This window comes from Pelmatolapia mariae, linkage group LG23 (assembly GCF_036321145.2).
Source record: "Pelmatolapia mariae isolate MD_Pm_ZW linkage group LG23, Pm_UMD_F_2, whole genome shotgun sequence".
Lineage (NCBI taxonomy): Eukaryota > Metazoa > Chordata > Actinopteri > Cichliformes > Cichlidae > Pelmatolapia > Pelmatolapia mariae.
This window is the reverse complement of record NC_086246.1, coordinates 25,766,471-26,039,028: the sequence shown is the minus strand read 5'-3', so window position 1 is coordinate 26,039,028 and position 272,558 is coordinate 25,766,471. Positions and strand designations below refer to the sequence as shown.

The following is a 272,558-nucleotide window of genomic DNA, read 5'->3' as shown; positions in this document are numbered from 1 at the left end:
GAAGTTTTGTGTAATAATCATCCTCCTTTACTAACACACATAATATGGGTGACAACTTCCTTGGAACAGAGAACCCCTTTCCCCCCAAATAAACCTGTATATTATGTTGAATATTGACCTGAAGTCACATTGTAAGTCAAGTTAAACACAGCCCATCAATTTCGCTATGAAATGATCCCCTCTAAGCTCTCCACAGGACTCTCACTCAGTCTGGCTGCACATTTAAACCTGATAACTGCAGCCATACTTATAGTAATATTCCCATAGAGGCTTACAGTGTAGCACTTTGTGGTATTTTTACCTGCGATGATGTCATGCCACTATTCCTACAGTATCACTTCAGGGACTAAGAGGCCTTCTGCAATATCTAGTGTTTCAGCATCCCTCGGAAATACATTACGGGATTATAGCTCAGCGTGTCATCGGAGAACGAATCGGACCAACGCTTCATGTGAAATCCCCTCAGACGAGACAATCGAGGAGATCGGTAGCCAGCTGGCCCTTCACCACTGCCAAATGTCTGAATGCAAACAGATAGGTGTCAGAGAGTAAGCCCTGAAGACACAACCCACACTCACTCACGCAATCTGTGGCCCCCCATCCCATCTACAGAGTAATGAGTACAGCTAGAGGGGGAAATGGAAAAAAAAATGAAGATGGAGGAGCCGACGATGAGAGGCAAACCAGCCTGAAGGTGTCTCTCTGCCCTAATGTGTGTGTGTGTGTGTGTTCCTGTCTAGCTATCTTTGTGAGGACCGAAATCTGCATTCTACTATACTTGTGAGAACCAGCAGTCACTTGTGAGGACACACAACCAGGTCCTCACATTTTTGAAGGCATTTAAAGGCATTTTTGAGGCTCAAAATGAGGTTTTAGTGTCAGGGTTACAATTAGGTTATGGTTAGGTTTAGGGTAAGGGTTAGGGTTAGGCATTCATTTTTAATGGTTAGGGTTAGGGTAAGGGGCTAGGGAAACCATTATGTCAATGAGGGTCCTCACTAAGATAGCTGAACGGGGTTGTGTGTGTGTGTGTGTGTGTGTGTGTGTGTGTGTGTGTGTGTGTGTGTGTACGTCTAAGGACAGGAAGAAGACACAGATCAGTTTCCGACTTCCATATGTGGGGGTTAAAAAGCCTTAGATCAGGAGGCCTGGCCAGTCAGTCTTCCATGCATTTAATAAGTGCTTTCAAGGCTCCTCTAACCATGTTTTTATTAAACAGTTTCTATAAAGACAAAATATTATGGAGCTAACATGGAACCATGAATACCATCATACACTAACCAAAGCAGTTTTGCAGGCACCTTTAACTCTGTGACAGTGTTACAGCTCAAAAACCCGCTGACCACAAAAATGCAGCTTCAGTCATCTGTGTTTTCAAACAGTCAAAGAGTCTAGGGTTCTGGGTGTCATCACACATCCAAATCAGACTGGATTTAAGAAAACACGCTCTTCCTCAGATAGCATTCGAAAGCTACTCCATTTGATGTGGTTGAACCAGTCTAAAGATATTCCAATAGCAGTTTTCTCCTTAGATGCGGAGAAGGCTTTTAACAAAGTTGAATGGAGCTTTCTTTTTTCAACCTTGTTGCATTTCGGGTTTGGTCCACACTTTCTAAACTGGGTTAAAGTGCTATACAAAGAACCAAAGGCGGTGGTAATATCAAATGGTATTGTTTCACCCTTCTTTAGTTTGTCACGTGGAGCTCGTCAGCACTGTTCTTTAAGACCCCTTTTGTTCTTAATTTTTATAGAAACATTGGCAGTGAGTATCAGATCAAACAAGGAGATTAAAGGCGTCATAGGTGGGCAGCAGGAACACAAACTCCTCCTCTATGCTGATGATATTCTTGCCATTATAACAGACAAACTCTTATCAGTGCCGCATTTAATGGACACCATAAAGGCGTTCTCTGAGGTGTCAGGTTATACTATTACCTGGGGAAAGTCTGAAGATTATATTCAGTCTCATTCGAGGTCGCAAAATTGGTTAATTACTGGGGAAAAAATCAAGCCAGACAGGAATGGCTAAGTATAGAGTCTGAGATTTATACTCCTTTCGATCCAAAAGGTATGCTGTCTCAAAGCTGCACTTCAACGAACCCAATTTTGCTTCACTCTAGCCAGGTATGGCTCAATATACGTAGAATTCTTAAAATATCACCTCATGTGCAGTTTTACTCATCTCTTTGGAACAATCCAGCTATTCGTATAGGGAAAAAAATTGTGTTTTGGAAATTGTGGCAGTCTCATGGCATAAATGTTATTAGCGACTTATTTAAAGATGGGGAATTTATGTCCTATATAGACCTTGTTCAAACATACAAATTGGAAGGGAAGGAAAATTTCTGGAGATATTTGCAAATTAGACACTGTGTGACATCGAAGTTCAGAAGGGGACATGAAAATCTTGTTCTAAATTTTATAAATATGCCTCAGGAGCGCCACACAGCATCATGTTTTTATAGGTTGGTAAATGATAATAGAAGTGGGGAATGTTCGAATATTAAAACTTTGTGGCAGAAAGATTTAAATGCACCAATTCCAAATGAAAAATGGATGGGCATTTTGGGAGAAAATGGGATTTATGTTAAGGAGGCGAGGAGCAAATGCATACGATATAAAATTCTGCATAGATATTATCATACTCCAACAAGATTACACCGTATGAAGCTTATGCCTAACAATCTCTGTTGGAAATGTAAAATTGAGGCGGGGACTTTCCTACATTGTTTTTGGGAATATTCCCTATAGCTCCTTTTTGGAAGGAAGTCGTCACACTTTTAAAAGGTTGGTCAGGATTAGAAGTGCCCTTAACTCCTGAATTGTGCTTGTTAGGAGACCGTTCTCATATTCCAAGAATTCATAATAATATTTTTACGGTTGTTATGGTTGGACTGGTAACTGCATTGAGGATTATCCTTAGGCACTGGAAGACTACAGCACGTCCTGAACTGAAAGACTGGATCAGAGCAATGGTAGAGACTGCTTCCTATGAGTCCATGCTGAATAAACTTAAAAATGATACAGAAGACAAAGATGAACATTGGGACTACTTTTGGAGCTATCTGAAGCAAACAGGAAATCATTGGAACCCACTGTTAGTTAGTTTCCCTTTTCTTTCTTTTAGAATTGTAAGGGCAGGGGTGCACACCAGCAGTTTTCTTGTGTTTTTTGTTTGTTTTTTTTCCTCCCTCTTATACAGGTTTAACTATATGTTGCAAAATCAATAAAAACTTAAATGTCAAAGAGTCTAGAAATGTTGCTTTTGATGTGCAGTCCAGTGGTTTGAAAAATTAGATTATATCAAGGATTCAGGGAGCCTTGATTGTCATTCACAGAAAACATGGGAGAAGAAAACATGGGAGAACAAGATCCACTTACTTAGTTCTCAGTGCTAATAATGATTAAAATAAGTAATGACCTAATTAAAATAACAATAAATGTAATATAAAATAAATAAATAACATAACCGCTATTTTTTGGTCTGGTGGAACTGACTGTGGCAGCCCACAAGTGCCAAAATGAAGTAAATAAACACATCATTAAATAATTAATTACATGTGTCATTATTGATTAAAATGGGAATTAATTAAATATCAATTCATGTACTCTAATACATTTACTACATTATTCATTTCTAAAATTAATTAATTAATGACACGATTAATTCATTTTGGCACTTGTGGCCCTCCATACTTGCTCTCCAGCTTGAGAAGAGTGTAGGAAACAATCCCACGTGCAGGGTGTGTTTCACCCCCCTCCCCTGAAACCAGTAAACTCTGACCATTTCTATCTTTTTCTTCTAACACTAAGCTGTTGCTCTCAAATTGGTTGCCTTCAGTCTACCAACTTTATAGGAATTTCCAGTTTGAAAAATTCTGAAATGAGGAAAAAAAAAATCAGTGCAATGGTGCAGTGCAGATTGGCCTGCAAACAAATGGAGAACAGGGTGCAACAACTGCAACCAGCACTACTCAAAAGGTGCAACTTTTACTTTGAAGGTGAGCGTGCTCCATTTCAGGTTTGTCGCACTTTTCAGTTTCACTGCAGCTCGGTTAATAGTTGGCCAGTGTTCGCAGACCAGTGTTGCACAGACAAGTCAGTGTTTCCCATGCAAACTACACTGTCCACATCTATGTCTGCAGTGGAGTAAGGCGGACTTTCTAATCTAAAGCTGCTCAGCTGGCTGTGCAAAGTAGTTGGCTGTAGTGCTTTTCCCAACTACATTTGAAACTTTCACATAATGTTGTAACTGTGTAACAGAAACCTCTGTGACCCACAAGCTCAGGTTTCAGATGCTTTTCTATGAGCTCATGTCAGTTTGCTATAGATAAATAGATCATTACTGTAGTCCAATCATCTTCTTTCCTGTCTTCTTTGAGCCAATCAGCCTCCACGCTGCGCAGTTTGGCTCTCAGCGCTCTTCCATCATTTCCCCTTTCAGACTCTCATTTGTGCAGCCCACGTCCTCACCATCTCCACCTCACAGACACCTCAGTCAGAGCTCCATCCAAGCCTCAGTCTTCATCTTCAACACCACTAGTATCTAGTCTCTCTCTCTCTCTCTCTCTCTCTCTCATATATATATATATAGAGAGAGAGAGAGAAAGAGAGAGAGAGAGAGGAGCTAAGAAGATCTGTTTCAGAGAGAAAGATAAACACTGAACTGGGAAATTAAGCAAAGCTGCTTTAGTTGATTCCTAGGGTAAAATAAGAGCTGGGGGGAAAATGAGCAGGAAAAAGCTTTAGCCACCGTTAACTGAAATAAGAGCAGAGCTTAAAATAGGTCTGCACGTGTAGTATAAAGGCCCAGAAGCTTTAATATGAAGCCAAACGGCCGGATGACAAAGCAGTTTTACCCTCCCGGTATGCAGCGTGATGATTGATTTGCTCGTCATGAAATATTTCGGCTGGATCTCCGCTCTGATTCACCAGCTTGCTCCTCTTTATTTGGAAGTGTGCGACAACATCAAATGTGTCAGCTGATGGACGCAGATTCAGACACATCGGGGTCAGTTTGTAGTCAGCTTTTGATAACCTCTATAGCAACACAGGTTCTCACAAAAAAATGAAAGATTTTTGGAAAATGCAATTCTTTTAAAGCTTGATCTCTCATTTAAGTCACAAAAAATAATGTATCAGCACTACAAAGTTGAATCTTTTTGTCCTGTTAAAACTTTAACTCTTATTTTGAAAGTATTTCAGGTTTAATTAGTGGACAGCTTTTGTACCAGATGTCTTTATAACAGGATTCGCCCCTAAAGCCAAGCAGATGTGAGAGATTCACTTGTAGCAGGAGCCAAACCTTCATTTGTTGATTTGCATTTTGATAAAAGCTGCCATGGATATGGTAAGCATGCTCGTTGTTTTCAGTACATAACTCTTTTCTCCGTCCTCATCCTTTCAGCTGCCTTCCACAGCCTAATGCATCTTTGAATAGAGATGTTCTTCAGAGTTCAGCTTCAAGGGCTACGGTAAAGTGAGTAACAATGATCAGACGTGCAGCAACACGTGTGTGTGTGTGTGTGTGTGTGTGTGCGTGTGTGTGTGTGTGTGTGTGTGTGTGTGTGTGTGTGTGTGTGTGTGTGTGTGAATGAGCTTGATGTAATGAGCAGCGCTCGGATGAAAATGCAAAGAAAATAGGCATGAGGTCACGAGCAGGGAGGAGGAGGAGGGCAGTGGGCTGAAAAGGAGGAAGAAAAAAGAGAGAGCGAGGATGAAGAAGATGGAAGCTGTGGAGGACAGAAGACATGGTGGGTGGTGGGAGATGAAAGAAAAACGGCAGGGATGATCCTCAAAGCCTCGACTGGACTCTCTTGCCTCCTCTATTAAATATTTAAGAGGTGGGATCAGAGACCACATGGAAATGATCTCGCTCTATCCCTCCCTCTCTGACCTCTGCTGGCGTTTGGGAAGTTCACTGATGTCCCTGAGGCAGAAATCCTCTCTACAGTGCACAGGAAGCTGGTTGGTGCTTCGGTGCCTCTATATGATGCATGCGTGCATCATGTGGATGCGTGTGCTTCTGCACAGTGCTCCTGTGTGCTGTGCACTGTAAACAGTTTTAACTGTCTTCAACGGTATGAATTTATTATCATGTCTATCCTTGATTTTTGAGTGAGCCTTGCGGCCTCCTCTCTCTCACCTTTCTTCACCTTCTAACACCAATTTTACTTCGAATGGGTGTTAACTCATAATCCAAACCTTTAAAGTGCTGGGATTAACACCAAAAAGCCTGTTAACTTCGCGTTAATGGGTCATGAACCAAAGCAGTTCGGATTCCCTTCACGGTTTCACTCCAGCCATCTAATCAGGGACTGGTTTACACCTGGGACACCAGGTGTAATTAACCTGCTGCCAGGATGGAAACCTGCAGGGCTCCGAGTTTAATGTTTGGTGTTTTGATAAGGAAGTGGGATGTTTAAAGCCAGGTTCCTGATAAGAGCAGGTTTAAAGGTTTGAAAGACTAAGGAGAAGTGCTTCTCTGGCTCTCTGTGGCATACACAAGATGGTGGTTACTAAAAGACAGAAAATAACACTCTCGCCTCAAGTTATTATTCATTCAGAAAACTCAGCTATTTAATTATAATGTATTCTTGTCCTTCCCAAGCAGCAGCCTCCAGGGCTGAAAGATAAAACTAATGCAGAAGTACCAAAAACTGTAGTCTGAAGAGACTGTTGTCTCCTGTTAGCCACTGTCAACCGGTGTTAGCTGTTGTTAGCTGCTGTTGGCCTCTGTTAGCTGCTGTTAGTTAGCATTAGTAAGCTATTATTTAAGTTGATCTGTTATTAATGTGCTCTGACACTTAGTGAATGACCTCTACTGTGAGAGTGATTTCTGAGCAATCTCTGAGCAGAAATACAACTAAACCCCTGAAACACTGCAAACCCAGCAGCTGACTCTAAAAATTAAGTTTGCTGGATCTAACAACCACCCTCGCATGTCAGGATATCCCTTCTCCCTGTGACGCTCCATGTTAATATTGTTTCAGTTCTTCCATTTGTCATTTAAATACTCGACCATGTAGGACTATATGGGTCTTGTGTTCTAAACATAAGAGTCAAGACAAATTTTGCACTGCGCTCACAGCTGTGAGCCATCCACCTTTATCAGTTATGCACTGATAACTGCAGTGCCAAAGTACTGCTAACAATCCAAGATGGCAAAACTGTTTTGACCAATACAAAGCCAACTGGGCTTCTCAGTCACTGGGTTTTAAGGAGACAGGAGCTAAAACTGAGCAGAACATATTGTATCTTTTTGCCACACGAAAGCAACCAAACCTATTCTAGTATGTCCCACAAATCAAATGACAAGCCTGCAAATAAGCATAACATGGACATTTTTGTATCAAATCAAAGTTCAAGCCTTATAATTTTAATTACAATTCTGTATGCTCACACTCATTTATGTCAGGAAAAAAAACTGTTGTAGTCCTCCCCAGGGAACCTGTAAATGATTTTAATTTACTGGTAGGGATTCTTGGTTTTGACAGAGATCTTAAAAACTGAGGTTTAATGCTTTGAAACTTGAACATGCCCAGGCACAAAGGCAATACACTGTGAGTGGGAGTGGAGTGCTGCTGGCAGATGAAAGCCATGTACCTGAAAAACATATTAGTCATGCCCATGATGATGCACATGGATATTTTAATCTACACACAGGGATTTCATAAGAACGCCACACCTCTTTGCTGCATAAATGAGAGAGTAACGTTTATAGAATAAATAACTTCAAATTTGTCGGTTTACTAAGCAGCTATGAAAAGCTTACATGACTAAGAGTTACGTAAACGGGCCCTCAGAAATGTATTTCCATAATTTTACATTTATCTTAGTGACAGTTTGCCCTTAAGCGCACTGCAGCATTTAATCTAACACGGAACTGTTTGAAATGAAGTGTATTTAAATGATGAGTGTGTAACATTACCACTGTGATTGCTCAAAATATTTCAAACAGATGAAACAAGTGCAAAACATAACAGAAATAGGTCAAGGTTTCCTGAGCGACCCATTAACCAGCCCAAGGGTCCGCTGGGCTTCAGCCAAGCAGCTGAGGATTTATGGCATAAATCCTCTAAAGAGACTCTTGAATCTTGACTGTAGATGTCTTTGTTACCAGCCATCAACAAAAGTGTTTGACTTGATTTTAGTAATTAAACAATACAATCTGCATAGAATGACCAAGGAATGACTCCTGTAACAACTCAGTTAATTATGCAGTTATGGTCAGGACAACCTGCTGAAGTTCAAACCGAGCATTGCATTGGCAGAAAAAGGTGATTACTTGACTTTGAATGCAGCCTGGTTGTGGAGGACAGGCTACAGCAGCAGGAGACCACAAGTGGTGCCACTCCTGTCAGCTAAGAACAGCAAAATGAAGCTAAAACACAAGCTTACAGTAGAAGATTGGAAAAAGGTTGGTCTGAGGATTTTGTATTTCTGCTGCAACATTCAGATAGTAGGGTAATAATTTGGTGTCGAGGCCTGTAAAAAACACTTTTCTTGGCTCTCATTGCTGACCGTAGCATTTGACTTAGTTCGTTAGATCATGTAAAAGGGTAAAGGTGAGGCTTTCAAACCTGAGAACACTGTGTCAGCTGTCAAGCATGGTGGTGGTAGCATCATGCTCTGGGGTTGTTTTGCTGTTAGTAGTACTGGTACATTGTAGAAAATGGATGGAATAATAAAGGAGGAGGACTATCTCCAAATTCTTCAACTCAAATCAACAGATAGATGGTTTAAACTTGGACACAACTTGGACACCAAAGCATCAAGGTTCAACTTGCTAAGAGACATTTAATCAAATATAAGTGGGAGTATATATTTGATCCTGTAAAGATTTGAGAAAAAATGTAGTTTTGTAGTTTTATTTTCATTCTGAGGTCTTATATACAAGAATGTTCTTTCTTTTCCTTTTCGTGTGATATTTGGAGACTCAGTTGTCCTAATTTTTGCTATGTTTCTTACCTTTATGTTAATCTGACCATTATTAGACGCCATGAGACAAAACTGTAGTCTGAAATAACAGACCTGTAGCAGCTATTTTATAAGCTCATTGTATTCAGGCTTTCTCAATTTTCTCAATTTTTGCCTTGCCTTGTTAGGTTTTTGGCCTGATCTGAAGATATCAGATTATATTTGACTTTGGGAAATATGTTTTCTCTTTTACCTGTCGCCCTACATTTGCATTCGTCCACCTCAAAATCCATCTCAACAAAGTGTCTTTCAGCTGTGAGCAAAAGCAAATTGAGGCAAGAGTTTCTTGTTTTTCCATTACTGAAGTCTGCACCATATAACCGCAACATCACATGTCACAGAATCATGCTCTGCAGCCCAGTCATCACTCACAACAACAGTCTGACACACTTTGAGTCCCGAAGGACGTGTTTCTGTTTCTCAGAGTCTCTGCTCTCCCTGGAGGCAGCAGACTCTCGTGGGGCTTCATGATAAAGGACACGTCACTAGCTTCAGAGGAGGTCTGTCACTGCGCCGCGTTATGCAACTTATTGCACACGACAGAGTTGATCTTATGTATGCATACACAGGCATCAATTGAAGAGATCTAGCTGTGAACTGCTGTCAGCTACATCTATATATTAAGAGCATACTGAGACCTCACCTCCACGAACCTGAGCTCTGGGTCCATCGTGTTGACGTTCTTCAGTTAAAAAGCTCAGATTTGAAGCAGGAAGCTAAGCAAAAGTGGGCAAGGTTGTCCAAAATAATAAAAATAATCTCTGAAAAACAAAAGCAAAAAAAAAGAAAAAAGAAAAAGTATCTGCTTTGCAATACAACTGAGTAAAAAAATGAAGATCTCCTGCTCGTGCCAGCAGCGTGTCTGCCTGGGGTTTCTCTTCAGAGTAAACAGACGTCTGGTACAGGCACACACACATGCACACAAAAACCCCTCTGTTCTGATTTTATCACTTAAAAAATGGTGTCATTCACAAGTGAAATCAGTCAACCCAGTTTCACTTGGCATCGTTAGTCTGATAATCTAATTCTGTGTCGGGGGGAATTTGCCCGGTGGAGGCCGGTGAGCTGAATTCACATAGCATAAATCAGTCTGTAGTTCAGGTTTATAAAAAGCTGCAAGGAGAAAAATAGAAAACACATTTTAACGTTAGGGTGCACTAATGGTTGTGCCTTTACGTTTAGATCTGCGGTTGTGAGGTTAGAGGTGGGGGGAATATTGATAGTACTGATATCAACGCTGGTATCGGTATTCGATCAATAGTAGCATGACAGGGTCGATACTTTGTTTCTGTCCTCTAAGTTGAGTATCTAAACAACTGAATTGTGTTGTATAATATATATTTTTTTTAGGAAATAAAAAAGTAAACCTTAAATTTGAAAATTATTAAAGAATCATCGCATAAATCATGACACACTGCTCTCCCTAAAAGTATTGGTATCGGTATCTGCAATACTGGCCCTGCATTTACTTGGTATTAGATCGATACAAGCATTTGGAGCATCACACAGAACCAGCTGATGTTCATTCAAGGAAATGTGTGCGGGCTCTCAGACAGTGCAACTGTTAGGTTTATATTGTTGGATTGTCATTTATGCTTAGAAACATATACTCATTTATGCTTAGAGGTATATAATAAATTGTATATTTATAGGATGTCTGATCCTTAGCAGTCTGCAAAGACTCTGTGTGCCTTCCAGAGTGTTCTGGCATATACACACACATCCTAAGGTCATGAGAGAGGTCGTACCTTCTCTTACTGATTTATGGTATAGGAGGACACCTACTCTGTATCTGTTTAAGTATAAGAGCCCTTTGTTTAGGTGGGCCGCTGGGCTCCTAGCACCAGCTTTGGGGAGTCGTTCACAGGGTCACATCTAGACATACAAACACACACACATGTACACACACACACACACACACACACACGTACACACACACATACCTACACGTACACACAGGCGGTACTCTTTGTTCACATGTATGCCTATGTAAGATGTCATATGTTAATGAACCTATGCATATTCATGTAACCTCAATAAAGAGCAGTGCTACGGGGGAGTTAACTGAGAGTGACTGGGGTTCGAGCGTCAGGAGCAGCTCTCCTCACAGTTCTCTCCCTCGTGCACGAGATCGCGCAAAGAGTTCTGCCTGGTGTCCAATGCTTTTTGCCATTGTAGTAGAATTGTCTCTAAATGTTCCAGCAATAGCCCTGTGCTAGAGAGACCTATCAGCAACCGCTGCCAAAGCCAACATCATCTAACATTTTAATGCTGAAAATTCAAATTTTTTGAAACACGACTGTTAATGGGACTGTTTTTTAATAAGCAAATTAAATACTGGTTTGCATAAATGTGTTTTAAATTCATATCATATTTGGGGGGAAAATCACACTGGTGATGTAGAAATCTAACAAACCCATTGCTATGGGCCCCAACCCTCCAGCACCAGGCTGCCACAAAACTTCAATCTTCTTCTTCTTCTATCCAGCTTGCTGTGCCTTCTTTCCACCTCACCACCATGGGAAGCAGAGCTTTCAGTTGCTCTGCTCCCAGGCTGTGGAACTCTCTACCCCCAGATATAAGAAACATTGGTTCTCTTCCCCAGTTTAAACCCCTACTCAAAACCCATCTGTTCAAATCTGCATATTCACTGTGAACTTATTGTTTGTATATTTTATCTTGTGCTTTTGTTTTTTTTTTTTATTGTTTTTTATTGTCTTTGTTCTATTATGTGTTTTATTCTATTGTTAAGTGTCCTTGGGTGTCTTGAAAGTCGCTCTTAAATAAAATGTATTATTATTATTAAACCACCATCCTACTTTCTTTCACCCCTTTTCCAACAACACAGAGGCATCTCTCCTGTGTCTGTGTCAGTTACTTTGTGCTTGCAATTTTTTAGAAAAAATCCTTAAGACCACTTTGTTGTTATGGTAGTAAATATTTCCAACTGTTTAAAGAAGAAAGAACTTTTTCTTGAGGTGCTCATTGGAAGGGATATATATAAAATACAACTTCCCCCAGAACCTCCTTTCATATAAAATTAAAATGCCTTTATTCCCATGACATGGCTATATTTAACCTAAAACGTGGCATACAGGTCAAGACAAGAGGCCATAACATTCACCCAAGTTCAAATCAGACAAGACAAAGAGCACACAGCACCATCACAGAGAACATAAATGCATCTTCTAAGGCAAATAAAGTTCATAACACAAAGAAGTAAATCCTCATTTAAGCCCTTTCATTTATAAATCAAAAATCTTACCCTTAGTTAAGACTAATCTATCTATTTCCTCTTTGTACCAAAAGAGGAAAGTGGTCAATTCTATCAGTGTAAAAACCCATGCAGCTGGGAAACTCTAACACAGGGGTGACAAACTTAAGGCTCAGGGACCAGAATCACCCCAGCAAAGTCTCCAGTCTGCCACACTGGATGCCATGAATGGGTGTAAGTGGGGAACAAAGTGTGGATCCAGTGTGCAGGACTCAGCAGACAGCTTTATTTCAAGTAAGTAAAAACAACAGTAAGGCAGGGTTAAACCTGACATTCAGAGGAACTGCGCACCATGAGGGAGGAGATGACAAAGAACAGAGAGACACAAACAATATATACACACGAGACGATTAGAGCAGAGTGCCATTAAGATGGACATAATCAAAAGTAAAAAACTCAAAAAAGCATAAATATTCTCAAAATTCAAAAAAAAAAAATTATATAAACCATTGCCAGGGATCATGATAATGGTTTTAGAACATGTGACAAAGTCCACAGATTTTAAACTTTTAACTGTTTTTTCACAGGTTTTACAGCTTTTCCAATTAATAAAGACCTCCCCACCCACTGACATTAATACTACACCAAATAGTTACGTAATAGACAAACAAGTTCCTGTTTTTCTGGTATCTACTAATTTTCTATTTTCTACTATAGAAAAAAAAAAGACAGCATTATTATAAATAAAGGGCAGTCTGGGGAATGAGCTATCAGTGCTTTTTCTGTTGTTTTAGACATTTATCTAATAGAAAACTGACACTTATTATTGAAACTGCACTTGTTTTTCTTGTAATAAGACGTCTCAGGGATTACATGTTAAGTTAAATTTCTTTACACTGACAGAAAAGAGAATTTCCCTTGTCTGAAGTGGGCGGTATGTGGACCACGATGGAAAATTAGAATGACATCGATCATAAATGAGCTTTTACAGTTAATAAAACTATATATAGTAAATTCCTAAGACTCTTAAGAAACAAAACATATTTTCATTTCATATGAAAAGAGAGTGCCTTGGAGTTTATTGATATTTTACATTAAATATTTCCAGTTTATATTTTATACAACTGATATTTCTGTCGGTTTAAAAAAACTGGGAACAGCTAAACCTGAAGTGAGCTCATATCGTTTGTCATATCAAACCTGGAAGGTGACTTCTCTTTCCTACTCAGAAAAACCTTCAAACGAACCTACGATACAGTCTAATCCTCCTGTTAAATCTGCCAGTAAGAAGATTAAAAGCTGCAAATTCATGACATCTGTAAATCAAAGCCATGGCAAGGAGAAGAAAAGTTGACAGAAAGTGAAGAAAGGCCTGGAGGGCTTTTTTCTATCCGTGGTGAGGGATTCAATCCCCGACGCTGACTCTGCTGCACAGCAGGAGCTCACAGTCAGCCCGGCCTGCTAATACAGATTATAGGAATTAAAATCTGAGGTGCTGCTGCCGCTCTGGAGGAGACACGCTGAACTTGCCTTTGACTAATGCTGCCGACTTCCAGGTGATGAGTGAGACTCCATCTGAATTTAAACTTGTTAAAGACTCAAAAACAGACACGTGCATTTACTCTGTGAGCAGAGACCACAATTTTTGTTTACACCCTTTGTGGGGTGGCTGTAGCTCAGGCGGTAGAGCAGGTCATCTACTGGTTGGAAGGTTGGTGGTTTGATTCCTGGCTTCCCCTAGTCTGCATGCCAAATATCCTTGGGCACGATACTAACCCCAAATTGCTCTCCGATGCATCCATCAGAGTATGAATGTGTGTGAGTGTTAGTTAGAAAATGTGCTTGTGCGAATGGGTGTGAATGGGTGAATGCACAAGTTGTGTAAAGCGCTTTGAGTGCTCAGAAGAGTAGAAAAGCGCTATGTAAGAACCAGCCCATTTTGGCTTTGGAACATTTCTGCTTTCTGTTCTTCACTGCTCATAAAGACTCAATGACCAGCACCTGACTTTCTGTGATTGTTACATGTGTATTCCTGAGTCAGTTGTCTGGAAGTTGATGGCTGTCACCGGGAGAAATCAGTCACAAAGAAGCTGATGTAACCAAAAACCTCCATGTGATTTGGTCTCTAGCAGACTGCTGCAGTCGCTTGAAAGGCTGCAAACACTCGCCAACTGCCCACTGAGCAAACTACGAGTAACTGCAGCAATCTGCTGGAGACCAAAGCAATCACAGGGATGTCTTTCTTGCAGTACCATATACCTATTTGCAATCAATTTCACCTTGCGACTGCCGGTAGCCTTCAATGATTTCCCAAGCACTCAGGGGAATAAACATTTTTCACTAGCTGGTTGCTAGGAGGTTATTGACTGGTCTCTAGGGTTGTGAACCAGGAGTCTAAAGCCTCAGTTACATGGTCAAAAGTATTCACTCTGCCATCCAAATCTTTAAATTCAGATGTTCCAATCACTTCTGAAGTGGCCACCAACCACAATAACAAGCGTTGGATGCAGTGGTGCAAAGCACACCACCACTGGACTCTAGAGCAGTGGAGACGTGTTCTCTGGAGCAGTGTTCCCTCTAATTTTTCATGCATCTGAGCGAACACACAAACTCCCTGAGCGGTCCCTTGGACCACTGTGAGCAACAGCAGATGTGTGCACTGTGGTCACATCCAAGTTACATGGTTTATTAAAATAATCAAATTCCAGCATTTACATTTATGTTAGACTACTTTTAATTAACTGCTTTGGCCCACTTATAATGAAAATGTAAAAAAATCTTGTTCATGACCTGTGTAGTATTTTAACACTATTGGAAGTAAAAATAACTTGAACTCCAATTTTGAAAACACAACTTTCTTTCTTTTTCTTCTTTTTTTTAAATAAAGCTCTGACTTGTATTATGAGTATGAGTCTGTGGTCTGGGAGAGAGTCCTGTAACTCTCTGTCTGCAAAATACAGTATATAATGACCAATGTTGGGCAATTAATTATATAGTTACTTCTTCAAAAAAGTAACTGAGTTTTGCAAACAACAAAGTGTTTTGCAGCTGTTTACCTAAAAATGAGCCAAGGCGTTTTTTTTAAATAAACATTTCAAGCTATTTACAGAACAATCAGCTGTTCTGCATCAAATTTGATGCCAAACAAATTATTTGTGCCACTCCAAAATAATAATTTCTGTCCACTATGAGATAAAGGAGAACAACAGCCTGATACCTGCAGGCCTGACAACAGGAGATGTATCACTCCTGTAACACCTGTAACATTCAGTAGTCGCCTCATTGTTCTGACACACACAACAAAACTATTGACTACACTACACACTAACTACACAAGATTTGCGCTAAACGTCGCAAATCTCTCACATCTCAAAACACCGCCGTCACTCCTAAAACTTCCCCCCTTCCTAAACAACTAAATGCCATGTTGCCATATCATTTTTTGATTGGTCGACATGGTACATTTTTCCTCCAATAGGAAAGGAGGGGGTGGGGGTTGTTTTTGCCCACAGGCTTTTGAGCGTTTTCCTTATAAAACGCTGCTTTTACCGTTTCTTCCCGCAGTAAATATAAACAACGATAGTATTCAGGAAGAAAACCAAACATTGCAGATATTTTTATCATAACTCTGGTTTTACGCGGCCTATCAACACAATTTAAAAACTGGTATAAAGTCCACACTTTTTCCATCAATTGTTCCGTCTGTCCTGCTCACATCTCCAATGGTTGTACACGTTGTCATTAACGTGGCTTCACTCCACATCAGCCACGCCGCTTTGCTAGCTAAAACACCGGTGTCGGCACATAAGGACGCCGTCATAGCCTGTCAATGACGTTGATTAGCTGCGTATATATGAATGTGAATCGCATCCTTGGCTGGACTATGGGATAAGGTGGCATTGTTCTAATCCCAGCAGCCAGCCACTTACTGACTAACACTGCAAAACAGTTAGATTTTTTTTTGTGCGCAACGCAGATTTTCTGTGTGCAGAGACCGTGGCAGCAGTGCGCAATTGCGCACGCACGCAGCTTGGAGGGAACATTAATCTGGAGTGACGAATCATAATTTTCCATCTATACGAGTCTGAGTTTGGTGGTTGCAAGGACAACAATACTTGTCTGACTGCATTGTGCCAAGTGCAAAGTTTGGTGGAGGGGGGATTATGGTGTGGGGTTGTTTTCAGGAGCTGGGCTCGTCCCCTTACTTCCAGTGAAAAGAACTCTTAATGGTTTGAACCAAGACATTTTCAACAATTCCATCCTTCCAACCTTTTTGAACAGTTTGGGGATGGACCCTTCCTGTTCCAACATAAATGCACACCAGTGAACAAAGATCAAAGCAAGACATGGAGGAGAGAGTTTGGTGTGGAAGGACTTGACTGGCCGGTGCAGAGTCCTGACCTCAACCTGACAAAACACCTTCGGGATGAATTAAAGTTCAAAGTGAGCCAGGTCTTCAAAATCAGTGTCTGACCTCATAAATATGTTTCTGGAAGAATGGTCAGAAATTCCCAGAAACACTCCTAAAACTGTGGAAAGCTTTCCCAGAGGAGCTGAAGCTGTTATAGCTGCAAAGGGTGATCTGATAACATATTAAACCCTATTGATTAAGAATAGGACGTCACACGAGGTCATATTTGTGTGTGTGAAGGCAGATGAGTGAATATTTTAGTGTATTTTCTGCATCCACAAATTCACTTGGGTCAGCCTGAACAAATTTTATCATCAGACAGAAAGTGCAAGGGTCCATGCCGACATCCTTGGGCCTGTCTGCTTTTTGTGACCATGTGGATTTGTCTGCAGAGAATTTACATGACAATGCACCAACTACACATGTTCCTGAAGCCTATTTCAAGTGGACTTTAAAGAAGTCTAACAGGAATGAGGACTCAGCCATCTGTGTCTGCAACAGAGTACAACCAAGGTGTACCGAGGAAGTATTCCAAGTCAGAAGTCATCCTTGTCTTAATTAAATTTCCCATTTAATGGTTAAGAAAATCCAGTGTATTTGTTCATTTAAATGTTACCTTTAAACAGAAAAAAATTAGCTAAAGGCTATGGTTGTAAATTTTCTGGCTATATGTGCCAGTAATCTTCAAATCGAGAGAGCCAACGAGTTATACATTTCTTAAATATTCTAAATATAATCCTTTAAGACACTGTGCCCAGGTTGGTTTGTTCTGTCAGGCCTAATTTAACCTAAAGATAAAAAAAAGACTTCAGTTAAAGTTCTCCCCACACACGTTTCCTCTTTGACTCCTTAAAATCCCATTTTACCACCTGGAGAGCAGCCATGGATCACAGAGTTCATCACCGATTAAGAGAAAAGCTTATATTAGTCAGAGGCATTACAGAGCCTCCTTATCTTGGTCTCTCTGCGCCTTTTGCTCGGCTCTATTCTGGACAATAGTGACAACTGGGCATCAGAGGCTGAAAAGCACAGCTAAAAGCATTGAAGGCATTTAAGAAAAACTCAGAAAGAGTTGAATATAACAAATAATATCACATTTTGATTAAATGAGCTCACAATGAGGGGGATCATATAATAAAACTTTTCCAAAATGATGTTTTGACACCCATAGGCAGAGGACCTCATTACTGAACAGTATGAGGTGTTTTTAGTAGCACCACTGGAAACTGAAGCCACCTCATAATGTTTATTTTGTGGTGATTAAAGCAGGTGGTGTGTGGCACAAACCGAGGGTACCTGCTGTTTTCTGTGATGAATGCTAACAGTGCTCCTAATGGTTATGGGTACTATCTTAATAGCTGCAAATTGCTCTGTTAGTAGGGATTTAATAACCTTAAGTCTACAGCAATATCTTCCTGTAATTTTACATGGCATATGTTTTTATTGAAGATAAAACGTCTTCCTCCTGCTCTGTTATTTCACTCTAAAGGCAGACCAGACCTAAGACCTTAAACACAAAGCTGCCAGGACTTTGAGGACAGACGTGCTTGACTGTGGATTTCCGTACATTATATTTTCTGCTGTGGCTGTTTTGATGGTAATGTATGCCTTCTCTCCTCTCACAGTTTGGAATTTTTGCCTGCAGCTATTGGCTTTTTCTCTAACTGCCAAGCTCCAAAGGCCTGGTCCTTTTGGAAGATGCCTTAGCTGGTTGGCTAAGAGAAAATCTCCTAGATACTGTTGCTAAAGATACTCAGGTACAATACCTCTCAAAGTTTCTTTTTTCTAGATCTACAGCAGTTATTTTTCAGCTTCCTGTTTAAAAAAAATTTACCAAAAAAGAAGATTTTGGAAAAACTTCATGGCAATAGATACACTTTCTCATCATTTCTTTAAGTAGTCTTCAGGAATAGTTCTCCAGGCTTCTTGAAGGACATTCAAAGCTCTTCTTGGGATTTTTCTGGCTTTTGATCTTTTCTCTGTCACACACTGTGACAGAGAAAAGATCCCACACTGCTTCAGTAGTGTTGAGGTCCGGGCTCTGGGGAGGCCAATCCATGACTGATAGTGTTCCACTGTGTGTTTTTCTATCCAGGTATGATTTTACTGCATTGGGCAGTGTCTTTGGGACCATTGTTGTGTTCATAATTCATCAATTTTGACAAAGATCTGTAAAACCACTGACTGAAATGCAGCCCAAACCACGACAGAGCCTCCACCGTGTTTTACAGATGGCTGTAGACACTCACTGTGCCTTTCTCCTGAACTCCCCTGTGCATACTGACAATGATTTAAACCAAAACCTTCAAGTTTTGATTCATCACTCCATCAGACCTTTTTCCACTGACTTTCAGTCCAGTTCTTGCATAATTTGGCCTACCTCAGCCTTTTCTCCCTGTTTCTTTGCCACTGTTAAGTGGCTTACTAAAACAACAACAAAAAAAAACAACTGCTGGCAACCAATGCAATCCCATGTTTTTTGGTGCGCAAATTCCAGCAACTGCAGGTTGCTAAGGGGTCGCTGACCAGACCCTCGTCGTGTTTTAGTCAAACGTCCCCCTAAAATTACCTATAATCTTAACCAGTTGGATCCCTCTTTTAGGTGACAGTAAAAAAGAAAGCACTTTGTGATTTTAAGCACCTGCCTGGTGCTACAGCATGTCTACAGGCCTTGGTCCCTGTTAAGTTGCTTTCTTGATGAAAAAGCTATATAACTTTTTCAGCACAACCTACAATTTAAATGTGTGTGCTCCTGTAATTCTAGTTAAAAAGCAAACACGATTTACATTTATAATATTCACTATAAATTGTGTTTGGCATCTTTGAACGTGTACCCTAAGGCACATCAACATCATCAGCATATCAACTATAATGATTTTTTCTGTTTTGCTCTTCCAGCTGTCTCTGTCTGTTTCTTCAGAGGTCAGTACCATCATTAAGGTTTTGCTATGTAGCTGTAAATGAGAGTCCCATTTGTCTTTTCCTGTAAACAATATTACATGACTCATAGCTGGAGCACTTCTACCAGTGACTGTATAGAAAAGATGGATGCAGCCACCATTACATCACCCATCAGTTAATGAGGTTTTCTTCTGAAGCCTTGAGCTGAGTGATTTTAGAGTGGCCTGCTTACTAAGAAACTGAGGGACACTACATGATTACACGGACATTACATGATTCTACAGAAATGGCTTGTCAATCACAGGCCTGCCCAAAAACAAACCCTTCTTTGTGAGTCAAATGGAACAATAATTTACAAAATGAGCATTATACTGTATTTAGTAATGAATGAAACTAAAGACCATGAACTCATAAATAAAGCATTAGGTCAAAGGAGTAATCACCCCGTTTCTTTCGTTAGAGCCAAACTTTTTAGCCAAACTTTGTGTCACCCCATCCTTGCCATTAGAAAGAATGCAGGTTTAAGGTATTTTTAAATTGGAGTCACTTTTCAGACTGTCTTTTAAATGAAGTCTGTGACTTTTACAGCTTGCATTAACACGAAATTCAAGGCTGAAAGACATCAGTACAAAAATAAGAACTTCCAACATATCAGGTCCTTATAAAAGTTTTTGTACATAAAAAAGTAATAATCCATCCATTTTCTTCCAGGTCACAGTTCACATACTAAATTGCAACAATCCTTAGATTTTTTTTCCCAAGATTTAAAAGGTAAATTAAGTTGTAAATGATCTGCAGAGCAATGGGAAGAGATGTTATGCTGACAAATAATTTGACCTAGAGGGAGCGTGCACAAAAAAAGAAAAAGAAAAAGAAAAACAGAAGAAGCCCCAAGATAGAGCCCTGTGGAGCTCCAGATATCATAGCTGCTGATGCAGAGAAGAATATTCCAGTCAATGATTGGCAGCTTTGGTATGGATTGATAATTACTTAAGATGTCCACTTCCAAAGTTAGCTGTTTAAAAAGCCAGGCTCCCATTTATAATTCAGAAAATATCAGATATCAGATTATATCCAAAGGTTCCTTAATAAACCAACACCTGTCATAGAAGTGGAACACAAGTCTGACCTGGGAGACTGGGAGATGAAAACAAGTTCAAAATCGCCCAAGATGACAACAACGAGCTGATAAACAAAGGGATTAGCTCCAGAATTTTAAATATTTATTATATTTTCAGCCTTCCTACAAAAGAAGCCCTGAACTCTCTCACAGTTTTTTTTTCTAAGATGAATTGGGACTTTTTCTGTAAATACATGAGCTCAGGTTTATAGATATTCTCTGTTGAAGTTATCAGTGGATATCTCAGATCTCACTCCACAATACATATGCACTTGAGTATGCAGACAATGGCAGCAGACCTGGCTGCTCAATTCTGGCCTTGAGTTATCAGTGTATACACTGCACAGTCTCCAGATGTAGTGTTTGGCCATATGCAAGCTGAGAAAAGAGAAATCCAATCTGGTGATGTGAGCACTGTGAGGCCTCTGTACTGCTGCCTGTGCAGCAGTGACCTTGGTTTGGGCAATTATAGTTTGAAATGCTCTAACTTGAGAAGAATCCTGAGGTGGTATTTGGCCCTGTGTGACCCAAAAATAAAACACAAACTAAACACTGGTGCATGCAACAAGGACATTTTCCTCAGAGCTAAGTTTAATTTGGATGCTAAGCACCACTTTTTTTTTTTATATATGAAATGCTATGCATGAAGCTGTATTTCAAGGGAAGATTCCCTATTTTTATCTCTTTGTATGTTGTTTTTCCTGATGATTTTCTCATTTTTGTTAGTATATTTATGTTTTTGACATGACTAGAGGTCAGCAGCAACTCTGATATCCTGTTACGTTCACAGGATGTCAGTATAAATCCAGCCAGAGTGGTGACAGTAGTGCAGAGGAGACTTGTGTAAGATTGCCCTCTATTGACAGAAGACAGACATGCAATCACTGATTTAATCCTGCATGAAGTCAACCCAGACAAACCCTCTCAGGTCTCTGCTATCCTGTCGTTTACAAAAGAGAGAGCTTTATGGGTTTTTTTTTAAACTAATTCAGTCCAGCCATAGCTACAGTGTTGCTCCCCAGTACAATATTTACATAATGTTCCCAACATATAGATATATGAATCACATTAAGCAACTGTATGACACCTATTAGCTGCCTATGTTCAGCTTGAACCACCAAAGTAGTTTGAACCTCTTGGTGTAGGGGACCTGTTGGGTGGTGCTTTATATGATATTTATTCCAATCTCTGCACACCAGCTGCTTTTAAAAGTTGCTGATTGAGCGACTTTTAAAAGCAGCTGTTTGTATCTCATGTCTGACCTTCATCGGGTATTTGGGAAACACTCTTTACATAAGCCCAACCTTTCACGTACACCCATCAAGAATCAGCTAGTCATCAATATTGCAGCATTAATCTTAAATTACAATCATTTGAGGACTCTTCAGATTCAGGGCTTAAATCAATGGCTGTGAAGATAAAATTGTTTAATATACATAAAATTCATGCTAGAATAGAAAGGAATAGAAATGGCAGGTTCATCAATAGATCATGTAGGACAGAGCTAAGTATTTCATAGGATGTTTGTCTAATTTCTGCATCCTCCTTTCCTCTCATCCTCAATAGATCGCCTGTTAATTGTGCCTGTTAATAGAGAGAGCGAGGTTATAGCTTCCTTGTTATCACTCTTGTGGTCCTTTATGTTTCTAGTTTCTCCATCTCCTCCTCCTTTCTGTGTTCCCCTTCTTTGTCTTTCAGTTGCTCACCATTTTATTTTGAAGGTTAGTTTTGTCAATGTGGTTTTTACTTCCTGCTTTTGTTCCTGAGCAGCACAGTGGTGCCAACAGTGTTTCTCTGTAGGGTTTGCATGTTTCCCTGTATCTGCATGGGCTCTGTCTAGGTATTTGGGCTTCCTCCCACAGTCCAAAGAGTGTGTCTTAGCTTGGTGACCTGTCCAGGTTGGTTTCCATAAATAGTCAAATTGAGTTTGACAAAAATACAGAAAGAAATCTGTTAAAATCTATATTCTAGCTGTATTTTTATAAGTTTTGTTTTTTGTTTGGTTTTGTTTTAATGGCAACACTGAACAGGACAACAGGATGAATGGTAGTAATCTCATTTGATCTTTTCTCTGTAAGTTGGTCTTTTTTCCCTCCTGTATTTTCCTCATTTTCCTCGTCTTTCCTGCAGCCAGGTTGAAGACAAGAGTCTATAATGATTGATGACATTTTAACGGTATATCAGTACAGAAGACCCACAGACTACACAGAAGGAGATGTTGCAAAGATGAGACTTTCTGGAAAAAACTTTCTTTGCTTGCAGATTTAACTTCCCAGTTTCAGCGCTGATAGAGAGCTGTTGCCTGAGTGGTGGCACCTATCTGTCAAGGGAATACTGCAGCAAGTCCTTGTGCCCTTAGTGCTGCAACAAATGCTACAGAGCTGTAGCTACGTCATTACTGGAATTTGGTTTATTGGCTTATAAAAAAAGAGTTTTATTGGGTTTACCTTTTGGACTAAAAAATATCAGGATTTCCAATTTGTCACATAGAAGATTGGTGAATTAGTGTAATAAATAAATGTAAGAGTGCCGATGAATGCGTGGTCCTCTTCTATAAGTGTAATAGCTGCAGCAGTTGTGTAGTAATGTAAACAGCTCTGAGAGTGTGCATCAAAAACTGAACTGTTTGAAGGCAACAGTGAATATTAACTCTGTGCTCTGAGCTGTTCACAGATTTCCATTCTGCCACTCCGCCTTAATGCACTGTTAATATTCTCGAGCATCACACAGTCAGGAACTTAGTGAGACTCACACATGTCCCAGCTTCCACGTGATAACAGTGTAGGCCGTACAAATGCCAACAGCTCAGCTCGGCATTTGGGAATTATAAACTACAAATCCTCATATCCTTGTATGAAACTAGTCAAGCAGCCGCTCCTCCTCCTCCTCCTCCTCCTCCACCTTTAATGAACATGAAATGGACTCGTTAAAATCACGATCAGCCTTCCAGTGAGGGAGTGGGTGGGGTTAAAATTAGCTGCTGAAGTATGTCAAAGACAAACATTATCAGTGTCTTCATAGCAGTAAAGCCAGTGATGGTGATGATGATGGCGGCTGAGACTGGGTTAGTCATCTTCACTGCTTAAATGTAAATGAGCTTCTTTATTTCACATCCATGTCCAAAGTAACAGATGGCAGTGACGGCACGGGACTAATGTTAATATTCAGTGATTGTGACTGTTATTCGGCACCGCGCAGGCCGCCAAACTCTGTTATGATGCCAATCTGTTCATGTTCACAGCTTTCTAGGCTGGGAGTTCTGAGCTGGTTGCTTCAAACAGAATAAGGCTTGCTGAATTTCTTTGTTTAGAGTCTTTTACAAACTGAGCTTATAAGAAAATATATTCATTTTTTACCACTTTTGTATCAGCAGAAGGCCAGTTTGAACCTTAGCACACAGAGTGGAAACAGTCACCTAGGTTCTGCTCATTGGCAGTCAGCATCTTTGGTGTTTCATTTGGTAAAAGTCGTTGGGTCTAAATTGATTTACTAAACTGCATTGGCAGCAGTTAATTCACCCATAGATGTAGTTCTGGTTGCCACATCACTGGTTAAGGTCATGTCAAAGCATCTCAGTTGGATTTAAGTCCACACTTCCAACTATTCCACTCCAAAACCTTATTATATATAACCTATTATTTTAAGAGTGATTACTTTTTTGGTTGGTGCAGTTTGGTGGTGTGTTTCTGCTCATTGTCCTGCTGTGTGACCCAAGTGCTCTTGAGCTTCAGGGCATGAATTGATGGTCGGAAATCCTCCTTCAGGATTTTCTGGTAGAGAGCAGAATTCATGGTTCCATCATGTCGTCCTGAAGCAGCAAAGCAACTCCAGACCATCACACTACCACCACCATGTTTGACTGTTGCTGTGATGATCTTTTTATGAAATGCTGTTATTTTGTCAGATGTAACAGGACTCAAACCTTCCATAAGGTTCAGCTTTTGTCTTGTCAGTCCACAGAATATTTTCTTGGGATCATCAAGATGTTTTTGGTAAATGTGAGATGAGCCTTTGTGATCTTTTTGGTCAGCAGTGGTTTTCTCCTTGAACTCTCCTATGGATGCCATTTTTGCCCAGTCTCTGTCTTATTGTTAAATCAGTGAAATGAAACCTGCAGTTCTTTAGATATTGTTTTGTTTTTTTTGTGACCTCCTGGATGAGCCATCAATGCCCTCTTGGAGTAATTTTGGTAGGCCGGTTACTCCTGGGAAGTCTTCTCCATGTGTGGATAATGTCTCTCACTGTGATTCACTGGAGTCCCAAAGACTCAGAAATGGCTTTGTAACCTTTTCCGGAGTGATAGATGTTTCTCAGCCGTTTCTTTAGATTGTTGTGTGATGTGTTGCTATGTGAGATCTTTTAACCTGCTTCATTTTGTCAGGCAGGGTCTGTTTATGTGGTTTATTGATTCAGCAGGTCTGACAGTAATCAGTCCTGAGTGTGACAAGTGAAAGTGAAATCAGCTTCCAAAAACTGTGCTTAATTACAGTTCATTTATGATTCACAAGAGGGGGCAATTACTTCTCACACAGGGCCAGGTACGTTTGGATAGCTTTTTTATTCCCCTAATAAATGAAATCATCATTAAAAAATTGCATTTTCTTGCATTTACTCGATTTATGAAACAGTAACTGAAACGTAGAGGATTAACTATGTGTCAGCCATTTTCAGGCTGCTCTGCACCATTAAAATCTAGATCCCAAAACTATGGTGTCAGGTCTCAAAATTAAAATACATGTAAGTTGACAACAACTAGACTCTGATTTCACCTATTTTTATATATAAAATGATCACATTTAGAGGCGTCGCAATGTCTTTTGTGTCTATGTCTGCTGCCACACTATCAGCTGAACGTGTGCTGCGTTTATTTCCGCACTTAGAAACAGCAGTTCATGGACGGTTTGTTTGGTGTCCTGAGGAAGAAATCTGAAACAACACAGTCTGGTGACGTGTAGGTCACATTTACTTTGCTACAAGTTGGTATTATACGACCACTTTAGTATAATAGAAACTCATACACTGTGGCCTACCAGTGATTTCGCTTTCATTTTCACAAACTCTGAATTTGTTATGTGCATTTGCTGTAGTAAACGCCACTCTTTGAAGTGAAATAAAGGCTGAATAAGCAGGTAATAATGTAGCGTTTTGCTGAAGGGCATTTTAGCAGGCGGGCATACAAAGCTGAGTGTTTTAGATTTTCCTGTGGCAGATCTGAAAATTTCTACACACCAAAGCCTTTCTGTCTGTTTGCTCGGTTATGATTCAGTCTTTGACTTCAAGGTTATGCTTTTTAAAAAGACCATTTCTGGTGTATTGAATTCTGTATGAGCATAAAAAAAGAGAAAAAGAAGCTTTCTTTCCGATGTCAGCAAATTGCCAAGGTGCCAGCTCGATCTTTTTTAGATGAAAGAAAACTTTCGGTGTCCTGTCATTTTTACAGTGATGCTCGTTGCTCTTACAGCTGACTCACTGCAAACACCAGTGTACAACTGTGCTCCCACTCTTCTGACCCCGTGCAAATGGGATTTGACTGATACATACATATATGATAAAAATGTCCTGAAATAACAAGTTACTTAGCAACAACCAGCATGATCATGGCAGCAACTGAAAATGAGAGAACAGAGAGGGAGAGATAATGAACAGGAGTAAAGCAAGTCGGCATTTACAGTAAATGCATGCTGATTTCAACTTGTTATGGGATATTTATCCCACAGCTGGAAATCCAATCAGATTCAACCAAAATACACCATATATGAACTCAAAGCAGGTCAAAGCTGACATCCAGTGAATGGCAACAATGCAAGCCCTTTTAATCAGCTGCTTCAAATATCTGCTAGCTACACCCCCTCAGAAATACTGATCATGTGGCAAAGTACCAATAAAGCCATTAGAAAGATGGTAGGCAAGACTGGAAAACAGGAAAAGGATCTTAACACTGATTAACGGTGTTGATGATGCATCTTTAATGTTTACAGCTTAATCTACTAGAGCTCATATTCCTGATTTTAGTGATTTACATTTTACTCCTCCAGAATGAATGACGTGCTGTAAAACTGTTTAGCCACAGCTCATGAATCAAAGGTCGCCATAGCTGCTTTGTTGGACTTGGTTGACTTCTACATCTCAATAGAGCCCGTGTGACACACAACCTAACCAGTGACTGTACTTCTGTTCTTATTGAAAACACGGACCTAGCTTCCAGTGCAGAACACCCTGGGTGCAAAAGGAAATCCTATCCACAACCTCAGTAAACACTTTCTGACGAGAAGCTCATGAGCTCAATCACAACTGTTGAAGTCTGATTGATTGCAGTGTGACATTTAAGTTGTAAGTTAGAGTCAAAATAAATAAAGCAAGGTGTGATTTTAATTTTTAAGTTGCTGATGCTACCTGCTGGACTCATTGCCAACATTTTGGCGCCGATGCGCACAGCTCCACTCAACTGGTTTCCAACTGGTTGCACTCAGGTTATGACCAAAGTTGCTGAACACATTCTGGAGTCATTCTGGAGTTGAAGGAACATTCTAAGCCAGGGGTGGGCAATCTCAGTCCATGAGGGCCGGTGTCCCTGCAGGTTTTAGATCTCACCTTGGGTCAACACACCTGAATCACATGATTAGTTCGTTACCAGGCCTCTGGAGAACTTCAGGACATGTTGAGGAGCTAATTTAGCCATTTAAATCAGCTGTGTTGGTTCGAGGACACATCTAAAACCTGCAGGGACACCGGCACTCGTGGACTGAGATTGCCCACCCCTGTTCTAAGCCAACAATATTACAAGTTCATTGAAGACACAGAAATTCAGTTCATGCTAACACTGTTTTGTCTTGTGTGACGGTAACATTAGCATACCTCGGGTTGTTCTGAATCTGCAATCCACTTTGCAACCCACCTTCACCGCAGGTTTTCATTTCATGCCATTTCTGACTTAAAACATGTCTGCTGTCATGCACACAGGACAACAGGCCACCAACTATAACATTTACTCTGATCTAAAATGAGATTTATGCCCAATTCTGGTGTTTTTTCTACAAAATACAAAAAAGACACAAGTCCACACTCACACTACAACCTGTATGTTATTTCAGACTTTTATGAGATATAAAGATGTGAAGTGGCAGTTTTAATCAAGCAGAAATTTTTATTCCCAAGTTTTGGCCTTTTATTCGTTGCAGGGTAAAGTTTCTACATTTAACCTTGTCGTTCTGCCTTCCACAGTTGCAGCTACCATGACCCATCAAGCCTTTATTTTTCTGGGAGGTTTGGCACCACATAGCAGAGTGTTGTAGGGGTAGAAAAAGAGATATTGATGCAAGAGGAACTTTTTTACACCATTTTTTCTCATGTATCTGAGGAAACACTCCACATATTTCTTTGCATAAGTTCCTTCTCTTATCGAAGCTACCTCCTGCTAGATTACCCCCATCCTGCTGATGTGGGGCTGCAGCAATACGGGATTATACTTCGGCTGGCTGTTCCTCTGCCTGTCTGAGGAATCTGCCGGCAGCCTAGAAGTGCTTTGCATAAACTGCGAGCAACAATGAAGCTCTTTAGTGTTGTGTCTCTGTCTCTGCATCTAACTGAGAAAATTAAAGAAAAAAATATAAAGAGGTCACAAAAAAATGATCACCGCTGTGATCACTTCATATCACTGTCAAATACAGAAACTGGTTTTGTCTAATGAGGGCTTGAGTTTCCTTCTATATGATGTTTAACCTCATAATCTAAGTTATTTTGTCAGAAAATGTATTCTATAGTGTGAAGAAATTAATTCCCATGTTTATATAGTAACAGTAGGTGTCTTATTGTGTGTTGTAGCACTGGAAAAAGAGGTGTAAGCAGAGGTGTAAAAGACTAGCACCACATGAATGTATATGTAGAAATAATACAGACCAAAGCACAATAATCTTTACTTTAAACTTGCATATATTATTTAAGCACTTGCTGCAATTAAAATCCTGAAATTTTATTCCTCACAGTTAAAGTGTCATGGTGGCTATATCTATCTCTTATATACAGTCTATTGTCTGTTACTACATTTTAATTGTTTGTTGACTCCATCTAGAGACTACAGAAAAGCTCATCATCACTGCCAGAGTTCCAGAGAGTTCATTCAATTTAATTCATCTGGACGTAACGTTTTCAATGGGAGAAACGTTTCGTCACTCATCCAAGTGACTTCTTCAGTCTCAGCTGACTGCACGTTTCCCCAAATCTTATAAACAGTACATTTGCATAATGACTGAAACCAGCCCACTGAAGGAACAATGGGCTGGGAGGCCAGTTCCTTAATCATAATTATGCAGATTCTCATGACCATTGATCAACAACCACTGACCAAAACCCCCTGATCAAAACCCACTGATCAATGGCCATGAGTACCATTCACAGAGAGTTGGGGAATGGCTGCAATCACAGCATTGTAAGATGGTGAAAGATGTACCCTTAGGCCCCCTCCTCGATTCAGAGATGGTCTTTCCCTTTTCACATAAATGGCCTCCTTTACTCCGCGCTCAAACCAGCGTTCCTCCCCGTCCAAGATGTGTACATCCTCATCCTTGAAAGAGTGTCCACTGGCCTGTAGGTGTAAATAGACTGCAGAGTCCTGGCCTGACGAGTTAGCTCTTCTGTGTTGTGCCATCCGCTTTGCCAGAGGTTGTTTGGTTTCCGCGACGTATAAATCCTGGCAATCCTCCTGGCACTTAACAGCGTACACTATGTTACTCTGTTTGTGTCTCTGCTCTGCTCAGATACTCCTGACACATACGGGATCACTACAGGTTTCGCTTAGGCAGCGGTTGTCCTTCTCTCCTGGATCGGCTGGAGTTTTTTTTTTTGGCGTCTTCCCAGCTTTGACAAAAGTCCCGCTGGGATAACCACATTTACTCAGGGCCTTCTTGGTGTGATGTTCTTCTGCTTCCCTGGCCGCTGTGTCAGTGGGGGTGGTGTTCGCTCTGTGTTGTAGCGTCCTGATGACACCCAGTTTATGCTCCAGTGGATGATGAGAGTCAAACCTTAAATACTGAGCCGTATGTGTAGGTTTACGGTACACATCAGCTTTTAGATGTCCCCCATTACTGATGGAAATCTCACAGTCTAAGAAGGCTAACCTGCCACTTTTCATATCCTCCCTGGTGAATTTGATGTGTCGGTCCACCGAGTTAATGTGATCCGTGAATTGTGGTATGTCCTGAGATTTGATTTTCACTCAGGTGTCATCCACATACCTGAACCAATGACTTGGTGGTGTTCCAGGGTAGGATAGCAAAGCCCTCTTTTCCACTTCTTCCATTTACAAGTTGGCCACGATGGGTGAAACTGGGGAACCCATGGCACACCCATGTTTCTGCCTGTGGAACTGACCCTTGTATGTGAAATAGGTGGAATGAAGACACAGTTCCAAAAGCAAACACACTTGGTTGATGCTGAGAGTGGTCCTGTTGCTGAGGTTGGGGTCATCCTGTAATCTCTTACGAACTACCTCCAACGTTTCCGTGACTGGGATGCAAGTGAAGAGAGATGTAACGTCATACGAGACCATGGTTTCATCTGCCTCCATCATGACATCTCTCACCTTCTCAACAAAATCCAGGGTGTTCTGGATGTGGTGTTCAGAGCTGCCCACCAGCGGGTTGAGGATCGAAGTCAGAGACTTGGAGATGTTATAGGTGACCGAGTTGATCATACAGACAATCAGTCTTAAAGGTGCACCCTGTTTATGTATCTTCGGTAAACCATACAGACTTGGTGTAGATTCCCCTGGGTATAGCCTGTGGTATGAGGTCCGGTCAATAGCCTTGTCTTGTTCTAACTGCTTCAGACAGTCTATCACCCTCTTCCTGTAACCACTTCCTGGGTCTCGTTTCAGGGGCTCATAAGTATTTTCATCACTGAGCAGTGACAAAATTTTCTCATGATAGTCTTTCTGGTTTAGCAATACTGTGCACCTACCCTTGTCTGCCAGAAGGATGATAATGTTGTCATTACTAAGTGATGTGAGTGCCTTCCTCTCCTCCATGGTGATGTTGGATGCTGGGGGCTTTGATTAAGGAACTGACCTCCCAGCCCATTATTCCTTCAGTGGTGCTGGTTTTAGTCATTATGCAAATGTACTGTTTATAAGACTGGGGGAACCTGAAGTCAGCTGAGACTGAAGAAGTCACTTGGATGAGTGACGAAACGTTTCTCCCACTGAAAACGCTACGTCCAGATGAACAGAATCAACCTTTGGAGATTTACTTACCTGGATGATTGAGCATGCATCAAGGCCTGAGGTATCAATTTTAAAATTCTACATCACTGCATTCTCAAGTTATCACATCTACAACTTTCAGAAAATTTGAACTCTTACATTGAGGTCGAGGTCATTGAGATTTGAACTCGTCCAAGATTTATAGTAGATCCGCCTATAGTAACAATTTGAAGCTTTTTACCTTAAATATTTCCTTTTTTAGGAGTAAAAAGGGATTTGATACAACTCATTCACGGAAAAGCGTGCAGCGCGTTGTTTTGTGCGGCATCTTAACTTTAAGGTCAGGTAGACCGTGCTGCACGTATGGTTTCTTTTCTGGTAATCTTTATCTTTAGGCACTATGTTATTAGCAGCCTGTCACAAAAACATGTTGTTTGTTCTCATTTAGTTGAATCTATGAAAAATACCAAAGATAACATAGTTTTAAGGACATAAAATGGTCTTATTGCACCAAAAAGATAATTCCAAAAGAGCTATTTGCTGAAAACTGTGCAGTGTGTGTCGTCTCCCCCCCCCCCCCCCCCCCCCAAATTTGAGGAAACAGGACAAGTAAAGGACAAAAGAAGATAAAATACTATCTTGAGCTGATGAACAGACTTTTGCATACTATATATTACGTAAATTTCTACTTGTAATTGAGATCGAAGGAGACAGTGCTGTGTGCCATTGGTAAGATATTCAGTGAATCTGTGTTATCCGTCCCCATTCTACATGCATACACTGTTAGAACAAAGAAATAGAACAAAATAATCTCTGAGGTCTTGAGTGATCGGTGAGGTTGCCAAACAGTCTTACAATATGAAGGAAATAAAACCGGTTTGTTAGCTGGTTAAAATACAAAAAGAAAAAAGATCAAACTCTGAAAGGGGGGGGGGATTTCTGTCCTTCAAGATGACAACAACACTTTACCTTGGATTTAAAAAAAAAAAAAAAAACAGTATCAGACTTTGCTGACAACCAGAGCCAATATTAGTGCATGTTTTTACTGGCTGACAGCACTTTGGGGTCTTTAAGGTGTCAGTCAGCCCCAAACAAAAAAAATCACAAATAAAGTCAGCCACACAGACTTTGAGTCAGATTGTTTACTTTCATTTCTAATAATAAAGGAAAGAGTGTGACTCTTTTCAGACTTTATGTATCTGGGGTCACTTCATGTCCTTGGAGCTGTCATAGTAATGCTCCAATTCTGCCTTTAAATTACATGGGTGATCACTTAAAGGGAGAGCTCACCCCAGAATCAAAGCGTTTTCCTTCTGGACTGTAGTGTAAACAATACTTGAATTGCTTTGCTGTGAGTTGTACAGAAGAAGAAGAAGAAGAAGGGTGGCTTGAAGTGCTCAAAGTGTCACAAAAATTCAAACTCTGCAGACATGTCTCTTTCCATCTGTGAGCATTTTCATGTAGGAGAAATTTTCTTTCTGCAAAACTACACTTAGCTATCATATATATCTGTGAAGACCAGTGATGGGAATAACGGCGTTACAAGTAACGGCGTTACTAACGGCGTTACTTTTTTCAGTAACGAGTAATCTAACTAATTACTATTCCTATTGTTACAACGCTGTTACAGTTACTAACAAGGAAACGCGGTCCGTTACTATTTTTCAACAAACAGACGGTTGAAGCTGTGTTCAGCTTACCGCATCTTATATCAGTAGCACGGAAGTAGCTGACTACGTAAGTAATCTGGACGCTACAGCTTTAAGCAGCTGCGCGCGCTCCCGCGGACGCGAAAATCACGATCACTGTCTAGCACAACACCTGGAGCTAAGGGGGCAAAACAATCGCATGAGTGCTGCTGTTTGACTGAGGAAGAATAAAGTAGTCGTGGTAAGCCAATCACACGACCACTTAAAGACAAAGCAACAAGGTGACATATACCAGTTTATAAATTATGTTGATAGGCCACGTAAAACCAGAGTCATGATAAACAATATATACGCGGCGTTTTTTCCTCAATAGTTTCGTCACGTTTACTGTCTAAGGACAGCGCTAGCAAGCACTCTCTGCTTATGACCAAAACAAAAAAAAACCAGCGGAAGTTTTAGGAGTGACGGCGAGAGAGAGAGAGCAGAAAAAGAGAGAGAGCGAGTTTTGAGATGTGAGAGATTTGTGACGTTTAGCGTGTTTGGAGTGTGTAGTTCATGTGTTGTCTTGTGTAGTTAGTGTGTAGTGTTGTGGATAGTTTTGTGTTGTGTGTCAGAACAATAAGGTGACTGCTGTCTCCAGGTAGAAAAAGGAGTGATACACCTGCTGCTGTCAGACCTGCAGGTATCAGGCTGTGATGTTCTCCTTTATAGTGGACAGAAATATTTGGAGTGGCACAAATAATTTGTGTGGCATCTTATTGAATGCAGAACAGCTGATTGTTCTGTAAATAGTTTCAAATGGTTATTTAAAAAAAGGGTAAAAGTAAACTTGTGCATAGGATTTTAAAATTGACAATTTATAGTTGCATTTAAAGTTATGAAATATGATTCATTAAAGATGTTTGTGGTTGTTACAGTAAAAAATATAACTTTTTCTACTCTGATTTTATGGTTTTTGTCTGATTTTAGATCAATTGTGTTAATACAGTATGTCAAAATGAAAACATGACTATAAATTCAGACACGTGAGGTTGTGCTGAAAAGAATGATATCAAACAAGGCAAAGCAAATAGTTTTTAAAGGTAAAATGTGGAGGGAAAATCAAAAGTAGTTAAAATGGCCAGTTATACCCTGGACCCCAGAGGGTTAAACTTTTTTTTAAAGTAACGCAATAGTTACTTTTCAAGTAATTAATTACTTTTAGAATATTGTAACTCAGTTACTAACTCAGTTACTTTTTTGAAGAAGTAACTAGTAACTATAATTGAATTACTTTTTCAAAGTAACTTGCCCAACACTGGTGAAGACTAAGGTGTGAGCACTGATAAGAGACCAGACATTCCTGCTTAGTGTGACACCATCAGCTCATCTCCAATATTTGGCCAATATTTTCTTGTATAATTTTATTTTGCAGTTTTGCCACTACAGAGGATTTTAAATCAAGCAACCAAGATGTGATTGAAGTGGAGGCTTTCAGCTTTAAATCAAGGGTGTCCAGGGGTTTCACAAATATTCTGCAGTAGCTTTTTAGGAATTACAGTCATTTTTATGCACACCGCCCCATTTTCAGCAACTGAAGACTAATTGAAAATTGGACAAGTTAACATACTTTTAAATAAAAGGATTGTTTCCATACTTGGATGAAAATACTTTGCATTCAAGAACCCACAGACATCACCATATAGTGTTTCCTCCCCTGATGCTAATGCCCTGCTGGGTCTTTACTGCAGACACCTTTAGTTGCTGCTTGTTTGTGGGTCTCTCTGCCTTTTACTTTCCTATTTAATAACTGAAATACTCCTCTTTTGGGTTAACATCAGGTGACTGACTTGGTCATTGAAGAATAGACCTTTCACCATCAACAAAAAAATTGTCACTCAGCAAGTAGTTAGCAAGTGTTTGCAGACTAGTTGGCATCTCCCACGCAAACCTCTAGCAACCCCCGGCATCCAGCAACCGCTTCACAACTGTTTGGGAAACACACATTGTTCCCTATCAATGAGTGTCTACCATATGACAATGACCAACCGGTCTCTAGGACTGCGTGACTGGGGCTTTAGCAGTCAACTTCACAGCAACCCCCCCAGCAACCAGTTGCCAATTGATCAGTGAAGAGATTTTATCCCTAGCAACTGGTGGTTGCCAAGTGGTTGCTAGCTGGACTCTAGGCCTTTGCGGCATCAGCCCTGTAAAATCTGAACCATGAAATAATTGCGAGAAAATTAATTTTTTGTTTTGAAAATTCAGTGTTTATTTAACCATCTGACAATTTTTTTAAAAAATAATTATTTATAAATATGGATACATAAGTTTTAATTTGTATAGTTTGTGGTACATTTGGCAATTTTGTGCAATTCAAAAATGCTTAAAATGCATTTTGCGGAGAAAAAGTGACACCGATGATGTAGTGATCTCAAAAACTCACAAAAACTCATGTATCAAATATTATACACTTGGCATTACAGGGTCAAATCTTCTCGATTGTTCCAACAACAGTTAAATTTACAGCCCTAATACTTTTAAATGTAACAAAGCAAAGCAAATCTAATAAACCATTCAAGAACCACTCTGTGTAGAGCAGCGGTCCCCAACCCCCGGGCCTCGGACCGGTACCGGTCCGTGAGTCGTTTGGTACCGGGCCGCGAGAGTTGAGGCTCAGGTGTGAAATGCATGGTTTTCAGGGTTTTTATCGGTTTTCAGCGTTATTTTGTTATCGTTTTTATCGTTAACTCGGTTTTCCTGGGTCTTTTCACGTGTGTTATGAATAAATCTTTTTTTCGGTACCGGTACTAGTTTTATTTTGTTGTATTTATCCGCGACACCTTAAAGGCCGGTCCGGGAAAATATTGTCGGGCATAAACCGGTCCGTGGCGCAAAAAAGGTTGGGGACCGCTGGTGTAGAGCACTTAATTTATTTAGTTTCCTGACAACAGTTTAGTATCGAGTCAGTAAAGAACTAAAAAAAGCACAGTTGAGATCAACAAGGCGAGTGTGTTTCATAATGAAATGGCTATCTTCTGCTGTTTTTTATGATACTTTATTCATGTTAGTGTATACGTGTATAAAGGTTAGGGTCACAGTGAAGTTTAAGACTGAGGGAGTGGGTGCGTCATTTTCTCTGTCTTAGCGGTTTTAGCAAGCAAAAACCAAGATTTGTCATTTTGAAGAATTATGGAGCATTACTATGAAGCTTTGTAAAAATAAATAAATATGCAGCAGTTGTTAGGATGAGCCTGAAAGCTAAAAGTAACTCTGGCAGCTTCATTTATAAGCTGGTTCAGATGCGTTTTAGAGGTGTTAGTGTGGTGCAGTGGTAATTAAAAGTGTGAAAGCTCTTTGAGGATGAGAAGTAAGAGCTGATAAAGATTAGAAACAACCTTAACACAATGAAAAGAAAGGAAAATCAGCCCTACCTTGATATCCTTGACAGGCTGACACTCAATCTGATGGGAGACTGATGCAGTTTGGTTCATTGTTGTTCCACAAATTCCACCAAATGCTCCTTTATCTAAAAACAGGATCACAAAAAAAAATTAAATAAAATTCCTGGCGAAGTTTCCTTCGTCTCCCCCTTCAGCTGCTTCTCAGCTCCGAGCTGACCACGCCGCCAATCTGGTGCTGATATCAAATACTAAGAGGCTGCAGAGCTTCTTCATTGGAAACGCTCTTCCTCGTCTTTACTGAAGCTCCACTAGAGACAACACATTTAAGCACACAATCTGTTTTCCCTCCTTTGTTGCTCTCTCTCTGGCAGTAAATGCTCTCAGTGCATTTGAAAGCAGTTCCTCCCTCCCTCTCGTTTCTTCTTTTTCTTCTTCTCTTTCCCTCTATGGCAACTACGAGCTGCTTCGGCTGACAGACAGTTCATAAACCAGGATGTTTGCCAGTGCCTCCCACATGCGAAGATGTTCCTTCATCAGAATGCAAATTTGCTTCAGGCAAAGATTTTGCAGGCGTTTGGTTAAAGTGCTTCTCACACATCAAAGCTTCTTTCAGCGTTTCTTTTCTTTTCTTTTTCTTTTCTTGGAGGACTCGCATTGATAAATTCATGTTCAGATTTGACCCAGTGGGAACCCGCCGCTGTTTGAGCGTTTATTTCAGCTGAAAGTTGGGTGACGGTTTGTTTTCAGTGAACACACAAAAAAAATACACTTCACTTTAAAAGCAACGCAAAGAAAGACTCTTGATGGATCTACAAAAAGCACAATGGAAAATAATTCAACAAATCCTCCCACCCAAATGCCATTTATAGGAGGTCTGTGAGGAGGTAGTTAGAGAAGAAAAAACAGAGGCCACATTTTATTACATGCATATGCATATTTTGGTGAATGTGTTTAGCCATTTTTTTATTGAGAGGCATTAGAACTTTATTAGAGCCACAGACTGTATATAAAAGATGGGCATTGCCAACGTGAAGTCACCAATTGGTTTGTGAAGCCCCATCTTGAGGCCTTGAGATGTCCCACTGGGTGGATTTAACTGAGAAGTCAAAGGGACAATCTTACAACTTAAATGTAATGATTGGGATGACAAACTCACCAGTTCAAGACAGAAGCAGGCTCATTTTCCCATAGAATTAGAAACAGCCAGAAATGATTCGCCCCCCTGCTGGTCATTAGAAAAAATGCTGGTTTAAAACACTTCAACATTGACTTCCCTTCTTAGACCCAGCAGCACTTCACTTTAACATTTGAAAAGCAATTAAAAAAACTTTTAAAAGTTAACTTTTCTTTAGCTTAGCTAATATAAAAAAGTTAAAAGGAAAACGGGAATTCCATCCATTTTCTCCCGCTTATTCTCTCCCACTCTTTGCTTAGCCTTTCCAGACGCAGGCCAGCAGCCTACGCAAAGAAGCCCAGACCTCCTTTAATCATCCGGGGGAACACTGAGTCTCTCTGAATCTCTCCAGCATGTCCTGGGTCTAACTCTCGGTCTCCTTACAGTAGGACAAGCCTGAACCACCTCACCTTGCTCCTTTCGATATGGAGAAATACCGTCTCTACTTTGAGTCCCTACCAAATAAGCAATCTCATTCTTTTGGTTATTACCGAAAAAATTGGGTCCAATTTGTTCTCTGCTCCCCTCACTTGTGAACAAGACCCTCAGATACTACAGCTTCTTTTTGCTCTCAGTGAAGGCGGTCGCACTTTTCTCCTCTCTTCCTCTCCCTTAGCTTCCCTGCTTAGCCTCTTATGTCCTTGTCTTGTCTCGTGTTTTTTATTACTTTCCCTGGAACACTCTCTCACAGTCTGTTCTCTAAAACCTAAAAGAGAATTATGGATTTGATCAACTGGTCTCTGAATGCTATTGACACCCTTTTCTCAACGAGAAGTCTGGGCTCTGGAGAGCCCGAGTGCCCTGGAGGTACTTTCCCTGCCGGATACACGATGGACGGGTGGCAGAAATGGAGGATTGTGTGCCTGGCGGGACTGTCGATCGAGGACACTGAAGATATCTACCTATTCGGAACCATGATAACAGGGTTCTTGCTGATTGGAGCTGGCTTGGCCCTGGCTTATCGATGAATTAAGAAAGCAGAACCGGCTGTTCAAACCCCCAGGGCTGCCCGCTGGGATTGAAATGATGGGACGAGGCGCGACTTCTCAGACTGGGCTCACTGAGTGCAGCATGGATAGGATCTTGGAGAAGTTTACGGCTGCCGTGAATACTCAGAATAAGACCTCTGAGCGTAAATTGGATTACATCATGGAGAAGTTCACTCAGAATAACACCTCTGAGCGGAAGTTGGATCACATCTTGGAGCAGCTCACTGCGGTCGTGAGTTCTCCGAATCAGCTCTTTGAGCGCAAGAATGACAAGACCACAGAGCGCAAGTTTGATAACATCTTGGAGAAGCTCGCGGCTCTCCAACGGGAGATTGAGAGACCAGTGTCGGAGTGTTAAGAACAGCTTGGAAATTCTCATGAGTTGTTCGCACAAAAGAAAAACCACCATCATAATGAGGCTATCCCTTCGGCGCCAGCTGTGGGCTCAAGGCTGGAGCCGAACAAAAAACTCCCTGATAACGACTGTGTTTAGACTGTTCTTCCCATTCCATGCAAGGCCACCTGGGTTGGCTGAATGACTGTTTACTTAGCCTGGCAGGGCGAAGGACACTGTCTCAGCTGAACTCTGGACACGCACACACATACACATACACTGATACGCACTCACTCATCCCCCCTCCCTTTCCAAACGCCTTCAATGCTTGTTCCCTCCTGGAGAACACGGCGGGTCTGGGCCCGCGCTGGAGAGACGGCGCAGTGCTAGGATGGCTGCTGTGTTTGCCTAGGATTACTCCTCACCCCCTACCCACCCCTGTTGCTGGTCACGTGCTCCATAATGTTGTGCTGTGGACATTTATGTGCTTTCTGTGCAGAGGAGTTTTTTTTGTTTCCTGTTCTCATGTTGTCCTCCCATAGGAGCCCAGCATGAGTAGAGGTCTCTTTTTTTCCTCTTGTACTTTCCCATTGTAGTGTACATTTCAGTGGTTTTTCTGTAATATAACCGTTCTCCAACTTGTATCCCCCATGTGATGTCTGTGTTGTGTGTGTGTAAGGTCGGGGGGCGGGTTCATTCCACTGCAGGGCAACCTGCATGTGGCGAATAAAATTTAAACTTGAACATACCTGGGCACTCTGAACTTTTCCAGCTGAGGACCACATACTGGCCCTGTCACACTTGGCTCAGAATTGTTCCAGCATGAGCTGAAGGCCACCACCCGATGAAGCCAACAGAACCATGCTGTCTGCAAAAAACATAGACGAAATTCTGAGGCCAACAAAGTGAAAACCTTTCTCTACTTGGCTTTGCCTAGAAATTCTGTCCTTGAAATTATGAGCAGAATTGGTGAACTCAAACACTATGTGGACCAAGCTCTCATTGCAGTCATACCGGAATCGAATGGCTCGTAGCAGTAGCAGCATAGCTGGACTGGCCATCGGGCATGCCGGGCATTTGCCCGGTGGGCATTTGCCCGGTGGGCCGATGGTGATTTTTCGTTTTTATGGGCCGATGATTTATTTATTTTTATTTTTTTTGTACCGGCATGAACAATGAGAGGCGGTGGATTGGCCAGATGCTGGCCGATGTGTAAAAATAACTCGCCAGCAGGTGGATGAGGGAAGGGGAGTCAGGAGGAGGAGAGACCGGAGGCGGCCGCCGGTGTTCTGAACGTCAGGTAAGAAGTTATGACCTGCAGTCCATCTGGGTCAGATATAAACCAAGTTTAGGTGTAGTTTATTTTCGTTGTGCTGACTTTTTACAGTCAGTTACAGTAACTCGTACTGCGTACTAGCTAGCATGACAGAGTTTCTATACAGCTGGGCGGGTGGTATGATGGTACTGATAGTGAACTTTATTTTATTTATAAGGTTAGTTAGTAGATTTGCCAACTGCTCCTTAAAAAATGGAATGGTCCCTCATTCAGAGAAAATATTACGCGTTTCGTATTGAGCTGAGAAAGAACACAGTTTGTCCTGTACTTGAGCTACAATGAAAAAGACACAAAGCTGGAGTTATTCTGTGTGTTTACACTGCAGCTGCCTCTTCTTCTCTCATTCTCTCCCCCTCCTGTTGCTACTTCAATCATGAAACTGATCAATGATCAGCTGATCGGCTTTTCTCTCTTGTTTGTTTATCGGCCACTTTGCGCCAGAAAGAAGAAACCAGCGGATGTCGCGTTAAACAACAGCAGCACGTTTAAGCTTGATCAGCTGTTGTTAGAATTTATTTAATATTAATTTCTAGTATCAGCTGATGTTTGCTGGAGCCACAGCCATAAGCGCTGCTGATCATGATATCGGTTTGGTTATCTGGTCAGAGGGAAACATGCAGATGAAACCAGGAGATGTCCTTACTGAATCATCAGAGCTGAACAGGTGATGGAGAAACAGGTTCACCTTTTAGGTGACATGAATGAGTTGAAGAGAAGTTATGAACTGTTTCTGAGAGACAAATAACACCAGGATCCTTTTCTAAGTAGCTTACAGCTGGTAACTGTGCAGGGGTGGATCTAGCAAAGTTTTGCCAGGGGGCCAGGTAGGGCATTAACAGGGAAAGGGGGGCACAAAGAGATACTTTTCTTTCTTATTCTCATATAAAATGCTTTTATTAAATAATTATCTGAATCTTACAACCAAAGTTTTTATCTGATGTAAAATGTATAGAAATCATACATATACCAACAAGACAGTGTACATCACTGTCACAACAGCGTTTCTTTTCATTCAAAGGCTTTATGGCTTTTCCTATAATACCTGGTGGGCCGGTCTCTAGTCAAAATGCCCGGGCCGATTTTTCGTCCCAGTCCAGGCCTGAGTAGCAGTGAGCCAGACACCCATCGATGTGGGCCAGACACCGCATCCTCCCAAAGCACCTCCCACAGGCTGTCCTGAGGGATGCAGTTGAATGCTGTCTCCAGATCATCAAAACACTTGTATACTTTACACACAAACTTCCACCCACAGTCGAGTATCCTCAAGAGGATAAAGAGCTGGTCCAGTATTCCACAACCAGGATGAAAACCACATATTTCCTCCAGAATCCAAGGTTAACAAAGGCAAATCACGACCCCAGTATGCCAGTCCAGAAGGACCACCCCAGGTCTCCACGCAACATTGGAGAGGCATGTCAACCAGAACAGCCCTACAGGAGCTCATGGCGAATCTTATCCACGCCAAGTAACCCTACCACAAGGAGAGTCATCTTGAGTTAGGACATTTATGACCTCAGCTGGTTTGGGGTTGTATTTAACCATATAAATGTCACCTACCATGAATTTGTCCATTATTCTTTCTTTGTTGTGACAAAGATAATGGGAAGTGTAAAAATATATTGATGTATCTGAACACTTTAATTTTATTGTACTTTCTGATTTTTTGAAGTCACTAATGCCTAACAGAGCTCAAGTAGCAAGATTTACTGCTGTAGAAGCTTTCAGGCAGAGCTGGAGTGATACTTACATGGCACTCTTATTTTGTAACTGAGCACTCAAACCACTGCTAACTAGAAACCATATTCATACATTCAAACAGTGCTTTATTCTCTGCCTTTAAGCACTTTATAACTATCACATATGTATATCACACCACGATTAGGAGCAATTTGGCATTCTGTTATTATGCCTAAGGACACTTTCAGTTACTAGAGGATCCACTGAGCAACAAATACGTTTTGCACAAAAATGATTGAAAACCATAATTAATAGCATTAAAACACGTAACCAACATTTGTCACAAATAAAGAAAACAATGAACGATATTACAAACATAAACAGAGCCATTAAAAACATGCTTATGTTAAAAAAAAGTCGTCCTAAATTTCCACTAAAGAAAAAAAAAGTAACACAGTACAATACAATATTTTACTGCATTTCCGCCAAGTTGAATAATTAGCAGGATATAAATACTACCTCAGTCCTGCTTGCTTGTTTCCTGACGTCCATCAGTCATCCATCTCTTGGGAACTTTCCAGAAACTTCATTTTCTTTCATTTCATTTAATTTTCAACAGACATCCCCACTTTTCTCTGTCACCAGCTGCCACCAGCATCAGCAGTCCTGTGTAAAAGAAGCTTTGGTTAGGACTCTGCAGTCCTGTTAAAACCTAAGTGCCTTCATTGTTCACTAGCTTGTAGAACTACTTTCAGCAGGAACAACTTGAAGTAATTATTTTCTTTATGACTTTATCAGTCACTCAGTCATTGCAGAGGAATTTAGACCCATTCTTCTTTGCAGTATTGTTTCAGTTTATTGAGGTTCATGAACAGCTCCCTTAAGGTCCCACCACAGCATTTCAATCAGGTTGAGGTCTGGACTTTGACTAGACCATTGCAACACTTTGATTTGCTGCTGCATTTGGAATAGTTGTCCTGTTAAGGCAAAGCTTTATCTATCTGTCCTCATATTTGACTCTAGGATACTTTGGTATATAGAGGAGTTCATGATTGATGGTATCCAGGTCCTGTGGCTGTAAAACAAACCGAAATCTTCATGCCTCCACCACCCTGGACATGTCTGGTCAAACACAGCACGTCAGCACAAACGGCACAGTTTGTGCTGACGTGCTGTGTTTGACCAGACATGTCCACTTTGGTCTCATCTGTCCAAAGGATATTGTTCCAGAGGTCTTGTGGTTTGTTCAGATTCAGCTTTGCAAATCTAAGCTGTGCTGCTGTGCTCTTCTTAGCGAAAAGGCTTTCTACTCGTAATGCTCCCAAAAAAGCCATACTCGTTCAGTCTTTTTCTGTTCATACTGTCATCAACTGTTCACTTGTGCCAATAACGAAGGACTGTAAAAAAGCATAAGAGCTACATCTCAGACTGTACAGGCTTCAGTTAGCATCCTAAATATCAAACATTTATCTTCTTAAGCACTAATTTCCTGCAGTTCTTTTGTTAATTAGTCCTCCAATGGTACAGGTATGAAGATGCAGGTTCATGAAGTTTAATCTGGATAAATTTACTGGAGCTCTCAGCCACCATGGCTACACGGAAATATCCAATAAGTGCTATGGCTGCAGCGAATTGAGGCCCTTGCTTTAGTGTTGTTGACATCAATCATTTATTTTACACATTGGGTTGTGTAAGAGGTCTCATGTGCAGATCATAAATCACTTCCTGACAGGATGTGAAAGATTAATGAATGTTGCCATGACTCTGCCTCCCACTAACCATACAAAGAGCATGTTAAACCCTCAGCCTCTCTTCCCAGATTTGTTATTATTTGTTACAGTAAACTGTTGCCTCCATTAAAAATGTATTATGCTGATTCATAGTTGATGAGCTGGCTAGTTTCCATGAGACTAATCATATTTATTGTCGGTACAATCGCCCTCATTGAGCACATGAAGCTTTTATCTCTATAAACACTCACTGGCCTGCTTGTATTGGATTTCAATTCACTTTGCAGATAATGTCAAAGGTTAAAAAGAAATTACTGCACAAACTTTAGCTTTTCAGTTTTGCTTTTTTATCAAGCAATTAATCACAAATATATTTTTGTACTTATAAAGATAAAAAAAAATGAATTAGTAATGGAGAAAAAGGTCAGTGTCATTTATATTCATATACACACACTTAGAGGCCACTAACACAAAGCTCTAATCAGTGATAGCAACTCCATGGGTTTAGGCATGTGGGCTTGATCAAGACGGTCTGCTGAGGTTCAAGCTGAGCATCAGAATGAGGAAGATTTAAGTGCCTTTGAATGTGGCATGGTTGTTGGCCTGAGTGTTTCAGAAACTGCTGATCTGCTGAGATTTTCCCATACAACCACACAGAATGGTCAGACTGAAAATAGACACATGTTACAGTTTCTGCTGCAACATTCAGACGAAATGTGAATTTTCGTCTGAAGATAGATAGATAGATAGAAAGAAAGAAAGAAAGAAAGAAAGATAGATTCTTTCTTTCTTTCTTGTTTTTGATTGATTAAAAAAAAACAGTCTGCAGAGGGTTTCATCTTTTCAAGCAGTCCCATCTTCCTCTATGCCATCTGGAGATCTCCGAGCTCCTGTATGTATGAAATACATGTAGAGTGACCTGCTCCCACGCTCGTGCAACACCAAGCGACACCAAACTGGTTGCCAGCATTCATGACGTCCACAAGGACAACAGCAATGAGCTTAAACTCTTTAACCTCGTATTAGGCTCAGCTGAGTCAGTGCTGTCAGTCAGTGTTGAATGTGCCCCCTAAGTAAACTGCATTCAGGCCAAGCAATCATTACTGTCTTGGGCTGGCACTATTTCTGTTAGCAACAGAATTTGATGCCACAGAATAAAAAAACATTGCTATTTTAAACATCTGAGATGTCTTTATACTTTACCTGCAGTCCTTGTCTCAGACAATTATAGCTAAGTACGTGGATATTTAACTAACAAGCTCTTGGAAGAAGTTTAAGAAGCCTGCAAACAAGCAGCAGACTTTGGAGAACACATACATAAACCAAATTAATCTGTATTTAATCCTAACACTGTTCCCCTGCAGTTCTAATTGGTACATTTATCTTCATTATTTATTCCTACTTTCAGTTCTCACCAACCACACAATTCCCAATTTGTGCATCTATCATTAGTTTGTTTTATTTTCCTCCAATTAAGAATATAGTTAAATTCATACTGTGCTGATTTTCAGTAAATAATGAAATGTTACTAATCACAGTGGAACATCTTTAATTAGAGCAGCGGCGCAGGAAGCGAGGATACCGAGGTTAATCAAGACAAACGCCTGATTTAGAGTTAGCCATTGCATGAAAAATTACTGCAGCACTTTGTTGCCTAAAGTGCACGATTTCCGAAGAAATGCCAAGACATTTGTAACATTTGTAGGTTTACCTCCCACCTCTCCTGGCTGAAAGCAGCATTATGCATCAAAATCTCTGTAGTGAGTGCAGGCTTGTTCTCCAATTAAAATACTGTGCAGTATTTTAATTGGAGAAAATACTGCACGGTCTTCTTAGCTCCTTATAAATTAATTCCATTTTTATTTTATTTTATTTTATTTTATTTTACTGCATTACATTTTGGGGCATGATTTTATCTTTTTTAAACAAGTTTTTGTATCACTTTCGACAGTTTGTAGTTATTTGTTGTCACTTGACACAAAAAAGTTACAAAAAAAGTGACCAAAAAAAAAGAACCCAATGAAAAAAAATTCATTGGGTTCTTTTGGAATTCTGAGATTAAAGTCAGAATTCTGAAATTTTTTTTCCCCATATTTCATTTCTAATTCTGATTTCTGCGATTAAAGTCAGAAACCTGAGAAAAAACATTAGGACTTTGATTTTTTTCATAATACTTACTGTAATCTCGTAATTTTGAGATTAATCTCAGAATTAATGTCAAAAATTAACCTGAGATTAGTCAGAATTATGATTTTTCTTTCATATTTCTGTCTTTAATCTCAGAAGTCTGTTTTTTTCCTTAGAATTTTGAGATTAATCTAAAAATTCTCACTTTAATCTCATTATTCTGATCTTCCTCCTTAGAATTCTGAGATTATGATAATTATGAAGACAATCTCCTAATTCCGAGGTTAGAGTGGGAATTCGGAAAAAAGTCAGAATCCCAACTCCTTCTTCTTCCTGTGACTGTTTGCGTCTCTGTGTGATTATTTTTGTGGGAGGTTTTTTTGTTGTTACCTTTTGTCTTATTGCACTTTTTTGCATCACTTTATGTACTTTTGCAATAGTCTGCACTGAGTAGTTATTTTTTTCTGTCTCATATTTTTTCCAAATCACACTTTCTCTTCTCTGCAGCGGTATTAAAGAAAACACAGCTGCACGCGATCATCATTGATACCAAATCAAGGAAAGCCTCAGACGCTTGGATCTTTGTTCTTAAAGCAGAGTTTCTTCACTGCAAACAGTTTCAAATCTTCAGTTCCTTCACAAACGAGTCTTCCGTCACACAGAACCCATTTTTGTGCATTTTCTGTGTGTCAGCAGATCAGTTAGACAGCAAGTTATTTCCAAAATGCCGTTTTAATGGGACTGTGGATTCCCCACTGTGCTTGTTCCCACCAGGTTTGTTTCCACTCAAGTTGAATCAGATTTAATTTTCACACCTGTAAAGTACAAGGCACGGTAGAGACAAAAACATAAAGTGCTTGCATCCTGTGCTTGGTAAATATGAAGATGTAAACTCTGAAAGGTTATATGGGTGCAGTGTAGAAAGCCATCAGAGGGATAAGTGGACTAATAAAAGAGGACATTAATGCGAACAAGGGAGAGCGTTTAGTGCTCTATCTCCTCTTCCTGAGTTTAATAGTACCTATGGGTCCTGTGTCTGGTTTCAAATGCACTGTTTAAATTATACAGTACAACAGTCTGTATCAATATTACTCTTGCAGTGGTTAAGTCATATAAAGTAGACGTATTATGCTTTTCCTTATTTTCAGTTAGATATATACGTTTACCAGCAGTTTATCTCCATTTAAAAATGTCTAAAGATTCAAATAACAAGGCCAGCAGGAGTTAAAGAAGTGAGCCTAAAGCTCTTCTTCAGACAGTTTTTTCTATTCGCGGCTCTTGATGATGTCAGTATGAGCGGACATCCCTAATAGGCTACCTCAGGCCTTTTTTTGCACTTTGAAAAGAAAATGATCCTCCAGACTGTCTCTAAACTGATCGTGTCTCTTACCACATGACTCCTGCATGTGGGGAAATCCGAAGCTTGGCAGATGTGTTGCTTCTGTTATTTGAAGGCAGATCAAGCAAACGGTCCAAGATTTTTATTCACTCACAGTTTTTCTATATATTATTCTGCAAATTAAGCCAACTTCAGTGAGCTCTTGGCTTAAACTCCATGCACAACTTGCTGCTATTTAAGCCAACACAGTCTTTTTTTTAAAAAACAAATACAGACCATGGTGACATCTGTTTATTTGAACAAAGGTTTATAACCATAATTTGTACTAATATTTTTTCTGTGCTACTCCTCTGTTTATTTAGATAGATAACAACGATTCAATTAGTTAAATTAGTATTTATTACACACATGTTCATGATCATCATTATAGTCAGATTCATCTTTTGTTTAATGCTTCTTAGAGCCAGAAGTGACCATATGTGCCTCAGAATGTGCAGGGTAGCAGCAGCAAGCTTGGTTAGCATGCTGCATCTTTAAACTGCATCTTTAAGCTGCATGGGTTTATCGCTCGCCATTGATGCAAACTAATGAAAAAATGGATGAAGAATTTCACTTACCAAAACTTTAGCACCAATTTTCATGACAGGCTCTGCTCAGTGTGTGGCAGAGTCTGTCAAGACGCTGTGTCTTGCTACTGTATATGCATGTTTATGCAAATACACAGAGCAGCCACTAGAGGACCCCAAGGTGCAAGCCCACTTTCAGTATATTTGGGTCTTCTGTTCACCACTTTAGCTCACAGGGCCCACCAGCAATGGTGGCATGGCCCGCTACACACTCGTAAAAAGAAGACGACTGTGCTAGTTCCCTGTATGGAGGGCCACAAGTGCCAAAATGACCTGACTAAATAATGAATTAAATGTTAATTAATTAGAACTGAAATTAATTGAAAATGTGTAATTAATTATTTGAAAATAGAAATAAATATTTTATTCAATGTTTTAAACTAAATCAATATATATTTTAATTACTTATTTACTTATTTAGTGAATTATTTCCTGGCGTATTCGTTCATTTTGCTACTCATGGCCCGCCATACCCTTAGTGTAAAAACATCTACAAACAGTAGTGCTGCGCATACTACAAATTTAGGTATCAATCTGATACCAAGTAAAGTGAACGCAGTGAACGCCAGGACCGCCACCTACAACGCGGGTCTCGCAGCGGCCTCATACGGCGTGCGGCGCGCAGTGAGATATGCCAAACACTGGTACCGGGAGCGCGTGGAGTCTCGCTTCCACCAGGGCGACACACGGAATATGTGGCATGGACTACGCACCGTTACGGACTACAAAGCCAGGGACACTGCGCCGATCAACGCCGACTCTGCATTCACCAACGAGCTGAACCGGTTCTACGCCCGTTTCGAGGTTAGCCAGGCGGCTAATGCTATCTATCGCCTGACTACAGAGGACAGTGACATCATCAGCGAGAGACCGGATCAGCATCGTGGAGCATGACGTCCGAGCAGCATTGAGGAGAGTGAACACAAGGAAAGCGGCGGGGCCAGACGGCATCACCGGCCGTCTGCTGCGCTGCTGTGCTGACCAGCTAGCAGGTGTGTTCACTTCCATCTTTAACGAGTCCCTGGCGAAGTCTGTGGTCCCCACATGCTTCAAAAGATCCACCATCATCCCTGTGCCCAAGAACAGCAAACCCTCGTTCCTGAACGATTACCGGCCAGTTGCACTGACCTCGGTATTAATGAAGGTGTTCGAGAGGCTGCTGAAGAACATCATCTCCTCCTCCATCCCAGACACCACAGATCCGACCCAACAGATCCACAGAGGACGCCATCGCCCACGTCCTGCACACCAACCTCAGCCACGTGGACAAGAAACAGGGTAACTATGCGAGAATGCTGTTTGTTGATTACAGTTCAGCGTTTAACACAATAGTGCCCAGCAGACTGTTCACAAAGCTGAGGGATCTGGGACTCAACAGCTGCCTGTGTGCTTGGGTGTTGGACTTCCTCACTGGCAGAACTCAGGTGGTGAGGGTGGGTAGATGCGTCTCTAACAGCATCACCATCAACACAGGAGCACCACAGGGATGTGTCCTCTTGCCACTGCTCTACTCCTTCTACACGTCAGACTGTTGCTGTGTCCTGTAATGACTGTACCATAATGCACCACTAGAGGGTGGTGTCGCGAAATAAGAGAAAAGTGGAGTCTGTAAAATCTTAGAGTTAGAATATAGTTAAGATGGCTAACTGATAACTTGATGTGTCTCCCTGTTACCTCTATGATGTAAAGTCTGTGCTGAATTCATTAAAGAGCACTGTTCCTTGATGAGAACTGGTTTATTACCAGCCGCTGCTACATTATGGCGACGAGTAACCCTGCGTGTTTTTTCTGCTTAGTTTTTTGCTGAGTCATCATGGCTGCAACCGTCGATCCACCGCCGATGTTTTTGCCTTGCCCTGGAGATCCTGCTTTGCCCTTCAACATGTGGATGCGTATGTTCAACAATTATTTGCTTGTGATCAATGCAACAGGGAATGAAGCACGAAAAAGAGCTACTTTACTTCACTGCTTAGGAACAGAGGGACAAAGGATTTTCTACTCACTGCCAAATACAGGTGATACTTTCGCCTCTGCTGTTACTGCCCTAGAACAACACTTTTCACCCAAGGTAAATATTGTTGTGGAAAGACATGCTTTCAGAAAGCGAACACAAGCTTTACATGAGACTGTTATCCAGTATGTGGCCAGCTTGCGTGACCTTGCTTCTAAATGTGAGTTTGATGACAGGACAGAAGATGATCAGCTAGTTGAACATGTGTCTAGCCCCAGCATAAGAGAAAGACTCTTGCTTGAACCTGATTTGACACTAGATAAAGCTGTTACACTGGCAACACAAATGGAATCTGCAGTTCAACAAGCTAAATCCATAGCTGCAGACAGCAGTACTCCAGTCCAAGCTGTGCAGTCTCACTCACACTCCATGCAGAGGAAACACAAATACAATGCTCACCCTGCAAAGCCATCTCATGCAACAAAACCATCTAAGAACTGTTTTAGATGTGGTTCAAACAGTCATTTAACCAACTTTCGTCAGTGTCCTGCTGCCAAAGCTACTTGTAAACTGTGTCATAAAACTCGACATTTTGCTCGTGTCTGCTGCTCATCCAAGACAAGAGATGTACGGGAAGTCCATTTACCAAAACTCACAGTCCTTTAACTTAACAGATCCTTCTCATGCATCAAAAGGATTGCAATGCAGCATGAATGTGAGCACACCTACCTCATCAGCTAAGGACATTGAACTGATTGTGGACACGGGTTCTGCAGTTTCTATCTTGCCTAACCACATCTACAAAGAGCACTTCAGTGATACGCCACTAAAACCACCTGACTGGTTACATACACAAAGAAAACAATCCCTGTATTAGGCTGCCTGCAAGTCACAGTGAGCAGAGGAAATGCATCCACCTCAGCTGTGTTCTTTGTTTTAAAAAAAGGAACCCCTCTTCTTGGAAGAGATCTGATGGAAGCGCTGAATGTCAGCATTGCAGGCAACACTGTTCTACCTCCATGTACTGATCCTACTGCTTCTGTGATGTCGACAAACCCATCACCTGCTTCATGCATCCCTGCTGCCCCAGATATTAGCTGTGTGCGTGCCTTTGTGCATAAAGTGAAAGTTGACCCAACAGTCAAACCTGTCCGTCAGAAGCTGCAACGTCTCCCGTTTGCTGTGAGGGCTTCAGTTTCAGCAGAACTGAATCGTTTACTCAAAGCTGGTGTCATTGAACGGATTGATGCATCACCATGGGTATCCCCAATTGTGGTGACAGGACGGAAAACTGGTGGAATAAGGCTGCGTGCAGACCTCCGTGAACCAAACAAAGCTGTGATCACTGATTGCTACCCCTTACCACATGTAGATGAATTGTTTGCCAGCTTGCAGGGTGCAAAGATGTTTTCTACAATTGATCTTGCAAATGCATACTAGCAGCTGCCCCTGCATGAAGATAGCAGAGATTTGACAGCATTCATTACACATGATGGACTCTTCAGATTCTGCAGAGTACCTTATGGACTGGCCTCTGCCCCCTCAGCTTTTCAGAAAATTATGGCTGAAATCCTTAAAGACCTCCCAGGTGTCCAAAACTACCTGGATGACCTTATTGTCTACAGTAAAAGTGCAGCTGAGCATGACCAAAACCTTAGCACTATCCTGCAGAAGCTCAAACATGCTGGACTTGTGCTTAACGAAAACAAATGCCATTTTAGGAAGATATCGCTACGCTTCCTAGGTCATGTTGTCACTGCTGATGGCATTCTTCCTGATGAGGAGCATATTGATGCTATTTTGAGAGCCCCTCCCCCATCTGATGCTGTTGCTTTGAGATCCTTCCTGGGCTTGGTGCCATGGTACTCCAAGTTCTTGCCAAACTTTGCAACTGTTGTAGCCCCTATGCGTGCCTGTGCTAACGACAAGAACACCTTCAAGAACGCTGACACTGCTAGGTTGCACCACACTCAGACTGGCTCACCTACTGCCAGAAGACTGCCACGTGTCAAGTACAAGCCTCGCTGGCACAAAGACTATATTGTACCATAATAGGTTGCTTGAAAAAAGGACATTAGAGAAATGTTATTACTTGTTCTATTTTGGGTTTAAGAAGAACTGATTTTCTGCCACCAATGCACTAAGAAAAAAAAATTGTGATGGAAAAACTGGAATAATAATTTCTTTTCATTTTACATAGGAGTACAAAATAACTTCAGGCTTATTTAGCTTTTCTAGTTGTAGTATTCTGATGTTATAACTATTGCGACATTTAAGTTCACAAGTGTATGTTTGATTTGCTAAACAGTGAATTACTTCATTTCAGTACTACGCTATTTGGTGAACTCTTTTCATAAAGAGAGAGAAGATGTTGTGTCCCGTAATGATTGTACCATATTGCACCACTAGAGGGTGGTGTCGCGAAATAAGAGAAAGGTGGAGTCGGCAAAATTTTAGAGTTAGAATATAGTTAAGATGGCTAACTGATAACTTGATGTGTCTCCCTGTTACCTCTACGATGTAAAGTCTGTGCTGAATTCATTAAAGAGCACTGTTCCTTGATGAGGACTGGTTTATTACCGGCCGCTGCTACAATAGAACCCTCCTCTATGCTTTTCCCCCAGTGGCCCTCATTTCTCCAACTCTGGCCAGAGTGAGAGAGAGAGGTCACTATATGATCCTGATAGCCCCGCACTGACCAGGGAAGCACTGGCTGGGGAGATTTTGCAGCTGCTGTGCAGCCCACCTTGGCCATTACCACTACGCAGAGACCTCCTGTCTCAAGCACGGGGGGAAATATTCCACCCCCACCCAGAGAGGCTAGCTCGATGGGCTTGGCCCGTGAGTGATTTAACCTGAACACAGTGGGGCTGTCACGGCGAGTGAGATGAGCCGTGTGGAAAATAAAGGAGGATCCAAACGCAGGCACTTGTACAGGTGTGAGGGTGGTTTATTAAACACAACAATGAAATGGACAAACGGCGAACGGAGCAAAGACTAAACTACACTGGGAACAAACTAACTACAGAACACGAACCTGGACATGAATGAGAGCGGGCGGAAACAGATGACGACGGATGACAGCAGGGCGAACACACGGATGAGACATGGTGGATACACAGACGGACCAGCAACAACAATGACTAAAGACGTGACTTAAATACACACAGAGAAACACAAGGAGATTACACACAGGTGGTGGACACAGCTGGGAGTAATTAACAAGACGAGACAGAGGTAAAACTGAACACACTCACATGAGACGCAGACCTTCACAATAAAACAGGAAACAAGAACACTACACCGAGACGCAGACCTGACACTGAGAAACAGACAGAAAATGACACATAGAACTAAACCCACACCAAAACATGAGAACACAAATCCTAAATATCAATAAACAGAAACATGGAACTCAAATAACAATAATCACCATCACCACAAAATGAGAAAACAATCCAAAACACCAAGATAACTGAAACACAAAGTGCCAGAGAAACATAAAGAACAATCCATAATGCAAAAGTAAACCAAAACATAATAAACTCAAAATACTGGGTCCAACGGACCCAGAACCGTGACAGGGGCTCCCTCATAGTGTTATCAACACTATTCAGTGTTCTAGAGTATCATCTACTAGGACGCTATATGAGCACAGGCCATCCCTTTTCAGTGCTCTGTGGCAGTGATTCTGTCATTTCTTCAGGCCCTGATTGATATTTGGCAGCAATTTCAGCCTGCCATATTGGTTTTGAGGGGATGACTGTTGGCCAGCATCCCTTAATATGCCGTTTCATGAAGGGTGCATGGCATAAATTGCCTACATCTAGGCCACTGGCTCCATCGTGGGACCTTCCCACAATATTAGCTGCACTCTCCTGTGGCCCGTTTGAACCCCTGGAACAGGTTGAGTTAAAATTTCTGTCCTTGAAGACAGCTCTATTAATTGCTTTAGCTACAACTAAGCGTGTAGGAGAGATCCACACTCTCTCAGTGCATCAGTCATGCATTCAGTTCTCCTCGGATAACATGAGGGTCAGTATGCGGCTCAACCCCACCTTTATCCCAAAGGTTGTCGGCACATGTTCCCCTATAGAACTGCTGGCCTTTTACCCATCGCCTTTCTCCTAAGAGGAGCAACAGCGGCTGCATACCTTGTGTCCAGTCCGTGCTCCGCGCATTTATATGGACAGAACCCAGAGTGTCAGACAAAGTGACCAGCTGTTTGTGTCTTGGGCTAAACCACATATGGGTAAGCCTGTGTCTAAACAGCGCCTCTCCCATTGGATAGTAGGAGCAATTGCCCTGGCCTATACTAGCAGGGGCCTTCAGCCTCCTGCTGGCTTGTGTGCGCATCCCACTAGAGGTCTGGCAACCTCATGGGCTCTCTTTAGGGGAGTTTGTATCCAGGAGGTGTGTGCAGCTGCATGCTGAGCCTCACCTCACACATTTGCTAGGTTTTATAGGTTAGATGTAAAAGCACCTAACCTACCGCATTCAGTCCTCAGTGCAGGTTCTTCCCAGGTGGGAGCTTCTCCCCTGTGAAATGCTGTTGGGGACAGTTGTCTTCTTAACAGGCATGTCTGGCAATCCGGGAGTCAGTATTTCTCCTATAGTGAGACACAAAACAAATGCTATGAAAGAGAACTTAAGGTTATGTATATAACCTCAGTTCTCTGAGTAGCATGAGTGAGTGTCTCACCAGACCGCCCTCCTTGGTATGGAAGCGAGGAAGAGGTGGGCTTGTTTTGAATGACATCTGACGCTATATCAGCCTATTATATAGGGAGGCACTAGCCCCTCCTGACATGGGCGTCACTTAGCCAGCCTGTAAGGGCTGGCGTAATGGCATTTGAGCTTCTGATGAGGTCACACAGGAGGCGTTCCCATAGTGAGACACTCACTCATGCTACTCAGAGAACCGGGACTATATACATAACCTTAAGTTACTGTTGTTCTATAGTGTGCTGTAGGCTATAAAGAATTGACGTGAGATGTATCACTCCTGTAACACCTGTAGCACTCAGTAGTCGCCTCATTGTTCTTACACACACAACAAAACTATTGACTACACTACACACTAACTACACAAGATTTGCGCTAAACGTCGCAAATCTCTCACACTCAAAACACCGCCGTCACTCCTAAAACTTCCCGCCTTCCTAAACAACTAAATGCCATGTTGCCATATCATTTTTCGATTGGTCCACATAGTACATTTTTCCACCAATAGGAAAGGCTGGGGGGGGGGGGGGGGGGGGGGGGGGTTGCTCACAGGCTGAGAGTGCTTTCGAGCATTTTCCTTAGAAAACGCCATTTTCCCTCAAGCTATCGTCCAATATCCCTTATTAATGTACAGTAAAAACCTTGAAACTACAATATTTTCTTTAGATGCAGAAAAAGCGTTTGACAGAGTTAACTGGAAATTTCTATTTGCAACTTTACACAACTTTGGTTTTGGATCTTCTTTCATCAACTGGTTAAAAATATTATATAATTCCCCAACAGCTTGTGTCAGAACAAATGACCAGACATCCTCCAGTTTCTGTCTCCTGAGGGGCACCAGGCAGGGATGCCCACTCTCCCCTTCACTGTTTGCAATTTTTATTGAACCACTAGCAGCAGCAATTAGACAGAATTCAGTAATTAAGGGCATAAAATGCAAGAACGTGGAACATAAAATCAGCCTTTATGCGGATGATGTGTTACTCTTTCTCCAAAATTCACAAACCAATATCTCTGGGGTGATTGAATTGATAAACTCTTTTGCAAGAATATCAGATTACTCAATTAACTGGTCAAAATCTACAGTCCTTCCGATTAATTGCTCCTTCCATAATTGTGTGGATGCTTTAAGGCATCCACACTATTGAGTTCCTGTTTCTCTTTATTCTTTATCCTACTTTATTCTAGTTGCCACTTTTTGTACTTTATTTGGCACTTAACTACTTCCACAATTTTCAGCCGATTTTCACCGTTCAAATTTTAAACTATTCTGCTATTTCTGCTAATGTGCGCTATGACTTTTGGTATTTTTTGCTATTATACTTTTTAAAATATTACGCTTTTTTCCTTTAATTTGTCCCATTGAAATGAATGGGAAACTTCCGCAATTCTGCTAAAACTTGCTTGTTTTTGAAACTTAACTACTTCCTCATACTTTCACCTAGAACAACCATTCAAACTTTAAAATGTTCACAAATTATTGGGCTATTCATGTATGATTCAGCTTTTTCATATCTGTTACCATTTTCATCTTATCCCTCTTTAAGTTTTGAGTTTCATCTTTGTGATTTTTCAGAAAATACATGTGTTGTTATGGTTGCTATGCAGTTGGCTTTCAGTGGGCCACTGTAACTTTCGCAGTCTTCTCTTCATGTCCGAACAACTTCTTGCTACTTGCTCAATTTTCACTCAACCCCCACAAATTATACATCAAAACGTAGGTATTTTTGCTGGCTTTCAGAAAATGTCACTGTCATTGTTGTGGGATTTATAGAGTTTTGGCAAATCTCCTCAGACCAACACAAAGTCTGAAAACTCTCTATAGAAAGTCAATGGAGAGTTTGTTAAAAATCACCGCTGGATTTCTCTAATGAGAGGCATTTTCGAATCGCCATATCTCCTTAACGAAGTGAAGTTAAGACATGAGGCTTGTGCCAATATATCTTCAGACACTCCTGACACTCACAATTCAAAAATTTGCTTCTCACCTATTACCGTTTGGCCATGAATTGCGTTTGTTTGAGGGTAGGAAATTTGCCCCTTGCTCAGATTTCTTCAGATTTAAAACTCTGGAAATGAGGCACTTTTTTCTCTCGTCATATCTTTTTGATGGATTTCCACAGAGACCTGAAAATTTCCATGACTGTTCACCAAAGCCTGCTGTCTCTTACGGTGAAAGAATGATATCGATACTCCATATAGATTTAGAGTTAGAAAGCGTTGTTCGAAGGCAAGTCAAGGCAGTTTTTGCTTCGCCTCTACTCAGTTATGGTGCATTACAAGTCAAATATCTTCAATAATTCATATTTTAATGATAAATTGTCAACACTTGAAGATTCCCCCATCTCTTCTGAACAAAACGGTGTAAGAATGACCGTTCTAGCCCCTACGGTTAGGAAATTATAGTCATTTGTTTGAGGGGAATCCTCACTATGAGAAATAAACTGCAAAAATCCTGTCTCTCTCTGTTCCTGCGTGTGTGTAAAAACAGGTGCACCTGTTTTGGCGGGAAAAAGTACACAGCCTCTCTGATTGGTGGATTCAAATTGAGCAGCTCTCAGGCTGCTTGACTGACCTAGAAACTTGCTTCTCTCTCCCTCTGTGTGTGTGTGTGTGTGTGTGTGTGTGTGACAGAGAGAGAGAGAGAGAGGGAGAGAGAGCCTTTTTATGGGAGCATCTTATTGTATGATTTAAATTCAATATATTTAGACTGGTTGACTGAATTTGATCCTGTGTGTGTCGCTCTGTGCATGTGTGTTTCCATATGTGTCCATATTTGTGATTGTGTGACTGTTATACTTTTTTTTTGCTGATTTTTTGTTCATTGAACAATTACATTTGAGGGACCCTTAGCATGTTCAGGATATTTTCAGCTGTCCATTTTGCTTTTCCAATTTTTCTATTTAAGTTATTACTATTGTGCTAAGTCATAGCATTTCTGCTGCTTTTCAATATTTGTGCTAAATACAGCATTTCTGCTAAATCATACTATTTCTGCTATTTTATAAGATTTGTTCTAAATACAGCATTTCTGCTAAACCATACTATTTCTGCTATATTATAAAATTTGTGCTAAATATAGTGTTTCTGCTAAAACATAGTATTTCTGCCAAATACAGTATTTTTGATTAATTATAGTTTTTCTACCAAATCATAGTACAGTATTTCTGCTTTTTATAGGATTTGTACTTAATATAGTATTTCTGCTTAATTATAGTATTTCTGCCATTTTATAGTATTTGTGCTAAAACATAGTATTTCTACTAAATGCAGTATTTCTGGGTAATCATAGTATTTCTATATATTTCTGTCAGCACCCCAGGGAGTCAATCCTCTGTGAGAACTGTAATATTCAAATTTACATATCAGGGTCTGCACGACTTCCCAACCAGCCAATCATATCTGAGGGCTGACACATTCAAATTTGCATATTTGGGCATTCATGGCTTCTAAGACAACCAATCATATCTGAGGCCTGACACATTCAAATTTGCATATTGGGGCCCTCATGGCTTCCCAGCCAGCCAATCATATCTGAGGGCTGACACATTCAAATTAGCATATTTGGGCATTCATGGCTTCTAAGACAACCAATCATATCTGAGGCCTGACACATTCAAATTTGCATATTGGGGCCCTCATGGCTTCCCAGCCAGCCAATCATATCTGAGGGCTGACACATTCAAATTTGCATATTGGGGCCTTCATGGCTTCTAAGCCAACCAATCATCTATGTCATATATCTATAATATTTCATATTTTTATTATAAATGGTCAACATTTCAAGATTCCCACATGTCTTCTGAACAAAACGTTGTAAGAATGACCGTTTTAGCCCCTACGGTTAGGAATTTATGGCTGTTTGTTTGAGGGGAGTCCTCACTATGAGAAATAGACTGCAAAAATCCTGTCTCTCTGTGCTGCGTGTGTAAAAGCCTGCACTTGGTGCACCAGTTTTGGCGGGAGAAAGTACACAGCCTCTCTGATTGGTGGATTCAAATTGAGAAGCTCACAGCTGTTTGACTGACCTAGAAACATGCTGTTAACAGCCCCTGTTCACTTGCTGCTGCTGCTGCTGCTGTGTGTGTGTGTGTGTGTGTGTGAGAGAGAGAGAGAGAGAGAGAGAAAGAGAGAGAGAGACACAAAGACCCTTTTTAGGGCAGCATCTCATTGTTGGATAAAAATATAATATATTCAGACTGGTTGACTGGCATAGACCCTGTCTTTGTGTCTCTCTCTGTACATTTGTGTATCCATATTTGATTTTGTGTGTAGCTGTTGATTTGTGTATCCATATTTGATTTTGTGTGTATCTGTTGGCTGCTCTTATTTGTTTTTTTTCTAAATGTATTTTTATTTTATTTTTTCACAGGTGAACAAAAATTAGTTTTGAGCGAACTTAACCATGTTCCTTTTTTTTCAGCTTGTCATTTTACCTTTCCAATATTTTCACTTAAGTTATTACTATTCTGCTCAATTATAGTATCTGTTCTAAATCATTGTTATTAAGCTATATTGTATGATTTCTGCTAAATCATAGTATTTCTACTATATTATATTTTTCTTTCTAAATATAGCATTTCTGCTATAGAATAGTATTTCTGCTATGTTATAATATTTGTGCTAAATTGGAGTATTTTTGCTAAAACAATTTGATCCTGTGTGTGTCTCTCTGTGCATGTGTGTTTCCTTATGTGTCCATATTTGTGATTGTGTGACTGTTATATTTTTTTGTTGATTTTTTTTGATTGAACAAGTATATTTGAGGGACCCTTATCGTGTTCAGCATTTTTTCAGCTGCCCATTTTGCTTTTCCAATTTTTCTATTTAAGTTATTACTATTGTGCTAAATCATAGCATTTCTGCTGCTTTATAGTATTTGTGCTAAATATAGTATTTCTGCTAAAACATAGTATTTCTAGTGTTTTTGATTAATTATACTTTTTCTACCAAATCATAGCACAGTATTTCTGCTTTTTATAGGATTTGTGCTTAATATAGTATTTCTGCTTAATTATACTATTTGTGCTAAAACATAGTATTTCTAATAAATGTAGTATTTCTGGGTAATCATAGTATTTCAATATATTTCTGCCAGGTCCCCAGGGAGCCAATCCTCTGTGAGGACTGTAATATTCAAATTGACATATCGGGGCCTGCACGGCTTCCCAACCAGCTAATCATATCTGAGGGCTGAGACATTCAAATTTACATATCTGTGTCTTCAAGGCTTCCCAACCAGGTAATCATATCTTAGGGCTGACACATTCAAATTTACATATTAGGGCCTGCATGGCTTCCCAGCCAGCCAATCATATCTGAGGGCTGAGACATTCAAATTTGCATATTGGGGCCTTCATGGCTTCTAAGTCAAACAATCATCCATGTCATATATCTCTAAAAATTCATATTTTTATTTTAAATAGACAACACTTGACGATTCCCCCATGTCTTCTGAACAAAACGTTGTAAGAATGACCGCTCTAGCCCCTACGGTTAGGAAATTATGGTCATTTGTTTGAGGGGAATCTTCAATATGAGAAATAGACAGCAAAAACCGGTCTCTCTGTCTGTGCTGCGTGTGTGTAAGGGTGCACCTGTTTTGGCGGGAAAAAGTACACAGCCTCTCTGATTGGTGGATTCAAATTTAGCAGCTCCAGGCTTTTTGACCGACCTGTCACTACCCGATCCGTACCGGAAACCTGATCGGTACCCCGCATGCGCGAAAGGTGTCTACTTCCGGTCGAAGCGTTTTACGATAGTTACAGGTCAGAATATCTGTTAAGATGTTAAGAATAATAAGTGTCTCTTAAAATGTTTCCGATTATGAAACATTTAATATAATGTAGACAAAAACAAAAAAGTAAAAAGATAATTACGGATCAGGACTCCCCGATCCTTCCTGCGCATGTGCAAAGTCGGACCGTACAAATCGGGTCTACCCGATCCGTACCGCGCATGTGCAGGGGTTTTCTTCTTCTTCTGTTCGTTTAGTAGCAGTTTACTCCCCAGTGTACGAGGATGCCACCCCCTGCTGACCGAGCGAATGAACCCTATTGTAAACTGACTTAGCGTCATTACAAACGTGTGTTAAATTTGATTTAGTGATAGTCAGTGTGTTTATGCTTGTCTGTGTGGAGAGGATTGATTGGAATAGTGATGATGATGTCCACTATCACTGTCAGTTGTCAGTAAACACGTCATCTGGCTGATGAATCTTCACGTGACATATTACAAAGTCTGTATTATTAACTCTGTAATTAAGCGCCATTCTTCTTATTTTACGGCGCTGTTATTCAATCGGGGAACGCTCTCTGTTGAGGAGAAAAGCATGAAATTGTTTGTAAATGGATTATCCACTGTTTAAATGTCCCGGTAGTCGAAAATGAGGCAGAGCTGTTGAGAAATGCTAGGAGCTAACTGGGCGCTAACCGTGTCATTCAAAAACATTAACTGTCGCAATGTTGGCAAAGAGAGGAAGTGACGTAAGATTTGCGCATGCGGGGTACCGATCGGGTTTCCGGTACGGATCGGGTAGCGACACGACCTAGAAACATACAGGAAACACTGTATGTACAGCCCCTGTTTGTTCACCTGCTGCTGCTGCTGCTGCTGTGTGTGTGTGTGTGTGTGTGTGTTTAGTGAGAGAGAACCCTACCCTTTTTTGGCAGCATCTCATTGTAGGATTTAAATTGAATATAGTTAGACTGGTTGACTAGATTAGATCCTGTGTGTGTGTGTGTGTCCATATTTGTAATTGTGTACATTTTTAGTATTCTGCTAAATTATATTATTTCTGCTACTTTTCGGTATTTGTGCTAAATACATTATTTCTGCTAAATACACTATTTCTACTATTTTATAGGATTTGTGGTAAATATAGTATTTCTGCGTAATTATAGTATTTCTACCAAATCATAGTATTACTGCTAAAACATAGTATTTGCCAAATCTTGATAGTTCTGCTATGTTATTATACTTGTAATTAAGTATAGTATTTGTGCCAAAGCATAGTCCATCCATCCATTCACTGCCGCTTATCCTTTTCAGGGTCGCGGGGGGCGCTGGAGCCTATCCCAGCTGTCATAGGGCGAGAGGCGGGGTACACCCTGGACAGGTCGCCAGTCTGTCGCAGGGCTAACACACAGGGACAGACAACCATTCACACTCACATTCATTCGCACATTCACACCTAGTGGCAATTTTGGAAGCATAGTATTTCTGCCAAATCTTAGTATTATTGCTAAATCAAAGTATTTGAGCAAAATCATAGTATTTGAGCATATTCATTCTATTTGTGCCATAGCATAGTATTTTGCTGAATCACAGCATTTCTGCTATGTTGTAGTGTTTGTCCTAAATCACAGTATTTCTGCAAAGTTTAGGTATTGTAATCTTGTACCATGTTTGCTAAATTCCTGTATTTCTGAGAAGTTATCATGTTTCTGCTAATTTACAATATTTCTGCTAAGTTCTACTATGTTATTGTATTTCTGCCAAGTATTATGTTTTCTTTACGTTATTGCAGATCTGCTAAGTAATTAAATTTTTGCTAGGTTCTTATGCTTCCGCAAAGTTATTACAAATTTCTGCAACTTTTCAGCTTTTTCAGCTAGTTTCAGCAGACAGCTTCAGCTTTAAAGCATCCACACTGCATTTTCGCAGGAAATGCAAATTTTTCTAGTTCCTCTTCTACTCCACTGCAATCGGGAAATATAAAATATTTAGGTATTAATGTTTCTCCCAAGCTTGCAGATCTAACTAAATTAAACCATATCCCACTTTTAAAGAAAGTAGAAGGTGATCTGGCTAGGTGGAAATGCCTACCCATATCACTCATGGGAAGGGTTGCCGCTATAAAAATGATGGTCTTACCAAAAATAAATTATTTATTCTCAATGATCCCAACTAAACCGCCACAAGATTGGTTCAGATCTCTAGATTCATATATGTCCAAATTCCTTTGGAAAAATAAGCCCCCACGTATAAGCTTAAAAACACTACAAAAGACCAAGGATAAAGGAGGATTAGAACTACCTAACTTTCAGCACTACTTCTTAGCCAACAGGCTTCAGTTTATCTCAGGATGGCTAAAACATACCCTCTTAGATGAACCTTGGCTAGATGTAGAACAAGCACTTTGCAATAATCTAGAGATTTCAGATCTACCATTTATCAGCTCAAACATCCAACGACATGAATGCTTCAAAAGCGTCAACATTAGCTCTTCTCTGAAAGCATGGTGGGAGTTTCTGAAGTTGACAGAGTCTTCATTAATCCCATGCAAACGTACACCTATCTGGAACAACCCTGACATATTACAAAACAATAATATGATAAACTTTTCAGATTGGAGTGGTAAAGGAATCAAATATTTAGAACATATACTAGAAGGAACAGAATTTATTTCATTTGACAGACTAGTTACACAATATGGGATCAACAAGAAAAGATTTTTAGAATATCAACAAATTAAATCCATAGTAAAAAAGAAATTTAAACCGGGTCAAGTTGAACTACAAACACCACCAAGTGTGGTTCAATTTCTTACTCTTAAAACCCCCAAATTACTATCCAAAATATACAGAATGCTTTCTAAAACAGATGAATCAATATCACTTCCTATTGCAAAATGGGAAGCGGATTTATCAGTTAACTTAGACCAAAACTTCTGGTCTCAGATTTGCTTAAAAACCTTTCATCTAATTAGAAATCCCAGTCTTCAATTAATTCAATACAAAATACTACATAGAGTGCACTATACAGGTCATTGGATGTTCAAGATGGGCTTTACGTCTACCAACAACTGCTCGCACTGCCAAACCAATTCACCGGACAATTATATCCACGCTCTTTGGTTCTGTCCACCAGTTCAGAAGTTTTGGCGCGAGATATGTGAAGACTTATCAAAGAGTCTGAAATGTAACATTCCAACTTCCCCTTTAGTGTGTTTGTTGGGCAGCTTAGATAATGTCACTACAGAAAAGAATATAGCCCATATGGTTTTCACTGCCCTATGCATAGCCAAGAAAACAGTCCTCATGAACTGGAAAAATAAAAATAATCTTAATTCTAACCAATATAGAAATTATCTATTAGATTACATTAGTCTTGATACAGCTTCTGCCACCACATCAGATCAATTGCTCTGGGCTCCTTTGATCAGCTCCATCACCTAGTGGGGGTGGGGGGTCATAGTTTGGTCCCACCTTCACTGTTGTGATTGGTGTGGGGGTAGGGACAGGCTTAGGGCGTCGGGGGATTCCCCAGGAGCATCTTCCTTGGGGGGGCTCAACCCGGGGTAGCGGTCATGGCCAATTAAGGGCTCTGTTGGCTCTTAGGTGACAGTTTCCTCGTGGCTGCGTGCAGCGGGGCTAGGGGAGGGTCTGTGCTGACGGACGTGGGTTACTGACCTGGTAGCCTGGCTGCCCCTGGGTGGGTCCGGGACGGGCGTGAGGTTCTGGGGGCGCTCCGTCTCTGGACTGGGGCCCTGGCCGGGCCTCGGGAGCTCGGGTCCTGGTTGGTGTGTTGCCGGGGTTGTGGGCGGGTGGGTGTATGGGGGCCCAGCCCTGGCGCAGGGTGCCGCCAGTCCATCGAGCCACCTGGGGGGCTCTTCAACTGGTGGGGGAGGTTGTCACATCTTGCAGGAGCTTTCCTCTCTCCAGGAATTCTCTCTGCAGGAGGGGGAGATATAGGAGAGGTGGAGGAAGATCTCAGCCTGGGCGTCTATTGTCTTGTGTAGTCTGGAAGATGAGTGGATGATGGGGTGGGTGCAGTTTTCTCTGCGGTGGGGTCCGGTGGGCTGTCCCGGGTTCTGTGGGGCCGGGCGGCGCTGCTGCACTGGGCCCCGGTCCGGATGGGCCTGGGCCCCCTTTCCCTGGCGGGTTGCAGAGTATGGGGGTGCCTACTGGGGTCAGCGGGGGAGCTGGCCCCAGGGAGGGGTCACTTGCCCCTCCCTTCCTTCCCTCCCCATCTCCAGCTGCCTCCCTCTTCCCGCTCCACCACAATCACCCACACATGCAGGGCCTTGGGGTAAGGGTGTGTCACCAGGGTGCAGAGGAGGCATCCCCCCCCTCTGTCCCCTTCTGGCTGCCTCTGCCTCAATTTTATCTCACAACTTAGACATTCACATTACTCACACTCTCATAACACATACATATAGGATCTTGGGGGTGGGCACGCTACACGTCATCCAGAAGACCATCAGGGTGTACAACCTCACCCCTGGCGTCGTTACCCACCTCTCAACGTATACATTGAGGGCTAGCAGGAGGGGCTATGCGCTTACCTGCTGCTCTCTGGCAGGTAGCTCCATGCCCTCCTGGGTTTTAAATGCACCTTAGAACACACATACATCAACACTACATATGAGCGGGTGGAGGGAGGTTTGGAGTCTTCTCACACCCCCGGTCTCTGCAGCCTGCTGGAGCGGGGGGGCTAGGAGGAGGAGTTGGCCGTCCAACTGGGATCTTGGGGAGTGTGATTGTGTGTACAGTGTCTATTTATGTCTGTCTCCACGTTGGGTGAATGCTGAGTAATTGCATATGAGAGCATGAGGGTGGGAATGGATGTTTGTATCTGTGTGTGCCTGTATGTCTGTGTCTATATGTCAGGTTGGGTATCAGACGCCACCTCTCTGGGGACATCTCAGGCCCTCCAAGGTTTGGAGGCCTATCTCCCCCCACCACTTCCCCTGCCGGTGGCGGACGCCCTCAGACATCGGTGCGTTGGTGGTTCTTTGTGTCCGGGGATGGGCGTCCAGGTACACACCGGCTCACTCCTTGGTGGCTGCTTATCGGGGCCTGGAGCCTGGGGCTTGCTCAGGCCACTTCGGGGATGGGGTGCCCTCGGCCTCTCGGCCTGGGGCTCGGTCACTCAGGCACAGCTGGCTGCCGGCGGAGCTCACGGGCACGTCACTGCAACCCCCCCTGGCTTCTGCTCCGCGGCTGCTGAGTGACCCCTCATCTGGGACTCTCCTCAGCTCTTTCTGGGATAGTGGCGCGGCTGCCCCTCTGTTGGTCTTCCTTGGTCTCTTGTGTTCTGGGGGCCTCTGGATGTCTGGAGTTTTGATCTCCTCCATACCTGCTTCATGCCCTGAAAGACGGGGCAGTGGCTCCCCACACCCTCTAGCAGATCATTACATGAAGGAACCTTTTAAAACAAGCGCGTTCATGCTCACAGGTGTACACACGGGTGATCACACACACAAACTACATCCTTTTTGGCTCCTACCTCAAAGCACACTGTGCGCTGTCAATCTTACGTGGTGCACAATAATGTTTAATATTTAGTATTTACTGTCATATTCCCATATATCATTGTGATGTTGTTTATTCTATTACTCTCGTTTTCTTCTGCTTGTTTTCTTTTTTCTTTCTCAACAGGTGATCCAGGTGATTGATATATGTATTTTTTGTCTACTTATTCTGTTGGTTTTTGTTTGTTGCCCTTTTTCCCCGTCCCTCTTCTCAACTGTTTTTCTTTCCCTCTTTCTTTCTCCCCTTTCTTTCCCCCAGTCAAGTCTGTCCCGTATTCAGCAAGTGAAAATAAAATAAACAATAAAAGGTGAATCAAATAGACCATTACGGCAAGGCTGGGATGGTCCATTTGGTAAAGTAAATCCGTTGGGCATCTTTCTTCGCCTTTAGACAATAATTCTGATGGCAAAAGAGCCAAACGGGACAGGCAAAAAAAAAAGAAAGAAAAGAAAACGCCATTTTCACCGTTTCTTCCCGCAGTAAATATACACAACGATAGTATTCAGGAAAAAAACAAATATTGCATATATTTTTTAACATAACTCTGGTTTTACGTGGCCTATCAACACAATTTTAAAACTGGTATAAAGTCCACACTTTTTCCATCAATTGTTCCGTCTGTCCTGCTCACATCTCCAATGGTTGTACACGTTGTCATTAACGTGGCTTCACTCCACATCAGCCACGCCGCTTTGCTAGCTAAAACACCGGTGTCGGCACATAAGGACGCTGTCATAGCCTGTCGACGTTGATTAGCTGCATATATACGAATGTGAATCGCATTATTGGCTGGACTATGGGATAAGGTGGCATCGTTCTAATCCCAGCAGCCAGTCACTTACTGACTCACACTGCAAAACAGAATTGTTAACGTATTTATTTTAATTTCAATTCAGGTTAAAAAAAATTTTTGTGCGCAACACAGATTTTCTGTGCGCAGAGACCGTGCCAGCAGTGCGCAATTGCGCACGCGCGCAGCTTGGAGGGAACATTGCAGTGGGGTTAGGTTAAGTGGCGATGCTAAATTGCCCATAGGTGTGAATGTGAATTATTGACTGTGTCTCTGTGTTAGTCCTGCGCCAGACTGGCAACCTGTCATTGCGTAAGAGAATGCATGGATGAATGGTGGGATACATGCTGGACTTTGATGATAGAAACAAAGTATTGATCCAGGTGTGGTAGTACTGATCTAATACTGAAACTATAGATCTATATGATCAATATCAACTATAAACTATAGATCAGTGGTTCTCAAACTTTTCACAATGAGTACCACCTCATAAAATATATGGCTCTTGAAGTACCACCCTTATGACCGACATTAAAGTAAATTGTAAATGGCCTGTATTTGTATAGCGCTTTACTTAGTCCCTATGGACCCCAAAGCGCTTTACACTACATTCAGTCATTCACCCATTCACACACAGGCAATGGCAAGCTACATTGTAGCCACAGCTGCCCTGGGGCGCACTGACAGAGGTGAGGCTGCCGGACACTGGCGCCATCGGGCCCTCTGACCACCACCAGTAGGCAACGAGTGAAGTGTCTTGCCCAAGGACACAACGACTGAGACTGTCGGAGCCGGGGCTCGAACCGGAAACCTTCCGATTACAAGATGAACTGCCAGCTCTTGAGCCACGACTTAAAGTGTTGTGCTTCGTTATCCACAGGTTTCTGTAAGAGCGTATGTAGGCTGCCATCACAGACCACTACTTCTGCAGTCCGGTTTTATACTTCCAGTTACTCAAAGCGAGAGCCAGCATTCAGTCGTTACTAATAACAAAATCACTTACTTTGTGCTGTAACTGTTTTACGGCTTTATCTGTTTGAGGATGAGCACGGGTTCAACGTGTGCTGTTGTCGCCACAATAATTCAAGAAAACTGAAAAATGCTTTAGAAACATTTTGCCTTGAGCATCAACAACTTCGAAAGACCTGTCCATGCCCACCACCCTACTGTCGCGGTTCGTATTTTGAGGAAAGGACAAACGACTGGAGGTCCCAGTAGATGTCAAAATAGTGATTTTATTACACACATATATATGTGGGGAAGATGAGCATCATTACGCTTCCAAAGCCGATCTCCCCAGAACAACAAATGAGGAGTGGTATATATAACAGTTGATGACGAGCATTATGCGTCAAAACACTTGGATTTACTGGAAATCTAGGTATCAATTCTCGTAATCTAAGAACACTCCAGTACATCGGACCCTTGACACCCTTTACTCCCTACTCCAGATGTTCTCTGTCTAGTAAACAGTCAAGTACACTGGACAAGTCACGTAGCAGTTTTGAGCAAAACAAGTTGAGAAACTGTGTGTGTATGTGTCCAGGCCCCATTATGTGTCTTGTGTGTTATCCTCAGTTAACCTCTTCCGAGTCACCTGTTGCCGGGCAGATTCCCCTGCAGCAGATTACTGGGCCCACAGATCTCTATGCTCCATGCTGTGATTTTATTATATGTGATGTGTTGTATTGTAAGCAGATATGAAATCCTTTAGTAGCTTGGGTCACCTTAACTTTCTCAATTGCCCATAACTTCAGACCCTCAATTAACAACTCTCTAATCAGCAATATGGATGACATGAATACAGTTAAACCTGCAATAAAAGATCATCATGTGATTATGACAACACCTGAAATACAGACTTTAATGTGACATCAACAGCTTCAAAAATGCTCTGATGAAATGATAACTAATGCAACATGAATAGTAACCGTAAAATAATTTCCTAATCTCTACACTCCTCCTCTTTGGCCTTTCGAGAAAGGCCAACACTCCTCTCATTGTCTCACTCCTCGGGCAACTCAGCCACCTCCTCTTTGAGTGAAGTGATGCTCTGCGATCCTCCTCTTCGACTCCCCAGGTAGACTACTGGTTAGTCGTTGCACGGGTGAGAGATGTATTCTGCCTCTATTTCTTTTTGGTACCTGTATTATTCACAGATGAGCTTGTCTCCACCATACTCTCATCCGCTACTGCACATTGACCCCAATGCAACCCGTTCCTATAGTCTTTCCCCACCAACTGGACCGCTGTTGTGGTACGAGCCGTCACTCTTGGAGCTTGGCACGCTCCCTTCATCCCTCAGGTTCTCATGTCCCCACGGTGCTGAAGATTTAAGGCAGAGCACGTCGTACACCTTAGTTGTCTTCCTCATTGTCAACGATGAGTCTCTCATTTTATTTAAAACTTTGCTTTGGGAAGTCTCCTCTCCATCTCCTCGAAGCTCAGTCGCACCGCTCCTTGTGCTATGTCTTCTGTGATGAAGATGATCTCTGATCCTCCCCAAGGCTCCATCCTGGCCTCAGCTCCCATCCTGTAGGCGCCCCTCCTCACTCACTTTTCATCATGGCACCTTACGACACCTACAAATTAAAAATGACCCTCCTCTTGCACATGGCTTCCGCCATGTGTCAGCTCCCCACTGAGACATGTACAAGAATGTTGCACAATCTCTCTAAAACAATCTCCAGGGTTTCCCACTTGAAGCAGCCATACTCCAACCTGTAACCCCGTGTACAAACATTAGTCAGCAGCTACATGTTAAGCCTGTTTAACTCCCAGCTCCGCCTGGAGTCTGCATCCTGGAAAACAAATCTGTTAAATCAAACTTCTTATTTACAACCAACTATAAATCCTAAGAGTGATAAAGTATTCAGCAAAACAGACAAGTCTCATGCACAGGTTTTCTCCAATCATTAAATCACTATTATTACCATAATTTGTCCCCAATCACCAATCATCCCCATTTATTCCCCAATTTAATAGGTGACTTTCCTTAAGCAATGTCACTCCACTGTCTTATCACTATGAGCTCAATAGTGGCCAGCTAGTGAGCCCCCTATTAAACTATTCCATAAACACTGCCTCTCTTATATTTTCTTCATGTCACTTGTCTGTTCTCTACCGAATCCTCCATATGCACCCCTAACAAAAAGCAAAACAAACATTAGCAACACACATTGACCATCTCGGTGGTCAGGCGTCTGCCATCCACATTCCAGAGGTGCTGTAAAAAGACCATCAGAATCAGAATCAGAATACTTTATTGATCCCTGGGGGAAATTATTTAAAGTCAAGCCATCCATAGCTGTGGAAACAAGTGATACTAGTTTCAACACAGGGAATGTCTCACATGTTATTCACCTTGTCAAAGTAACCTTCACATTTTCGCAACCACACAGTGTAACAGCATCACCAACTCATAACCTGTAAACACAGTTTCTTCACACATAAGCTCAGAAATCCTCTAATAGGAAAACAAACATCAACCAATTGTTCTGTTATAAATCACATCATCAAATCACATCATTAACTCTCTGCTATCTCGGTGGCACTCTCTGAAAAGGAATGTAAATGTTAACGCTGCGCACAAGCCCATGAATAACACACCCCTGTTAAATTCTCAAACACAGAAAGTGGCATTTAAAAGGTTAAATCGTCACACAACCTAGGATGCTGCTGTCATCATCCTGCTCCTGTGAAAAGAAACACACATAAATTCATCCACCCTTTCGTCCTGTCTAGGTGGAGGTTAACCTTGAGTCGTGGTCAAGTCTTGTCAGCTTTTACCAGTCAGTCAGTTTGTTTTATTACCATTCATTCATACATTCCTTCTTTCTTTGCTGATAGAAGAAACCTTCGCCGCATTTGATTTCCCCCTCAGCAAAATGACGTCATTTCAAAAAGAAAAACAACTTTAGATGGATTACCTCGCTGAATCCTCTTTTGTCAGGGACTTCCTTTCTAATTGTCCCCGATAAGTGACTTTCTCCAGAGCCCATTTTAATGTGGAGAAACTCACTTGCAACAATTTTCTTGACGACGTGTAGCGCTTTTAAGTCCCGACGTGCAGATCTGCTTAAAGAAAAGAAATTCACAAACAGAAAACGGTGCACTGTGCAAAAAATAAAAATAAAATGAAAAATAAACAAAAGATACAGAAGCCCGGTCTTAGGACTTGACACCATATTCTTTCTCTTATAGATGAAAAAACACCAAATCTAAAACTTGGTGCCATTTTAAAACCTCCCCTTACTTCAGAAAAACAAAACAAAAGATCTGCTAGTTTCACTCATTTAAACTCTGGCTGCAGGATTCTGTTCACCCCTGCTATCATGTTCCCCAAAATAATACAAATTCAGTCGTCTATGTATCAGTTCTCAACCCCCTCAATAAACCAGACAGGATAATGGTAACAGCATTACCTGCTTAAAATTGTGTTCGATCCTAATGAGCTTCATTTCGTGTGTGTGTGTTTATGTTAGTAAGGTTAATACATTTTCTATTTCTGTGTGTCCATTTATGTACCTTCCCCCCTTTTCTGAAACCAAATTCCATCCACTCCAAATTTTGTTTCAGAAACATGAAAAACTCTGTGATAGTCAGACACAGCTAAACCCCCAGTGCTAGCAGGTTACCATCGGCAACCACGCTGTGTGTTATTAACCCCTTCTCCAAATATCCTCTTTGGATGTGTAACACTTTATGTATGCTTTTGCATTCTCTGTAGTGCATATCATGTGTATGTGTGGTGTTGTCTTTCCATTTACTCTAACAGTAAATTTGCATACCTCAGTGCTTGTCTTCCTCCCCCTTTTGTGGTGGCCTGGACACTTTGTCAATCCTTCACTTCCAGGCAGTCGTCTGTCTCCCTGGATTATCTAACCCATTTGATTCCCCACACTAAAACAGCATTCCCCTGTCCTCACCTGCTCCATTCTCTCCATTCTCCTCTCCCACTTTTCAGTCCAATAGCAGTCAGTCTTCTTCAGCGTTGTCCCCTGTATGCTCCCACTGTCTCTTTCATTGCCATCTTGCTCCAAACATGGCAAATGTCAAGCTCAGACAGACTTCTCAAAAGTCCTTCACGCACAGTGAGGTTGCAGCTTGCTGCAAACGCATCTCCATCCATCCAATCTAGATGGTGGTTCTTCTCTTTCTGATGCCGTTTGCCCATCGCGCTGCTAGACCTCTCTGCTCAGGTCTGTGGTATTGTCTCTTGGACTGCTGTCCACTGTTGATGTTCATGCTTGTGCTTCAGGAGCTGCACTCTGTGTCTTCAGGGAGAGGTTAGCTTCCTTGGAGCTCACTCGTTCAGGATGAAGACGAGAAGCTGCAAAACAATTCAGCCAAAAATTCTGGCTGGGTGTTTCTACTTTTCTAATGATTTTAACCTATAATTTTCCTCCGACTGCTGCCCGTGGAGAATTGATCCAGGTCCGTTCCCCACCTGTAAACGACAGACTGAGAGACTTTCATTATTTACTGTGACTCCAGATGTTTTAATCACTCCTAAAGCAACACATCTCTACTTATTTTGTTTTGAACTCTACTGCCTTTAAACCCCAAATGTGCACTTTCATTTGCTCTGAACCGCAAACACAAAGAGTCTTCTTGATGTTGTAATTAATTATTTCCATCCACAACACTCCAAATTATGTTTTCTTTTTGTGCCCAGCAGGGGAATAAGATGACCTCTACTATCTCTGCTTCCCCAGTTGGAGACAATGTCTCACTCACACTTCCACACTTTTTATTTTCTTTGCTTTCGTCACTTTCTTTCTCTTTTTCTTTTTTTTTACCCCATTGTTTTACACCCACACATTAACCTGTGAACTCACTACTCTATCCTCATTTTCATTTCACCCCAATAGCTCTCATGCAGTCAGCAAACAAATCCTCCATTCATCCTCGAGTACTTGATCACCTTTAAATGTCTCTGTTAATTTTATCAATTTACTTATCATTACCTTAACACTAGTCCACTGTTTAGTTTTCTTTATTTATTTTCACTAGGATTCCTTGGCTATTATTACTTCACAGAAAATTCAAATAATCCACTTCTTCTTCCTCCTCTGTCATCCAGGAATTCACACACACATGCACAGGCTGGTCACTCAGCCCCCACCTTTTTCCTTCTCTCTCACAGACTCATACACACAATCCTCTCAATCCAGTGAACCCCGCCTCTCGAGTCTGGCTCACACACACTTCATGCTTCTCGCAGACCCATCCAAACTTTCTGTGAGACACTTCTTTCTCTGCTTATTCTGGACAACGCCCCAGACGGCACACAGAGCGGCTGTCATCCACTCTTATCCACCTCACAAATTTTCAAACTGCGCCACGGACTCAACACCGCCGTTTCTCTCCCCTTTAAAAAATATAAAACCAAATTCAACCCCCCAATTGACTTCACAGTTTACAATAACTCGGGACACGGCTTCCTACCGCGATTTCTACACACCACAAACACACTCTCTTGTTCAATCGTCATACACTCAGCTTCTGTATTAAATCAGTTTCACAGCACACCCCGTTATAATCAGTATAAGCAATTTACACAGCTAATTTACACTTTATTTTATATACACAGGCCTGTATTGAACATGAAAAAACAAAAAGACACCAGATGCCAGGATGCGTTATTCAGCAGTTCCTTATTTTATCCTTATTCCTGTCCCTTATTCCTATTAAAACCTCTGTAGCATCACACCTAACTTTTTGACTAATTTAAAAGCATCTAAGCCCAGGCCCTGCCTTGCTAATCAATAACTCCGCTTCGGAAATTCCCTTTCCGACAACGGCCAAATTTTCTAAGCCCTAATTAATTTATAACCGCTTCCCGTGACTTGACAGAGAGCTCCACATCCAGCGTCTAAGTATCACACTTGCGCCTTCAGCTATACTTAAAGCTCGCCGGTCAGTCACGTTTAATGGTTACGGCCGGTCCAACCTTCATTCAATCAGCGCAGTAAAACTGTGGTCTCCGTCGACCACCGGGTTTTTAACGGGTGCTCGAAGTCCCGCGGGTACCACCCGAGCTACCTGGACGCCGCCAGAGATAACCGTGCGTCCACGGTTACCGGTCGTTGCCACACGCTGAGCGACTGCGCTCCTCGGAGTCCCACTCCGGTCCTTACTAATTTAAATACTCTTTAAAAGCATCAAAGCGGACCTCCCTTGCCACCTTGTTATATGATGCCCGGATCCGCGATCCTGCTGGTCAAAACGGGGATAAAATCCCTCAGCCAAATGCCCTAATCTAAATTTTGCTTGACTGGCATCACAGTCAGCAAATATAACACATTAACTTAAGCACATAATATTTTCACTGCAACACACACCTTATTAACTCAAAATTCACCCCAAAATTAACAGCAACAAAATTTTGTCAGTCCAATATTCCCTTTTACTTTTATCACTAAATTTTATCACTAATTACCCCAAATCACCACGGACATTCCCCAGAAGCTCCACTGAGTGAACATTTAATTTAGCTTAATTTCCAATTCAGCACCTTTGGATATTATTTAATCAACAGGTGGTGCTTACCTTCCTATTTCGGGCCCATCACTCAGTTGACCTGCTGGGTTCCCGTCCGTCCTTTTGACACCACCGGACCTCAGCCAAACAACCACACGTCCCTCCTCAAACCGGGATTTCGGCACCAAAACTGTCGCGGTTCGTATTTTGAGGAAAGGACAAACGACTGGAGGTCCCAGTAGATGTCAAAATAGTGATTTTATTACACACATATATATGTGGGGAAGATGAGCATCATTACGCTTCCAAAGCCGATCTCCCCAGAACAACAAATGAGGAGTGGTATATATAACAGTTGATGACGAGCATTATGCGTCAAAACACTTGGATTTACTGGAAATCTAGGTATCAATTCTCGTAATCTAAGAACACTCCAGTACATCGGACCCTTGACACCCTTTACTCCCTACTCCAGATGTTCTCTGTCTAGTAAACAGTCAAGTACACTGGACAAGTCACGTAGCAGTTTTGAGCAAAACAAGTTGAGAAACTGTGTGTGTATGTGTCCAGGCCCCATTATGTGTCTTGTGTGTTATCCTCAGTTAACCTCTTCCGAGTCACCTGTTGCCGGGCAGATTCCCCTGCAGCAGATTACTGGGCCCACAGATCTCTATGCTCCATGCTGTGATTTTATTATATGTGATGTGTTGTATTGTAAGCAGATATGAAATCCTTTAGTAGCTTGGGTCACCTTAACTTTCTCAATTGCCCATAACTTCAGACCCTCAATTAACAACTCTCTAATCAGCAATATGGATGACATGAATACAGTTAAACCTGCAATAAAAGATCATCATGTGATTATGACAACACCTGAAATACAGACTTTAATGTGACATCAACAGCTTCAAAAATGCTCTGATGAAATGATAACTAATGCAACATGAATAGTAACCGTAAAATAATTTCCTAATCTCTACACTACGCATTACACTCTATGCCACGGAAGGAGGATCGGAAACTAGTGTGGCTGGCAGCTTAAACCACTTAAGCCCCACGCCCCCGGTACCAGGGGCAAAAAGGAGGAGATCATGTTATAACATGGGGCCAGAAATATAAGTCCCGACAGTGGCGGTCCAAGCCTGTTTGGCACCCTGGGCAAACACTCCCTCTGGCTAATGACTAATTACTATTGTGCTGAACACAGTCCAAAAGATTCAGTAAGCTGCATCAGTGTCTACTGTTTATTATCATAGCCAAGTGGCTTACAAACGTAAACAGAGGTTTTCACTATCCCTACTAATTGATGTTATCTTGTTGTATCTCTGTTGTGGTCAGTGCTATCCTCTATGCTGTTGCATGCTGGGGCAGCAGGTTGAGGGTCACAGATGCCAACAGACTAAATTAACTGATCCACAAGGCCAGTAATGTGTTGGGGATGGAGCTGGACTCCGTTAGGGTGGTGTCTGAGAGGCAGATGTTGTCCAAGATAAGGACAATCATGGATAATACCTCCCACCCACTCCATGACATCCTGGCAAGTCACAGGAGTCCATTCAGTGAGAGACTGAGATTACCAAAAAGCACCACTGAACGACACAGGAAATCATTCCTGCCCGTGGCCATCTCCCTGTACAACTCCTCCATCTAATTATTATGTGTCAGGTAAGCAGATGTGTCATTATCCAACGACACATCTGCTTACCTGTATCTTTTGCTCGTTTCTCCTCCTCTCCTTTTCTCTTTTTTCTAAACTGAGCACCTGATGGCTTTAAACTTTTCTTGTCCATCTCCACTGGTTTTAATTTTGCACTCCAGTATGAACACCCATCCCCCAACCCGAGGATCACCACAACATAACCTAATGGACCTACACCTAAGTTCACAGATTCACTTTGTCTAGGGTTTATTTCTGGGGTTTCGCACAACCCAGGAATCACATCATGAATACATAATGAGCTTGGATTTACAACATTATAAATGAAATGTGCTCTATTTGGGAGCAGCCGCACCCCCCACCCTTTCGACAGGTTGTGTGTGAGACTTTAAATCATCAAACTGTAAATTACAAATTTTACATTTTTATTGATCCCTTTACCCCTGGTCCTAAAGTGTATATTTATTGTCTTACTCTTCTTATATTTATTGTTTGTTTACTTGCACTGTTGTAACTGGAGCCTCGTCGTCTCGTCTCTCTATATACTGGACTGTATATATGACAATAAAGTTTACTTTGACTTCAGCAGCGAGCAGGCGCACCGAGGGCTCTCGCGCTCACTTTATAGAATTTCGTAAAAACATCGGTGCAAATTATAAGTCTGTATCATAATGTCTGGTGTTTTCGTGTTTGTTGGTTTGTTTTTATTTTGTTTTATTTTGCGAGTTGGTTATTAGATGCTGCTCCAGCCAGCCAGAGAATCCCCCGCCGCCCCGCCCTCTCCTCCCTGTGCCGCAGGCAGCAGGCGCACCTCACAAACAGAGGGCGCCCTTACTCCCAGCAAATGGGCGATAGAAAACCGATCGGCCATCCCCAAAATTCGCTGGCATGATGTCGGGGCAGCATGAGTACGAGCAACTTTGCCGATGCCCGTGATGCCGCCCCCCACCACGATGCCGCCCTGGGCAACCGCCCATGTCGCCCATATCAAAAACCGCTACTGCACCCAGCTGTATAGAAACTCCGTTTTGCTAGCTAGCACGAAGTACGAGGTATTGTAACTGACTGTAAAAGGTTAGCACAACGAAAATAAACTACACCTAAACTTGGTTTATATCTGACCCAGATAGACTGCAGGTCATAACTTCTTACCTGAAGTTCAGTTCACCTGACCTCCGGTCTCTCCTCCTCCTGCCTCCCCTTTCCCTCATCCACCTGCTCTCTGTGGAAGCTCCGCCACAGCCACCACCAAACCATTGAGTTATTTTTACACATGGGCCAGCATCTGGCCAATCCACCACCTTTCATTGTTTATACCGTTACAAAAGAAAAAAACATTGGCCCATAAAAATGAAAAATCACCATGGCCAGTCCAGCTATGGGTATGTGTCCAGGCACTGGCTCACTGAGCCTCGATGTACCAGGTCCAGGGAAAAGTGGAGGTAGTCCTCCCGCCCAAAGAACTGCACACCACATCTGCAGAATCACATCATTTCAAACATTACAGACTCACAGTGATTAAGAAATAGCAGCAGCATCATGAAAACATTCAAAGTTTACTGTGTTCCTACTTTTTGCAGCTCTTTGTGATCAACATCGTGACGCCAATGTGAGCTCTAACTGGACAGATAGAAGGTTTGTCCAAGGCAGCTGCTTCTTTCTGCAGCTTAGAGCGCTCACACTGGAGTACGTCCAGAGCACAGATGAGGAACTCGTGGGTATCCTGCACACAGACAAAACACAGTTTCAGGTGCAAATGTACAAACTATAGCAAAGATGAGTGTGCTGCGTAGTGCAAAACGACAGCTGCTTACTTTCTGATCGTCATCGTCAAACTCTGGATGAGACTTAGCGACTGTGTTTTTAAAGGCAGTCAGGACAGAGCTGTTGTTCCAGCTGTCATTGTTGAAGCGGCTCAATTTGATGTCCACAAACTGACTGCAAACAGCAGAAGTGAAGAAGAGACAAAGTTAGTGTTTCACATTGATCAGCAAATTTGGTGGAGAAACCAAAGAGTGACAGTGTTTGCGCTGTACCTGATGAGCTGGCATTCTGGGTGAATCCTCCACAGCTGCAGCTGGCTGCAGAGCTCCTCAGTAAAGACTCAGTGTGAGGAGAGCTTGCAGAGCGGAGCCCATGTAGCATATATGCTTCAGGTTAGGCAATCTTAAACACGAGCACAAAGAGGATGCAAATGAGAGGATTTTCCTTTGTCGTTCTTCAAGTCACTGACTTTGACCTGATATTCATCTGAACACTGGCTCCATACTCAGTGTGTGTGGACGACTCTTACCTGAGGCAGTCCAGCTCCCACTGGGAAAGGATGTTTGTGCAGGAGGTCAGAGATGTTGAGAGGCATCCACACAGCAAAATTTGGAGTGTTAAAATGTGCTGGAGTAAATGTCTCAGAGTTGATTTAACCCTTAAAAGTGAAAATTCTAAATACTATAACTCTGCACAGAGGCTGGTTAAAAATGTTAACTCTGTCATGACTTAATTTAATAACTTTAACTCTGTATAGTTAATTTTGAACTCAAGTTAAGCCCAGCCGTCCCAGACATCCTCAGTGTGGGCATTTTCTTCATCGGTTGGAGCCTCATGGAAAAACAGTACTTACTGTTTTCTGACCTGTCTTCTGCTTCTGAGTTGTCTGACTCCAACTGAAGCTTCAGCTCCCGTGCCTCAACTGTAATCTTAGATGAGGTCCCATGCAAGAGATGAAGAATTAACAATACTGCTGCAGTGTCTGCTAAACAGGTTGCTAAAAAGCTTAACTTTTGTGCTTTGTTTTTTCCTCTCAAGTTTCTAGAAAGGTTCCTTATTACCAGGTTTTTTATTCTCAATGTTCATTTTTCTTTTTTTGTTTGTGTTTTCATTTTTAATAGTTAATTGAAACTGTCTTAATAAGCAAGTCTGGTGGTGACGAAGTAATACTGGAATACCAAGCAACAAACACCATGAAGGATGCCACAAGACGACAAATGGTTAACATACTTGTGGCTTACATGATTGATAGTCATGGGTATGTATTCAGTGTTGTGTTCTTTACACTTGTGCCACATAAATGCATACTAATTGTTTACATTTAAAAAACTAAAAATCTTCTCTCAGGCAAAAGCAATCAGAGAGGAGTATGCTTTAGGCGTTGTGATGCTGTTCCCCTCACTCAAAGATCCATATGCAGACTAAGGCTATGTAATAGTCAACACAAAATTGTTTAATGCTGGACATGAAAATTATCTGATATTTTGTTATGAGCTAAATCTGACAAAATATTTTTTATTTTCACTTATCCAGGAGCACTTCTTTGATGCAGCAAGTGGTACAGGATACATTTCTTTCAGTTTCTGAAAACTGTCCAAAGAAAGATTCGTTGTGGATCTCCAACACAACCTAATAGGTTGACAGACAGTTCTTCAGATGGTCCAAATCTCGAAAGGACTGTGAATGTTATACACCAGCTTGATGGGGATGCTTGCAAGGAGGTCGTGTCTTTGCTCAACCATACTACAGACAACTCTGTGATTTTCCAGAAGATGAAAGAGACCATTCAGCACTATTGGAGGCTTGTTAATGACACAAGCAGAAGGGTTGGTATCCTATCCACTTTTCCAAGATTCCTGGATACAAAAGGAATGGTAAGTTAGAATTCATTTTTTTTTTAAATGTTTGGAATTTGGAGCTAGCAGTTGTTTCAAATACAATTTTCTTTCTTAAAGGTGGAGCAAGACTTCACTCTCCTGTTCGATGACGACACATCCTCCAGGTTGCTTCAGAAATGGAATACATTCTTCAGGCCAAATGCCATAAAAGAGGCTGAAAAGCTCACTTTAACACCCTTTAACAAAGTAAATCTTTGTCCAGTTTTGATCTTAGAATGTAATATAAAGTCAAACAAAGCATTGTCTGTTTTGTTTGTATGATGATCCTGAACTAATAATCCTATAGATTTTTTTCCTCTTCAGTATCTCTAAAGATTTCATCTACTTTTTGATAACTTTCAACAATAGACGGGAGAGATGGAAGTCTCTTAACTTTCCCCTGTTTTCATTGTTAAACAGATCAGTACATTTGATGAAATGGTATTAATTTTGTGTCTTTTCATCTTCAGCCTTTGAACAAGAAATGGCATTGCTGCTGTTGTTGCTACATCTCCATCCACCACCACCAGGAGGACAAAGGTCTCCAAAAATCAGCGCAAGTGATGCAAGTCAGAGACTTGTAGTCTTTCATAAGGTAATTATATCATGAAATTTCAATAATATGAAAGTCTTTGAGTAATCTCTTCTACATTTATTTATTTTTTTCTGTATTTAGACATCATTTCTGTGAATAATTATTAGTTTCCTTATGTCAACCCCAATCATGCTGGAGTCTGGAAGAGCATCTCTGCAATCAACAAGGTCGGCAACCATACCTCCTCGCTGTCAGGCAAAAGAGCAAGACTGACACCTTCTACATCATCACAGATAAGCATCTCATTCCATGCCAGGCGAGCCACTCACTCGGGGCATTTGATGAACTTTTCAAAGCACATTTTGTGTTTAATTTGTCCCAAGTGAATATAAAGCTGGACCTGTTATTTGCAGTGCAGTGGAAGAAGACACGCCTGTCTTTCGCCAAATAAGTGACTTACTTTTGATTGAAGATGACATTTTTTATGGGAAACAGGTTGTTTACAGAGTGTTTTGATAACCATCTATATGCATTCATAGTCGTACATGCTGAGCAGAGATGCATAGTGAAAATGTCAGATCTAAAGTTTTATAAATCTTTTGATATGCAAAGGTCATACAATGTTTCAGATGAGACAGTGTACATTGTACCATCATTCACAATTTTTTGAAGACACAATAAATGTCCTTTTGGGGAATATTTATTTTGTGGAATTTAATTCTTTCTCAGAATTTAATTTTAACACTTTTCAGTGTAGAAAGCCTGACACTATAGGGAGTGAAGCCAACACTAACCAGAAGGTTATAAATGGTATCTCAGCAGAGTCACTTATTCAGTCACTTATTAAGCGTTACTCGGTTTTGGGAGTTAAAACATGAACTCTGGCCTGGTATTAAATATTGTAACTATTTCAAAAATGTTGATTTAACTTTTAAGAGTGTCTAAATAATATATAAACCCTGAAAAAGTGTTGAAAATGACTCTTTTGGAGCTAATTTAACACTGGTCTTTTTGCTGTGCATGCTCTGTCTCCAACATAGCCCCCTGGCTCCCACCGTGACCTGCTGGGGTAGACGGCCTGGAAACTGGCTCATCTCTCTCATTGACTTCAGGACAACGCGGCTCATCATCTAAGGTCACCTTTTTCTTTGAGGAACACATCACCAGTTAGTTCAACCAAAATGGACGACATAATGAGAATTTGAGTGTCAATCCTAACATTCAGACTTCACATGTTCCTAGAACAGATGTTCACGTGTCACACTCGGCTCTGTAAAACGTACCGTGCAGAAAAACAGCAGCGAGTTGTGAGGGCAGGAAACCTCCGTCTGGACACCAACGTCCTTGACTTCACATTTTTCAGTGCTGATGTTACCGTTATAGAAAGACACAAACAGTGCAATCACAGTGATGAAATTACAGGAGAAGAAACACAAAGCAATGAATCAGCTTTAAACAGAAACATAGTAAAATGACCTCATACCTCAGATTTGCCAGTTACAAATAAATCCAGTTAAACACAAATAGATTCACAAATTCCTGCACTGTTTGTTTGTTCAGAGCTTATTCTCTGCAGTGGTAAACTCACCTTACAAAAAGCCATCTGCGCCACCAGGAAGCCTTCTTTGATTTGTTCCTTTGAGGCTCAGCTGGAGGTGAGACTGGTGCAGAAGAGGTGGCTGGAGTGTCAGTGACCACATGTTCATCTGTGAGATCCTTTCGTGCACTCACACTGGAAAGATAACAGAGAAGATCAGTCTGCTGTAATGCACTCAAACTGCCCTCAGTGCCTCAAGAAAGTCAGCTAAACCGACTGCTTGAAGCAGAGGGAACAAATCTACAACTTTCACAGTGAAATATGATTCAGCTCAAATATTCAGACAAATATTTACTTTCAAATGAGAAAACTGTGCATGCATGTTTATATGTGTATTTATAAATGTATACATAAACATAATCTTAAACATAGTAAAAATATGACAGAGAGCAACGATTGTACTTTTTCAGTGGGTCCTCTCCAACACCCACAGTATCCTCCTTTATTATCTGTTTCAAATAAATCAAACAGCATGTGATTCAATAAGAACTGTTGCACAAAAACAGCATTTTTTAAAAAAATAAATAAAATTAAAAAACATGACAAATCAGGCTGTGCCTTTCTTCTTCTTAGAGTCCAGCAAAACATGTTTGCACTGGTTGCTGTTTGAGCAAATAATCCGTGTAACTTGTAAAGTTACTTCTTCAGTCTCAGCTGATGGCATGTTACCCAACCTTATAAACAGTACATTTGCACAATGACTCAAACTAGCACCACTGAATGAACAATGGGTTGGTAGGTCAGTTCCTTGATCATTACAATGCAAATTTGAATGATCATTGATCAATGACCATTGATCAAAGGACATGGTTACCATTCACAGAGATTTGGGAATGGCTTCAATCACCGGATTGTAAGATGATGAAAGCACAGAAATATTTAACTTAAAAAGATAAATCCCAATAGATTAAATCACTGTTCCCTTTTTTTTTTTTACCTTCCTGAATTTTAGCTACATTTTCAGGAGAGTAAAAGTAGTACTTGTGTAATGGAAGTGCCCAAGGTGACTGAGAACCCATGATTGCAAGGTGACTGAGAAATGTTTCTAGTTTAAGGAAACTATGAAGGAGTTGATATTCAACAGGTCATAAAGTATAGAGGTGGAAAGACCAGGGGCGATTCTAGGATCAGAGCTTTGGGGGTGCTGAGCACCCAGAGAGCTGCCCAGCCAGGCAAGATAAACTTTACACGTCACGATGAGACTTCTTCCCTGTCTCTGTCAGTCCCTGCATCCTTAAATGTCTCCAGTTGTCCCGAGTTCCCTCTGATTGTCTGCTTGGTGCATTTAAACCCCTGTTCCTCCCTGTCCTCATCGTCTGTTGTCTTCGTCTCCGTTATCAGTCATCATAATTTTACCATCTCTGTGCAAGTCTGCAAATTTCTTTATTATATCATAAGATTCTTAAATTCATCAAGTCTCTCTGTGCCTGGGTCCTCGTCACAAAACATGACATCACTGTTTTTGTCACTGTACATTTTAACACAATTTAATCCTCAAATTTTGAAAAGTCTGTAACAAAACCATCAAATCTGATAAAGGTTATTTAAATGCTGCTAAAGAAGAATGGATTGGAATAAAAAACAAATACATATCCTAACCTTAATTACTGGGGGAGAATAATGAATGATGCTCATAGTGAGTAAAAAGTAAATTGAGTGCATTTTTTGGACAGAGATTCACTTTTAATGAGTATGTATAATATAATACAGATACATAAAAAATACTCCCAAAACAGAATAGGTTATTACAAATAAATTATTACAAAATATTAAATAAAAAATATAAAAATGGAGGCAACTTTGCCTGTGGTAGAATGTATACAATGTATGAAAAAATCTTTACTGCAGATACTAATTTGACCAATTTAATAATACTAATTTTGTGTTGTAAGATTTATGAGTTTCATGCTTTCATAGTGGTACTTGGGAGAGCTTGACATTTTTATCAGGTGGTACACACTGTAAAAAGTTTGAGAAACACTGATAAGTGTATGTGTGCTTTTAGAAAACATTTAAAGCTGCTGTACAGAATCTTTGAAACAAGCTTAAAACATTTTTAGAATATAAACAGAGCACTCTGCTTCTCTTTACAGCTCCTCACTCCACCAGGGCTGTTTGGCACTTTCTGATAGTGTGCAAATGTGATGTACGTACTGCAGCAGACATACAGACAACTGGACGGTCCAAAAGTTGGCCTACCTATTACTGGCTGAGGTTTTAGTAGAGTTGTGGCTGAACCACATAAAAATATATCATTAATTTTAATCTCCCCAATCTCAATGATAATGTTATGTTGGAATGTTGTTAAAGAGGGTCAAAAATGTTTCAACCCAGTTTGTTTTGCAGATTCTGTAAAGCAGCTTTAATATAGGGAGAGCACAACTTCCAGATTGTATGAGTAAAATCTGGTTTTTTCTCTTTGTCAGTTTAACAGTTTCTGTTTTGCCTGTCACTGTTCCCTGTCTGTTTTCTTACCTGGTTCTTCCTGACCTTGTACTTTCTCCTCACGTTCCCCTCTTTCCTCTCTCCCTCTTTGGACTGACAATCATACACAAATAGATTGTATTCAATTAGATGAAAAAATTACATTAATATGAAAAAAATACTATTAAGATCACTAATAAAAAAGTCCTCTCTCAGTGTACTTTCAACCGAAAGGCAAGTAACCAAACCACATGAACATCTAATAAAAGATATAAAATATTGAAACACTGATCCAACATTATCATTTATTGATGGATCATTTGTTCTTACACTTTTACCTGAATGTGGCTCCTTCTTTTGAAAAAAACAAAACAACTTATATCCATTATGAACCTGGCTGTCTCTCTACACACACACACACACACACACACACACACATACAACAGGAGTTATAAGGTTAATGGGCATTCAGTCAGCATTCAGCTAGCTAGTTAGTATCCATTTCAAACAGGACAGTGGTAACAGCAGCAGGCTACGGACAATTTTAAGTTTTAGATTTTAAATAGGCTGTATACATTTCAATGGGAGCAACAAATGACGGTCAAATGTCGCTGATTTTACTACAGAGCAGGATGGATTGTAGGGTAGCAAACATCGTCGGAAAACATGTTTTCAACACTGCAGGTTACCTGGTGTAATGTTTTTCAGCTAAAAAGAAACATGGCCTGACTCCTACCTAACTATATAAAGAGTAACTGAAGGTTAAATGTAGCTAATATGTCCCGTTTCAGCCAGGCACTCACACATCTGCTCTGCTGCGTCTCAGAGCAGGGGAGAGGCGAGCTGGAACAAACCATTTTGGGAGGGGGGGTATCTATACTTTTGTTGTTGAAAGGTTACGTCTCCAAGTACTGTATGCTTTTTATATTTTTAGTAGTGTGTCACAAAAACAGCAAATATTGTCAAAAAAGTAAGAAATCTTTGGGGGTGCTTTGATTCATTTTGGGGGCGCTGAAGCACCCCCAAAAATGGGCTAAAATCGCCCCTGGGAAAGACAATCCTGAGCTGAATAAACGGGTGGAAAGGAAGAAATAATTTCAGTGGTGGTAACATAAAAACACTGACAAAAGAGAAAAATGGGGGAAAAAAGATCAGTATATAAAATACAATATTAAAGAAAGTAATACTTAAAATGAGACCAATACACTAAATCTGTGTGAAAACTAACATGTTAGATGTTAGAATTAATTATGAAACAAATACTGGAGCAGGTCTAATTGGCACAGATACAAATCTTCATTTATATAGTTTTAGAAAACATAATGAGAAACAAACTAAGGAATCATGTTTGTTAAATATGTGTAATTTATATGTTTTGGAAATTTACAATACCGTTCACTAGAAAAAAAACCTGCATGGTTTGAATCTCAAAATCGTAATATTTGCTAAATCCCATTGTAGCTCTTAATATTAAATACAAAGATTTGCTCAAATTCTATGTAACGTACATGTTTGTCCAGTTTGAATCTGTCATAGACCCGAGGTAATTTTCATAAAACAAAATTCATGTCCAACATATTCTGTTTACAATCTGTGAAAGGCTATGATCAGAAATGGAAGTATTTAAAACTATAATAGTGAAATAAACAGTTCCTCCTTTGTATTTGTGGAAGAAGTCAATAAAATGTCTCTATATCTGTTCTTTAATTTTTCCTCCTCACATAATTTAGCATTAAACCTGAAGATTAACTGAATAAAAATATAAAAGTTGCACTATTGTCGAAAAACATTAGTATAAATAAAGTGTATTAACAGTAAAAACTAGACCTCTGTTTGCTACCTTACCAAGTTGCTACCTTATGGCTGGTAAAATGAAGGGTTGTGTGAGGAATAGCAACTATGTGTAAATGTGGATCACCACAGCAGATCAGTGTCTGCTGTAGTGGTGTGAAGAATTAGATGTATTATTGACATAAATAATGCTTCTGATTTTGGATATTTTACTGTCATCTGAGCCAACAAGTTTCTCCAATTTTGTCTCCACTCTCAGGAGAGTGAGTGCTCATAGCTGCCTTTGTTAGCAGTTGAAGTTGAAGTGGGGTCGCCATTCACTCTTAGCTTTAACATCACTTTGGGTTCTTGGCTAGCTTAGCGTTAGCATGCAGTCTGTGCAGCCCAATGACTGGTGCTGACTCTTGCAAAGAGCTGAAGTTGTGTTAGCACCATACTGCCGTGTTTCTGCCCTGGATACGGTTTCCAAACAAAAAGGTAATATCCACGCTGTAGACTGCAACGTTGTTTTCATTCTTTGGCATGCACTGAAATTAGCAGATTGTTGTGCACGTACAAGTGGAACCGATAAGCAGAATCATTAGGCAAGCAGACTAACAATTCCAAGGAACTGAACTACTGGGAACTGGATCTCTACAAGAAGAGGTTCTCGATTCCCATCTCTGGAATAGCTCACAGAAGAGCCAGAGAATTTTGGTTCTTATTGTCTGAAAGTCTTTCAGGTGCTTTCCGTGAAACTCCAAGTTAACTGTTATGTGCTTTTTAATGGAGAGTGGCTTCCATCTGGGCACGCTACCATACAGGCCTAATTGGCAGAGAGCTGCAGAAGTCATTGTCCTTTTAAAGGTTCTCCATTCTCCACACAGCAATGCTGGAGCTTTGTTAGAGTGACCATCAGGTTATTGGTCACCTCCATGACAGATGCAGCTCTTCAGCATCCACACTGTGTTTATGTGTTAAAAGAGAAATGATTTCATTGTAACTAAAACCAATTCTCTACTCCTAAGTTGAGAGGCACATAAGAGTACACGGTCCAGTAATAAATTATCCACCTTTTCTGAGGTTGTTGGGCAACATATATGAGAAATGAATTGCTGGGAGACTGGGGACCTTATGGTAAGAATTTTTTACCTTATGATATGAAATTGTGGATCTTTCTGTGTGGAGTTTGCATGTTCAACCCTGTGATTGCGTGGAAACTCTAAATTGTCCATAGGTATGAATGTGAGTGCAACTGGTTGTCTGTGTGTTAGCCCTGCGCCAGTCCAGAGTACACCCTGGTGACAGCTGGGATAGACTCCAGCTGATTTTATTTTATTGTTTTTATACAGTTTCTTCTTTATTTATCCTTCTCCTTTTCTGTGGTTTTACTTTCTTTGGTCCATTGTGGTTGTTTTGTGATTCGGAGGCTGCCTTTAACAGCCGATTACGTCACAGCCAGGCAACAAAGGCTGCTCCAAATGTGACCCACAAATACATCCTCCTTCTACCTGGATTTGAAGGATGGTTTGGGTGTATCCTTCGTGGCCCACCCTATCCCAGGATTCATAGCAGTGGCAGTGGATAATTTTTTGATTTAAGCTTGTTCTGCAGCCACAAGAGACAGGCACCTTGCAGTCGACGAAATCCTCTGTATGCTAGATTTTTCTAGAGTCAAATGTGCAACAGGATCAGGAACCCAAGCACAGCAGCAAATCTACAGCATGGAAGTCCAGACCTCAACCTGACTGAAATGCTGTGTATAAAGGAATGCTTACAAATGTCAGTGAATTGAAGTTATTGCTGCTGACTGAAGGGTCTGTAAAATTCCTCAATCATAGAATGATTATGATATTGAACTAAAACAAATGCCTGAATCCTAAATTGTGGATATCCTATTATGGTGATCTAAAATGTAACACTAAATGTGATTAAAACACTAAAACACTGGACTCCTGGGCTGAACGACTGTGAGGATCACCAACCCGAGGAAAACACACAATACACGAATCCATGACAAAGACAATTCCTTCTTGAATGAAGACATTGTTCAGACACATTTAAAATGCAGCCAATTGTGTTTATTATGAAATTATTGAGGAAATAGAAGGGGGGGGGGGGGGTTAAGAAGAGGGTAAATTAAAGGGATAGAAAAGAGGAAAGAGATAGAGGAGAGAAAACCCCAACAATCCCCTCTGAGCAAGCACTAGGTGACAGTGGATAGGAAAAACTCCCTTTAAAGGAAGAAACCTATGACAGAACCAGGATCTAGAGGGGGCAGTCAACTGTCGGGACTGGTTGGGGGGTGAGGGTGAGGGTGGGGGGGGGGGGGGGGGGGGGGGAGATGGGACAGGTGTTAGGGGTTAAAGGGAAATAGGGGAGGGAGAGGTGTCATGAGAGAAAGGGAGAGGACAGGAGAGGAGAGGTGAAAATTATGATGGAACAGAGGTGGAGGAAGACGAGGTGACATCAGCTGAAGAAAAAGTAGAAAAAGCAGGAGTGTCCGTCCTCCAGAAGAAACGGAAGTGTTTTTTCTTCTTTTCCAAGAGCTTTTCCACGAGCACTTTTTTCTCTAGGATGAGGGTTCCTAACTCTTTGATTGTTTGTGTATTTTCCTTCTCAAGTTTCCTGGATGTTTTCTCCTCTTCTTCTAATTTGGCTTGTTTTTCTTCGAGCCTTTCTTTCAGTTCTTTACATTTTGCCTCCTGCATTAGCTTTGCCTCGTGCATCTCTGTATAACTCTGTTGTAATTTGTTGTGCATGTCTTCTAACTGTTGACTTCTCCTCTCGATTTGTTGAAGTGTACACTGCAGGTCTTTGTTTGTTTTCTGTAATTGCTGCTTTAACATCTGCACTTCAGTGTTTTTGCACTTCAAGTTGTTGGAAAGTTCCTCGAGTTCTGTGTTTTTTCTCAGTATGTCATTGAGCTTACTCTGCAGCTCTGAGCATTGTTTTTGAAGTGTTTTCTTTTCCCCCTCCAGTTCAGTTGTTTTGTTGTTCATTTTGTTATAACGTTCTTGCAGTTTTTGGTTTTTCCTCTCAATGTCCTGGAGAATTTGTTTTTCTTCTTTCTGCTTTACTTCCTGTTGTTCTTTGTCTTGAAGCAGCTCTTGATATTTCTGCAGTGTTTCATCAAGCTTTACCTGCTGTGCTCCGTATTTTTCCTGCATGCCTTGGAGTTGGCACTGCATGTCTCTCTGGTTTATGTCCAGCTTTTCTTTCTCTTCAAGGATTTCTTTATTTCTTTGCAGAGCTTCATCAAGCATAACTTGCAAATCTTTGTTGTGTTCCTTGATGCTCTGAAGCTTGCAATCCAGATCTTTCTCTTTCATGTCTTGCTGTTCTTTCTCTTGTTTGAAATCCTTATTTCTTTGCACTGTTTTATCGAGCTTTATTTTCAGCGCTGTGTATTTTTCCTCCACATCTTCAAGCTTGCAGTCCATTTCTTTCTGTTTAATTTCTTGTTGCTTTTTTTCTTGAAGCAACTCTTTATTCTTGTTCAGTGTTTTATCATGCCTTGCCTGAAGCGCTTTGTACTTTTCCTCCATGCCTTGGAGTTTGCGCTGCTTTATGTCCATTTGTTCTTTTTCTTGGAGGAGTTCTTTATTTTTTTGCAGAGCTTCATCAAGCTTTATTTGCAAGCCTTCGTTGTGTTTCTCCATGTCCTGAAGCTTGGAATCCGTATCTTCCTGTTTCATGGTCTGTTGCGCTTTCTTTTGAAGAAACTCAACCCTTCCTTTCAGCACTTTGTGATTTATCTCTGTGCCTTGGAGTTTTATGACCAGTTGTTTCTTCTCTTGGAGGATTTCTTCATTTTTTTGCAAAGCTTCATCAAGCTTTACTTGCAGCTCCTGAATCTTTTTGTCCTTGTCCTGCTCTTTTTTCTTCTGTTGGAGGACTTCTTCTGTTGGTTTTTCTTGGGCTTTATTAAGCTTTGCTTGGAGCTCAAAGATCCTTCCGCGCATGTCTAGGAGTTCCATTTCTTTCTCCTTTTGAATATCTTCCTTTTCAAGAAGCTGGCTGAACAATCTATCTACTTCAGCGGTCCTTCTCTCATATTCTTCTCTCAGGAAGATAATCTCCGCTCGTTGTTTAAAAAAACTTTCCCAGACGTAACTGGTGTACTCTGGCTGGGGCGGGTGTCACGTGTTGTGATTGTTCATGAGATTTTCCTCATGCATTTCTTCCAAGCACATCTTCTGTACTTGAATATTGTCCTCTTGATCGCAAAGAGGAGTGCTGGGCTTTACTATTTCTCTTTTTTTCTGTTTTCTCGGAGACATGTTAGAATCTGTAAACAGTGACCAGTGACTAGGGATGGGTACCGGTGTCTGGTGCCATGATGGCACCGGTTCTGACATAAACGGTAGTAACCAGACCGAAAAGCAGCGCACATTTCGGTGCTTTATTTCGGTGCTTTTTTTTCCTGAGCCAATTCTAGCCAATCATTTTTCGTTTCCGAGGATAGTAGGCGGGCCCAGGTACGTACGTTCTTTTAGAGCAGAGCTACAGATTAAAAATGCCCAAGGCGAAGCGGTCAAAAGTCTGGCTGTACTTCGCAGCAAAAGATGCAAACTCAGCAGCCTGCAACAAGTGCTTTAAGGTGATACTGTGATACTGTCAAAGGAGGTAACACCTCAAATCCGATGAAACACCTGGCGACGCATAGCGTTTTTTTTAAAGCCGAGAAATGCGCCGTGTTTGATAGCTTGCTGCGAGACCTCACACCGTGCACATCTACTGCTGGTGTGGTGCCTGTTATCGGACCCGGAGTTAGCACCATCCCCCAAGAACCCGAAGAGTAGAGTCCTGGCCCCTAGCCCTGCCAGTGTAGCAGAAATGATGACGGATGATGATGGCAGCAGCAGCCGTTCTTCTCTGCGTGAGTAGCTTAATGTTGTTCGTGTGTAATTTACGTTGAGTACGCTAACCACATTATTACATTAATGCATGTAAGGTGAACTAGCAAACACCGTCGTAGTTACATGCGGCTGTCTTCTTGTTTGATGGCAGATACTCCCTTCACCCTGGGCAAAAAGGCTAAAATGACCAAAGAAAAAGTGGAAAACAGTTAAACATGAGAGGTTTTTGGACAAAGTTTGTGTTTTTTCCATTGTTTAAACACTGCTTCCAGCCAAGAGTAATACCATATATGCCCTATAGCTTCAGAAAAGGCTAACATTGTTATCTTTTTACAAAAGAAACAGCTGAACATGAGAGGTTTTTGGACCAATTTTGTGTTCTCCATTCTTTAAGCACCGGTTTGAGCACCGTTTAAGCACCGGCACCGTTTCAAAAGTACCGGTTTGGCACCGGTATCGGATAAAACCTAAACGATACCCATCCCTACCAGTGACTCTAAAAAGGATCCAAAAAAGGCTTATCTGGCGAACGTTTGAAACATAAATGCTGCGAATAATGTACTAAAAGTTGTTGCGCCTCACCCCTATTTAAGGGTTTTTAGGCTCAAAGGATCAAAGTGGTGGTAAGAGTCTAAATGTGTGTGATGTTACAACTCTGGAAGCTAATGAGGTTGTCACATGACATTTGTGGAAGGGCATTTTTTACCTGGACAAATTATCAATAAAGTTTCAATCTCTGTAACAATGATCACAGTATAATTGTTTATTGTTCAGCAGAACAGCAAACAATTATATCGACAATTATATGTGTCCAGTATGTTGGCTGATTTTCTTTTACTTTTTGCATTTGAAAATAAAAATTGGGCTGATTTTAACACCATTACAAGAAGTGTTGTTAATTATTCTTTTTGAATCATAATCAGGTTACCACAAATTGTTATTCTTAGTACTGCATACTTGCAATGAAGAAGTTGTCCTAACAGTCATCTTAAGTAAACTGCACTCAATTTTTTTTTGAGGCAACGAGTTTGCATAATTTTTTGAGTTCTGGGAACTACTTAGATTTTACAGTGCAGTAGTTTGAACATTTGTAATAACATTTCTGCAAACTGGAACAAACCTCTCCTTTTCTAGAACTGTTGCTAACACTTATGACATGAAAATGAATCGAGATCGAGTGAAGACGGAGTGATAAATGTTACTTTTCTTGTTTTGTTTATATCTAAAGTTTAAAAACAAAAATAGAATCCACGTAGACATTGAGGGTTCTCGGGAGGGGCCGTGCTAACACCTGCTGCTCTCTGGCAGCAGCACCATGCCCTCCCTTGTTTTAAATGCATTTTAGAACAACACGCAGCAACACTACACATGAGCGGGAGGAGGGAGGTATGGGGTCTTCACACACCCCCGTTCTCTACTAGCCATCGGGGCGGGGGACTGGGAGGAGGTGTTGGCTGTCCGATTGGCCTCCCTGCTGCTGCGGAGCCTGGGGCGGTCTGCTTGCCTCCACCCCGGAGGAAAGGGTCACTTCTCTTGGGTCTGGGTGCCGTTTCCCCCTCTGGGGGTGAGGGTACCTGGACCCGGGGTATAGAGTATGTTTGGGGAGTATGATTGTGTGTACATGTCCATGTATGTCTATCCCTACGTTGGGTGAGTGCTGAGTGTTTGTATATGTGTGCATGAGGGTGGGAAAGCATGTTTGTGTCTGTGTGTGCCTGTTTGTCTGTGTCTATATGTCAGGTCGGGTCTTAGACTCCACCTCCCTGGGAACACCCAGGCCCTCCAAAGTGTGGAGGCCTATCTCCCCTCACCACACTCCCTGCCAGTGACTGATGCCCTCAGGGGTCGGTGCATTGGTGGTTCTTGGTGTCCGGGGCTGGGCGCTCAGGTATGCACCAGCTCACTCCCGGTGGCTACTTGGCGGGGCCTGGTGCCTGTCGCTCGGTCAGGCCTCTTCCGGGGCAAAGGGGGCCCTCGGGCCTCCGGCCTCGGGGTCTGCGACTCGGTTCACTCTGGCACAGCTGGCTGCCGGCAGAGCCGGCGGGCACGCCAGTGCAGCCCCCTCTGGCTTCTGCTCCGTGGCTACTGGGTGACCCCTCGTCTGGGGATCTCCTCAGCCCTTCCCAGGAGGGTGGCACGGATGCCCCTCCGGTGGTACTCCTTGGGCTCTCGCACTCTGGGGCCTCTGGATGTCTGGAGCCTGGATCTCCTCCATGCCTGCTTCATGCCCTGGGGGACGGGGCTATGGCCCTCCACACCCTCTAGCAGACCGTTACATGGAGAAACCTTTTGTATACAAGCGCGCTGATCCACACAGGTTTGCACATGGGTGTTCACTGTTCGTAGACATAAACTACACCTTTCTTAGCTGCTACTTCAAAGCACATTGTGCGCTGTCTGTGCTGCACAACAACATTCAATATTTAGTATTTACTGCTGTTCACACTTAGCTAGATTAACGTGATGGTGTTGTGTTTAGTATGTTGCTTTGTTTTGTTTTTTTTGCTTGTTTTCTCTTCTTTTTCTCTCAACAGGTGATCCAGGAGATTTTTTTTTCTCTCTCTTTGTCTTTGTAAGTGCCCTTTCTCACTGTCCCTTTTCCCTTCTGTTTTTCTTTTCCTTCCTCTCTTTCTTTCTCCCTTTCCTATCCCCCAGGCATGTCTGTCCCATCTGTAACAACTGAAAATAAAATAAATAATAACAACAAAGTTTGATCAAATGGACCAATACGGCAATGCCATGATGATCCATTTGGCAAAATAAATCCATTTGGTATCCTTGTTGGTCTTCAGACAACAATTCTGACGGCTAAAGAACCAAATGGGACAGACAAAAAAACAAAAAAAAACAAACAAAAAACCAAACAAAAAAAAAAAACAAAAATAGAAACTGTTGAAATTACCTGGACTGCCTCAGCCCAGGTGATGTAATATTAGCAGAGGGTTTGATGTTGCAGAATCTTTGGAGCTGTACCATGCTGAACTGAAGAGCCCAGCTTTCACCAAAGGGAAGAACTAACTGGCCCCTAGATTGCCCAGTCAAATCTCTTAATGCCACCAGCCCTCCCCTTCCTTCACTGTGCGCTCACCTTGTAGAAAAGAGTTGAGTGTGGAAGAAAATGGCAAAAATGTGGAGCTGAAAAGCTAAGAGAGAAAAAGAAATTATAAATAAACTAACGTGTCAAATTAACTGACATGTTAGCTGTTGGAGCTCCTGCTGCATTTTATGTATCTACATTGTGTCTTTTTCATAATAAATAATAAAAAACATTATTTATCCTCACTGTATGAACATTCTTGGAGTCCTTGAAGTCTCATCATGTTGAAGTTACTCATGTGATGTGATGATGTTATAATGGTCCAGCTGGTGTGCATCCATCATATTAGAGTTCTCTTTCTTCTTCTGATTTTATAAAATTTTTCAGTGATGGTGTCACATTTACAGTGGTTGCAACACTTGCACCGATAGGACCCTGAAAAACTGGTGCAGTTCTAATAAGTGTCACCGCTGTAACCACTGCATAAATGCAACAAACTTATTTTTTAACAGGACTCTGCAATCAGCCATTCCTTAAACTAAATCCTAACTTTGTCATCAGGAAGATTAAAAGAACAAAAACATGTTTGTAATGTTTATTCACTTGAGCCTCCACAATTAAAAAAGCATCAAGACTTTGGCCTTTCCATACGAAGAAGTGACGTATGTAAAAATTTAATAATAATAATAATAATAATAATAATAATAATAATAAAACTGATTATAATACTAGTAACAATAACAATCATAACAACAACAGTACTAACAACAACAACAACAACAACAACAACAATAATAATAATAATAATAATAATAATAATAACAATGAAGGTGTTGCTGCAGATCTGAGTCCCAACTCTGCAGCCTTTCTAGTGCTGCAAAGAAAGCACAAATAAACTGAGTGTGAGTGTTTTTCTACAAGTTACACTGAGTATTTGCACAGACATGCTGACTGTTTGCTGGGAGACTGTTTTTCATAGAATAGCAGGTAAGCTGTTCTCTGCCGCTGCTCACACACAGACTCACACATGGTCTGGCAGACGAACTCGTCATCGTACGTGAGCCAGCTGTCTGTGACGTCGTCTCTTCCGCTCATCTGGTGAACACCGTCACAGACGTAATGTCCTGAGAGGAGAAGGCGCACTTATTAACGTCTCATAAACTTTGAAAGCTGACTTGCATTCAGCACACATGTCTGAAAGCGCACACTCACCGCTGTAAGCTGAGGAGCCCAAATGACTGATCACACTGACCAATGAATAGCGAGCGGTTTCCTGGGACAGAGCAGTGGCACCACCCGTTAGCTTAGAAATGGGCTCCATCTGTACTTGAAATGCACTGTGTGCCTTTTCCCTTACCTCTTCACTAAAGGCTGTGTCCTGGCTTATCACCAGGTGCTGTGTCAGAACAATGGGGCTGTTCTTCTTCTCCATGGTGAAGGTTGGAGTGAATGTGAACTGCTTCAGCTGGAGGATCAGCACATGATCAGCACAGGACATGACATGAAAGAAACTGTTAGCCCGACACCGACTGAACTGTGGTGGTTTGAGGCCTTTGGGGACCGATCTGAGGTTACTCACTTGGCCAGGTTCAAGAACGACAGCTGCTCTTTGATCTTCTTAGCTCCGCACTGGCATTCGTAGTCCAACGGGCCGCCCTGCAGCAGGGAGCAGGAGGAACAGGTGTATTAGAGTTAAACTCTTTCACAGATGTCCAAAAGTTGATTCTGTTCATCTGGACGTAGCGTTTTGTGGGAGAAACGTTTCGTCACTACATACCGAAAATACATAAACAGGGTGCACTTTTAAGACCGTTTGTCTGCATGATCAACTCTGTCACCTATAACATCTCCAAGTTTCTGGCTTCGATCCTCAACCCGCTGGTGGGCAGCTCTGAACACCACATCCAGAACACTTTGGATTATGTTGAGAAGGTGAGAGCTGTCATTATGGAGGCAGATGAAACCATGGTCTCGTACGATGTTACATCTCTCTTCACTTGCATCCCAGTCACGGAAACGTTGGAGGTAGTTCGTAAGAGATTACAGGATGACCCCAACCTCAGCAACAGGACCACTCTCAGCATCGACCAAGTGTGTTTGCTTTTGGAACTGTGTCTTCATTCCACCTATTTCACATACAAGGGTCAGTTCTACAGGCAGAAACATGGGTGTGCCATGGGTTCCCCAGTTTCACCCATCGTGGCCAACTTGTAAATGGAAGAAGTGGAAAAGAGGGCTTTGCTATCCTACCCTGGAACACCACCAAGTCATTGGTTAAGGTATGTGCATGACACCTGGGTGAAAATTAAATCTCAGGACGTACCACAATTCACGGATCACATTAACTCGGTGGACCGACACATCAAATTCACCAGGGAGGATATGAAAAGTGGCAGGTTAGCCTTCTTAGACTGTGAGATTTCCATCAGTAATGGGGGACATCTAAAACCTGACGTGTACCGTAAACCTACACATACGGATCAGTATCTAAGGTTTGACTCTCATCATCCACTGGAGCACAAACTGGGTGTCATCAGGACGCTACAACGCAGAGCGAACACCATCCCCACTGACACAGCGGCCAGGGAGGCAGAAGAACAGCACATCAAGAAGGCCCTGAGTAAATGTGGTTATCCCAGCTGGAAAGGCATCTAAAGAAAGCTCCAGCCGATCCAGGAGAGAAGGACAACCGCTGCCCAAGCGAAAACCTGTAGTGATCCCATATGTGTCAGGAGTATCGGAGCAGTTGAGACGCATTTTTTCTAAACACCGGGTTTCTGTGGCTTAAACCCCAAAACATGCCGCGCCAAAAATTGGTCCATCCCAAGGATCGGGTCCCCCGACACAAACAGAGTAACATAGTGTACGCTGTTAACTGCCAGGAGGATTGCCAGGATTTATACATCGGGGAAACCAAACAACCTCTGGCGAAGCGGATGGCACAACACAGAAGAGCTAACTTGTCAGGCCAGGACTCTGCAGTCTATTTACACCTACAGGCCAGTGGACACTCTTTCAATGATGAGGATGTACACATCCTGGACAGGGAGAAACGCTGGTTTGAGCCATTTACGTGAAAAGGGAAAGACCATCTCTGAATCGAGGAGGGGGCCTAAGGGTACATCTTTCGCCATCTTACAATGCTGTGATTGCAGCCATTCCCCAACTCTCTGTGAATGGTACTCATGGCCATTGATCAGTGGGTTTTGGTCAGTGGTTGTTGATCAATGGTCATGAGAATTTGCATAATCAAGATTAAGGAACTGGCCTCCCAGCTCATTGTTCCTTCAGTGGGCTAGTTTCAGTCATTACGCAAGTGTACTGTTTATAAGATTGGGGAAACCTGCAGTCAGCTGAGACTGAAGAAGTCACTTGGATGAGTGACGAAACGTTTCTCCCACAAAACGCTACGTCCAGATGAACAGAATCAACTTTTGGAGATTTACTTTCCTGGATGATTGAGAATGCATCAAGACTTCTTTCACAGAAGAATTCACATATTCGTGGGAGCAAGCCCGTTCACAGAATAGAGTCTAAATGAGCTCTTACTTTCAGGTACAGTAGAGTATATAGAGACGAGACGACGAGGCTCCAGTTACAGCAGTGCAAGAACACAAACATTAATATAAAAAGAGTAAGACAATAAATATACACTTTAGGACTAGTGGTAAAGGGATCAATAACAATTTAAAATTATATATGTACAGTTTGATGATTTGAAGTCTCACACACAACCCATTGAGGGGGGGGGGGCTGCTTCCAAATAGAGGACATTTCATTCACAATGTTGTAAATCCAAGCCCATTATGTATTCATGATTTGAATCCTGGGTTGTGTGAAATCCCACCAAACAGGCTAGGACCGCCACTGAACGTCAATATTACAGGTAGAGCTGGGCGATATGACCCAAAATTCATATCTCGATATTTTTTAGCTGGATGGCGATATACGATATATATCTCGATATTTTTTTTAAGCCATAAGGTAAGAACAAAAAGAGAGTTTAGTGTCCCAGATGTCACACAGGCACTTTTATTAACATACAGCGTAGATGTACATGACGAAATTACTCAAAAATAAATTATCAGCATTTATTAAATAATAATGCTCCATAAATAAAAGAAATACAATGTTGTTTTTGTGCATAACAAAAAGCTTACAATTGTGCAGTCAAAATGTAAACTAAAAGACGCTGAGGATAATAACAAAGAGACAGATTTCACAGCTGCTCTATTCCCAAGTTCTACTGCGTTACTGACAGCCTTGAGTTTGAAATCCTCTTTGTAACCACGTCTCTTAACAGGTGCCATTTATGGTCCTTATACACACACAATACGGTAATATTACGTTGAAGCACAGTACGTATCACTCCGCGAGGCTCCACTACGGTAGCCACAATGCTCCGACAATCCATCAAGCGGTGCGGCTCCGTAGCTTACCAAAGTCGTACTAAAACATTTTTTGACAGATTGCTGAGCGCCCTGTACCACATAAAAACGGTTCGCGGTCAGTAAGCACAACCAGAATTCATACATAAGGTGCACTGTCGATTTTTGAGAAAATGAAAGGATTTTAGGTCATGCAGCCCCTGTGGGCTGCATGTCGTTAGCGCGGTTAGCTTGTTAGCGCGGTTAGCTCGCTAACACTTTGACGCCGTCCAGCCCCACGCACGGGGCGATCCGCGGTAACTCGTTAACGGAGATTTGCCGTGTTCATCTTGTCGTTGCCTGCAGGTGAAGCTATGGGGGAGGGGGAGTTGTGTTCAGTGAAGGAGAGGCGAGGCCCAGTAACGCAGCGTAGAGACAAAAGTGGACGAAAGAGAGGCAAACTTGCGGCTCCACAAGTATAATTATAACGTAACATATACTATATCAATATAAACGATATTGTCACATCTTATATTTCGTATGAAAATATCTCGATATTTTTAAAAAACTCGATATATCGCCCAGCTCTAATTACAGGAGACCCACACACCCATTATAAACTGACACTACTGAATAAATTAACATACCATTAAAATGCATCAAAAAGTTTAAATTTATATATCTTCTAATGAGATATAGATATATCAATGTTTCTGTGTTACTTCATGTTTGTATTTTATTTTTAAACTATTTTATTTTTAAATGATTTACCATTAAATCATTAATTTAATTTTTATTTTTAAACTGATAAAACATATTGACAGAAACAAACTTCCATGCCTTATTATGTTTATTTTAGTTAAGGTTTTAAGCATTTCTGAAATCTCACTAATAAGTCACACAGCTGCACAGGATTTTTTCACTCCCAATATCTACCCAAAACAGTTTGAACTGAACCACAAATACTTGACACACATTCAGGCTAAGCTGAATTATTATATATTTGTCTCACAGCAGAAGTCAGAGTAGAATCATTTTAGAATTTTAATAAATGTTTCTTCAGAAAACCCAAACAACAAGACAATAGGCAGTGAGTAAGCACTAGGCAGCCGTGGGAAGGAAGAACACTCCTTCAACAGGAAAAAAAACTTACAGGAGAACCAAGTTCAAAAGCACCCATCTGACGTGCCCATCGAAGCATTTTTAAAAATTATTTTATTCTCCCATCACTCTCCTCTGCTGTTTGTAGCAGCTGAAACAAGCAAGTGGACGCTTTCCTCCAGCTGTTTGAAGACCCCTTCAGTGTTTCTGTGCTAATGAAATGCTATTCCATATGTCACCAGATCTAAGGCTTCGTTCACACTGCAGGTCTTAATGCTCAATTTTTTGATCAAATCGGATTTTTTTTTCTGGTTGTTCGCACTACAAATAAAATGTGACACCAAATGCGCTCTAGTGTGAACGGTTCACGGGCCTCAAAGTGGCCCGCATGCGCAAAAGAAGACGTCACACACAACGCGGTCTGTTTACGGAAGTAAAAATGGCGGCTACAGAGCTAGTAGGTGTTGTTGCAACAGTCTAGCAATTTCTGCACAGTCTCACAACCTCAGTTTCTGTCCATTGACTCGCTCCGTCTCCGTCTTCATGCTTTCTCGTTTGTCTTCTCCGGCGCTGATAATTGGCGTGTGTCTTGTGTCAGTGGCGTAAAAGGCGGATTTAATGCGACATGACCATTCAAACAGCAGTCGCTTTCTAAAACATCAGATATGTATCGGATTCAGTACCACATACGAAAGTGGCCTAGGTCGGATTTGAAAATACTGGATTTGTGCTCTTCAAACTGTCATACCATGATCGGATATGGGTCGCATAGGGTCAAAAAAGTCGGATTTGTTGCGCATTCGCCTGCAGTGTGAACGTAGCCTAAAGACATCTTCATTCAGTGCACATGTTCTTTTGCAGCTGTTTTAAATGTAGATGAGGAAAGTGTTCTACATATTTCAATTGCAGCACTCAGGTCTTTAACTACAGCACTGCACATGACTTCAGATTCCCCCGAGGTGGTATTTGTTTCTTTTGGTAGAATGGCACTAGAATGGTCCCATGTGACTGATATTGTAGGAAATGCATGGAAATCATACATAAGAAGAGCAATGTCGCCCTCTCCTGGTTCAACGAAACCTGGACACTAAGATTGTGTGTGAGCGACACAGACAGGGTGCTGTTATGACTTTATACACTTTACTCTTATTTCAATTTATCATTACAATTATCTGTCTAAGTCTTATTAAATAAATATGTATTTTTAGAAAAACATGTTCCGTTTTCCTCTGATGACCAAAAAACTGACAACTGCCCACCTTTAGAGAGTCTTTCTTATAGCCTCATAGAGGCAAACTTGTCAGAGATCATACGAGACATAACACGTGTTAAATATGTCAAATCTGATCTGATGTGAAAATTGCATATTGTTAATAAAACCATGCAAAATTTAGATGTCATAATGTGAATATATATTGTAGCTATGCTACAATCATAGGCCACTTTATTAGATACACCTATTTCACTGCTCATGAAAAGTAACATCCACATCACACCTACAGGAGCTGCTCAGCCATGAAAACCTATGCCACAAAGCTCCTGGCTCACATTTGTGTGCTGATATTAATGCCAGACGACATTTCCCCAGCAACCACATGGTTGCACTTTGGGCAGACTCATATGGTCCACTGTGAACTGCCCACTGTGGGCCCCAGTATTGCTGTGAAATGTTGGGCAGACTGTTTGATCTGAGCAGCGTACCCACTGTATGCCCACACATCCAGTACTGCCACTGACTGGTACAGAGTGTGGACCAGAATGTTCTTTATGATTAAGGCTTCTTTTAGCCACTCCCACAGTTTCAATAGCAAAAGTGACCAATTAAACGTCTGAGAGGTAGAGGAACAGAAACCACAATACCCACTCTGCAGACCTACAAAGTATGATCAAAGTTCATTCAAATCTTTTCCAGCTGTTGTGTTTGCAAACAGAATGAAGCACACGCTAACAAACACATCCGCTCTTTGATGGAGGTGACTATGATTCTTACAACTATAGTGTGTATTGATAACATATAAAAAGTATCCTATAAAGATATAAAATATCACATCACATCTCTGCAAGATCAACAGATTGATCTTAAGTTCAATTCACTAATAATGCTATATAGAGCTATTTAAAACTATGCAGTTTATTCTTTTACAAACCGGAAACAAATCTTTGACAACCTTAAACATTTAAAAGAATTTTACTGAACAATGAAATGAATAAAACAAACGTACTATATCCCCATAAATAAATAAACAGTAACTCAAAATAATGGTTAAGTATATTAAAATGAGCTTCAACATGGCAGATAACAAAAGCCTGCACTCTGCACTTGTTTTCACGGCATTACAAACTTCTTAACCTACGTACAAGGTGACATTTGAGCGACTGTGCCACTGTGGTTCCTCTTGTGTCCAAATAACTGGACTGGGAAAAAATTTATATTATGACATTTAAATTTCGCACGATTTTGTTAAATATGCAAAGGTTATTCTACACACAAAAAAACAAAACCATCAGCATGTTAACCCAACTGTATAATCAACCAATCACATGGCAGCAGCTCAGTGCATTTAGGCACTTGACAAGATCCAGAAACAGATATAAAATATCATTAGAGTCTGGTTTTTTGTTTTTGTTTTTGTTTATATATCATGTGGCACAAATGGGAACCTGAAGTCATTTCCGGTGCTGTGGTTAAAGAAAGTGAGCTCCACAGTGGGAAAAACACGTTATTTTTATCTGCATTTGAAAGAGCTGGACAGCTGTACTGAATGAATGAAATGACAAAGTATTAAAAAAAAATCCACATGGCTGAAAACTTTCACGTGTAGCTCACTTTAACGTGATCACTCTGCTAGCCGAGTGAAGCTACATGCACATTTACATTCCCATCTCTTACCCACCATCACGGACAGCCTGGTGACAGCACAAACTTTAACGGAAGGGTTTTTAAAGTATTCCGTGTCTGTGACAGCAGTGGACATGCAGGCTGGACGTGACCTCTCCCCGTGTTTCAAATCCATACAGTCAGCGCCGGTGTGTTTGTGTGAAGCGGTTGCTAGAGAGTAAATGTTTCTCACATGTTTTAATATGCATTCAGTTAATATAAAACACATTTTTCTTAATGATTGATCACTTGAATAAATAAAACTTTGTTTTAACTATTTTAGCTGCTTTTCACTCAAAATCATTACTTCATGTTTACTGAGGGTGAAGATTTTTTTTTCAGTTCTTTTTTCCCCCAGTTTTTTTTCCAGTTTTTTTTCACATGTGTAAACACAACACTGGTTCCTCCCTTGAGTTAGGTGCATTTTATAACAAATTCTTTAGTAATCAAAGATCACTGTTAAGCAAAAAATGGAAGACAGTCTGGCCCCTTGGAATGAAAGTACAGATAAATGAGGGGTTGCTTTTTCCACAGGACTGCATTTTTTTTTTTAACTATAAGAGAATTTATTAAAAAGCTATATAAATGACTCTTTTAAGAATGGGATTATGAAACTTGTTTGTTACCCAGGAAACGCTTAAACAGCGGGTATGGCAATTGAACCCATAACCTTGTGTGTTATCAGCACCATATTCTAGTTATCTGACTCGTGGCCTGAATCGTCTGATCTGAAGCCAGCTGTAGAGTTCAGCTGATGAGCTGTGCAGATAGAGGTGGAAGCAGTCATTTATATTCCTTGTCGCCTGACACTGCTGTTATTGTTTTTAGGAAAGCCCATGTTACGTATAAAAGCACTCATGTGGAGTACTTCTGACTTCTTTTTGCTATTTCTTGTTAATGAAGCCTAATTGGTAACAAGAAATGTGCTCAAGTGCACTCAGCTTCTATACACCTGAGCTCACTCAAGCACTTTAGTGGCCAGTATGGGGCTTGAACCCATGACCTTGGCTGTTTCAGCACCATGCTCTACCCACCTGAGCTAACCAACCTGCAAGAAGAGCGGTCAAACAACAGTTTTTGTTTTCCAGGATTTCACTGAACAAAGACCAGTGGATCTATTCTGGACATCCAATCAAATGAGACTACTTTTTAGAGCACAGGTGTCAAGCTCCAGGCCTCAAGGACTGGTGTCCTTCAGGTTTTAGATGTGTCCTTGATCCAGCACAGCTGATTTAAATGGCTAAATGACCTCCTCAACATGTCTTGAAGTTCTCCAGAGGGCTGGTAATGAACTAATCATTTGATTCGTGTGTGTTTACCCAGGGTGATATCTAAAACCTGCAGGACACTGTCTCTCAAGGCCTGGAGTTCGGCACCCCTGTTTTAGAGCATGAGAAAAGCATTCTTATGTCGTATTATTCAGCTGGCCTGAGCTCAGATGGAAAGTTTGGGGGTTTGAATGTCTTTGGATCCTTGTTGTTCCTCTATACATTTGCTGAAGATGCTACTGCATGGGCTTTATCTTAAGTGAGGACAGGAAGATGCAAAACAGATTCCAAGCAACCATAAAATGACATAATAAAGAAAAAATACCCACAAACACACTCTGGAAAGATGCAAAACCAACATAAATATCCTTTAAAATATCCTTAGTTTTGTTTTCATTCACAGTTTTACGTCACATTTGTTTGTTGGACATGCTGCGCCATCTGATTTAGACAGGAGTCACAACCTCAAGAGCTGTAGCACAAGGACTGTAGCTACATCGTAAGGTTTTAAAAACTTAGCTATAAAACGTGCTGCCGATGAATAGTGGTAATAAAAACTGAGAGAGGCCGACAGTGATCACTGCCTTTTTTAAGGGGCTTGTTCAGATTAAACAGAACAAGATACAAAGCATTAAACATGTTAAAAACACAACAGCCTTAATAAAAGCAGAGTAGTTTGGACCCGGAAGCAGGGTTCATACATCATCACATAAAGACCGGATATTCCACCTTCTCTGAATGTTTTAATGCAGTACAGTTGTTATTATTATCACTTGTCACATCCTGTTTATGGCAGTTAAAATAAATAACATTCATATAAGAAATAAAATTGTCTCGTGTAAACTGTATATAGTGTTAAATAGGCCTATACTACTGTACTTTAATGTCGGTCATAAGGGTGGTACTTTAAGAGCCATATATTTTATGAGGTGGTACTCATTGTGAAAAGTTTGAGAACCACTGTGCTAGAGAGTGATAAATGAGAGAAAAGTGACACTATTTCAGATAGTGAATCACCAGGACTTCCAGCTGACGGCATCTGGCCTCTGTCCAGATTACGTTGTCGAAGACCACGTGGCCTAATGGATAAGGCGTCTGACTTCGGATCAGAAGATTGAGGGTTCGAGTCCCTTCGTGGTTGGATGTGTGTTTGCTATAGAGAAATCCTAGCCTTATGTGTCGGTAGGTGAGGAAAGAACCAGAAGCCAATCTACCATTCCACATTAATGGCCTATTTTAAATGAGGAACGCAGTTCGAGACTGATGTCTAATCAGCCTGACTGTTTCGTTGTTTTTTTTTTCTTACAGAAAAAGGAATTTCAAAAATATGCACTTTAAAAAAAATCAAAAATATAAAACTTGATAAAAGCTAATACGAAATATTTAAATGTCACTGTTATGAAGTACATTAAGTGTTTAACGGGTGCATGAAATAAAACATTTTTTACTAGTAAATTTTAAGAGGCTGAGTTTTATTTATTTATTTATTTTAAGACTGGCGGAACCTTTTAAAAGCGCCGCTGTTTGTCGTCGGTGTTGGAATTCTTAACTATCAACAGGAACTGACTGAGGAGCAGCAGTGTTGTTGCAAGCGTTAGTAAGTTTAAAGTACCGTTTTTCGCAGTGTCTCTATGTGTGTTAGGAGCTGTCGGGTTAGAATAATAACCGAACTTCACTTTAGCGCGTTTACAACTGTAGAGACACAAAATTAGCTTAACTTACACCTTGAGTACCAGACCTTGAAGTCAGGCAATTCAGAGCTAAAAGTGAAACATTTTGTAGTAAATTTGTTTCTAGTATCGTGTAGATTGTTGCCGAGTTAAAAAATGTGAACTATCGATGTGAACTGAAGTTAGTTATAAACTAAATAGTCATTATATTTTATGAGAAACGTTGAAACCTCAAAAATGTTACATTTTTAAATATAGTTTGGTTTTCGGGTCATTTGTTACTAGGTTATAAGTTCAAAAACGTGAGAAAAACCACGTCTATAATCCCTTTTATTTTATGAATACACCTAGCAACACACATTTCTTTTTGACACTCGTGTTCAGTGTCTTTATTTTTACATTTTTCTTTTGCATTTTACTTGCTTCGTCTTTGAATTCTATCAATGATCGTTGCATGTTTTAAGTCTCTGGGAATGCTATGTTAATTATTATACAGGCTAGATGGTTACCGAGTTAAAGAGTAGCTGCTACTCATGTGTGTATGCTCTAAAATAACACGATGACTCGTACCAGTATGTGATAAGGAGCAGTGGGATTTTAAATTCCTAATTTTTTGAACAGAGTTTGGACGAGACAACCGAGAAAACCGCTGGCATGTGCGTCCACCGTCCTTTGGGTGTAAACTGGTGTCATAAAGTGACTGATTGGGTGTTTTTGAGTTTTCTAAATGATCCTGAGTCAACCTCTGTGTTGTGTAGTGTGTTTCTAATGACTTACTGACGAGAAACACTCGACTTCCTTCCCCGAAAACAGGAGCTGCCACTGCGGTCTGAACCTCCTGCAGTGGGGTGATTATGCGGCCGGCTCTGCGTCTATAAAACGCGGCTTCAGCAGAGCTCAGCCCAGGCTTTTGGGGGCGCATTCCTCGGAGGTGAGTGATTAGAAAACATTTTTGATATAAAAGGAAATTAGACCATGTGTTCACTGGCATTCACTTTCAGAAACAGCAGCTCCTGCTTGCTTTGACCGACAAATATGGCTACGAGTCCTGTGATAATAGGTGCTTTTATTGTGAAAGAAAATACTTTTTTGTTGTTTTAATTACTGTTTTTAGTGCAACCCTTTTTATAATATCAAAGCAACATTCAACATTCTGTTGTAAGAGTTGGAATACTAGTAATATTAATAATAATAATAATAACAATAATGCTAATGATGATAATAATAATAATGATAATACAACATCTCCACCCTGCCTTTAAGTAGCTCTTTCGTCCTGTTTTCCCTGATGGAGGGAAGCGGAGCTCCTGCTGAGGACATCCTCCTCCGGCGTCCCTGGCTTCCCGTGAGCATCAGTGGGTGCCAGCTCCTGACCAAAAGCTGGTTCGGTGAGACGGCGTACCATATCCTGCTCACCGACATGCACTGTGTGTGGGAGGAGAGGATGGACACAGCAGACATCCAGAGCAGAGCACAGGTATGCACGAATGTGAACAGATAACCTGCGAGGCCTTGTGGAATTTACTTAGCAGGAAATCTTTATTCTTACTGTTCTTAAAAACCAGAAGAGCAAAAACCCGTGTTTGATGAATACATTCTTGTTCTCCATCATCAGGAGCTTAACAGGCGTTTGCGAGCCCCAGTCAAAGCCTTCTTCACTCACCTGTGTGAGGTGGTTAAGCCCTGCCTGGCGGGAGTCGGAAGCCAGACTGAAAACGAGGTTCAGATCTCGCTGACGAGACAGGAGGATGGTAGCATCAACATGAGGCTGAAGAGCGAGCTGGCAGGGCTCCCTTTCTACTGGGAGTTTCACTGCACCCCTGCCCCAGTAGCTTTGGTACATCCCTGCCTTTCAGATTTCTTTTTTAAACCCTAACCGTGGCGGCTGGGCTGTCTGACTGTTTTGTGTGTTTCTTCAGGTGTGCATTCAGCTAGTGCGCCCCCTGGTGACGATGAGCCGCCTGCTGCAGCGGCAGGTGGAGCAGCTGGGAGGTCTGCTGGTGAGGAAGGACGCTGAGATCCAGGACTACAGAGAGAATGGAGCCACGCTCAGCAGAGGTACAGAGGCTGTTTGTAAGGTCGCAGCATTTCCAGCAGCACTTCCTGGTCTGTCGTAATGGGACTGTGATATGCACCTGGTGAAAGCTGGAGGAATCCACCATCACATTACCCACTGGTTTTTGGGCTGGTGTGTTGAAGTCGGAAGCAAACATATTGGTTAGCAAGCTGCGCTGTAATTAATCTAACAACATCTAAGCAAAATGCAGAAACAGTGTGTGGACAAACTAAATACGCAGATGGGGGCAGTGTCCAAATTATGGGGTGCAGCCAGTGTGTGGGCCTCACTTGTACTGTGTTTGCCCAAGAGCTGAAGTGAAACAGAATGTTAAAAAAGAATGAAAGGTGTCCACTGCAGTTCCTGGTGAACTCTCAAATTGAGAAATGTTTGCACCCTTTCCTTTTCCAGCTCATTTGTCAACCAATCAACATTCAGTGTATGCGCAGTTTAACAACATACTATTGGGTTTTTACAGGTGCGTGTTTACGTAACCCGGCTTGCAGACAAAACAAGTATACGTACCAGCCAGGTGCTGCTAATCTAATGCATTTGATTCATTGCTCATTAGCGAGTGTGAGCACCTCTAAAGAAGAAGTTCAGGTGTGTGTTAACACGATGCAGAGTTGGAAAGACTTCAGCAATAGCAGGAACAGTAAGGAACAGCAAGAAAAAGATAATCCACAAGTGGAAAACATTTCCCCCCAAGGTCAGACTGTGCAATGCTCAGTGAAAGTGTAAAAAAACAAAACAAAACCCAAGAGCTCCATCTCAGACTACTGTTGGCACGGTGGAGGAGGGGGTCATGATTTGGGCTTGTTTTGCAGCCGAAGGACCTGGGCAGCTTCAACCATCTCCTCTGTATACCAAAGTATTTTGGAGTCAGATGTTAGGCCGTCCGTCCGGCAGCTAAAACTTGGCTCCAACTGGGTCATTTAACAGGACAATGATCCACAGCACAGCAGCAAATCTGTAACAGAATGGTCCAGTGCTGAGGTGGGGGCCGCTGTAAATAAGAGTTGAGCAAAATTCCTCCATAATGATGTAAGAGACTGATTAGGTCTTAAACTAAATGATGCCTTTTTTATTCACTGTGTCTGCATTTTTGTTAGTTTTTTCTACTGAATAAAGAATGAGTTAGTGTAATGGTTTGTGTGTTGCTGTCCATCAGAGTTTGTATTTATCTCATTTTAAGATCTGCTATGGACAGGTCTTAAAACAAAGGCACATTAATTCATATTTAAATTTGGTGTACAGTGCAGTTTTGTGTTTTCTGAAGTCTAGTTTTTGTTTTTAGTTAAATTAAATGTTTTTTAAATGTTTTTTCAGTTTTAGATTTATTTTAGCTTTAGTTCACCATGATAAGCTCAGTCTGTACCTTACACCAGGCTGTAGTTGTCAGATAAATGCATTAATGTACTCTAAAAGGGACCGGCAACACAAACGCTGATGATCATAATCAGCCTCCACGACTTTGAACCTTAATATAATTTAATCATCTGAGTTATAAAAAAACAAAATCACCTTTGCACAGCTATCATGAACTGGAAAACTGTTCATAGAGAACAAAATGTATTTTTGCAGTTTTCAAACCCTGTCCGCTCTTTGGCTGCTCAGGTTAAACATGATACATAAGTCACTTAGATACCTTCAAAAAGTTATTGTATGTTATTTTTATTTGTTCCTAAGTAAATCAGTTTGGCTGAGATGTTATAGTTTTCACACAGTTGAATAAACATCAAACAGAAAACTGATTAAACAGAAGTGTGAGATGGTAGAGAATTTACTCCAATGTCCTGTTATATTTTACGGAGCAAGGAGTAGACGGCTGAGTTTATTAAACTCCATTGAGACAGCTGGTGACGCAAATCTGAAGGCTAGACCGTCCCATTTCACAGCCTCGCACTTCCAGCCTTCTCAGTTTTCGGAGGATCCGGCCTTTGCGGTGTACGTGAGCCGAAGGATGCAGCCCCTGAATTGAGACACAGCCTATGGGTGCTCACTCACTTGTGGAGCCATCCTGTAGTGGACATTAGCGGAAATGCAGTTTTTGGTACTTTCCCATAGGTTGCTAACTGTTTAGCAGCTAACTGCTTTTGTGACCCCTCAGTCTGATCACTGTGGAGCGTCATGATATCATGATTATAATCCAGATGTGTGTCTTTTTGAACCCAGAACGGCTGCAGACAGATGTTTTTGAGGAGCAAACCCACAGAGAAGACTTCATTGCAAAGGTGAGAGGACACACACACACACACACACACACACACACACACACACACACACACACACACACACACACAGAGCCTATAGTTTGAGCTCCGTTCCTCGTCATTAACCTGCTGTGGTGAGCTTCCTTGTGATAAACCACTGCGGTCGCTGGAACTTGAGCCGCGTGACGTGCTCAATAATCGCTGTGTGCCACTTCCTGCCAATCAGGATGAGGTGAGGTTAAGTTCCCGTGTGTGTGTGTGTGTGTGTACACACTGTATTCAGGTGTGGAATTTCTCATCTCTTACTATGCTGACCCCTGACCTCCACTCTGTGTGTGTGGTCGGGGTTTTCAGATGCACCTGTTGAATTTTTCAGGACGGATACGACTGGTTATTTTTATATTTTTATTATGTTAACACTTCAGTGTGTTTTTCACACAGTTTCCATTTGAGTTTTGATACCCACATCCCTGCTGCCTTGACATTTGTCCACCTTCAAATACACTAGTCATACTGTATGTGGTAAAAAGGAAGAGAGGAAATCAATAAATATTTAATTTTAAGGGACAGACTGAACCATTAGGTGGCATACAGCTGGTTTTGTTACTGTTTTTTTTTTTTTTTTGGATCCAAATGTTTCAACCTTTGGATCTCTCAGACATTTAAATGTCTTCTGTGTTACAAACAGAGCAGTACTCAGACAAAAACGAAAATAGCTGAATGAATGTATTATTCCAGTTCATTGTTTGCCAATTATTCAACCAAGAAACAACAACAACAAAAAAAGTGTCTGTCTGTCCTTTATTCCTTCACGGGAACTAGAGTCGATCAAAATATCTATATATTGTTATATGATTGATACAGACGCATTAAAATTTGTTCAGAATTTGCAAATCACTGATGATTCATCTCATAATACATGACCCGCTGTTCTCCTCTACATAAGCTGATTTTATAGGTTAAAAGTATTTGAAAAAATCAGCCCTGTGTTTGCTTGATGGTGGATCACCACTAAAGTTTGCAGTGGACTTGGTCATATTTACAGAGGTACCTACAAAGAATAGTTTCACATGTGGGTTTTTACAGGTTTCAGTCGTGGTAAAAAGGATGTTGCAGCATCGTGACTCACTTTACCGCATCCTCTGATTCGATTTACAGTAGCAGCAGTGTTGTCGGCCATTACAACTAACTGCTTCTTATGCACACAGAAGTTTCTGTTGCACCTTAACTTAATATCTAATGCCTACTTATCATCTGAAAACGAGCACCATCGAAATCCATGTGTCCTGTTGTAAATCCTTAAGACCAATCAGTGTCCATTAGCTGGATTATCAGTGTTTTATGGGCTGACTGTGGTGTGCAAGGAGACGTCCTTGGATGACTTTAGTGATAAGTGGACTTTTTTTTTTTTTTCCCCTGAGCTAATGTTAGCTGGTGTATCTTAAGTAAGTACACCATGATTCAGAAGCTTGTAGTGGAGGGATTTTAGCCTACTCTTCTTTATAGCGTTGCTTGAGTTCATCGAGGTTCATGCACAGCTCTCTTAAGGTCCCAACACAGCTTTTCAGTCAGGTTGAGGTCCGGACTTTGACTGGATCATTGCAGCACCTTGATTCTTTTCTGTTCAGTCATTTTGTTGTAGATTTGACACTGTGGTTCAGATCATTGTCCTGTTTCATGACCCAGATGTCCTCACGTTTGACTCTAAAATACTTTGGTATACAGAGGAATTTATGGTCAACTCAATGACTGCAAGGTGCCCAAATCATCACCCCAGTACTGATATGCTGTGTTTGGTCTTGTGCGTTGTGGCCAAACATCTCCACTTTGTTACCTTTTAGAACATCTTCCAAAGAAAGTCTAAGTATATTAAATTAAAACTTCCGCTTGCAGCTTTTCAGGCAGTATTTTGTGCATTTTACCTTTTACTTAAACATCTTCTATGTATTTATTTATTTAATTCTATTTTTTTGGACCTTCATCCCTTGTGCGTATGCATGGTCTGTGGAAGTTTTTACATTTGTTCAAACAAACTGTGGTAAGAAAATACAGATGAGTCACAGATTTGGTCGAACGTTCGTACGCGCGGTCTATCTGTGAATGAGATCCACTGTCTCCAGAGGTGTTAAAAGATGCCTTCTTGCACGTCGTGGGGTTTTTATAGCTCTCAGGGAAATTTCCCGTCTCAGGTGAGCGTGCGGGGAAGATGCTGCAGGGCTTGCTTGTGTGTCATCAGGTGGTTTTCGGGGAGGGAAGCAGCCTGTTTGTTGATGCTGTTTGTGTAAAAGGACAAACCAGGAAAGAATCACAGTTTCATTTGGTGGAAAAGCTCCAGGTCAGGTACGATTATGACTCATGGAAAGTTACATCAGGGTCACAGTGGAAGCTCTATTTTCTGCTTTTTTCTTTTTTTTTTTTTTTTTTGGGCAATCAGTGTTGAGCCAGGCTGGGTGAAGTGGACAGTCAGAAACCACAGAAGAAGAAGAAGAAAAGTGCTGCAGTAGATCAAAGTCTTCTTCTCTCATGGCAAATTACACCGGGCTGCGACCAGGCCGCCCTCAGACCAAAGTCCAAACTGAAATAAAATGTGTCTGGGAAAAATGTTGCCGCGATGCGTCAAGCAGAGAATCACACACGCGATGGATAGACTGCTATTTGTGTGTGTGCGTTTAGCATGTGTGTGTAGTATTTATCTATCAGGGTCAGGCTTTTGCATACCTGTACGCGTGCATGTCCGTGAATGTGCCATCCCTGTGTTGTGTTTGTGTCGGCATCTCTATCACCATGAGAACGTCCACGGCAGCCCATCATACTTATATTTAGTTTCTTTTTTACTCTCCTGACGTCATGGCGTCAGTAATCTTCTCTAGCTCTCTGCCAGATAATGAATGAGCCCGTTTCCAAAAATGTCACAGTAACAGACGGATCAGAGCTGCAGGTACAACACACAGTCTGTATTTGTGCCCTGTTGGTGTTTTTAAAAAAAACAAAAAACAACAAAACAACCCGGCTTCAGTTTCAGCTTCAGCTTTTCTTCCTTGAACTTGAACTTCTTTGACATTTACACAGTTATTTACGTGCACAGTGCCAACACAGAGCGGCACAGACCAATATCTTCAGAAATCGTCCGCCTCATCACCCTCTCCTTTACCGTTTCCACGTGTGTGTGCGTGTGTACCATTTGTGGCCTCTGGTTTCCCACATTAAGGGGAGTAAAGGGCAGAGGGACAGTGAGAGGGAGACGATGATGACAGGAACTGTAGCTTTTATTTTCTACTGCAGCTTTCCATGCAAAGCCCCTCCCCACTCGGTCACCACACAAACACCCCACCCAGCTCAGGTCAACATTTACATGGGTGGAATTAGTCTGTGCTTCCCACTGATGCGCGCGTGCGCACACACACACACACACACACACACACACACACACACACACACACACACACACACACACACACACACACACACACACACACACACACACACTGGGAATTAACTTGGGCACAGGCTAAAGCTGGTCATGGAGCCAGAGGATGAAAAAAAAAAAGTGTTCAAATCCTTTTAGGATCACATCAGCTTCCCTTTAGGACCTAAATTTGAGCGGTGTGTGTCTGCGCTTGTGCATCTGTGAGGACCAGTTTTACAGCATGAGGATATTTTTTGCTGCCCTCTGTTACCTGTTGTGTTTTTAAAAGTGTAGCTGTTTTTTTTGTAACCCCCCCCTTTTTAAAATACATGTTTTATAAGATTAGGACTTTTTTTCTCTTTTTCTTTTTGTAAAGTGAGAAGCCCTGTTTTAAAACTGGGGAGTTTTGGACATTTCTTTTTGTAAAATAATGGCCATTGTTTAATATCAGGTTAAGAGCCTTTTTTAAAAAGCGTGAATGTTTTAGTAAAGTGAGAAGGCTTTTCTATAAAGTGCACACTTTATGTAAAAAGTGCCGTTATTTAAAATGTCTTTTTTTTCTTGAGTTTTGAAAAATAGGGATAATTTTTGTAAAATTATAACTTTTTCAAAATTGAGAGGTCTCCTTGTTGAGGACTTTTTTTGTGTAAGGTGTGATTTTTGCAAAATACTTTGTTTATCAAATAAACACTTTTTTGTAACGCTAGGACCATATTTTATTTAGATATTGAGGACTATTTTTCATAAAATTATGTTTGGTTTTCCTTTTTTTTTTTTTTTTTTTGTAAACATAGGACTGTTGTTTATAAAGTGAGGACCTGTTGTAAATTGAAAAACCCTTTTTATAAAGTACTGGGTATTGGTAAATTTAAATTATTTAAAAGTGATCAGGTTTTTTTTGTTTTTTTTTTGTACAATTAGAACCTTTTCCAACATCTGTAACATTAATTATATATTTTATATATACAGTGTTGGGAAGGTTACTTTTAAAATGTTTTCCACTACGGGCACAAAATATAGTTTGTAACATATTCTGTTAAGTTACTTAATGTGAGTAACGTATTCTGAATACTTTGGATTACTTAATATATTGTCATGCTTTTTAGAATTACATGAATGTACTATTGCTGTGTTATTTATTACTATTACTGAAGGCTGCATTACAACCTGCTAGCTGCAAATAATCATGGGCAGTTCTGAAAGATTTTTAAATCTTAATATAAAATGAGTAACAGTAGGGTCGACATTAAGTAAGGCTGCACTTTTTGCAGTGATCTCGTATAGAAAACTATTTCTGTATCAGTAATATGTTTCCTTTCTGTATGCTTTCAGAACTGTGCATGATTATTTGCAGCTAGCAGGTTGTAATGCAGCCTTCAGTAATAGTAATAAATCACACAGCAATAGTACATCAAAGATACTGAAGTGGCACATAACCCAGGTAGCTACCACAACTAAAACAAGGCAGTAGGCTAATGTTGGTTTTTAAAAAAGAACTTGCTTCCAGATGTTTCTTTAGGTTGGAGTCTTTTGACGCTGAGAGCAGTTTGGTTGCTGGCAAACAGAGTTGGCATTGTACGGTCAGATTTCGCCCATCCCTTTCTTCTTTAAATATGAAGTGTGTGTGTGTGTGTGTGTGTGCGTGTATGGATGTATGTCTTTTTTTAATTAAAATAATGTCTTTAAAGTGAGCTTGGTGTTAAACCAAATGAAGCCATTTTTGTGAAATGAAGGATTTGTTTGGTAAAGCAACCTCTTTTCACAAAGCCATGACTCCTGTATAAATTAAAGTGAGGATGTTTTGTGACATCAATTCATTTTAATGTAAAATGAAAACAAGTGATTTTTTTTTTTAGTGTGAGAGCTTTTCTTTCTTGTTCATTTCTTTTTCTTTTTCTTTTTTTTTCTTCTTTTTTTTTCTTTGGGTGACATAAAGTTGGGAAGTTTTCTTGGCTGGTCTTTAGGTTGGGATCGACTTTCAGAGACTTTTTTTTTGAAGGTTCCTAATATCTTGGCATTCAAGTTAACGTTAGGTAAGGGTCACGATGAGGGACCTCATGTGCCTCGGGATCCACACGGCGATGGAAGTGCAAAGTTATTGTGAGTCAGATGGCAGCAGCTGATGACCTGGCAGAGGGGAGTGTCACACAAAGCATTTTGTGACGCATGGTTTTGGTTTTCAGAGTCAGTTGTTGGCTCGTGTGTGTGTGTGTGTGTGTGTGTGTGTGTGTCACAGGCCCTGTTTATTATCTTTTACTTGCATGTGTGTGTCATGGTGACGCATGCTCTGCAGTTTTCGGCACTGCGCTCGCAGCACCAGCAGCAGCGTCACAGCTGTTGACTCTAAACTGAATTGTCACTGTTTGGGAACGATGCCCGCTTCCTGTTTCATGAGACGGCGGCTTCACAGCTCCACTGACAATTAGTGGCCACTTCTGACCAAAACACCTCACTTGAGCTGCACAGACTCACATAATTGAGCCAAAATGTTGCGGCTTCCAAATTTGGCATTCCTTACTCCAAATTTCCAGCTTTTCTGGCTTAAATTGAAGGTTTTCCTGGTCAGGTTTGAGTTGGGTTTGCTTGAAACTGCTTACAAACAATGAATCAGAAACTATTTCTTTCTTCTTTACAGTGCAGCTTTCCATCTCCAGTAAAAGCGCTGTATTGGGTTGTGTGTTCAAATTGCTGAGGAAATTATCCTTAAATGCTACATCGTGCTCCACGTGAAGCCCTGTGCGGCTGGTATAACAGGAGGAGTTGAATCCTAATATCTGTGTGCTTCAACCAGAGTCTCTAAGTTAAGAGCAGGGCAGGAAACTTAATTTTTGCATCCACTGACCACAGAGCCTGACCGATTCCAAAATACACACTTTGACTTTCAGCAGCTGAATATGACTTTGAGAATAAGGAGAAGCTGCAGATATTGATCAGTTTGCTGTCTGCAAATGAGGGAAAATTAAAGGACAAAGCTGAAAGCTCCTTAAACTTAAGCACAGTTTCTGAAATGCATAAATCAAGTAAAATACATAAATGAAAACTGCTTTCATGGTTGGAAAACAGGACTTGTCTCCCATTTAATCTGACTTTAACTTCTTTATGTTTATTGCTGTCAACAGTAAATTCTAATATGGATTAAATATTTTTAAATTCAGATAAAAATGCAGATAAGGAGGGTGAGGAATTTAAGCCCTGAGTGATATCTGCAGGCAAAACCTGGGGTAAAAAGGAGCATAAAAGAGAATAAGGGAGCTTTAAAAAAACAAATATGACCAGGAGTGTTATTGGAAGCCATGGCAACAGAAATGAATCAAGTGCAAGTACAATGAACCACAGTTTAAATCAAAACCTGTTGTAAACATACGAGAAAAAAAACCCCAAACTTGCTTCATAACAACATTGATTGTTAACCTGTCGTTCACCTGTTGTTGTTACAAGTTGCTGAATTTTAATGCTCTTCCTTAAGTCAGGAATTAGTCAGGATCGGTCCACACTGAAGCACAAGCCCTGAGTTTTACCACTAAAACATCCAATATCCGTTTAAAAGGTCCTTAAATATCAGTGAGGTGGAAATGTAGTTAAATTACTGCAAAAACATGCTGGTGTGGAAATGGCTTCACAGTTTTAGGGTAATTTTGTGTTAGCATATCAAACTGGAAAACAAAGGGGGGGGGGGGGGTGTGGCGAAGGAAAAGTCAAAAACACACGAGGTACTTTAAATTATATACAAAAGCCTTTCAATAAAAAGAATGTAAGACGTGATAAAGTCTGTCTTGAGTGATTAACAGTTTATAATACAGCACCAGGATTCTAAATAATCCAACATGTATCTTAACTGAAGATCTAGAAGAAGCAACCGTGTGTTTTAACATCTGTATCTGTTTTCTCTTTGCTGTGGAGGCGCGCCGGACTCTGTAATTTCATATGTGAGGCTGAGAAAACAAGACAGTTATTGTAGGAGCAGGAGGAAAGAAGGATTTGAGGAAGGTGAGAAAGGTTTTTCTCTCTTTACGTCTCTCCTCTGTAAATCATTGACCGTTGTGCTCATAAACAGCGGTGTGCGGCACTTTGTGTCATGGACCTGAGGAATTCAGGGCCTACGTGGTAAGTAGGCGAGGCTAGAAAGAGGCAGCATTTACACTCTTCAGCAGCAAAGTGATGGAGAATATTTAGCTTCTTGGTCACCGTATTCAACCTGATATTCTTGGTGATATCTAAAGACTCGATATTCAATTGTTTCCAGTGTTTTTGCTTGGTTACTCATCAAGTGACCGAGCTATTGTAGCAACTAAAATGACTGAATAGTGTCTTTATTTATACAATTTTTTTTTAATGGTTTTGTTTACATTTATCATATTATTTTTATCTGTAAAATTTTCTGATGTCATTTACTGAGGCTTTTAGTCATTTCCATACGAAAATGAGTGTTGCCTGCTTGCCTGTTACTTCTTTTAAAACAAATTTTCTATGTTTCAGTAAAATTACGGGTGAATTTTGGGTGAATAATATATTTCAGTATGCTTTTATCATTTTAACACCAAAATTTTAGCTAAGTGACACAGGCCTACAGACTGGTCTGCAACCATTTGGCAACCACCAGTCATGAGGGAAAAATTAGTATTCCCTGACCTGTTGTGATTGGAGGTTGAGGGCAGCAACAGGGAAAATGACTACTAAAGCCACAAAAACACAAGCCTACAGACCAGTCAGTGGCCCCCTGGCAACCACCTGTTGCTATGGAAAAACATGTATTCTCCAAACCGTTGGCACAAACCTCCTCGTGCTTGCTTTGGTTGCTAGCATATTGGCGCAGTCATAGTTTGCATGGAAGTGGCAGACTTGTCTACAAACACTGTCCAGCTGGTCTCAGAGCTGTAGTGAAAATGTGAAAAGTGTGCTGCAGACCAAAAATGGAGAAGCTTCACCTTCAAAGTAAAAGCTGTTCCTCAGCACTGCAGCCGACAAGTTTCAAAAGGAGCAACTTTTACTTTCAGAGGAAACGGTCTCCATTCCTGGTTTGTGTCACACTTTTTAAAGTTTTACTACCATTCGACAAGTAGTTAGCTCATATTTGCTAGCATTCTTTACTAGCTGTTTCACTCGGTGAGAGTCAGGAATCACAGTCAGCCAGTCAGAATGCACATCAAATATGGCATATGGAATAGGGAGGGCTAGAATAGGCAATAATGGCATTCACCCTGCTGGTAACCCAGTTGTTGCTTGAATGGTGTCTCTGCAACAAACCTTGTGGATGGATAGAGAAGGAAAAATAAAATGTAAAAAAAAAAAAAAAATAAGAATTTTGCCAAACATAATATATCCTGGAATTCCCACCAGTGAAGTCATCAGATTCACCGTTACGTGTATGCTTCTGTTTCAAACTAAATCTGATTAGGAAAGGTGAAATATCTCAAATACTTATTTCAAACACTCAGAGTATTTAAATTATTGAAATATCTGAAAACTGTCAAAATGAGAACATATTTCAATGTCCGTAATGTAAAACTGTCTGTCTTAGTGTCTGTTTGTGAAGCAGACTTTAAATAACCATTAATGGCTAGATGTTCACTGGACATCTTCTCCTGATTCTCTAGTCTTTGTTACATAATTAGTTCATTTTTTTGTTGTTTTTGGACTGTGGACAAAGTTGCATTTATTTATTTTAATAGAGTAACTTGTGTCTAAGGAGCTTGAAAAGAAAAGCTTCTTGAAGATGTTTCACCTCTCATCAGAGCTTCTTCAGTTCTAAGAGCAATTCATGGAGAGTCACGGATTTTTTTTAGCCCTATTGGGAGTGTCCTTACGAGGGCTGTGGACCCCCTATGGATCCTCTGCCTAATCACACGAGCCAAGGTGTGAAAACGGGCGTGGGTCACCATCAGCCAAAGTTTCGGGTGAACACATTGTGAGACCTTGCCCCACCCTATCATGTGACTTACTAAGATCAAATGACCCAAGATGTAAGCGGGCGTTAAGGTGTCTGGGAAGGGATCGCAAAACTCGATTATAGATGGCAGACAGTTGGTGTCTTAAAGCCCCGCCCTCTTTTCAAAGATGGTCATTCACAGTGGACATAGGACTGAAATTAGCCATCTATCTTTCACGACCCTCTTAGGGACACTCTCAATAGGGCTTAAAAATCTGGGACCCTCCACCAGTTGCTCTTAGGACTGAAGAAACTTCTCAGATGAGAGGTGAAACGTCTTCAAGAAACTTAAAGGAGTCCAGATGCTTTTCTTTCCAAGCTCCTTAGATTACGATGACCTGGATGACTGAGAACCTTCGCAGACAGTAACTTATGTCAGCTTGAGTCATTTTATCAATAACATTACGGGTGCTTCACAAGTTTTTGTACAAGAAAATGTGACAGTAACCATTCTCTCAGGATGTGTAGATCGGCATTACACACATACACTTTAGAGGTAGGGGGGAAAAAATCGATACAGCATAGTACCGCAATATTCTACATTGTAATATTGTATCAATACAGGGACACCAAATATTAATATTTTATTAAATTAATTCTGGGAATACTACAAACAAGAGGGCTCATTTCACCTGATAGGAAGCAACCTTTCTGCAAACAGTTGCAGTCTGACTTGGACTGACTGCATCACTCTGACAGAGATTGCTGAAGGCTTGCAAGTAGTTGCTGTCTAATTTATGCAATGCAAATGCAAAGAGACTGCCAAGATGTTGTCTTTAGTCTGAATGAGTTTTTGTTAATAAGAAACTCCGTTCAGCTGGCTGCCGGCTGGTTGCATTTTAGTTATATTTCTACAGAACAGGAAGGTGGCTGAGTGCAAATGTGATAGTTAAATGTGAATTTCTGTCTATGTAGACAGCAACACATATGTAATATTTGATGATTTGATGATCCTCGATAATTATTGTATTATCAGAAATGGATTGCATGCAATTGCCAGCTTGACCCCATTTACTCCCAGACTGTTATCAGTTTGATATCGGTCTGATAACAGACTGATAGGAGACTGACTCTGTCTTATGGCAACATTTATGGCAGGTTTTTAGTGAACGTGTTGTTCTGCTTGACAATCTCTTTTTGCATCAAAAAAATAACTGAAGGGAGATAACGTTATCTTATTGGATAAAGCGGATATGGACAAAGTTTAACTTCGAGGATGTAATTTGCAGTTGAAGAAAGGTGATAAATCACAACATCTGTTACTGTAAAAACTCAGCATGTCGCAGAATGCTAAAAATTGCAATAACATAGTATCAGGAGTGAGATATTGTGATAGTATTAGATTGTCAGGTGAGACACTTGACAATATAATACTAGTCCCACCTCTAGTCATTTGTTGCACTTAAAACATAAACTGGACCTTCATTAAGTCAGTGAAGACCTTTAGACATGAACCAGTGAAGAACAGAACATCATCATCATCATCATCCTCCCTGATGTGGTAGAAAGTCATCCTGGTGCATATCAGACCCAGCAATACCCACGTACAAAAACTGGCTTCTTGGGAGATTTAACCACCATTGCCACCTCAGCACTTGTGACCTTACTCATGAGATGGTAGGCTGGGAAGTGGCTTGAACCACATCAAAGGTGGTGACAACCCCACTAGAGTTTATATAAGCCTGGCACTCCCCACCAGCTTTTAAAACTCAAGAGGCCTTGCAGATAAGAGGTGAAACATCTTCATGAACCTAAAAGAAATTGGGTGCCTCTGACTCGAGCACTTTCCATTCAACATGTTCTCACTCCCGAGGAGTAATATTTTACGCTAGGTGACAAATCGCCAACATGTTACGCTTCTAGGCACCCAGCACGTTCCTAAATGACGAGATCGGAAAAATGAGGAAATGTGAGAACCGTTTGGAATCAGTCAACACATGTTCGTTCATTTTCCTCAAATCACTTTGGAAAACACTATTTCACATCATTAAAGTGCTGGTTAAGGTTAGGAATAAGGTTATGGTTATGGTTAGGGTTGGAATACATGGCTGGAACGTCAATTCAATTCAATTCAATTATATTTATTAAACACCAAATCACAACAACAGTTGCTTCAAGGCGCCTCATATTGTAAGGTAATGGCCCTACAATCAAACAGAGAAAACTTTCTTTGCTTCAGGTTTCTGTCAAGCTAAAGGCATTGGACTCAAATGGAAACTGTTTAGTACTGACAAATTTAAAACTCAAATATATATATTCTTGAAAGGTCTAAAGAAAATTAGCCCACATACCTTGAAAGTAGCATATATGGAAGGACTGATGAAAAGTTGAAATTCTCATAGCCATTAGCAGCCACTGAAGAAAATACCTCCGCCTTTAGCTCCTCACATGTGAGGAATTGCTGCTTGTTTCTGGCTTGTATCACTGCAAACTGAATACCTTTGGCTTTGTGGAAACATCTCTTGGGCACTGGGAACTTGTGATGCTGCTATTTTTCGACACAGACTACATTATTAATCATGTAATGAAAATAATCATTATCTACAGCCGCAGTTTGTCCTCTTTACGTAAGGAGCAAAAGACTGCATAACAAAACCATGTACGTACAGTAGATCCTCCTGCGTCTTCTGTCAGTTGCGCACAGTTTCCACAGGGTTGTCCCTGATCTGGGTCTGTAATTAGGCCCTCTGTGGCCTGGCTGCTTCCTCCCTCTTCAGCTGCTGGCCTCTGGGCTGTGTCCCAGCCTGGACCGGCCGAGAGCGGCATCCCGCAAAGACATCACGAGCCTGCGAGCAACATGAGAGCAGGGGCACAAAACACGGCAGCAGGATCGGCAGCGGCAGCAGCAGTAGAGTTTATTGGCATGTGAACACATTGGATGCAGTTTGCGACAGCTGACTCCTGCAGTTCATTAGCCCATTTAGAGCAGCGTGGAGTAAGCATGCAAGGCATCAAGCTGGACCTGAAACGGCTCTAAATTGAGGAGCTTTCATCAAGAAAAAGAGTTTACGGTTCAGTTTATCAGCTTTTGTCAGGTGTGAGCTCGACTAATTCACTCCAAAACACTGAAACAAAACTTGACTGATAGAGAATTCACGGGTCTGCTTGGGTTTTAAGCGACCTCTGACAATCGGAGGTATAAAATACGTGAGCCGGCAAACTCATCTACCGAGACATGCACTTTAATGCATCGGCTTTGCAGGCAGACTTGGAAAAATGTCTAATATTTGCTTGCAGCTGTGTTTGTGCATCTGCGAGCGAGTGTACTCCCTATCATTGGACTCTGCTGATGGTGGAGAGAACAAAGTTGCTCTCTGAGGATTTTGGAGAGCCATACAGATATTTATACTTGAAAACATAAAAAAAAATATCTGGCAAAATCTGATAAGATACTTCACTGTGCTTTAAAACTATTGAACATGCTGGTGAATAATTTACAAGTTGTTAACTGAAAGGGAAAAAAAAGTCCAGTCGATGAGTGTAAACATCCGAAAATATACAGAAAAGAGAGATTAAATTCCATCAACATAAATACTGTGTGTTTATTCAGGAGCCATATGCATGCATTCATGCGTCTTCAGGAAAATTTGCATGAGCTCTTATGAGGAATCCCATTGAGTTTCCCAGCTGACAAGTCATTGTGAGTGTTCAGCTTTGTGTTAACTTTTAACATCAGCCTAAGGGGAGGTGTGACGACAGTGAGCGGTCACTGAGGACGTGCAGAGGTAAAAGGTAAATGAAGTGAAGGTGTGGATAATGTCAGAGCAGACAAGACCCTGGGATTTATGTAAAGCTGTACGACGCATTTATTTTTTTTGACCAGTAGGTTTTGGGCAAGATACTAGCCCCAAGGTGCTCTCCAATGCATTCATCTGACTGTGAATGTGTGTGAATGTTAGATAGAAAGCACTTAGGTAGAAAAGGCATATGAATGGGTGAATGAGGCACGTAGTATAAAGTGCTGTGAGTGCTCAAGCAGAATGGAAACACGCTTTCTAAGAACCAGTCCATTTATCATCTATTTGTTTCATTTCTATGTTGTTCTGTGTTTTTATTTCAACATATCAACAGCGGGAGAACCAAAATATCAAAGGGTCAGAAGCTTTTGAGGTTTGTGAAACGTTTTGACTGAAATTCACAATTGACATGACTGCTGAAAGGCTCAGATGGCGCTTTGCTTGTTGACTTCTCGCTATGTCATCATATTGGGCCTAATGCTTGAGAAGTTGTTGTTGCCCTTAAAGGTAACACGATGTCCTCATTTCTCCGGCCTCTGTGTGTGCCACTCTGTGTGTGAGGAGATGCACTCAGAGTGAGATTGAGAGCATCCATCCGCCCATCCATCCATCCATCCATCCATCCATTTTCTTCCGCTTATCCGGGGCCGGGTCGCAGGGGCAGCAGCCTAAGCAGAGAAGCCCAGACCTCCCTCTCCCCAGCCACCTCCTCCAGCTTATCCGGGGGAACACCAAGGCATTCCCAGGCCAGCCGAAAGATATAATCTCTCCAGCGTGTCCTGGGTCTGCCCCGGGGCCTCCTCCCGGAAAACCTCACCCAGGAGGCGCCCAGGGGGCATCCTTGTCAGATGCCTGAACCACCTCAACTGGCTCCTTTCGATGCAGAGGAGAAGCGGCTCTACTCTGAGCCCCTTCTGAATGGCCGAACTTCTCACCCTATCTCTAAGGGAGAGGCCAGCCACCCTTCGGAGGAAACCCATTTCCGCTGCTTGTATTCGCGATCTTGTTCTTTCGGTCACTACCCACAGCTCGTGGCCATAGGTGAGGGTAGGGGAGTAGATCGACCGGTAAATTGAGAGCTTCGCTTTTACACTCAGCTCCCTCTTCACCACGACAGACCGGTGCAGCGTCCGCATCACTGCAGCCGCTGCACCAATCCGTCTGTCGATCTCCCGCTCCCTTCTTCCATCACTCGCGAACAAGACCCCGAGATACTTGAACTCCTCCACTTGGGGCAGGAACTCATCCCCGACCCGGAGTGGGCACTCCACCCTTTTCCAGCTGAGGACCATGGCCTCAGATTTGGAGGTGCTGATTCTCATTCCCACCGCTTCACACTCGGCTGCGAACTGTCCCAAGGCGAGCTGGAGGCCATCACCTGATGAAGCCAACAGGACCACATCATCTGCGAAAAGCAGAGATGAGATCCTGAGACCACCAAAGTGAAAGCCTTCCGCCACTTGGCTACGCCTAGAAATTCTGTCCATAAAAATTATGAACAGAATCAGTGACAAAGGGCAGCCCTGGCGGAGCCCATCACCCACCAGGAACGAGTCCGACTTATTGCCGGCTATGCGGACCAAGCTCTTGCAACGGTCGTATAAGGACTGAATGGCCCGTAGCAATGGGCCAGACACCCCATTACTCCCGGAGCACCCCCCACAGGACCCCCCCGAGGGACACGGTCGAAAGCCTTCTCCAAGTCCACAAAACACATGTAGACTGGTTGGACCTGAGAGCATTGAAAGGAAAAACTATTGAGACTCCCACAATGAGCTGAATTCAGATGACCCCAAATAAATTAGGTGAAAAATATAATATAATTATCTACATCTTGGTTTAATTTACTAATAAATACAATTTCAGTACATGTATATTACTGCAGATTTATTATTTATTTATTTATTTAACAAAGTTATGCACATAAACACCTCAGTGAGGATTATACGTTAGTAAGTTTAGCTCGGGTGTCAGTAGACAAAGATAAGGACATTGTATTATTACTGGAAAAGATTCTATAAATGCATCCTTATTATCGGCATGAGGGGAAACTGTAGAATGACTATGAAGGTCCAAATTTAGACCTGGAAAATTGAAAAAATAGAAAAATACGTAGACTTTAAGTAATTTTTTTGTGTGGACAGTAGTGCTTTAAGCAGATTTCAACAGTTGATATTAGTGTTTTAAGGGAGCCAGAGGGGGAAAAGGAGAGTCTGACAGAGTTTAGAAGTGCTCAGGCCAATTTGTTGTTACTTGTTTTGTTAGACGCCCAATTAGCAGAAATACCAGTGAATCACCTGACTTAGAGGTCATTCTGTGCAGATCTTGAGATTGTAGTTGCAGCTTTTTGGATTTTATTTTCTTTTTCTTTCTTTCTTTCTTTCTTTCTTTCTTTCTTTCTTTCTTTTTCTTTTTTTTGCTGATTAGTCAGGACTCATTCATCAATTTAAATGTGCCTTTTGTTTCCAGAGGATGTGAGTGTGAGTGTTCAGGGTTCAAACATACGATTTCTGGGATTCGGGGCAGGAAGTTGAGGTCACGATGAGAGAAAACGAGGTCGAGAGGAATGAGGTGAGCGTAAACATGAGGTTGGGGAGGATGAGGGAGAGTGAGTGTGAGACTCTCAGGCACCATACCCCTCCTCTTAAAAAACAGCATCAGCGACTTGTCTAAAATCAGAGCTGTTTACCTGCTAATAATAGAGAAACACCAGCACGCTGCCAACTCTTCCACCCGTCCTCTCATCGCCTTCCCCACACATGATGCTTTACTGTAGGGCAACCATGGGGGAGGGGCTCAGGAGGCATGGCCTCCAGGTGAGCGTTCCTTCTCCTCGTGGACTTTGCTCTATCACAAGAGTAGGGAGGAGCTTTCCCGAGCTTAGCTCTACAAAATGGTCAAGAGGTTATTGACCTGCTGTAATCTCCTTTTTTATTCCTCGTCTGCTGTTTTCTTTTCTTGCCAACAACAGAAGATAACAATCCTGCGGTTGCTGTGTTCACACCTCGGGAGTCACATTCGTGCTGTTCCTCAAATACAGAAGTATGGAAGCCAATTTGTGCACACCAAAAATAAATCAATAAAAACAAAAAAAAACAACAACTGTGTTGACTTTGACTGAAAGCAATCAGTTATCATTAAGATAAGGTAAAAGGCATAGACCAAAAGATGGGTAAAAAAAAAGAAGCTTATTTTAAACACTCAATAAAATAAACAAAAGGACACGAAAGAGAACAAAGGAGGTGGAAAAGTGAAAGATGGGACTGTTTTTAAACTGAGAACTTTTCAGGATTGGAAACAACAGGGGAACTAGAAACAGGTAATGGAAACTATTGGACATCGATTTAAAAAAACATAGAAAGACGAGGCAGAGGAAGGAACAGACAGGGAACACTGAGGGAACTAAACGCATCAGAAATAAATTCAACTAAACAGGTTAATAAACCGAGAATTTAAACCTGACAAAATATGGGAGTTTATGGGGACTGACTATTAGAGCTTCCAGTAGACATTAAAGGAACTGCAGATTTTGGTGGTTCTTCTTTTTTTCATAGAGGTTGCTGTTTGTGTTGTTTCTTTCCAATTTTCTTTTTTGACATACAAATGATCTAATATGAAATTGTCAACATCCATAGTTTATAACTCAGAATTTTAATAATATAATTTTCATTTAACATGTCAGACCAAAACCATTTTTTGTAGCAGGCTGTAAAGATGTTTTTTTTCCTGGTGTGAAGTTGAGTATTTTAACAGGAGTCTATGGAGATTGAATCAATGTTTGGAGTCAGCTTCAGGTGGCCATTAGAGGAATTGCAGCTTTTGACAGTTCAGTGTAAGCTTTACTTGTTTAAACGCTGGAGGCTTCTGCTTGATAAATAAAATAAAATTTAAGTTACAAATTTATAATAAAACCCAAATGAACACTTTAAGTGACAAGCGGCATCAGTACTGGATGTTTTAGTAAAGTTAGCAGCAATTTATTGCTTTATCACCAATCCAACAGGACTGTTTGTCTCTGTCTCTAATGATGTATAATATTATATAAAATGAGAATGTGCTGAGTCTCTATATTACAAGTAACTGGTGTGATAAGGACTCAAATCTCTGGTTGCATCAGGAAGGGCAGCTGAAAGAATCGTATATAAAAATGGTAAATATAGTTACATTTTTACTAAAAAATGTAACAACATACATTTTCTAAGTAAAATGTATATGAAGCAGTGAAGCAACATTAAGTAAGGATTTTAGCATCTATATTTTAGCATTTTATACACATCAGTTCTCACAGTGTGCCATTAACACTTAGTGGTGGAGGCTGAAAATAAGCCTCTTTATGTTAACACATTGTTCAATTAAAACTTAATCTGCTTTCTGTGACACCTTCCATGGAGCAAAGAGGAGGGATTTAAACTAGTTTTAACATTTGATTTTTAGCGCTTCGGGGCCTCCGGATCCAACAAATTGAGTTCAGCATTTCACATCAATTAATATGAAGTGAGTTGGTTTGCAGCTGGAGAGGAGGAGGAGGAAGAGGAGAAGGGAGGGAGAAGGTGAATAAAAAAGCGAGAGAATAAGGTCTGCTTTCTCCTGCTTTCTCTCCCCTCAGCACATTGGTTTCTCTGTGCCCAAAGCAGAAATAAGCCTCGCCAGAGTGTACATTTATTTTTACGATATTTAAACAAACAAATAACGAAAATAAATCAATGCGAAACCTCGAAACCTGACCAAAGTGTGTTTAGGAGCCCCTCTGCTCTGACAGCGAGCGGGGAGACCACCAATTTCTCCCGGTCAATATTTGAGGAGCTAATTTGGAGAGTTTGTCCTCCATTTGAGAGAAAAAGAAGGATTTATTGAATGGTGAGTGTTTTTCTATGTGCCAGCCGTGCGTTCGCATAATGTCACAGGAGTTTACCTGAAGCCTTATCTGTCAGACAGAGCTTGTGTGTGTGTGTGTGTTTCTGTTGTTACTGCTCGCCACTCTACCTGCAGTCAGCTGGGCCAATAATGTAGCTTTGATTAGAGGCTTATCGCAACCCCGACACACCCTCAATCACACCTCAGACATGTGACTCCACACAGCAGGGCCATAAAGCAAATGTGCCCCAAAGGCAGGAGCTGCAAGTCACTTTTATTTCCATGGATTTATCGGCTTTAATTAATGGAAGGGGCAGGGTGAAAATAAACACCTGAAACTTGCAGAATCTCATCAGAGTCTAAAAATAAAGACACGTAACTGTGACTTTCCCTTCTAAGTTTGTTGTTGAGTAGGCTTAAAAGGTTTTAAGGTGGGAAAACTGAGTGTACTCCTGTAAAAGTAATATTAAGCATATTTAAGATTTACTGAAATAATAAATGGAGACTTAAAACTAATGACAAAATTTAAACTTCTTGGGGATCTTATGTTATATTAGGGAAAGCTAGTGGCAGGCAACAGGAAAATCAAAATAGAAATATAAAAATACCTGAGAAATGACTCAGATGTTCACTTTTTATTACTTTAAGCAGTCAGGAATTCTAAAAAAAAAACCCCATATAAAATCATCTCTCTGACACATAAAACCACTTCCAGTTAAAGAATTTCAGACTTTATGATCCATAAAAAGCTGTTTAGTTGATTTTTAATTTAGTTATTTGGAATAAAAATTCCAAGTGAGGCACCTGAAATGCTGGCTATACATGTAGAAAAACTGCATGTATTCAATGCCAGTTACTTAGCACCCTGTCACAAAAACACATTATTTGTTCCCTTTTCCTTAGTTGAATTTCTGAAAAATGTCAAAGATAACACAATTTGACAGACATAAAATGCTATTTTTGCACCAACAAGGTGATTCCCAACGAGGTATTAGCTGAAAACTTGTCATATCTCAGCGTGGTGTGCACCAAAATTGAAGCAGGGAGTTAGTCTGTAAACTGCATTTGTTTCTCAGTAAGAATAATTTTGCATTTTCCAGCTAGTTATTGAGTACTAGCATTTCTCAGAATATAGCTGATATCTAGCTTTAGATCAGAGGAATATTTCAAAGACTCTCTACATACTCTAAGTGAAGTGGCAGAATGTCTGAATGAAGAAGAAATGGGGAAATCTAGTATTGGATAAGGAGATTCTGTCAGAGAAACACTCTGATGGGTTCTCCATAAATTGAAGGCTTTACCTTAGCTTTAGCTGTAACATTCACAACCTGGTGTCCAAGGTATGCGAGACATTGCTTAAAATCTCCAGCTTACCTCATGAGACCCTAACCCTATGCTTGATAATCAACCAACTCATATTCCAAGCTCAGCCTTAAGGTAAACTCAGGCTGAGCAAAAAGAAAGTTTCTGTTATTGGTTATGGTCCTCCATCAGTTAATACTAGACAGGACACTCCGGAGTTTGAAGCCTCATTTGTGTACCTGGGGTCCGGAAACTGGGAAACTGTAGATATTTAAATATTTAGCTTCAGGAGTTACGCAGACTGGAAACAAAACTGTTGATGGGATGGAACTACAGTGGCTTGCAAAAGTATTCAGCCCCCTTGAACTTTTCCACATTTTGTCACATTACAGCAACAAACATGAATCAATTTTATTGGAATTCCACGTGAAAGACCAATACAAAGTGGTGTACACGTGAGAAGTGGAACAACAATCATACATGATTCCAAACATTTTTTACAAATAAATAACTGGGTGTGCGTAATTATTCAGCCCCCTTTGGTCTGAGTGCAGTCAGTTGCCCATAGACATTGCCTGATGAGTGCTAATGACTAAATAGAGTGCACCTGTGTGTAATCTAATGTCAGTACAAATACAGCTGCTCTGTGACGGCCTCAGAGGTTGTCTAAGAGAATATTGGGAGCAACAACACCATGAAGTCCAAAGAACACACCAGACAGGTCAGGGATAAAGTTATTGAGAAATTTAAAGCAGGCTTGGGCTACAAAAAGATTTCCCAAGCCTTGAACATCCCACGGAGCACTGTTCAAGCGATCATTCAGAAATGGAAGGAGTATGGCACAACTGTAAACCTACCAAGACAAGGCCGTCCACCTAAACTCACAGGCCGAACAAGGAGAGCGCCGATCAGAAATGCAGCCAAGAGGCCCATGGTGACTCTGGACGAGCTGCAGAGATCTACAGCTCAGGTGGGGGAATCTGTCCATAGGACAACTATTAGTCGTGCACTGCACAAAGTTGGCCTTTATGGAAGAGTGGCAAGAAGAAAGCCATTGTTAACAGAAAACCATAAGAAGTCCCGTTTGTAGTTTGCCACAAGCCATGTGGGGGACACAGCAAACATGTGGAAGAAGGTGCTCTGGTCAGATGAGACCAAAATGGAACTTTTTGGCCAAAATGCAAAACGCTATGTGTGGCGGAAAACTAACACTGCACATCACTCTGAACACACCATCCCCACTGTCAAATATGGTGGTGGCAGCATCATGCTCTGGGGGTGCTTCTCTTCAGCAGGGACAGGGAAGCTGGTCAGAGTTGATGGGAAGATGGATGGAGCCAAATACAGGGCAATCTTGGAAGAAAACCTCTTGGAGTCTGCAAAAGACTTGAGACTGGGGCGGAGGTTCACCTTCCAGCAGGACAACGACCCTTAACATAAAGCCAGGGCAACAATGGAATGGTTTAAAACAAAACATATCCATGTGTTAGAATGGCCCAGTCAGAGTCCAGATCTAAATCCAATCGAGAATCTGTGGCAAGATCTGAAAACTGCTGTTCACAAACGCTGTCCATCTAATCTGACTGAGCTGGAGCTGTTTTGCAAAGAAGAATGGGCAAGGATTTCAGTCTGTAGATGTGCAAAGCTGGTAGAGACATACCCTAAAAGACTGGCAGCTGTTATTGCAGCAAAAGGTGGTTCCACAAAGTATTGACTCAGTGGGCTGAATAATTACACACACCCCACTTTTCAGTTATTTATTTGTAAAAAATGTTTGGAATCATGTATGATTTTCGTTCCACTTCTCACGTGTACACCACTTTGTATTGGTCTTTCACGTGGAATTCCAATAAAATTGATTCATGTTTGTGGCTGTAATGTGACAAAATGTGGGAAAGTTCAAGGGAGCCAAATACTTTTGCAAGCCACTGTATGTGTCAAACCAGGATCTCAGAATGGGAATACATGAACCTCCACCATGCTGGCTGCATAACAGTAAGTGCAATGGTTTGAACATCTTCAGTGATTACCTCCCAACTGTCCCACCAAAGCAGACCTTCGGCTCGACGCCAGTGCTGCAGAATGGAAGACCACAAGGCTTCCAGACACCTGATGGAAACGCAAAATAGAGCTGTACGCATGCATTGCAGAAGACATGATAATAATGATGATGACAATTAAGATCTGTAGAAAGAAGGTAGCCAGCTGTTTTAGGTGGAGTTTGGTGCTGATTGTTTGCCTGTTTTTCTGTTGTGAAGATTACCCAACAACTACCCTGGAGAAGTGCAGCAGAGGTAGATGAAGAACTTGTGACAGTTTGTTGGGAGGGGTCCGGATCACTTATTTAACACTGTGACACAGGACTTTGGAGCAGTTAAACAGCTTGAGTGATTTTTAATGAACATTTAGTGAAGTAGGTAAAAGGAAAACGGCAAGATTATGACCAAAAAAATGGCATACAAAAATCCAGGTCCAGGCACTAAAGTTGAACAAATAAAAGGCCTTCAGTTTAGTGCACTAGAGACATTAAAATGCACCAATGTGTATTTGCTTGATCCTCCTTCTTTACTGAAGTAGGTCTATAATGTAAAGCAGCTCAAAGTCTCGTCAGCATGTGAAAACTCTTTGACCTGTGCTGTTAAATGTCAGTAAGTGGGCATCATGTGTCCTGCTTCATGTAAGACAAACAAAGCATTTACAACATGTCTGAAGTGGATGAAGAGGACAGCTTCAGATGATATCCCACCTTGACTTGACATGTGAAAGCAGCTTCTGCTACAAATATTCTCAGAGATAAATAGGATAGCTAGACAGAGTATATTTCTCAAACAGTGGTTCGCCCTCACTGGCTTTCTGCTACATTCAGAATTTAATTTAAAGCTCGAAGCACTGAAGCATCAGGTCCCATCTTAGTATGTTAAAGACTTACTAGTACTATATCACCCCAACAGAGCACTTCGCTCTCAGACTGCTGGCTTATTTGTGGTTAGAGTAAGTTTGAATGAATTTGAGTGAGTAGAATGGGAGGGAATGCCAGGGCGCTGTACTGTGTAACAGACACCCTTTGTACTGTGATGATCCTGTGCCACATTTAGCCATCTTTTAATCAGTGTAACTGGGAGCATCTGGAGCATTTAGGTCTCTCAATCTATCCACCATAGTGTTGGTTTAGTCCTAGTGGTTTTAATTTTGCTTCTCTTGGTTAATAATTGGTACACTTTGTCTCTCTCTCCTGTTATTTGTCATGGCTCATGAGTTACATTATGACAAATTTGGGGGCTTGTCCAGGATTCTTACATGGGAGTTTTTAAGGTTCAAACATCCCATTTTGGTAAATCTTCCATTAGTTATGGCCCTAGTCTTTTTTTTTTTTTTTTTTTTTTTTTTTGTCTATAGTTTGTTTTGTTCTTGCTCCCTCTTTGTGCTTCTCTTTCCTTTTCCACGTAACCAGTAACAGTAGATGGCTGTCTCTTCTTTTAATCTCTGAGTGCATATTGCACTTTTTAAAACTACATTGCATCTAAAAGAGCAGCACCTTTTTGTTTTCTTTTTTTTCATGCATAGAGTTTAATTCCTGTTTTAATATATCCGTTATCACACCTTTCAGAGTCTGTACAAAGCCTTGTTGAAAGGTTCATGGGTTTATAACACATTTAGGAAAATCTAGAGCTTGAACAATTTTTACCTCTGACAACACTGGAGAAATAATAAGACATATGAAACTTTTAAGTGCTTTGAATCTTTGCCAGTTTTTCACGCAGGTTTTGCCTCGTTTCTCTCCATCAGGCTCTTCCTCTGCTGTGTTCTGAACAACAGGAAGCTCTGGGCTTCGATGGCGATCTTCAGGAGCTGTATGCCGCCGTCGTCACTCACGGAAGTGCACGAAAGCGCAAACTGCCGGAGCAGCACTCTGCTGAGGAGGTCGAACACGGCAACAAAGAGCCAGAACTCGTCTTAAACGCTTCAGGTGAAGTTTAATGGTCAAATTTGAAGATTTAGTCAGGTTTATGTGAGCATTTAATATTTCCTCTTTATCTTCATCAAAGAAATTGCATTGTGATAGTTTTGGTCGTATATTTTTTATTTTGAATGCATACATCTGCACACTTTGCAGATGACAGTTTGCATATTGAGGCTGATGTCCATTACAAAAATGTAAAAAGTAAATAAATGTGTTGAATCCAAGAGAAGAACTGCCCTACTGCATGAGGAGGTCAGAAGTGGCAGAGAGGACTGTAAAAGAGAGTGGTGAGCCGTGTGATAGGAGTGACTGATGGGTTGAAGGTGGGGGTGGGTTTACATCAAGGATCGACTCTGAGCCCCTTCTGTTTGCAGTAGTGATGGACAAGCTGAAAGATGAGGTCAGGCAGGAGTTTGCATGGACTATGATGTTTGCAGATGACACCGTGATCTGTAATGAGAGTAGGGAGCAAATGAAGGAGAGCCTGGATAGGTGGAGGTATGCACTGGAGAGAAAATGAATAAAAGTTGGTAGAAGCAAGATATGTGTGTGAATGAGAGGTAGACAGGTGTTACAGTGAACGTAGATGAGCTTAAGTATCTGGGGTCAACCAGATACTTAAAAGCGTGTCAGGGGTGATTTGTAACAGAAAGATGGCGGCAAGAATGAAAGGGGAAGTTTACAACATGCAAACGTAAAGGACAGGGCAACTAACAACTGTTCATATAAATAAATGTTCATAAATACAGAAGCAAAATAAATCAGAACACCAGTTTACATTTTCAGTTTCCTATTATGTGCTAAAACATCTGTCACAGCCTTCAGTTTGAACAGAAGTTAATTTATAAAAATGTGAAGCAGTGAGACATGGTTCCTAATAGATATTGGAGATAAAGGTTATTCAATGTAATAAATACATATGCCAGGTACAGAAGTTAAACCCCTGTATATGGGTGTCAGCTCAGGTCATAACAACCAGCTGCATTTGTTTTTAAAAACAACAAACTGTATATAAAAGATGGACACAGCCACCCATAAGTTTCCAGTGGTTTTGCATTTTCAACTTTAGTGAAAAAGAAAAATGAAGAATAAAATCCCTTCAAATCATTTTTTTTCTCCCCATCAGCTGATCTGTGCTGATGAGTTGATACATCATGAAAATGGGAGCAAATGATGTGTTTTTGTCACAGGCTGCTAGTAACAAAGTGTCCGAGGATGCAATTTAAAATGGTTTCTTCACTGAGTTGTCTGTTTAGTGCACTTTAGTTGCTTAAGATGATTCATAGGTCATAGTGTTAAATAGCTTAAGATACAAAATCATTCCTCTGAAAATCATCAGCTATAAGGACTCGACTGAAAATTGGTGAAAAAGGGGCCAGTGTCTTAAGAAAACCTTTGAAAGACCTTCAGAATGCCGGCAGAGCGACTGGTCAAAAGCACTTTTAAAAATTACAAATTGCAAGTCTGGCTGCTTGGAAGCAAAATATAAAGAAATGAGGAGTGGCTCAAGACTTTTGCACAGCACTGTAACTTTGGAATGAGAAAAATCAGTTTAAGTCATCAGCAGTACAAACACACTCCAGTGGTCCAGTTTAGTGACTCCAGTTAGCTGTGATGAAGCCTTTAGGCAGCAAACCAGCTGCTGTCAATCAAAGAGGAAACGTTGCTAAGTTTTAGCCTCAGCAAAATCCAAATGTGTGAGGTATGAGATCCATCTAATATCAAGGGTTAAACTATCTTTAGAGACTATGAAATTCTTTGCATCAGGCTGTAAACATGTTTATATCTGCTATAAAGAGTTGGACATTCGAAGATAGGAGTCTGTGGGGATACAGCCACGAGTGGACACTAGCAGGTGTTAGTGTCCACTCCTGCAGCAGGTCTTTTTTTTGTTTTCTTTTTTGAAATCTCTAGAAATTGCTGATCGGTTATAGTAGCAGTATTTTTTAAAGTTTAATCCTGATTTACTGATGACAGATGTGACATGTTGGTGCTTCTCTGAGTCATTATTTAGTTTAATAAACATCTTCGTCCTCGTCCTTCAGCCGGCGGATCTGTCAGCAGTGAATCGGCTGATGGGAATGAAAAACAGACCAACAACGGGGAGCCGGAAACACGTGGAGCCAAGATGGTCAACAGACCCAAAATGCAGCAGGTACAACAGAAGACTTGACCAATTAGGGTTATTTGTAGGGGAACAAATGCAACAAAGATGGAGATTAAAAGAGATTTTAAATCCAAATTCATCAGCTGGGATCTACAATATTCAAATTACAAGTCAGCAGATGAACTGTGAAATACGTCTCCTGCTTAAATGCTTCCTTGGGGGAGAAAAAAGAAGAGATTGAGTGATTTTGAAAACAGGAAATTGGAAATAGACTATGAAAAATATTCCTCCTTTTGTGTTTTTTGTCTTCCTCAGTCTCTTCCTGTCACATCCACCGCTGCAGAGCGACCGGCCTCCAAACCGAAGAAGAAGAAAGTCGGCCTGTTCAGATGATCTCGAGCAGTAGGACGCACACACAATGATGAATTTAGAAAAAGTGCCGTCCTTTAAAAACGCTTCTTATTGAATTTTTACACTCTTAAGGACATTTTTACAAACCTACTTTTAAAAATGTTTAGATTTTAGACTAAAAGTGTCATTAAATAAATATTTTTTTCTATTTTTACCATTTTTGTTAAAAATAGAAATAGAAAAACCACTGTGAGATCAGGTTTTCTTTTTGATGATTGTACTGATGACTGACAGCTGGTAGGTAGGTAATTTCTTGTTCTTTTTAGGTTTTAATCAACGATTAACCTTCATGTATCTTTAACTAGGTGTGAAATGTTTTTAAAGAAGTCATATTGCCAATTAAAGGTATACATGTATTTTTAATGGGTGTTTATGTTTGTTATTTGTTATGTAAACCACAGAATTTTTAAAAAATTTGAACATAATAAGAGATTAAACTCAAAAACAGCTTTCGAAGGAATATTAAGTTTTTAATTTTATAAAATAAAAGCTTCAACTTTTCACTAAAACCAGCTTTCTATTTTTCCGCCAATCTTAAGTAGTTGCTTTCTCCGTGACCCAGACAGTCGGAGCACAATGAGCAGACAGCGGTCGATAGAGGAGCCGCTCTCCTTTTTCAGGGCTCAGTGAGATGTTGACTCAAGGTGTTGCAGCATGTCGGGAATGCTATTGAAGTTTTAGTTTGAGAAGTCAGTGTTTGCCTGCATGGCTCCAAAGAGTTTCTGTGTGAGAGACATTTGTTAAAAAAATTTTTTTTGCAGTTTTCTGCACTGAAAGAGCAGGTTATTGTTATTCATTTAAGTGACAAATGCTGCTTTCATTGTCAAAAGAAAGAAGGTGGTGAAACATGAGGGTTGTGTAATTCCATTTCGGTTGTTTATTTGCAAAAATCAATCATATCACATCATGATTTTGTCTCTTTGATCACCTGTGTGTTCAGATTTGTTGATCAGAGATACCTGAGAGTAGCTTTGGACACCAGCCAATCAGAATTGTCCCTCTTTCACGACAGACAACACAGACAGATGTTTCTGAATGTAAATGAGGGTTTATTAAATTAATACAACCAGGAAATAGAATTACTGCTCTATAAGCTTCTACAAGTTTAACATGGCAGAAAAACTGTTTTTGATCCACAGACTGTATATAGAAGATGGATGTAGCCACTATGGCATCACCCGAATGGTATTTGGACTCAATTTGGAAGCTTCAGTGTTAGCATTTTGGTTGCTGCATTGTTAGTTTTCTTGAGGCAGAAGTGATCACGTTTTGAAGAGGAAATGGAATAGATATTTTGAGAAACTATCCAGTAGTGTTATTTGATACTGCAAATGGTTCCTATTGATCAGATATAAAGTAAATGCAGGGCCAATATTGCTAATACCAATACCGGTCATTTCAGTTCTTAATTCAAATGAACCCAATTTAAAGGCTGTTATCTATAAAATCACTGCAGTAGAGCAAATTTTGGTATCGATCCAAAACCAAGTAAGTACAGGGTCAGTATTGCTGATAGCAATACCGATATTTTTAACCCATAAAGGAGAGCAGTCTGTCATGACTTATGAGAAGACTCATCATTAATTTGAAAATTCTGAACACATTAATAAATATTCAATACAGAAAAACATAGTTTTTAGCTTTTCGTGTACTTTGAAACTGGATTTATTAGAGACCTGGAATGTAAATGTGTCTGTTTCTAAAGCACTTTGTGTCAACTTCTGTTGTTTAAATGTGCTGTAGGCTGTAAGTATAATAGACCGTGAACACAAAAAGGTTAAGACATGTTTCACAGGGTATGTTTTTTTTTAATTTAAAAAAAATGTATTTAACACAATTCAGTGGTCTACATATTGATACGTTGTTTCTATCCTCTATCATTCTAGTATCGATCTGATACCAATACCAGCGTTTGTATCGATACGATCGATCCGTCAAGCTCTACCATTCAAAAAGAGCAAAACTATTTTTTGCAATATGCTGTAGATGTTTGTTTTGTAAAGTTGGACATTTTAAATCTGAGCCTATGGGTATTGACTCATTTATGGTGAGATATTCTATTCTGTGTTTCCATAAAGCATTTCAACCACCATTTATTAAACAAAGCTTACAAATGTTTGATTCCAGCATTTTCTAAAATCCGCTTTTCTTTATCTTGTATACAGTAATTGAAGCTCAAGAACAGTAACTTTGTCTCTAGATGGTCTTCTGGAGAGAAGTTTGAAGGAAATTGTTTAACCCTCAAAGTCTCTCCCCAGGGTGGGTGGGGGGTACATCAAAGTCCAGGATTAGTTAAGGAAGAATCCAGCCAGAGCCGGAGATGATGATCTGCAAAAACAAACCAAAAAACAGTCATCTGTGTAAAAATCATAGCTGCTGCTTTTTCTTGGGCCTAATTTTCATGACACTTTAAAAACTTTAAAAACAGTCAGCACAAGGGATTGAAATCCTTAAGTTTCTTCGATAGTTGCTAAAATTAAATGTTTGGTCAATACATGATGCATCAGATGACAGTTTCCATGAGTTTCCTGATCTGGTGGAGGGTTGTTGGAAAGGTCTCCTGTTTTCTGGTTTATCTTGGGACCCCTCAGCAGGCCTCAGACTTCAGTTTGACCCCTGGTGATGGAGGGTGTGACATCAGCAGAGGGCTCAATGGGCTCTGAAACGGTGTTGGGTGGATTGTGAAACCGGATCTGTCCAATAAGCCGCTCAGTTATCCTCAAGTGATCTCCCTGAATGTAGTCTCTGTAACCCCGACAACAAAGCAGCCGGTAAGCATGTCAGGGTTAATTTTGTTCCAGTGTCTCCAGTTAGCTACATTCGGTACCAGTGAAACCATCTGTGATGTGTGTGTAATCTCTGAATTTAAGAGAACCTTTCTCCTCAGCAAAGATTCACAAAAGATGCTATTCAGCCCAACTCTTTGAACTGTGTCGCTGGTTATACTGTAGCTTCTGAAAGCTCCAACAAGGCATTTAACAAAGAAATGAGTCAGAATCAAGAAAGAAGCACCTTTTGGAGTACAGTACCAAAGTAGATCATGTTCTTTGGTGATAAGGCAGGTAAAACTGCACTTAATGGCTTCAGCTTGTCACTGTTGAGCTTTTGCACTCATTTATGTAAACATTTGTCACCTTTAGGTTTGTTTTATGTTTAGTTTCTATGATTTCTGACTTTTTCCCCTCTCAACAAGCCACTTATAAAAGAAAAGCCTGAAACCTGGACAAAGGCAGTCACTCAAGGTAATCAAACCCTAATTTAAGCGTTCATCACCTTGAGGTGATCTCAGAATTCAGGGACTTTAATAATGAGGCAGAATTATAAGATTTTAGTCCTTTAAAGCCTGAACTATGAAACAGTTGCCAGAAAATTCACATTTATTTTCCAGTTTATTGAATATAATGTATTGTGCACTTTGAGGAGGGGAAAATTACACTGATGATGTAGAAGTTTAAAAAAACTGATGTATCACACACTTGGTGTCACCGTGCTTGGGGTCCAAGAATCAAACTTGAGCCTTGCTTGATCTGGTTTAAAGGTAGCTGAGTCACGTGTTCGCTTTTAGTGTGTTTTTGTGTAAGTCGGGGTCTCTGTGTCGTCGAGGTCCCCCTGCTCTCGCTTGGTGTACTCACAGCTTCGTCGCCCACAGCAGAGCTGTTACCTGCACTGAGGAAGGAGGGGTCATGCGCGCACCTGCGCTCGCCCTCATGCGTCTCGCCTTGGGAACGCGGGTCCAAAGGACAGCGTAAGCGCGCGCCGGCCCTCGCGGGTCTCGTGGCTCTGTGTTTGTGTGTCCTCGGCTCAGGCCCGAGCCGACAATAAACAGATGAAGGCGGCCGCGATGGGAGGAGAGGACTGAGTAGAGGGCAGGTCCAGCAGGGCGCGGTCTCCTTCTCCTCCTCCCGCGGCACCTCGTGTGCACTGTAGCAGGCTTGCTTCCTGCCAGCATTTCTGCCAGCCGCCCCGCGCCACAGCGACGCATTGAGAGGAAAACCGAGAGACAGAAACCGCTGCGGGGACACCCCGTGACCGCCGTGTCCAACAGCCTACGCGCCGCGCGCCTCCGCGTCTGTCTCCGAGCCCGTTTCTCACAGCTTCAACGCAGAGGCACAGCTTTGAACCTGCCTGCCAAGATAAACTCACCTCTCCTATTTATGCCCCTGCACTCCGCGTGCACTCGGGACACGCAGTGCGTGAGCAGCGGCGCAGAGGACAGGTTCACTTCTCTCCAGCTGGGCTCCAGCGGCGCACTGGCCACTTTTACGCGCCGGGAATGGCGACTTCTGGGGACTCTGGGATGAGTCCTGCTCTGTTGTCTCCGCTCTAAGATTACAAAGGGGAACCCACGCGTGGAAGGAGGGGACACTCCAACAGAAATACAGCGGAGACATATTGGCCTCCCGCAGTAGGTGGGTGGGTGGGAGGGGGTGACACGCCGGCCGCCAGGCGGAATGCTGCTCTCGACGCTGGTGACGTGCCTCGCCGGGTGCGCGTTCCTCCTGTCACCGGTCAGCGAGGGGTGCGGACCGGGCAGAGGCAATGGCAAGAGGCGGCCGCCGCGGAAGCTGGTCCCTCTCGCCTACAAGCAGTTCACCCCCAACGTGGGCGAGAAGACGCTGGGAGCCAGCGGGAGATACGAAGGGAAAATTACCCGGAACTCCGAGCGCTTCAAGGAGCTCACCCCCAACTACAACCCCGACATCATCTTCAAGGATGAGGAGAACACAGGTGCAGACCGCCTGATGACGCAGGTAACCCTCCCGGCTGCTGTAGTGCCTTTAAGCCCGACTACAGTCCGGCTCAGAGAGAAGCAGGCATTTGTGCGCAGGAGCTCTGTGCACTTTGCCCCGTCTTTAAACGCGTGGACGCTGTTATCTTGTTGACTCAAAGCTCTTCACCACAACTCTGAAGAAAAACGGTCTTTGCCAACAAAATAACTTTATCACATTCATCCCTTAATGATTTTAAATGAAAAAGATGCGCTTTAAAACAGATTTTCTCCAACTTGGCACTGATTTAAATCACAGCAGCTCTATTAAACTTTATCGTCCTTTTTTTTTAATAAATAAAGCTACAAGTTTAACTCAGACATTTCTGGGGGGGGCACGGATTAGCTGAATAGAGTCTAAAAGCCCTGCGAAGGCTGAACAGTAGAGGTTGGAATCAGAGGTTCACTGTGGGCAGCTCATGCGTAAAAAAGTCGGCAACCCCTTCTAAAAATGTACGGAGAGCGGTCGCTCTTAATTAAAACACTATGTCCTCTGTTTCTACATCATGTTTTTTGGTGGAGAAACAGCCAAAAGTCGTATTTGGTTAGAGCCCGGGGTCAAGCGTGTGCTCATGTTTACCGTTTTCGTTTTTAGCCCCACTGGTCGGAGTTAACAGTCGCCTTTTTGGACTGTCAAAAATCTTTACGACACCGTCACTGATGTGGCTTCGCGTGGAATTTATTTGACTCCCTATTTCCCCAGGAATAAAGTATTTATATCTGGCTCTTGTGACCGCGGGCTTCCTCCCTGAGCGTTTGTGTCCACAGACCCACGTGGGGAATGAAAGCGCGCACTCCGGGCTGGAGCTGTCACCTCGCTGTACACGCTGCAAGAAGTAGAGGCTGAACAGACATGTGCAACACCTGCATGAGCGAACGAGTTCTTAACTGAACCCGATTTATAACTGTTATCTACAAAATCACGACACTCGAGCGAATTCTGGAATGAACCATACCAAGTTAATACAGGGCCAGTATTGCCGATACCAATACCGATAGCTTTAACCTATAACGGCACCTTATGTAGGTGAGAGCAGTGTGTCATGATGTATGGGAAGTCTTCATTGATTAGCGAATTTAATAACACGAAATCACCTTTCGTGATTTGTTGTGTTAACTAATTATTGATTTTACTTTCAACAATAATTAGTTAACCAACAAAAATACACCTTTTAGCTTTTTGTGAATTTTAAAACGTTGAAGCTTGAGTTATATTTTTAAATCTCTATAGAAAATTACAATTTAACATCAGTGGGCTGCATGCTGAATGTAGAGGGTAGAAACAAAGAATGGACCCTATTGTACTAGTATCATCCAATACCATCATTGGTATCGATATTGTTGATATTTGCCTTGACCCAGCTGAGGTTTTTTTTCTTACTCATGTCACTTTTGCCAGAAAATTGCTCTAAAGCTCAAAGCCTCCTTGGTGTGAGCTTGATTAATGAATTTAAGGCTCTTAAAGGGGACAGGTCTGCTCCAAGCTGGACATTTTTTGCAGCGCGCACTCGGAGCCGCTGCTCGTCACTGGCTCAGACCTGCACACAATTTATGAGCCCTAAGCCGCAGGAGACAGCCTCCTGTTTGTCTTTTACTATTCCGCGTTACTTTTTTGTTTGTTTTCGCAGTGCTCCTGTGCAAAAATAGCCCACTTCACTTGTGCTGAAGCCTTAATTATACGGATTTTTTCCCCTGCCTCTTTAGATTTTATTCCCTTTTTCCTGGGCGCTCCTGAGCTGCTGCATACAGACGCGACTGTTCAGGGGTCGAAGCCGCACTGCAAAAAGTGGCACTTTAAACTATATAAATGCAGTTTTAATGTCATTTTAAACGTCATGTGTTAAGCTAAGCAAAAGTGCAACACCGTTTTACTCATGCACGATAAATCTGCGCAGATTTTTGAGGATTATTTGGAGCTTTGATGCGTAAAAACTGATACACAAAAAGCGAGACTGTTCTTTAAAAAGTTGATTTTGGAAACCTTCACTTGCATTTTAGAACGTTCTATTCTTCAGTATTTTTTTTAATCTCTTTCATCCAGCTAAAACAGGACCCACAAGACTAAACAGAACCTTCTCAGACTCAGAGGGACACTTTTTGCAGCGCAGAGTTGTGCATAAGCGCATGTTGTCGGTCTGTGCACCCAGTGTTTGTGCAGCCAGCGGTTTGGTGCTAAAACCGCTCCTACAGAAACCCCCCGTCGATCTGTACACCTTGAAAGGAAAACCAACAAAATCTATCGTCTGATTTATGAAGTTCAGCTCCTTGCTCTGACCGCAGAGAGAAAACACAAGACGTTTTTAAAAAAATCCACACTGAACGCTGTGAAAAGGCATCTGTGGCCACCGAGCCACGAGCTATTCTTATCACAGCCAACATGGGAAAAAAAAAGACATTTATGGGGTTTAATCCCAGTTTGGAGCCTTAATGGGCCGAGATTCATGAAAGGCTGCATCACTGAGAGACGCTTTCAGGGGCAGCTGGGGAATGACAAGACTGCCTCCAGCCACACAGAGTTCATTTAATAAGATTTCTGCCACTTAAAACCAACAAAATCTCCTTCCATTCAAAACCAGAGCAGATGAAAAAAGTTTGACTGTTTAACCTTTCATTTGATGGGAGTAAGTGTAATCTTGGAGGGCAGATTTTCCATCAGATTTCATGCATGTGCAGTGCACTGGGAATGGAATTATTATGAAATTACTTTAATAGAATAAAAATGTGTTGTTTTGTTGGCAAATTTTGCTTAAAAATCTCCAGTTTGGTCAACAACTTGTATTTATTTGTATTAAAATTGGTGAAAATGTTGTTATTCAAGGCATCATCCTTCAAGATTGCTTTAAAATCCAATAGTGGAGGAAATAATCGGCCAAACCACTGATGAATGACTCCTGATTGACAGGTTATCAGTCAATTTTGGATTTCTTTTTGACTTTCAATATAAACCACAATTTATGAACTTTAAAAATGAGCTTCATGGTGCATTGATTGAGAACTAAATCTAATGACCGAGCCCATAAACTCATCATGAAAGAGTTCTGTGAGGTCACACAGAGCAGGAGAGCTGGTGGTCCTCTTCCCATAGACTTCTATACAATCAAGTCTTTTTTCTTTTTTTCTTTTTTTTCAACAAAGGGAGTCACCCCCTGGTGGTCATTAGAAAGACTGCAGATTTAAGGCAGTCTTCAGATCCAGAAGCTACTGTATCCTTTATATCGTTAAATCTGGTTTTATTAACATTTAAATGACAAACTCAACATGATCACCGACTGGGAGTCATTAATCACTACAAGTTTGTGATAGATAACCCTCTACGCTGCTCTTGGCTTCACAAACACTAGAAACCACATTAAAACTAAACAGAGCGTATCTGAAATAAATACCACAACCACGACTAAATTAGAGATTTGAAGTTAAACATGCCCACGAGTCTTTGTACTGGCTACTGAGGAAATGTTTCCTCCTTGGAGAAAATGTATCCAGAACTTTTCTCCTGTGTGTGTGTGTGTGTGTGTGTGTGTGTGTGTGTGGAAAAAAATAATTAATTAATTAAAAAAAAATACACATTACTCAATAGTAAGTTTTGGAAAAAAAAGTTTTAAGTAAGTTCAATGAATAACAAAGATTCATCCCCAAGTGTCTTTTAAAAAAAACAAACAAAAAAAAAAAACATCAAAACCAACGAGGCCTGGAGTTGGCCAAGCCTGACCTAAAATTTCGACTTATTGATCAGCAATATTAGAGTTTTTTATTTTCTAATTAATCTTTGTTTTCATTTCATTTTGACTCAATTTAGCTTCAGTTTAGCTTCCTGAATAAATTTTTTTTGTTTCATTTTAGTTTTTAGTTGGAGTCTTTCAAATAATCATTATAAGCTGGACGTATACTAAAGGCAAGAATCAGGAAAATAAGTACAGTTATTACAATAAAACAGAACCTTTGAAAGCTGTTGACTCAGAGTCTTGTAGACATCTAGAGTCCCAATAAACACGTCTAACCTTCCCTCATCAGTAACTTTTAAATAAAATCTTTATCAAAAAAATGGTAAAACTAAGTATATTTCCTGTGTACTTTTTACGTTTTATTTTAGTTTGTTTGCCAAGTTCACAAAATCATATCAGTTAGTTTTAATTTTTTTTCCCAAAAGTCTGGTTAACTTAAATATAAATAAAAACTAAAGTGTTTTTCAGATCTAGTTTTAGTTTTCACAAAGAGGAGACTGTATATAAAAGATGGACACAACGACCACAGTGTCATGTAGTTTGACGATTCAGTGTTTGCATTTTGGATTCTGCTGTTCTTGCTTTTATGCAACCAGATGATAATGTTTGGGTAAAAAAGGTGACTTACTAGGTTATCAAACTAAGTTAACAAACTGCATCACATGGACAGAGAGCACCGACTTCTTGGACGGTCTGTTTGTACAGTCCACTAATAATGCAAACTTTAAGCCTTAATGCAATCTAAAGTGGTGAGTTTGATCGATCGATCGATAGATCTCCTTCTGTACAGTTGTCATGAAGTGGGAAACTAAAGCTGTCCACATGTATTTTTTTTTTTAACAAAGATTTTTCTATGATTGTTTTGAAAAAACAATACCCACGCAGAAATGTAACAAAGCGACATCAAGCAATGTCAGCAGTACGCCAAAACAGGTGGTGATGTAACCCTTACTGAATAGAAGTATTAGGCCATCAAAAGTCCACAAACAGTAACATGGCACACAGTCCGACATCAGAAAGAAGATAAAGGCATGCACCTTTCACTCCACGTGTAAAAGCATTAATTTCTGAAAGTTTTCACCCTGGAAGTTTTTCAAAATCTCCCTTTTCACAGCATTTACACAGGAAAAAGCTCTTTTTACCAAAAGACCTCTGCACATATCCAAACGCACCAACTCTTCAGACTAAACCTGTTTTTGTTTTTTTTTTGTAGCAGGATGTAAACATGTTTATTTCTGCTGTAAAGCTTTGCTTAAGCTTCATAAAAAAAACAACCCAAATCCTCTTCAGGCCAGTAAGTGTCACAGCTGAAACCCGTCTATGAATTGGCCTCTGGTGACATCTGGAATTGGTTTACGCGTTAATAACCAAAAATATTCATCCTTAAATTAGGATCTTTAATTATCAGCCTCTTACAGTTGTGTTTTTAATTTTCTATAATTTAACCTCCTGGGACCTGGCATCCACATATGTGGTCATCACATTTTGGGTTGTCTAGATCAAAATACAAAATTTTGCTCTACAAGGGTCTGATTTCCACTTAAGAGGACGTTATACTTCCACTGTTCTATTGAAATTTAAAACAAATGTCCTCATATGTGGATCTCATCATTCATCAGGTGCCAATCAGCCCAAATAGCAAAGAGTAATTAAAAAAACATGCCATGAAAGAGTTCGGGTGTTAGGAGGTTAATGTAACTAAAAATGTTAAAAAATTAGGGGTTTAAAAAAAATGAAATGGGGGGAGGAATATCTAAAATTCCTTAATTTTTGTCCATCTTTAAGTCTTTGACTGCTGTTAGTTACATTTACTCACAGTGAGACCAGTACTAGTGCCTGTCTGAGAGGTTATCCAAGACGCCGTGACTGCTGCCCTGACAATGCAGCTCGGGTGTGGATTAGATAAACGGGGCAGACTGGAAGGTGAGATTTGTGTGTGCCGGAGCAATGGGAGGGGAGGGGTCCTTCAATAGGCCCTCTCACCTCCTGTTTGCTCACCCTGACCAGACTCCAGGTTTAGAGGGACGCTGAGAACCTCTTGTTCTTGTAGCCGCCACCACATGTCACCCCCACCCAGCCACCCTGTAACCTCACAGTCCCCCCTCCATCCGTCATAGCCTCCCGCCTCCGTTAGCTCACCACAGAGAGCAAACACCGGGCCGAGCTGGGACAGCAGGCTGGAGCCACAGACAAGGGGGAGAGGGGTGAGGCAAAGGGGGTTTGGTGAAGTCCACAAGAGAAGGGGTCTTTGTAAAGAGTCTGTGTTTTCCTGGTTGGTTTTAAAGCTGCGCAGCAGCAGAGGTTGAGGCTTCAGTCCCCAGTGAACAAACGTATTCACGGAAAAAGTGCAACTATATTGATCCAGAAACGTCCTGTGTGCCTCCTCTGTTGCAGCGCTGCAAAGACAGGCTGAACTCTCTGGCCATCTCGGTGATGAACCTCTGGCCCGGGGTCCGGCTACGGGTCACCGAGGGCTGGGATGAGGACGGCCACCACTCGGAGGAGTCGCTGCACTACGAGGGCCGGGCGGTGGACATCACCACGTCGGACCGGGACAGGAACAAGTACGCCATGCTGGCACGGCTGGCAGTGGAGGCTGGATTCGACTGGGTCTACTACGAGTCCAAATATCACATCCACTGCAGTGTCAAGTCAGGTGAGCGAGCGCGCCAAATCACAGGAAGTAAGAAGCAAGGTGTTCCAGAAACATGGATAATATTAATATGTGTCTACAACAGGGGTGTCAAACATGAGGCCTGGGGGCCAGAACAGGCTCACCAAAGGGTCCAATCTTGACCACTGGATGACTTTGGAAAATGTGAAAATTGTTAATGTGAAGAGCATAAATTTTTAACCGTTAGCTGTGTATTGTGTCAGTTTTACTCTTATTACTCACCAAACTAACATCACCCATACCCTGTTAGACACTAAAGCAAACAAGCACTGGACTAACCATAGAAACATTAAAAAACAGGAGTTGAAGTGTTTTTTTATTGTTAGTATTCAATTAAATACCAAAAAAGTTATGTTTTTTTTTAATTTTTAGGAGTCCATCAGTTAACAGAAAAGTTATTTTTTGTAGTAAGTTTTCTATTAAATAACAAAAACGTTCAATTTTTTATTGTTAGTTGTCGCGTAGTTGTTGCGTAACAGAAAAGTTCCTGTTTTTTTTTGTTTTTGTTTTTTTTAGTTGTCTGCAGTAAGTAATTAAAATGTTCTGTTAATTACATTAATTACAACAAGCTGCCAGTACTTTTCTTGTAACTTTACACTTACAAGAAAAGACATGCTTACAGAGATATAAGATAAACAATTGAGAGGCAGTGACTTTTGTAGTCGTATCCACTTGGGACCAGATGGAGTTTGACACCCTGGGACCTAGAAGCAGGTTGTTATTTCAGCCATTTATTTATATACTGAGATTTCAGGCACCCTCTAGGTAAATTGCATGTAATTTTACTGCAGTTTTGTTAATAAAGCTTAAACTGCTCTATTTGGATTAGCTCTGGCAGCACAAAAATGTCCAAATGCAAGGATTCATATAACCGGAAGTGACTTCTGAAGCGCGGTGAAGTCTTTTATGCTTTAATCAAATATAAACTAAAGAAATCTAAATGTTTAAATACTCAAAGAAAACAGGATCATTTTTATTTCCTAATGACGTTAAATCTTTTTAAGACATTTCACAGTGAGCCACATTTTTACACTTTTAGACCTCACAGAAAGGAACCATGTGGAGTACACTGCGAGGTTTGAAGGTTTTGTTTTTCAGACTCCAGTCATGGCAACTAGTGATGCCACAGACACGATTAACTCAAAGTGCTTGGTGAAGGTTAGAAAAGGTTTGTGGTTTTGGTTAAATATTGTTCAGAAAGTCAACAAAACCATCGTCTTCCCCTGAATGATTTTGTAGCTTGAAACTGAACTCTTTCACGCTTGGGGGCAAATCTTCTAAAGCCTACAAATGCTTCATGAAAGCCAAGCAAGGTGTTATCCTTCTCTTTTTTTCAGTCTTTGTGTGAGCAGAAATGTAAAAATGCAAATACTAGGAATTGTTTTGTCAAGATATATATATATATATATTTTTTTTTAAAGAAAATGGACTCTAGATTTCTTGAAAACTGATTTCTCATATGTGCATCTGCTTTGCTTTACTTTCACTCTTCTGTCTTTGCCCACTAACTGTTTTATTGCGTCTAAAGTAGGCACTATCTCTTACATTCTGTGTCTTCTTCAGTTTATCTCATAACAACCACTCACCTTAGGCTTCCTCAAAAAACTCATCTTTGAGTTGTCTGTGGCTTTCTGGCTCTACTCACACAGCAGCCACCTCATCTGAACTTAATACAGCTGCACACATCTGGTTACCTAACTCTTTACCGCTTGGATGCCTGATGGGGGTAAAGCTAGTTTCTGTTTTCTGAACTGAGCGGTTTATGTTATATTTTAGGCCTGCTTCCAGAACAGTAATTATGCAGGACGTCTGCCTCTGTAGCTTAGGCAGAGATCTCCTTGGAAAAAAAACCTGGGAAAACATATTCTAATGGTCGTCAAACCATGTCTGTATTGATATATTTTGAAGTGTCAAGACTCGACATTAAGGGTTCATGGGAGGTCGTCAAATGTTGTCTTTATGGGGGAAAGAATTAAGAAGACTAAAATTCATAATTGCTTCATCTTATCTACGAACAAAACATGATCAAAATGATTTGCAGTGGTCCAGAGGTGCACAAGGAGGTGACCTTGAAGAGGTTAATGGGCGAATTTAAACCAGGTTTCTATTTTTGTGGGATGAACTTTTTTGATGAAACCTCCTGCAAACAAAATGTCAGTCTTAATTCACAGTTACCTCCATAAATGGCAAGGTTTGGAAAAAAAAACCAGGCGTCTGTATGCTGCGTTTTGGAAACTGTGGACACAGAGAACTGGAAACTCAACATACATGAAGGGCGTATGCATAGTTGGCGCATTGGAACATTGCATTCTCCATAGACGAGTCTGCCTTGTCACAAAATTTGTAATCATAAGTAATATTACAAAAGTATTAAAAAATGTAAGGACACAAGTGGACCCTAGCAGACTTACAAAAACTGCAAAAAACTATAACTTACCTAAAAAATTCAAAGGATAATATTTTGCAATCAGAAATCTGATTGCAGTTCGGAAACCTGACTTCCTAAAGGTCTTTCAAAGTTCTTCTATGCACAATTGTCTGCTTTTTTACTCATTTTCATTCCAGTTCTTGAACTGGAGACTTTATGATAAATGTTTTTTGTTGTAAAGCTACTTAACACTGAGCTATGAATCGTTGAAGCAAAAAAAAAGGTTCCTAACTCAATGGATGAACCCGTGTTGTGTCTACACTTACCAAAAAACGTAGCAAAGAATAAATTTTATATTGTATCTTACGACACTTTGTTGCTAGCAGCCTGTCACAAAAATACATAGTTAAATACATAGTTTGTTCTTATTTCTTTAGTTGAATCTATGGGAAAAAAAAGTCTCACAGGTATTAAACAGTATCTTTTCACCAAAAAGGTGACTTCAAAAACACATCACATACAGATTTGAGTGTCTCATTGGGGGAAAAACATTAAAATGAATCAGGACCGTACATATAAACTTTACATTTAAATTAAATGTAATTTACTTAGCTTTTAAAAAGTATCTCTCATCTTTTGCTCCTGTCCTCTCTCTCTCCAGCACCACATTAATATTCCTCTAATGTAACGTTAGCTCACAAGCATATTTTGACTTAAACTGAACGGGCACAGCTTGTGTGTTTGCTGATATTTGTTCACATTCAGTAGGTGCGACCACAGCTTTATGGACTTTTGCATGAAAGAAGAGGAGACCATAAAGTGCCTGACAGACTATTCATCATTTATTACTGAGCTGTAATGTTAAATGCTGTCCACAAATCTCTGATAGATGGACTACTGAGACCTCGCAGTGCTTTACTTCACTGCACCAAGAAACAGTGAAGAAAAGCAGCTAATTAACCTACCTGAACTTTTTAGTTCGCATGCCAAGCTTTCTTGAAAACTTTTAGGTATTTTTGCTGGAAATGCAACTCGTAATACTTGACTCCATCAGGATGTACAGAGAAGAGACTGCACGTTCTCATCATGGTTCAAACTTCTCCACATAGCCACTGTTCTCAGGGTGTCTGTTATGAAAAGTTACAGTTAAAAGTAACACAGATGTGCTGAGAGTTGCACCCTCTTGTTAAAATGCATCCACTTTAAACCCCCAGTGACACATTTTACACTGAGTGGTAACTGAGATTTTCCTTTTCTTTCTCCCTTTTCCAACCTTACCTCTCTTTTCCCTTCCTCTTTCTCCTGCTCCTCTCTTCTTCCCTCCCAGATCGGGTTGCGAGGGCCCAGAACTTGACTTGATCAGAAGGGCAACCAATCAAGTTGGTATTTTTTTTCATGTTTTTGATTTCTTCTTCTTCTTTTTTCTCCTAATTTTCTTCAACATTCTTCAAAATATGACAAAGAAAAGAAACTGGGAAGATGAACTCTTTGCCAACAAACACCCCTGCCCCCCAAATCCCTTTAAAGGCAATTAAAAGCGGGGCAGCAACAAGAGGAAACAACCACTAGAGGGCAGCAAAGTGCTGGACCGCTATAGATGAAAGACTGGACTGAAAAAAAGGGGGGTGGACGCGAGAAAAGGAGGAAACGGAGGGATTGATGGAGCATTTTAACTCCTACTGATGCACATTTCACCTCATACTTGAGCTGTTCCCACTGTGCTCACGCCATGAAGCAGTTGGGAAGGTAATATTTTGGGTGAAAGACGTGGACTTTTTTGTTCTTTTATTGGTCTCAGTATAAGGTATGCTCAACAGATGATAGAAAATTCAGAATAGATATATCATGAGATTACTGAAACTAGAAAAGGTATAGTTTGTTTTAACGTTTAGCTACACTGATTCCATATTTAGCCAAAACTTTCACCACAAATTATACTTAATTATTTACCCTTCTCTTCGCTAACACTACTGTTTTTACTTTCAGCTCACAATTTACCTCATTATCCCATGTTAACGTTCAAAATTGCTCATCAAGTTTATTTAAAATCTTAAAGCAGACGTATTATTTTGGATTTCATGTCATGGCATTTTTACAGAATTTAGTCTTGAATAAAGAACAAGACAAGATAGAGCAACATGTTGCTCTGTTTTTAGTCTGAAAAACGTGAACGAGTACAAGGTTCACGTTTTGAAATTACTAGAATCAAAATGTATCATTTTAAAGTCATAATTAGGACAGAAGTGGTTAAAAAAAATCAGAGGTTATGAAAAAATGTAAAAAAAAATAATGTATTAAATAAATACTGAATTAAACTTACATACTGATCCACAAATATAAGCTGTCAAGTCAACATTTTGTCTTACTTATTTCAAATGTTTTGGGTTACTAATAAGCTACAAATTCATTTTACTTGCTTTTTCAAAAGTATGTTACCAAGCAGTTTAGTCTAAGAAATGATTGTTTCTTTATTTCAAAAGTCAGGATATTCCTGTGTTACAGCAGACAAAATAATAGATACAACATGTAATAAAAAACCAAGCAGAAAATGTAAACCAAACAAAAAAACAATACAACACAATATGACAAAAACAAATGAGGCCAATAAAGTAAAAATAAAATACAAACTAAAAATATTAAATGAATCAAAATAAAAAATGTTTAACATATATGCATACATGCATACATGCAAAACATAAAAGTAAGTAAGAAAATTTAGCTCAGTAAATTCAATAAAACTATATTAAAATGAAGAAAATGGCTAAGCTAATCACATTCCTGTAGTTGGGAAGTGAATGAGCAGAATTAAACAAGTAAACGTTTGTTCAAAGAAATGTCTCAAAAACCCTCCATTCTGGTCTGTGTTTTCAGAGTTTCAGAAGATATTTCTAAACATCTGACATGGAGTCATGTGCTGCTCTCACTCTGTCAGATAATTAACCTTCTGGCTGGTTTTCTTGCTCTGCTCCTTCCTCCTTCAGGTGACTTATCTTATCACTTGGCCTTGGCTTTCCTACCTTCTCCAAATATTTATCCCCAGATAGACTTGAGCCCTCAGGGGTTACTTTCAAGTGCCTGAACTCATTGCCACGAACACAATCTGGGCTGGGGACACATGTACGACCCAACATGCACCTTTATGAAGGAGGTTGTGTTTGTCAGGCTGGTTATTGTTCTTTTATGTTCAGCGATTGAAAGGAAAGAGTCAATATTTGGCTAAAGGGAGGTGGAGAGATTTATTATGTTATCAAGCACTTTAGTATGGAAGTTTATTACTGCCCCCCAAAAACATGGAACACGTTTGGAAGTTAGAAATGTAATTTAAAAAAAAAAAAAACCCAAACAGTTATAGTTAAAAATAGGACAGTGATGTGGTGAGTTACAATTATGAATTTATAAATCCAAATTGTAAAGATAAATTGTACCTAAGTACCTTAACAATTTTGGTTATTAGTTGTTGGGGGGCGGGGGGGGGGGGGGTTCAAGGAAAGAAAAGAAAACATTGACCTCATGGGTCCAAACTATGAGACGGATCCGAAGTGTTAGAAATTAAATAAATTTTTACTCAAAACTATAAGACGTTAGATTAAATGTGTTACTTCTAAAAGTCAATTTTGTGCTGTTTATTCAAATGTATAACAAACTAATTCTAAAAATAACACAAAGCGTCACCCCAGCGGGTAGTGCCACTTGTTTAATTTGGCAGTTTTACCCCAAATGCCTTTCCTGACCAAATCCTGAAGGTATTTGTGTCTCTGATTTTAACCAGCTGCCTTTCATTTGCCAAGCAAATGTGTTAAACACTAACTATGGAGCCACCAGCTGAAAAATAACATAACATATTAAGACATAAGTCATTACTATAAGTTAAGGTTCGAATTATGATGTTTTTTGCAAATATTTTATTAACAGAAAATCTCAAACGTTTATTGGCATCTTTAGTCTAAAAATTGTGTCAAACTTTGGGATTGTGAGTGTGATAAATAATGTAAAAAAAATAAATAAAAACATTGTTTATAAGATGTTGTTTTTTTTAATTAAAAATATTGTTCATAATGAAATATAGTCCCTCACACAAAAGAAAATATGCTTGTGTTTTGTTTTTTTTTTACAATAAAATTTGAAATTATGGAAAAGCATTTTAAAAACTTGTTTTGTAAATGAAGATTTTTATCTTGATAATGCAGATTAACAAAATATCTTCACTTTCTTTCAAAATATCAGAAGCTTTCACCTTTTCTTTCAAATATATAATTTAAAAAAAATAAAAAATTATGACATATAATTTTAAGCAAACTTGACCCAGACAACAAAGTAAAGCTAGTTTTGGCTACGAGCCCGACACGGAACCCGACGTATTAGCCAGAGGTCCCTTTACTACAGTTCGGAGTCGCGGACCTGTTTTATATACGCGCGGAATAGTTTTCTATACGAGATCGCTGCAAAAAGTGCAGCCTTACCTAATGTCCACCCTACTGTTACTCATTTTATATTAAGATTTAAAAATCTAGTTAGTGTTGGTATGGCGAGTAACCTTCAGTAATGGTAATAAATCACACAGCAATAGTACATTCATGTAGTTGTAAAAAGCATGATAATATATTAAGTAATCCAAAGTATTCAGAATACGTTACTCTCATTGAGTAACGTAATGGAATACAGTACTACATACATTTTGGGGCATGTATTCTGTAATCTGTAGTGGAATACATTTTAAACACTGTCCAAACCTGATGGCTATCTTTTATCTCTGTCTCTGTCTTCAGACCACTCAGTGGCGGCTAAGTCTGGAGGTTGTTTCCCTGGTGAGGCCTTGGTCAAACTGGAAAGTGGAAGTCAGAAGCTCGTCAGCGATCTGCGACCCGGTGAGCGAGTCCTCGTCTCGTCAGGCAGTGACGGTAGCGGTGAGCTTGTGTTCAGTGAGGTCCTGACTTTCCTCGATCGGGACCCCAAGACCCGGAAACTCTTTTACACCCTGCAGACTGAAGCTGGGGCTCAGCTCTCACTCACTGCCGCCCACCTGATATTTGTGTCTAAAGAGAACTGCTCAGAAGGGGCGGTGCCAGCCCGCAATGCCCTCAGGACTGTGTACGCCAGCGATGCCCAGCCGGGACAGTGTGTGCTGGTGTCAGAGGGTAAAGCGGGACAGAAGCACAGGGAGGGGCGTCTGTCTCGGATCAGCCGGGTGACAGTAAAGGAGATGAAAGGGGTGTTTGCGCCGCTGACCCAGCAGGGGACGGTGGTGGTGGACGGGGTGGTGGCGTCCTGCTACGCAGTGGTGGACCAGCACTCCCTTGCTCACTGGGCCTTTGCCCCACTCAGGCTGATCCACAGCTGGACTCGGACCACTGGGGGCCACAGTGACGGGATCCACTGGTACTCGCAGCTTTTACACTGGCTGGGGAGGAAGTTGTTGGACTCAGGATGCCTCCACCCGCTGGGAGTGGCTCAGGACAACAGGTGAGGAAGCTGAACTGCAAAGTAAGAGCCAGATAAGACTCTAATGAACTTCCTGCAGCGATGGGAGACATTTGGCTTCCTGCTGAGGCCTGATGGGAAGAATAAAAAAACTCGAAGTGACACAGATGAGACCAAATGAACATCCAGATTTAAAAAACTGCACAAACAAATGTTTTTTTTTTGTTTGACATTTATATTTGTTTAACACTATGAAGCAATAATCCCTTAAAACATCCTTATTTAACTCTAAAAACACGTAAATTTAAAAATCCATTAATTATAAAATTAAGACGATGATAAGGTTGACATGAGTCTCCCTTAAATTGGTTGGTTATATGTTGGTGGGTCGAGATACTTATAGGTTGAAAATGATTATAATTTTAGAGGTTTCTACTTTGAAAGCTGTTTATGGGAAACTGTTGATATTTTGTGGATTATGGGAATTTTAATGTGATTTTTAAACAACACAAAAAACCCCATGAGGGGAAAAAAGTAAGGTATTTTAAGGGTTTCCTTTAAGATACTGTTAAAATACAGACATATATTAAAAAGACTTGTAACCATTAAACATAGTTTTAGAAATAGAAAAGTTATTTGGTTTTATTAACGTTTTAAAGGGGTTTTAGCATCCTGTAATTTCAGATAATCTCTTAATTTATCCCATAATTTGCCCTTAATCTGGTGTAAACCTCGAAACTCCCTGATTACGGAAATTGTATCTGTTTTCACATGACCCCAAACCAAACCTCTAACCCTGAAAAACTTTGTTAATTAATGGATGTTTCCAGTTTTCAAATGAGCTACTCCTACTACACTATGAAATCTGGGCAGATTAGTGTGAGATTTAAGGTGTAATTTTAAGGGATTTTGTTTCATAGTGGAGCCTGGGAAAGGGTTGGGGTGGAGGGCTGTGCTCTGTGTAAAAGGACAAAATGTATTTTTTTCTCCAACACATGTACTTTCCTGCTTTAATACAGAGATTTTAGAATGAATAATAGAATGTATTTATGATATTATTTGTTTACAGAAAATCTAATAATGTTTATGAAGTTATTATTATGGGAAAAGAGATATTAAAAAGATTTATTTTTGAAATTAAATTATATGGAAATGAGCCGAGTGGTGCTGCCTCATTTCTGTCCCTGTGACAATGGCTGTATCCCAATTCAGGGTCTGCAGCCTTAAAGTACGCAGCCTCAACGATCCTCAAGGGCCGCGTACTCAAAGACCACTAAGGCCGGAAGTGCGAGGCTTGTGAAATGGGACGGTCTAGCCTCCGTCGCGCTGCCCAGGTTGCCTAGCAACCATGATAGCTGGAAACGTTTAGTTGACAGAAATGAAGGAGAACATATTTTGTTCGTGTGTTTGTTTCTACACGAGCTTTGTGTGATTTAATAAGTATCTGAGGCTGAGACCACAGGATTGTAAAACATGATTGTTGGGCTTCATTTCTGTACTGAACAGTCATTTAAGATTAGCTAGTAAATAACAATTAGCTAATGTTGTTCATGAGACTAAAGTCAGTGTAAATATGACATGGCCAATATTATAGTTATTATATTAATCATTATAAGTTATTACAGCAGTGAGTTTGAACTCTCAAATCAAATCACTTCTATTGTCACATCACATGTGCAGGTACAGCACATGTGAGTGAAATTCATGTGAGTGAACTATGTCTCAAATACTGAGCTTCAGTAAAGATTCAAGTTGCAGTTATTTATATGTCCTATCACCTTAAATCTTCACTCAAAGACAAATATCTTTGACAGTGTATATGTAGATGTATTATATATAAGAGACAAATGTTGTTCCTTCAGTATTTTGGCATTACTAAATTTGGCTCAATGCTTACATATATGTATAAAAAGAAAATGTACGAGCTGTGAAAGCTGTTTCTGATACAATGAAGAGTAGACTGATATATTAAATATTCCTTTATTGGGTGAGAAAATCAGACCATGTCATAACTGCTTTAAGTCATACAGAATAGATATCAGAGCCTTAAACAGACTGACTTCTGCTAAATGGGTCAAACTGGGCAGAACGTGTACAAACACATAGCATCCTTATAGAATATGATGTAACACTATAGATCAACTTAGCTCAGAATATATAAAGCATATAAACAATTACAGCAATATGATGCAACAAACACAGCAGTACTACTAATCCAAAATACTCAAAGCTTCATAGAACTGAAACAAACATTTATTTTTAGCTCCATTCTGCTGCTGATACATACTTTAGGTTTCTGAATATTAAACTTGTTGCTGCCTTTCATAGTGTGTAACTTGAAGGCCCTGAGTACTTTCTCCCACACTGAAAACACTGGAATGATAACATTATTTGAACATTACCTAATAAGACTGATTCAGGACAGACAATTAGTTATGTTAAACTTTCCTAGCAGTCCTTCACAAACAGGGAACAGTCTGTCTATTCTCTCCATCTGTCAGCTGCTGCTGGCTCTTCCTCCTCCTCTTCCTCACACACTGCTGAGTTTGTCCTGGTGGATCATCAGGGGTGCAAAGCCTCACAGATGATGTGCAGCAGTGGGTCCCTCAGTCTGTCCTCACTCTGGACACTTGCAGTTGTCACACATGGAAATCAAATGTGTGATAAGCTACAGGATTCAAACACAAGTGTAACTTATAAACACATGTTCATACTTTTATTCCACAATCAGAGAGAAAGAAAGTAAAGAGAGAGAGTGCAGGACAGACAGACAGACAGGTGACAGTCTCAGGTGTATACACTGCTACAAAACAGCACAAGAGAAGGAGGATTTAGTGTTTGTGTTATTACGAGTGCTAAACAAGAAGAGTTCCAGATGGTACAGTGGACACATGTGTGACTCCTGTGATTAAAGCATCTTTCTTTCAGCTTAACGAGTGAACCGTCAGCTCGTTCAAACACACGTTAAAGTCCGTTTGGCTCGACACCACCGAACAGAGGCAGCAATATAACATAGCTAACATTAACAGTGCAGTGGATCCTGCTTGTGCCGTGATATTCAGGACTGCAAACCGAGCAGCATCACTGACTTTCAGCTTGTTGTGTTTGTGGATTTATGACTGACTTTAATTATCCATAAAATCATCACATTCTCTGTAAGATTAAGGTCAGCTATTGTATTATTATATTTTAAAGGCTTTAAAACCAAGTAAACACTGAAAGTACAAACATCGCTAATGGCAAATAACTTTGCCGACATGTGGCCAACAGTAATGTTTTAATGTTCCTCATTATTAAACATTTGCACATAAATAAGTGACATAATATTCAGTACTTACGTTTAACAGTTTACTCTTCGGCCGCTACACTTCTGCCGTCTGCAGCAAAATTATCCACGCCGACTGCCGCGCTATGAATTGTGGGATATGTTGACCTGACCTGGGGATTTTCTTTTGATTTACACAGGGTATAAAAACAAAGTTGTCACAGTGTTTCCAAGTGTCAAGAACTGAAATGAGAAGTATCATCAGGAAAGCCTGGCAGAGGTAGGAATCAAAGGATTTCAAAGACTCTGAAAAGAAAACTAGTGACAGATGTGTCTAAAAAAAACCCACGAGGGAATGTTTTACCTAAGTCAGGAATTGTCGTTTCAAATAAGACAATCAAACAACCCTGCATAGACCAAAAAAAGACTCACGTCTGCAGAAGACACACCATCACTTGCGTATGCTAAGGACAACCTGGAGAAAGAATATACATACTGGAAGCTCATTCTTTGGTCAGATTAGACAGAGCTTAAGGCACTGCTAATGTTTGAAGAAAGTGTAGTGAAGCACCAGCACAGTGGTGGGAGTATTATGCTGTGGAGATGCTTCAGCATGTCTGGAACTGAGAATCTTGTCAAGGTGGCAGGAATCATGAAGAAAGAAGGAGATGTGGCGATTTTGAAAGAAAATATCCAGCATACAGCAGCAAAACTGGATCTGGGCCGTAGCTTTGTCTTCCAACATGAGAGCAAACCACAATTTAAGCTGCTCCTGGTGAAGAAAGACCTACAGGAGACCAAAGTGAACATTACTGACTGGCCTGGACAAGGAATCACAGTGGGGTGAACTGAAGACCAAGGTCCCTCAAGAAATTCCGTTTTTGATTAATTTAATCTGGAGACGTGTTTCATGAATAGTCCTTTGCCACTGCAAATGCGAGCTCTGTGTTGTCATTCATGTATTTCTGCCTCTGGAAGCATATTTTATTTTAGGTCGAGCTGAGGTTTACTGTAAACTCATCAGTTTATGCCTCCAAAAGTCTAGAGATCCATTTAGATCCTTCAGTTGAGTGCTGACCTAATAGCTGTTCCTCTAGCAACATGTGAAAAATATGCAAGTGTGCACAGGATTTTAATTTGAGTGATCCATGTGTTCTTTGGTACTGATCAAACTTGTGTCCCTGATACATTGCCAATAATATTTGACTGTTGAGGTCTCACAGAATAGCACGGTGGTGCAGTGGTTAGCACCATCGCCTCACAGCATGAAGGTCCGGTCCTTTTCTGTTTGGAGTTTGCATGTTCTCTCCAGGTAATCTGGCTTATTTCCTCAGACATGCATAGAGTTAGGTTAACTGGTGTTTCTAAATGATAAAATTATAGACTGTGGTAGCCCTGTGATGGATTGGTGACCTTTCCAGAGTGTACACCACCTCTCGCCTTCTGACAACTGGGATAAGCTCCAGAAGAAAATGGATGGATGGATGCTGAGGTCTCAGTTTTCCAATCTTCATGTGCATTTATCCTGTACTCTGAGCTCTTGGATTACCAGGGTGTAAACAGGTTTTCAAACTCTGATATGATGCCCTTTGCCATCCTGATCTGTGCTGGTCTAGTAATAAAAATATGCTTCATGAAACGTCTCAGGTGGAGAGATTTACAGATATTTTATGTTCAGACACAATTCGTGCCCCCTTTCTTCAAAAGATGTCATAAACTCATATTTTTATTTAAGTTCATTATAATAACACTGCCAAACACACACAATTACCCAGAAAAAAAGAGGACACTCTGAGAGACTAAATTAGATGCACAACACATCCTCAAGACACCTGTCTTCAGGTGCGGAGGTTTTACCTGGACGTGCCTTTACTGACACCTGCTGGCTGCTCACAAAAGAAACAGGTGAGCTTTGTCAGCTCTGTGTCTGTCGGTGTATTTCTGCCGCTGATGAATGTGCGGCCTTCCGAGGGGGCATCGGGGCTGATTTAACGCTCCCACCTGACATAAAACCCGCTCCGTGCGCATAAATAGGGCCGTGCGTAAAGACGGCAACACAACAGTTGCGCGTATGCAACAGTTGTCGGCTAATAATATCAGCCTGCTGCGCCTTTAAGAGGATGACTGAGGGGAAACTTAATATCTCTCCATATCGAGCCCAAGTGTGTCTATCAATTATCAGTTAGAATCGAGAGCAGGACGATTTCTGAATCTATTCCTCCTTGTTCACCAAACTCTGTTCAGTTTTTCTGTTTTGGTTTTACTAAACGCAAATTGGATTAAATTACGCATTGCACCTTTAAGAAGCTGTCAGCAGGATTAGAGTTACGCACAGCGAGCCAAGTGTCCCTCCGGAGGGGTTTTACGCACCGTCGGCATCCAGAAGAGGCACAACTTAAGCCGCACTTCTCCTTCTTCGCTGGTCCTGACACCAAAGGGGAGTCCTCCACGCCACGCGCGACATGGCCGAGATAGGGAAAGGGGTCACCGCCGGGAAACTGGCCATCAACGTCCAGAAGAGGCTTACCAGAGCGCAGGAGAAGGTAAGAGTGGTCAACTTTTCATTCAGCCGATCAGCACAGGAGGCTCGCATGGCAGCGGGACACAGTGTCCTGGCGTGAAACTGGATCCCATAACTTTGTACCTTCAAACGAGGGAGAGTTAACGGACTACAAAAAAGGTTTTCTCTAAGGAAACTTTCAGTTTGGATCAGCCTGTCCCATTAAATCGACTGCAGCGTCGTAATATATTCACCAAACATCCAAACCGCATGTAACTGTATTTCATAAAATATCAAGAGATTTAAAACCTTTTTAATAGCGTCTTAAATTCCACAGTATTAATAAATGAAAACCTTGAGTTAAAAGTAGGGCCTGGGATGGCCCTCCCCCTGAAATTTGATTTGAAATTTGATTGCTCCCCCTCAAACTTTTGTTGTCATGTCAGGGCAACTTAGCCACAAGTTACAGAAGGACAAAATGGTCCAAATCCCCCTTTTTTGTTTTGGTGCATCATTTTAAATGCTCTTTTCCAGATTATAAAAGCAAAACAATAAGTTTCTAGGCTTGAATGCGGCACAGTGACATTATTTTACCACTCAGTGGAACAAAATGTATTTCCAGGTGGAACCAGACTGCTCTTTGTTCCTTTGCTCCTCCAGGTTGAATCTTTACTTTTGCCCTGTTTCCTGAATGACTAAAAAAGCACTTTAAATAGTTTTTACAGTTTAAGAGGTAAAATCTCCAGTAGCATGAAAGACCTCTTAAAAGGCTTTTAACTCTTAATTAGGTGGAAACTATAAACTGTAGATAAAAGATGGATGCAACCACTTTGACATCACCCAATTGTTTGGAGCCTTTTGAACCCTGAATGTTAGCATTTAAGCTGTTTCCGTGGTGTTTTTAGGAGGCCAGAATTACCATATATGGATGAGAAGTTTGAATGCTGGGTTATTAGCAAACACTGGCAAGCTATGTAGAGTTTAAGGTGGTTTTAAGGGGTAAAAATTTAATATATCATGGAAGCCATCTGTGATTTGTAGTGCTCTAATATCTTTAACTAATGTGAAAGTCCAGTGTAGCCAATGAATGTGTTTAAAAAGGGTCCAAGATCATATACAAGGGTGCTCTTTGTAGTTAACACCCATTACAATAAATGTCAATCAGCTAATCATTTACTTACTATATTTATCACTCAACTGTTTGCTATTAATGGCAAACAGCAGAGTTATATTAAGAGTCTGTAACATATCAAATTGGATCCACTGTACTGTAGAATTTAAAAAGAGTTTAAAATAAACCCCAGAGGTGATTCTCGTGGTTAAAACCCATTTAAACTCCTCACAGTAGATTGAGGGGTTTGCCAAATATTAGCAAGTTAATCCCTTATTTATCAGTCATGGGTCGATTTATGGCACAGTTAGAATACAGTTCAGTGATAGTCTTAAACACATTTGAAATTAAGGTAAAAATCAGGTGGTTGTGGTATTTAAATAACAATTATCAAACTGCAATATCTCAAAAATACTTTCAGTGGTTTAAACTATAGTTTAGATGGGCTTAAGGGGTAAACTGTCAATAGTTTGGAAGCCACCAGTTACTTAATAAAAGACAATAGAGCATTTTGAGATAAAAACAATATGGATCCAATAGACTGCTTCATATTTAAGTATTTTAGATAAAGGGGTTTAAGGCACAGAAGAAAGTTGAAGTATGAAGTATTTTAAATCAAGGAAATTATTTATACATGCCAGCTACCAGACTGTAATATATCAGAGTGCTTTAAATATACTTAAGGCACAGTTTAAAGTGTTTTATGGGGTAAGATCTGAGCCATTGGGATAAATTCCTAATTTTGGGGGAACTAATAGATTGTTTTATATAAGCGTGTTTTCATTAGGTTTTAAACAAGTTAAAGGCCAATTTTACATTTAGAAATGCCCCTTTGTGATTAAAATCCTTTAAAATTCCTTAAAATAGATTGAGGGGTTTGTCACATATAAACCCCTCAGCTCGGAATTTATGGAATGTGACAGTTGCCTAACATTTAATAATATTAAAATATTTTAAATAAAGAAAGTTGTAAAGTGTTTCTAAAATATGTCAAATCTGTCTTTTAAGGAGGTTAACAGTATTTCATTGTGACAATTTTTTGTCACCGTGCTTGTAATTGGTTTTGGGGGAGCAATCTAGGTGTCACTTTAAAAGGCTTTAAAGTCTTTCATTAAAAACAGAGAGAAAAGAGGAGAGAAAATAGTTGTAAAAGTGACCAAATGAAACCTGATCAACAGTCTGTGTTCAGCTCTGAGTTATTATTGTCTGCACTAATCACTCTTCTTACTTAAGCCTGCTGAGGTCTTAACCTCTAATCACCTCAGGGCCACACCAGGAGTGCTGTCAGTCAGTCGTAGAGATTTCACATATACTGTAAATCTCAGTTGCTGTGTCTTCAAGATTTCCTCCCCAAAATGACACAAGCGTGCAGCCACAGTCACTTTTAAATCTAGCCACCACAAACCTTTTGAAGCCATTTTAGTTTTTGAGTCCTAAAAGTTAAAATTTCCTCAAAATATAAACACAACAAATTGTTCTTGAAAATCAGGACCAGAAATTGGGTTGTTCAGTGTTGGTAGTAGTGAACTGTGTTAGCTTAGCATAAAGAATAAGGACACAGGCCAACAACAATTTATTCAGTTGATCAACACAGATCACACATTTTTATTGTCAGGTTTGACTTTGCTTAATCTTCTGCTGAGTGTTATGTGTCAGTGGTGAGAAAAATATAATGTATAGTCCTGGAAAAGCAACAGGAGCTCTCCAGAAAGACTGTAGCTTTCAGTTTTCTACATTTTTGTTTGCATATTTGTGACACTTTAATGTTTCAGATCATCCAAAACATTTTAATATCAGACAAAGATAACCAGAGCAATTACAAAATGCAGTTTTTAAATGTTGACTTCATTTATTAGGGGAAAAATGTTTTCCAAACCTACCTGCCCCAGTGTGCAAAAGTAATTGCCCCCAATACCTGATAACTTGTCGCACCACACTTGGCAGCAAGAACTGCAATAAATTGTTTTGATCAGGTAAAGATTTTAAAAGCTGTGGAAGTACAGAAAAAAAAATCTTAAAATGTTGTATAAGTAAATATTGCACTGAGTGAAAGTGGGTAAATTGGCATACAAATAAAACTCAGATCTGGAAAGAGCCTAATCTGCATTTGTTTATGTTCTGTCATGTTCTCTTGTTGCAGTGGTGGCTGTTTATATTAATCATGCTCAAAGTTTCAGATAATGAGATCAGTCTATGCATAAGTAGCTCTGAAAACCAAAAGCTCAGATGACAGACTACCCTAATTTCTACATTTCACACAGTTATTTGCTGCTTATGGATCCGTGTGATGTAACAGAGAGCACATAATATGGTCATCTTAACCACAGAAGCCCCACCCACCTGCTGTTTGAACCTTCTGTTTGTGAGGAGTAACAAATCAGAAGAAAACTTTCTTAAAGTGGGAGGAGCTGAAATGGCTTGCTTCAGACCGAGGATGCACTGAGGGAGTGTGGGATAAGATGAATAAGGATTATTTCAAACCGGGACTCATGCAAAGCCCAGGTATAAAGATAAAGAGCTTCTTCTGCAGTGGTTTAATGACACAGACCTATAGCTCGCATGTTCTGTTCTGCTTTGGGATGCCACCCAAGATCTGCTGTCCTGACTCCTCGAGAAATAAAGGAGCAGCTGAAAATTTGGATGAAATATGACTATTTGAGGCTCAAGGAAATGTGTTTAGCTTTGCTAGAGTGTGCATAAAGTGCACCTGAAGATCATGGAATCCAAAACACAAACCAGTTTAACCTGAGGGGAACATAAATGTGTAATTAAATCTGTTGTTATTTTGTTTAGTAGACACCAACATCAAGCAGCTGGAGTCAGTAGGAGTCCTCCACTGGGGAACATGAATAGAATAACAAAATAACTTCTTATGTTGGGAAAAAGTTTGTCTCATTTAACAGGAAAGTTTAAAATGAAATTACATGTCATTATATAAAAAATGCAGCAAATATGTTTCTCATACCTTTTCATAGCAACACTGGCTATATGGATGCATAATACAAATGGTGCTGCCCTTCTGTTGTTTAAGCCACCAGAGCCTGATTGATCATTTCTCTTGAATGGACTTTAAATAGCAGCCGCTGCCACTGTCGCTCGCTGCTGAATGAAATGGCATCCATGTCCTATGTTCCCCGTGTCTGAATGGGAGAGCTTATTTAGGAGGAGGGAGATAAAGTCCAGCATGTTCAAGAGAGCTTTCACCTATCAGGCTTCACTTACGTTAACGTCATCAATCAGGCAAAGAGTTATCAAGTTAAAATATCAGCACAGAGTTTTTTATCCAGCTGCAGAAAACTTGATTTGATTAATAAAGTGACTTTAATTTCTAAAGCTGTGGTTTGTGAATACACCTGATAAGCCAGTGAAATTTTATTATATCCAGATCCAACATTCAGCTCAAACACCAATAAATGAAGCAAGCAGACAATGAATTACACCTCAAAGTCAAATTAATCAAATCAAGAGTATTTGTTAAATTGTTTAAAATGGTTTAATAACTATTTTTTATGATTTTATTTTCTAAAAATCTAAAAGACCAGCACATATGAAAATCCAGTCAACTTTCTTAATAATATTTATGGTACACGGTTACCAAAAAGTCTTTGGCTGATTTCAGTGTCCAAGAAGAAAACATAGTGGATTGCATTTTAAAACACAGGAAATACGTAGTTTGTTTTCTGGAAATTCATCGTGGCATTCACGCAGCAGAAGAAATCAGAAAGACGGCAGCTTTTTCTGTCCCTGAGCTTTCAGTCCTTGAGCTGTGGTGCAGTGAGTAAAGAGGAAGGTCAGAGTATCATCTTCCAGCTGAAGGCTGGCAGCGGAGGCGGAGGGGAGGTGGGGAGGAGGGAGGGGTTGGCTTCAGCTGTCTGTCTGCTGGCACGCTGCCCTCCACGCTCGCTTTACGTTGTTAAACTCCAGTGTCTGTCCTCCCATCCGCAGCAGAGAGATCAGACTGTTTTTAAACATGCAGACCAAAATCCTGCAGGTTGAAACTTTACCTGAAGCAAAGGAAGAAGAAGCAAAGGAAACTGACTGATTCTTATACACTCAAAAAATATGAATATCCAAAACGGTTACTTTAAGTAATTTGTTTGCATGTAAATTTTACATCTAATATTGTTACATATGTACAACTTAATGGAATTTGGTATATATTCAGTTTATAACAAGCAGATTCTCTTTAATTATTAATTATTTAAAATAAATAAATAAAACCTTGATTTAATATATTTCAAATGCATTTTACTTAAATGTTTATGTTTGAAAAATAATATTTTTTTGATGTACTATAAAAATACATAAACCTCAGATGTATACACCGACAGAATACCACCTGTTGCATTAGCATTATGAGCATGCTAGATACAATTCAAGCTTACTACAGTTAGTCGAGCCATTCACATCAAGCTGTGCTATAAGCAGGACTATAAATCGAACACTACTCTGTTATTCTCTCTCTTCTTGCTCTGTTTTTGTTCTCCACCACTTCCGGTGGGAAATATCTGGTCTTAAGCCCCTAAAATCTTCTGGCTAGATCACTGTTTCCAAAAACAACTCTGGGCAGATAGAAAATGGTGCAAAGCTTTACAGAAATGACCCCTTAAGTCATCTTTTCTACTGCAGACAAAGCTATGGGAGATTAAAAGCTAAAAAAGCAAAACAAAGACACTTTTTGCCATTGATGAGTCAAGATTTTGCACTTTTATCTCAAACTTCTGAGAAAATACCGCTTAAAAGCTTAAATTTAAAGACACACACACTCTACTGCTGCACTTTGGGTTCGACTCGGGTACCGGCCGGGTGCACAGTAATAATTCGGACCAGCTGGCCCAACAATCCGGAGACTTTCCTGGGTGCCGCCATGGCTGTCATAGTGATATAATATCATCCAGTCAGCTGTGATGCATAGCATGCTGGGAAAATTCCCCACAGATGAATCTGGTTGAGCGTAGTGGCAGTGGAGGTGGTGCTCTTTAGAAAACAGCTGGAGACCTGTTGTGGCACTTGGAGTCAAAGAGGAAGCAACCTGTGACACCAACCAGTGCCCTAATGTTTTGTCGACGCCCCCACCTGAGCTCCCTTCACCTCATCGAATGAAAACTTTATCCCAAATCTCTTCCTAAACTGCTCTACAGGGATAGTTATTCCCACCTTTAAGTAATTTTGTCAAACTGCCTGTGCTGAGCTACAAAGTTCAGTGCTACTTTAGTTTAAAAAACGGGCTAAATGCTGATCATTAGTTCAGTTTTTTTCATAGTGTTACCATACCAACTTCATTTAAGCCCAAGAAAAGATTTATTCAGCACTTTTATTCATCAGTTTTTCTAGCATTTATTCAATTTAAAACATCAGCCACTCACTCTGTGATTTGAAAGTTTGTTGGTTTTCTGAACTGTCTGCTTGTACGTGGTTGCTTTAAAGACCTCAGTCACCATTTTCTTGTGAATGCTTGAGGCTCAGGTTTCAAAAGCCTTATTGCAGGATCTGGGCTATGATTGAAAACGCTGTTTTCAGGTTTTTAGGCTCTGGGCTTGAAAACAAAAGATTTAACTCTAAATTGCGTTTGGAGTTAGGAAACAGACTGACAACCAATATAGTCAAAAGGAAAAGATGCAGCAAAATACTGTGATTACACAATTGGCAATAAGAATGAGGAAAAGCATTTTAATTTCCATGAAACTGCTTTAAAAATGCAATGTTAATAGAACTGTTACCTAATGATAACCTAATAATGTGGTTATTCATAATAATAATAACAAGAAGAAGAAGAATAACTAGAATAATTGCTTCATGTGCACCTCCATCAAGCAGTCATGTCCAGAACTCTAGGATCTAAAATATAATTTTTCATTCTTTTATACATTTGTGCTTCTTATCAGCAAATCAGCCCTTACCTTTTGGCCTTGATTGTGGTCGTCTTCATCTTTGGCTTTTGGCCATGAAATTCTAATCAGTTCACCCTCCGGTCTAAAGAGTAAATTTAAAATGTTTACATCGGACTGAAGAAAGACAAACATACTCTGATTTTTATTTTCATATTTTTAAAATATGAAATTTAGAGTTGTTATAAGAAATAATGGAGAAATAATACAAAAATTATTTTAAGAGTGTTTTCATATTTATTTATAGTTTCCTTCCTTCTATTGAATTTTAAACAATAATGAAAATGGTGTCAACAATAAAGAAATCACAGTAATTAAAAGATGATATTCAAAATATACTAAAAATTTAGAGACACTAAATGTTTTAAAATATGTTTTTCTTTTGCTAAAATGCAAAAAACCCCAAAAATAAAACCAGAATGTGAGATTTTTAAATGAAGTATTTAAATGTTAAAGTAATTTATCTAGATAAACTAATTTTGTATAGTCAGTTTTTTATCTTACAAATTAATGCCTAATAATAAGTCCACTAATTTTAGCTCTCTAAAATTAGTAATTTGATTCCAAACTTACCAAACCTCGAAGTTGCCCTGCTTGGCTTGAACACCTGTCCTCCCTCCCAGGACTCCCAGCATGCCTTGCTGCCATGGGTGGGGCTCAGGGGAGGGTGAATCTATATTTAGCTGCCCCTGGACCTCCTCCTGGTCACTCTTAATACCCCTCAAACTCCCTCTGTGTGTGCTCCGGGTGTATTTTGGGGCGGTTGAAACTCAACACCAATATGCAGTGGACAGTTATGACACACATTTGTACATCTGTCTTTGCGAGGACATAATGCTGCCGTGATTATGAGCTGAAACCTAAGACTAAGTCCTGAAACAGGTCTTTGGAGGTTCGTCCCACTATAAGGACTGACCAAAGTGTCCTGATGTAGTTGGAGATTTGCACAGGTCCTCGCAAAGATAGATAAACCAGCACAGTCACGAACCATTACAGAGCAAAACTCAGGTTTGATTCATGATTTTTTTCTCTACTGACCTGAATGGACCATGACTTTTACGCTTTTCTTCAGCGTGCATGTTTTAGATGAAGAACAAGTTTTTCCTGATGTGTGATGATTATATTCTTGGAGAGTTATAAACAGACTAGTGGGGAAGTCCCCTCTGAGTGTTGATGCTGGTTTGTGTATCCGTCACAGGATTAGGGCGGCAGGTGGCGGAGGTGGAGGTGGTGTTGATGCTCGTCCATGTGCTTGCAGTCAGTCATCTGATCAGATTAGCTGCTGACCTTCAACTAACAACAGAAGAAATAAACTGAAGCCGAAAGAACCTGAAAGATGTCACTTATACTTTTCATTACTAAGAAATTCAGTAAATAAATTATACATTTCTTGTTTAAATTAACTTTTAAACAAAATAAGAAACTATAAAATAAAAGCACTTGTAGAAACAAATTCAGAAAGTAAGGGAAACATTTTAAAAAACTATCTAGAAAATATAACTGACCAATAGCAACCCCCCACCCCCCACCCCCACCCCAAAAAAACTAAATCAGTAAGGAAAAACACAAAAATCCAGAAATTCAATTACTATTAATATTAAAATTAATAAAAAATCATTAGAAAATAAAACTAAAAATATATATATGAAACATAAGACAATAAATAAATAAAAAGTAACAAACATCATATAGAAAGAAAATTGAAAAACGTTGTCATTTCAAAAAACTGTCGGGTCACAGGCCACAGAGGCTTTGACCTTTGACCTCACACATGCTGACTGTGCCCTAATTTTAAAAAATGCCATAGCTGAAGTGAGTTCTCTTCTAAAGATGTCTCACACACAGCGCTCAGATGTATTGTGATACAGCTGGTTCCTGACTTATAGAAGGACTGGAACATGAATGTGTTCTTTTGTTGCCATCATTTTGCTTCTATCTGTGTTCAATTTCAGCTTTTTGTTTGTTTTTGACTGGTTTTTTTTTTCACTGCTTTGCATTTACATTTAGTTGTTTATTATTATTTTTCATTGGTTTGTGTCATTTGCAGTTTATTTTTAGTCCATTTATTTCTTTGTCCGCACTCAGCTTGGATCTCTCTTGGGTTATTATATGTCTCTTTCCTGTCATTTAGTTTCTGTTTGCTATAGTTTTTGAATCTGTGTCTACTTTTTGATATTTTTAGTTGTTTTGTAAAAAGTTTGCTTTACTTTGCGCTTGTTTAGTATTTTGATGTGCATCTCTTTTTGTTGTTTTGCATCCTTTGTGAATTTTTCTGGACATTTTTCTTTTCTTTCTGGTTATGCTCTTTCACTTCATTTTTGCATCTCTTGTCCTGCTTTGGGTGTTTTTCATATTTTGGCATGCTGTTTGGCTTTGGCAGCAAACATTTGGCAGGTTTTTCATGAGCACAAACACATATACTCAACTCTACTGGTCAACCTTCAAATGCATCTTCCTTGCAAATGTGGCATCATCTAAACAGGCCATGAAGCAGTGTTACAACAAATCAATAATCAACCAAACAGTAATGTCCTTAATTCTTACATGTGGTCCCTTTTTGTCTCTGTTTCTGCTTTTGCACATGTCTTTAAATTTTTCTCTGTCCTTTTTGGTCATTTTTCATTTTTATTATGGTTACTAAACATTTTTTCTTTACAGTCATTTAGTTTGTACTTTAGTTTTCTTGGTTATTTTCTGTTTGTTTTTTTCTGTTTCAAATGTGGTCATGTTTTGTGTCCTTGAAAATTTTTTTTCATATCTCCTTTTTTGGGTTATTTTGCATTTATTTCATCTAAACAGGAACTATTTCGCTTAATGTTTCTTCATGTTTGTTTGTTGGTGTTTTTGCCTATTTATGTTAAATGTATAGTTTTGCATTCTTTGCAATTTTTTGTATCATATTGTGATGCATTTGTATCTCTTCCAAGTTGTTTTGTGCTCATTTTATATTTGTTTATGTGTATTTTGGGGGGGTTTTGGTGTGTAACTTCCAGAGGGTGCATTAGGGAATTCTGTACTACCTACTTCTTACCTGGGTACATTGCCATGGTAACTAATGGTGTGCATACCTAATCTTCTTGGAGCAGGTTGTAATGAGCATGACATCACTGCGTACTGTGCAATCAAGTCCCAGGTGTAATATTTCCTGGAGAACATTTTGGACCTCTTTACAATTGACTGTGAGGGTCTAAAGTTTTTTTCAATAGCATCTAATGTCTTTGTATTTCCCTGATGAGCATCAGTATTAAAGGTAAAATCATCTATTTGTACTTGTGGAATTTCTGTCAAATTTGCACATTGAGCCTATGTTTGAAAACTGTTGTATTCTTTACCATTAAACACCACAAAGGCTGCAACTAAAGGAATATATGGGTATATGGTATGTTGAACCTACTATTTAGTAAACGGCTTTCCAACATGAAATTTAAAGTGATTCAGTGGCACACAGGTCCCCTTAAGTCCTTGGACTCCATGGGTTTGCTGTGTAAACCTGTATTAGTCCTTCAGGACTAAAGACCCTAATCCTAATTCTGAGTTTAAGCTGAAATTTAAAAACAAGTTTTAACTCAGATGTCCTCTCTGAAGCTGACACGCACAGCTGGTGTTAACCACAGACGTCAACTGGCTATGACAGTGGCCTGAAAATAGACTGCTACATACCTCCACTTATAGATCTAAAATAGTCGCAGAAATAAAATGTGTGACTAGATCAATCACCGTGTCCTCTTGTGTTCTCTGCAGGTCTTGCAGAAGCTTGGCAAAGCAGATGAGACCCGAGATGTTGTCTTTGAGGAGATGGTGGCCAACTTCAACAAGCAGATGGTTTGGAGACATTTTTAACTTCCGCACCTTTGATGCTGCTGATGCCCATAAACTGCACTTGTTAATGTCGTAACATATTTTATCATAGTGCTTTATTTTAGTTTATCCTCTAATTGAATTATAAATAAATCTGCTTAGTAGTATTTTAATTAGATTAGCATAGGTAGGTAGCATAGAAGAAACATAACATATTAAACTAAAGTTAAGTTGCTTTAATTTACTAATTGTAGTTTTCATTTTTATTTCCATTCAATTTTTGTTTTAAACATTGTTGTTGTTGCTCACTGTGCTTCCTGTTTCAGGGAGAAGGCACCAAACTGCAGAAGGACCTGAAAGCGTACCTGGCAGCTGTGAAAAGTAAGTTGGTAAAAAGGCTACAAGCTGTGCTTTAACATTTATCATAGCAAAGCAGCTAGTTTGTTTGATGCCGAACTCTCCAGTCGGTTCATATCACTTTTTAAGTCAATTGTAACCAAAACATGCTGCACACAGACACATTTATTATGGTTTCTTGAAGCTTTCATATAGTCTGTCTTTACAAACATTTGTGAATGAATGGGTCGTTCTAAAGAGCTCACTGAATTTGAGCCTGGCTGCAACAGCATGTCACCATTACAACAACTCAGTTTGTAGATACTCCACAATCAACTGTGAGTGGGGTTACTGCAAACCGGAAGTGTGTAGGAACAACAGAACTCAGCCACAAAGAGACAGTATTTAATTGACTAGTGGACTAGTTGTGCACGTTTCTACTACAAAGAGATGTTAAGTGACCGAAAAATATGGATCAAAGTGATAATAAAGACACAAAAAACAGACTCAACACGAGATTACCACAGAGATAACCAAAACAACAAGAGACAAGCAATACTATGAGAAACAAAACAAAATGTAAAATTACAATCAAGAGTGTAAATTATTTTTCTCTGGTTATCTTGTGTGTAATTATGTGTGTTTTTTCTGTTTGTGTTTCAGCCATGCATGACGCGTCGCGGCGGTTGCAGGACTGTCTGGCGGACATGTACGAACCAGACTGGTTTGGCAAAGAGGAGATGGACGCGTTGGCTGAGGTGAGACAGGAAATAAAAACACCACACCCGAACTGCTCTCTTCTCTGTAACAGCATCAGTTCATTAGCTAAATGATATAGCTGTTTGATTATAACAAAAATATCATAAAAACTTCAATCTATGGAGGGCCATAACCACCAAAATAAAACGAATAAACAATAAAGATGCTTTTCCACCAAATATGACAAAGAAATGTATAAAACACTTGTGTTTATGTTTATCTATTTATTTACTTATTTATGTGTTCAATAATTTTTAAAAGGTGGCTGTGGTCCTCCATACATTACTGTATTTCTCTTGTGTGACTCTTTCTTCGATGCCTTTTTCTTCTTTTTCTTCCCGCTAACATACTTAATTTCTTTTTCTTAACTGCATGGCTCTCTCCTTCCACCCTGAAGGAGTTGATAGAGAAGGAGATGGACATTAACCTGGAGGTAAAATATAGAAAACTTTGAGTGTGTCCCACAGATCTCATCAGGACAGGTTGTTTTAAGAATCAAAACAGAGAGAAAATGTCTTTACTTCTACCAGAAAGCTCAGACTGGTGAGGATTCCTGAATTTTTAAACATATGACCGATGGAAAGTAAAAGCTTAAAACTAATTCTGGTGATCATTGTGGGACACGCTGGTGAAGTAGGCTTTTAGTTTGGTTTTAGCGTAGACTCTTTAACAGACTTTACTGTAGCGACATATCCAGAAACAACCCAGAATAGCTGTCTTAAAAGCATTTAGGATCACTTTATTCTGGTTGGTAGCGGATATTTAATAGTATGCAAATCATCAGAAAGACTGAAAAACAATGGCCAATAACCATTTTAACAGGCAAAACAACAACAACCAAACACTGTGTAAAAACTGCAGATTTGTCTGTAAGCGGCACTCTAAACTGTAGCTGTTCAATGAACAGAATTTGAAGGAAGTACAGGAAACATTCAGGAAAAGCTGGGAGTTGATATGGATTTCCAGTTCACTTTTACAAGCCGAGGAAGCTGGGAGCTCATGGGTCCAGGTGAGCCTTTCAAAGCAAATGGGCAGTGACCTACATAAATGCAAATACAAGGCAGTTTACAGGTTGTTAACCTCTGGAAATCAGATCAATTTTACACTTGTTTACAGGTTAAAAATGGTCTTTTCATGCAATAAATAGACACAGAGGACACCAAATTAAGCGCCAACCTTTGGAGCGGCAGTACTTCCGATAGCCACTAGAGACTGGCTCCAAAGTGAGTCAGTCCCCAGAGACTCCCATGTTAAAATGTGCACCTTCACAGCAGAAATGAGCATGTTTGCAGCCATCTACCAATGGCATTTTGGTCTTTGTCTTAATATTAATTTAAAAAAGGCCACAGTTACAGTTACAGTTACTATTATACCACTATAAAAGAAAAAAAGCAGGTCCCCAAAAATCATCTACAAATTAAAATGTCAGAAAAAATAGAAGAATAAGTGCTGTGGAGGGTGTAAGAGTGAGTTAAAAAAAAAAAAAAAAAAAAAAAAAAGGAGATGTTTATGTAATTGTGTTATGTGTTTCAGGATACAGACACACTGTGGTTGGATTACCACCAGAGCATCACGGACAAATCTCTGCAGAACATGGATATTTACCTGTCTCAGTTTCCTGACATCAAGGTGAGCATGTTTCTGAAAATTAACCACAGGACAACAACAACTGCACATGTTGTTTTTTCTAAATAAAAGGTGTTTGTCATACTGTGTTTGAATAAAATGCAGTGTTTGAAAGATATTATCAAACACCCGCTGAACTTGCAAGTGGATAATAAAAATCTGTTTAGTGTGTAGATGCACTGAGATTTAATTTGAAAATCCGCTTTTCTTGAAACTTTAAAAAACTGATAATTTGCTCCTATATTAAAGACATCTCTTACACATGTAAACACTACTTGATGTTTGTTGACAATCTTGTGCTGATTCTTATACAGTATTTCCAAAAGTCTTGAGCCACCCCTCATTTCTTTACCTTTTGCGCTCATTGAACCAGACTTTGTGGTAATTCCTTAAAGTGCTCTTGAGCAATATTTCTCCAGGTTTTCCGAAGATCTTTCAGTGTCCTAAGTGTTTCTTAGGACATTGGCTGTTTTTTCACTCATTTACATTCAAGTCATTGTACCTGATCACTTTCAGAGGAATGGTTTTTTTTTTTCTGTTTCAAACATACAAAAGATTCCTAAAGATTCCTAAAGGACAATCCAGTGTTGTCTGCACATAACAGATAACTTAGCAAAGAACCAGATTTAAATGGAATCTTTAGGCACTTTGTTACTAGCAGCTTGATACAAAAACACATAATTTGTTCCCATTTCTTCAGCTGAATCTATGAAAAATGTCAAACTGTGTTATAAATAGTATATTTGTATCAACAAGCTGATTCCCAAAGAACTATTAATTCAAGGCTTGGCATATCTCAGCATGGTGTGCAGTGTGTCCTTAAAAAATTTGAGGAAACTGGACAAGTCAAGGACAAAAGAACAAGTCTCAGATCTAAAAACTGTCTCTGTCCTGTCCGTAAGAAGCAGTAAAAAAAAATCCAGCAAAGATCTGATTCAGGACATGTGAGATGCATCTAGACTTTAAGCTGATGATCTACTGTTCACTGAAGCCTCATCAGAAATGGTCTCAGTGGAAGGCTGGCTATCAAGAAGCCATTTTTAATGAAGGCAAACAGGGAGAAAAGGCTGAGGTATGAAAATTACACAAGAGCTGGACTGGACTGAAAATCAGTGGAAGCAGATCTGATGGAGTGATTAATCCAAATCATTGTCAGTATGTTTGGAAAAGATCAGCAGAGAGGTACAACAGTGAGTGTCTACAGCCATCTGTAAAACACAGTGGAGGCTCTGTCATGGTTTGAGCTGCATTTCAGTCAGTGGTGTTGGAGATCTTGTTAAAATTGATGAATTAAGAACTCAGAAATGTACCATCAGATTTTAATCCACCATGCAAAACCATCTGGAAAGCATCTGATTGGCAACAGCTTCATTTTTCAGCATGATAGTAATCCCAAACACACTGCCAATGCAGTAAAATCATATCTGGAAATAAAAACACACAGTGGAGCACTATCAGTCATGGATTGGCCTCCCCAGAGCCCGGACCTCAACATTATTGAAGCAGTGTGGGATCATGTTGACAGAGAACAGACCAAATGTTGACTTATAGAATTGTACAAACTCTGTTTTTGCCCTATATACTGTATTTACATGTATGTTTGCACGTTTCAATAAACATGGCTCTATTTCATCACAAAATATAAATAAAATAAGGGCTGAGTTGATACTTTTGCACAGTATTGTATGACATTAAACCCTTTAAACATATTTAAAGCTGTGTTCTCCTGCAGGCTCGTATAGCGAAGCGCGACAGGAAGTTGGTGGACTTTGACAGCGCCCGCCATCACTTCACCTCCTTGCAGAAAGGCAAAAAGAAGGATGAGGCCAAGATCGCCAAGGTAACCGTCACTGAGAGTGTGTGCACGTTTGTGTGTGTTTGAGCATGTTTAATGGAACAGTTCAGAGTCTTTGGCTGAAGGTGGACTGACTTTTTTATGTTATATGTAATGACATCATCAATGTGTGTATATTTACTGAAGGCAAAAAAGAAATCTTGTATTTCAGCTGGTAAAACAAAACATAAAATTTCATTTGACCCAATCATATTTTACTGATGTGCTAATCAGCAAAAGTTCCTCATCATTCTGCAGGAGTACAGCAGTCACAGAGGGTTAAAAAAAACACTGGTCTTTACACCACCTCGAGTCAAAGGATCAAAATGACTGTAACTAATTAGTGTTTGTTAAACTTGTCAAACCTCTCGCTAACTAAATCCTCATTAACATTTTTGCATTTGTCTTGAATTCTGGTTTGCTTTCTTCTCCTCTCTCTCTCTCTCTTGCATGGTGTGTGTGGTTAGCCAGCAGCCCTGTTGGAGATGGCGGCTCCCAGCTGGGCTCAGGGTTTGATATCAGCTCACCAGGTGGCTCAGACTAACCTCTCCTACAACCAGGTGAAACTCTGGTTCATCACTGACAACCCCCTCCTCACCTTGAAAACTGTAACCCCGGTCCTTTGACATGATCAGCATTGTGAAGCGTGGAGTTATTTCAAAGCAACTTGTGACAGACAAGTCGTCAGCCAGTGAGTCAGCTGGGATTCTCCCAGCATCAGATCGATGCTGCCAGATCTGTCGGATACTGCCGGAGTACAAGAAAAGCAGAGGCCTCTGAGAAAAGTAAACAAAGTCGTAGAACTTGTTACTGTTGCTGCATTTCTCATCTTCCCACTAGCACAGTATTGTAGATGGTGTAAAAGATGGAGACCTCCGGTCCTATCCACATAGGTCTTTTGAGAAATGCCACTTCTTTAAATGTTTTGCCCTGCGTGCTTTCGTGAATGGAAAAACCTCCAGGAAGAGGATTTTTTTCCCCATCATTGTGTAAAACAAGCGTATGTGTTTATCTTCTTTTTATACATCAGTCTGTGAGTTGTGTTATTGTTTTCATGCTTCTGATTGGCCAACATTTATATACAGCTCGATTTAGATGGGCACACAGCGCATTGGCGTGTCAGTTCAAATAGCAATTCTTTAGCCAACAGGCATATTCTGGGTGTTTCTTCTTTCTGACTCTAATAGTGACCATAATTTACAATTAATTTGGTGTTTTATGCAGTATGACCTGAGACTAGTGACTGAGACCTCAGACTCACCAGGAAAGTAACTGAGGTCATAAATCTGTTGAGAAGTAGAGGATTGACGCCCCCTGCTGCCTTCTACAACAAAAACAGGTTTAAGACTCTTCCGTGGTGGTTTCACTTTTCAGACCTGGAAGCTACATTGATCTGTGGTTACTCATTAAAATGACACTGCTGATCATGTCTGCAGGCCTTAATTTTAATTTGATTCCCAGTCAGCAGTGTTTTCATTCTGCTTGTGTCATCTAAACCCTCGCAGTAGCTCCTGTATGAAACCCTGTATTTGCCTGCATGCTTGTGTGCTTATGGAAAACTCTATTTATTTAGAGATGTGTTAAAGACATTAAAATTTGCCATTATTAACTGTGTGTGTGTGTGTGTGTGTGTGTAGGCAGAGGAGGATTTGGGCCGAGCTCAGAAAATTTTTGAGGAGCTGAATGTGGAGTTACAGGACGAGCTTCCGGCACTCTGGGACAGGTCAAAAACTGTCATCTTCTTTGTCTAAATCTTTTTTGACACCTTAGATCAAATTTTTTAAAATGTGCGTGCGTGTGTGTTTGTGTGTGTAGGCGTGTTGGCGTCTATGTTAACACATTCCAGAGCCTGGCAGGTCATCAGGAAAAGTTCCACAAAGAAATGAGCAAAGTGAGTCAAACTAACTGATCAAATTGAAGTGAACGCTGATCAGTTTGTAATCGACACGCCCTCTGTGCGTCTCCACAGCTCAGTCAAAACCTGAATGACATCATGACCAAACTGGAGGAGCAGAGGCAAATCAAGTAAGCTTATAATATATAGTTATAATAATAATTTTTTTAAAAAAATCAACAACATGCAAAGGAAAGGAGAGTAATGTCCATCACGATGCCCCCTGCTGCAGAAAAGGTGCTACTGCAGCGTCAAAGACAGAAGACTGTGCAAAGAGGTAAAATCTGTTGCTCTTTAAGGCGTCACCTGGTGGGAAACAAGCTGATGAGCATGAGTGTTTTTCATGCAACCACCTGCTTCATGTCTGAAGATTGAAGTGATGCATGTGCTTGATTTTGGCTACAGACTGTATATAAAAGATGGGCACAAACTCCTCTTTCTTTTCTGGTTGAATATCATGGTCACTGACTCAGAGGTGCTAAAATATAGAATAATAACATGTAGTATCTATATAGTGCAAAAGCATTAATCTAAGCTGTGCAGGAGTTATCAGGTGCTTCCACCAGCCTAGATTGGAACCTGTATGTGGGCATCCCTCCATCTCTACATTGCAAGTACACATTAGAAATTCAGCCAAACTGTTAGTAATAATGAAGAAGCTGTGACCTTTTAAAACACATTAAATACTTCCTATTTGTGTTGTTTGATACCCGATAACCAAAGTCTGTGTTGTCATGTGCACGCTTTTGAAATCATGTGATACAGAGGTTCATTTAAAGTTCATTGCTGCCCTCTTGTGGACAGACCTCAGAACTGCATGTATGGTTTAAATGGTTTTAATGTTTTATTATTTGTGCAGAGTAATTTCCTGCTCAGGTCCTCCCTTGTTTTTCCTCTCCCCCTCACTTTTCTCTCTCTTTCTTTGTCTCTTTCTCTCTTCTCTCAGTGAGGGAGCCAACCACAGTGAGTCGGCCAGCTCAGCACCAAAGGTAAAATGAAAAAATAAACAACTAAATAATCCCCAAACACCCTAAACTGAATGTTAAAAGGTTTCATAAAATCTTAAAATGTAAAAAAATAAGATGAATCCTTTTTAAAGAAAAAAAAATGTAACAAATCATTAGAGGAAGTTTTGCTGTAAACGTCTCTTTAAAATCACCTTAAAATGTGATTAAAATGATCTTTGTCTCTATGAATGTTTGAATATATTTGCACTTTAATTAATTGTCAGTTGTTAGTTAGTATTTCATTTTTATGATGATTAACAAACACTAACAAACAAATTTGTGAGAAAATGAATTCCCTAACCTCTAAAGCAACATCATATTAACACACACACACGCGTGCGCGCGCGCATTACTTCTGTTTACTACCATGCCTGTGTCTCCCTCACTGCTTTTGCATGTGTGCGCTGCTGTGGGATTTTGATTTAACACCTCCTGGATGTACAGAGGTCTGCTCCGCCTCCTGGCCCGCCTCCTAGTCGGCCTCCGCCCAGACTGACGCCATCTCCGAACCAGCAACAGCAAAATGTCAGCCCATTTGAGGATGAGCCCTCAGTGCATGACACTAACACAGAGTCCACAACCACGACGCTGCAGGTCAGGCTGACTGCAAAATGTCTATGTTCTGGGTACTTATAAAAAGATCCTGTGTGACTTTGACAGAAATACCTTGTTAGACTAGGTCGGGGAAGATAGGAAGATAAAGTCACTACTGAGTAAAACACACTGATATGTGTTTCCATTATAATCATGACAGGAAACTCAAGTTTTACAGTATCTGAGTGAGGGGGGAAAAAAAGGCCTGGGGTAAAGCCCTGAGGAACGCCATAATCCCAAACCTCATTCAAAATCACTGTTATTTTAGTGTTAATGTTAGTGTCATCTTTGGTAATAAAGTGTATCCCTGCAGAAAGACAAATGCAGACTGAAAATGGCAATGTCAAAATGGCACCTTTTTTACTAATCTAATAAAAAAAACAACACAGAGTGCTGCACAAAGAAGGAAGGAAAAGATTAAATCTACAAACACAGAGAATCAGGAGTAGAAAATAAAGCATATACAACAATGGCCTGATAAAGCCTGACGTAAAAACACCAGAATCAAACCTTCAAAATAAAACAGGAAGTAAGTGAAATAGGGAATAAGGTTTAACTTTAGAGTGACCCCGACAGACGGGCACATCGGAGGTACATGAAAAAGGAAAAAAGTTCAGTCTTTAAAATTATGAATACTGATGAATTACAAAGTTTGAAATTACAAATGCATTCATTATAAAGTACCCCTCATGACCCACCTGCAGTAACTTTAAGATCCTCTAGGGTGCAGCAGCAGCATAGACTTGAGGAGTCGCTGGTTTAAAAGAACTTCAGCATCACTTAAAACATCAGACGCTAGCAAATGTAAACAGTCTCCACTTTTAAACCTTCCTAACATGGATTTGGTGTGTATATGTGTGTACGTGTGTGTGTTTGTGTGTGTGTGAAGCAGTGTGAGCCCTGGTCAGGGGTGAACCTGCTGGACTGGGATGTGGATGTATTTCAGGCCGTTACCTGTCCAGCTCCCCAGGTGGGTGTGCTTTGCCCAGGTAAAGGGACTGTGTTTAAGTTAAACCCGAGCTCAACCCGAGGCCCTTTGCCTCCACTTTCCACCCCAACACTATCTAAGGCAAAAGGCTCAAAAGAAAAATGTAGGGTACCGTTCAGAAGTGCAGCTGTTGTAATTACCACTTACAGCTAAATCTGAAAAGTTTAGAAGTAAAAAACATAAATAAATAAAATTCTGACTGCATGTAACTGCAGTCTCTTGGTGTGTGTTTGGGCTTTATTTGGAAAGATCTAACCTCTTCACTGCATGTCTAAGTTCTTCCAGCTTCGCTTTGCATGCAGATTGACTGACTGGTGATGTTCATTAATTTTTGACAATAGAGGGATATCCTGGAAATGTCTTTGTTGTTCTATAAACATTTTCATACATTCAGCTGGTTCTCCTTTGTTGTCTTTGTTTTGGATTTAGTATTTATTAGCTCTTTGCCATCAAACAAAAACAGGCTGAGAAGGCTTTGAGGATGACTTTGATTAAAAGTGGTTAAAAAGCGCCAATTGGGAAGAAAAAAAAAAAAACCTTGAATAGCAATACCAGATTTAGCCCAGAAAACAGTGATTGGTGCTTATAGGGTTCTCTCAAGGTTCATAATGCAAGCAAATAATTGATTAGTGCATCAACAATTTATGCAATGTGTTTGGTTTTTGAAGTTTGGCTTAGTTTATTCTTTTAAAAAGGCACTAAATCACATGAATTGTGCACTTGCATGAATCGTTATGAAAAAGATTCTTTGTACTCTTCTGTCTCACTGCTTGTCTCAATTCTTACTGCTCCATGCAAGGAGGCATCATGGGACTCATGGGTAAGCATGGGTTCTTTATGTTTTAATTAGGGGCTCTCTTAGAAAACCACAACTACTTTCTTTCTTACATTTTTCTGTATTTGTGGACTGTGAAATAAGCTCTTCAATTCTTCCTTTCATGCTTTAAAACCTCCTTCCTTTTTAATACCCTGCACAACCCTGGGTCGTGACTCTTGTTACTCTCTTTAAACCCAAATGCTCCTCTGCCACCCTCATCCATCCACCTACCCAACCTTTATGCTTACAAACCTGTCACAATGCTCCACAACGCTTGACCTTATAGCAAGAACAGACTGCCACAGAGGTTGAACAGCAGTATGATGATGACCAGTACCAAGAAGAAGCCCAAGGTGGATGGGATTACAGCCAAAGCAACGCCCAAAGTTATAGTCAGCCTGGCTGGGATGAGGCAGAGACGGCAGTGGGTGAGGAGAGCTGGAACGACGACACAGACTATGTGACTCAGCCATACACCGAGCCCAACTGGGACAACGACGATGCCAATGTGGAACAGGGGGGCTGGGGTGATGATCAATACACACAGGTAGAGTTGGATGGATTGGGGCAGGTGGTGCCTCAGTTGGATGCTGAAAAGTCCAGAATCCCTCAAATCTGGGGAAAACACCCTAAAATGCCATCTTCCTGATCTTCTTTTCTTCCACTTTGATCTACTTTTTACTCCATCATACTTCTAATTTTCTATTATTAACCAAATGGAGCATTTCAAAGACTTCCTGAATTATATATCTGGATTTTTCTGTGTATTGTTGGTCCAGAGTGCGGTGACCAATGGCTCAGATGGCGAACTCCCTCCAGGGTTCCTCTACAAGGTAAGTGAACCAAATTAACCAAATGCTTCATTACAGGAAGGTAACATCCTGCACTTTCTAAAAAGATTCAGTTTTACAGACTTCATGTACAAATCAGATGTAAATGGAAAACGTTTCTTTTGTTTTCTCCAGGTGAAAGCGGTGCACGACTATGCTGCTACTGATGGTGATGAGCTGGAACTGAAGATGGGAGACGTTGTGTTGGTTTTGGCCTTCGACAACCCAGATGAACAGGTCAGTTTAAGTGGACTCATTCTGCTTATTTCAGCTTCTTTTTTTTATTCTTGCACTACACTAGAGTAGCTTTGCATGATCCACAGTTCAAAATAACTCTTCTTTATCCTATACCGGAACCCATCAGTTTGCCCTCTGTCTGAAACAAGCTGATTTAGATCCTCCTCCATGTGTCATCTTTCTTTCGTTAGCAGCCCCTCGTAAACAAAAGGTTTGAACAGCAGGTGGTGTGCCTGAGATGACTATATAGCACACATGGGCAAAATACAGCTTTAGCTTGTCCTGCTATTGAGCTCCTCATCTTGTGGAATTGACTCCAACGCCACCATGTTGAACTGAGGCTCATAGCCTCAATAAGCTCAGCTTAGCAACACATTATCAAACATTTTCTGGAAAAAAACATTCAAGTTTGATTTAAAGTGACTAGCCACGTCTACTCAAACTTGAGGATTTAAAAGCATCTCACCACATCTTTTACTCTAGAACACTTTAGTGGTTCATGGTCGACTTGATGACTGTAAGGTGTCCAGGCCCTGTGGGCGGCAACAGTTGCTTCTCTGTGATCATTGCTGATGTCTTTCTCTCTTTGGCATTGTGTTAACACACTCCTGAATGCTCATGAGTAAAGCAGCAAACTACCCAAACTTCAGCGTTCATAGAGGTGTTCATACTTATTGGTTGAATTTTAGATGTACTTTTTTGTTTTATTTTTCTTAGATAAATAATAACAATTTTACATGTCATTTTTGTAGTTTACCTGAGGCTGTATTTACCAAATTTTAAACCCTGCAAAAGACCAGGATGCTTTTTTACTAGTAGTACCTTCTTTTTACCATCACTATACATGACAGGAAAAGGTTATCTGACTTGTCTTTGAATTCATACTGAGGCATTTTCTTTTCTTTTCTTTTTTTCAGCTAAATATTTTTTATGCTTTGTGTTCCCCTTTGTATAATCCCTTTCTTTTGTTTTTTTTTTTAATTGTAACATATTTTCCTGTGATTATTTTGAGCTGTATGATGTAACAAGAAAAATAGTTTCTATAAAACTATTTTATGTTAAATCTTTGATTGTACTCTGTGTGTCTGTAGGATGATGGCTGGCTCATGGGCTTGAAGGAGTCTCACTGGTTTCAGAAGAAAGATATTTCAGCCAAAGGCGTTTTCCCCGAGAACTTCACCCAGAGGGTTTGAGGTTTACGCCACATGCAAAATCTGCTATTCATACAATTTCCTCGGATATCTTATCTGAGACAGAAGAAGTCATATCGTCTTTAGGTATCTGCCTACACACCAAAATGTATTAGCAAAACATGATTGGGTGCAAAAGTGTGTATTTAAAAAATTTATATATGTTAAAAGATGATGACGAATTAGGCTTTATCTTTTATTGTGACAGTTTGGTAAACGATGTGCTAACATCTCAATCGAAATGTTGACCTGAAATTTCTTTTTGTTTTGATTTGTAACTTATTGATTTCTTCTACTTTCAGTGAATCCAAACAAAACACAAAGTGGTCTGTTACTCATATTTAAGTAAGTTAACATAAGTCATGGATGTACTGTACGGATGTCAAAATTTTTTCTTTTATTTGGAAAAGTATGTTTTTAAAACATACTCCCTTGCATGAGGTGTTTCTTTGTAGTTTCATTTTGTTTGTAATACAGCAAACACTGTGACACCAGGCGGGGACCCTCCTATGTGAAAACAAGGCTGTGATTATTCTAAAGTTACAGGAGTCCTCAAATAGAGCCCTGGAGAACACCACAAAGTTTGTTTGCAGGGTTTATGTCTTGCCTTGTCAAAATCTGTTTCAGTTTCTTGAGCTTGTAGGATTTTCAAAGGGAACAGTAGCTTTTAATTTATATTACTGGCCATTTTGAGGACATGAGATGATGTGAAGCTTACATTTTCTAATGCTCATGTGGTTTTGTTTTGATTTTTTTTTCTCTCTTCAATGATGAATGAGATGGTGAACCTTGCTATCAAACTCGGCTGTTTTTGTTTTTTTCCCTTGATGACACATTCATTTTTTTTCATATAAATTTGATTTTCGATGTCTGTGCTGCCAGGATGTTCGCTTTTTCGCTGCTTAGCACGTTTTCTTTAATCTTTTTTGAAGTATAAATAAGGATTTAATGTCACACTTTGTGTCCATGGAGTTCACAGAAAACTGAAAGTGAAACATTTAAAGCCTGAAAACTGAACCTTTCAGAAACCTATGCAAAAGATATTTTTACACTGTGGAATAAATAAGGAACAGTTAATAATGCAGCATCTGATGGATCAAATCAGCATCATTAAAAGCCAATTAAACAATGTGTGTCCTGTCAGTGTGATGCTTATTAGCCCTTTATTTAAAACTGCTCTCAATGCCACTCACTGGTTTGGAGCTTTGTTTTCTGGGGGTCATCATATTAACTTTTTGAAACCAGAGACACAGGATGTTAACAAAAATAATTATTATTTACCAATACTAATTATTTTTACTTTGATATCTTATGCGCAATTTTCCAATAATACAAGTTTAAGTGTACTTAAGTGTTTTCAAAATTTTTGTTCCTTTTGTTCCTAAAGGAATGGTTTGAAATATTCCTCCACCACTTTTCCTCACTGTTAGCTAATAGTAAATCATTTTTGGTAACATACTGTGTAATTATGGAAGTAATTATATTTACAGTTTTTCAGCCAGGAAGGAGTTCAGAAAGGTGCATACATGCAGACAAGCATCTCAAATAATATGTTTTGGAAACTGTTTTTGTGTTTCTTTGTAAATACTATTCTGACCTCTTAAACTGAAGAAAATCACACCTCTTATAATGCAAATTTTAAGCCATAATTAAAACAGGTGAGCCAAAAAACCAAACCCATACAATGATCTATGCAAATCAATATTTAATACATTTTTTAATTGTCAAAAGGCTCAATAAATGCTCCATTTTCAAAAGGGTTAAAGCTGTGCAAGTCATTTCATATAAAACAGACACAGTTAAGGAAAGAATGATCAAAAGCCTCTTTCTTAGCCGTAATACCGTCTTAAATAATCCTGCCGGTACAGCCATTCTTCGCTCTTGTCCAAACATAAGTTAGGCAAATACTCTGTGGGGTCTAAACTTCTGTTGCACATCTGGACGTGGATGTGTGAGGTGATCCCTGGGTAAACGCTCTGCATGGGCAGCATTGTGCCAATCTTCTCACCCTTAACCACCGTTCCTGAGGTTTTGATTGGCTTCACATAGAAAAGTTTGAAACAAAGACCTGCAGGACACAAACACAACCACTCAGTCATTAAATCAAAACCAGGATCAATAACGCAATCAGTAACAAGATGGGCAGTGGACTGACCTTCTCCTGATAGTGTGATGCCCTCGTCGATAGCTTTCTTATTGGGGTCATTATAGACAATCAGGCTCCCTTCGATTGTCACATCAAACCGGGCTAAGACTTCTAAGCCGTCACTGCACTTGATGTCCACACCTTTGTGGAGTCTCCCAACCCCTCCAGCAGACATCCAACTGTGAGCAGCTGCTTCACATCATCCAGCCTTACATTAAAAACAAAAATGTGTTCACAGCTTACCGCGAGGCTCCGTAGTGTCCCTTCCCCCATTTGTCTATTATCCTCTGGGTGTTGCATACATTGCCACTGCAGAGCTGACCAAACATAACAGCATCACACATCCACACCACAGCTTGAGATACACAGAAATACTTAGACTTTCATAGATGCAACCTTAACGTTTTATTATAAATCTTATCAAACTAAATTTGGTCATCTAAAAACAATTTAATGTACATTTTTGATATGTAAAATAAATCTTTAAACAGTTATACCTTCTTTAAGGACCACAGCATTTTGTCTGTTTTGTTTTGATAATTAAGCTGGAAAACCATAATCACCATAATAAACTGACACGTGGCAAAGCTCATCTCTTTCCAGTTCACTTCGACTGACTGATTAAATTTTTTTTAATTAAATGTGCGTTCAGGTAAACAGACACAAACCCAAATGTAAGTTTATGTTTTTACTAAAGAAAGTTGTGTTTTAAGTTGGTTTTTTTCTTCTGCTCCCATGTCATTTGCAGTGAATTTTTATATGTTATGTGTTGTTTGTAGGAATAAAATGAATAATAAAATAATAAAGCCACAGAAACATTCAGAAAAATTGACCACTAACAGGTTTAAGATGTAAACAGCTAAACAGCTGTTGAGATTTCCTCACCCAGTAAAACGAGGATGCGTCTCATCTTTAGACCTTCAGCTTTGATCCAGAAACTGAATTTCTGCTGTTTCTCTCATAGCATTTATAGTCTGCAGTTTGAATGTGTCAGCATTTGAAAACAAACACATTCTGGAGTTTTGATTATTCAAATGTTGATGATGATACTCATGAGTCTGTTTGTGGTTGTGCTGCATCACTTGGTTACGCAAGTAATCCCAGTATTTACAAATCTGAGTCTTAAATAAAGTCCAGGTCTCTACAATCTAAACTAGGATTCTCAATATTAAATCTAACTCTATGGTTTTAACGATGGTAAAGAACTTCAAGTTAAATATTTAGGCTGCTTTTGGAAGTTAAAAGTATTGGTATTGGTGATGGTATCGGCAATACAGGCCCTGTATTTACTTGATATCGGATCGATACCACACTGTAAAATGTAATTCTAGCTGTTTGTTATTTCAACATATTATTCTATATCAGTTTGACGATAGATGACTGAAGTTGTTGTTATAACATAGAATTACAAGTTAAAAACGTCCCAATTACACCAAAAAAAGCTAACTTGAAAACTCATGTCCAGCTAAATCAGAAACTTATGTGAACTTGACAATGCGGGTAAGTTGAGCACAGCAGGATTCAAAACTGCCTCACGTGACTGCTACCGAGGTGCATCATGGGGAATTGGCGGTTAACGACATGCTCACTTTACTTGGACGTTTTCTAATCGTCTTCTTTGGAATATGCTTTCAAGGTGAGTAACATTGGTTATAACTATAAGGAAAGAGAGCTACAAAAGTTGGAACATGTTTTGAATTTATGGCATGACGTGTGTTTTTCTCTTTTACCGAAATGTTTGCTTTAGCTAATGTAACTTTAGCCGACAAGGTCCAGCTTGTGTGTCATGACCAAACTTGACCTAATAAACTGACATATGGCCTTTTTTATGGGTTTAATGTGGCGCTGAGCAAATCACAAGTATTGTGCCGCTAGCTTTAAGGTTGTGCACTCAACCACTGTTGCGATATTAGCAAGCTAACTCAGCTAATTAATAAAGCTTATTTCATATTGTCTCTGTACTTGTAAATTCCTTTCAAGTTCACAGGCTGTTGTATTTTGGTGGAAGTTCATTTTGGCAATATTTCCAATAACTGGCTGGGTTCAAAAAGACCTTTTTGGCAGGACTCGGATGCTTGTTGTCATCTGTTTATCCCTATGTAATCACTTAAGGTGTTATTAACTGCTGCATGCTAAGCTGCAAGAGTGCACTGAGGACAGAGACAAAATATGGTCTACAAACCAGCATTATATTCGTTTTTATCAGATAGTCCTCCAGTGTGCTTATTTTTTGCTTTAATTATATTGTGCAGTTATTTGTTACCCTGAAATGCTTTATGCTTAACAACAGTTCACTATTTTGACTTATTTTTGAACTCTTGTGATCAGTATGACTAGATTGTGTGAGTTTCCATACTAAACGAGCTGTAGTGATAAAATAATTGGCATCAGAGACACTGATTTTTGGCATGGTATACTGCAGAAGTTTTTTTTTTTTTTTTGCATAATTTACCTTTTAATTAAACTGCATTCTCTGTATTGTAACAAAACTAACATTGTTTATATGTCAGAAAATTAGCAAACATGAATAAATGGCGAAAACAATATAATTATAACATATATTTTTATTTTACTTATTTTAGGTCTGTGAAGCCAAACTTGATGCTGGGGATTTATTTTTGTCAGTGGAGTCAAATGGTAAGTCACAATTTGTGCATTTTGTCATACTGGAAACACCACAGATTATATTGTAACTTAATAGCTCTGTAGAACAAATGATATAAAGATTGTAGTGTCAGGGTACTTCTTAAGAAGTAATATGGCACTATTGATGATCACATGCAGGTGGCATAAACTAAATATTCAGACGTGTTACCAACAAATGATTCATTAACAAAAGCAATGGAGCAGACTGTTTAGGTTCTTGTGGTTGTAATAACATCCATAACTGCAAGTTTGTCATTAATTTATTTTCACAGGTCTAGATGATCACATTTGACTTTGTCATTTAAATGAGGTGGACTTGCAAACTTTGCGCTCTTTGGGGTAAATTGCTGTCCACTACATATACACAGAATCTGCACAGTATTTCAGATCTAAAAAGGGAGTATGTAATGGACTTGCTGGCTTTAATGTAAAAAGCCTGTTGTGTAACTTTAATGAGGCAGTTGGACTAAAACAGTATTGCTCATCAAGGTAAACATCTGAGGAATAAGGAAACTGTTACTTGTCCTTTTACTCAGTGTTCTTTTAATCGCACGTTTACTAAAGTTTTACATCACATAAGTCATTTTCACAATCATTCTACTTTAAAAGATTTCAAGACAGAGCTTATTGTTCTCTGAACTTCCTTGTTTGCTGAACGGCAGGTAAAGTGCATCTTTTTGTTTGTTTGCTTTTGTGTGTTTGTGTTTTCTCTAATGGGCCTCAGATGACTGTTTGCTTAAATTTGGGTCTCAAAGAATCTTTTTTTAATTCTGCCTGTACTCTCCACCCCTCTTCTTCTATTGCTCAGGTTGAAGCAGAATTTGCCCGTCTTACATCTGTTGACCTGAAAGGGTTCCTTTTTGCTGTGCTTGACCATTATGGAGAGGTTCGTGGAGCTGTACAAAATCAAGAGCGGCATAGAAAGGCTAACTAGGCTCATAAGATGCTTCGGAGATGATGTAAGTGTTCAACTGCGAAATCTAATCCTTTGTTTAAGTTTTAGGTTATCCAGTTCAACTGATGAACTCATTGAAAGAAAGCTGATAAGTAAAGTCTGTCATCATATTTCACAACTGGACATTTAGTGTGGTAACTTTTACAGAATCTATGTATATTGGTGGTAGGTTGGATATCATATTCTACTTGAATGTCCTGATAAGCCTGATTCAAAATCTCCAATGATAATCATATATTGATGGAATTATGCATCAAAAAGCTGTGAATTTGGAGCTGTCTACATGCTTCATAAACACTGTTTAAAAAGTGTTTTTGTTTTCTTTTTGACTTCTTTGACCAGAGCCCTACACAAAGGAAGAGGACAGAGGACCTCATTTTCTAAAGGAAGATCCCTCACACACTTTCAAGACTGTGAAGGTTAGCATTGTTTCTTTTAGTAAATTTAATAATGACAGCACCACAGTGGATTTTAAATTAAAAAGTACATGTGTACTTTTTCCTCACCAAATGTATTATTACAAGATCTTTGACACTGGATTTGGTCTGGGTTTCAGAGAAACTAACTGGCAAGCTAGCATTGATATTATTAGTGTCTTGTGTTTATTCATGTCTTCACCAGGGTCTTTGACATTTCGCTGCTGTACTGTTCACTTCAGCTTTACGTTTGATTTCTCACATTGTATATTGTAATGGCAGAGATATTAGGATATTTAAGGGGCTGCAGTGGCTGCTACAGCTGTGGGGGGCAATACTTTGGTGAAATGTCCTGGACCCTGGAAAAGAGACTGTGTAGACTGGGTAAGCAATTAAAGGTTACTGGCCGAGAGTCATTGGGCAGCTGGGTAAAGGTGGATGTTGATATTCAGTGCCAATTATGCAACCTGTTCAGCCATGTCTATATGCTCTTTTTTCATGCTGTTAATATAGGGGGAAAAAATAAACTTTAATCAATAAACTGATTAAAGAAGCATTGTCTATGGAGCCATAATCTGATCCTGTAGTGTAGCTGCAGTTTGCACATTTCATGTATTCTCAGCCAGATTTGGTTTAGAGCACAGCCAATATTTAGCATAAGTAGATTTAAATTCACACACTGGTGATGGCAAGCTACATTGTAGCCACAGCCACCCTGGGGCGCACTGACAGAGGCGAGGCTGCCGGACACTGGCACCACCGGGCCCTCTGACCACCACCAGTAGGCAACAGGTGAAGTGTCTTGCCCAAGGACACAACGACTGAAACTGTCGGAGCCAGGGCTCGAACCGGCAACCTTCCAATTATAAGACGAACTGTCAACTCTTGAGTCACGATTCAGTCATCCACCCATGTGTGTGAATGACTGAATGTGTAAAGCACTTTGGAGTCCTTAGGGGACTAGTAAAGCACTATACAAATACAGGCCATTTACCATTTAAATTGAAAATTTTGTTTGAATTCTGCAATTGAAGACATGCTCAGTTATTTATGAACATGGTCTTTGTTTAAAGCAAGAAATGGATTTGTAACATGGGGGTGCATATCTCATTCTGAAAAAACTTTAACAACTAATAAGTGTTACCCAAAGCCAATCACCATCATCCAAAGCATCAGTATGGCTCTTCTTTGGAAAGACATGAATTGTTAAGCACACGGGATATTGTGTAATTGTAATTGTGTAATTTTTTTTTTTTTTTTTGTCTTTGAACCCTTTTATAGCCGACAGGTATTGAAGACACGTTTTCTAAGAGGATGAAAGTTGGCATTGCGATGGTGAAAGAAGAAGACATCGATGTGTTGGTTGTCCTTGAGGCAGCAGTAATCCTGTCTAATCTGAGGGATGTCTCAAGTGCCATTTCCATGCTGATGGGCCTTCTTTTTGCCCTCAACATACACTATCCAAAGGAACTTAAGGACATCTTTGAAGTCATTCAGAACATCCTAATGAACATTGGTGGAAGGCAGTGCATCTCACTAGTGCATGGTCTAAGAAACAGACTCTTGCAGAAAGCCATGCAGAACTGTAATTGTATGATCCTTAGTGTTAAGGACAGTTTTTATTTTACTGTTTGTTTTTTTATTCTTGCAAGTTCTCATTCTCACTTTTGTATGTCACTAAATGACTACACTTTACATTCCAGATTAGACAATTACTCATTTGTTCATGGTTTAAGAAACTTATGTGAACAACAATATAATGCTGGACTTTGCAGATGCTTATCTCATGCAAGTCAGTAGTTTTTCCTTTGTTTTGCAATTGAGCAGACTCAAACTAATGTTTCTGAAATATCCATATTATCAAATGTTTCAGAAGCATGCAGTCATTTTCAGAGATATTGGTTCTGTGGAATTTGTTGCAATTGTAAACGAAGACAAATACAAGAGTTTGATGTCTTAGTTGTTATAAACTGATCTTTACTGTCACTTATCAAAGGTTTTGTACTATTTTAATATTTCAAGTTTTATGCTAACAGGTGTGACTGAGCACAATGAAGTTTAAAAATTTTGTAAATGTAAAGAATAACTTTTCTAAAATAGCAAGTGTCCCGTTGATACATTACATTAATGCAGACTTTATGTTGTTACTTCACAAGAATCACTACTGCTCCTAGAGTATTGGTCAGAATTTCATCTTCACCCAAACTGGGCTCAAGACCAAGTTCAAATTTATTGTTTCACAGGGAGCAGCCTTTGAGTTTTGATGGATTGTGAGCCTGATGAGCTACGTCACTGATTTTTCTGTTTCTCAGATGACTAAGATGGCACAATAAATGGTGAATGTTGGGTGCTCATGAGTAATTGTCTTCTCATGTTCTTAAAACAAACTTTCTGTATGAAATGATCAGATAGACTTTAATGGAATCTGTGGGGTTTTATTTTTTTTCTGTAAACAACAGAAAATTAATTTAAAGGAATGTAGATATTTAAACCTGAGACCTAAGATAAACCTAACAGGTAGTTTTGCTGAAATGGATGTTAGAAGGCCAAAAAAAAAAAAAAAACAAAACTTAAGATGTTTAATACACATTTTTCTTTACATCCAGTCAATCAACTCTGATAATTAAAATGAAACTGATTTACAAGTTCACTCAGCTACCTTAAGGAGCTCAGTTAATTAATAAACTTAAATCAACTTAGCTAACAGATTATGTTAGTTAAGCTAAAATAGATTCCTAAGTTAAAAGAACTACTAAAGTATTTGAATTAACTAAAAAACCCAAGTCAACTGAACTAGGACAAGAGTTTAAACAATAGATTATTTTAATTTAGCTGAAAGGGTTTTCCCAAGTAAAGATGACAATTAAAGGAGTTGAACTGACTAATAAATCTCAGTCAACTAAACTAAGATGAAAGTTTAGACAACATGTGATTTTTTATTAAGATAACAATTGGTTGTGTTATAAGAACAAACTCTATTTCTTGACTTAACTTAAAATTTTAAGGCAGCCCTTTACCTCATATTTTTAAGTTGAAACAAGTTACAGTGGCTTGCAAAAGTATTCGGCCCCGTTGAACTTTTCCACATTTTGTCACATTACAGCCACAAACATGAATCAATTTTATTGGAATTCCACGTGAAAGACCAATACAAAGTGGTGTACACGTGAGAAGTGGAACGAAAATCATACATGATTCCAAACATTTTTTACAAATAAATAACTGCAAAGTGGGGTGTGCATAATTATTCAACCCCCTGAGTCAATACTTTGTAGAACCACCTTTTGCTGCAATTACAGCTGCCAGTCTTTTAGGGTATGTCTCTACCAGCTTTGTGCATCTAGAGACTGAAATTCTTGCCCATTCTTCTTTGCAAAACAGCTCCAGCTCAGTCAGATTAGATGGACAGCGTTTGTGAACAGTAGTTTTCAGATCTTGCCACAGATTCTCGATTGGATTTAGATCTGGACTTTGACTGGGCCATTCTAACACATGGATATGTTTTGTTTTCAACCATTCCATTGTTGCCCTGGCTTTATGTTTAGGGCCGTTGTCCTCCCGGAAGGTGAACCTCTGTCCCAGTCTCAAGTCTTTTGCAGACTCCAAGAGGTTTTCTTCCAAGATTGCTGTGTATTTGGTTCCATCCATCTTCCCATCAACTCTGACCAGCTTCCCTGTCCCTGCTGAAGAGAAGCACCCCCAGAGCATGATGCTGCCACCACCATATTTGACAGTGGGGATGGTGTGTTCAGAGTGATGTGCAGTGTTAGTTTTCCGCCACACACAGCGTTTTGCATTTTGGCCAAAAAGTTCCATTTTGGTCTCATCTGACCAGAGCACCTTCTTCCACATGTTTGCTGTGTCCCCCACATGGCTTGTGGCAAACTGCAAACGGGACTTCTTATGGTTTTCTGTTAACAATGGCTTACTTCTTGCCACTCTTCCATAAAGGCCAACTTTGTGCAGTGCACGACTAATAGTTGTCCTATGGACAGATTCCCCCACCTGAGCTGTAGATCTCTGCAGCTCGTCCAGAGTCACCATGGGCCTCTTGGCTGCATTTCTGATCAGCGCTCTCCTTGTTTGGTCTGTGAGTTTAGGTGGACGGCCTTGTCTTGGTAGGTTTACAGTTGTGCCATACTCCTTCCATTTCTGAATGATCGCTTGAACAGTGCTCCGTGGGATGTTCAAGGCTTGGGAAATCTTTTTGTAGCCTAAGCCTGCTTTAAATTTCTCAATAACTTTATCCCTGACCTGTCTGGTGTGTTCTTTGGACTTCATGGTGTTGTTGCTCCCAATATTCTCTTAGACAACCTCTGAGGCCGTCACAGAGCAGCTGTATTTGTACTGACATTAGATTACACACAGGTGCACTCTATTTAGTCATTAGCACTCATCAGGCAATGTCTATGGGCAACTGACTGCACTCAGACCAAAGGGGGCTGAATAATTATGCACACCCCACTTTGCAGTTATTTATTTGTAAAAAATGTTTGGAATCATGTATGATTTTCGTTCCACTTCTCACGTGTACACCACTTTGTATTGGTCTTTCACGTGGAATTCCAATAAAATTGATTCATGTTTGTGGCTGTAATGTGACAAAATGTGGAAAAGTTCAACGGGGCCGAATACTTTTGCAAGCCACTGTATATTTTACAGTGCAGAATTTGCAGTGTCACACACATTTCTTATGTTCTGGCGAGTCTATCAGTGTTCTTTAATTTTTGCCTGTTGCACCTTTTCTTATTTTAAACAAATTAGCTATCAGATTTGTTTTAAGGTTGTAACTTCATTTGTTTTGTTTTGTTTTTTTGTTATAAAATATTTTTTATATTCTTTTATTCGTATTACCTTCAAAAGGAGTAGGACATATTAATTAAGAAGAGCACTTAAGTTCTTTGTGTAAATACGACAGATTAGCCACACAGGCTAACATCCAACTGCAGTCACTGCAAACTGAAAATGTTTATCGACAATAAAGAAAGAATTTTCTAAGCATGGATAAGAGCGTTTGAGAGAGATGCTCTTCTCCATGCTTTCTGAGTTTGAGAAAGACACTTAACAATAAAAGAAAACATCCCCATTACATATTAAACATCAAATATTAAAACAATTATAAAAACTCATAGACATACCTTAAAGCGCATTAGCACAGTACTCAAAATACACAATCAGTTAAAAAAGAGGCTACTTCAGATTATGTTTGATTATCCAAAAATAGGTTTTATAGATTTGTCGAAAGAGGTTCCTAATTCTGTGGGTTTATTATTTCAGGTTTTGCTGCTTGACAATTAAAGACTGCCCACACAAAAAAAAAAGCTTTTTAATTTGAAAATGTTCTGGCAGATGCACATATTTTATTCAGGAGTAAAAATATCTGCAAACTGAATCATGTTTTCCCAATATAATAGCTGTATTTAGTTAGAATTGTACAATTATAATGCAAATGTGATGCCTAACTAAAAACTTCTTTTTACAACTGCTTTTAAGTAACTTTTTCAGTGTACTGATGTGTAATTTTATTTTTTTTTTTGTTGCTTCTGTTCAGCACTTTGTGACCAATATCTTGAAAGGTGCTATTGAAATGAAGTTTTTACTTTACTTTTTACTTTACTTCCTCTTTTCTTCTCTCTCTTGCAACTCCATCTTCATCACCTTTGTCCATTATATCAACTATCCGTCCTCTGCATATGTCCTGTCCTTGCCTCTCTGACTTTGTCTCCATGCTTAGATCTTGTTGAATTCCTCAACAGGCAGCAGCAGCACAGGTCAGCTGATCACAGCCTGTTAACAAAATCTACTCACTTTAAATTATTACAAATTATTTCTAAGTGATTCTTTTACCATCTTAGGTTTATCTCAACAACAGCATAGAGCTATTCTTAAAAATTCACTATTCTACATCACAGGTAGTCAAGATGAGCAAAATCATTAGAAAGTTTGTTCCCTTGTATTAATATTAATATTATTTTCAGTTAGGTCAGTTAGCTTGGCAAAAAACGCTGGTGGAAATCTCCTAAAGAGCTTACTTTGGACCACTTTTTACTTTCAACTTGAATACAGATGTTGAATCAGCTACTTCAGTGTTTACCAGAGTCGTTTGTAAAACAAATGTCTATACTTCTACTTAAGCAAAGAATGTCTGCACTTTTGCCACCCCTATCTGTTTGACAGTCACGGTCCTTCCCTGTACTATACAAGTTTCAGTGACTAGTTGACATTTGGGTGCCCTCCAGCGGCAAAGAAATATATGATTCATATAATCTGTTGATTCTAATCTGCTTTTTACATGTGTATGTGGAAAGCCTTAAAAAAAACCTCCTGGTTAGACCTGCACAGTCACCAGATCTCATTCCAATAGAGCACGTTTGGGTTATGGTAACGTGGGAGATTCCCATTATGGAATTGTAGCAACACAGTTAACCAGTGTAAAGACCATGAGCCGAAAGAGGATGGCTGCAATTCATTGAGCTCTGGGTTAAGGGCCCACTTCCACTGCTGGAAATCCCGTCAGATGGGACTTAAACCCACAATCCCTGGCTTAGGAGGCCAGTGCCTTATCCATTAGGCCACTGGGGCTATACACTGTGATGGATGTGTGTAACCTGAACTGTGTGGGATGCTGTCATGTTAATATGGACAAAAATCTCTGAGGAATGTTTCCAGCAAATTGTTGAATCTATGCAATGAAAATTAAGGTAGTTCTAAAGGCAAAATGGGCTCCCACCAGGTTCTAGTAGTACGTCAGGTGTACCTAATAAAGTGGCCAGTGGGTATACACTGTAGGCTTGTCTCCCTGGCTGTTTATGTTCCCTTTTCTGTGGTTTACTAATTTAGTCCCTGGCTCTTTGTGGTCTTATGGTACTTCATGACAAAATGCAAATATGCAAACATTTAAATGTAGTCAGAAAAAAGGGCTTAAATGAAATAGCCAAAGTCAAATCCTAAAAATAATTAGGCTACATTTCACATATGTAACTGGATAAAGCTTATAAAAAGCTCTTTTATTATCACTGAAGCACATAAGTTGTTAAATTTCTTGTTAAAATTACTTACGTTACTTACATTAAAGAACAGACCTGCTCCTTTATAGTTTCTCTATGAACTATCTTCTTATCAGTTTCAGTAAATAACATTTATCCTATAAGCTCAATTTGCTGAAGTGCCCACAAACTAACTTGTACAAACAGGCTGTGAGGGGGGCTGTTAAAAATATTCTGTTTACAAATATTTGGGGAATGTAGAATTCCTTTGACTCTCTCACATGGAGCTTTGAGCCCCCCTCAGAGCTTTGAGTTTATTAACCACACTGTGCTGTTTGCTTAGGTGCTTGTGAGTTAAATGAGTTTTGTGTGCCTGATGTATGTGCTCAGGGTTATACATTATCTTTCCACAGGAAACAGGGTCATAGATGTGTGACCGAGCGTGTCGGGACAATGATTTTGCCCTCTGGTAAACTCAGTTAACCCCCATGTGTGAACAACAAGACCCGTTACTATAGAGTTTGGAGAAACTATAAGTACCAGAGAAATCTTGAGAGAGAGCAGATTTCGCCTGCAGATCCTCACAGTCAGCACCAGGAATTTAGAACCATGGTAAGTTTCTGCAGTGTCTAACAGACTCTGTAATGTCCACTTTTAAAGGTGTGATGGTGTTGCCTATTAGATTCCACAAAGTTTTTTCTAATGCTAATGTGGCGTGGTCTTGCAGCGGGAGTGCCTCTCTGTTCATGTTGGCCAGGCAGGCGTCCAGATGGGAAACGCATGCTGGGAGCTGTACTGCCTGGAGCACGGCATCCAGCCGGATGGTCAGATGCCCAGTGACAAGACAATCGGGGGAGGAGACGACTCCTTCAACACCTTCTTCAGTGAAACCGGAGCTGGAAAACATGTTCCCAGGGCTGTGTTTGTGGACCTGGAACCAACTGTCATTGGTAAAATTTCAAGTTTTTAATATAAATTTAAATATATTTATATGTAAAGGATTTGAAAAGTTTTCTCATATACTCAAATACAATTATTTTTCGTGATTACAGATGAAGTCCGTACAGGAACCTACCGCCAGCTCTTCCATCCCGAGCAGCTCATCACTGGAAAAGAAGATGCAGCCAACAACTACGCCCGAGGACACTACACCATCGGTAAAGAGATCATTGACCTGGTTCTTGACAGAATTCGTAAACTGGTGAGTTTATCTACATGTATTAGTTTAGAGTGTAATTATGTATGGAGGAAATAGCGCTGTTTTGTTCCTCTGCAGGCTGACCAGTGCACAGGGCTGCAGGGTTTCCTCATCTTCCACTCCTTTGGAGGAGGAACCGGCTCCGGTTTCACCTCTCTGCTCATGGAGCGTCTCTCCGTTGACTACGGCAAGAAGTCAAAGTTGGAGTTTGCAGTTTACCCAGCTCCTCAAGTGTCCACAGCCGTGGTGGAGCCCTATAACTCCATCCTGACCACCCACACCACCCTGGAGCACTCTGACTGTGCCTTCATGGTGGACAACGAAGCCATCTATGACATCTGCCGCAGGAACTTGGACATCGAGCGTCCCACCTACACCAACCTCAACAGGCTGATTGGTCAGATTGTCTCCTCCATCACCGCCTCCCTTCGCTTCGATGGAGCCTTGAACGTGGACCTGACAGAGTTCCAGACCAATTTGGTGCCCTATCCTCGCATCCACTTCCCTCTGGCCACCTATGCCCCTGTTATCTCAGCAGAGAAGGCCTATCACGAGCAGCTCTCTGTGGCTGAAATTACAAATGCCTGTTTTGAACCGGCCAATCAGATGGTGAAGTGTGACCCTCGCCATGGGAAGTACATGGCTTGCTGCCTCCTGTACCGTGGTGACGTGGTTCCTAAAGAAGTGAATGCCGCCATCGCCACCATCAAGACGAAACGCACCATTCAGTTTGTGGACTGGTGCCCTACAGGCTTCAAGGTGGGCATCAACTACCAGCCCCCCACCGTGGTTCCTGGAGGAGACCTGGCCAAGGTGCAGAGAGCCGTGTGCATGCTGAGCAACACCACCGCCATCGCAGAGGCCTGGGCTCGACTCGACCACAAGTTCGATCTGATGTACGCCAAGAGGGCCTTTGTCCACTGGTATGTGGGAGAGGGAATGGAGGAAGGAGAGTTCTCAGAGGCCAGAGAGGACATGGCTGCCCTGGAAAAGGATTATGAGGAGGTGGGAACTGACAGCATCGGCGATGAAGGAGAGGGAGAGGGGGAGGAGTAATAAGTTTTAGTTTTGCATAATGATATCATTATTGTATTTCAGCAGTGAGCAATACCGTATTGGTTTTATATGTATATATATATATATATATATATATATATATATATATATATATATACATACATATATGTATATGTGTGTGTGCGTGTAGAAAATAAACCAAGAGTGCAAAGCATTTGTCTGTCTGTGCATTTCAGTTTCTCCCACTAGCTCTGTGTCTCCTCCAGCAATGTGCATGTTTGCTGTTGAACTATAATGACTTGTCTGCTGTTGTCAGCTGACACCTGAAAGCAAACAAGGCCTGAGAGAACAGTAACTAGGGAAACCAAGTGTGAGCATGTTCTTGGAAACCTTAGGTGATAGTTTGTGGTTACAGCTCTAGGGTTACCTGCAGATGCACAGGTGAAAGATTTAACAGTTCCCAACAATAGATTACACAGGTAATAGCACACAAGGTTTACACAAAAAACATCTTCTAAGGAAAACAGGTTTCTGAAAAGGCATCAGTAGACAGTAAATCTGTACTTTAGAGGAGTGGTTCTGAAATTCATTTAGGGTTATAAACTTTCTAAAGCACTTTAGTCAGTCTATACCCATTTAGAAACTGGGGAAGTTCTTCTTAAACCTAACCTGTTAACTTCCTCCAGTTCACCAACAAACCTCTTAGGTGTAGGGTTAGACTGTATAGTTGTATTTAATTCAATTTTATTTATCTAGCACCAAATCACAGTCGCCTCATGGCACTTTAGATTGTTCCTTCAGAACAAGCTGTGGGTGATGGGAGGAAGACATTCTAGTTTCAGAAACAAAAAGATATTACTTTTTAGATCTTACATATTCTGGCCTACTGGAAAAGATTTCCATCTGGGTAAATGAAACTACCCCTACCACAAACAGGTCACTGGTGACCTGGTGGTTTTTAAGAAATTAATCTTTTGAGGAAAATTCCTTAGGAAAACATAATCCTTTGTTAATCTCCAGCCTCAGGTATTGCATTTATCCGGTTTTCTCAATACTACCACCATACTCCCCTTTTCTTTCTCCTGTGCACATAGCTGAAAGCTCTGAACTGAGACCTGCTGGAAAAGAAACGGTGATCTCAAATGTCAGCTGGCTTTGAGGAAAGCGTGTTGCAATGTTTTCCTTGGGGAATATGCTGCCTTTGCATTGCAAATGAATCTTGACTAAAGTGGTGATGCAACGGTGAGCTGTAACAAAAGCCTATTCATTCACTCTGGGGAGGTATCCGTTATCATTCATCTGCAAGATTAGAAAACCCAGGCTGCCAATGTGTCACTTCAACATGACCAAACTTCTAATTTGAGCAGTATTTCGTTAAAGAAGTAATGCTTGACGCACAGAAACTATTTTTTTTTTTAATTAAAGAGTTATGAGTTAGAGCCATCCACAGATAAATGTTTCCATCATATTTAAAATTTTCATTCAGATCTGAACCACAAGGTACTGACTGCACAGACAGAACAGCAGATTTACCTTAAATCTAACATGAAAAATTAGGTGAGGTGACACAGTTATGGGCCAAATATTTCACTGTTGGTTACTTGTGTGTATAACAACAGTTTTAGTACCTTCTGTTTGTACAGTGGGTTTTCTTTTTTGTGTTCTGCACCCTCATTTGTTATTGAAGGAGCTGGTGTTTGCTTCTTCAGCTCCTCCAGTTACCACAACATTGCAGGCTGTTGCTTGGTGATGCTTGGCTATAAAGCGGCTTACTGCACTCGCATTTCACACACAATATCCCCAGCCACTCCTCTCAAGTGAACAAGGGACTCCTTAAAGCTCCAAAAATATGGTGAGAAACCTTTCATTTTCTGTTTAAGTTCCTCTGTTGAACAGCTTCATATGATTTCTGAGAAAAAAAAAATCTCACAGGGACATTGGGTGTATAAAATGGACTGTGATTTTTTTTATTTATTAGTTTATCTCTTTCTTGGAGTGTTTTTTCTTTCCAAGTGCCTCCTGTATTTTTCTGCATCTTACTAAGTTTGGACCGTCCTTCAGTTTACTTCCTGTTTTATTTTGAAGGTTATATTCTGGTGTGGTTTTCTTTGTTTCCCATTCCTTTCTTTGTTCTTTTCCGATCTTTCTTAAATGTCTGATTAAATTCACCTCTTCCTTTTAGCCAATAAAAATAAGTTAAAAAAAATATTCTGAAACCAAAACTGATTCAAATGATATTTTTTACTTACAAAGTAACTAAAATTAAATCCAAATGTATAGGAAATGTCTGGCATGTCTACATGACAGTATTCATAATGGTATGAGAGTGGTTTATTTTAATACGCTTTCTAAACTTCAAGTCTTTGTCACTTCATTTGAGATGTTTTTCCTGTCATTGTAGTACAGACCTTTGTGTTCTTTAAGTTAGCAATAAAAAGTCCCTTTTTTGATGCTACAAAATACAACAGAATTTCTGTCTGTCGTTGGGGTTGTTTTCTGTTGAATAATCTCCTCTGATTAGTGTATTAAAGCTGGACAGAAAATCTGTGACAAAGACATTAAAATGTAGCTTTTACTTCAGATCTTTGTTTGACATCTGAACCACTTGTTCTTGCAGCGTGAGTGTATCTCTGTCCATGTTGGCCAAGCCGGTGCCCAGATAGGCAATGCATGCTGGGAGCTGTACTGCCTGGAGCACGGCATCCAGCCGGATGGTCAGATGCCCAGTGACAAGACCATTGGAGGAGGAGATGACTCCTTCAACACCTTCTTCAGTGAAACCGGAGCTGGAAAACATGTTCCCAGGGCTGTCTTTGTGGACCTGGAACCAACTGTCATTGGTAGGAATGCAGGAATAACTACAGAGTGATAAATTAAGTGTCAAACCAAACCATCATTCCTAATCTTTGAGTACCCTCTCAATGTCTTCCAAATACAGATGAGGTCCGTACAGGAACCTACCGGCAGCTCTTCCACCCCGAGCAGCTCATCACTGGAAAAGAAGATGCAGCCAACAACTACGCCCGAGGTCACTACACCATCGGGAAGGAGATCATTGACCTGGTTCTTGACAGAATTCGTAAACTGGTGAGTTTATCGCTTGTAATGTCATGAGTTGAAATGTCCAGTGTAACTGGTAACAATGAAAAGATTTATTTTCTACCTCCAGGCTGACCAGTGCACAGGGCTGCAGGGTTTCCTCATCTTTCACTCCTTTGGAGGAGGAACTGGCTCTGGTTTCACCTCCCTGCTCATGGAGCGTCTCTCTGTTGACTACGGCAAGAAGTCAAAGCTAGAATTCGCCATCTACCCAGCTCCTCAAGTGTCCACAGCCGTGGTGGAGCCCTATAACTCCATCCTGACCACCCACACCACCCTGGAGCACTCTGACTGTGCCTTCATGGTGGACAATGAGGCCATCTATGACATCTGCCGCAGGAACCTGGACATCGAGCGTCCCACCTACACCAACCTCAACAGACTGATTGGTCAGATTGTCTCCTCCATCACCGCCTCCCTTCGCTTCGACGGAGCCTTGAACGTGGACCTGACAGAGTTCCAGACCAACCTGGTGCCCTATCCTCGCATCCACTTCCCTCTAGCCACCTATGCCCCTGTTATCTCAGCAGAGAAGGCCTATCACGAGCAGCTCTCTGTAGCTGAGATCACCAATGCCTGCTTCGAGCCAGCCAATCAGATGGTGAAGTGTGACCCTCGCCATGGAAAGTACATGGCTTGCTGCCTCCTGTACCGTGGCGATGTGGTACCCAAAGATGTGAATGCCGCTATTGCCACCATCAAGACGAAACGCACCATTCAGTTTGTGGACTGGTGCCCTACAGGCTTCAAGGTGGGCATCAACTACCAGCCCCCCACCGTGGTTCCTGGAGGAGACCTGGCCAAGGTGCAGAGAGCCGTGTGCATGCTGAGCAACACCACCGCCATCGCAGAGGCCTGGGCTCGACTCGACCACAAGTTCGATCTGATGTACGCCAAGAGGGCCTTTGTCCACTGGTATGTGGGAGAGGGAATGGAGGAAGGAGAGTTCTCAGAGGCCAGAGAGGACATGGCTGCCCTGGAAAAGGATTATGAGGAGGTGGGAACTGACAGCATTGGCGATGAAGGAGAGGAAGAGGGGGAGGAGTTTTGAAGCTAAATTAATCAATGAGATCAAGTCTAAGTTTGTTTCAAACAAACTGAGCTGCACATTCCTGTAGGTTTTAGACAATAATCTGACAAAAGCTGTGTTTGTAGCACAGTAAAGCCTTTTGTTGCTCCTTCAGTTCTGTGAATTTAAAACTACTACCTATAAACCTTTCAAAGTTGGCAGTCACCTTGACATTTGTACTATTGTATAATGTTCTTAGACCCTAGTTTCCACTCTACAATCCTCTGTTTACAGTGACAAGATATCATGTTTACCGTGTGTCTTTTTCTTGAGACATTAAACTGACAAGTCTTTGTCTAATCATGCTGCACAACTCAAGCTTTATTTGCTCTTCCTGATATGCCTGAATATCTAAATCATACGTAACAAAAAAACAACGACCCAGGATTAGACCTGCTTTCCCTGTAGTGTTTGGTCTTCATCCATAAAGAATAAATGTGAGGTAATCACTTGTTGCAGTTTATTTATTCATATGTTTTGGAACAAATGTGTCATTATGTTGTCTTAAGGAGGTTTTCTTCGTCATTATTTGGAAGGGAAGCTGAACGAAAGAATGCATGTTTGCAAGCTTTTTACATTTTATATGACATATCTCAGAAATAAGTTTAAAAACACTTATTGTAAATGACTGCAATTAAAAATAGTATAAATCTTTCTTTTTTTTAATCGCTAAAATTAACAACGGGATGCGAAGAAACAACAACTTAGACTTCACGTCAAAGTTGTGTTCATTTTGGTGAGGAAATATTAAGTGAGTGTTTCAGTGTAACCTTTGTTTAACAAGGTAATTCATGAACAACACATCCTGAGTTGAAATGGCAGCCTGGCAAAGGCCAAAGCTTATTGGGAAAAAGGGGGTAAGAATCAAAGGAAAAAAGTAAACACTTTTTAAAAACATTTTTTAAAGTTAAAAGTGTTTAGGTATAAGACACACTTGTATGAATGTGTTTGTGGGTGAAGCTTATAGTGAAAAAGCACTTTGAGTGCTCAAAGTAGATACCAGTCCGTTTAAATTTGAAAATGTCTCATAACACCCACTTTAGCTGGTGGTAAAAGTTTTAATCAAATTCTTTAGAGGGTAATTACAACAAAAGTTAAAAAGTTACAGTTATATGTCATCACTACAATAACGTCAGTTCAACTTTCTTTGTTTTCCCTAAGGAAAAAAATCATATTAATGCACCTTAATTTCAGTTTTTCAAACTATTTAAAGTATTTTTCATCTGGCTGTCTGAGCCCAACTAATATTTTAAACTTTATTTCAAAGCCTGATGTGCAATTAGTGTAGGCAACGGTGGCTTTTAATTCACCTTTTATCCAGACTAGCCTTTTTTTTGTTTCTGTCTTAACACGACATGTGAAGACACGTTTAAGAGCTACAAGACGACATACAAAATCGGACCGTATTTAAATGCAGCACTACCCAACGTTCGTTCCCGCCAACAGGAAATTCAAACCTTCGGTTTGGCCACGCCCCCTCAAAAAGTATAAATAAGACCGGCTGCTCTTCCGCTCTTCAGTCCTGCCTTCAGCAACCGATTCTTCAACGTCGGGTCGAAGGAGAAAACAGCACAAAAATGGTAAGCTTAGTAAACCTTTGTCGGGGTTTTTTTGTTTTTTTTTCAAATAACGTTGCTTGCTTTCTTTTTAAAAGTCACATAATGACGGGTGTTACAATAAAAGCCTGGTTTTTGTAAAATAAATAAATGATTAAAAAACTTTTACTGCCAAACGCTATGGACTACTTTTATTTAAATCTTAAAATATAGCTCTAAGTAAAAGCATTTTGAATTCATTTAAAAAAAAAATCTGTTTTGTGTACGTATGTGCGCACTTAACATTATGTGACGTGGAAGGAGGCCAAACTGCTGGCGCAGTTACAACTGAAGATAGACAAAAAAAGTGCAGATCAAACCCCACGAGTTCGTAATAAAAAGACGTTTTAAAGAAATAGAAATGGCCTGTAAAGGTCGTGCGCACACGTGGCATATCTTTCTGTAAGCGGTCGTGCTGAAACTGAAACTTATGGGGTTTTTTTTATTTTTTTTTAACTGGCGCCATTAGATAACGCCCTGTCCGTGAACGTTACACAGAGGTGGGGATCAGAGTGGGGGCAGGGAGCAGAGCTGCTTCCGCTCTGAATGGATTTTTTTTTTTCTTTTTTCAAAACTCCTCTCCCCGCAGGGTGATTTTTAGCGATCTGCTGTTTTTGGGAGGGGTCACCCTGCCATGTTGGAGCTCATCAGGCATGCGGAAAGCCCTACCTGAGGGTAAAACTGCTGCTCGGATGTTCCGGCATGTCCTGACACTGCACTGAAGTTAATCTTGTTTCCTTTCACACTCTACAATTGAATGCGTCTTGTTTCCAAAAATCTTACAAATGAAATTATGAAAAGTCTTATGAATTAAACATTTTTTTAAATAAATGTTAATGTCATTAAACATTCAGACACTTCTCTCTGGCCACCTATGCCCCTTTGTTTTTCATTTCAGAATATTTTTTTCTTTGATTGTACTTTAACCCACGAGTAACACCTTTGTTACTTGCTTTAATAAAGAACCTTCACGTTCAATAAGACTAATGGGAGGTTAGTTTTTTAAATCAGGTCTAGACACTTACAGAAACTTTAAAAAGTTCAGTCAAATTGATTAGTACAATTAGTTACACCTTTGTTAGTATCACATTCGACTCCCTTTTTGCTTCTGAGGTGTCTTGATTCTTCCTGGCAGAGATTGAGATTCCTCAGATTTTGGTCTGTATTGACATGAGCATAACACTGTCAATGTAGGTCTGTTGGGTGCGGGTCTATGATGTGAATCTTCCATTCCATCACATCCCAAAGGAGCTCTATTGCAGATTAAAAGACTTTGAGAAACAACCACATGAAGGGTGGAAATGGGCATAACCAGGAAACCACTTTAATCTGGATTCCAACAGCTCATTTCCAAATATAGGAAAATAAAACTGTCGGTTCACCTTTTTAGACTTTCTGTTGGATTAAAATCTTTTAGTGTTCGGAAATGGTGCAAATATTTACAAAGCCCTGTTGTTCACGAGAACATGGAAGTTTATTACCACCTTAAAAAGCTTTGACCTTCCTCAAACGGAAAATGATCTGGACTGTAATTAGAGTAATAGTATACTTTTCCTGTTTATGATCTGCTGTGTATTTGCTAAACAAGATCAAAATATTAAAACTGATAAGGTGCCCTATTAACCAGGGTTTTTTATGCACTCACCCAAATGCAAATAACCAGTTTTGGTAACAAGATTACTTATTTAAACATACATGAGTCTTAAATATTTGATCATTTATAGACTGCCTTAAAATGCAGTTCTGAGATAAACAAATGCAAAGCAAGAGCTAGGCTAACTGATCTTTTCCTCTGCTCTTCCACAGCGTGAGTGTATTTCAATGCACGTCGGCCAGGCCGGAGCCCAAATGGGCAATGCATGCTGGGAGCTGTACTGCCTGGAGCACGGCATCCAGCCGGACGGACAAATGCCCAGTGACAAAACTATTGGAGGAGGCGACGACTCCTTCAACACCTTCTTCAGTGAGACTGGCGCTGGCAAACATGTTCCCAGAGCAATCTTTGTGGACTTGGAGCCGACAGTCATTGGTAAATATTTCTAAATGTGCAGCTTGGTCCCTTATTTAAAAAAACAAAACAAAAAACAGTTGTGTAATATGAGAAAGTTTAAATTAATGTTGAAGTTCCCCACAAACGACTACAGATGAGCAAAAAGTCAGTCAGGTACACATCATTCTCCAGTATATTTGCAACTTCACCAGATAACAAGACATCGACCCCTTACTTTTGCTCGTCTGTGTCATTTTCTTCAAACTGCTTTGATCCTTTCCCTGCTCATACCAACACTGCTGGCTCTGAGCTCTGGATTACGTTAGCCACTTTACTTTTGTTGGCGTCATTAGGAACATTTTTGTCATGTTCTCAGGCTTTGTATCACTCAATCAGTGGAACAGCCTCTTGATGTTTGTCGAAGTTTCCCCTAACTGTCAAATTCATATTTGGTCAGACAGGTTTTACTACAAAAAATCTGGCTTTCTTCTGACTAATGCTACCAATCTTCCATTTGCTATTTATTTGTGATGTCATTACCATTTTTTTAACTCTGCACAGTTGGTGTGGAGCACCCATAATTTTGTTGTACATGTACCATGACAATAAAGGGCTATTCTAATAGAATAGAACAGAATAGCTAGTTAGCTGCTCACTGTTGGTGCTAGTAGCACAAGCGAGGCACTTGAAAGCAAAACTAAGTGCCACATGCTTTGGTTTTGGCCTTCACATAGGAATTGGTCCAGAAGCTCTTAGAGGCAACTGCAAAAGTCAGACTTTATAATTTTTAAGTTGGGTTGCCATCCATTATGACTTGGGCAATAAAAGTGTTGACTCACAAATTTTTCAAATTAAATAAATGTGGTCGAGTTACTTTAAGTTTCTTGTAGGAAGCCATTTCATAACCCCTCAGTAAATGGTCTAAAATAGGCTTAAATATGGCTTCATTCTGAATAAATGATTTTACTCATAGCATAAATTTTTGCAGCTTTGGACACAAATATAAGAAGGGCGCCCAGTGTTTCAGGATGAAGTGGAGCACCACTAAAGGTCTATTTGTTTGTTCCTCAGATGAAGTCCGTACAGGAACCTACCGCCAGCTTTTCCACCCCGAGCAGCTCATCACTGGAAAGGAAGACGCGGCCAACAACTACGCCCGTGGTCACTACACAGTGGGTAAAGAGATCATTGACCTGGTTCTTGACAGGACTCGCAAACTGGTGAGCACAAATCTTTGGAACATGTTAAAGCTGGTGCTATTAATAAGACTTGAGGGTTAACGTTTCAGACACTTTATTTTCCAGGCTGACCAGTGCACAGGGCTGCAGGGTTTCCTCATCTTCCACTCCTTTGGCGGAGGAACCGGCTCCGGTTTCACCTCTCTGCTCATGGAGCGTCTCTCCGTTGACTACGGCAAGAAGTCAAAGTTGGAGTTTGCAGTTTACCCAGCTCCTCAAGTGTCCACAGCCGTGGTGGAGCCCTACAACTCCATCTTGACCACCCACACCACCCTGGAGCACTCTGACTGTGCCTTCATGGTGGACAATGAGGCCATCTATGACATCTGCCGCAGGAACCTGGACATCGAGCGTCCCACCTACACCAACCTCAACAGGCTGATTGGTCAGATTGTCTCCTCCATCACCGCCTCCCTTCGCTTCGATGGAGCCTTGAACGTGGACCTGACAGAGTTCCAGACCAACTTGGTGCCCTATCCTCGCATCCACTTCCCTCTAGCCACCTATGCCCCTGTTATCTCAGCAGAGAAGGCCTATCACGAGCAGCTCTCTGTGGCTGATATCACCAATGCCTGCTTCGAGCCGGCCAATCAGATGGTGAAGTGTGACCCTCGCCATGGAAAGTACATGGCTTGCTGCCTCCTGTACCGTGGTGACGTGGTACCCAAAGATGTCAATTCAGCCATTGCCACCATCAAGACGAAACGCACCATTCAGTTTGTGGACTGGTGCCCTACAGGCTTCAAGGTGGGCATCAACTACCAGCCCCCCACCGTGGTTCCTGGAGGAGACCTGGCCAAGGTGCAGAGAGCCGTGTGCATGCTGAGCAACACCACCGCCATCGCAGAGGCCTGGGCTCGACTCGACCACAAGTTCGATCTGATGTACGCCAAGAGGGCCTTTGTCCACTGGTATGTGGGAGAGGGAATGGAGGAAGGAGAGTTCTCAGAGGCCAGAGAGGACATGGCTGCCCTGGAAAAGGATTATGAGGAGGTGGGAACCGACAGTGTTGGAGAGGAGGACGAAGGCGAGGAGTACTAGGCTGCTGGAAAGTCCATCTGCTGATTGCTGTAGCTCAGTGTTTAAAAAGCAATATTGGACTTGTATCTTAAGTTCTGCACATTCCAGCCAGCAATGCATTTATTCCAAATAAAACCATGATAATAATAAAGTTATACTTTGTCTGTGTTTACTTTGGGTCGGAATGATTGCAATCTCTAAAGTTGTAATGTGTACATTCTATGAAACATGAAGTTCAGAGAAGTAGAGTTCAAGGTGTGTGTGATATTTTTTTTTTCCTTTTTTTTTTTTTTTTAAATGTAATCAAAGTAAATGCTTGGAAATGAGTGACTCAAACCTGGTTAGCTGCAAGAAAACTTGCAGAAAAAATTAATTTAAACATTTGTAGCGCCAGCTAATTAAATTGAAGAGTCTATGAAGAGCTAATTAAAAAACATGTGAAGGGATCTATATTTAAAGGATTAAAATGGTGCAAGTATAGCTAAGTGTTATGCATGGATGCAGTTCTACAAAACTGCGATAAACAGCTGGCTGTAGTGAAGCCTCAGACAAAGTCAGAACTCGCATGAAGTATTTGCAGCACTTACACACGAAAAGATTTATTTAAGGTCTTACAGATACAAAATAGCTTTTATTTTTTTCTCATAGTGTTTTTTTTTGGTTTTTTTTTTTAAGATTTTCTTTTATCTTGCATGAGGCAACAAACAATATTCAGAGACGCAAAACAATCCAAATGGCACACAGGATGTTAGTCGTGTGAGGAGAGGAAATTAAATGTCAGCCTTCACACTGCATTACAACACTTTTTTTAGAGCATTCAGATGCTTTCAAATACATGTAGACATAAATAAGTTTTTTAAATTTAGCTTATTCCTTGAGGCAAAAGTCAATTCATTTCAACAGCTATAACACTTTCAGATTGGATTTCAACAGGTAGATGATCAGGTTTAAAACTGAAAACCACTTTCAATAGCCACATGATCCAGGTTTAATTTTCATTACTTCTTTCTCCTGAAGGTCCCTGGACACATCCGTGTCAACTATCCAAACATCAGATTAACTCCTTGCTAAAATCTTCAGTCTCTGTGACTCTTATTAATGCTGTTGTTTGTCATTAGACAGAAAAAGAAAGGTAGGATACGAGTCAAGCGCGTGGGTCAAGTCGTTGGGGTCCGTTCATCAGACTGGAGGCAGCCCTGCTCAGTACTGGTTTCACTGGGGCAGAGCTTTGAGGATGGCATTCACCTCCTCGGCAACTGCAGTCAGTGCAAACTCAAACTGGTCCTGGAAAAGAGAAGAGGCCAATTTTCCATTGGTACTCCCCAAAGTTAAAGGAACTTATCGTAAAGTAGAAAATACTGGAAGCTAAGAAATGCTCAAGTCTGTCTGCAAAAAAAGTGTTGTACTCTTATATGCATTTAATGTAAAACTGAAAGACATCACTGAACACAAAGACTAGTAGCAAAACATCCCATAAAAAGTTTTTGCAACAATAACTGCCCACATTTGAATGAAGTGTGTGGTTAAAAGTAGTCCACCAATCAGAGAAAGAACAAAGACATATTTGGACCTAATTGTCCAATTAGAATGGTCAAAATGATTTGATGTCACTAACTGATATTACCTTGCCACATATGATTTAGCTCTATAAAAACCAAGTTAAAATATTAAAACTCCTTCCAACACTAGTTTCAATTAATGTTGGAAACCAGAATAAAACTGAAACCAATTAAAACTAGAAACCAGTTTAAAATAACCAGAAACCTAAATCTAGTTTAAAGTCATGAAGCAGTCTAAAACCAGCTAAAAACTAAACAAAGTAAAAGCTGTGCCATAAACCAGTCTAAAACCAGTTAAAATAATGTAGTCACCAAATTCAGATAAAGCTTCTTTTTTTTAAATAGTTTAAGACAGCTTTTTTTTTCTTTCTTATTATTCTTCAGAAAAACAAAAAATGAACCGCAAGTAAATGAAAAGAGAGAAGAGAAACTGTCACCTTGGTGCGGACCATCCCAGGCCTCTGATCTCGGACATGCTCCAGTGTAGCAGCGATGTCTATCTCTTTCACGCCTGCAAAAAGAGAGACTGGTTAAACTTGTATTACAAGATTGTTTTTTGTAAAGACTGAGGAAAAGGGCAGACAGACTTTACATACCCTAGAATTATATTACTACAGATGCTGTTGACAGTGCTCTGATGGCTTTAAACTACAATGTCCTGAAGATGGACTACAAAAAGAAAATCTTAAGATACTACAACCCAGCAGTTCTAGATCCACAAGAATTCTAGATAATAATATCATAAGTGTTCATCTGTGAAGGCTCTCAGTCTTCCAGGTCATCATAGTCTAAGGAGCTTGGAAAGAAAAGTGTCTGGACTTCTTTAAGTTTTCTTGAACTTAAAGAAAACTTAAAGCCTCTCATCCGAGAAACTTCTTTAGTTCTAAGCGCAATTGGAGGACAGTCCCAGATTTTAAGCCCTATAGGAGTGTCTGCAATAAGGTCATGGACCCCCTATTGATCCTCTACCTAATCACATGAGCCAAGGTGTGAAAATGGGTGTGGGTCCCAATCAGCCAAGGTTTCGGGTGAACCCATAGTAAAACCTAGCCCAACCCTATCATGTGATTTATTGAGGTCAAATGGCCCAGGATGTAAGTGGGCGTTAAGGCGTCTGGGAAGGGATCTCAAAACTGGAATTTAGACAGCAGACAGTTGGCGTCGTAAAGCCCCCCCCCCATCTGTTCAAAGATGGTCGTTCACAGTGGACATAGATGGCTTCTATATAAGTGTTCCAGATAGGGGAGCCCAAGAGTTCTTAGACTATAAATGTGGACAACAGAAGAGACAGAGTTCTCCAATTGGAGATTATGAACTGTATTAAAAATGATCAAGGGGAGTTTAAGTTTTGCGCTAATTTGGTTTGCATTCGTTTGTCTACACTTGTGAAACGGCTTAATTTCCTTTCCTTTCAAAAAGGATGGTCCAGTGTATACTCTGCTCAAGGAGATAACAAAGGAACCATCTTTCTTTGGGTCACTTACCTCAGTTAGGCCCCAGTTGCACAGGCCTAGAAATCAATTTATGACTCCCTGACAACCACTGGTTGGTAGGGGGAAATGTATATTCCCTTTCTAGCTGGAGAGTGGTTGTTGGAGGCAGTTGCCAGGTGAAATCACTCTGCAACACAACCCTCTTTGTGACTGATTTAATTATAAGAAGACTGCTAGGGAGGGGGCACAGTGAAAGTTTTGCCTTTTGACACGTTTTAATTCCAGTAGTAAGGCACGACTACTTTAAAGGCAAACGTGTTTCCAGTTTGTGTCTCACTTATTCCTTTGTAAGAAAGACTTTAACAAACTACAGGGGACTGCTACAGTCTACTAGTGATCCCAGCAAAGCAAATGCAAGGAGTGTTTTATTCCAGCAACCAGTCTCTAGCACTTCATGACTGTAGCTTTAGAAAATCTATGGGAGAATTTTGTAACATCAACGAAAAAGATTTACTGCTTACAGATGCTGACTATGCAGAGAGCCATAGGAAATTTTTTTAGACTAGATCACCAAACCTTTGCAGCAGTTTTATCACATTTGATTGGTAATTCTGCAAATGCAGTTTTTATGTTGTAGTGGTCATTGACATAAACAGCTCTCTCTCCATTTGTATAGATCAGGGCTTTAAAATAACTGCCTGGATGTGTTACACACTAAATTCTCATGGAACAAAAACCCACGTGCAGTCATAAATGTAAGTGTTTACCTTTAGCCATTCGATTCAGAACCATATCAATCAGTATGTAAGTCCCGGTCCGTCCTGTACCATCACTGTGAAAGCAAAGAAGAACAAAGGTAAATATTAGACACCACAAAATAAATATGAGAATTTCTGCAATTTACACAGATAACATCAAACAAAACATCAAACTAGCACCATTCTAGCTTACTGACTACTGTCTACTTAAATAAAGACTAACTGTAGATGATAATAAACTCTTTAAAAAGTACTAAAACGAATTGTTTATACTACAGAAGTTCCATGAAAGTTGGTCAAGTCACATATGTCACACCGTTTGTGGTATTCAGGGGCAGATTTTAGCAAATTTTTACATATCTTGGCATTCGGGTAGTACCTGCAGTGCACGATGATGGGGCAGGATCGTCCTCTGTAGCACTTATTCACCTTCCTGAGGAGAGAGATCATATAGGGAAGTGGGGAAGGAAAGGTTAATAGGATGCAGCAAATGGCCTTTGGTACATGGGGTGCAGGTGGTTATGATTGTATTATTAAGCTCTGCACTTTATAAGGTAAAAATTATAAATTTTGCTTGAGAGCTGTAATAAATATCACAACAGGATTTGGAGAATACAGGACCACATTATTATCTGAATACTGGAGTTAGCGGCACGGGTGTTTTGAATGAGCTGGTTCATGGGCCATACTTATTTTAATTCAAATATCTCACAAATAATCGAGTTCGCTGTTTGGCAAAGGATTTCCAGGCGGTTTGTGCTTCAATTTTGGGAGGTATTTTTTTTGTATTTCATTATTTTGCTTCTTTCTAATTAAGTTACTTAGCATTGGATGATAATTTAGAACTCTGACCTAACCATAAATTAACCATTAAATTAATAGGAATCTGTGCATAGCCATAATTTACCTATCACTGTACAAACAAAAATGTTGTCCTTTTTCATATGTTTAAAAATGTTTTATAGACAGATATTTTTTAAATACAAGCTTTTGTAGGTTAAGAAAGAAATGGATAAATGTTGAAGATGGATAGAGAGAGACAGAGATAAAAAGGGGGTTTTCTGCGATGGACCTCCTGCTGCAGCCACATCAGTCAATGATCATTTTTGTGACTATGCAACTGGACCCAGACTACTAGCTGCAAACCACAAGAATGACACAGACAGATGTGTTCAAAATTAAACCAGGGGCCCGCTGACCTCCATCGCACAGGGTGGGACGAGAGGAGGGAGTGAGGCGGATGGCTGAAAGACTGAGATGGGGGAATCTATAGTGTTTATTTATCAGGTAACGTCTTTAAGGTACCTTATGGTTAGTTTGCATGATTTTGTTCCTTCTGGGTCAGAGGAGGATAGCTGGGTGCTTCTTTTGAAGGAAGATTTTGTCATCTTTTCTTATTTTGTAGACTCTTCCAAAGTATGCACATCAAGTATTACTTGATGTGCATGCTTGATGTGCTGCTTGTGTGAGCTCTTGCTGTTTTACATTATATAGAAGTTATCATCATGGATAAGCTGGTGAAGTCATTTGGCAAGCTAGCCAACTAGCACTTCGACCAGCATGACATCAGCTAGTGGTTAGTGGATTACTGTTATGAAGCCTTGAGTTCTTGGTGTTTTGAAATCAAATAATAACCATAATTTAGAAATTAACTTCATGTACCGTCATGGACAAATTGCTTCTTACAAAGCATGGCACCTAGGTGACAAACCAGACATGTTAGCTAGCGGAGCCCTTGTTATAAGTTATACAAATGCGTGCTAATGTTCTCAGTGGTTCTACAGTAGCACTGCTTTTGGCCCTTATGTGGACTTTGTTTTTGAGTCTATGTAGTGAAGGTAGCCTATAGTTAGTTCACATTTGTTAAGCTATTATCAGCTAGTGTTGGTCAGGAACACATCCTTTGGACTGTTGGAGTCCTTCTCATAGAACTCAATCCACAGGCTGTTAGAGGCAATGTGAGAGTCAAGGAAACTCAAATTTTAAACTTTATTTTAATCTCTTCAGACACTGGCAATAAAAAGCAATTTAAAGTGTGTAATTATGTCATGTAAAGCACTTTTAATTTACAGTTGAATGAAAAGAAAGCTTTCACAGGACTCTGCAGTCCTGTTAAAAACTAAGTACACCCCATGATTCAGTAGTTAGTAGAACCACCTTCAGCAGTAATACCTTCAAGTAATTATTTTCTGTATGACTTTATCAGGATTCTCATTGTTGTGGAGCAATTCTGGCCCACTCGTCTTTACAACATTGCTTTGGTTTATTGAGATTCCTGCACAGCTCTCTTAAGGTCCCATCAGAGCATTGCAGTCAGGTTGAGGTCTGGACCATTGCATCACCTTAATTCTTTTTCAGCCATTCTGTTATAGATTTGCTGCTGAGTTGGTATCATTGTCCTGCTGCATGACCCAGTTTGGGCCAAGCTTTAGCTGTCAGATCTGACTCTAGAATACTTTGGTATAGACAGAAATTCATTGTCGACTCAATGACTGTAAGCTGCTCAGCTCCTGTGGCTGCAAAACAAATCCAAATCATCTCCCGTCCTCCACTGTGTGGTATTTGTGCAGATGTGCTGATTTTGGTTATCGCCAAACATCTCTACTTTGGTCTCGTCTGTCCAAAGGACATTGTTTCAGAAGTGCTGTGCTTTGTTCAGATTCCCCTTTGCAAACCTAAACTGCGCTGCCATGTTCTTTTCAAATAAAAGAGGCTTTCTCTAGGCAATCTTTCCAAACAAGCTATACTTGTTTAGTCATTTTCTAATTGTAGTGTCATGAACTTTAACATGCTAATTGAGGCCTGCAGAGCCTAAGGTGTAGTTCTTGGGTTTTTTGCAGTTTCTCTGAGCATTGCACAGCATTGACCTTGGGGTGAATTTACTGGGACGTCCACACCTGGGAACACTGTTGCATTGTGTTAACACACAACTAAATGCTACAGATAAACTGCCAAAACTTCTGATTTTATAGAGGTGCTTACACTCACTAATGATCAGTTAATCATGGGCATGTGATTAGTGACACCTCGCTGCTACTTACGTTGTTAATTCCAATGGAAGCAGTCAGGGTGTACTAGTTTCTCACAGAACTACACAGTGTCCTTTCAAAGCTTTCTTCTTCACAAGACCATAAATAAGAAAGTCAATCCACCTCCCATACAGAGAAAAACCTTGTTTGAATGGGATTTAACTCTCTCCGTTTGGCATTTAACTGCAGTACCTGCGGAAGTCCAGCAGGGGGCGTGTGGAGGTAGGGATGCCCTGAGCTGGCCAGCTGAGGAAGTGAAACTGAGTGAGCGTCCGGGTCTCCTGCGTCTGCACGTTCTTTAGGTAGAAACTTCGAACCAGGAAGTCGTTACACCAGATGTGCTCCGACACCAGGTTCACCTGGACGAACACACAATAAGAATAAAATCACCCCTGCTGCTGCTGCACACACGCACACAGACATGTGTGCGTGTGTGCACACATGTGCACACACGCACATGTGTGCACACACGCACACGCACCATCTCACGCACTCATCACCTCATAGATATGGTAGAGGGACGAGCCTTCATCAGGCCAGTAGCGGTCACACTGTTTCTCTCCATCCTCCACCAGAGCTGTCATCATCACGATGACAGTGCATCCATTCTCCCACACCATCTAACACAAAGTACACAGGTGCTGATTAACATACACATTTAAAACCGATCTGATACAAATTATTCACATATGTCTGCACACTGTTCTGATCAGCAGCTAAACTGACCTGCCAGAAGTCAGAGATGGTGTGAGACAGAGGGCCCTGGGTGGCAATGTAGGCCGGCATACGGGGGTCGTGCTCGATCTGCAGAAGAGGACAGAAATGAATGGGGGGGGTCTCAAGAGTGTGGACAGACACATCTACTGGATGGACTGCATTTTCCGGGGAGACTTATTTTGTTGTTTTCGCGTCATTGACCAGGACCAGACCACTTGGAGAGTCATTGATCTACAAATGATATTTGGACAATTCCATAATAGTCTGCAAGACCAAAGCTGGCCAGAAGGCCTTCATTTTTCTCTAACAGGACAACATTTTGATTTTCTTAGGTGAAAGTGGAGGGTCAGACTTACTATAGTGCTGGCATTGATGTAGTCTGATCGCGAAGGGTTGATCTCTGCCTTCAGCTTCACCCTTGCGTGGTCATCTAAAGGACAACAGTCACAGAAATAAGAATTCAAAACTTATTTATCTTAAATTTGTGTGTGACTTCAGAGGTCAGACAGGTTGCAATAGCCAGAATAAACTGGTAAAATTAAGATTTGTCAACATTTTATTGAAGTTTTGTGCATGTTCTAACTGTTTCACTTTGAGTACTCAATTTCTTGAACTGCATTTTCCTTTTTGATGGGCAATTATACTAAAACTTCCTTGTAAAAAGTTACCCCGCTCCCTCATATTCTCCATTCATAAGCTCCTCAAAATACTTCTTTCATTTTTTCAATGTGTTCTATGCATTCGTTAGCACATTTCTCTTTCTATTCTTAATCACCCTAACCTGCTCCACATCCTTGAAACTCTTCTTCTCTTTACTTAGTGTCCAGAGTCACATATGACTCGCTATAAGCCTTTTCCTTTGCTTCCTCCAAGTATGCCTGTCTAATTTTTATAGATTTTCCCGACTTTCTCTTTGCTATCCTGTTCCCTTGAAGTTTTAGTTTAAGTAAATAAGTAAACAATCTAAGCTAAAAAAAAAAAAGTAAGTAAAACCTTTATTAATTCAAGCCTAGAATGAGAAACCAGAAATCAACACAGATACACTTAAAATCTTCATATAATTCAATATTAAGCAGCCTCAAACTCTCAGGGTGGTTCAGACAGCTTTTTTTTGCCCAGTGTTTTAACAGAGCAACTTTTACAGGATGCTTAATGCTGATGGGAGTGAAGTTGCTGAGGAACTCACAGGGCACCGAGTCAGGGCAGCGATTCTTCTTCACGTTGGTGTCGCTCTGAGCCACGGAGACAGCGCTGGGTTCGGCCTGGTAGGAACACAGAGCCTCCCACTCCTTCAGCAGCCTGTCCTTGTTCCTTAAGTGGTCCTCCATGTAAGCCTTTAGGAGTATAGGACATTCAGTCCTATCTTTCCATTATATGAAGAACCATGTATGTGTTGTCTAGACTTTTTAACAAATTGACCCAAAGTTTAGGATTTTAAAAATAATAAAGCAAATTAAAACTAAATTTATCCCAGTTTTAGAGTAAGCATCTAACACTTTAGATTTGCCCAAACTCATGTGCAGTTTAACTCTGGGAAAAATCTTACCAATGCCAGTATATATACACTGTATATAAAAGCCTTAAACCTGCATTCTTTCTAATGGCCACCAGGGGGCGATTGAAGAAGTCTGACTATATAGAAATCTATTTGAAAATCAGCCTACTTCTCACGTTATTAATGACCTGAGTCAACACTTGACTAATGAGTTTATGGGCTCAACTGCTATTTTAAGTTTTCTTTAATATAACACAATGTTAATTTTGTAAATCAATTTCCATTTTAGAGTAAAATAGAGAATAACGTAGAGTTCCTTCATCCTGTAGCTACCTGGTGATCCTACAACTGAGACAAATGGCGTCAAAAAAATGAAGAGCCAGCAAAATATTTACACACAAGTCCTGTCGTTATGAGTATTTGGCGACTGTTTATAAATGTTTTTAACATCAAAATGCAGCAGTGAGGCAAAAATATTCTGTAAGTAAATTTGACTTTATCTGATTTTTAATTTTTCATAAATCTTCTTGTGAACCTTTTGACTGAACCCTTTCTAGGTTTTACCTATTAAATTTGGCTTCCTCACAGGTAGCACTTACACGTCATCGAGTACTGACCAGTATCATGTGACCAGTAGAGATGTCCATGTTGGCCTGAGCTGGCTCCTCACACCAGGAGGGCGTGCTGCTATGGGAGCTGGGGCTTGGCTGGGCGCCGTCGCTGAACTGGGACGAAACGCTGCTCACCCTTGAGTCTGTACCTCCGCCTCCCACTGCACCTCCCGCAACACTTCCTCCACCTCCTCCTCCACTTCCTCCACTTGCTCCTCCCACAGCACCCAGGGCGGCAGCTTCAAGGCGTCCAAAGGCACCTTTGGAGGCCATATGCTGGCGACACAGGTCCTGGTGAGCCAGTTATGCATGCACTGTTACACTGCACTCCTCTCACTGCATTGTGTCTCTTAACAGTTTATATAGATTTGTATTTGTATAAAGCATCTGAATGGACATATACATAGCTTATTTAGCAAGTCACAAATACACAACAGTGGCAGTACAGATTAAAAATTTAACAGGTTATATTCAGTGCTGCCATCTTGGATTGTTAATTCGAGGTTAGTGGGCTGCTTTAACTTTCTGAGTTGGAAATCCAAGAATCAGACGGGGCATCCTAAACAAAAGCTCCGACTTATAAATTAATCTGGAAACCACTATGAATCCTATCCTACCCTATGAGATGTGAGATTGCAATTTGTCCATGTTAGTAGGTACGCTAGCATTAGCAACACTTGCCAAAAGACAGCTTAGAAGCAGACTTAAACTCCAAAAATCAAACAATGCATCCATGAATTAACTGCCCTGCTGATGCTGACCTGTTTTCCCCTAGTGGTCAAACATTATTATGAAAAATTTCATTAGACAAAACTGACAAAAGCAGTTTTTTAAAATTACTTTGCTAGCTAGTAAAGTCTGTTTCTAACATTAGCCAATTATATATAATGTAATGTCTAAGATAAGTCAATACAAGCTTATAATCTAACTGAAGTAAAGTATAAGGTCATAGATGATGGCCTTTACTAAAATAAAGTTAAGTTGAGTTAATGTTCGAGTGTAATTTTCATGTTTACCTTTCCATCTTATTTTTATATTGTGTTGTAAAGCTTCCGTGATTATAAGTTAACCAATTCAAAATTTTGAGTTTGCTTGTAATGCATGACAGCAGTAAGCTATAGTCCAAATGATGGCATAGAATCTGTTTTGCATTGTTTGTTATGGTAAAATGGGTATATGCTATATTCATTATTTTCTGTTCTTCTTGAGTTACCTGGCTGCCACTCCAGTCCTTCCTGGTTTGGGTGAAAGAGGAGGCTGAGGGTGGAGCTGGTTTAAATGCAGAAGCCAATAAATTGGAGTAAACCATCTGTTGTGACTATGTAGGAGGGAATGGGGTTCTTGTTGGCTATTATCGCTGTGGTTTTCACCTTTGGTGTATACAATGGTTTATTCGCTTGCTATATAACTGGAACAGTCTCTTATTTGGGAGGTCAGTTTGCTGAGTTATGTTTTGTTAAGTGGTTTTTGAGCAGAATTTTGTTAAGTTGACCTCTTTTAAGGGCCCACTTGGTTCTTAAAATAGTTTGTTTATGTCATTTTCTTTTTGTAATAGTTTTGTCCTTTTGGGGGTATAATAAAACCCATTTTTTGAAGATTACACCTGTGCCTGTGTGTTCTTGGCTACTCGGTCCCTGATAGGAACCGATCGTTTGGTAACATTAATGATAAGTGGACATTTCTAAACTAATGATAGCCAGTGTTCGTCATACTAACAAATGCTGCCACAAGAATCGGAAGAAAGGAACTGAGGTAAGGCCTTTGGGAGCATAAATCCTTTTGGTTTCGGATTTTTGGAATAAAAGTGGTCCAGAGACCTTCAGAAAACAGGGATTGGAGGCAGCTGAGAGAGTTGGGGAAAGCCTCATTTTTGAAGTTACGTTAAAGTCAGTTCATACATTGGGAATAAAAAGCAGAACCTGGACATTCGCCTCTCACATCATATTTCCATTTTATTGACTTTAGCGGACTATTTGAACTTTTATTGCCTATACAGGTTATAACCTTTTGTTATTGCCTATTATTCTTTCCATCTTGGCCATTTATCCAAATATTTCAACGTCCATCTGCTAGCACTATTACTTTCAACTATCAGTTAATTAAAATTTCAACCACATGGTGCCAATGCAGTAACATTCATTGAAATTTAATTTCTGCACACCTGCTGTATCCTGAGGTACGCCCTCACCTGGTACTCCTGGTGGCTGAAGCTGCCTCCTTCTGGTCCCAGACCCAGCTTCTTTGCCGCCAGTCGGTGTGCATGGTGGCGCAGGCAGGTGATGGTCATGGCCGCCACCAGGATGCCGCCGATGCAGGCCATGGCCACCAGCATTGCAAACACCCAGCGGGAGCGGGGCTGGACTCTGGTCGCCAAGGGCAAAGACTTCCCATTATTCTTCTGTAACAAGTGGGCAGAAAAAAGCCTAAATTCAGCTTCCTTTTGTTAGCCTCTGAACACTCGTATCAGCAACAGTGAATACCTACAGAATTGATTTTAAGATGGACGTAGATAAATGTGTAAATGCACTCACCTCTCCAACACCGCTCTGCAGCACCTTCAAGCCCGTCTCAGACTCCAGGAAGTTCTTCTCTGCAACTGATTCAACCAACCAATCAACAATAAACCAAAGTTTAAAGATGCTCCCTCATCAGCTGGCTTTATAAACCTCTGTTAGTGTAAATGATGGAGAAACCATATGTTAATATGTTTTGGATAATAGCAGGAAAAAGTACTTTACACCTGTGATGTTTGTGACACAAAACCGCCTTTGCATCTTTCCTCCTTTTTAAGCTTCCTTTCATCCAGTTTTGTTCTCTTCTTAGTTTCTTTACATTTAAAACCTTTTCATATGTTTTCTTGCATTCTTTCCTCTGTCAGTCCTTCTTTGTTTCACTGTCCTGAACACACTATACAGTTCCTACCTTCCTATTTTTTCTTCCTTTGCTATTTTTTCTTTTTCAATTAGTTTATTCTTCCCTACCATCCTTCCTTTCTCTTTTAATCTTTTTTCTTTCTACCTTATTTTTCTTACATTTCCTCCATTCCTTCCTTTAATTCTTTATTTTTCTTCAAGCCTGTCTTAATTCTTTCCTTTGCCTTTGATTCCTTCCTTTGTTCTTTTGTTCCCTCTCCTGTCTGATCTTCTTTTCTTTTACCTTTCTTCTTTTTTCTTTCCTTCCTTCCTTTCCTTTGTCCTTCATTCTTAAATTTTCTTCCTTTATTTCTTCCTTCCTCCTTCCTTCCTTACTTCTATTCTTCTCCCCCTTTTCTTCCTCAGTTCCCTTCCTTTTCATCCATCATTACTTAGTTCCTCAATTCATCCTTTCTTCATTCCTTCATCCTTCCTTTTTATATTCCTCATCGCTTCCTTCTTTCAGTTTCTTTTCTTTTCCTTCATTTCTGCTTTCATTTTTTCCTTCGTTTGTCTTTCCTTACTCAGTTTTTTGTTCCTTCACCTTTTCTGTCCTTCTTTCTTCCTTCCTGCCATCCATCTTTCCTACCTCCCTCCCTTCCACTGTTTCTTTCTTTCTTTCTTTCATCCTTCCTTACTTAGTTCCTCAATTTCATCCCTTATTCCTTCTGTCCCTCCATTTTCTTCTTCCTTCTGTTCTTTTTCTCTTCCTCCTTGCTTCCAACTTTTCTTCTTTCTTTCCTGTTCTTCCTTCCCTTCCTTCTTCCTTTCTTCTTTGCCCCCCCCCCCATTCCTCTCCTTTTTCATCCTCTTCCCTTCTTTTTCATCCTTCAGTACTTAGTTTAATTCCTTCCTTCCTGGTTTCCTGGTCTTCTCCACCGTGACTGCTTTGATTGAACCCACAGCACTGAAATAACTGAAGCGTCGCAGCGGGCGGCGCTCTAAAAAGTGAACAGGTGGCGTACCAGCTTTGTCGGCCACGTCTGCGGCTGTCAGGTTCTTGGCGTTGGGTCTGATCCTGAAGGTGATCGCAGGTCCGACCACACTGCAGAGAGGCACAGAACGCCCAGCAGGTGAGTTTTACACTGAATTAAAACACCAGCTGAACATAAGTTATCTAATCTAATGCCTTTTAATAAGAATCAGTAACATGTTTTTAATAGTTTGTGCAACAGGAGAACAAAGAGCACTTTTACTTTTTAATCTCAGACACTTTGCAGAAATCTCCTCAGGTCAGTTCTTCTCTAAACGAGTCTCATTTTCTTCTAAGAAGTGAAAATCTGCAACAGTGTCATCAATATTTTCATGTTTAATTTAATTTAAGTAAAAATGAATGTTTACTCATTCTAGAGCAGCAACCTGCTCTAATATTTACTTTATCCAGATAAATGGAAACGATTTTAATATAATGATGACTCTTTGAGATGTTTCTTTGGGATGAACTCAGTATTTTGCTTTCAGTTTCATTAACATTGCTTACAGTTCTCCTATATGGGAGGTACAGCGGCATATTTTTGTGCATATTGATTTTTTATTGCATTTATTACTTCTTTAATTGTATGGGGTTTTTTTCTGTTGTTCATTGAAATGTCCTGAATAAACTGTAACTGCTATTGTTTTATTAAATCTTGTGAAGACATGGAGTTTACGCGGATCTTAATAAAGAAAATTGCTTGGATAAGAAGGAGATTTCTGCAGGCCGGAGCTTTCTGCAGGGTCAGGAAGAAGGAGGAGCAGGAGGAGAAGCAGGTCAAAGAATCACTTCCACGAGCAGAAAGTCAGTGCAGCTCGCCGACCAGCTTCACCAGGTCTGGGAAACCTCATGAACCAAAGAGCGAGGATCCAGAGGCTGAAGCCAGAAAGCACGTCGCCTTTTCTTTCCGATTTTTCATTCTTATTTTTTGTGCGGGTTGAGGAGCAGCGACGTCCTCGCTCCTACCTGATTCTGATGAAGGAGTTGGTGGAGAGGCCGATCCTCTCCGACAGCAGCTCCAGCAGTCGCACCCCGTCGTTCAGACTGAGGGGGCTGACAAAACACACACATTTAAACACACACACGAACAGACACTCTCTCACACATACATACAGCAGCGTTCAAAGATTTAAAGAAGACCTTTGACCTCTGAATCTGAGTCAGTCTGACAGTCACTTTATCAGCTTCTGCTTCTGATTTCCTGATCTGAGCTCAGGGGTCAGCGCTTTTACTTTCTTCCTGTACTCCTTCGTTTGCTCCCTCCTTCCTTCCTGTCTTTAGGTGTCTTTCCTTCTTTTAATTTCAATATCTCAGTTTCTTTCCTTCCTTCATTCTTTTTAATTTTCTTACCTCCTTCCTTTTTATTTCTTTACTTAATTTATTCAGCTTTCCTTACTTCTTTCTAGTCTTCTTTCCTATAGTTTTTTCCTTGTTGTTTATTCAACACAGTTTTCTCTGTTAATCCTTTTGATTTAATTTCTGATGACATACATTTCTTTCTTTCCTCATTTTCCTTTTTAATACCTCTGTTTCTTTCTTTTCTTCCATTTTCCTTTTGTCAGTTCTTTTACATCCTTCCATTTTCACACTGCTCTGTGTTTATTTATTTCCTTCCTTGATTTTTTCCTTTCCTTTATTTCCCTCCTTGTTTGTACGAGTGTTTCCTTCCTGCCTTTTCTTCTTTTAGTCATCAGTTCCTTCTTTGCTTCTTTCTCACAGCACAGAGCAGTTTAACCACTTAAGGACAAGGTCACAGATAATAGCCTTCAACACAACTTTGCTATATTATATTATGGTTTTTGTGAACTGTCTGCTACATTTCACAGGAGCAAAGTAATAACCTTCTTTGGTCACATTACAAGAAATTTTAGACTAATGGATGGACAGCCCCGTTATCTGTCCAGGATGTATCCTGCCTCTGGCCCTAACAACTAGGACTGGCTGAAGCACCACTGCAAGCCTGAAATGGATAAGCAGATGGATGGGTGGAAGGACAGACTGATGTATTGCAAGACCGGTGGTGAATGGATGAAAGGCAGATGGATGGACAGATATCTTTTATTCATTTCCTTCTTTGCTTTCCTTGTTCATTTTCCTTTCCTTCCTTTTTTTCCTTTATTCTTGTTTCTTTTCTTCCTTTTCTAAATTTCATCACTCCAGTTTCTTCATTTCTCTCCTTCTTTCATTCCTTTCCACTTCTTCTTTTCATTTCTTTTCTGTTCTACTGTTTCTTTCTTTACTCATTTGTTCAGTTATCTTTCATTATTTCTTTCCAGTCTTCTTTCCTTTAGCTCCTTCCTTTTATTTCAACACCCGTGTCTCTATCCTTTCTTCCATTTTTCAGTGTTTATCCTTCAGCATTAGTTTTCCTGCTGCATCCACATTAGTGAGCAGCATGTGGACTCCTTTCACCACAAACATGAAAGCAACACATAACGAGATGTCTGTCCACTCACACCTTCAGGCGTCCTGATTGGCCAGACACTCAGGAAGCATACCTCTGATTGGTGACGATGTAGCCAAATTCGTCCACCTGACCTGCTGGATCCTTCTTCCCCAGTTTGTCCTGATTGACTGTTGTGGTGGGTGTTGCCTCTTTCTGGACTCCCTCTGGTGTCGGAGGCTTGGCGTTGGAGGGTGGAGCCTCCTGGGCAGACATTTTATAGGCCATTGAGCCCTCTGAGACCTGATAGATGAAGATAAATGAACGCATTTGATTGGAAATAGATAATGAAGGAGTATTTTCTCTTATTTACTTGTTCATTTATGAGATTTATAAACCAATTAATTTAGCTTGAAATTATTGCTTTAGATTATTTTTTCTCTAAATGCAGTCAACATTTTGACCCACTAAACAAGAAGAGATTAGCTCTGATGTGACAACCGGAGACTGTGAAGCACTGACAGGCAGAATGCACACGACTGTGTTTTTGCTGTATTCTGCACAGCTACGACTGATATGTTGTGTTTTTTTTTAATAAACAGATAAACCATCACATTGTTTATGGTGGGAAGCAACGTGTTTACCTTCTTTCCTATAGCAGCATTGTTCCCGTATTTATCTGAAGAATAAACAAAAATAAAACATGTTGAAGAGACTTTTTTTTCAACCCTTTAAATGCAAATGGTGGACAGGTCTGTTTATCTGATTGGATCTTTACTTTATTGGAAGTACAAATTTCAAATGTATCCTTCAAAGATCAGCATATCAAATAATGAAAATTTGCTGTTGTTGCCTGTCTGCAGCTTTAAAGAAGGCAGTGAAGTTTGTGATGTTAGTGAAGTGAAAAGATCGACCTTTGGATTGCTTTTGGGCGTAGGAGCTCTCCAGCTGCAGCTGCTTCAGAGCGGCGGGCAGATCTTCTTTCTGTTCGGGGGACAAGTCCTTCATGTCGAGACCGTAGTGATCGAGCAGCAGAGCCAGTCTCTGCAGTGAACGCTCTACGAATACAGCACAGAGCACTTTAACCACTGAAGGACAAGGCCACATCTACGGATAATAGCCTTCAACACAGCTTTACTACTGTGGATTTTTTTTTAATTTGGTGAACTATCAGTTTTTTCCTCTGCTACATTTCACAAGAGCAAAGTTTTGCCCTTCTTTGGTTACATTATAATAAATGTAAGTTAGATAATGGATAGCCCCGAGACAGCCACGTGATCTGTGCAGGATGTATCCTGCCTCTCACCCAATAACGACTGAGACAGGCTCTGAACTGGATAAAGAGATGGACGGATGGAACAGGAGTATGGATACCCAAATGGATAGATGATAAATGAATAGACAGATGATTGGATAAATCGAGGGTAAATGGACAGATGGATAGATGGAACAGGTGTATGGACAGAGTGATGAGGAATATGGATAGACCAACAGATAGATGGATGATGGATATACAGACAGATATATGGATGGATGGATGGAGAGGTGGATGGGCAGAAAGATGAATGAATGATGATGGATGTATGGATAAATCAACAGATGGATGGATTGATGAATGGATTATATACGGACAAAGGGATGGATGGACGGATGATGAATGTTGGATGGATGGACAGGTGGAATGGGTGTATGGACAGAGCAATAATGGAAAACGGACAGATGCAACAACCAAATCAACAAAAAAGACAAAAAAGTGATTAAAAAAGATGTAAAATTACTACAAAGAAACAGTCAGAAATTTCCCAAAATTGTGAAGAAAAGATACAAAATTGTTATAAATGTATAACAATTGTGACAAAAATGCCACAAAGAAACAAAAGATACCCTATGAAAAGTAACAAAGTTACAACACACAAACATGTCAAGGAAAATACCAAAGAGGGAAAACTCACCACAAAACAAATGTACAATAAAAAGATTGTACACACAACGTCTTTAAACAGACAATAAAAAGTTACTGAAAAGAGACACAAACTTACGACAGAGCCAAAAAACAACCATGTTTGTAAAAATTTACAAACATTTCCCTGAAAAAGGAAAAAAAAAAGGAAAAAGTGAGAAGAAAGACACACAAACACACACACACACACACACACAATAAAAAAAAGGAGTACACAAAAAATAAAGACGATGGACAAAAGAAATAATGACTTGTCTTCTTTTCTTGTCTCGCTCACCATCCAGTCCTGACAGGGCATCGTACTCATCCTGTGCCTTCTTCTCTGCTGGCTCCTGCTGTGCAACCTGGGAAACGTAGTCCTCACCATAGTCCAGAGGGAAGTCCAGCTCCGGGAAAAATGAGGAAGAAGATGAGGAGGACAGTGAGGATGGGAGGCCAGCTGCTGCTGCTACTGCTCCTCTGTGGCGGGGAAGAGACTGAACAGGTGAGGAAGAGGAAGAAGAAGAGGAGGAAGGAGAAGTGAGGTAAAAGGACACTAGGTCCTGGAGGAGCTGCCGGTCTCGGTCCAGAGGACTTCCTCGAGATCTGGAGCGATAGGAGGAGGGATGGAGCGGGAAGGCCGGGTTATCATCCAGAGAGTTGAGGGAGCGCTCCTCCTCCTCCTGGTAGCCGTACTGCTGCTGCAACAACACACACACAGACACAACAGACATGTGCTGCTTTGGCCACTAGGGGGCAGAAAAACACAAAAGTAGAATAACTGTATTGCTTTCAGAGATGTTCTGGTTTAAACTTGTCAGGTCTGTGCACATCAGGGATTTTCCCCTGCATAATAAAATATTGCAGCAGGGTTTCAGTAAACTATTTTGAAGTGTTTGCCTGAACATTCCTCCCACCTTGTGGTAGGTGTATGGGTCCAGCAGGGGTGTCTGCATGTGGACAGAAGACCGGGAGGGATTGAGGACCATGTAGTCCGCATACTGCTGCATCATCTTGGGGTCAGCTTGATCTTCAGGACCCTGATCCCTCTGTGGACTGGGGCCCAGCAACCTGGAGGACCTAAGAAATAAAACAGCTCAGTCTTGTCTAAGATGCTAGCCTCCCGATTTTAATGATAATAAAGTTCTTCTTACAGTTTGGGTGACTTCTCATTAAGTTTAGAGTGGGTTTCAGCAGTGGGAACTTGGCTCAGCTCTCGGCTGATGATTGCCTGGGTCATGTCATCCTTCCAGTTAAGACCTGTGAAGCCACATGTAGAAATATTACCAAGAGTGACAGCACAAAAAAAAAACCAACTGCAATGAGGGAGCAAAAATTGCTAAAAGAACACTATGAAACCATTAAAGAACAAAAAGTGATAACACAAAATGTCCAAAAGGTGACTAGAAGATGCAGAATTACTAAAAAGAACCAAAGGATAATCACAGCATAATACAAAATGAAGGCAAAAGGCAAAAATGATGACAAAAAAGATCAAACAACCACTTACAGATGCCAAATTAATACAGATAGAGAAAAAATGTGTAAAAATGACAAAAAATGACTACAACATGACCACAAAAAGATACTAAACCACCAGAAAAACAATCTGTGAATATAAAGAGCGACAAGATGAGGGCGGGCAAAATTAGCACAAAGCACCAAAAAAAAAGAGCCCCAAACGACTTTAAAAATGGCAAAGCTACATGAAATGGACAAAAAAGGACTACAAAAAGAAATAAAAGACCACTTAATGACAAAAAGTGATGACTTTAAGACAAAATTAACCAGAACCGATGGCCACAGAAAGCAAAATACAAGAAATAAATCCCAATTAATAGAGGATTTGTTTTTAGACCAATGCTAATACTGATATTTGGTGATTGTTAAAAACAATCCAATATATCGACAGATATTCTCCTTCTTTCAAACACATAAACAGAGTTCCCTAACACTTGTTATGCATAGTTATTTATTTACTTATTTATGCCAGACTCTGTGATGTTAACGGGGTAGTTGCAGCGTGCCCTATGGTGAACAAAATGACCATTTATTGGCTGTTATAAATGTAGACGTGGATATTTGCAAATACCCAAAATATAGCTAAATTATAACACATAGATAAACAAAGACTAAAAAGAAATAATAATAATACTGAGCCAAAAAATTGTTACACATGCAATGAGCACAAAGACATAAAAGAGGAAACCATATTCCCCCTTCTGTTTTAGTGCACATGAGCTGAATTAAAAGTATGCCGCTGTATTCAGAGACTCACCCTGAACCATCAGGTCTTTGAGGACTTCCTGCAGTTTGTGCAGGACGGGTACAGACACCTGATACTGGACGGGTTCCTGATGAGGAGCCTGGCACTGTCCAAACAAACCATCTGCACAGAAAGAAATTCTGCTGTTGCCAAACATGACAGCAACCAAAAAACTCCACACATCAACACACCATGAAAAATGTATGTGCATTTTTAAAGCAGGAGCCATAAGTTGGTTTGTTTGTCTGTCAGCAAAGATCTACTAAACTGAACTTACTGAAGAGGCAGGGCAATGAAAGAACCCATGAAAAATGAAACCAGCAGTTCTGTAATGTCCGCGTCAGCATGGCTCCAGAAGTCAGTCAATCCCCATAGACTCAATAAATTGATTCAATTCAGTTTTATTTATATACCACCAAATCAGAACAACAGTCTCCTCAATGTTCTTTGGCTTGTAAGGCAAAGACCCTACAATGATACAGATGTAAACCCAGCAATCAGTTGGCCCCCTATGAGCAAGCACTTGGTGACAGTGGGAAGGCAAAATTCCCTTATAAAGAAGCAGCAAAACGTAGCTTTACAGCATGGATTACTGTGAGAGCCAATGTTGGCTGTTTTGCCCAAATATGTTCACTTCTAGCCCTAAAACCCCTACCATGGTGACTAATATAAAGGTGAAATTTTGTGGGCACCTTCCCGTCTCATATTCCAGTTTGGTACCCGTGGACCAGAGGACTGACCTGCTGACCATTAAAAAGAATGTAAGTTTAAGGTACTTCAGCATTGCTTGTCCTTTCACACCCAGAAGCTACATTGGGTTAAACATTCTTTCAATGTTTCAGCATTTTGCAATTTTCTCACTTCAGATTTCTTAGCTTGTGTTTTTCTCAGCTGGGTTTGTTTTGAGCCCTCAGGGCCACCGTACTTTGCAGTTTAAATGCTGTTTTCTGTCCTTGTAGAAGAAGAATGAGAAGAACAAAAACAAGGAACTGCTCTGTGTTTACCAGGACAGCAGCAGGAACGTACTGTACAGGTGCTCATCAATAATGTACACTACACATGCTGTATGTAATGCATGTAAACACGAACACAGCACATGCACACACACGTGTACAAACACACACTTGGCTTCATAGATGTAACACACACACACTCACTGTGGTGGTGTTTTTGTGTGTGGGCTGTGGTGAGTCATCACCTCTGTCTCCATCTCACACACACACACACACACACACACACACACACACACACACACACACACAAGGGAGACACACGGTCGTCAGGCAAGTGATGTCACTGTTGTCATAGAGACGGCTCTCAGCCAATCGCAGGCCGATTGGCTGAGAGCCGTCTGACGGAGGGAGACCTCGTTTACTCTTTTCCTCTTGCATTACTCTGTTTATCTTCATCTCTTTCTCCATCTTGACGTCGCTTCCCTTACTTCCTGTCATTAAAAAAAAAAAAAAAATCTTATTGCCCAACTGACGCAGCTCATAGAAAAATAATTTTTACACTCATACTTCAGCACAACACTCACAAACATCCATCAGCTGCTCAAATTGAACGGTGACGTCTGCAGAGGTGCAGGCAGTTACGTGAGGGAAGTTTTTTTTTTAAGATTACAGATGTTACAAGATAAGAAGTGTAACACAAGTTACAAATATTTAAAGCTACAAAAGACGTCTTTGTCTTACACAGTCCTGAATCACATTTAGTAAACTCAAAATGCACAACTACAGATGTTTAAGTGCATTTTTTTTAAATGCAGTAAAATGTTCTCTCCCATTGAAGCTTTTAAACAAACATGATCAAAGCTTTAAAACAGTCTCTCTATTTTTAGACTCTTGAAACACTTTTCTTTGATTTCATCACTACAGAGACTGAAAACATATTGCAGATGTTTAAGGACACAAATTTCAACAGTTTTTCTAAAAATACCATTTAATCAAGTCTGCAGATGAAAGAAAAGCAGACACGATGATGTCACTGGGATTAAAATAGATTGTTCTTCTGTATTCAAGCTTTTCCGTCCATCCTTTTTCTTCCACTTATCCAGATTGTGGGGGCAGCAGCCTAATCAGAACACAGAGGCTTTCCCAGTCCAGCCAGGAGATGCAATTATTCATCTCTGGCTTTCATCCTGTCTCCCCTCCCTCACCCCCAACCAGTTGCAGTACGGTTGGAGCAGATGACCGCCCCTCCCTGAGCCTGGTTCTGCCATAGGTTTCTTCCTGTTAAAAGGGAGTTTTCCTTCCGACTGTCGCCAAGTGCTTGCTCAAAGGGGGGAATTTGATTGTCTGGGTTATTGTAGGGTGTTTACATCACTATATAAAGCGACTTGAGGTGACTGTTGTTGTGATTTGGTGCCATATAAATAAAATTGAATTGGATTAAATTAATCCAGCCTGTCCTTGGGCCTGCTCTAGGTCTCTTCCTTTACCAGCACAAGTGTCTACGTTCAGAGTCCCTACTGTCATCTCCACACTCTTTCCTTTCCTTCTCTCTCACTGCCTCCTAACGTGCCTTCCCCCTCGCCTCTTCCTTAGTCCTTAGCCAACAGTAGCACAGTATTAACCCGTGTCCTGACCGATGACCCGGTATGGAAATCTCATTCTTGACAGTCTGCATGTTTGATTTGACTTTGATTTGATTTGATGTCGGTCGCCCTTCATGAAACACTCGTTTATGCGGCCATTTAACCAGAACTAGTCAGGAGTATACTGGCTTGGAGTTGCTGTGAAAACTCAGACAGCAAATGAATAAAGCTTCTATTGTTTTTTGGTGAGACTGCAGCTTGTTTTATTTACACACAGCAGAGGTTGCACACAGTGTGTCTTTTTCCATCCATCCACTCTCGCTTATGCAATCCAGGACAAGTGTCTGAAAGGCAGCGGCCACTCCGGACAGATCGCCAGTTCAGAATCACCAGTTAACCTAACAAGCTTTTCTTTTCAGGTACACACGAAGAACCCAGGCAGACCGACAGTGGATTCAAACCCAGGACCGGGACTTTGTTAAGGACAATTAAACAACCCAGGGTGTGCTAATGCTATTGCACTGATGACATTCAACCCTATTTTTAGTCTTTCAGTCTGGATCACTTTATTACTTTACTGTGAAATATTTTTATTTGACCTCATACGAACTAGAAAAGAAAGAAAGTACTCAAAATGACCTTTTCATGAATGAAATCTAGAATGTGTTTGTTATTGAACCCGATTCTTTTTATTCTTCTACTGGACAGAGAAGACGCAGACTCAGAGTGGTCAAAGTATTTATAATCGTTTCCATTCAATCATTACTTTCCGTGTGTGAGAGAGAGAGAGAGTGTGTGAGTGTGTTATTCAAGCATTTCAACCCAGATTAGAAATGATTAAAGTTTTTAAAGATGTCTTTTTTTGTACACTCTAAATACTGCACATCTACGGACACAGAAATGATCATTTTTATGCATAACAAAATATTCTGAGCACAGGTTTTGAGGCATGGATATGTCATGAAAAGCACACAAAATGGGCAGCGTGCAAAATTCAGTCTGGCATTTAAGCAATTTCTGCACAGATTACAGATGCCTTCTGCAATCCTTTTACCTCAGACTGGAGCTAAACCTGTTTTATTCAAACCCTCCAGATGGTGAACACAAACTGTGGGTGAATAAAAAGGACACACCAAATGGGTTATTTTGTTCATTGTGAGCCATTTTATGAAACTTCACAAGAAAAAGCACCAAACTGAAACCACTGGGGTGAGTCACTTTTGATGTATTCATGAAGTCTGGAAATGTGTGATTACAGGTGCTTAAGCACATAAAATGGGCTGTTTTTAAACTGCAGTCTGGGTGTTTTCCTCTTATACATGATGACACAGGCTGAAATAATTACATCTTCAAAAAAAGGACCTTCAAAGTGGGTGTTTTTTATGAAGACTCCTACATTTTTGATGAATCTTAATGTTGTAAGACTACAAATGGTCAGACACACAAAATGAGAGGATTTTTGAATGAAGTTTGGTAGTAAATTGATTCGTAATCATTATTCTGAACTGCAGATGTTTAAGGACATAAAAAATGAAAATCATTAAGCAGTCTAGAATAACTTTAAACATGTTTAAATCCATCAGATTTGTTCTTTTTTTCCCCAAAGGTCTTGAAATTATTTCAGTTTACGTGAATATTCAGTTCAGACGTTCCAGGCTGAGAAAACGAGCTGCGTGTTCTCACAAAGCCTCGTTCTTGGATTCATCAAAAGTTTGGCACGACATGTTCCACCTCAAGGAAAAACAAGGAACAAAACATCCTCGGGGAGGAAGGGGTAACATGCCATCAATAATGCCCTTTCAGGTGCACGCCCGTGCGCATGCTCTCGTAACGACAACCTCAAAATGTTTGAAAAGGCAGGGAGGAAACAGGAAACCCAGTGAGCGATTATAAGCAGAGCCGTCAAAGGCGTGATATCTGATCGGCTCCAGGCTGCGTGATGGACAGGGGACGTGCCAGAGCTTCCTGAAGCGTGCCGCGGTAACGGGAGCCTGCTGGGATCAGTCACTTTCACTCAATTTACTATTCCCATTATGCTGCATTCAGGTTACCGTAAATATGAGCTCCCTACTGAGGAGGAAGTTTGTTTAAAGGGTCAGGTAACCCAAGCAGAAGAATTAAAAAGAACTATGAAAATAAATAAATAAATAAATATAGACTGGCCACTGCCACAATGGTTTGTCCTGGTAAACATGCCTTTTATCTGAGTTTCATTACAAAAATTAATGATGTACTTTAGGGAACATCCTGCTTGTTTTATTGACAATTTAATACTCTAAGTATTCTTTTTATTCTTTTTATTAGTAGCAGTATTTATAGTATCCTATTAAAATTCCTTTAATAGGATTGTATGTGATGACCTAAAGTTGGACTTTCAATACCGTGTAGGCGACCATGGATCACTGATTATGTTCATGGATGCATGTAAACTCCCGTCCCTGAGAAATAGCAGCTCTGTGATCATAGCTTTGAAATGCCACCAGTTTACATCAGCGACCCAGAATGCAATGCAAAGTAACAGCAGCCTTCACGGGTCAAGTTATGTATTAAGAATTTAAAATCTTTGAAACGATGAAAACATTAAGACCTACAAGCTGAAACAGTCTAGCTTCCCTTTTAATTAAAACAAGACTGGGTTTGTAGTTTTAAATTTGTAGTTTTTGAGTTTAAAGTAAAGGAACTTATTTAGTATTCACAGTATTCATGTTGAAAGTGGAAGTACAATAATACTCTACATGAAGATAAAGTGAAAGTGCTGAAAGTGAAGACACAGCACCGTAAATAGAAATATGAATCTCAAACTGCAGAACAGCAGCTTTGACCTGAAATCAATCTTTTACATATAAGAGAACGAGTTTGTTACTTCTTCATAATGTTGCACAGTTTTGATTTATGGGATAACAACTGGAAAATCATAAAGTGGATACAATGACCTGATATAAGTAAAAGATTTCATCACCTGTTGGTTTCTCAAAGAGTCAATGTTAGTGTTCTGGCCACCAGAGAGCATGGAGTGCATGTTATCAGTGAAGGCTAATTAACTTGGTTAGTGAGCTGGATTCATAAACTCTATTGACACAATGCTTGGACACAGATAACAGCTAATTGGTGCGACATATTCATCCATTATCTTATCTGAAGATGAGCAGGTGTTCCACGCTCCCCAGGAACTCTTGCCACTTCCACACAAGACAGTATGTATATATAATGTCTCCAGTGGGTTCTTCTGGATCTATCAGTGGCTGTGCCTCAGCATTGCTCTAAATACGAGATCAATAAAATTCTACCATTTCACTCACCAAAACTGGAGCACAGAGTTTTTGGACCGTCTGTATCAGCAAGCAGACAGCTAGAAGCTACAGCCGCCTGTGTCAACACTCACCTGTCAATCAAAGAGCCCGTGACTTTAAGCCTTAATAAAATTCAAAGTGGAGAATTATAAGTAATCTTTAAAAAAATCACCCAGTGCAATGTTGCTATGAAGGAAGAATGTATCCATAGAGTCCAAACCTGTCTTCTGTAAAGTTGACCAATTTAACATGGGGGTCTATGGGGGTTGACTCACTTTAGGTGGCGGCCTCAAGTGGCTGTTAGAGGACCTGCAGTTTTTTGGTACTTCTGCATTTTCCAGCCCAGCTTGAAGATGATGAGATATTGCAGTGAAATTTTGCACCAACTCTACATCGTCCAGACTTTTGTGATAAACCCTTTTGAACCAAAGAGCTGCAAAACCTATGAAACTCCATTTATATGAATTCAAAGAAAAACCTCCCATAGTCTGACACTGTGAGCAGGAGCCACATGAAACAAGAGCACTGAATCTAAAACTGGTAATGGAGGTAATTAATGTTCTCACAAGGGGTCGTTTCATTGTTGGGTTTTTCCTCTCTTTTATTTTAAGGTCTTTACCTTATAATATGAAGCACCTTGAGGCAACTGCTGTTGTGATTTGGCGCTATATAAATAAAACAGAACTGAATTGAACAGTAACTGATCTAACGGGTCTAAGGTGTTGTATGAATTTGGATTAAAGAGCTGATACTCACCATCACTGCACAGCTGATCTCTGGGACACAGTTTCTTCTCAAACAAGCAACCTGCAGACACAAATTTAGAAGATGCATAAGAATTCAAAGACAACCAGCCTATAAAACTGACCATTTCTGTCAGTTCTTCACATTTTCCTAACCTTTGATGGCTGTTTCAAGACTTTAAGAACCCTTAAAAGGGTTTTCGGTTCCAGTTTGTCAAACATGAACTAATTTGTGTTTCTTTTTAATTGCAGGACTCAAACAGAGCCAGAAATGAGGCAGGGAAACCCCCAGGGACAGAGAGAGAGCTACATTGTGTTGGACATCAATATTGTGTTGCTAAGAGTCCGGATGGATCTGTGTGCATGTGTGTACGTTACAGTTGACCTTTTCCCGGGCTTAATCTGTTGCGAGGCAGTAAACAGCTGCAGACGTGAAGCCACTCGCTCTGCTCTGTTTATTTATGTCTGTTTGAGTTGGATAGTCATTAAGCATTTATATAATCCTCTGTATAGTACCCATTTATAACTTGAGAAAATGCACATTGCCATGCAGCATACAGCCCGCCTGCCCGCCAACTTAGCTTCCGCCATCTGAGCTGTCAGGACAAACAAAAATTCAGACTTTAATAGCTTTCTCAGCTCTCGAGTGACAAAATGAAACTTCCAGTGTCAGAAACGCCATTCAAAATCCCACAGACGTTTGCAGCAGCTCTGATAAACACACAGCCTTAGAACAGGGTATGGCACGTGGGTCGGTTCAGATAAGAATAGCAGAGTTTTTTTCCATCAGCCCAAAAAGTTTGTGACCTAATTGTCATTAGAGGTCGGGTGGATTAGCGGCAAAGCTTCTGCAATTGCTTCTTTCATATATGCTTTTTGTTTTCTTGTTCAGTGCTCACAAATTAAACATTTAACCTTCATTTTTAACTCATAATTTGTCAGCAGCAGTAGACTGCAGTGAGTTGTAAATACAAATGGCTTAAGCCACAGCCTTAAGCAAATGGCTTAAGGCTGTGGCTTAAGCCACAGCCTTCCTAATGTCCAGCAGGGGGCGACTCATCTGGTGTGATTAAAAGATAAAGTCTGTAAGAAAATGGGCAAACTTCTCTCTTGATCTATGGCTTCATCAAACATTTTACTGCTACGATTAAAGTCTCAGTTGCAAGTTTTGAGGTAAATTTTTTACAGTGCTATGTTTATATTGTAAACTGTGATTAATATAAAAAAGGCCCAGTCACACTACTGCTGCTTTAATGCATCATTCCAATAAATGACAAACAACCAGAGCTGCACATACATATGCACATCTGCAAGCCACTTTGTGAGCCCCCGCCATATATATTTCTACAGATAACAGCATCAAATAACATCAATCTTTTCTGGTGTTGTTGAACTACTTATTTTCTTTTTTTGTGCTTCAAGCTTCTGGTGTTTCCTAGTGGGGGTGTTTTTGCATCTATCAGAGAAGACGACTGCCCACTGTGGTATTTCTGTTTTTGCTACGACTTGAGGCCAATGCCGGAGAAACACAAAAAATACCATCTATAAGGAGGATGTCAGTATCACACAGCAGGGAAGCGACCATGAAACTGTGCAAAAGGACCCTTTAGGTAAATATCAGTGTTATTTTGCTATTTTCTTAAATCCCAAGGCTTTTCTTCTGCTTCACCTTTAATCTATAAAAAGTCCGCCTGAGTATTGACTACATGACGACACAAACAAGCTGCCTCTGCTGCAGATATCACAGAGGGAATCTCCATTAAAGCAGAAATCTGACACAGGGCTAAACATAGAGCGGAGAGATCTCCATCCGTCCATCCATCTGTTCGTCACCCCTCTGACCAAACTCCACACTGATGACTAATCTCTGCTTTGTTCTTTCTCCACCACCCACACACCCATCCATTCATCCATCCATAACCTCCTTTCGACTGTTTCATGAAGATTTCAGTCACTCAATCCGCCTCTGAAATGCGACGTTGCTGGCTAATTAGAAGGAATTTCAGTGTAATTAAGTCCGTAATGAGCAGAGTGATGGATGCACTGTGAAAAATCTCCACCCTGATCAGTTTGTTCAATTTCATGTGAGGCTCTCGAAGCAGATCAGAATTAAATTTAGTAAAAAAAAACAACAACAAAAAACCCCAAAATTAAATCAGCTTAAAATGAGAGAAGAATAAGAAATCCACACAGAGGAGAAACCAGAACAAGAGAATAAATTAAACTATGAATTAACCATCCAGAATGGGTGGCTGATTGCCGTCATTGATATGGAAGTATTAAAAAGATAAATAAATTAACTTTCAAAGTAAGTCAAACTTAAAAGAGGAGATGTTTTTTTAGCTTTCGTGCATCAGAAAATCCTTTTTATTTTTTACAAATGATTTGTTGATGCTTATTACGCAACATTATTTTTGCTTGTTGAGGTTTTGTTTCAAATACACAGGTAATACTATTCTTTTAAAAAAAGACATGCTCTATTATCATTAGCTGAATACACAGACGATGAGTTAACCATAAAATACTCCTACCAAACTTAAAAATTGTAGTACTACAAAGTCTGGATTGACTTTGCTGGTGAATTGCTGGTAACGCTCTGCATGCTAAGTAGCCAACAGATTAATAATTACAGTGAAGGTTAGAGACACTCAACACTGCAACAGCCTCCATCCACTTAAAGCTGCGGTAGGAAGAAACATGGCACTAAAACTTCTTGGTTACGGCAAAAATCATAATCACCATTGCCTTAGTCAATACTACATACAATCTTAAAACGTGTTTTTACAGTAGATTTTCTTGCGTCTTACTGTGCTCTGGAAAAGTCTTGAGCCACCCCTCATTTATTTGTTAGGAAAATAGGAAATAGGTACTGCATTTTATTGAAACATGTGCAAACATACATGGAATACAGTATATAGGAGTTCTTCCTCCCCACTGTCGCCAACTGTTGCTCGTATGGGATCGTCTGATTGTTTGGGTTTCTCTGTGCTATTGTAGGTTTTTTACCCCAAAGTACAAAGCATTTTGAGATGACTCTTGCTGCGAGCTGGTACTGTTTAAATAAAACTAAAGTGAGGTGAAATATGTCATGTGTACCTAAAACGTTAGATGTGGAGAAGGCCGAAATGAAGACAAAATTGAACAAAAAACAAGCCTTTTATTGGGCTGAAATCAAAGGCCAAAAGGAAAGCATAAATAGAAATACTGGAATAAATAAGATAAAAATGATAAATCCAAATAAACAAGAGGAGCTTCAACAATTATCTTGACAAGAGTAAAAAGGAAGGCAGGATGGTCTATACAGCATAGACTGAAAAACAGGAGGGAAATGAGACAAAATGAAAGTAATTCCTCTCAGGTGATGGTGGGTAGCCCCAGAGGTAAACCTAATAGAAAACAAGCAAGAAATAAGCCATTTATAGTAAAACAGGCAATAAACAAAAACCAGCTAACACTATAGCCAGCACAAATCCTGACGGGTAGAGCCACAGCAGTATTTGTGTTTTTCCTGCAATGAATAGTATTCAACTGACTCTTCTGATACAGTGATCGCTGTTTTTACACAGGTGACTTTAGAAAAATGTCTTAATTTTGTTTCTGTTTATAGAAACAGGGACTAGGTAATATCTCGCCTCCATCTCTTATTATTCTGCTCGCTCACAGCCAATCTGTTTCTTTTTCATTAGAAGCAGAAATTTCTCTGTTTCATTTCGATCACTTTCTAGCTCGCTCTGAGGCTCAGCCATCGCTCTCTCCCTTTCACTGACGCATCATCTCTGTGGATTTCATCAGTGGCACAATAAACCAAAGAGGGGAAAAAAGAGCCTGCACCAACTCATCGATCGATTCTGACTTTTATTTTTCATCTCCTTTTTTATTTGTACTACTGCTGCTTCATATGGCTTAAAGAACTTGTGCTCCTTGTAGGTTAAGCAGTGAGAGTTGAGCCCCACCCATGGGCCGTTCAGCAGCATCTCCTGCCTGGAATCAGGAGGGTGGAGCCAAATGCGGGACACCAAAACCTCAGCAGCTTAATTACAAATGCAAACCAAATCGAAAGCACTGTACAAAACAGACAGATGAATAAAGTGACATAACATGAAGGCTAAACTAGAGTCAAGTGTGGAAAAACTGCAGGGCACTTATTTGGAAAACAGGTGGATGAACAATCTTTGATGGCAAGCATAGCAACTAGTGACGTAGCAACGTAAAAAGCTTCATGGCCAAGTAAGGCTTGTTCCCTCTTTATTCCATGACAAACTGAGGAAAGACCTGGATTAGTAGGTCACTGGAATTCTAGAAATGATGCCCAAAAAGCAGGAAGTAAGTAAGTAAATTTATTTAATAGCACCCTTTAAGATATCCCAAGGTGTTTTGGATCAAAATAAAATTAACAACAACAATAAAAGAAATAAATGTGGAATGAAATTTTACCCAAACACTATTTTAAAAAGGTGGAACTTCAGCTGCCTTTTGAGTTCACAGAGCTCACAGATCGTAGACTGGAGGGCAGAGGGTTTGAGAGAGTGGGGGCCACAAAATACAAAGGCTCTGTCACATTCTTCGGCTTTTAGGTAAGATTTGGGAATGGTAAATAAACGCTGATCAGAAGATGCTGGTGACATATTGTTGCAAAAGTTTGCTAATCTATATTTCGCCAGGCACATAACACCAGAAATTTGAGTTTAATTCTAAATTTAATGGGGAGCCAGCGCAGTGAGATCAGCAGAGATGTGACACGGGAACATTTGATCTGATGAGGAACCAAAGCTAGAGACACTCCAAGAAGGTTTGGTGAGTTCCAGTGGTCAAGGACGAGCATGAAAAACAATCTCCATCTCAGATTTAGATATAATAGGATGTCGAAATGTATCCCTGGTGGATGGGTTAAAATAAAAGGAGGGTGAACTCAGACTTCTAAGGACTTGGGTGGACCAGGCTTGCAATAAAGATCTCTATTTTATTCTCGTTAAACTGACATCCAGGATTTTATAAAATTCAAACAATTCAGTACAATTAAAACTTGATTAACACACTGAGGTTTAAAAAGTGATATAAAACAGAATATCATCAGCACAACAGTGATAAGAAATATCTGTAAATGATCTTGAAAGCTGATGTGAAGAAAGTAAATACAGTAAAAGAAAACAAAGGAAGACACGCACAAAGAGGTGTTCAAAAGGGTGCACCCGAACCTGCCTGACAGGTGAGATTTTATGGATTAGCTAGAACCCAGGAAACGTGGAGGCTTTCCAATTTTCCTCTCACATCACCCAAATATGCTGGTTATAAAGCATTTTTAAAAATCTGCAAAGCTGCTTTTTTACAGATTTAAGAAAAAGAAGCTCTGTGTCTCATTTACAGACAGAAAGCACTCATAGATTTTAAGGAGATTTTCTGCAGCTGAACTGATTTAGAAGCTGTGCCCCTGGAAAGCGTTTTAACCCACGGAGTCATAGAAACAGACTCTGCCATACGCTCTCCTGCATGATTCAGTTTCAGCAGAAAAGCCTGTCACACTCACAGTAGCACGTTTCTCCAGGGAAACAAACAAACAGCAAACTTCTCCCCTCAGCTCACATTAATTAAACAGAGTACATGCTGTGTAAAGTCGCCGTCTGGCTTTCTACCCTACATCACATAGTATCTCTCCTCCGAGGCCACATACAGCTCCGGCTCCATCTTGGCATCTGTACAGGAGCGCAGCCATCAGAACCAAAGCCCCTTTCTGATCAGCTAATTTCCAAAGAACACACTAGAAACCACACGGCTATCTGTGGTTTCCCTGGTGGGTGAGGACGAAATGCATTCATGTGAGTTTTGATCTAATCCACAAGAAATCATTTGCTCTCACATCTGGAAGCAACTCAAGAAAACAAACAACCATAGAAAACAACATCAAAACAACCCAGTTCAAATAATGATGGTTGGGGAAAACAGTATCACAGTGTCACAGTATGATGGCAGAAAACTGCACTGTAGATGGGCATCTCAGCAAACCATTCAACACTGATTAACCGCCGGCTGAATGTTTTTTCTCAATGTCTCATCTTCGTTTGAGAAAAAAGGTCCAAAATGTTAGAAAGGTGACGTTAATCTCTGTTGGACATAAAATGATCTTTTTATCAATTCAAGCAAAATAAAACAAAGCGTTCACACCTGTGAACAAGAAATCTCACAAAGAACTTACCCCTCTGAGCTTGAGGCCTATTTCTTCATTTCTGACTGACTGACACTGAACTACACCTAAAGTTTATAAAGGTGATTATAAATCGGAGACCTGTGAGGAAGATTCACTCTAACAGATGATCTTCTATAAACTGGTTCTTATATAGTGCCTTTTTACTCCACTGAGCACTCAAAGCACTCACTTGCCTCATTAGCACAATCATACAAGCACTTTTTTCTATGCGCGAATGCTTCTTATCCAACATTCACACACCAATGGATGCATCGGAGAGCAACTTGGGGTTAGTATCTTGCCCAAGGATATTAATTGGAAACTTGGCAGTAACATGATTGGCTATAAAAAGAGCATCTTAGAGAGGCAGAGTTTCTCAGAAGTAAAGATAGGCAGAGGTTCACAGATCTGCAAAAAACCCAAAACAAACAAAACAAAAACAAAAATCTTGGAGCAGGAAATTTTGGAGCAGTTTGCACATCTGGAAAGGCACCATCAATGCTGAAAGGTATAAACATATGCTCCCGTCCAGTCAATGTCTTTTTCAGAGAAGGCCTTACATATCTCACCAAGACAATGCTTAGCAACATACTAGATCTGTCACAGCGACATGGATTCATAGTAGAATTGACCTGCCTGCAGTCCAGCATAAACTGAGAATGTTTGGAGCATCATGAAATAAAAAGACTATGAGACCTAGGACTGTTGAGCAGCTAGAATCCTCTATTAGACAAGAATGGGACAACATTCCTCTCCCAAAAGTCCAGCAGCTGTTTCCCTGTCCCAACTTTATGAGATGCCATTAAATTAAAAAAAAAAAAGTCCTTATTTTGTTCTTAAAATTATACATTTTAAAAGTTTTCTGTGTTCTATTTTTAATAAAATATGGGTTCATGAGATTTTCAGTCACTGCATTTTTTTTTTTTTTTTTTTACATGTCACATGGCAGCCCAACTGTTTTGGAAACAGGTTTCTACGTTTCGTAGTTTCCCAGGGGCTTCTCTCCTTTAACCTATTCAGAATTGATATTAAAATTTTACTCACTTAAATTGGACTTAAATCTCAGCTTCAGCTTAAAGACTTTGACTTTTACTAAATTATGCTATAAATACTATAAGCATACTATAAATTTAACCAACCCTGGAGGTGTAAGGTGAGAACATGGCTCATCGTGGAGGGCATCGTAGTAATAATATTAATTTCAAAGCAGCAGTAATTAGAAAAATCAACACAAAAATGCGGCTTTGCCAAAACATCATATGAAAGGCTGTGGATCTACTGAACTCCAGCCTCTCATCACCATCGTCATCATCAGAGTGTCCATACTTTGCTTTTATTGTCCATTAGCCGGCTGTCAGACTGGATGAATTCAGTGTCGTTTTCATAATGGAGCTTCTGGCATTTGTGGCCGCTGCGGTGTGACTGTGAACTCGTCCTCTGCTCTGCAGGCTGACGGGGTGGGATATTTAAGGTGGAATGAGTCAGCCTGGATGAAGCAGAGCAAACCTGAGGGCTGCTGCTGACTGGCAGCAGTGGAAGCCGGGTTGAGACCCTTCTCGGCTCCGTCGACCTGTGAACTTTTACACCGGCTCGCACTGATCACTCTGACTGGAGCTCGCCACGCTGCATTTTAAAGGAAAGATTTACTGACAGTTTGAATAAAATCCAGTGAAAACAAGCAGAAAAATGCCTCCTTACAAGCAGGGTGTGTGAAACAAAACCTGGCTCATATAGTTGGAAGCAAAATTATTCAACCCCTACTGCATATTAGATTTATTGGTATAAATTACAATAATTGAGCTGTTTGTATGAATCCAATTACCTAAGAGTGGTTTAAATGTCTTTATTAAACCAATATTAAAAGGGTGGTTTTTCCCAAATTGAACATGATACTTTTACTGAATACTGCAGCCACAAAACTGCTTCAACCGACTTGACAAGTGTTATTAATCCTTTGCTGAGCTTCAACCTGCTCCAAACATGCTGGGTTGCCAGAACATCTATTGGCAGTGTTCCGTAGGAATTTCAGACCATTCCTCATTGGAAAAGGCTTCCAGTTCTGTCACATCCTTCTTCAAATCCAAAGCAGAGATTTTCTATACAAGATGTAAGTCATGCCTCCACAGTAGACACTCTGAAATATTCCAGGGCTTCATCTGCAACCAGGTCTTGATGGATTTCGAGGTAAGCTTGGGGTAAATCGACACTCGAGCTTGAGCTCTGATGGTGTGATGTTTTCTTCCAGAAACTCATGTTGGGTGTTACGTGACAGGAGCAAAGTGGCACTGAGCCAGCACCATGCTTCACTGCAGAGGGAAAGCTCTTCATTCTTCCTCTTTCCGATATACTGCAGAGACACACAAAGCTATTGCAACACTTCACTGGCTTATCCAGATGGTTCAGTTCAATTCAGTTTTCTTCATGTAGCACCAAATCACAACAGCAGTCACCTCAACACACTTTATATTGTAAGTTAAAGACCCTATAATACTAGAGTGAAAACCCCAACAATCAGATGACCTTCTATGAGCAAGCACTTGACGAGAGTGGAAAGAAAAAACTACCTTTTAACAGGAAGACATAGAGATCTTCAGCATGTAGTGAGCACCTTACTGTATGAACTGAAACCTGCTGCCACAGAGTCCAATTGAAAGGTTTTTTGTAGTAACGTGGAGGTTTTGGTGATCTGCCAGTGATAACTTCCTCTCTCTGCCTAATTTGGGTGGTGCAGCCACAGTAACTCTGACTTTAAGTCTGCAAACTATAATTCCAGCAGTATCTCTGAAAACATTCAGTGTCTTTGCTATTTTATTTCTGTTCTTGTTTGTGCAATGCACAGTTTTCTTCTAACTCTTTGAACCTCTTGTCTGTCAAATGCATATAGAAGTACATTTAATACCAATTTTAGATCTTTCGATCCATCCATCCTCTGCTGCTTATTCAGATCTGGATCATGGGGCTAACTATGTAAACAGAGATGCCACTCCCAAGCTACCTCCTACAGCTATTCTGGGGGGACACCGAAGCTTTATAATTAGGTGTAAATAATTAAAACCTTTACCACATGTGACTCTGCAGGAGTATATTTATGATGATCTGGCAGGTTTTCATTACAAGAATACCCTTTTTTGTTACAGTTATGAAGCTACAGAGCTAAAATAACTGCCATTGTTTACATTTTTAAATTACTAATAAAATGGAAGTAGAGTGAAAAATCTATCATCATGTTTATTTTCATACAGAGTACCTTTGTAATAATGTTGAAGTCCGGGCTCTGGGGAGGCCAATCCATGACTGATAGAGTTCCACTGTGTGTTTTTCTATCCAGGGATGATTTTACTGCATTGGCAGTGTGTTTGCGATCATTGTCAGGCTGAAAGATGAAGCTGTTGATAATCAGATGCTTTCCAGACGATGGATCAAAATCTCAAATCTCAAACTTGGATTCATCACCCCATCAGACTTGTTTCCACTGATTTTCCGTCCAGTTCTTGTGTAATTTTCATACCTCAGCCTTTTCTTCCTGTTTCCCTTCCATGAGAAAGCTTCCTGACAGTCGCCCTTCCACTGAGACCATTTCTGAAGATGCTTCAGTGAACAGTTATGTTTTCTAAGGACACATTCCTCACCATGCTGATATATGCCAGGTTTTCAGCTAATAGCTCTTTGGGAATCACATTGTTGATGCAAAAATACTATCTTATGTCAAACTAGGAAATGGGAACAAATTATTTTTTTGTGACAGGCTGCTAGTAACAAAGAATCTAAAGATACAATTTAAATGGTCTGTTATGTGTAGACACAACATTGGTTCATCCCTTGAGTTAAGAAGGTGCCAGTTAATACACGTATGCTACAACATACATATTACGTTTTCTTTTCTAAGTGAAGAAAGAGTCACTAACAACGATATTAAAATTTAAATTTAAATCATAGCTCATTGCCTCCATGCACAGCACCAGTCATCATTGTCTACAAACTTTTTAAAAAAAATCTATAAAACCACAACATAAATCCATCAACTCAACAGATCCCTTCAGGAGCATCACACACATTTAAGATCTCTGCAGGGGTATGTGTCATGAGTCAAACTGCATGATGTCCTTTTCCTGGATTATGAGAAGATAAATAAGCCTGCGGACGGTGAGATGAGAAAGGTTTAACATTCTGTGCTGCTCTCTGCCCGCGGTGCTCAAACACTGCGTCGTGTTTAGTGCATCAAAGAAACGGCGAGCTGTTGTAATTACAGCAAGCAGACGGAGCTGACGGAACTGATGGAGGGGTTGGTTATGAGTCATAACTGTCAGAATGAGCTGCTTTTAAAGCTGCTTTATGTACAGATTTTATTTACGGTTCAGCGTCTACCTGACCCAAATACTCCAGCACTAGTTTTGAAAATATTTGAATCGAGCTTTCGGTAGTTATTCGTTTGTGATCAGACACAAAGAGGCCTGAGCTCAGGAACCCCAAAATGCTCCTACAAGAGCACATTTCAAGGACTTGTTTTTGTTTGGAGCCAATTTATGGACATCTGTCTGTCTCTTAGAGGTGTCCATCATTTCTCTGGTCCTATTGAGTTTCTCAGTTGTTGACATCAGTGACGACAGATATGATAATGATTAAGTCAGAAACAACACGAAAAGCAGGCACTGAAGTGGAGGCGGGTTGCAAGGCGATTTGCAGTGACTGCACACAGGGTGAAGCAGCTTAACTGGCAGGTTTTTGAGTGGTTCTTAAATGAGAAGCACAGGAAGCAAGACTGGAACTTTGCATCATCCATCCATCCATCCCCACCTATTCAAAGTTGGATCGTGGTGGCAGCAGGCTAAGCAGCTATTTAATCTTTTTTTTTTTTCAGCAACACCTTCCACTTCCTCCTAAGGGGTCTTGGGGTATTCCCAGACTAGGTGAGATATATAATCTCCTCATCGAGGTCTGAGCTGTGCCTGGAAAACCTCCAAAAGGAGGCTCCCAAGAGGCATTATAATTAAATCCCAGAACCACCTACACTGACTGATTCTGACACAAGTAGTAAAGTAGCAGCCTGAGCTCCTCACCCTGCCTCTTAAGGGAAAACCCGGTGAGCCTATGAAGGGAGCTCATTTGAGCCTCAATCATTTGTATCCGTAGTCACCACTCAGAGCTCGTGACCATTGGTTATGGTAGGAGCGTAGATTGACCAGTAAATCTAAAAACAACACCCACGCCTGCATTACCACAGATGAAGCCCTAATCTACCTGTCAACCTCCACCCGTCCATCACTAATGAATATGGCACATACCATTAGCAGCAGATAATGGGTGCTGTCTCACACTCACAAATATAAAATATTACCACGCAAACTACAATAAATAAACACTCGGTTGATTTTACCCTCCCGTAACTGATAGAAGACGCTCGTGTCCAAACACGCCGACATACCGATGCTATTTCACTGTTTTTCACCACATTAGCACCACGCCAGCTAACATTAGGTTTTTTGCTAATTCCCAGATAGACACTGCTGTGTCATGCCTGTGAACGTGTTACTCAACCAAACAGTCAATAAACACGTTTTTTTCATTTATTCATTTTTCAACCAAAATGGTTTTCACCTCTAGTTTTACTTACCTATACTAACCCTGGTATGCACGACAAACTTCATCAGTAGCAATATTTAATTTAATAGTTATTTTATACTTTTACTGAAACTTTCCAGGGAAAATGCTACCTGGGCTACTTTTGCACTTATATTTAATTAGGCTGTGCCTGTGGGTATAATGCTGCTGGCACCTTGTTTCATTAGATTTATCCTTCAAATTAGGAAGTGGATCATCTATTTATTTATTTATTCCTGCCTTGTCCCCTCTGCTGCTGTAACAATGTGAATTTCTGAACTATGGGACTAATAAGGGCTATCTCATCTTATCTCATCTTATCTTATCTTATCTGCGTCAGTAGCTCATTGGAAAAGAAGGATGGAAAACATGTAATTATCACACATTTTCTTGAAATGTTGTTATATAATTTTGAGGCCACATATCGCTGCTCCTACTACGAATGACTACTTACTCGTGATGTCCACACAGGTTTGTTTCCATGTCCACAAACTGAATATAATCCCTGCCTTAAGCTCAGTCAGTAAAACTCTGGCTAAACAGAAAGCAGTAAAGAAAAATAGGATCTGCAGGCTCGCTTTAAATGGCTTCCTGTACGTTTATGCACATTACTGACTTCATAATGTCTGATCTAAAGTCCATAAATGCTTTTAAAGACATCATTTTCTTCATGAAGCGCATCTTTATAGACCACAGTGCAAACAGCCCGAGCACCTGCAGGTGCTGTAGTCTGGATATGAATGTTTCTAACTGCTGCTTTATTAGATTCATGCTCAGCTTAATAAAACAGGCAGCAAACGTCTTGTCCATTTGGCTCTTTTTAAGCTGCTCTGTTAGCAGACTGTGTGAACTCCTGCTGTTGCTATTTTTCACACTGTGGCAGTCACTCTACTTTGCATTTACAAGTCAGATGTTCGGCGTGGCCAAAACAAATTTCCACATAAAGACAATGAAGGGTGTTTTGATCCGGCTTTTAGCTCCTCTGGATTCTCATGGATCTTGCTGTGACCTCAGAGGGCCCCTGCATGAAAATAAGTCCCTGTCAGTTTCTACATCATCATCATGTTGGCTCCTTGTGAAGGCAAATTAACTGTGAACCAAAACAAACCAACCCAGCCCCCCCCCCCCCCCCCCTCTCTGCCTCTCCTGCTGCTGCTGTTGTTTTGGCTCTGTTTGTTTGTGATCAACAAAATGATTCATCTGAGCGCTCAGACACATCCGAGCAGACCCCTGGTCACAGTTTTTGCGTCACTCACGCAATTTAGCACCGAGGTAAACACCTCAGAGAAATGCAAACGGAAATGCAAGAACAGGCACTTCATGTGTTATTTCTATTCACTTTCTGCACTTTTTTTATGCAGGAGTGTCAAAGCTGAGCAAAACTCACTGAATCCAGATTATGTTCAACCGTATTTGAAAAACATCCAGTAGAGACAACGAGCAACTTTCACAAACCCCGCTGTGAATTTGAGTAAACGCCGATGAAAATATGTTTTACACTCTTTAAAAAATTTTGCAAAGAAAGTGAAACGTGAGCACAAAGTGCAGCGAGGCGGCTCAGTGCTGCGGTCACTAACAGCGGGGAGCTCCTCTTCGGGGAAATCGTGATTTACGCACCGCGCGTCGCAGGGTGGACAGATTCACTTTATTAAGAGGGAAGTGCATCTGTCTCCATCACATCGCATCAGATCCACGTCCACTCTCTTACCGTGTCGGGCGGCCGAGCACAGCCGACAAGAGGCGGTGAGGAGGAGGAGGCACAGAGCTGCCCAGAGCCGCGGTGACCGCATGGTACATCCAACATCCATCGGAGCGAGGAGGGGAGAGCCGCCGCCGCTGCTGCGCTTCTACCAGCTCTCCATGTCTGAGGAGAAGCTGCTGCTGGAGGAGGGATGGAGAGGAAGTGTGAGGCTGAGAGACAGAGACGCAGAGAGAGAGCGAGAGAGAGAGCGAAGAGGGATGGGTGGATATTCCTAGCCACAGGAGGCGCTAAACTGCAAAACTAAAGGAAACATCATTAAAAGCGTCATTAAATCCAGAGTTTAAGTAGAAACAGCAGACTTAAAACTGCAAGAGGTGTCCGTAATATTTATCTATTTAACTCAATTTTTAAGCTTGAATCGTTTTTTAAGCCGTGTTTTTTTGTTGTCGTCTTTTTTAAATGTCACCATAAGTGACCATATTTGGACAAGCAGGTGCAGTGCTACGTTATTAGCTAATGCTTGAAAGCTTGGTTAGCAAGGTGCCCACTCCACATCACATCTTCGATTTCCACGATCCTGCCTGACCTTCACAGCACTATTCACACACTCATCCTTCAGGGTTACCCCTACTTCTCTTTTCTTTGTACTATCAATCACATCACAAGTGATTGTTTTAAAATCATTTAATCAAGGGCTAAAGTTTCTATCCAGAGCTTTTAAGGCTCATTTGCAAAAATATGTGATCGGTTTTAAAGTTATCTGAGCCACTTGAGATGCTTAAGAGTTAGAAAAACACATAAATGCATAAACACTGAAAATATCCTCCTCTGTGTACCATGCATGTATTCGTTTGATCAAACTTGTTAAAATTATAAGTTTAAAAAGCTTTGAAAATTGTAATATTCAACAAAATGACAATAAAAACAACAAACGTATTCAATATGTTTTAACCAGCAGCCACAGTTCTTTCTAATTTCACTTATTTCAGTGTTCTTGCTTGTTTTTCACCTAATTTTTGTAATTTCAGGTGATTTATTTCGTTGAATTCCCCGACAGGATTGTAATCAACTTTCTAACAGAGCCCGTGAGACTAAAAGCAGGATTAAGGAGTGCCTTCTTCTTCTTGCTGCATCTCGATATGGCTCATAAGTCCTACTCATCCTGCCAAGACACTGTCCGGCACTTGGCAGCGCGGCACATCCAGCTCCTCGCTGCATTTTATTAAAACAGAGGAGGTGAAATTAAATTACTGCAGCCTCTCCTGCAGCATGAAACGTTCACATTTACCTCCACACCGTGTTTACCGACTCCACCAACAAGAAAATAATAAAAACAGGGCGAGACAGAAGGGATTTTAAACATTTTTTTTAAAGTTTCTTCTACACAATTTCATTTCATAAGAAAGACATGAGGTCTTGAAGTAGTGCAGCTTTTTCGTCCGATATAATCGAACACAATAATTACAGCAAGATCAGATTTAAAACCTAGAATCATCCATACACAAGAAAAGACATTTTTATAAAAGGATTCAACCCACTCTCACTCCCACTCGATCACCTCAGAATCAGCTCATTTTATATAAAGTACAGTAACTTCAGTATATTTAATGTTACAGGCCCCTCGAAGTGCATCATCCGCATTATTTTTCCAGCATTTTTGATCTGTTCAAATTTCACAAGAACATATACACATTTAAGCTCTGCTCAAAACTGCAACAGAGCCAAATATACACCCAAAATCCAGTATCCCTGGAAAGCTCCAAATTTAAATTGGTGACAAACATAACATGTAAACATGGTCAGGTGAGTCTGAGGTACAGGTGGGAACATCTGGTTCATATTTGGTTGATTTTATATCGCTAAGAGAGCACCACTGATCTCGATGCACTGAAAGTTAATTTGTCGCATTATTATATTTCTAAATCATTATACACAACATGTGAACTTCATGCGTCTCTCTTGGCATGTCAAAGTGTTCTTGGGCAAGACACTGAATCTCAAACTGCTCCCACACAGTACTGGAGTGTAAGTGTGTGAGATGGTGAAAAAGTGCTTAAAGGGGAGAGAATAAACCAAAGTATGAATGTGGCTCAGAGTGTTAAAAGTTATTTCAACTGCAGAAGGAATCACGACTAGAAGATAAGCCTGGTATCCAAATGTAAGGAAAAAGGAGACTTTTCATATCCTAGAACTTCTTTTTTAACAGTCCGCCTGTCACGCATGGTGATAATGTCCCTTGAAAGTTTACCCAAAGCGCACATTTGAAAGTTTTCTCCAGCGAATCATCAGAAAACAGATCAATAGAAACAAGATTTACTCTTCAGATTTACACCCACTCAAAGTGCCACAAACTGATTTGGCTGCAGTTTTTAAAAAACAATTTAAATGTGCTTTTCAGCCCTGATAACATCATGTGTACTTGAAGCTATGAAAGATCCAAAACACTAAAATACTGGTTGAATTTTGCCTGGTTTCATTAAATATACTAAAGTCACTATACTTTAGTTGATTCTGAGGGGGTCAGGTGATTTTAAAAGATACGTTTTTTTGGCATTTAAATCACAAACAAAGCACTGCAGATTTGCAGAAGATTTTAAAATAATGCAGTGGTTCACTGAGAATGAAATGTCTGTATAATCCTTTATTCCCGATCAGCTGTGGCTGTCCCAGCTCTAGTCAACGACCAGCGTGCTCCTCACGGTGGGAAACAACTCGAAGAAACCCTGAAGAAGCGAGAAGAAGCAGAAAACAGGAAGTGACAGCAAAGTTTAATATCACTAAGATTTTTTAAAGTAGATGAAAAAGCACAATAATAGGTAAAAATATAACCTAAAAAACCAAAAAAACAAGCAGAACCATCCAGAGCTCACAGACCCGAGAAGTCAGTAAAAAAAAGAAAAAAATTTCTGTCTGTGATTTGTTAATGCCAGCAATGAGATCACTTCATTTGATTCTTATGCCACAGCTGGACGGTTCAAACCTGACATACTCTGACTAGAACTGTGACAAACGGATATTTGCGTTGTCAGCTCAGGCGCTCATGACTATTTTTCCTCAATAATTTAGGAGTTGACAAGTAAACATACATTAGTAAAACACCATGGAGGTTCTCAAAATATTAACAATGTAAAGAGGAATGTAAGTTTATAAAATGTTCAACAATTGGCTTATACAGGCTTAAAAATGACTGAACAGCCCCCAGATTGAGAGCCTTGGTTTGAACAGACAGAAAGATAAAACATAAGCATAAAGCGCTTTTCCAAACTCAAATAAACAACAGCAAATAAAACATGGCATAATTAATAAAAAAAGGTTTAAATCAATTTAATAAAATATGTAGCCTGTGCGGTGTAGCGAGGATGGTGGCGATGTGGTGTTTTGTTTCAATTGAGTTAGCAGAGATGGATGGGCAGCGGCTCGAGCAGAGTCCAAACATGATGAGTCGAAAGCATGGAAGACTTTTTCAAGATAGTAAGATTCATATAAAAATTAGAGATGATGCTTAACATTTAGTTGAGCATCATCTGCATAACAGAAATGTTTTCACAGGCCATTAAACGTTGTTATTATTATACTGGTTTGTAGGTTATTTGACAGAATTCAAGTATATATATATATATATATATATATATAGAACATAAAACGGGACCAAGGACTAAGCCTTGGGGAACTCCACATGAGAGGTGGCTGAGGATGAGGAAAATTCTGTCTTTACAAGATAAAGGGATCTGTTTGATAAGCAGGAGCAAGGCAAGAGATGTCTCCATTAAACAAAAACAACTGTTTTTAACTGTGTTAAAGTTTATTTAAGCAACTTTAAAAAGTAGCTGCAGACCTTCAACAAAGTACTTAAACAATGATAAGAACAATTAAAGTCAGTTGTGTTTTACCATGTAACCATCACTTTTGGTATTTATACTTCATTAATCACACCATTTATAGAAAACATAAATTTACATGGACATGAATTAGGGGAGACACACAAATTTTACCTAAGCAACAAAGAATGTTTGGATCAAACTGCTGATGAAGCTGTCAGCTCTTGCAGGAAATGCGAACTTTATGAAGCTATTACGTGTGTGAATTCAAAAGTAAAACCAGCTGGTCTATTAATTAGCTCTACATAATTCACACCTAATTTGATCTGTTACCTTGAAAAGGGTGGTGCTCTGTAGAACACTGGATGTACAACACATCTCCCTGATGGAGTGCATGGAGAGCTGCGGGGAGCCGATGTCCACCACGGGGATGCCGAGACGGGCCGCCAGGATGGGACCGATGGTGGTTCCACAGGGGCTGTCGTTACGGACCATCACGTCCTACAAGAAGACCAACAGGAACTCTCAGACTATTAAGTTAGAGTAAAAATAAAAACTGCCTCTAGTGGGTATTAATGGCACTGCAGGTCTAGGAGCAAGGAAAGGTGAAACGAGTTACACTATATATAACAGCAAAGTGCAGTAATAACGCTCATGAATTGAAATGAGAATAGTGTAAAAAAATTTGGTGTGACCACCTTTATTCTTCAGCACAGTCTGAATTCTCTTACTCAAGATTTCTTGTCATTTCTTTAAGTAATCGATAGTTTTATATTCCTGCCAAGTCTTCTTTTGTCCTCCAATTCTCCAGTTTCCTCAGATTTTTTTAGTGTGTCCTTATATGTCAAGTTTCAGCTAATAGCTCTTTGGGAATCACCTTGTTGGTACAAAAATATTATTTTATGTCTGTCAAACTGTGTTAACTTTGGTATTTCATAGATTCAAATAAAGAAAGGAGAACAAATGATGTGCTTTTGTGACAGGCTGCTTGTAACAGATTGCCTAAAGACACAATTTAAACTCGGTCCTTTACCCAGTGGTCCTTTTGTCTTATTATTTTACAAATACCTTCCACTTCAATAAAATGACATTCTTGGGTCGATCCATTTGTAACATTTTATTTTATTGTTTAAATCGAACCTGATGCTGCCACATAGTCTCTTCCTCACAGTGAGGAATACAGCTTATTAACGTAACACTAGTATCCATTGGTATCAGTACTGGAACTGGAGAAGCTGGATCTTTGCAACTAATTCCAGGACATAACATGTAAATCTGGAAATGTGCTTTAAGCTAAGTTCTTCATGAATTACAGTGACATAAACGCCGCCGTTTTAATTCCTGTTTCTTAACTTTTACTGCAAACAGTCTTCTACAATCACACAAATGCCATCACTCAGTTCTCAATTTACCTGCAGCGGCACGTTGACCTGGCTGGCGACCTCTCTGACAACGGAGGCGGTGACAGCCGTAGTTGCGTAACGCTGGTTGCTGTTGAACTTGATTACCGGGCCCTGAAACAAAAGAAAAAATAAAAAAATCACACAGGAAATCAACCACCTGGTGAGTCTCCTAAACTTTAAATAGCAATTAAATTGACTCACCTTGTGAAAAGCCGGCCGGTGGTTCTCCTCATGTTTCTCCCTGAAAGGAAACAAAATTAAAAACATATCAAACTAGAATACAAATGAAGACGGGTGATTACAGGTTTTATCTGATCTTAATGATCTAAAACGCCTTCTCTTTCTCGAATGACCGTTTAGTGCAAATGTCTGAGAGCACGTGATCTCATGCTGATACTGACTGGTAGTTGGGGTGCACGGCGTGCGCCATGTCAGCGCTGATCATGAAGGAGAGCGGCGCCGCCTGCTGGAAGGCGGTGAGGTTGGAGGGGGAGGAGGCGAGGCGGCTGAGAATGAGCTCTGTCAGGTTGGACTGAGCGCCCTGAGCGCTCTCTGATCCCACCTACAGGAAACAGGCCACACTGTAAAAAATACACCCAGTTTGTTTCACCTGCAGGCGATGACGTCATTCTTCATCGCTCTGCTGGTTGTTTTCATGTTTTCTCACGTGAGATATCCGGAGCAAACAGCAGCTTCGCATCATCTCAGAATCACCTGCAGAGGAGCTTTTAATTATTATTATTATTACTATTTAATTATGAGACACTAAAGCTGCTGTTTGCCTGCTTCTCTGGTATCCTGGCTGCCCCAGACTGGCCCATTCTCCTCTCTAAAAGCTTGGTGGACTCACCTCCTCGTTGTCGTACAGAGTGATCATACGGACGTTGGGATCTTTAGCCAGAGAGTCTGCTGTGCAGGACTCCATCAGCCCCTGAGCAAGAAAGAGGAAGTGAGGACTGAGAAACGTGGCTCGGTGTGATTAAAAACCTCCGTCTGCTTTGTGAGATATGTGAAAACATTTGGGAGAGTCTTTGTGAGGAAGAAATTAGCACGAGTTCATTTAACTGAATCCCAGCTTAATGCCAGTTATTTACATTTTCATGCAGAGCATTCAAATGTTAAAGCTTTTAAAGTAAATCTTTCCATTATTTTTAAACTAAACAACAGAACAAAACACAAAACTATAAATAAACTGAAAATATACATATAAATGTTTTTTTCAAGCTCAGGGGAGGCAGTAGGAACAAAATGAAAGACACAAGAAGAAAAAGAGAAATAAATCCTTTTTCTTTTTCTGGCCTGGTAGTAAAAGTGAAATTGTGCTTGCAGCAGGTGGAAAAGCGACTGACCCGCAGGGCGCAGTAGCAGCTGTGCAGGTTGTCCAGACGAGGAGAGTAAATGAACTCCTCGTAAACGCCTCCTAAAGCCTGCAGAGACAAGAGAGGGTTAGGGTCACGTTTTGTTACTAGACTTACAGAACATAAACGGTCAGATTTAAAAAAAAAACTTTAAACTCTGTTCAATCTCATATACATAACTCACACTGGTGTGGCATTTTTATATTCTTTATGTGGATATACTTCATTTAGAGCTGTGTACACAGTCATCAGTGCTTAAACAGCTTTTTTAATGATTAAAGAGCACAAGAACAGAAGGTGACCTGTTATTGAGAGAAAAATAAACTAATGGTGCCAATATAAGAGAGAAATATATAAATAAATATCACTAATAATGAAATAAAACAAGGATGTTTCCGGAACATTATGTTTCCTCTAATTTATCCTCCTGGAGCATTTTTGTTTCCATTACAAAGACTCTGTAAGTACCATCATAACTCTCCACTGTTTCAAATATAGTCACCAACGCTGTACAGATTTTACTCCAGCAAGTAGTCCCTATCAAACATACCTGGAATAAGTGAGCAGAATGAGAGTCTGCCCTTTTGACCCTCTTTCATAAAACTGTTGAGGAGTTTCTTTTAAACCGAGGCTGGAAGTCTCACAGAGTCCTCGAGGTGAAAAACAGAGTGTGAGGAGAAGCTCCTGTATGCCTTATAGTGTGTTTGAATCTGGAAGACTGCTTTCTCTCATCTGATCAATATCACTAAAATTAGAAATCCTGTCTCAGAGTGATGCTGAAAAAACATAATTGGTACATTTGTTACTTCATTGTAACATCTTATCATTATGAAGCTGTTCTAAAAGCTCTCTGAAAAGCCTCCGGTTGATCCCAAACACATCAAAGAACTGAATTTAAAGTCCTTCTCCTCACACACACCACTCTGAAAAAGCCTCGAGTCCCCATCGTTTCTTTACATTTTGCTTCCAGACTTTGCTGTAATTTTGAAAGTGCTCGTAAGCGACAATTCTCCCAACTTTCTGAAGGTCTTTCAAAGTGTTTCTTTGGACAGTGGCTGCTTTTTCAGTCCAGTCGTTGTACCTAACCATTTTTAGTTAATCCTTAACGCTGACCTATGAATCATTCAAGCATGAAAAAGCTACCTTACTCAATTATCAACTTAGCAAAGAACCAATTTTGAATTGTATCTTCATGCAAAAAAACACAATTTGTTCCCATTTCTTTAGTTGAATCTATGAAAAATCACAAACACAATACAGTTTGACAGACATAAAATAGTATTTTTTCACCAGAGAGGTGATTCCCAAAGAGCGGTTAGCTGAAAACTTGGTGTCTCTCAGCATGGTGTGCAATGTGTCCTTAAAAAAAATTGAGGGACCCGGACAAGTGGAGGACAAAAAAAAAAAGAAAAAAAAAAAGAAGTGGCATATTTCTGCATGCTTCAATAAATTGCTGCGCGTATTTCATACGTTCTTAGCAAAAATATAAAGATATGAGGGGTGACTCAAGACTTTTGCACAGTACTGTACTAATCCCTGAATAATCAGAGCCCATCATTTCTTGTCTAAACTGTATCACATCAACAGAGTGCACTTCGCTCTCAGACTGCAGGCTTACTTGTAGTTCCTGGATATTTAAAAGTAGAATGGGAGGCAGAGGCTTCAGCTTTTAGGCCCCTCTTCTCTGGAATAAGCTCCCAGTTTCTCCCCAGACACCATTTCTACTTTTAAGATTAGGCTTACGCTTAAAAGCTTCCCTCTCTCTCTATTGGTAGGTCTTTACAGTATGAAGCACACTGCTGAGAACCGCTGCTCTAAAAACTATACTCAAATTAATCTAACTTACTAGAATAAAATCAGGGCCATAGAAGCTCCATCTCAACTTGTTGTATTCACACATCTGAAATGAAACCTGACATAAGATGTTTTAGAGTTTTAGTCGCTTTAAGTTTCTCTGAAATGCCTGCAGAGTCAATCTGAGCTAACTGTGCAGACATCGCTGTCCTTCCTTTGTTGTGACAGATACTTAAGCCTACTAAATAATGCAATTGATGGCATTTTCAAGCTAAATCTTGAGTGTGCCCAAGCCTCAGTCTGCCTTCATTTATCAGTTCGTCCACATTTCCCTTCATGCTGGTTCTTCTTGGCAGCCAAACACATGATCATTTTGGATCTACTGACCTGATTCAAACAAACTCTGCATGTGTTTGTCTTGGATTCTTTGCCAGCTGTCATAAAACTGATTAAACTAAAGACATCGGCCGACCTCCTGGGATCATCACTGCATTGAAAGTGACAGGAAGTCAATGGTTTACTCGCGGACTCACCGCAGGCTGCGTGTCAGCCAGACACAGCTCAAAGTCCAGCAGAGCTTCTGGCTCGACTCCCAGCTCCGAGCACAGCACCTTCACCAGCGCTGGGTGGTGTTTCTCCGCCTGAGGAGGGGACACAAAGCACAACGCAGCATCTTTAAGACTCATGTTTGTGATGTCAGCTGAAAGGACGCAGTTTATCTTTAGCTTTTAGACACCAAATCAGATAGATTATCTTTTCTTATTCCAGAGATTACTCAGGCCTCAAAATGATCTAAATATTCTGCATTTCCCAGCTTATGTAGGCCAAGATATCTCAGCATTTTAAGGTATCTGAAAGTTTCATTTAAGAGCTTTTAATACCAATTTTTTACCCAAATTTTGGATGAATGAATGTAACCCCATTCAGGGCTTTTTACAGATCTGTAGGTTGGGGTTACCGTGCTGGCAGCAGAGGAGGCGTCTCCAGAGGACGCCGAGCCTGTCTCCAGTTCCTCCTGGACGGCAGTGGCGATGATGGGCACACTGAGACAGATGAAACATACTGACTATAAACCAAAGCTCATCTCAAAGTCACATCAATGATGAACTAAAAATACTCTGACAACAAGAAAAGGCAATGACACACAGGCTTCCCTGCCTATCTATGACATCACGCAGATCCAAGGGTAGAATAGAAGCCCGAAATAAAGTGCTCACAGGGATTAGGTTTTATTATTTGTGCCTGTGTCCATGCTTAATATGAGCTTCCACTGTAACAAATTCAATAAAAGTGGTGCATTTCATAGAAGTGTTGCGCTTAGTAACTGACAGGTGGTTCTCCTTGTTGGGCCCGAAGGAGTCGTTGATGTCCCGCTGCAGGTGGATGGCCAGGTGAGGGATCCTGAGCAGAGGCCTGGAGACGTGAACAAGTCGATTCACCAGCTTCCCGCCACTCTGAAGTAAAAAATATGGAGTTTCCATCACATCAAAAGCGCATTACATAAACTAACTGTGGGCCACATTTAGCTCGGAAAACAGGATCCCAGTTTACGGATCTACATTGGCCAGAAAATAATTAACAAATCAAAGTTGAACAGGGATTCCTGCATGCACACATTAAGAGGAAATCAACAGTATGGATCATGTAATCAGAAACAGTTGTGAATATGTCACTGTTGTCAAAGCTCCTACTGATTGTTATATTGTTTTTTTTCCTCAACGGACTAAACAGAAGATGATCCCACGCTGCTTCAATAATGCAGGCTCTGGAGGCCGATCCATGACTGATAGTGTTCCACTGTGTGTTTTCTTTTTCTAAGGTCTTTGAAAAAGGTATTGCCTGTCTGAATTGTCTGAATCATGCAGCTGCGTTTTTGTGATGTTTTGCTGTAAAAAGCGATTCAACTACTCAGTCATTTAAATGGGTTTACTGTTGTGTCACAGTCTGGCTCGAGCTGACAGCTGTAGGCGAGACATTTAGCCTCTCGTCCTCAGTGGTGTGCTCGATAAATGTCATCAAAAAAGCAGCACCGAAGTTTGACATTTTATAGAGGAATGGGTCAAAGCTGATGGTCAGGCTCCGCATAGAAAGCAAACCAGTTTCCTGATTAGAAAGAAAATGGCTTCATGTTTTTGCTCATAAATTTACACATATTTTATTTTACAGAAAAATAGCTACATATTTATATCATATTTAAGACCAAAACCTTACAATTGAGCCTTACAATTAATTTCACATTTCTGTATGTTATATTCTGTACAGCTTTAGAAAAAACAAAACAAAACCAGACAGCACAGATTTAATAGTAAGCCACAGAAGTAAACATAAAAACAATCACGCTACCTTGACCATAACGCGGCCTGCGATGGTGAGATCACGGTCGAACCAGGTGTTCCAGATTCCGCCGCCGTAGCACTCCACGCCGACCTGCAGGCAGCCCTGCTTGGTCCTCTTAGACCTCGGCTTCACCTGGAAGCACAAACACAATCAATAATCTCATAATCAATAAATACACACAATCATGATTTTTCTTCCCTTCTTTTGGTACAAAGAATTTGGATGAGGTTGCCTCAGTTTTCAGATTATTCTAAGACCTTAAAATGACTAAAACTAAACAATGTTTGTTTTCCAGACAGACGCAGCATTTCCTTTGGCGTCCACACTCCTAAACATCAGAGGAAGAAGCTGATAGTAAAATAAAAACCATTCCTCATGACTCTCGGCATCGGCTCAGCTTCACTCTCCTCATGTTTCAGCTCCTCCCCGCTATGGTTTGGCTTCGCATCCAGAGTGGAAGCAAAGAGCTGATACAGGTGAATGAGTGGGCGGAGTCTCACCCTGAGGCAGGGGCTGTCTGTGTGGGCGCCGATCATTGAGAAGCCGTTTCCCGGCAGGTAGCGTCCACCCACTGCAAAGGCAATGAGGCTGGAGAAGTTCCTGGTCACAAAGTACTGCAGAGAGAAGACGGGAAAGACGGCACATTTAGCACCATTATGGTCTCCCTTGAAGCAAGACTGCTAAACACAGCCAAGTCCACCAATCAGAAACAACCTGCTTGTGATTGGTAGATTCAAATGGAGAGAGCCAATGGAAAACTATTTAAACAGTAGTTAACCTAACACGCATGTCTTTGCACTATAGGAGAAAACCTACAGATGCACATTTTTCAAAATAAAAGCTTCTGTTAGAAAGCTATTATGATAGGAAGCCATCATGAAATTCAGGCGTATGCAGATAAATTAAATGCCCCCACATTATTATAACTTAACAGAAATCTCAAACACATTTTCAAAATAATGTGTTCTTATTCTTTTTCAAAATAAAAAATTCCGTTAGTTACAGTAACTTGTCAGGATGTGAAATGAATGTCAGATATTCAAAGCAAAAGACCCTCAGCTGTTATAGAAATTCACCAGAATATCATAAAGGGTCATTTTTTCCTAAATAAAGGTCCCCAGTTACTTTTGGGAAATTATGAGGACATTCAGACATGCAAAACTTTGAAAATTAAACCCTTTGATTGTTGCAGAAAATGAATAAAATTATAGAAATTCACCAGGATAATTTTCCTTCATATTAAAAGTCTACCTGACATACACATAACACACAAGGTAAAGGACTTCAGGATGTTAAAATACACGTTCAATTTTCAAAATAAAAGACCCTTAACTGTTATAGAAATTTACCAGGATACTTTAAAGGGTCTCTTTTTCCCAAAACAAAATCTAATGTCAGCTTTTCAAAACAAATGCCCCTAGACGTTTACAGACATTTATCATGATACTTCCAAAATAAAAGCCCTTGGTTAGTTAGTGAACATGGTCAGATTTTCCAAATAAAAATTCTGAAATTTCAGCATATACAGTTGAGAGTGCAATCTTGTACAAACCATTTAGATTTCCATTCTACTACTTTTTACCCCACCTTGCTGGCTGGCTTGATGTCCCACTGCTCCGTCTCCTTGAGCTCGATGAACCCAGCCTCCAGCAGATGTCGGCGACATTCTTCAACCACTGCAGGGCGAGAAAGCAGAGGAAACATGAAGTTTATTTGGTTTTGTTAAAGTCAAACTGATCTTTGCAGTCTGACTACATGCCTTACTGTCAGTGCTGGGCGTTGTTTGTCATGATTACTTTTCAACGCTGACAAAAGTACTGAGACAACAGAGTCTGAGTTTTAGAGACCTCACTGTCACATTTAATTACTCCTCAGTAAATCAATGGGAGCTATCTTCTACTTTTCAGTTGTTTTTCAAACTAGTGAAAACTCAGATTTTGTTAAGCCTAAAATGAGGTAGAGATGAGTTTCAGAGCAAAGACATGACTTTTAAGTGTCTATCTCTTCTCAACCAAGTGTGCGAAAGCTAATTAAAAGATGCTACCAATTCAATAATTAAATTACCAAAATAAACCAAAAAAAGTGCAAAACTTTATTACCTTTTGCACTTTATTCCTGTTAAGGAACTGAAAAATTATTTTAATTCTTTGGTTCTTTATTTGTTGTTGGGGACAGAGTTCAGAGGGCAAAGGTTGTAGACATGATGAAATATCTGTTCCATCTCAATCTTATCTCTCTGGCTCAAAGGTGATCTGAACTGCATCTCAGCTGGTTAATGCTGAAACATGAGAACCCGTTTATGCTCCGATTACAGCAGAGAGACACTCGCCATCTTTCCTATCAAACTCAACCTGCTGCCTTCTCTTCACTGATTCTCACTGGTTTTAAAGCACAAAAGCAACAAACTGTCAGCATAAAAAACAGGTGTCAAATTTAAAATTACACCACAAAGAAAAGAGTGGCACAACCTGGACTCCTATAATGCATGTGTCATATACAACATACTGAACTGGTTGGTATGTGACTGGACCTGCTTTACTGAAGTTGTTCTACTTTCAGCTGCTTGTTAAACGAACTTTATTAAATGAGAAAACTTTCTCTTTAGAGTCAGAAAATAAACCTCAGTTTCCAGCTGTACATTTATTATAAGAGCAATGGTAAATTCAAATAACTGCTTAATTTTTCAATAATTTCAATAAAAATAATTTTCAATAATAATTTCAATAGATTTTTGTTAATTTAATGGTGTTTTTTCTTTTTTACCTGTTTAAGTATTTTCCATGTATTTGTTTCAGTTTTCTCTTTTGTAAATTTACCAGTTCTTTCTCAGAATTTTCCCCTTTTTTAATTTTGCCAATTTTCTTGTAAATGTCTTTTTTTTTCCTCATGAATTTGTAGGAGGATTTTTTTTCTAATGCATTTTTTTATTTTTTTTTCCATCTTGCTAGAATTTTATTTATATCTTTTCTTATGAATTACAAGTTTTTCCTTGTAAATTTGGTAGTTTTTTCCCTCATAAATGGGTGGCAATGTTTACCACATGCACATTTTTTGTGTAAATTTGCAATATTAATCTTGAAATTTCCAAATTTCTTTTCCTCAAATCTTTAGCCACCTCATCCAGCTCCTTCTTTTTTTCCAGTTATTCATTTACCTTCTGTGGCTCTAATGTACTGCCAATATAAATATGCGAGTAAGACTACAACAGCCATGCACCAGTAACAGTTGGACTTTTTCTTATTATGCTTACTATGTACTAAACATGGTCGCCGAATTAAAAGCCTGCTTCTGACAACACGGAGAAAGTTTGCAATAATACTTTAGCTCATATAAACGGGTGCTGAGCTTCAACGGGACTTTAAATTCAAAGATTTATGAACGGAGTTTGGTTCGGTACAGTTTGGAACTTGAAAAAAAAAACATTCAACGCTGCCATGTACGTAAGTTCCGTATGACACAGATTTTATTACATCTGAAGGGATGAATCCAGAGTTTTGCAGACTTTACCGTGATACGGAGACACTCCTCTGTTGACAAACTGCAGAAACTCTTTGGCTGCTGACTGCACGGCCTCTTTGGAGCTCTTCATGATCAGCGACTAAAGGGGAAAAAGTATAAAAAGTGTGAAAACTGTGCGCAATAAAGAACAACTTGATCACAGTAAACGAGACAGCGAAGCTAGCAAGATCTTAGTAATCATGACAAACAGCTAGCAAGAGCCAGATACCGGTGCCTAATTTCAACTTCGGACTGTAAGTTGAGTTCTTATGTAGGATCTGTTTTTGTCCGATAATGGAACTAACTGTATTTTGCTAGCTAACCTAATCAGGACACCCCGAGCTTTCAACGTCTTCTTCGTCACTCTTTTTTATTTTTCTTTCGCGACTAAAGTCAACACAGTTGCAAGTGAGGAAGCACCGCCTCCACGTGACGGATCCACAGTAATCATTGTTATGGCACTTACCTGCATTAACCGGACTTTGATATTCTGAAAAGGTACAAAGAAGACGAGCAGCGGCAGATTAGCTGACAGCGGCGGAGAAAGGAGCAGAGTCACAAACAGCGCAGCAGCGACACCCAGCGGCCAGGAGGCGCAATGGAACAGTTCACTCTCACAGGACTCTGCTTTCAGGCTAATTCCTTCATTTAATTATTAATATCAGTCATTACACTTTATACTGGGTCACTTTTATGATATATTTTACTTTATCATACCCTGAATGGAAATTTTTAGGTACACTTTGCTAGTACCAAATTGGAGCCACTTTTTTGCCTTTGGAGCTGCTTCAATGCTTCATAGCATAGATTCAACAAGGTGCTAAAAACATGACAGCATCACACAGATGCTGCAGATTTGTCAGCTGCACATCCATGATGACAATGTTTTGTTCCACCACATACCACAAGTGCTCTATTGTTGACTGTGGAGGTTATTTTAGTACAGTTAGCTCATGTTCAAGAAACTAGTTTGACATGATTTAAGCTTTGTGACATTTTCTCCCTCATAAATGCAGCTCACTGGATATTTTCTCCTTTTCTGACCATTCCCTGTAAACTCTAGAGATGGTTGTGTGGGAAAATCCCCGCAAATCAGCAGTTTGTGAAATACTCAAACCAAGAACCATGCCACATGCAAACTTAAATCACCTTTCTTCCTCATTCTGATGCTCAGTTTGAACCTCAGCAGGTCATCCTGACCATGTTTAGATACATTTGGGAATTGCTTTAATATTATTGGCTGATCAGATATTTGTGTTAACACCCACACTGCTACAGAGAAAATCAGCACAGCAGTCAGCTGTTTTAAAATAATACCAAAAGCAGCAGCATCCAGAGGCTTCAGATACTGACAAGAGCTGAAACTAAATTCCTAAAATCCATCATTTTCTGTCTTTTTGCAGTGCCAATAATAGATTTAAAATTGCAATGCATTGTTGAGACTTGTGTGTTTCATTAGGCAGACTAACAGAGCCAAATCGCCCTCTTTTTTTGTTCTCATTTGGTTTTATTTTCTATCTGGAGACCTCTGTGTTTATGCTCCATCCCCCCACCATGCTGCCATTCATCACTGTATCACCAGGGGAACCATCCTTATATAGTCCTGAACACCGAGGGAGGAGGAGGAGGAGGAAGCGGAGGAAAGGCGGAAAATGCTGTAGAGAGGTTTACTTCAGCTGTCAGCTCTTGAGGAAGCCCAGAGGGATGAAAATACATAGACTCACACATTAGCATTCAGACTTTATTAATAGATGTGAGATCAACAAGCTGCAATGGAAGTGCTGAACACATTCAGATCGTATGGGATTTAGAATAGTCTTCACACAGAAAATCACAGGATAGATCAATTAGGGAAAGCTTACAGTTATGTTTTAAAGTTAGGCGACCTCTAGTGGCCAGAGTGACAAAGTGGTTGTGAAATATATGTAGAGTATGTCTGTGAAGGTTCTCAGTCATCCAGGTCATCGTAGTCAAAGGAGTTGCAAAGAAAAGCGTCTGGACTTCTTTAAGTTGCTTGAAGACGTTTCACCTCTCATCCGAGAAGCTTCTTCAGTTCTAAGGTCAAATGGCCGAGAGTCCCTGAAGAGCTTCTCGGATGAGAGGTGAAACGTCTTCAAGCAACTTAAAGAAGTCCAGACGCTTTTCTTTGCAACTCCTTTGACTATATGTAGAGTAGTTACCTTCAGACTGGACTGGATAAGTGGTAGAAAATAGAATAACTACTGGTTCTTAGACAGATTCTTCTTTTGCCAAAGTTCCTCCAAGGCCAAATTTGATCAACTAATTTTTTGTGTAATCCTGCTGACAGACAATAAACAAACCAAACAAACAAGCAAAAAAAAAAAAAACAAAAAAAAAACCACACTTAAAAGAAAACTTAGAAAACCCCAAACAGCAGTAATGTCACTGAAGTCTTTCCACCGCTTAAGTGCCTGAATGGTTGGATGGATGGTAAGATGCACTTGAAACTGTCATGAAATGGCAGGCAGGAGGAAGGACCCAAATGCAGAACTCAAAACACAGGGATGAACTGAAGGAGGCTGCTTCATTGCAGTGGCACAACTTACACACACACACAAAAAAAACACTTACAATACCAAACCAAAACCTAGAAACTAATAACAAAAAACTGGGAAACCAAGGCCGGCGATTCCAGGGGGCACAACAGGAGAAACCCAAAAAGCAACACTGACAGAAAGAAACACAGGGCTAAAATACACTGAGGGACAACGAGGGAATGGGACACAGGAGGAGAGCACAGCTGGGACTGATCACACTTGACGAGACTAAATGGCGTCAAGGCTAGAGACACAGACGTGAGACAAAGGACCGTCAAAGTAAAATGACACGAACACAAGGGGAGCACAGAGAACACCTAAACACTGGAAGAAAAATAACAAAAAACAGAAATCTCTAAAAAATTAATAAACACAAAACATGAACATGGAGTCACCAGACTCCGGACCATGACAGAAACACAGAAAACTGAGTTGTTTAACGTGTATTTAACATAGTAAAAACGAGTTTGTTCCAGTTCAAACCATGACATTTTCTAATCCTATCAACATACAACATGAGCACTGAACTCCAGTTCCCTGCTAGAAATGCACGGCTCTCATCAATCAGGAATGCCTGCATGGAGAATCAAAAACTGCTGTGACTTTTCATTTGGAGGATTTGTTGTTAGAATAATTTCTTGGTATGAGCATCAGGCCATAATTGCAATCACTTTATAACAATAATGATAATAACTAGACATGCTAGTGGACCTGAATAAATTAAAGGCCTCATTGCCTTTAGTTTACAGTTTTGCTCTTGGAGAGGACACTAATGACCTACTAGAGGGATACATTTCCAGGTGCAGGTCAAGGTGCAGTATATTAAAATAAATACTCCAAAGGTGAGCAATGCCATGAACTATATAAACAAGATGTAGCACGTCCAGGTGGTGTTGTGTAGTTTGATGGCCGCAGGTAGGAAATATTTCCTGTAGTGCATCATGGTGTAAAGACTCTTTTGCTAAACTGTCCAGCACCTCATTGAGAGGGTGTGAAGGCTTATCAGTGTTTCTTACACCTTCATTAAGGAGTCAAGCTCCATTTCCACAACCTTACTGACCTTGTAGATAGGTTTGTTAGGTCTGTTAACATCTGCACCGTCCACACCAGAGCATGGAGGGTGGTGCTGGCCATAAAAGACCCAACATTCAGCTACAGGAGCTTAGATGTCAGGTGGAAGGATGAGGATTAAGTCTTTTTTCATCGCAATTCAGTGGACTGAAATAACCTAAATTGATTTATTTACAGGCTTGAAAGAAAACTTAAAAATATAAATGTAAAAAAATCAGGGTTTTTTTTTTTTTCCAAAAGCTGGTGGTAACTTGTGCTAGCTGAGTCTACAAAAGACTATGAATTTGACTCATTTCATACAGCCACAATAGACGTAATAATAGAATAATCATTAAAATGATTAATAAAAACAAATCTGTGAAATGTGTTTCTTCCTGTTAACCTGGTCAGAAATGAATGTGTTAACTGTTTCTACATTCACGTCTGATTAGCTTAATTATCTGACAAAAAACATGATGGGATGACAGAACTTTTCCTAATCAAAGTTCATATGGTTATTAGACTTCTGCATAAGTGTTTGGTGACAGGGGAGGAAATGTCATTCCTGAAAAAACTACTAAACTAAACAGTAAAATACAAAAAGAACAACAAACCAAAACTATAACCAGGATCGAAGGAAAAGCAAACCATGATGCAACAAACAGAAAGAATAACCAGAAAATATCTAAAACAAGAACACCCAGAGTGCACACCTCCACCTGAAGGGCAAGGGTTATACTAAAACTGATGTTTTATGATGTTCTTATTGCAACATGCTGACATTAGCCTGTTACGGTGTCATTGTCATGTTGTAGAGTGTCGTATTGAAAATATAAAACATGTATTGTACAGCTCTCTTCATGCCCTTTCATATCATATTTTACTTGATATGGTTTACTTTGACCTTGGGCGCTAACAATGAAGGTCAAGGTCAAACGCTTAGCCAACCTCGGCATTCGTGTCCCCCAAGGAGTAATACATTGGTGTGAAGTTTGACGATGATCCAAAAAAATTGTGGGTAATATAAAATCTTTACAGATTTTGGTGTATTTGGTGTGACCTTGAGCTGAATTTCCCCAAAATTAAATCAGCTCGAGCTGATACCTTAAAAACACTTGACCGCTAACAAACAGACAGACAAACAAACAAACAAATGGAACTGAAACTAGAAAGTCCATAAGCTCAAGACATTGGGTCAATGACCGAGGACCAGATGTGATAATCGTGATTTTATTTTGCACCTGCCGACATGAATTTGACATTCTGAGACTAAATTATACAAAGATACACCAGGGAACACAGGGAAATCCTACAATGACACAGAAAACAGACAGGTATCAATAAATAAGACTTCTGTTTAAAAGAAAAAGAATCCTTTGTCAGATAACCCAAATACTCATGTTAAACTCTCTTCTTACGAAGACAGCAAAAGAAGCTTGAGTGGATTAAAACGGCATCACATTTCACACTTGTAATGTCTGCTTTGCAACTACATCTAAAAGCTATTTTAAAAAATGTCAGCATTTCATCACCACAAAGCTAAATATTCTACCTTTTTGTTTAGGCTTTAGATTTGGAAAGATTTAATGTTATCCAGCTTAGGATCAGTCCACAGAAACCTTTTTAAACATTGATGAGGTGTGAGTTTTCACTGAGAGATTAGTGCAGTTGTACATAATCCCATTAATGAGGTGTCACAGTAAGCCCTGCAGGGCCCTTCAGCAGAAACACCTGAATGAACTGCAGCCTTTTTAATCTCATTATTAAAACCTGTCTGAGTCAAAGTGTCTGTGAGAGCCTCGTCTGTGTGGCCTTTATTACCGCGGGATTTAAGAAAGTCACGACTGATTAATGTTGAAGAAACCTTTTAGTTTCTTGAAAAAAAGCTCCTGGAACCTAAAGCTTAAAGTACTTGGGGTGGAAATGCAGACTTATTTCCATTGTTTTGCTTACTGTTCACACTTTCTACCATTGTCATAAAGAGGGAGACAACCAGTCAGAGTTCACTATAAATACAACTGAATATATCACATAAAAACAAAAGCCAGACATATAAAACAGCAATTTATAAACTCTTATCTAAAGTAGATGAAATTAAATTGTTGGACAGATCAAAGGTTCATACTACAGTAGCACTGTTGTATGAATATCTGGTTCGGTATGTTTTTGTGTTAGTAATTCCTTTAAAGTTTGACACGGCTCCAGGTCTGCCACTTTAAATGCTGGCAGAGGGAAACCTCCCTTTAAATCCCCTTCACACTCACATGTAGTGTTATCAGCATTAATGGCACATATTGTTTGTGAATGTGGTATTTCTTTGCTCTGGTATGTACTGCTGCACTCTGTGTCTCAGACTCTTGGGACGGGATAGTTTTCCTTTTTAAGGCAGGTTAGTCAGAGCTCTTCCCCCTCGGATGCTGTCATTAACAACCTGGGCCACCTCACCATGTGAGGACGAGGCTAAGTCTTGAAAGTGGCCTTGCATCCTCGCATTGTTATGATATGAGATCACAGCGGCAGGGAAAGACGATGTTCTCATGAACCTCGACAGGTCTTCCTTGGAAGTTTATCCTTTTTGTAAAGGATCAGTTCTAGTTTTCATGGATCTGCAAGGATTGGTGTAGGCACAAACTGTAGGTATAGACTATAATTGTTGTCCATATTGAAAATAAAACATTGCTGAGCAAAGGTAGAAAATAAATACCCCCAAAATATCATCCTAAATACTCACAAAAAGATTAAAAATAACCTCAAAAGCATGCAGAACTACTACAAAAAGACTCAAACAACCATAAAAAGAGATAGGGAGAGCCTCAAAATTATTTTACTCCACGTTCTGCATGCAAAAAGTTTTGAGGCCATCTCGAATTTGGCAGGTGTGACCTAATCAGTGTACCCCACCATATTAAGAAGGAAGTGCAGACTGCTTGTGGTGGATGAATTGTCTCGAATTTTCTCTTGACTGAAGTTAGGACTGTTTTCAAAGTCTCATTCAGCAATATTGTGATAGTGTTTGTCTCTGCCCATCAAGAACTGTCAACATTAACTTTTATTAAGAATAGCTCAACCCTCATTTTCCATCTACCTTGAGCTAATGTGTTTACATTAGCTTAACCATAGCTCTTTGGCTAGCAGACCATTATATGTTAGTCCAAATTCACTACCTACCAAATATTACTTCTATTTAGTTTTCTGTCTTTACTTACATCAAAGTTATAGCAATGCTGTATTTCTTTTTTCAGAACATGTTTTATCATCTATGGATGGAAATCAGCTAGCTACCTAGCTTCCAGCTAAGTTCTAACTAAGCTAAACCTTAAATCCTCTTTTTAACGATGCCTTGTCAATAAACTTTATTTCTGTGAAGGTTCTCAGTCAATAAACTTTATTGTAACACCTGGGAGAACAGCCACATTGATCATTCAACGGGAATCAAGGGAATTTGGACTATTTTGCTCTTGATTGTGCCTCTATTTTGTTTGACTAATAAATGCAACACGTGTATTGGGGAAATATAAACATTACTGCCCCCAATCAGTAGCAGGTCCTGATATGGAAGCTGGCTCCAGAGCAAAACTAATTAACTTTAAAAACTTGAAGTTTTAAATTTGGGTTTCAAACTATTTTCTCACAATTTTGAGTTAGTAAGTCTCAGACTAACACTAACCCTAGATGTAGTGACCTGTATGTTAGCTGTCTCTAACCCAGTAATCTTACCTAAACCTAACCAAGAGCTAGGTCAGCCTAGTTTAACTTAGGTAATTTAGTATGAACATTTAAGTGCCTTTCTCTCAGTTGAGTGACAAATAATTGGGAAGTCTAAAAGTTACATCCACCAGCCACTACAAACTAATATCTGTCGATCAAGTGTGTTAATTCAATCACCCTGCTGGATCAGGGTGATTGAATTAATCCTGATTTTACCCTAAACTTAACTAAAAATTTTACAATCATAACCTGAATTTTTGACTTTCAAATGGCAAAAAGCTTTTATTCAGTGGGAGAAAAAAAGCTGCCATAGCCTGCTGCATGACTTCTTCTTGTTTTAACTATTACAGATGTGCCAAACACATGGATGTCCGTACTGATTGCAGACCCTTTTCATACACTTAGATATGGAAATGCTACACATTGTTAGTTGACTGGTTTAAAAAAAACAAAACAGGTCTATTTTGTTTATGTCCAGTATTTTGTTGACCTATCCACCCACCCCAACCTCACACTACACTGAATTTGTGGCTTTAAAATTCATATGTTTTAAGGCAACTGTAGGGCTTCCGCTCATTAAACATGTTTTGTAATCATTTGCTTAAAATACTGATGAATACTCACATGACCACTCAAAGCCAATAAAAATATGAATATGTTATAAACAAATTGGAAAAAAACCTTAAGTCAGCAACTCAAGTAACAGCTTGGACAATGGTTGTTTTTAATTCAGTTTAATTCGATTTTACTTAATTTATATAGTGCCAAATCACAGCAACAGTTGCCTTAAAGCACGTAGTGACAACAAATGCAGTGTTAAGCATGTCTGTTCCTTCCTTTGATCATAATTATGGTTGTTTTGCCTTTTTCTTTCTACATCCTGTCTTAAGGCAAAAAATTGGTGGCTATATAGAATATGAATGCCTGCAAAAGCAGAAGAAAGTGAAGAGAATGGGCTAGGGGAGAAAGGAGAGAAGGCAAGGGGGAAAAGGTAGCTGGAGAAGAAATGAAGGCAGGAAAGGAGAGAAGAAAGAAAAGGAATGTAACAAGAAGGGCTAAAGGAGAAAGACAGAGACAGAGGGAGAGGGAGGGCAGTTCCCAGGGAGGAGGGGGTAAAAATTGAGGGAGGAGGTAACTACAAATAGTTGAGGGCTGCAGGTTCTTCTTCAGTGCTCCTCTCTGCTGCAGCTGTCGCCAGGCTCTCTGTGTCCTCCAACATGGCCTCCTACAGCTCCTCCGGTCAGACCGCCTCATCGTACCGCCGCACCTTCGGTCATGGCACCTACGCCTCACCGTCACTCAACCGATCCCTGCTGGGCCACAGCGGCAGTGGCGGGGGTCATGTCACCTCCAGGGTCTATGAAGTGACCCGTACCAGCGCCACACCAGCTTACCGGGTCTCCTCAAGCTACTATGGCAGGCCGGTGACGACCTCCCGGGCATCCGTTGGGCGCTCTTATGCCGGCATGGGCGAGACGCTGGACTTTAGCCTGGCGGACGCCCTCAACCAGGAGTTTCTCACCACACGGACCAATGAGAAGGCCGAGCTGCAGCACCTGAACGATCGTTTTGCCAGCTACATTGAGAAGGTCCGCTTCTTGGAGCAGCAGAACCAGGCGCTGGTGGTGGAGGTGGAGCGCCTGCGAGGCCGTGAGCCCACGCGCATTGCCGACCTGTACGAGGAGGAGATGAGCGAGCTTAGGAGGCAGGTGGAGATCCTGACCAATCAGAGGTCACGCATAGAGGTGGAGCGGGACAACTTGCTCGATGACCTGGATAAACTCAAAATCAGGTGGGAGGAGCAAGAAGTGTCATGCGTCTTACTAGCTTGTTTATTCTGACATGACCTTTATATATTATGACAAAAAAAGAGCTTTACTTAATTTTAAAGTAAAAACCTTTATAGACATAGTGAGTCTTAGAACAAATAAACAATTTTAAAAATAATTTTAAAATAAGTAAACTGAAAATATTTCTTAAAAAGTTCAAAGTACACAATATTACTTGTCCCAACAGTTACAGAAATATTGATATTACCATAATTTAAGCAACAACCTGGAGCATTTACCCACTGTGTGGTGTATCTGGAACTAAAATGTGACAAAAACTCTGCAGGTTTTTGCATTTTATTGCACTTTTCTGTGAACACTTGCCAACTGCTCAACAAGCAGTAGTGAAAAAGTGTGACGCAAAATGAAAAGAAGTGTGTGGAGTGGAATAATGAATGGAGGAATGAGGTGATACATAGGTTTGTGTGTGCTAGATTTAACCAGCCGTGTGGGAGATGATCTGCTGTTTGTTGTAGTTACAGGAAGTATTTTTAAACCCTGGTTCCTCTGTGCATCTTATTGGTTTCACAGATTGTGCTCTTTACAACAGATTACTTGATTATACGTTTGCTATTTTCAAGATATTTCCTAAATGCTTTAAATATATTTTAAACATATTTTCTATAAATGCAAAGCTGTTTAAATCAAAATATACCAGGATCATTTATACATCATTACAGGAAGAAGATTACAGGTGAGTCATGAGGATGAGTGTCTTACAGGGGGTATTTGGGGTATAAGTATGTTAGAATGTAGAATCAGATAAACGTATAATCAGATAAATCAAAGTAAAACAGATATTTGACTGAAGCTTAACAATAATAATGATGCTAAAAATATTACAATCAGCAAAAATAAACCAAAGTATTTTATTAGGTCATCTAAAAAGTATAAATAATCTATTTAATCCTGCTAACAACATGTTTATGCTGTGGTAAAAAAAAAAAAAAAAACTCTGATATAAAAGGGTTAAAACATAGTCAGTGAAATTTTATTTTTTACTAACCTTGACACAAAAACTAAAAAGCTATCTGACTATTACAATGGACTCTCAAATGGCGTAGGGTGCAAGCTAATTAGAAACAAGCTGCCAAATGAGTTTATCCCTCATTTAAACTAATGAGCAAGATTAGTGACCACATAATTAATCAATCTTTATCTAATTAAATGCATAACTTAATAACATTAAGTCATGTGCTTTTCATAAGCAAGTTATTTGGTAGTTACTGCTACTTTACTTGGCTACGCTAACTAGGCTAAACAGCAATAATAACTATCTATATAAATATTATGTAGATAATAATTCTCTGTTATGATTAGATTCAATATTTTGTGTAGTATAACAAATTACTTAATTTTTTTTTTAACTAATATAGAAATAATGACCTAGGTTAATAAATTAGTATTGACTTAAAGAAATTTAATGTTGAGCTTAACCGCTAGTAATAATAATAAAAAAAATGTATACTTTATTGATCCCTGTGGGGAAATTACTCTCTCTGTATTTGACCCACTCACTCAGTGAAGCAGTGGGCAGCCACTAAGCAGGTGCACCGGGGAGTAGTGTGTAGGGACGGCACCTTGGGTACCTCAGGGTAGCGGTTCAGTGGATTCGAACCCCTGACCGTCCGATCATGGGGCCACCACTCAGTAGGTAGAGTGGTGGCCCCATGATCGGGGCCACCTGCCCCCTAGACTAGGCTAATATGTTTAAGCAGCACTCATTAACTACCAGCTAAACTTCTTGTTATTTTTTTCTCCATTATAGTTAATTTAGTTTTTTATTTAATATAATACATTAACTTCCTAAAATATTAAAAAATATTAAACTGATGAGCTAGGTTGATTAATGTGTCTGAATGAATACCATTGAACTCGTAGGCTAAGCTTACAGTTTACAGTAATATT

General features: G+C 40.2%; 10 protein-coding genes and 1 non-coding gene across 22 annotated transcripts in view; 8 read left to right on the top strand and 3 right to left on the bottom strand.

Moving 5' to 3' along the window:
* The first annotated feature begins 103,598 nt into the window (after positions 1–103,598).
* On the top strand, positions 103,599–103,671 carry trnar-ucg (transfer RNA arginine (anticodon UCG)). The gene has a single exon. It is a non-coding gene; the product is annotated as a tRNA-Arg (tRNA).
* Positions 103,672–104,067: 396 nt separating this feature from the next.
* On the top strand, positions 104,068–135,445 carry nhej1 (nonhomologous end-joining factor 1). Of its 3 annotated transcripts, none has more exons than XM_063466311.1 (9): positions 104,068–104,127; positions 105,014–105,131; positions 105,467–105,677; positions 105,816–106,037; positions 106,120–106,258; positions 108,432–108,490; positions 131,481–131,661; positions 133,701–133,810; positions 134,078–135,445. In XM_063466311.1, the coding sequence occupies exons 3-9, from the start codon at positions 105,489–105,491 to the stop codon at positions 134,153–134,155; spliced, it is 978 nt and encodes a 325-aa protein (XP_063322381.1). In that variant the 5' UTR covers positions 104,068–104,127; positions 105,014–105,131; positions 105,467–105,488; the 3' UTR covers positions 134,156–135,445. The 3 variants fall into 3 exon arrangements, with proteins under 3 accessions (XP_063322381.1, XP_063322382.1, XP_063322383.1); XM_063466312.1 differs by having other exon boundaries at positions 105,464–105,677; XM_063466313.1 differs by having other exon boundaries at positions 104,081–104,123.
* Positions 135,446–138,624: 3,179 nt separating this feature from the next.
* LOC134620250 (indian hedgehog B protein-like) lies at positions 138,625–153,280 on the top strand. The gene is made up of 3 exons (XM_063466310.1): positions 138,625–138,924; positions 145,058–145,319; positions 152,472–153,280. Exons 1-3 carry the CDS (start codon positions 138,625–138,627, stop codon positions 153,167–153,169), a joined length of 1,260 nt encoding a protein of 419 aa, XP_063322380.1. The 3' UTR covers positions 153,170–153,280.
* A 5,318-nt stretch (positions 153,281–158,598) lies between these two features.
* Positions 158,599–182,928, top strand: bin1b (bridging integrator 1b). The gene is made up of 18 exons (XM_063465859.1): positions 158,599–158,931; positions 169,629–169,709; positions 170,012–170,066; positions 170,685–170,779; positions 171,178–171,213; positions 172,314–172,409; positions 174,139–174,246; positions 174,708–174,800; positions 175,878–175,963; positions 176,056–176,131; positions 176,210–176,265; positions 177,081–177,123; positions 177,586–177,735; positions 179,523–179,543; positions 179,827–180,087; positions 180,320–180,373; positions 180,506–180,607; positions 181,699–182,928. Exons 1-18 carry the CDS (start codon positions 158,851–158,853, stop codon positions 181,798–181,800), a joined length of 1,596 nt encoding a protein of 531 aa, XP_063321929.1. The 5' UTR covers positions 158,599–158,850; the 3' UTR covers positions 181,801–182,928.
* Positions 182,510–184,765, bottom strand: LOC134621197 (leukocyte cell-derived chemotaxin-2-like). Its single transcript, XM_063467630.1, has 2 exons — positions 184,187–184,765; positions 182,510–184,143 (listed from the first exon to the last, which is right to left on the bottom strand). The coding sequence occupies exons 1-2, from the start codon at positions 184,285–184,287 to the stop codon at positions 183,627–183,629; spliced, it is 618 nt and encodes a 205-aa protein (XP_063323700.1). The 5' UTR covers positions 184,288–184,765; the 3' UTR covers positions 182,510–183,626.
* Positions 184,766–195,700: 10,935 nt separating this feature from the next.
* LOC134621314 (tubulin alpha-1A chain-like) lies at positions 195,701–197,200 on the top strand. The gene is made up of 3 exons (XM_063467747.1): positions 195,701–195,896; positions 195,999–196,147; positions 196,223–197,200. The coding sequence occupies exons 1-3, from the start codon at positions 195,716–195,718 to the stop codon at positions 197,198–197,200; spliced, it is 1,308 nt and encodes a 435-aa protein (XP_063323817.1). The 5' UTR covers positions 195,701–195,715.
* A 1,721-nt stretch (positions 197,201–198,921) lies between these two features.
* On the top strand, positions 198,922–201,725 carry LOC134621092 (tubulin alpha-1A chain-like). Its single transcript, XM_063467525.1, has 4 exons — positions 198,922–199,013; positions 199,779–200,001; positions 200,100–200,248; positions 200,331–201,725. The coding sequence occupies exons 1-4, from the start codon at positions 199,011–199,013 to the stop codon at positions 201,309–201,311; spliced, it is 1,356 nt and encodes a 451-aa protein (XP_063323595.1). The 5' UTR covers positions 198,922–199,010; the 3' UTR covers positions 201,312–201,725.
* Positions 201,726–202,839: 1,114 nt separating this feature from the next.
* On the top strand, positions 202,840–207,323 carry LOC134620911 (tubulin alpha chain-like). The gene is made up of 4 exons (XM_063467262.1): positions 202,840–202,909; positions 204,731–204,953; positions 205,986–206,134; positions 206,219–207,323. Exons 1-4 carry the CDS (start codon positions 202,907–202,909, stop codon positions 207,191–207,193), a joined length of 1,350 nt encoding a protein of 449 aa, XP_063323332.1. The 5' UTR covers positions 202,840–202,906; the 3' UTR covers positions 207,194–207,323.
* Positions 207,324–207,734: 411 nt separating this feature from the next.
* ptprnb (protein tyrosine phosphatase receptor type Nb) lies at positions 207,735–247,538 on the bottom strand. 4 transcript variants are annotated; one of them, XM_063466363.1, is made up of 23 exons: positions 247,304–247,538; positions 233,830–233,880; positions 227,260–227,370; positions 226,136–226,241; positions 225,899–226,061; positions 225,280–225,682; positions 223,957–224,100; positions 223,687–223,721; positions 223,158–223,345; positions 221,626–221,712; positions 220,652–220,731; positions 219,306–219,370; positions 218,963–219,172; positions 216,781–217,065; positions 215,855–216,002; positions 215,025–215,098; positions 214,678–214,755; positions 214,452–214,571; positions 214,144–214,310; positions 211,302–211,355; positions 210,932–210,996; positions 209,169–209,242; positions 207,735–208,456 (listed from the first exon to the last, which is right to left on the bottom strand). In XM_063466363.1, exons 1-23 carry the CDS (start codon positions 247,401–247,403, stop codon positions 208,385–208,387), a joined length of 2,880 nt encoding a protein of 959 aa, XP_063322433.1. In that variant the 5' UTR covers positions 247,404–247,538; the 3' UTR covers positions 207,735–208,384. The 4 variants fall into 4 exon arrangements, with proteins under 4 accessions (XP_063322433.1, XP_063322434.1, XP_063322435.1 ...); XM_063466364.1 differs by having other exon boundaries at positions 225,280–225,679; XM_063466365.1 differs by having other exon boundaries at positions 225,899–226,052.
* Positions 247,539–248,654: 1,116 nt separating this feature from the next.
* dnpep (aspartyl aminopeptidase) lies at positions 248,655–262,076 on the bottom strand. The gene is made up of 15 exons (XM_063466165.1): positions 261,972–262,076; positions 261,515–261,605; positions 259,595–259,683; positions 258,508–258,621; positions 258,014–258,139; positions 257,000–257,124; positions 256,629–256,713; positions 256,204–256,311; positions 253,868–253,945; positions 253,369–253,449; positions 252,920–253,080; positions 252,720–252,759; positions 252,528–252,629; positions 251,449–251,616; positions 248,655–250,020 (listed from the first exon to the last, which is right to left on the bottom strand). Exons 1-15 carry the CDS (start codon positions 261,975–261,977, stop codon positions 249,970–249,972), a joined length of 1,425 nt encoding a protein of 474 aa, XP_063322235.1. The 5' UTR covers positions 261,978–262,076; the 3' UTR covers positions 248,655–249,969.
* Positions 262,077–270,038: 7,962 nt separating this feature from the next.
* The window catches only part of LOC134620181 (desmin-like), an 11,208-nt gene continuing 8,688 nt past the window's right edge, over positions 270,039–272,558 (top strand). For 6 of the 7 annotated variants that reach the window (XM_063466205.1, XM_063466209.1, XM_063466207.1 and 3 more), the window contains exon 1: positions 270,039–270,613. In XM_063466205.1, coding sequence (XP_063322275.1) covers positions 270,039–270,613 — 575 coding nt within the window. The remainder of the gene's footprint in view (positions 270,614–272,558) is intronic. The other variant, XM_063466208.1, reaches the window with a different exon arrangement.

Excerpts from the sequence above, each read along its gene's own strand:
- nhej1 (XM_063466311.1), top strand. The coding sequence starts at position 105,489 with ATGGAGGGAAGCGGAGCTCCTGCTGAGGACATCCTCCTCCGGCGTCCC. Across the intron at positions 108,491-131,480 it reads GAGAAGACTTCATTGCAAAG|GCTCTTCCTCTGCTGTGTTC; the intron begins GTGAGAGGACAC and ends TCTCTCCATCAG. Across the intron at positions 131,662-133,700 it reads ACTCGTCTTAAACGCTTCAG|CCGGCGGATCTGTCAGCAGT; the intron begins GTGAAGTTTAAT and ends CTCGTCCTTCAG.
- LOC134620250 (XM_063466310.1), top strand. The coding sequence starts at position 138,625 with ATGCTGCTCTCGACGCTGGTGACGTGCCTCGCCGGGTGCGCGTTCCTC. Across the intron at positions 138,925-145,057 it reads CAGACCGCCTGATGACGCAG|CGCTGCAAAGACAGGCTGAA; the intron begins GTAACCCTCCCG and ends CCTCTGTTGCAG. Across the intron at positions 145,320-152,471 it reads CCACTGCAGTGTCAAGTCAG|ACCACTCAGTGGCGGCTAAG; the intron begins GTGAGCGAGCGC and ends CTCTGTCTTCAG.
- bin1b (XM_063465859.1), top strand. The coding sequence starts at position 158,851 with ATGGCCGAGATAGGGAAAGGGGTCACCGCCGGGAAACTGGCCATCAAC. Across the intron at positions 170,780-171,177 it reads AGATGGACGCGTTGGCTGAG|GAGTTGATAGAGAAGGAGAT; the intron begins GTGAGACAGGAA and ends TCCACCCTGAAG. Across the intron at positions 176,132-176,209 it reads TCCACAAAGAAATGAGCAAA|CTCAGTCAAAACCTGAATGA; the intron begins GTGAGTCAAACT and ends GCGTCTCCACAG.
- LOC134621197 (XM_063467630.1), bottom strand. The coding sequence starts at position 184,287 with ATGTGTGATGCTGTTATGTTTGGTCAGCTCTGCAGTGGCAATGTATGC. Across the intron at positions 184,144-184,186 it reads GGACACTACGGAGCCTCGCG|ATGTGAAGCAGCTGCTCACA; the intron begins GTAAGCTGTGAA and ends TAAGGCTGGATG.
- LOC134621314 (XM_063467747.1), top strand. The coding sequence starts at position 195,716 with ATGGGAAACGCATGCTGGGAGCTGTACTGCCTGGAGCACGGCATCCAG. Across the intron at positions 195,897-195,998 it reads CCTGGAACCAACTGTCATTG|ATGAAGTCCGTACAGGAACC; the intron begins GTAAAATTTCAA and ends TCGTGATTACAG. Across the intron at positions 196,148-196,222 it reads TTGACAGAATTCGTAAACTG|GCTGACCAGTGCACAGGGCT; the intron begins GTGAGTTTATCT and ends GTTCCTCTGCAG.
- LOC134621092 (XM_063467525.1), top strand. Across the intron at positions 200,002-200,099 it reads CCTGGAACCAACTGTCATTG|ATGAGGTCCGTACAGGAACC; the intron begins GTAGGAATGCAG and ends TTCCAAATACAG. Across the intron at positions 200,249-200,330 it reads TTGACAGAATTCGTAAACTG|GCTGACCAGTGCACAGGGCT; the intron begins GTGAGTTTATCG and ends TTCTACCTCCAG.
- LOC134620911 (XM_063467262.1), top strand. Across the intron at positions 204,954-205,985 it reads CTTGGAGCCGACAGTCATTG|ATGAAGTCCGTACAGGAACC; the intron begins GTAAATATTTCT and ends TTTGTTCCTCAG. Across the intron at positions 206,135-206,218 it reads TTGACAGGACTCGCAAACTG|GCTGACCAGTGCACAGGGCT; the intron begins GTGAGCACAAAT and ends TTTATTTTCCAG.
- ptprnb (XM_063466363.1), bottom strand. The coding sequence starts at position 247,403 with ATGGATGTTGGATGTACCATGCGGTCACCGCGGCTCTGGGCAGCTCTG. Across the intron at positions 227,371-233,829 it reads AGATCAGCTGTGCAGTGATG|ATGGTTTGTTTGGACAGTGC; the intron begins GTGAGTATCAGC and ends CTTTCTGTGCAG. Across the intron at positions 225,683-225,898 it reads ACCCATACACCTACCACAAG|CAGCAGTACGGCTACCAGGA; the intron begins GTGGGAGGAATG and ends GTGTTGTTGCAG.
- dnpep (XM_063466165.1), bottom strand. Across the intron at positions 259,684-261,514 it reads AGGAGTGTCTCCGTATCACG|TGGTTGAAGAATGTCGCCGA; the intron begins GTAAAGTCTGCA and ends CTCGCCCTGCAG. Across the intron at positions 252,630-252,719 it reads ACCGGCCGGCTTTTCACAAG|GGCCCGGTAATCAAGTTCAA; the intron begins GTGAGTCAATTT and ends CTTTTGTTTCAG.